Source organism: Dermacentor variabilis, chromosome 4 (genome assembly GCF_050947875.1).
Source record: "Dermacentor variabilis isolate Ectoservices chromosome 4, ASM5094787v1, whole genome shotgun sequence".
NCBI classification, from domain to species: Eukaryota; Metazoa; Arthropoda; class Arachnida; order Ixodida; family Ixodidae; genus Dermacentor; species Dermacentor variabilis.
In genome coordinates this window covers 85,899,939-86,138,860 of record NC_134571.1, presented here as the reverse complement: position 1 = coordinate 86,138,860, position 238,922 = coordinate 85,899,939, and the positions used below count along the sequence as shown (strand labels likewise).

Here is a 238,922-nt window from a genome sequence, read left to right as displayed (position 1 = left end):
CAGACTGCAACTTCCGCCAGAATTGAGTAAAACCGTGGAACTCGGAACGTGCAGGTAACCCGCACGCACACCCACACACCCACACACGTATATCAACGAGAGGAAAGGAAGCAGATGAAAGGAAAGGAAGAAAGGACATATATATATATATATATATATATATATATATATATATATATATATATATATATATATATATATATATATATATATATATAATCACGAAAGAAATATTCACACGTTTAACAACAAAAATACTACTGTTTTACTAACGTTAGTAAAATAATAATATTTTGGTTCTTAGCCGTGTAAATGTTTCTTTCATGATTTCATATATATTAGTGTTAGAGTATAGCAGAGTATATATTATAAATATATAGTATTAGAGTTCAAAGCACCATGGGACAACTTTAGACCAGCGCCGACGGCTCGGACAAAAACTTGCAGAGTAAACGTTCCTTGCTACAGATTGCTTTGTTCGAACTATTGCTTTATTCGAAGCTTGCCAAAGTCCCGGGACGTTCGAAATGCTGGCTTCCATCCCGGTCTTCTCTGAGCGGTGTAGCGGTGCCCTTCGCTTGAGAAATTCCTACAGGTCACTTACACCTAAAGGAAAGCTTACGTATGTCTACACTGGTATGCAACATTTGCAAAACTCTCACGGCATTTATTCACCCGAAAAGAATTGTTTAGAGCTTAATGAAGACACAAGTCTTATTTTTGAATTTCCCGCCAGAGTAACCGAACCTATGACGCCATAGCGAAGTCGCGGAACTTCTCGATATCTTCGCTTTAAAAAAGAAAAAAAAAATTACGTTTTTAACACTCCGGGAAAGTTGACAGTTTGAGCAGTGAACAATTAACCAGCCTCGGACCGACGCTTTCAGTATCTCTAATTAGGATCGTGGTAGCAGCTTCGGCAATATTAAATGATGGTGCCGCCATCTTTATTTATTCTTGACGTCCCCCATGGCACACGTAAGACGAGCCTATTATAAACGCCAGAAGCGTAACATACAAGTCTACAGCACCTAAGATTGCTATTTCGTATTCCCTTAAGTGAAAAAAAAACAAAAAAAACACGGTATATATGCTCGCACGTAGTCACGCTACCTTAGTTAAATGTTATACACGCCAGGGATGGACGCTAGAGGGCCGCTTGCCATCTGATGAGCGCCTCGCGTATTCACAAATAGTGCGAGGGAGAGAGAGAGAGAGAGAGAGAGAAAAAGCACGATATACATGACGTACGTAGCGCGGTCTCTTCAGTGCCCCCCGCGCGAACTTGCACATCCGTTAAGACCCGCAGCTGTGCAGAGCGTCACTTTGGAAGTTAGAGCTATGTTGACAACGCCTGTAAGCTGGTTGTGACACCACACTTTTTTTTAGAAATAGTCATTAGGTTCCTGAGGGAAATCCTCTTCAGCAAATACCATGGACTGCGGCTTTATACTGAATTCGTTAAAACGTCTCTTAAATTTTAAAGCCGTTCCTTTATCATTCCATCTTGTAAATACCTGCGCTGTTGTAAAAATGCAAAGCTAATAAAATGTGCTGGAATCGTATAGCAGTTTGTAGCTCCAAACAGCGTTTGTTCTATTCAGGCACGTGCGATCACATATAAATGACTCATAGCCTTTATCCACCTGGCCATCCTGACGCCTTTTTCTTTCTTTCGTGGAACTGCGCAATGCAGCCGTTTTCCCGAGTTTTGAATACACGCGGTACCGAATGAGCTTCTCGTCTAGCATTTCTCAACACGTAGAAATTAGGGATAACCTTCCACGTCAGACTTTGTTGTCCCATTACGGAAATTGTGCACAGCTTCCTAGATTTAAACAACTTGCGATGGAAGTGATACACGATTAACTTAAGCAGTAAGCGTCACTTCCAATTGATTTCACGGAATGTAGTAACTGCAGTGAGCAAGACGACTACACGTGACCCGGACGATGCTGCAGCGTTGCAGAGGGCGAGTGAGTTAACAGTTGCCAACAAGTGAAATGTGCGATGATGCAAGCGCGTGTGGCGTTCTTCGCGTTCTGCATGCCGGACGTCTACGTTCAAGGCAGCTAATACGTAGTACGTAAGCTCGCTTTCCGCACTCTGCGAGTCTGAGGGAAAAGCTGGGACAGAGACGCACGCGTTCTCTTATTTTCGTGCCACGGCTTTAGGATTCGTCATCTCGTTCCCTTCCTTCTCTTAGATCGAGTTTCCATTTCATGCGCGGCGTAACAAACCGGACACCTTCCTGCTCAGCCTCCCTCCTTTACCCTTTCTCTCTACGTCGCTGTGGAGCGCACGCGTGCTCCAGGTGGTCAAAAACGCGAGGCTATGCCACCACCAATAAATTTAAAAGAAAAATGTACATAATTCGCAGCACGCCGTCAGGAGTCGGCACGGAATACACGTGACGGCATATGCCTTTATCCGGTTTCGTTCGTCGCCTGTTGTATACGTATACGCACAAGCGCGCGACTCAGTGTTATAGCTGTGACAAACGAAACACTCACCTCCTCGTAACGAGTAAAGCCTGTGGGCGTAATTATCAAGCCGAATAACTAATTATTAAGCCCCAAGTAAATAGTTTGCAGACCGGGCTCCTAATTGCATCTCCCATTTCGTACTCGAGGGAGAAAAAAAAGACTTAAGATGATATCAATGTCAGATAAACGAGTCATTGCGCGCCAATTATTTTCTTAATTTTTCGCTCTCACGTCTGCCGCGTACGATGTAGCGCAGGTGCTAACGCTCAATCAAGGTCGAATCTTGCATAGTTGCATGGATGAAAAAAATAAATAAAAATAAATAAAAACGCAAGAAAGCAAAAATAAAACTCCCGCGATGTAATGAAGTAGTGTAAGTCGAGCTATTGCGCAGCACTGAAGTCAACGACTTTGACGACGCAAGCTCGCAACTGTTTTAATAAACCACCTGAGTCATCATCTCCGTCTGACAGCGCGCCGCAAAAGGCGGGAAATCGCGGGAGGTCTCGCGCGTGCGCGCGCGCGCCTTTGCGCCAGACTGACGTCACTGCTACAATGCGTTTCACTGCCGCACCGGCTGCACGATGCTAGAGCACCGTCTTGTAACCAACAACGGGCAGCCTAATAAAGTCTCCGCTGCTTGTATTGTACTCGAGGTGACCTCCTTTTTGGTTGCCTCGCCGCGCTCGTCTTCCTGGAACATATACCGATGTCGAAAGTTCGTTAGGCGTCCGCCAGGGGGACGCTTAGTCGACAGGAGGTCATGGTGGTCGCTTTGGGCGGAGTGGCACCTGTGGTAAACTGTGAACTTGGATAAAAAGAACGCGAACACCGTAAACGTAAGTGTCAATATTCATATTTATAGCCACGGGAATGTGTCCTGCGCATGTCCGAACCGTTGGCATGGCTGTGATCAAGTTCCTAGCAGCGCGGCTGGCTCCCCTGTTGGGAACGCGGTCTCACACCGTCAGCGCACGTCCACGGCTGCAAGATTACATCTTGGCTCCCTGCCGGCGTGTCACATAACTTCGCGCTTCGAGAGACGACACTACAGACATCGCCAAATGTGTGCGAAATTTTGATAAACATAGCGCGGTAGACGAACTCGGAGTTCCTGTCAACGTTAATTGGGGTTGCAACAGCGCTAACAGGAAGTAACGGTGCTATCTTTCTCGTGCGACACTTTAACGATCGCAATCGAAAGGAGGTTGTTTTGAGGAGGAAACCCAGACTTTTAAGAACATTTTGCTCGAGGAAGGTATCTTTATGTGTGGCAGCGCAGCCAGCAACCGCGGATCGTCGTTTGTGGATGACGCGCACAGGTGCGAGCTTGCTCTCGTGCTTCGGCTGACGTTTGAAAAGGGTCGTTTCTTTTCGCAGCCGGACGGCATATATGCGGGTGGACGAGTATTTGGCCATTTTTTGGTGGCTTAGCGAGATTCCCGTGTAGAATATGACACATTCTCGTGTAAAATATGACACCCGCAGCTGGTGTTGCTCGAATCTTGTGCTTGTGTATGTATAAACGTAAACGTGTTCACGTATCGACTGCTTTCACACTGTTGTACACCACGTTGTTGTCTTTCTTTTTAGTGAACTAAGATGCCATGAGCTTTGGCTAACATGTCTAATAAAAGGTCATCAGTCATACTGGTAAGTTAGTCGCCTACGTATGGCGCGCTGCACGTTTAACCAGCTGTTTAACACCGGAAACTTTAACGGCGTCTTGGATGGGGCTGGCGATGATTTGCAGCGGCCGCTTTTTGTGACGATCGGATGACTTTGCTAGCTTTCTGCATTCAGGCTCTTTCGCTCCTAAATAATGTTTTGAACCCCGAAGTGCCGCGCGTTCCGCGCGGTTTCGCTTTCGTTCAGCAGTTAACGGCACATTTCGGCAAGAATGGTACCCTCGCTGCTTGCTATTTATAGATGTCCCATTGCGTGTCGCTTTTGTCACTTCTGCCCTCCGCTCCTCCTTTTCCATGCTTGCTGGCGGCCAAACTAGGGGTGCAGTGCCATTTGCATGTGCTTTGCCATATTTTTGTCTGTTATTGTTATTTTGTTGTCCTAGTGCGGGCTTTAATCCAGCTGCTGACGCACGCAACTCTCGCACTGCCAACTACCCCACGCAGTTGCTCTGAAATAGTTTTCTCCGAGAATATCAAAGTGAAACCTTCACTGCGATGAAGAGTGCAGATATTGAGTGACACTTGCAAGTATGTTAATCAAATTCGTAAATTATGCGCAAGCTCAAATCCCTGGTATGAAATGCGTGAAATTTAGCGCACATATTGTTACATTGGGGCTTCCTGTAAGGTTCTGTTGGTTAATTCGATATTTTAATTTGGCTGTTTTGAAGATTCCCTGTGGGCCAATCCTTTTGAATTACTTCTTTTAATGTGGACATATTATATATTGAACTTGTCATGCATGTTTCATTGAATTCAAATTAGCTGCTCTGTGTGTGTGAGAAGTGGCAATCTGTCTTGCACCATGATAGCTCTGTCGTAAATTTGTTTGGATTCTTAATTAAAAGAAAAAGAAAGAAAGATCTGTTGCACAGCTAAAGTATCAGAATTAGGCCCACACTTCTTCTTTCTTTCATTTTTTTTTTTTTTTTACTGCAATGGAGCGACACTTCCGCAAGGGCAGGCATGCATGGTTACAATAGTCTGTAATTTACTTGCCAGGTTCTCTTGTAAAATGTTAATAATCTATATTGTCATACTCTTATTGAATGCTTGTCAAGCAAGGGAAGGAAAGACAAATGGTGAGGCTCTGTCCATCTTTCTTTTGTGATGTTTATGTAGGTTTGTCCTTGAATTGTTTCTCAAACAGATACATTTAATTAAGGTGGTTTGGTTGCATTAGAGTACCATTTCCTTCAACCTGCTTAATTGAGCCTATTACAAGCTTATAATATATATTTCTGTCTCTTTCAAGTTCTGAAAAATGCAGGGCATAATATGGTCAGATCACTCAGGAAATGTTCATGAAGGTTCTTCTAAGATAAGTTGTTTCAGTAACATCAGGGCTGAATTGCATCTTGTAGTTTTAGTCATTCAAAAGGAGCTCTGACCTTAAATGAACACTCAACTTTATATTTACTTTGTGTCCAATATCTGGCTGTAACACTATTCATTACAATGTGGTTCACCAGTTTTTCACTGATGGCTCTGCTCTTATGGTTGTAGAAGGATATTGTAGCCAGCATAATTGTGTTCCTTTAACTGCAAGTAGACGCTTCATTGAATGTGCAAAAGTAAAATAAGCTAAAAGTTATTTTTTTGTATATTGTGGAAATATAGTAACCATGATTGCACACTCAACACCCATGCAAGAGACTTACATGAAGAGCCACAGATTAGTGTTTGCAAGAGTTGGGGGCAAGGAGGACTAACCGGCCTAGATAAAATATTACCTAAAAGTAAAATATCTCCTTTTTTGGAGGATTTCGTTACATTGTTGATATTTTAATTGTCATCTAGGTAAAAAACAAGGAGTGCTGTTAAATGTGTTCAAGTGGTGAGCAGTTTGTCAGTGCTTAAGTGGCTTCTTTATTTGCAACCAGAGCCACTTGAAGGTTGGGTTAATTGCAGTCTTTAACTAATTTGTATATCTCGGACACATTCAAGGCTAGCAGATGCACATAACTAGGTTACATTGTGAGAACATTTTGACATGCTATGTAGTATAGCGCAGAAAAAAATTAATCAGCTGCTAATTGGCCACAGAACTATTGCTGTTAGGCTCACTCATGCTTTTTTTTCTACATTCTAGCTGGATATGTTTGGAAGTCGAGGTCGAAAGAAGCCGTCCAAGGCAGGCGGCGGCCAGCCTTATCCAACACAACCGAGGCCCACATCTGAAAATTACTCTGCCGAGCCTGCGGTAGAGGTGTATGTGAACAGTCTCAATGAAGAGGAAGTGAACAGAGAGTTTGAACGAATGCTGGTAAGATGAACTCTTGGCCTTTCCTGTCTGCATCAGAGGTGCAAACATGGTGTAGTATTTACTCTGCTTGTGAACAGAACTATGCGTGTACTTGCAACTCTTCATTTGTCTTGGACACGATATGCTCCTTGCGTATTGTCACGGGCCGAAGGGCCCAGATGCAACCACTGTTTCCCTTTAACATTCTTATAATGGAATAGCTGGAAAAGAAACACCATATGGTAAGAGGGAGAGTGGGCCTTGCCCCCCAAAAAAAGCAAGCTGCAGATGTTCAAAATAATTTTATACACAAGTATGAGAGATCCTTCTTGTGATAAGAAGTCTGCATGGTGCGCTGACAGCTGGAGGTTTTAATTGCTTACCTCTCAGTTCAGCTGCAAATGGGAGACATCCATCTGTAAGACATAAAAAGTTGGTTAATCTTTTCTGAAGTTTATATTAAAAAGATGAGGTCAAACCTATAACTGGATTAAACATTTATTCGCTTCAAATATTATGTTCTCTACTCACATTTGCAAGTGATTGCAAGAGTACAGAACACCAGCCACACAAACAGAACTGTCACGCTACTGACAGCCATAAATAGGAACCCTGAAAGTGAGTTTTGCAAATGACATGTTAGATTAATGTGCAGCACTGTATTTAACCAGATATCTGCTGCCTTTCATCAGCCCAATGTCTAGAAAAGTTGAAAACTTGAAAGGAAGTTTCTTTCTTTTTCTATTCACGTTGACAACAAACATCAGCAATTGCAGAGTGAAGTACATTTCTCACCTGCGATAATGGATTTGCATATAGCATTGGCAGTAACTAAGTACTTGCAACTGTAACGCAAGAAGCCTGTTTTGTATCGGGCTCTCTCTCATTACTATCTGGACTGACATCACTTGCTGCCTTGTCTGTTTCTTCTTGTAATTTGTTCCGCTTTTCTCAGTTTCGTGAAGTGTGCTGGACATTCAGCACTTTAAAAAAAATTGTGTCTAGCAGGCATTTTTTTCCATGTGGCTACTATTTGATTGACCTTCTTCTACCCTTTATGAAGTCAAGGGTCTGATGGAATACTGTCTGGTCAGGGAAGATCATAGTATATGATACATACAGTGTTGCATCAAAAGACATTTCAGCTCCTGCGCGGTAGTTTTGCTCACAATGACCATTGTGAAAAAGGCTCCCATGGGGAGCCAGGAGGTCTTTTAATTGAATACATTTTACCTTGGTCAGCACTGTGTGTATTATTTACTTCTGTCCTTTAGCGATGCACTAATGGTGTGACCAGTCAAGTTTAACTGGTGCATTTCTGCTGTCGGCCGGTTGGTGTATTGTCTCCGCAGACTGTCCTTAAAAGGACTTTTCAGTGGTGACATCATATGGTCGCAAACGACTTCTCAAACCCTTAGACCACATCATTGAGTTTAAGCAAGGTATGTAGGTAGTGTATCGAAAAAGTAAATATGCATTTTGTTAAATGAGCCACAAATATTAGAAAGAAACATTGTTTATTACTGCAGATAAACTTACACATAACCTGCTTTTGCTACAGTGTGGCATGTGGCTCTGTGTTTTGCAGGCCAGTGTCATAAAGCTTTGCTGCCAATAGCCGAAACCAGGGCGTCACTTCTTTCTGAAGTGTAAAGCATGTGCATAAAAACTATCCTATTCATGGTGTGACTGATCATGCCAAAAATGGGCCTGACAAGTTCCCAATAGGTTTTTGCCAAGTTCAAACAGACCAAGCAGTCATCTTTACAACGTTAAAATGCATGAGATATTATAAGGCATGCATGTTCCCTACTTGAGCCATGGCATTGCCCAACAGATGGTATTTCTCTAAATTGCCTGAATTGTTCAACTGTATGATTGCTCATGGTTTCCGATTCATACATTGCACACAATAAAATTTTTGTGGATATTGGTCTACTGCGTCACATTCTTAGTGCGCAAAAACAGTATTACAGCCCAAACACCTTAGTTGGCAGGCAACTGTATGGGAGCAAGTGCAGTAAAGATGGAAATGCTGTCCTGTGTGTGTTTTTATTTTAGCACTGCCCAACAGAGACTGCCTCCACGGCACACCGAAAATGCCAGATTTCGGCCGTGAATCACCTGCTTCATTCAAGCACAGCATCATTCTGCTTGGACGTATTACACCATTTTTCAGCACTATCGGAGCTTAATTTCTGGATGTCCCTAGCACATACATTTTGTAAGAAAGTGTCAGCATAGATTTGGGTAAATGTAAATCAAACAAGATCTGTAATTATTCGGAGTCAGTCTGGTGGATTTGGAGAAACCAAGTATAACAGTTATCTTGCACATGCTCTTTAATTACAACAGGCAGCTGCTCCAAACTTCTGTGATACCACGTTTCCTGCCTGTAAGAACTGAAATATGTAGGTGTATTTGTGTATGGCATTAAATGTAATTGAAATACCTAATGCCTTACTATTGAGGCACTCTATTGAAGCCTTACTTTTACTACTTAAGCACTCTTTTTCTTGAAATCTCACTTTCTCTTCATGTTGATGAGACAAAGTAGCAAAAGTGAATGTAACAATAGAAATTCATAAGCCAGAACAGGGTCCATTGTTATTAACCTTGTTTCGAACATCTGTCTTTTCATGAACAATGCCATTTCTCTATCATGAACTCTCAACACTTAAAAAGCTTTCTGCAGTAGCATGAACCAATTAACATGCCTGGTTAAGTGTTCTGGTGTCACTTTTGAAGTCAAATTTGGGATTGAACCTGTTCGGCTAAGCCCAGCATACAATTGGATGCAGCTGTTAAAACATGTTGGTTCAATATTTTCATATAATAGTGGGGCCTACTGCAGGCTTTTGTGTTATGCAAAGGAGAATGTGTCATTGAAAGGGATCCATTATTAATAGAGTCCCAGCTTATGCAAGCACATTGAAGCCCACATTTTTTCTTGTGTTTGGCATGATTATTTACCCTATTACATGGCTGTTTTGATCAAGTGCTTGCAGTGACTGTCCTTTACATACCCACCTGAATGTTGTGCTTACAGGATGACATGAACTTGACCGATGAAAAACGGGAGCCACTATTGAATCGGACTCTTATGGAGAAGCGGGAGATGTTGTCAATGCATCTGAAGGGCACGGCTGCAGTGAGTGTTCACAGCTGTTTCGCACTGAAAATATTAATTTATCCCTAGTAGCAGCTGCATAACTTTAGAATGGTAGAGATGTGAGGGCATTGGGTACTGAGACGCTTTGGTAAAGCTATTTTATGCCTTACATGTCAGGCAATGTGTCGACAAGATGTGCCCAATATTTTTTAAGTTGTACGTTATGGGGAAATTAAGAAGCAGGCACTCTTTTTTCGGTGATACTTTTTGCTAAGCCGGCACTTGCTTTCCATTTTCAATATGAATAATAGTTTACTAAACTAAATCAGAATATTGAAAAAATTGTGTTTTGTGTATGTCAGTTAGTTTGTTTTGTGTATGTCAGTTAGTTATATAAAGCAATTTGTAATATTTTGATTGAAGCTTGGTTTCATGAGCTGTTTTCTTTTTTCTTTTTCTCAGGGTGGTAAAAGGAGTAGTAAATATGAGTCTGCTTTGGACTACGTCAACTTCCTTAGCAGCGAAGGCACGTCAGCTGACAAGCTCTTTCGTGGTATTGAATCCCTGCGCATAGCCCTCACAAACAACCCTGTCAGGTAATAAGTGCTCTTTTTATGTAACTTAGTCACTATGGAACTAAGCTTTGTTGTCACAGACAATTGTAGACAATTTATTATTGAAACTTTGACACATTTTCTAATGCTTGTGACATCCATTTGGAGGACTTCAATAGACCATGCTGTCACGCACACACATACTACAAGAGGCATATTCGATCTGAAGAACATGGAGCTCTTTTAACGTAATTGAATCCTGGAACTGTGCGCATTCTATATTCTGATCCTGGAGCGCTAGATGAGGGAAACTATGCCTACATTTTGTTTTGGGTTTTAAGGCATGCCACTTGTTATACAGATGTAGAACCAAACTAACAATAAACAGGAACCAAACATTAAGGTCACCAACAACTGCTTATTCTTTCTTGAGTGCTTGACATGCGTATTATACAGATTCTAGACACTCAACAAGGAAAATGTTCACACTGAAAGCCAAACAAAAAGAACAACCAAGACAGTTGGCATTAGGTGTTGGCAAATGCAAATTCAAATGATAGAAATTTAGTATAACACAGTGAACATCATCATCTTGTGTGAAGCCTGTCATTCATGAATGATACCACAGCATCTTGTAACACCGCTGAAGGAGCACTTACTCACGTGTGCGTCTTGTTTGTTCCAACATAAATGCCTCTACAATTTCTTTTTCTTTTTGTACTGCTTTAGGAAAGTTTCCTTGTTTGGCATTGTTTGGTATTGTCTGGTGCTGTCACTGCCTATCACATGCCTATTCCCTTTAGCCGCCACAGCATGCAAAGGATGTTGTTGTTTTGCAACGTGTTCTTAAAGAAAGAAAACGTGGCGGGGGGGAGGGAACAAAAAGGTCTTGCTCGTTTGAAAGCTGACATGGAAATACCATCAGCAGCAAAATTTTATTCTGTTTTGCAATACTACCTTCAACTCGCTTATATTGCTTGCACAAATTGGAAAGCTCTTTCAAAGATCTACGCTTGTCGTCAAAGTAATCGCTCATTATCATCATCCCGAAGCCAAGCAGGATCTTTGATTTAGGTTAGCTGCATAGTTTCGTGTTCAGAATAAAACAATTAATATCTGTATGCCTGGATTGAGTAAAGCAAGTCATCCTAATTGAACTACATTGACGTCACGTTCATGGTGAATTATAAATCCACAATTTGCTAATTAGAGTCACCTTGACCCCACCATACTTCCTACTATCTAACAAAAGCTAGAAAAATGAAGGCATACTAGCCAAAAAGCTTAGGAACATAAACATGTACTATTACTTCCATTTACTAGAGGAGTGAATAAGCGTGCTTAAAAAAATTTGGAGGAGGTTAAGCTTTGCCTTTAAGTGTGGAAAACGATAGCATTCAAAGATCCCTGACTGCTTCTCACGCTTCCCAGCAACTGCAGTGTACGTAACCATAATGTTACTCCGTGGCTTCCAAGATATTCGCTCCGTGGCTTCCCAGATATTGGCGCACTGATGTGCGCATATGGCGGACGCCGTGGCCGGTCTGTGAATGGTAGAAATGCTGGAAAAGGGGGTTTGAGTTTTCGCAAAACAGAATTGTGTTTCCTCGTATATTCAAATTACAATCTGACGCTATCATGTCTGTAGGTTGTGTGTAAGGCGTACTTTACAATTTTTCTATCTATTTTAGCTTGAGAAATTCGATTAATTCAGTAACTTCCTTGCGCCTCATGGATGGCCTGGGTATGGGTGGTTCGGAAATCTTTTTGCTGAAACGATGCCAGATGCTGAATGCGGAACGCCGCCATGGGACACCGCCATGGGACGCCGCTGCCGTACGCTGACACCAGATTTTCTGCGACGCGGAGCCCTTAACGCTATCGCATTAAAATGTCATTTGTTAAGGTACAATGAAAAGGTAGAAACATGCTTAAAAAGTGATGACTGCAAACTGGTTGTCTTTGGTAGCCATTTAGTTTATATACTAGTACAGAGAACCAAACCTTACACTGCATGGGCAAATGATACTGTGACCCATTGGTGTTTAAAAAGCAGTCTTCCTTCCAAGATGTAGGGAGCATCACAGTGCAAAAGTGGGTAATTTTTTTACAAATGGCTGGACAATATATTTAGAACATAACACTGTGTTTAAGAATTGCTTATGTTGATGTATATTTTCTTCAGTTGGCTGAAGGATTTCCTACAGGAAGGCATGGACAAACTGCTGAAGATTCTTCAGAAGTGTAAACTGTAAGTTTCGTTTGTTTCTTCGTTGACTCATAGAGACACTGCAATACACTGAAATACCAAGCAGATGGAATTCTGTCCAATCAGAATCGGCGTGCTCGTGTAATGTACGTCGAAAACTGTTGGAGCAGGAACGATAGCTATGAACCACAATCAGTCAAGAATGTCAATTCTAGCTTCTGCCGAGTACAACAGAAATAGTGTAACATTATAATTTCTCGGCGCAAATATTTTGGGAAGTGTAAGACCAGAATTTCCAGTGCTTCTAGAGGGTAGCTGTCATTTTCCAGCGACTGTGGGAACTAGCACATAGATGAAAGAACAACCATGTTACCGCTCAGCCCGTTATTATCACATGCTTGTCACAAGTGTTCGTTCACCATGGCTTTGTCGTCGGCTGCCCGGTCCACGTAGCCCTGTGCGGGCTTCGCTGACAGCTGGAGCCGGTAGTCGAGATTATGTGCGCTTGCTCTGAACGGGTTTGTAAGCTTAAAAGATTGCGATCTATACATTACACACACTCTCAGGTGCTTAACCTCAGGTTCTTTCTGGCATGTGCTGCCGTACTCATTGCTCTGAAATTTCTATGTACTATTAAGCTTGACAGTTATTTCAAAATGCAATAGATATTTAGCTATGTGGGCCAACAGCTGAAAAACTTATGGACATCCAGGAAGATTTGTGCTTGGTGGTGATTCAGCATTCTTCAATGGTTCCTATGAAATTTTTCTTTTTTCCGTGCAGACAGGCGTGCTCACGTAAGAGGCAAGTTCAGCTTCTTTAGTAAATAATGCATATTAAGCATTGTTCAGCTTGTGTTAGGTTGAAAATCTCGCAGCTGCTTTGTTTCCCCTTCTGTTGCACAAGGCAGCCTTCTGATGTAAACGGCAAGTTGCGCCTTTTTGGCCACAAACGTTTGCTGAGGTGAATGCCCTGTAGCTGTTACATTACATCTCGTTAACGCAATCTCTCTTTACACAGATGGAATTCCTTATGTGACTGGCAAGTTTAACTCTTTGAACCTGTCAATATGTATCTATTTTATTTGGGAACGCATATATTTCTATATATACAGTTCCGTCTGAAATTGTGGCCTATGCGATAATAGCTTTGTTATATCTGATGTTAATTATAAGCGTTTATTTGTTGCACGCTAATGTTAGTGAAACATTTTGAGTGAGACAGGAGTTGATTGCAGAAAGATAAGATACAGTAATATCCAGGAATGAAATAATTTAAAGTTGGGTACAAAGTATTTCTAAAGAAGTGCAGTGACAGTAACAATACTTCTACTCAAAATCGCTAGATATGCAAATGTATAAAGAAGCATCTCTCAGATGGATATGAAAAATTGGTATGGCATTGATACACTTTAAAATGTGTCGGCCAACTTTGATCTTACGGCAGCACCAGAAAAGGAGTTCCACACTCTCTGTACAGTAATTTTGTTGGTGCTTGCTTATGATGCCAAATATGTGCTCTTTTTCTTTCTTTCTTTCTTTTTTTTTAAAGGTATCCCAGAGACAATCGGTATGAACGAATCGAGCATGAAGTCATTCGTTGTGTTCGTGCACTTATGAACAACACGGTGAGTGATTGGACAAGCATTTATTTTTATTTGCTGTCACAGTGTGCTCTGCACGAAAGTTGGGGTTGCTTACAATGAGCAGTTGAACTGATGCATCACCTTGTGATTCCCCTTTTGCTTCTTGTTAAAGTTGTAGAAGGTTTCACGGTAATCCTAAGGAATCTTGACGACCTCAGCTTGTCATGAATGATTGTTACTCTAGGGCTTATTGCAAACCCTCCTCACAAGGTAGATAATGGTAGACATTCTGTCATCACTGCCTTTCTTGAATTAGATTTCTCATAACCTTTGCGCACATATATCAATTTTGGAAGTCATGCTGTAACCATATCATTATGATGTACCAAATAGACAAAAAATGAGCCATTGTGATAGTTTTTTTCATTTTTTCTCATAGTGGGCTCGTGAAGCTTTGAACTTAATTGAGTTGGATACTGTCACTGATGTTGCCATCATATTGTTTCGCATAATGGCACATTTTCTAACTGAAGTGTTGTGCACTGGGTGCACTATATAGTCCAGAGAAATGTGTAGCCGCAATAGCATACGAAACTCGCAGAACGAAATGCAACAGTTGAAGCGTCTGGCCGCCGGTACATGTGGCACCACCTGCAGAAGCGAAATGTTGCATTGTGGTAAAGTGTGAGAGTGAGAGCATTTTTGGAGCAAGATTATTACTTCTGGCCACTGGCAAGAGGGTCTGGGGTTCGCTGCAGACAGAACTGTTGCGGCTGCCCCACTGTTGTGTTCCATTCTGTGAATACTGGCAGTACTGTACGTGTGTGCCTGATGTGTGGATCTGACTTGAACTTGTTCTCACCCTCTGCAGCCGGGTCTGAAATATGTCTACGAGCACGAAACGGCACTCACCATTGTGTCGGCCAGCATGGATGTCACTAAGCCCCACGTTATGGTCGATGTGGTGAAGCTGCTTGCGGCTGTTTCTATAGTTCCACCTAACGGGTACGTCATCAATCTGTCAGCTGTTGATGCATCATCTTGAATATATAGCATTGCCAATAATCGTATAAGTTTCCCCACTGCTAGACCGCATGCAAACAAGAAATGGCGTGGGGCACGCGTGGTCGAGAGCAGTAGGTATGCTCCATGGCAGCTTCCCCGCAGTCCTCACCCGCCCATGTCACGGGAAAATGCTTGCATGCACTCATTTTCCTCTTCTGGTACTGGTACATCTCGCGGCTCATCACATGTCACATACTCTCATTGTGTTCTCTGCTGCAGGCGACATGAAGTGAGCGTCATGTTTTGCTCTGGAAGCATCATATTCCGGTGTTGCCTACCAGCTCAATTCCGTTTTGGTTTCCTGTTGCTGTTTTTTAAGCACTACACAGTAGAAAAATGACAAAGCATGCCTCCTGGTGGTGATCGTGTTCTGGCGTCGCCAACTCGATTTCGTTTCAGTTTCTCGTTGCCGTCTCTAAACACCATGCAATAGAAAAATGACAAAGCATGTCTCGGGCCACTCGAGCCCTACTAGTTCGATGAGCATCATCGTGTTGTGATGCAATGATTCTTGCCAAGTGCACACGTAAAAACTTCCTGCTAAAATGCCCCACCAGAAAAAGATGCTGCAACAATTTGTGGAACGCTTCAGATTACATAGATGTCAACTATACTTGTCTGCCACATTTCTTAGTGATTTCAGATTTTACATTTTCCTGGTTAGTATATTTCTGTCTCGCATTCCCCCCCCCCCCCCCCCCCCCCCGAAACGTATGAACGAGGTTCTACTGTATACACTCCAGAACAAGTAAATAAAAAGAAAAGCTTGGGAAGTTGTTATAATTCATGATACATTTGTTATGTTGACACGTGTACTTCATCACCATTTTGTTCTTCACTGTCACTACATTGTGACAACATCCATGCCAGCATTTAATGTGCACTAGCCATATAACATAACTTCACAAACACAATTTGCATGCATGCTTAAGCTTCTTACTTGTTTCAAATTTTGTAAATGCTTAGCTTTAAAAGCCTTAGAACTGTCCTTTTGCAATCATTTTTTATATGATAGGACACATTGCACGACAGCATTAGTTTACTCCTGTGTACTCCTGTTCTTGCAGGCATGAAAAAGTCCTGAAAGCGATCACTGAATGTGCTGAGATGGAAGAGCGGGAAAGGTTTACCCCCATTGTGGCCGGTCTGGCGTGCAGGGACAACGATTCTCTTAGGGTATGTTCAGATGGCTTTTTTAGTCATGCATTCATTGATTGATTTCGATTAATCAGTTTTTCCTTATGAGTATTCAGACTTGGCCATGTTGACACTGGATGCCTGCCGGTTTTTAACTTTGGACGGAAAACGCAACTCCCATCTGTGAACCTGTGATTCACTCAACTCGTTAATGCAACCGATGTAATGAATACTCATTCTTTTAAATTTAGTTCGCACGTGTCATCGCCCTGTCCATTCTTGTTTTCTTTTGCACTTGTGTACAAAGCTGATATATAAAGCTGATTTAATGCCTTTTATGATGCCTGCGAGTGATGGGAAGTTAATAGGTGCAACATCAAGAGAGAGAAAACAGCATGGATTGGAAATCAAATGCACGTAGGTGAAATTTCAGTTGATTGAGAAGTGGATTTGGGCAGGTCATGACGAGGTGAATGAGTCAGCTAGGATAATGGAATAAGTGCCAAGAATGTATTCGAAATAAACTCTGATTTGATTTGATTTGAAAAGAAAAGGGCAGCCAATTACCGTATTTACTCGAATCTAACGCGCACTTTTTTCCCAATAAAATGGGCCCAAACATTGCATGCACGTTAGAATCGAGTACGACCCTAAATCTGCGTTACTATATCGCCATCGGCATTTCAAAATCGCCGCCTCGTATGTGCTTCGAAATAGCTTTCACCATTTGCTGCAGTACGGGTGCTTAGGCAATGCTTCTTTTGGCTTACGTTAGTGCACCGTCCATCTTCCCGTTATTTGCATTTGCTTCATCACCATGGAAGTACCGACTGCAAAGACATGCCGAGTTCATCACGATGCTGCAATTAAAAGGAAAGCGGTCACGTGTGCGCAGATGGATGGAAATTGGGGCCACCCATCACGGGCGTTCGGAGTTCCCGAAACTTACGTGCGGGACTGGCGCAAACGGGAGAGGTGTTCTACACTGGCGGTTGCTATGTAAAGCGCGACCGCGCGCAGCCCCTATCTTGAAAGCGAGCTGCGACGGAGACAAGAGTCCGCGCATCTAAGCGCACCGCGCTGTGTTTTCTTTGCTTAGTTCACTTTGAAGTGAGAGGCCGTACAAAGGTCAATTCCCTCTCTCCTGCTACCGCACTTCACGCCAGCATTTTGATAAAGAGTTTCCACATTCATTGACAGAGACGTGTTCATGTTTGCTTGTGCGCTCGTAACACCATGCTTGTTAATTTAGCTAGTAAGCGAATGTTTAAAAGTTTATACGGCCGATAAAACTACTATCCTTACTTTTCGTATAGCTGTCTACTAGTTTGCTATCGTAGTCGATGCTTCGCCTTTCAGGCAAAACTGCGACTTCTTTTGTTTGTCACAACTTTAGTGCATTGGAAGTAAATCTTTGTTTTTTCCAAATGAGAGCAAGTTGTATTTATGTATGAAAGAATGAGGTGTGCGGTGCTGCAAAGGAGTTTTCTTCTTTTAGGTCATGGCAAACGGGTGTGCATTATAATCGAGATAATTTTTTTGACTCACGAAAAACGGGTGCACGTTACGATCGAGGGCACATCAGAATCGAGTAAATACAGCAAGACAGTCTGAGATGTAGTGATAAGAGGCTGGGGAATTTGCAGCCATAAAGTGAGTTTGATTGACAAAGGACAGGTATAAATGGGGGTCTTTCTACATTCCCTTGTCATCTAGTGGAGTTAAAATGGGCCGATGATAGTGACGAATGCCTGCTGAGCATAAAGAAAAGGTTTTGTTCAGCATTAGCTATCTTGGTCAATAACTACAATAAAATGTGCAAGCTATACCATATGTGTGCAAAGAGGTCTTCCTCCTCGCGTTTGGAACTGTGCCTGAGCATCTCTTGACAGCGCAATATTATTTTTTATTTTTTTTTTTGCTCACAATTGTGTAGACATATTCATAAAATTTCGGTATACCGTAACCTGTTAACTGCCACGGTGGCTCAGCAACTGTGCTGTTCTGTTGCTGAATACGTGGTTGTGTATACGAGTTTAATCTAACCCACTGTGGCTACGTTGGGTGAGCAAAATGCAAAAATGCCCACTTATATAGAATTTCGCATGTATTAAGAAACTTGAGGCATTTGAAGCTGTTCGATGAAGTATGTTAAGTTATGGGTCTGATTACTATCTAGAACACCACTTTGCGCACTGTTGCATCCCTCATTAAATGTAACTTCGGGACATTCATTTCAGTCATTTGAGTAGAACTTTCCAGAAAGAAACAGTGAAAACAATGTTGCTTGTTGAAACAGAATTGCAGAATTCTGGGATGAAGTGGTGGTGTTACTTATAAACTTGAGCATACAGTCAAGTCTGTTATGAAAGGGAGATTTCATTCGCATTCATGGCCGTAGATTTTTCTCATTTTTTCACTGAAAAGAAGGAAGCACAGAAAGGTGGGTTCTTCGACAGGAGAGCTAGTTAGCAAGATTTAGAGAATGAGGTCTGAAATCAAACTGCAATAGTAATTGTTGCTTCAGGACTGATTAAATGTTCACCTTTCATATCGTCACGTCCTGTACATATACATATGTGACTAGTGCCAGGATAATGTGAAGATTCTCCGTATTACAACACTGTTCGCTATTCCCTTTTGCGTATCGTCAGTAAACAGTATGGCACTCCACTTATGTTATTACCAGGATCGGACAATTTTGAGTAAAACAATGATAAAGAAAAGGAACACAACCATGCAAAAGGAAAATAACACTGGCATAGGTACTCTTATTAATCTTCTTGTGACCTTATCTAGATGTTCTATTTATTTTTCAGGTAGCATGTATCCAGCTTATTAATGCCTTGGTTTCTGGGACAGAAGACTTCGATTTTAGGTTGCATCTTCGAAATGAATTCATGCGCACTGGTCTGATGGACATTTATGAGGTGAGTTGGAGGGGAGTGGCTGTGTTTTGAAAATGCGCATTGGACTGTGCTGACATAAAATGCCCTTCTCTTTGTTTCTGCAGAATCTTATGAACGAAATCATCGAAAGCCCCGAGCTTTCCCTCCAGCTCAATATTTTCAAAGAGACAAAGGATTTTGATTTTGAGGAGCTTTCGCAGAGATGTGAAAGCATCACTCAAGAGTGGAAATATCCTTTTCTGGTCGTTTGATGCTAAAATTTTTTCATTGTGTCATAACCTAAATGAGCCTTCATGCCCTTTGTAAGTCATTTGATTTTTTAAGTATTATAGGCTGTAAATGCAGCCAATTCATATTACTCTGAACTTTCTTGGACCACATGTTTTATTAATTTACCAGAAGTTCGAATTTGGTTGAATTGCTTTAGAGAACGTCCAGTACAGAATTATGTCTTACTACAAAAGCAAATATACAGACCTAATGATATTTGAACAGGCATACACATTCAGGGACAGTTATATTCATACTTCTGTATGTAATAATCTGTTATATTGCGTTATATTAATGGCGCCATTTTACTGCACCACCTGTCAACCTACACAGCAGCTTCAGTACTTCAGCCTTGATATGGCAGACTTCAGTAAAACAAAATTTGGAATAGAACAAATTTAACAAATCTGCTAATCACACCTTCATTGAAGACCTTATATCTCTGGCAACGATTCAATGAAGTTCTTGCGAGACACGTACTTCCACTGAGGCTTCATAAAAATGAACCAAAGAAACAAAAGGGTTGTGGAAGCTGATGCATCATTATTTCTACTTGTTATTCTGTGCGAAATTGGTATCAGCAAGAGTACAGTATAGCACCGTCGAGTCGTGTTAATTTGAACATTGGGTTTATTTGAACTGGCGCCGTGGTCCTGTCAAAGTTATGTGTATTCCAATGGGTGAAAATACCCGGTAATTCGAACGCGCAAGCATTTGTGACAGTTAATTCGAACATACTGCGCTCCGACAATGCTCTCAGCAGCACGCCAAATCACGCGGCGCTGCCTCCGACCAGCATTCCATTGACTCCGCCATAGAGGAAGAGCTTAGGAGAGACTGCTCAACGTCGTGCGCGAAAAAAAAAAAAAAAAGTTGTGGCGGAAATTTGCGTGCAGGCGTGTGCAGGCGCTCATCACCGATTACCTCTGTTAGTGACGGGTTAGTGACTTCTGTTAATGTTGCGGCACCGCCATGTACCACATAGTGTCAATGTACAAGAACGTCTGCATTTTCAGGCGCAAAAGAACCGTCGCCATCCGATTTTCCGGACTTTTTGCCATGACCGCAGGACCGGAACGGCATTAGTCGACGCCACCACAACCGCCATATTGATTATCGCGCTGCCTCGAGCCTGCGCTCTCGCACACAGATGCGCTTGCAGCCGTAGCCGCACCCCGGCAACGCCAGGCCTAGCTACTTTGACGTTCGCCACTAAGCTACTTGCTGTTCGGTGCCGTGTTTTTTATTGAAACAATTAGCTGCTGTTAGCAATGGCGCCGACTACAACTTTTGTAATCCTCGCCAATGGCTTCGGAGCGTGGAAAGCATGGCGCATTTCATAAATGCATAATGTCGGTTCCCAAAAGTCAACTTTCTCCCAATACAGCAGTCGTACGCGGTGCAGCATGCAAGAAGTTCGAATGGGCAATTTTCACGGGACATGGCGTGCTTATTTTAATTATACACGCGTGCACCCGCCATCTCCTATCACAGTACGAGCACTGATTTGCTTAATAACTGACTGTAAGTTGTAAATACGTGTGAATAAATCTTGTGAGATTTCCCACTCATGTTAGCTGAGTGCCTATGTGCTACTGCAGGTAAATCCTCCATTCAATTAGCTTCCTTTAATTCGAACGTATTTTGGGGTCCACTTGAGTTCGAATTATCAAGATTCAACTGTACTAAGTATAGCATAGTATAATGGACCAGCAGTTGCTTCACTATCCACCATAACATTGCACAACCCGTCTCGCCCTGCATGCTCAATTACAGAATGCAGTTCATCCAAGTCTTCATGTCACCATAATGCAATTGGCGTGCAGGGATAGCCTAAGCTAGTTCTGTAGCAGTTCTTCATTGGCTGCTTGCACTTCGGCAGAAAAAATAAGGGCAATTGACAAAGTTACGTGACCTTGACTTTTTCGCACTGATGTCACTGAATGCTTTCAGCTGCTGAAGAGCTCAGTGGCTGGTACACCGTGTGAAATGTCCTTCCTGTCAATACTGCAGCACTTGCTGTGTATACGTGATGATGTCATCGTCAAGTAAGTTTTGCAGCCTGTTGATATAGCTTATTCCATGTGCAGTGTCGTGCAGTGTTCTGAGATATTTAGAGGCTTGAATTTTTTTTTTAACTCATCTCCTGTCTACTCAAGGCTGACCTTTTTCATTGTTGAGTCAAAATGTATATTTCAAACAGTTTATTTTGTCATTAAAATGTAAGAATCTATACAGAAATAGCCTGTCTTCATAACCAAAGGTGTAATGGGCTTCGAGTTGGAGTTAACCATTAAAGGGGTCCTGAGCCACCCCTCGGGCTTGATGAAATAACATAGTCCGCAAGTGGCATATGCTGTTGTGAATATCTGAGCCAAGTTTTGCTCTAGTACACTGTGCGTGGAGCTCGCAAGCGGAATGCGAAGTCACTTTTCTCTCAATTGCTCTCATTTCAACGAAAGCCTGCCCCTCATTCTCTTCTGAAAACTTTATTTTGTAATAAAGCGGATTCCCATACGCGGCTGCTATTGGTAGCTGCGGTCTGCTACATAGCATAGATACAGCGGCTGTCGCGGGGTGCTGCCACAAGTCCACTGGCTAAGCACACTTTGGCTAGGTGAAAACAACTGCGTTTGGCTTGCATTTAATGCATCGTAGGCACCAAAATTGGAAGTCGTGGCATCTGCATTAACATTGAAAATGAAATTGAACTGCATGTCACAGTGACATTTATAAGGCGTAGCATTGTGGGCACGCCCCACTCCGCCGTAGCCTTCGCAGTGCAAGGCATTGAAAAAGCAGTGGGAGCACAACGGAGACATGTTTGATTGCCAATTAACTCAACCTCTGCTGAACACATTGCGGCAAAGTATTTCTGAAATGGCCTATTTTCACTTCAAATGCCTATCTCCACTTCGATAAAAAGTGGTTCAGGGTCCCTTTAATAGTTCATCTGATAACACTCTATCAACCTGTCATTTCGGTTTTCTACATAGTTCGCCTCATTCGAAAATACTGCGGGGATTGTCTCCAGAAAAGCAGCTGGCATGAATGGCCAGAACGAAACAGCAGCACGCTTAGCAGCAAATTAAGCTGGTCAATTTTGAGACTCCTAAGTAATGTCAAAACATAGCAAGCCTCAAAAATTGCCTGTTCTCAATGTAGTGTGAGTTTGCAAGCGTATTATCGATGCCGTACATGTGCATTCACAACCCTTCGGCACGAATTTAGGTGGTTGTACAGTCGATCCCAGATATATCAAACTCGGATATATTCAGATATTGTCTATATCGAACAGTTGTAGCATCCTCTTGGAAGCCCCATGCAAAAGTATAAAGCTGTACTATGCGTATATTGAACTCCTGTTCACTGCCACATGCAATATATCAAACACTGTGCCGTGCCCCTGCAAGTATGCTTCTCTGAATGGCGCTGCAACAACTTTTTGCACCATCAGAAATATTCAGTGCTGACAGAACGGCACTGCTTTGGCTGCTAAAGACACTGAATCTGAAAGGCAGTAGGCAAGTTTGGCAAGGTGTAGCATGTCTCAGTTTTGCTTACTGCAAATATGGATGGCTTGTGCACGCTACGACTGTTTGTTATTGGCAAGACCAGATAGCCATTCTGCTTCAAGAATGTGAAAGGTCTCGCAGTCCAATATACATTCTACAAGAAAGCATGGATGATATACTCTTTATCTTTTCACCAAGTGGTTCTGGGCATAAGAGCCGAATTGGAGATGTCTGTGCCACCAGGTTTGTCCTCTTATAAACAAGGGCTTTCCACAAATAGCATTTTAGGGTTCTGTGAGTTGCCAGAATGAATCCAACCCCAACCCCCACTTGGACGGATTTTTACATTACAGTTTGGATTTTAGAACACCCCCGCAAGCCACATCTGCAATTTGCAGAAAGACCATCATTGTAGCAGTGCACGAGACTCATCGCTGTACGAGTCGAAGGTCCGCAGGTCATATTGAATGAATTTAAGGCCAACTGGAACGAAATTTTCGACCGAGTAAAAAGCCCAGTTTCAAATAACTTAGACATGCAGTAGCCTCTGTGCAAAATCTGACACTTGAAATACAGGTCAATGTGGCACAAAGAGCTCACAAAAAACGATGTTTTTCATACCAAAACTGAAAAAAAAAAGAAACGCTGTCATTATCGCCCGGCAGAAGTGATGTACAGTGAAGAATGTGGAGAACCAGCACCAGTGCTGTCTGCTTTCCTTGCTTGTATTCCATTCCGGCGTATCAGTGAACACGTCCTGCATGTCTGCTAGCCATAGAGTCGGTATACTTTGTTAGCTGCTTCTTGTGCTATGACAGCGCCGTTGCGCACCCACAATGTGCTTTTAATGCGAATCGTATTCTACAAATCCAGCTAATTATCTCTATCTGGTTGTCTACGTTCAACAGCAGGGCCTCGATGCATTGTGCCTCCACTTGAAGTGACGCATTAGGGTGGCCAAGCTAAAGTGCAATATAGTCTGGCTTAATGCGGGCACGATCCACACGTGGTGCAGTTACGCTACATCGGCGAAAATTGGACCTTCTACAGTTTAGTGTGACTAATCGCACACTGGAGCAGCTGGAACAGGGTGCATGGTGCGGTAGGTTGGCTGACCAGCAGCATGCTGTTCGGGTTCACTGAAGCGAGTGTGTTGCGTTTGCGCCTTGACAAAGAAGCGCTTGCTCGCTAAGCACTTCTCCAATAGTGCTGTGGCAACAACTGATCGCCGCACTGCTCCGGGTCAGGTTTAATAAGTAGGGTAAAATTTTAGCGATTTTAATGTCTCCAGCAGGACATATCCAGCTTCACCGGCCACTGCCTAGCACGCTGGAAGTGCTGGACTCGTCGACCAATCAGACAACTACTGCAATCTGTAGTAAAGGATGATAAATAGCTGAGGCTTGGCATGGCCGACTAGAGGGGCTCGGTGCTAAGTGTGCATAAGCTCGCAGCCAGACAGGCCGGCCTGCGGCAGTGATAAAGCTTCGCCCACTATGCTCTGGCAACATTGCATTCCTGCATGGCTTGCTGCCGCATCTACACAATGGTGCTGCAAATGTAGCATGCGGTTCCTGCTTGTTTCTGGTGCTGCGTCAGGAAAGATTTCATTCGTCTACTTCAACGCGTCCGATGTGGAAATGCACGAAATATCTTGGAGATGATGCACTACCGAAAATGATCGCTCGAGAATATTGCCCTAGAGTACAACTTGCCTTTGGTTTTCGTGCGCCATTTCGGCATCTAGTACTTATAGTCACCCTGAGAAACCGTTTGCCAAGTAGATCTTGATGGGTAAGTGACTGTGCTGTTGAAATGAAGCTTGTGCAGCTTCATCGACTGCAGTTTGCATGCTTTGTGCGCATTGGCTGGTCCGCTTCGCACTTGCCTGCTGCGCCACGGTGCACGCTTTTGCTCTGAAAGCTGGGACAGAAAGGATGTGTTCTGCCTTCCTCTGCTCAGCATTGTATACTACACAGCCAATGCTCATGTTTGAGTACGTAGTCGAGCACCCGACAGCCATGCAATGCATTGGCATTCTTGCAACAACTCAAATCACGAGCACAACAGGGAGAACACACTGAGAGAGATACTGATCAACTCAACAATGATGAGCGAGCAATGCGCCTGGCTGTCTAGGCACAACATGGCACAACTATCAACAGTTGCGTACGGTTCTTCAATATTCGCCATATCCACACCTCTACCGCTTTGCTGCCAGGTGCATGCATCGTCTGCATAGGTGCTATTTAATAGCTGCTAATAAAAAAAAATTAAGCAATTATCAGCCCTGCGGCTTTGCCAAGATTACTTTGGGGGTATACGCTAGGCATCTCACTTTAGGTGCGATGCCTAGGTTTACACTAGGCATCGCACGTTCGCACTAGGCTCACGTTCGAGCAATATGGGCTTTTAGGATCAGCATTGCTATCAGTACATTAAAGACCGCTCCAGAGCGCAAGCTACTTATGAAATTCATCTGCAAAAAATAAGTAAACTTTTGTGTGTTTGACACGGCTTTGGAGAAGCAAATCAGCAAATTCCCATTTCTCCTTATCTCAGCAAACTGACCGAGACGTTCAGAGGTTTCAGATAAGCTTTAGATAGGCACATTTTATATTTTTAATGATCAATATATCAAATTGTTTCACAATCCCATTGGAGTTCGATATATCCAGGACTGACTGTATATCTATGGCAGGAACTGTCAGAAGTTTACCTTTCTGTTTTGTGTTACATGTATCTTTATTTTTTTTACCCCGAATAGGCCTGCATACTTCAAGCTTATTGATGGTTGTATATCTCAAATTGTACTGCACAAGAATGGCTATGACCCAGATTTCAGGCGATTTGCACGGTTCCCTGTGGACATTGACACACTAATGGGTATGTTTCCTGCTGCTAGGACTTTGCACTTGAAGGCAAGCCTCGCTGGCCTTGTCTGCAGTTAAGAAAATCTGTATGCATATTAATTTCCAGAAAGCACTTGCATAAATGACATATTGTTGTCGTCGTATTGATACCTACGTTGTATTGTGTGTGCCTCCGGTAATGCGACAATGAAGTGATTTGGCTACGGCGATTAGGATTTCCCATAATTACATCCCTTCATCCGTTTCGCTGGTCAGTTTTGTTGGTGTTAAATATACACATAGTGTTGATGATGACACACAAAATTCTATCTCTGAATAAAATTGTAGTCATGGCTCTTGATTGCCTTGGCGTGTTCACTGGGTGGTCTTGGCAACAAGGAGTATGAGTTAAAAATTACGAGCATGCATAGGTACAGTAAATATGTCACTTTTTAATTTGTCACTTTTAAATTTTCTTGTTCTGTCTTCTAGAGCACATCATCCAGAGTTCGAGAAGTGAAGAACAGGAAAACGTGGAGCAGCTGCAGAAGAAGCTGGAAGAAGCACTCACTCAGAAGCAGGAGTACGAGGCTAGGCTGGCCAACTACGAAGCTCGTCTTCGAGATGGACAGGGCTTTCAGGTGCGTTGATTTTGGACTGTCTTTTGAAAAACTGCACTTCTTTTTCTGTGTTCTTCCTTGACTTTTGGACGAAAGCAAAAGTATTTAGAATAGATTCTCGAGCTGATTATTATAGGAATGTGGTACACTATCACCTTTGCTTGTGGGTGGCTCTAAATTTGCTGAACTTGAGCATGTATAGCCCGAACCTCGATATGACAAAAATGTACCTCCTGCCGACAACTCCATTTATTTTACAATTCTGTTGAAGGAATATTTCCTGTTTCTGGAATCTGAAGAATGCTCTGGAGGCTCTTATTACAATTCTGTTAATGAAAACTTTGTCAACGAGCATTTTTCAAATATTTCATTTCATTTCTTAGTGCAGAAGTCGTCATTTTGCATCTTATGAATGTAATTCACAATAGCGCACATCTGTTGAAACATATGAGGGGGGAACCCAAAAAACCTTGAGAGAGAGAAACAATTTTCTTTCTTCTTTTTTTTTTTTTTCATGTGAGACAAAAACCACTCCATTGTTTTTTAAATAATCTCCAATAGATTCAGTACACTTTTCCATACTTTTCTCTCTCTGTTCTAAGCAAGTATGGATCTCCTCAACCCTGATGCTGTTGAGCGGCTCCTGTGAAGTTGTATTCCCCTCGTGTACAGTGTTAAACCTCTTTTTGTTGTTGCATTTTTTTTTTTGGTAAAAATAAAGAAAAAGATCATGGGCGCTTGGTCTGATGGACAGAGTGCTTGGGGAACCCCGGCCTATTCCTCATAGGCTAAATATCATGTTGTAGTCAAGGCAATGTAAGCTGCGGCACTGTTGTGCTGGAGAAACCAATCACCCGTATTCTACATTTTTGTGTGTTTCCTTCACACATTCTTAATTGCCTTTATACCTCCAAGTAAAATGTCTGGTTGACAGTCTGTCCAGGGGAAATAAATTCCCGCTGCAGTATTCCACACAAAACGCTGAAGCAGAAGAAGAAAGAAAAAGCAATCATCATCGGTGTTTTGGTGAAGAAAGCGTTTTCAACTGACTTGAAGCTTGCTTTATTTTGGGGCTGTACTTATAGCACCAGCTTACATCATCTGTAACAATCTTCAAAAGAAGGTCTAGGTCACTCTCTATGCAACTTTTCAAACCCTGACACAAGATCAAACAAATGTCTTTTGTTCTGTGCTTTTGTCCTCTGAGCAGACAGGGAACAAACATTGCGGCAACACATCTCGTCTCTAATTCCACATTCAAAATAAACTCACAAACAAGAGGTCCACCTCATGCCAGCAGCTTCTAAAATCTTACCAATTGTGTAGCGACGACACCCATTGTTTTATTTGTCGTATTATTTTGACAATCTCATAGGTACTATTGGTTGAAGGTCGGCTGAAGCAAGGATGGTCTTTAATACTTGTTTCTTTTCTTGAAACCAGAAAAACCGCTCAAAATTATGTATAGCTCAGCACCTCCTCTATAAATGTCGTCTGAAGCATTTCTAGTGTTTCTTTGGTCATTTCTCAAGGATATTTGCTGTCCACTACAGACAAACGTCACAATTTCATGATAGTAGCGCGACAATGGTTCAAACAGCTCTCACCACAAAGCCGTAAAACATTTTACAGTGATGTCAACTTGTTTACTAACTTGGGAATTGTCAACTTGCACCCACCTAATGGGACAACACAGCAATACAATTACAAAGAGCTCTATAAAGGCAGCTTTTTTTTGTTAGTCGGCCCTCGTACTAGGCTTAAATATTAGGAGAGCACATAGTACCAGCCTGTGCTCATATTTCATTTAGCCATGGACATAACGCAATGTGAAAAGGTTGCTCCTGCTCCATTGTTGTCATGGTGTTTGTTTGTCACTTGCTTATTGTGCAGCAAGTTCTGTTTAGGTGGACATAGCTTGTGAGAAGTTGACATCATAAATGCCCTACGCAAATTGAAGCATTTGGTATTATCATCACATTTATATTTGACAATGAAACACATTGCTATTAACACGTGCCAGTAGGCATCTCCCATCCACATTCTTCTAATGTGTGCCCATATATGTCTTTCTGTAAAGTTTAGGAGACCCATTAGGACTAGTATGGTAGCAACATGAAACATAACAGGCACATAGAAATAAAAGAATGAATGAATAATGCAGGATGACATATCCATCATCAAGATATGGTTTTGTCACAGAAATTTCCAGCTTTAGTGAGTTGTGTTACCTGCAGATGTTTTATCGCAGAGTTTATTTTGAATCGGATTGTTTTCTGTGTCATTGACATAATGGCTCCCAGCATGTAACCTTAAATGCTTTCCAAGCCTGAGCGGATAGACGTATTGGGGCGCCTTACTTTTTCCTTTATCCCATTTATTTTCCCCATGTGACATTGTCTGATAGTCTGCTTGCGCTGATGTGTCAGTAGAGAGATTTTTCTCTCATATGTTTCTTGCTCTGTAACACAGCTGAAGCATTATAGTGCCCTACAGCACTGTTGCATTGTCTGACTGTTACATTTTCTCGTTCTACACTTTTTCTGTCCCATCCACCCATGTCCCAACCCAGAGCCCCAACAGTGCCAAACTAAATGTGCCCCCTGGGCTGCTGTCTGCCACGGGGGGTGGAGCACCTCCTCCCCCACCTCCTCCCCCTCCACCACTGCCAGGAGGTGGCGGCATTCCTCCACCACCACCGCTTCCTTCCAGTTCTGGCATTCCTCCACCTCCCCCCTTGCCGGGAATGGGTGGACCCCCACCTCCCCCTCCCTTGCCAGGGATGGGACCTCCCCCACCCCCGCCTTTACCCGGAATGGGGGGACCTCCACCCCCTCCTCCACCACCGGGCCTGGGCGCCATGTTGGGCCAGATGCCCAACGGGGCACTTCCCATGTCACCGCTCCAGCCCGAAGCGCTGCCGCATGGCATGAAGCCCAAGAAAAAATACACTGTTGGAACCACTCTCAAAAGGGCCAACTGGAAGAAGGTCATGCCCCAGAAGGTGAACATTTGTTTTTTTTTTCACCGTACCATCTGTTTCACCATGTGCGATGCAAAACATTGTGTAAAGGCGATGTCATGCTGAGTAAACAGAGGGCAGTCTTCTGTGTCAGCACTTCTATATGTCATCGCTACCATGGTATATGTGCCGCAATGTGAAGACTGCGTACAGATGGCGAGAAACAAACAACAAAGCACTGATTGTGAGTGAGTGAGTCAGTGCTTCGTTGTGTCTGTTTCTTGCCCCCTGTATCTTGTATTTGCTCTGTTTTTCACAATAAGCTGCGTACCAACCAGCCCAAGTAAACACAGCCTGTGCCACTGCACCAACAATAACAGCCAATAGTCAGAGCTGGCATCAGATTTGTGTGAAAGAGCATAGTCACTTGACTTTCAGCTGACTTGACTGTCATGCTAACCAGATGGCTGTTGAGGTCGTAAAGTCTGTTTTTGACTCTTATGTTCTGGTTCCTCACTTGGTAACAACAGTCATAATAACGAAGGAGCTGTAAGTGCTAGGACAGTAAAGTTGAAAGCAGTCAATTTTGATATCTGCAGTGGTTTTGGAAGGCAAAATTTCTGTAAGCCATTTATTCATACATAGGGCAGTGCAAGTGCTACAAGTAGGCATGTGCAGGTCATCATCCACTGCTAGAGAAAACACCTCATTAACACTGAAGCTCCCTTGCTGTAAACATTTGTTTTACATTGTTGGAAAAAAGTGGCTAGTATGATTAAATCAGATATCAATGAAACGTTAGGATTAGTCTGCAGGGTATTGTGCCAAAATGAAGTTGCTAGCCAGGCATGGAAGGCTAACGAGGTGTTTTCTTTAGCAGTGTACGACTCTGTACGTAGTAGCCTATCGTATGTATTTCTCACTACAGGTCAACCTAACTTACCCGAGACTAGAGAGTATGGCTGCTATCACACTCAAGTGCATACTTTTGGAGTGGATATTTCTCAGGAGCTAAATGCACTGTAAGCTACAAAAAAAAAAAAAAAAGCAACAGTAGCATTATTAGGGGACATGCAATGCATTTCAAACCAAAGAGGGTGTATGGGAGTTTTTTTTTTTTACCGATGTACATTGGGGTGAGGAGGGGGGATCAGTATACTGGTGGAGGCATTCAAAGTGGCCTTATATGTTTTGTTCAAGAGCCTTTTCATGAAGAGGTGTGCTGTACACATATGCTGCACTTAATGTAAAATTTGTCCTGTAAGCTGTCCCTGTGCGAGTCCTCTGCGCTTCAGTGATCTTACTGTAAGGTATCCTGAAATCTGCCAGCATATTTGCACTAATGAGCTGCTCTTGTCCTCTCTCCTAGGTGTCGGAAAAGGCATTCTGGGTCAAGGTACGGGAGGATGAACTTGAAAGTGAGGACATCTTTGAAGGCTTGGTTTCCAAGTTCTCGTCGGAGCCACCTGCAAAAAAGGACAAGACGGAAGAGAAAGTGAATGTAAAAAAGACAAAAGAACTCAAGGTTCTTGACGGAAAAGCGGCACAAAATCTGAGTAGGTCTCCCTTACACCTTTCCTTTTGACCTCTTTGCAGCAGTTATGTCGACAGTGTAGCACTCGGTGCACACTGTACTATGTGATTCTCAAGTGACTTGCACTATTTGTGGAAAACACAGGGAAGGCGGGAGGGAGATGGAAATTCAAGATGATGAGCAAAACGAGAACAAGGTAAAAGCAGGTGCCAACGTTTCGACAAGTGGACTTGTCAGAACATTGGCTCCTGCTTTTACCTTGTTCTCGTTTTGTTCATCGTCTTGCGCTATTTGCATATGTTAATGTGTCGAGTTGATACAAACAATCTTTTTCATACACCAGGCAGTTTTCATTCTTTAAAATTCTTATGACGTTAGTTTGATGGCTTGTTAAATTTAAGAGGAGTGGTGCCTCTGGTTCTACTATGTATATTGCTGTCTGTTTCTGTAAAGAATATTTTTACAATTGATTTTGTAAAGCGTCTGAACTTAAATTTTGCTCTTATGAGTTTGTGATTCTACAACTTTGTTCCACATTATTCAGTTACCCTAATTGGTGCCTTATTGCTCTCTGGTTATTAGATCACCTCAACTTACGGTAATTAAAATATAAAATTCTTATTGCTTTTATCAGTAATTGCATACTGTATGGCGTTGCACATACAGTTGAACCTTGATATAATGAACACTGATATAATGAATTATCGGATATAGCAAAGTAATTTTTTTGTTTTGGTTGCAATATTTTTGTGATGAGGTTCTACTGTATTCGAATCGAATACGTCAAAATAGACAAGGAGTGCAAGTTTCTTTGACTTGTAATTGCAAATGCAAAAGATACATTAAAGTGAAAATTTAAGTTGAACTTTATTGGTACATTACACTTATAAAATTGTGATAAGGCTACATTGCTACAGTGCACAAAGGCTTCGTAAGCCAGAAAAGATGCAAAAGTGAAAGCTGAATGGCAATGGCCACTCTTTTTCAAGTTCCCGCATTAGCTCACTGCAGCATTATAGATTTCAGCAGTGTTTTCTTTGCACAGTCGGACCCGGATATATCAAATCTGAAGGGGATCACAAAAAAGTTTGATATATAGGTAATTCAATATATAAAATAAACATTTTATAAAAACATTATTAACTGTATTGTTTACTAGTTAGTGGCTAGAAGTAACTACATTGTGTTCAAAAGTATGTAAAGGCTCATTGTGATAAACTTTCTAGGCTCTTTCTGAACTGCCGAGGTTCAGTAAAAAAAAAAAAAAAAAAACTTGAAATCTGAGATTCTGTTGGCTATGTCTGTTAAAATTGCCAAATTCAGATATTTTACATGAAATTGCTACAGCACTTCGTGAGTTTTGCTGAAGTATTGTAATACCTTAACAAAAGGTGTAGGATGTCACTTTTGTCTGCTCCCTGCACTTTAACAGGTACACTTTTGAGAATTTCTTATTGTCAAGCTGTTTGCAGCCTTCTTAAAGAATCCTTGCAGAACGTTTTTTTAGGCAGCGCTTTAGTACTGCAAAAAAAGAGGTGAGGTGTGCAGACAGGACACAAGGGTAGAGAAGCAGTTCCAAGCTTTAGTACTGCCACTTACGGTGATGTGCCCATCAAAATGGGGGAAGAAAAATAACATCAGATGCAGTACTAATGCGTGTATAAACTGTTTAGTGTTCTGCATATTGTTTGATTTCCTGCTCCATTTCTTGCACGATTTCGCTAACATGAAGCCATGCTCACGAGATCAAGTTTAGACATTGCGACAGTGTTTGGGTAAGTACTGATAATGCGTTGGTTATGCTACCACATTGCTATCACGTAGGTAGAGACATTGCTTTCCACATTTACAGTATGGAAGCCTTCAGCTGGTAGCATGAAATCATGTTTGTTGCTTCTTGTTTTGTTTCTTTAAAATGTATTCTTTTGTGTCTAAGTCTTAGCATAAGCACAGCAGTTATCTGTAATTTAACTCTTTCTCCTTGCACTGTGCTTTCAGTGATACTGCAAGGCTCACTAAAGATGTCAGCAGCCACGATACGTGACTACATCCTGGAAGTGAACGAGGAGCACCTGACGGAAGCCATGTTGCAGCAGCTCATCAAATACTTGCCAGAGGCTGACCAGCTCAAGAAGCTGTGTGAGCTCAAAGACAACCTTAGCGATTTGGCTGAAGCGGAGCAGTTCGCTATCACGGTGAGAAATTGTTTTGTGGTGGTGCCATTTTGAGGTGTTAAATGTTAGTGCGACCGTCTCTTTCTCTTGCTGTGAAGCTGAAGATTCCAGAAGTGCTCACATTTCCAGCATGGTGCAAATGAAGTGCATCTAACTAGCAGAACAAGGGTCACTGGTTAAATGGCTGACATTTTTTAACATGGCATGATGACAGTTTCTAGAAAAAAAAAAATTGGTCAGGCAGACATTTCGGTTGTAAAGGCAAGTTAATAAAGTAGCCCTTCTTGCATTAGACTGTGAAATGATCCATTGCAAAAGCACAAGAAAAGACCATAAGGAAAAGTGCGATGGTCTTCTTTCACATCTGTCATATTCCTGGAATTGCGACTTTCTTGTCTCGACTGTTGTCACTTAAAGGCTTTACCTGATGTAGCTTTTGTATGCTTGCTTAACTATTTCGGTATCTTGTTACGGTGATTGGTATTGCTTCTTACTTTTCCCCAAGGTGTGATAACTGTGAAGAGAAAGCATACCTTTGGCACAGCCTCGTTGAAAAAAAAGAAGAGAGAGAGAAGGAAAACACCTGTAAACAAGACTATAAGGTCTTCTTAGTTTCATTTTTTAATCAGTCCTTTGATAATACAGTAGGCTTCCATTAAATCGACTCCATTTAATTCGATTTTTTTCGGTTTTTCGATCCCAACCGAAGGTGTCGGCTGGCGCCGATGGGTCCAAATTATCATTATTAGTCCTAAGATTGCCCTTCGCCGGATAATTAGAGCACGACCAGTCAACATGCACGACTCCAACTGCAACCCCTTTAGTAGCAGCATGTCTTGGTGGTGCTCAGGGGACAATAAGTGCATTGAATATGTGTTTTTTGGCCTACCTTAGGAAGATTTTCCTGAAGTAATGGCAGCTCACAATGTCTGATTACAATAATTACCTGATTCTAACGTAGATTCTAACGTAAAATTGAGACGAAGATTGCCTGCGCAGTACAATTGAATATAAAACCAAAACCATGCTCATGGCGTTTGTATGCTTTACCACATAACATATCTGTATTGCGGTGAAGCTGGCTTAAAAAAAAAAAGAAAAAAACACGGGTTGCGAATCTGACAAAAAAAAAAAAAAAGAAACTGGGGTTGCGAAGCTGACTTTAGGAGACTGGCCGCTATTGTGCAACACATATTAAACCCGTGCCTATTTTTCTTGGTAAAAATAGGGTGCACGTGACATTTTTTCTTTGTTTAGGAGTCATTTCTATGTTAGTGTTCTACTTTGGACTCATAGAAAGGGGGCGTGCATTTGATTCGGGGGCATGTTAGAATCGTGCAAATACTGCCAAATGATACAGCGGTGGGTTTTCGCTTTCTTTCTTTCTTTTTCTGCATCGTGCTTAATTCGGCCTGTCAGATAAATCGATTAAATTCATCGGTTCTGCCAGGTTCAAATTAATGGAAGTCGACTGTATCTGTTCTTGAGCATCTCTTGGGAACAGTGGACCTAAATGTCTAGTAGCACGTGCGCTACAAATTTCATTCAGATTTGAAAAACCTGTGGAACTGTCCATTGTTCAGAAATGCAGAAGAAGCGGTGACATCCATTACCACAGGCAATCGGTAAAGCATTGCTTGCAGCAGCTGAATATTCTTGGTTCAGATCCCTCCAATTATCATAATGTCCTGTGCCTACATTTGTTGCCATTTTCCTCCGTCGCAAACAGAAGCACCACATTATTGCCTCCTTCAATCAAAAGCAATTTCCTACTCCTTTTGATCGCTGTATTAGTAGCTATATCACTTTATGGGCACTTTCTGTTCTCTTAATTGAATCATTATAGCCTAACATTTGTGTATAACCTTGAAGTTACATGGCTGCGTTTTTGTGATTTCAGATTGGGAGTATCAAGAGGATTCACTCGAGGCTTCAGTCTATCAGCTTCAAGCTCCGATTTGCAGAAATGGTGCAGGACATCAAGCCCGTAAGGCCATCTCGCATGCAGCAGAAACTTTGAGCAGCATTCTACATCCTGCAGTGCGTACCGGTGTGAATAAGTCTCTTCCTTTTTCGCCCAGGGTATCGTGGCGGCCACTGAAGCCTGTGAGGAGATCAAGTCAAGCCAGAAATTTGCTAAAGTTTTGCAGCTTGTCCTACTTCTCGGAAATTATATGAACACTGGTTCCAGAAACGCACAAGCCATCGGCTTCGACATCAGCTTCTTGCCCAAGGTATTGCAAGCATTGACAGCCACTCTTCCCATCTTATTGTGTTGTATAACTTTCACGCCATGACAATTTTCTATATGGTAGGACTTTAACACTTTTTTGCCTGCAGGAAAAGCAGCAGTTTGTTGGGTAGTCTCGTAAATGCTTCTTTTTTTTTCCTATCACAGAGAACGCTTGATACTAAAGTATAAAGAACCAAATTGAAAGGGAAGAAATTCTCTTCCTGGCAGTGCTAGTCCCAAACGACATGTTTATTGAATAATATCTCAAGAAGAAAATGTTTAAAAAAATATTTTGTAGAAAGAAAGAAAAAAGTTATGTAACAACGCCATTATTGCTTCACACAGAAATACCTTAAAAAATTTCAGAACATACATTTCATTGCAAAGTACCTGTGCAACATTCCGGCAAATATTGTCTTTCTATGTAAAAAGGTTTCTTGATATATAAAAGAAAATGTTCACCCTAGCGATATGCTGAGGTTGACTACCGGCCATGTTTCCCCCCAGAACTCGACTCCCTGCGTGGCCACTGGCAAAAGATACTGATGGAAGGATGTTAACACCCTGCATATAAGATCTGTGACCTTTAAAACACACAGGATATCTTTATATGAGCACATGGCAGCTTTGAAATGGTTCTGCGAGGAAAGTGAAACTCCTTTGTGAAATGTGACAAACCGAGGTTGTCTTCCGCATCAGTGCTGCTTTCAAAGTTCAAAAACTCACACACAGGTGCATTTCAATCGGTAAAAAGTCGATGTTTCTGTGCATGAGTGACGCACAGCGCTGACACAATCTTGGAACCTACGAGCGCTCATCGTACCGACTACGCCCCTTTTCCGAAGGCACTGTAAAAATCCGCAAGCGGCAGAAAAAGAAAACTGAATACCGAAACTGCCTAAATACTTCCTAAATAACCCAATTATTGGCACTAGCTGTCTGAGAGCGCTTGAAAAGCGGCAAGATATTAACTTTCAACCATCGAAAGTGAGCTTTTGATGGGAATAGGTGCGGACAGGAAGGTGTTAAGCTGCACACATACTATAAGAGTGCACTGTGGGCTGTGCCTTCTTTCGAACAGTATGAGGGAGATATACATGCACAAGAGAGTGTACCATACATGCATGCGTATGCACGCACAAACACACACGCAACTCTGGAGTGTGTTGCATACAAACTTGTGCTTGTTAGTTGATTGAATGTTAAATAGGGTCCTATCAGCAGTCACTGTACGAGTGGCTTTGCACTGCTGAAAGGCAGACAAGTTAGGGGACATTTAAGGGCTGTTAAAAACTCGTGTGTTGCACCGTTCAGCTTTCAGGAACTAAATCACATGACCAGAAGTCAACCTTGCTCCACTTCCTGGCGGAGACGATAGAGAAGAAGTTTCCAGACATCTTGTCCTTTGGTGATGAGCTCAGCTATACAGAGAAAGCAGCACGGGGTAAGTTCTGTTCTCAATTGGTGCAGGTCAAAAACTTTCAAGGCAATGGTACTTTCATGGGCTTTTTGTACCATGGAAAAAAAAAAAAAGGAGATGCTTAGCCCTTTCTGAACCATGCTTCCTGCCACGCCACCTTTTTTTGTCCTAGATATTTAGCCAAGGTGTAGCACAACATTGAAGAACTTTATTGTTCTTTTTTTTTTTTCCTGCTTTGCACTGGGCATTTTCATAGGTCCCTCACGTGAATTGCACAAGGTGATGGGGCATTTTTAGCCCATAAAATTCTTCACTATTTCATTTCCACCACATCTAAGTAATGTATACAACAAACTTTGGTTTAACAAACCTTGAACCTTGTTTAAATCATATTTCATTAAATAAGGTTCCTATAATGTTTGAGAAATGCGAGTGATGCCATATATATTCATAGCAGTAAATGTTCATATACTTTATTTGCTTTACCAGGAATGTGCATGTTTAAAATGGCTATTCGAATTTGCATTTGCGACGGTGCTACAGAGTTCAGGTTCTTTGACTGTCATTTTGTGTAGTCACGAGCAAAGCACTAGTTGATATGTAATATATCACTACGTGTGGTTGGTCTAGTTGCTTCTGTTCTGCATACTGTCCATGCTCATGCAAGCAGCTTTTGCCGTTCGACTCAACGCACACTAAACTTGAGAGGGCAATAGCCCCCATGTGACTTGAGGCGGCGTTGGCGAGGTCTTGTTTTGACGAGATGCAGGAAAGTTTTAATAATCGGGCCGCACAGCTATGTTCAGCCGGGCATCTTTGCTCTTTCATGGTTGCAGTGGCTGAAACCCTTCTTAAACAAACGAAGGGTCAGCAGAAAGCCAAGCCACTGGGGTAAAAAATGTCGCAAGTTGTCCCTTATATGCACCAAGTGGCTCACGACCTGAAGAAAGTGGCTAACAGGCACAAAGTACTTATTGTTTCCTTTTCTTTCTTCACGGAAGTTGGATGGCTTGTGCCCGCACATTTCGGTACAGCAGAAGCTGTTCTTGTGCGAAAAAAAAACTTGCTAGGCTGTATGTGCCCTGTGCGGTCAGCATGGTGCACGAAATTTCGCTTGCTTGCCGTGGGGTGTATATCGGCCAGACAGGTCGCTGTGTGAGTGACAGGACAAGGGAACACAAGCTCTCTGTGAAGAATAAGAGTTCTGCACATTTGCTTCTGCACTGTGGTTTCTGCACGTGCGAGCCAAGTCTTTCCAACATCTGCACACTCAGCAGAAGCAAAGATGCTTTGGCACGAGAATTAATGGAGGTGTGCTACATCAGAAAGCAACAATTATATTTGTATCTGTGATACATCTGTGGCTCTGCAATTCTTTGCAATTCTGAATGCAATTCTTTGATTGTATGTTTGAATAGACATGCCCTTTTTTTTTTCATTCTTCTCCATGGTCTGATGCGGTGCATGAATGCATTTGTCTACCCTGGCACCTTTCCTATAAAAGTGAAATTGCTTAGAATAAAATTAATTGCGAGTGATGCTTCTTCTTGTTTATATAGCTGTTTGGCAGCTGACTCTTATGCAAAAGCGCACCCCTGTTTCATTCACTGTGGCTAACTCGTACCATGATCTCAACTACACTGGCCAGAAAATTTAGTTGCTTTTTTTGTCAACACACAGAGGCTAGCGCACACGTCACTAGCGTGTCTCCAAACGTCCACATGAGCATAAATAGAACATGCTTGACATGAATATTAAAATAATTTTGGGGTTGGAAAATACCAACGCAGCCCATTTTTCTCCATGCTTTCTTGCATGTTCTTCACAGAGGCTGCCAAAGTGCATGTGCGATGTGTGAAGACCTCCTTAAATTAGAATTGCAACGCAAAATTACTTTGTTATATGTACTGAATTGAGAAATATAGTGCACAAGCTTCTCTATTTCATTACATTGACATTCAGGACAACATTATGTCGCATTCACTTGTACATACCCTGATTTTCTATGGGTTGAAGCAACCGGTACTTGCAAACAACCTCTCTGTAACTACTGTCTATATCTTGCATGTTTGCAGTTTCTCCGGAACAACTGGAGAAAAACCTTGGGCAGATGAAGAAGTGTGTTGCCCAGTTGGGCACTGACCTCAAGACATTCAAGTCCCAGGGTCCCAATGACCGATTTGCTGAAGTCCTGAGTGTATCCTTTGTGTGTGTGGTACTGCTTCATTTTGCATATGTGCATTCTCTTTAACTTTCTGGTCCTTTCTTTTTATGATGTGGATATTTTATATCACGTGCTTCTAAATGACAAAAGACAGGGAAAAATAAAGAAAATAAATGTTTAATCTGGAGTTGTTGGCAATTAATTGAACTTTTTTTTCTCGTGAACTGCCAGAAAACCAGTGTGTGGTAAGAAATGTGTGGTTATTCAGACTTCTTAATTCACAATCATATTAGTGTGAAATGTGGCCACGGATTATTTGAAGAACATGCTTGTGCCACCAAGGACAGGCAGCAAGTAAAGAAATAGAACGTGCAGGCGTAGTGCGTGCTGCGACGTCTGGGAATTTGTGAAATTTCAAAGAGAGACATATTTATCTACAGCACAAAGTCGGTAAATTAGGTAGTTAGCATTGCTGACGCTCACATTTGTGAAAGTAATTTCCTTTTTTTTTTCTCAATGTATGATATCGCTTGCAAAACATTACAATTCCTACAAGAATCATAGGACTAAGAAGAGTTAAGCGCGGTCTGGGTGTTTAATAAGCTTAAAACTTAAGTATCCTGTGCCAATTTAAATTTGTAAGCAGAGAAAGTGAGTTGACCGTAATTATCAATTTGTTGTATAGAGAATATTTTGATGCCCCCAATAAACTCCTTGGTTTCTGTGTAATTTTTCGAGAAGTGAATACTTTCGCGAAGAAGTCTAAGGACTAGCTTGTTCCTTTACAATGAAAATATCAGGGCTTTTATGACCAGGCCTCGCAGGAGCATGAGCTGCTTTCGGGCATGTTTGCGAAGATGAAGAAGCTGTATGAGGACTTGGCAGAGTTCTATGTCTTTGAGTCCAAGAAATACACGCTAGATGAATTCTTCACCGACGTCAAGTCCTTCAAAGAGCAATTCTCGGTAAGCTTTTCTTTCTGTCACATTTCTCTGGCACTCCTCAGCAGTGTTCACCGGTGGTCACATTTCAAATTCATTGCATTTCCCTTGCAGCAATAACACAAGTATATTCTTTTTGCATTATTGTGTGCAATATTTGTTGAACATTTGAACAAAAGTGCACAATTCACAATGGTTGTTGCAGAGCCCTGTGTCAGAGACCCTCTAATGCTATCATTGTTCTGAAACTTGAGTGAATTAGGAGAATATTCCTTCTCGTAGCCAAACCTTCTGCTGAGCTTTAGTAAGTGGCCATGTGACAGCTTTAGCAACACAAGACTGTGTGCTTTCAGGAAAGGTGTTGTATAAAGCTGCGGTTCCGAAACTTTCCGACTCTTTTCTAGGTCATTGAATAATTCTCTTCAAGTTTTTTTCTATCTTTCTTTCTTTATTTAATTGAATCCCCTGCCCCCACCTCCTCCTTCCTCAACTAAAGTACATAGTGTGAAGATGTGTTCATGTAGTGGCCAAAACTAAATAATAGCATGCTCTGCCTCGGCCTCTGCCCATACAACATCCTAGTGGCTTTAGATATATCTCACAGTCCACAAGTAAATGAGACGTGAAGTTGCATGCTGGAAATGAAGGCACTGACGTCAAATCGCTTGTCCAGTTTTGTGCCATCTGTTTCCGGCTTTTGCTTTAAGGGGGAAAAATGTGAAGGACACGACTTCACAGAGACAGGTCATCACATACGCTTGGTCAGATGTATCACTCACACTTCTGATTGACCATGCTTGCCAGTGGCATTCAGTCAATACAAATATTCTTTTTCTAGTCTACAAGCAGAAGTATGTTTCTGGTATACCCTAGAAACATCCTTCTGGGCTTAGATCTTCCATGAGCAGCTTGACCTACTCATTGAAGTGTTGCTTCTGCAGCAGCCCCCCAGGGATTTGCTATGCAGTAGAGCCTCAATATAATTCACATGGATATGATAAATTATCAGAATAGCAAAGTAAATGTAAAATGTCTCTTGCTGATATTAGTGTGTAACGAATATATGTCTATAGCAAATATGGGATACAATGAAGGTAATTTTTTGTCGAATGCGACTTCATTCTAATCGGCATTGACTGTACTCTCCTGCGGGCACTTGTTAATCCATGGACTACCTTTCAAGAAACGTCTTGTTGGTGTGTGCAGACTTCTATGTATGCGACAAGAGGCATCTTGTTGGCCATGCATAGAGGCTTTGCTTGAATTGAACCTCAAAGACTTTATAGCTTTGTATGGATAGCAGAATGTGCCACCTTACCTTCTAGACATTTTTCTGGCATTGGACACCCATTAGCACAATCTGCAAGTATTCAGTTGGTATGGTCTGCAAGTCTATAGCTTGAAGTGCTCTTTTCCTCTAGCATCTCTACAGTTCATTCATGCATAGAAGTTTGTTCCTAGGAGAAAACTGAGCATTACAGTTGAACCTCGCAATAACGAAATCGGCGGGGAACGCGAGAAGATTCGCTTTCGCGAGAATTTTGTTTTGTGAAAAGAGACGGCACAGATAGGTAACGCATCGCAGAACAAAACTTTACAGTCAAAATTCCTTTAGTCTATTTTGCAAGCTTTGCCCGAGGATATACAACTGCATTGCCGACAGTACAAAGTGCACCGAATGCGTCGACCAGCAGTGGCAGTACTGCCGTGGCGCAGTATTGTCAATTGCTTTCAGAGATACAATCACTTTTGTGAGGTTTTGCATAACTCGGGGCCGGATGCAGAGCAACAGCGCATGAAGCACCATTTCTCCAGCGCACGCTGTTGCCCGTAGGCACCGACATGTCCGGTGCCGAGCGCAAAAGTTATTGCATCTCGTGTACGCGGAGGCAAACAATCGAGATAACGGCCCTTTTGTGCAAATCTACGTCCGGCGCCGATTCTGCACGCGATGCCTGTCGGGTGGCACCAAAACCAGCGTTCTTGAAGCAAGGGGCGCATATTACCGGACGATCGCTCAATCATGGCCCAATTCGTGACACTCCATATGCTGCGACCACTATCTCAAGCGCCACAAAATATTCCATGTTGGTGGGACGTGGATTTCCTTGTTTTTGCTGCATTTTTCTCACCGATGCGCATATTATGCAGTGCACTGCCGCTATTGGCGATTGTTCTTCAAAACGTGTGTTCAGTTTACATGTAGTTTCACCTCACGCAATTAGCCTATAGGCCTCACCGAGTCGTCAGCTGCGGGGAACACAAACTGAGTGCGTGTTTCGAACAACAATCTACGATCTCGCCTAGTAGACGTGCAAAAACTGTCGTCACGTGTCGGTAGCAACATGCGTGCCACTTGAAGCGAGCGATCAACAAACAAGATGGTGGCCATGACGTATTTCCAGCGCACTGATCGCTTCCGGTGCTTGGTTGTTTTTTATGAGCAAAAATGGCAGCACCCACACAAGTGTAATGTGGTGGTATTTTACGCAATATTAGTGGAAAAAAATCGCATTCGAGCACATTTTGGAGCCTGCTAGCTTTACGTGAGTAGGTAATATGTGGAGTTACGTTCCGGCAAATTTCGTTGATGCGGGATGGCAGTACAGCGACATTTCGTTGCCGAGAGGTACGAAATGCATTGAATCCTATGGCCGTTCGCCAGGGATGCGAAAATGTTTCGTTGTCGCAAGAATTTCGTTGTTGCGAGATTTAATTATCGCGGGTTTCAACTGTATTGAAAGAAATAGTGAGAAAAGCTAATAAAATACTTTTGAATGAAGTACTTAAGATTTTTTCATAGGAACTAAAAAGATTTGTAGTGGGCAGCACATGTAACCACTATGCTGGATTGATTCTGTACCTCTCCCTGGAACTCTGCAAAACAGTTCTTGCATTTCTTAAAGCTTAGCAACATTGTAACTTCTGCACATGCATGCTACTTATGATGATCGTGCTTTACTTTTAGCACTAACTTCCAGACCACTTTGCCAATTATGTACATGATAGACTCTATGGCTGTTGAGTTGGGAAACTATGTCTATAATTCAGGCACTGCAGCAGTGCTACAGAGCCGCTTACATGTTAAATTGAGTGCAATCAAGGTAAAAATAGTGAAAATTGATAACAAAGAGGGAAAACTAATGTGGAGCAAAAAGAAAAAGCTTTTGAAGAAATGTTGGTGATGTGTTGTAATCACTGAGCTCAGTGGAAGTGTGTGACATTACCATTCGACAACAAATGTTCCAGGCGGCGCATGCGGAGAACGTCCGGGTGCGAGAGCTGGAAGAGAAGCGGCAGCGTGACAAGGAGGCACGTGAAAAGGCTGACAAAGAAAAGCAGGAGAGGATGGCCAAGAAGAAGCAGTTGGTCGACATCAGCTCTGGTAATTCTGCAGCTCATCCTTTCCTTTTATTGTCAATCCCACTCCCGTTTTATTTATGTCGCTGGCCATTCATCAAACATCTGTAGGTTAGATTAGATTTGGCTGAGGGATTGGGGCAGGGTTAAATGGTTCCTGCTGCTCCACTTCACTTATTTATGCGCTAAGGCACTACAAATGATGAAACTTACTACTTAAAAAAAAGAATGCTGATGGACATGGAAAAAAATAGAAAATAAGGAAATTGTGCCGTATGTCATTTTATACCTTACGTGAATTTGTTACATTGTGTACAAGGGTTCTGCGAAAGCTGTGTTTTCACATTACTAATTTTTTTTTAGATTCATGTCTATCACTTTTGTCTGCTTTAGATGTATTATTAGATGCAATTCACAGAATTGTGATATAGCTTTGCATTGCTGAGTTACAGAGTTCTTAACTTGATAGTTTCATTTCTTTTTTTAATTTTCGATTTTTGCCAATTTTTAATAACAAATTGACAACTTAAATCGAAAATTCGAAACCGACAGTCACTAGATTTTAAGTTTTTCTTTTAAATGCAACAAAGCTCGCCAAATTTCGTGCGGTGGTTGCCGAGAAAAACGAATTCTCCTTTTACATGTATTTAGATAGGAGCACCCGATCTAAAGTTTCCTCTTAAAGCAGACAAGTTAAATGCACGTGCGAGATATCCTTATCTGGTTTGTCACATAACGACATCTCGCATATATTTTCCAAGCATGTTTTAGCGCATAAATTGGTAGGGTGCGATACGATGCGCAACCCGATTGCAAGTTGTAGATCGCATCGGGTGGCTGCATTACTTACACGTGCTGGTGCATGAATCAGGTGGCCGTGGGGTGTTAAGCACTGTCACGCACAGCTTAGTTTGCTGTGTGCAACGAACTCATCATAAATGTTCGTAAAAGTTCATTATGCACAGTTAATTTGTCGAATTACTTGATATATCGATTTTTAGCACACAAACCACTTCGCTATACAGTCAACTTCCGTTGCTTCGATCCTGATTGGACCGACAAAATTTATTGAATTATCTGGCAGATTGAATCCAACAAGATGCAGAAAAAACACCAAAACAAACCGCCGATGCATTTGGCAATGTTTGCCTGAATCTCGCATGCCCCTGAATCTCGCATGCGCCCATTTTCTATCTTTCCAAAGTAGAAATGCATAAATGACATTACAGCTTCTGAACAAAGTAGAAGTCTAATGCACACCTGATCTTTTAGCAATAAAATTGGCAAGGGTCTACTATGTGTTGCACAATGGAGGCTGGTTTCCTAAAGTCAGCTTTGCCAAAATACACTGGGGTTATGCGGTAAAGCGTATGCATGCCGGAATGGTGGTTTTAATTTTAGATTCGATTGCACTGCGCAGGCAATTTCTGACCCAGTTATCTCGGGAAAAAATAATGTTGCACATTCGAATCGGGTTAATATTGTAATCGGACATTGTGGGATATGACTATTGTTTGACAATATTCCTAGGGAAGACCGAAAATAGGCATTTTTGACTGGAGATGATGTGTTTTCAGCGCATTCATTGTCTCTTAAGCTCCGCCGAGACAGACGCTGCCACTAGAAGAGTTGCTATTAGGGTCACCATGGGGGTCAGGCATGTGCAACAAAATTATGGGCCCATAGAAATGCATGGTTCCAACCATCGGTTAGGATCAAATTAATTGAAAAGTCTAGTTAACCGGAGTTGAACTAACGGAAGTTTACTGTAATGAAGTTATACTGTAGTAGTGAGTGCAATGTAAAAGCTGTTCTTAAAGCACAATTATGCACATGTAGCACTGTTAACAAAGTGCACATAAAAATGGAATTTGTTAGTCATGTACTGTAACAGTTGCCATTGTTGCTGCAGGTCAAGATCAAGAAGGTGTGATGGACAGCCTCTTGGAAGCATTAAAAACGGGCTCTGCCTTTTCACATAAGCAGAGACGACGACCACCCAGGGGTGCGAATGGTGAGTGATGTCTGAGTGTCGACCTAAATGAACTGGGTGGAAGAAGGAGGGCGTTACTGTCAAATTTGATATAATGAACACGGAAACAACAAATTATCCATGCATGAATATGTCGAAGTAAATGTGGAATGTTTCTTGCAAACACTACCAGCATGTACTGAATACACTTGAACCCACTTATATAATAAACCCAGATATAACAATCCATCACTTATAACGACCACATTTCACACCATTTGTGGTTTTTTTCATCCTGCCTATTGAAACTGCATCCATATAGAATGAACATTTTCAAAAGTGCCATACTGTTACAACAAACGTAACGCGGTTGCTGTAATATGGGGGTGCACACAAAGTTCCAATGCACGGAAGCGCGACTGAAGTGGGTACGCAGCAGCCTCCTCCCCCTTCCGTCTGCTCTAGTCCGACCACGACGAAGATTCAGTGGTGCTGATGGGGCTATTCCCTTTGAATCGGGCAATTACAAAGTCTCGGAAATCAAGGGATTGAGGAAAAAAGAAATGAAGAAAAGAAAGGAACAATAAAAAAAATATTAAAAAGTAAACCACTACACATGGAAGAGAAAAAAGTTAAGGGGCACTTGGTTATCTCTACATGGATGAATGTGAAAGCGTTGCAACCATCGCGCTATGCTTAGATATTATACCACAATGCAAAGTCGTGGGTTTGACTCCCACCAAAGGTCGAGAGTTCAACACTCAACAAAGGTAGTGGGTTCAAGGGCCTTAATTACTGTAATTACTCGAAAATAGGTCGAGCACGAATATAGGTTGACCTCTATTTATTGTGCTTCTGAGGAATAAAAAAAAACATTAGTCGAATATAGGTCGACCTATATCTTTTGAGAAACAAAAAACTTGGAACATGCCACACCTTTATTTACAGTAAGCTCGGCTCAGCCACTTGCTAGTCACTGCCACATCCTCATCAGAACTGTCAGAAAAAAATTCCTTATCGGATGCCTCACAGGCATCCTTGGCAGCCCAAATGACGTCGTCATTGGCACCATTGAGTATGTTTGAAATGCAGCATTTTTTGAAGCCAGTGTTGATAAGTTGCACTGGCAGGTCCTCCCATGCATCCTTGACCCACGACATGAATTCGCTGAGAGGAGCCTTCTTGCGGCGTCTCGTTGGTGTCATGGCGGCATTGTCCTTCGCGAGCCATTCTCTATAGGACTTGGCGACAGGGTCCTTGAAAGGCTTGTTGACGGTGACATCCAATGCTGCAGTTGAGATGTCATTCCACCAGGTTTGACAACCAGGTCCGTGTTTGCCTTCTGTAGGGCCTCCTTGACGGCTGGGAAAATGTGGCCTCTGAACGAGTGCAAAACGAGCATGTTTGGAAGGTCCAAGTCTGCTCCCGGTCACTTCATCCAAACCATCTCGAACCATTCTTTAACCATCGTTTCATTCATTAATAATTTTTTATTTGTGCAGATGATGACCTTCTTGGGACACTGTTCATTCTTTGGGATGGTTTTCCGGCAAAACACGATGTACGGCGGCAGCTTCCTTCCATAACAGTGTATCGTGTGTGCTCACGGCCTGTTGTCAACAGGCACATGTCCTTTGCTCCTTTCGTTGTGCCTTTCGTTGTGACTGTCATTTGGCTGGGTATGTTGAAGTAGACTGGCGTTTGGTCGGCGTTCCCGATTGGTCGGCGTTCCCGATGTGGCCGAGAAGGTAACCCTTTTGACGCCGGAGCTTGAGAACATAGCGCTGGAACTTTGCCAGCCATTCCTTATATTATGCTGGCAAATGCTGACAGGTGGACATTCTATGACGGAGGGAGAGCTTGTTGCGCCACATGAACTTTTGGACCCAGCCCCTGACTTGCTTTAAACATTGACTGGCAGATCCCATGTTATTGCGCCAAATGCCGGGCTTTCATCTGAATGTTCTCGCAGGACACCTGAAGACTTTGCACGCTCCTCTTCCACATGAACCCTCAGCTCTTTCTCGAGAATGTCATGCCTCCCTGTTGCTGGGCCGCAAAAGGCACGCCGCCGCCCGTTACATTCAAAATTTCGTCCCGCTGTTTCCTCCAACCCCTAATCAGCTTTTCATTCATGTCGAACTCACGCTGAGCAGCGCAGTTGTTGGAGTCCTCTGCAAAAAGTGCCACTTGACGCTTGAAGTCAGCACTTTAGCCCTGGTGACGTGACATTGTCACACAGCTGTGCAAAATGGATCGCAAATGATCGCAAAATGAGAAATGATCGCAAAATGGTGACACAGAGGGGAAACAACCGAGCAACCAATAAACAAGTGTGTTTCTTTAACCAGAAACTTTGTTGTGACTTATTAATTGCGCTACAGCTTTTGTTGGATCTTTAACTGCCGCGAATTTTCTGTTTTCATTATTTATGTTTTTAAGTATGGTATGGTATGATATATAGTATTGACATGTATGCCAGGGTGTTTTGGTTTGCAGCCTTGGCCCTCGCAACTCCGTTGGCGGCCCTGTTCCACAATGTAACTCTATTATCTCAGTACTTTTTCTAGCTTTGATTACAAATATAGGTCGAGATTCTTTGTTCACGAATATAGGTCAATAGCTAATTATGGGTAACATTTCTGGAAAGAAAGGTCGACCTATATTTGAATGAATACGTAGCTTTGTCTTAATTAACTGTGCCTTAACTCTACCTGAATTAACACCAAATGTCACGGGTTCGACTCCCACCAAAGGTCATGGGTTCGAGTGACTTAATTAACTTTATTTTATTTAACTGTGCCTTAATTAACACCATGTTAATTAACACCAAAGGCCGTGTGTTTGACTCCCACCAAAAGTCAAGGGTTTGTAGCCTTTTTGTACCTTCATGTGGTCACGCCGACAATGCCGGATTTACCCTCTCGTGTTTAATGTTTTCGCATTAAAAGGAACATGAAAAATTAATGGGAGGCACACTGCATGAAAGGGAGGTCCAGTACTTGGAGTCACTACATCAGTCCCTCCCACTTGCAGTCCGTGGATTTCTGAAGCCCCGAGGAAACTCGCTCACTTTCAGCCATGCTAGGGTTGCTGTGCTCTCACTGCCAGGCATGTCTCCAGTGAGCTTCAGAGCAAATCAGTACAGCCTCTACGGTGACGCACTAATGTCGAGTTCTCCATGCAGCACATTCGTGGCACCGCTTGCAATCTCGGAAGCTAGGGTGGAGGCACTCTGGTTCTTGCGCAGTTATCCGTGCAGCACCAGTTGCACCCTGTTTTGCACCCTGTTTGGATAGTTTGGACCAATTTGAATCAACAGACACTCAAGCGTTGCTATCAGTATTCACACGACCGAAGTGGGCGTGGATGCAGCACGACACGCCACTGCCATGCAAAGTTGTAAAGAGAAAGCCAACTCTCGTCTTCACCCTTCAAACTTTCTAGCGCCAAGAGTAAATGCAAGCGTATGATATACCCACGAATCCGTTGCACTGTTGGTTCTAGAGGCTTTGTTCCTTCCGGAAAAGGCAATGTTTGCAATGTGACATTCTTGAAAGGAATACTGGAATCAAGATGTCCTCTTTAATTTCTTTTCTGCTTGGATTGTCAGAAGTAAGATTGCAAATAGCACAGTTTGTTCAAAGTAGTAACCACATGTTCATGTATAAGTGATGGCGAAGAGCAACAACCTGGTCTTTCGCGGACACAGGTCAATTGCGCTCTCTTAGTGCGTGGACGAGTTTTGGTTGGCCAGAAAGATTTGCTTTTGACTGGAAGTCGGACCTACAGACCAGTAGCGGCAAGCTTTCAGCTCATGCTACTGCTGATCTACACTTGCTCCTGTCTCCTCAGCAGCTGAGCACTTGCTTCAACCTTGCTGGCCACCTTCCAGCCTTTGCATGCCACTGCTAGGTATAGATGAATGGCACCATCATTTATCATGCACAAAGGATGGAAGGTTGCTGAGACCGAATTTATTTGATAACACTAAGCATTAACACTGTGCTATCAACTGGCATGTCAAAACTGCCTCATACGTACTCTGTTTCGTATAGCAGGGGAATCCTACAAAGGCTAGACGGACTTCTCTCACTACTAGCATCTGAGACAAAGAAATAGTGCTTTGCATATAAAAAAAGAAAGGTATACCGTATTTTCTGGATGATGAGTCACATTTCTTTCTAAAAAAATTTTCTCGGTGCGTCTTATACAATGGTGTGGCTTAGACACGCATAAAACCACGGATGCATGCTGGCATGGCCAATATGGCCGTTTCTTTGTTCCCCCCAAGCACACCGCACTGCAGAAGCAATGCTAGCAACATGCCTACAACATTTCGTATATGTTAATCAGAGGCTGACGATGGTGAACCAGCAATGCTGCCGGCTGGAGTAGCTGAACTTTTTGACTGTGTCACAGGACAAGGCCTTTGATGGCTTCGAGTGAAGTGCAATAAGAGTTGGTTTTCTGCGCCAATGAATAGTGTTGGTGGAAGTCTTTTTCTACTGGAATTTGCGGCTTGTAAAAAAATTTTGTTTACAGAAATTTAGTGCCTTAAAATTGGTGAGTGCACATTTTGCAACGAGTGTACAAGGGTGCATAATCGCGTCTCAGCATTCCAAATGAGTTAAAGTAGGTAGGCCTTATACACTAAGCAGACTTATATACCGCATTTTTTTCTTTGAAACTTGTGAAAAATTGGGGAGTGTGACTTATACAAAGGTGCATGTTATAGACTGGAAAATACAGTAGGTATGCATAATATAATTAAATGTAACATTGTTTCATACTTTTATGTCGCAAAATGGCATGTATTTAGTACATGGAAGGCGTCGCAGATCTGAAACTATTTACCACCGTAAGAGTGGAGCTGAAATTCGGGCTAGTTGGTTATTCATAAGTCAAATACTAGCGTGTAAAAAACAAGGGACGAATGTTGAAGAGAGATACGCAGCAATGTGTGTGTTGCTTTTGCATTCGTCCTTTTTTTTTTTTTTTTTGCTGGTATTTGATGATGACAAAAATGTGGACTGACATGTTTCTGTGGACAAAACATAGTAGGCTGTATTTCGGAAAAGGGCATAAAAATGATATGTAATTTGATGGAACCTTATGTCCATGACTTGTAGTTGTAATATATGAAGTAGTACTAATAAAAATCAACTGCACTACAAAACGCACAAAGTGAGACATTTGTGACCACACTACTTGCATAGCTTCTGCAGCGTTACCTGCCAAGTATGAAACAAGAGTACACATATTAGAACTACTACTGAAAGGCCCTGGAGGAAGCCGAGTGATGGTTACTTCTCATCTGTATATAGTGCACATGGATCAAACTACTGTGCTGCATCATGACACATTTGATTTGATATGATTTTACTATTTGTTTATTTGTGTACAAGACCCCGAAAAAGCCCTCTATAAGTAAACGACTTAGATATTTTGTTTTCCCATATAACATTTTTTTTTCTTTTTTAGAAACATATTCACCCGACTACAGAGTGCCGGTGTTTCTTGTTATTTTTTTCACAGCATCGAACAAAGGCCAGCTGACGAGGAGCCGTTCCCGAGGTGGAGCGGCCGTGTTTGGGGACACCAACTATCTTGAATGCCGGACAATAGCGCAGCAGAGCTGACACCAACTGCTTTGCTCCTGACTTCTGGTGGCCATCTTTAAGAGTTGTTTTTACCCGTGTTTTCTGTTTCATATGACTTTACACGACGTGAATGCGCTGACGGCAAAAGGTTCCCCAGGAAGCTGCTACTTGTGCCTGGAGTGACGCACAATGCAATTGGCTCTGCAGGGATAACATTCTTTACTTGCCTCTCTTTTTGCATTGCTAGTGTTGTACTTTTTCTTTTTCAGTTGTGTAAGAGACATTTCTTTTGTTGCTTCATACTGATAGATTTATGTTTAAAATTCGAGAACAAAAAAAGAAAAAAGCAGAAACCCTGAAAGTACTCACTTTTTTTTTTCTGATTTACATGATGTGTCATGTTGGAATATGCTTTGTAATAGAGTGCAGTATCATGAGTCTAATCATTTACATTATTTTTCATGCAGTATAGGTTCAGAAGAATATAATTAAGTTTTATCACAAGAGTTTATGAGTTTGCATTCATAGCTGGCATTACTGATTTTATATAGAGCTTGGAAAAGAAGGCCTGCTCACTAATCCTATTTAGTAAGTTATTCTACTATAGATGGTGAGGTCTGCTCTTGCAGTGAACATTCTAAGATAGCCAACAGAGATTTAGCAGTGCTGGTTTGTGCATGTTGTAGGGAGAACAAAATGAGGGCGATGTCAAGCATATTGAGCTCATAGAGAAAAATCACAATGGGAGTTTGTGAATCTATCACTGAATGTGCACTAAAATATGCCTAACAGAAATACAAAGATGCAGATATTGTAGGAGAAAGACATGTTAACATTGACTTAGTGTCTTGTTCATAATGATTAACTTTGGGGGCATTTTCTATCATCGGAGGGCAAAATTACTTTTTAAGAAAGTAAAGGCCTGAACTCGTTTGAAATGTTGCCATTTCTTTGTCATAAGAACTTTCTACATTGTTTTACCAACCCAGCATTAGATTTCCATGGTAGCCACATCGTTACTGGTGGCTAGTGCCATGTTCTGCAGTTTGCTATCAAACTCAAGATAACAGTAATAGAACAAAAAAGAGGAGTAAAATAGAGTGGTGCTCCTTACCACCTGCATCGTTGCTTGGTGAAATTACCATCAATCTCGTGGCACCACAGTAAAATTAAGCTAATGTTTTCTTCAGCATGATAAGCTGTATGCAATATTGCACAAGTAAGGCCAAATCATCATTATGAATGCTAAGCGTTAATGTCCTGCAACTCCCATTATTGCAGTCTCATTGCATTTTCAGGCTACTAATTTGTTAACTGGAATGCGTAACCCCAGCTGCGCTGTCTGGAATGTCAATCCCCAGGCACAGGCTACATCGCAAGAAGACAGCAACATATTTTCTCCTGCTATGAGGCTATTAATATTTGTTCACTTCATAATCTTCTGGCTTTTGCCATTAGGCTCTGAGCACTAAAAAGATTTAAAAACCTAAAAACCATGCAAAGAGGGTGGCCTTGGGAAGGAATTGTGTCCCGTGCAGGCTATATCCTGCGAGGTGTTGGTGCCATCTGCTTTTATAAAGCTACTGCCTTTCACTTTTGTAAACAAGGATGCATTGGTGTGTTTGCATGAGCATGAGCCATTCTTATTCTCTGTCATGGCTATGTGTGTGACATTGCTGCATTGTCGTATAATGCTAGCTTTGGTTCACTTTAGCGTTCAGAAGCATCCAAACGTTGGGTGAGTTAGTACATATTCATGGTTGGAATGTTGAAAGCAGCTCTAAAGAAACAGACAAAGAGGCAGAGAAATGGACAGCACTTGTCTTCAAAGCAGTGCTTTTCTTGCCTATTTCTCTGCCCCTCTGTCTAAACTTTTTTAATGCTGCTTTCAACCTTTCAACCTTGCTAACTTTGGTATTGAGTTGTGATATGAAAATGGCCTCCTTTCTGTAAAAGATCATTTTTAAACACAGATTGGTTCTACTAATGAGTAAAAAATTTGCAGTTGTGGTTCGCATGCCTTTTTATTCATGTCTGTGCTGTGGAATTCACATAGTTTTTTGGCAGTGAAGTTAAGTTGGTGCATGGTAGATTTCTTTTATACTACTACCATGGCTTGCTAGTTGGCTGTACTATGGCTATATAACAGTTGAAAATACTTTTGTAAAATGTATTACTTCCGGTTTTTCTTGATGTGGTCTGAGATGTATGTTGAGAAATTTGCAGTTGTTTAAAAAATTGTTTGTCTTGCTGCTCATAAACTTCATCTATGTCATGTGGGTGTAAATGATTGCTGTAACGAGAGTGTAAGATTGCCTATGCAAGTTAGAGGCTTGTACATAGAATATTATGTAAATTTATGCTAGGTGCACGGTTGTGGTGCGAGTGCCTTACTCTCGCATAGAAGTGACTACTCGCAATGAAGGTTCTCTTCATGTAACATAGAGCAAGTTGTGGATAATAATGTTTATAAGATTTAGTGCAGTTTATACACTGCCGTGGGACCATGCTTACAGGCAAGTCATTGACAAGACCTTGCCAGATGCTGTGATCCTGGATGCATGTGCCGTGGTGTACAGATGAAACAGTTTGCATGAACATGTAAAGACATGCGAAGGCTCCAGTTTGCCCAACCCATTTCAGATTATTGTTTTTACTGGGGATGTTGTTACTTGCAAACTGAAATGTGCACCATGCTCAAAGAAAGTTTAGTTGTGATATACAAGATATTTTTTATAGGTGATCACAAATGTTACGACCTTCAGAAAGATGTGTCCTGCATCATATTCATGTATATGGCAGATTGTCTACACCCAATCCACGCTGCACCAAGTTGTTGAGCTATGACCCGTTGCATAGCAGCGTCGAGTATGTCAAAGTTCACTTCGTTGCTTTTCATTTGTTATCATGCTAATGCACAGAGTACAAGGCATAAGCCCTGAGACTCCTTCACAAGTTTAGTCTGAGCATCACCTTACTTCAGCAATGGTGGGCGACAAGTTTGATTTTGTTCATTGCTCTTATCTCACCATGTGCACGCTCCATTTTCATCTGCTGTGCTGACATCTTACTGGATGTTGCATAGTGCATCCACTCACTGCATTTCGTGTACAACTGCTGTCCACTTGGTAAGGCCACAGTGGACCCTTCTGTTTCATTGCTACTAGAGCTTTACAAGCGCAAATGAAAGCCTTGTTTTACTGAAGGGTGGCATCAGATGCTGCATTTTCTGCAACATATGTACTTTGAAGGGGGACATTGCTCAATGCTGGCATATGCTGTGTCCATCATGGTAGAGAGCTTAGATTCATTTAAGTGCCAGGACCATGCCGGTACAAATAAAATGAATCTGTTGTTTTTATCAAGTGGCTCATGTCTGTGTGTGTTCCTGTCTGTTTAACTCTGTTCCATATTTTATTTTGGAAGTAATGCACTCTTATATTGTGCATCCAAACAAGAAACTCCCAGTGAAGTTCTTGCGATATATCAGCAGCTTTTGTCGGAGATTTCTTGGGTTTTAAAATTCTTACGGTACTTCTTAATTATATATGTATGATCACAAGTGTGTGAAGAACGGCCACAAGTTATAACAGGCACTGATGTGCTAGTTCATAATTCAAGATTTAGTTATAAGCAGCACCTTGGAAGATTTAAATAAGGACACACAGGAAGTGCTGCATGTGCATCCTTATTTCTTCTGTGACCGTGCTTTATGTGTGTGTGTGTGTGCACTGCTTATAACTAAGTCAAACTGTGTAATCATTATTTACATGCCACCTAAGGCATGTAGTTGACATGCTGCAAAGATGCGACTCGGAGGCCAAATAATAGATAATCTTGGTTAATCTTGGTGTGCCGCAGTTTTTGAATGCTTGCAAAGTTTTCGAGTAAGCTATACGCTATAACCACCTGTAGAAGGTCTAGGGAGGCAGCCTCCGTACTGACGTTGCGGAAGCGAATTTGCGAGTTCGGTGGCGCCCTCTCGTGTGTGATGTAAGGCAGCGCGTTTCCGCTTCCGCACGTGTTTTTGGTCATGTTGAGATCGTGGACGTCGGGAACTTTATGGTAGTCGAAAGCAGGGTTTGATTACAGCGTTGGAGCGGCTGAATTGTGCTGTTATAGACGACAACGTAAAATCTAAAGGGATCGCCAATATGAATGTTGTGTACAAATCTGCAGGCAAATATAGGAAGCTGCGCGGCACACGCGCAGGCGCGACCTGCGTCAAAGTGGCGTTTCTTGGGGTCACCTACACCGTTGTGGTTGGCGGCTTATTGTTGTAAGTAGCGCAACTCGTTAGTCTATGGACGCAAGTGGCAGTTGTGTTAGAATTGCAAAGTCGCCTCTGCGACCTAGTGCATCCATCCGTGTTCGTTTCGTATGGATGGACATTGGCTACGCAGCAGGAGGTCGCCATCTGGGTCGCTACTGTGGAGAGTTCGTCCCAACAAAGGAGCGAAAACTCTTTATCATAGTGGTGAAAAGTGCACCGACGAAGCTCGCCCTTTTTGGCGCTGCCATCGACAATTCTTTGCCAAAGCCCCAGTGCGCTTACTGTTGACTAGCGTGTTAAGACTCGAGGGGTATCCGTAGGCCTGCAGGTGAACGCGAGTATTTGTGTCATATCACGTTCTTCAGGGGAAAACCGAACGTCGCTACAAATAATGCTGGGTGTTGACTATCGTGCGCAGTTCGCAGTATGCGAGTACTAGAAGAAAAAAAAAAACGCACACACACTCACAATTTTACCATTTGCCAATCTGCTGCGTTCCAAGAAGCGACACATATGCCGTGGCCATAATCGTGCAAGTTTCACTAGAGGTCGAGTAAAGGCTTGTGGATGCAATACTAGCACTCGCCTGCCGCTTGTAGGCAATCAAGATAGCAGTTCGGTGACTGTCGCTGTAGCGATTAGTCTCTACAACGTAGTGTCGCTGGTCTGCTACCTGTGGTTTCTATGAGCTGGGACAGCAGTTTCATGCAGTAGATTTTCTTTTGAGGCTTCGGTATCATTTCCTTACATCATATTTTCATAAATATGATCCATTGACCTCTATTCTGCTATCTATGTGCGTCTCTCATATACAGCACAAAACCAGATAACGAAGCGAGCTGCTTAGCTCAGCGTGAATGCGCAGTGGCTTTCTATCGAGTGCCGGCCGCACTAAGTACTTTCAGAGTTGCATGTGCTTGGGGTGGAATTTCAACAATTTACCCGTAATTATTGCTGCTTGCGGAACACTCAGCTTTTGGCTTGTGTGTTGTTTCTCATGTGTGCCGCAGACAGTAACATGATCGAGACATATTTAAGAATTTGAAAAGAAGTCGTGAAGCCAGCAGTATTTTTGTTATTGTTTACTTAATGAAGAGCCGCGTTGTTTATTACCTCATTTCATGCACTTACTGTAATTTGTTAACATATTCTTAAGGTTGTCTTGAATGTTCCCCCTTTTTTTTTTTCAGCCTGGCAATACCCCATCAATACATAAAGCCTTCCCATAAGCCCTTGGAGTTCAAGTCAAAATTTACCAGATCACTTGAGGATTCCGTTGGCTTTCAGCACTCGAAAGATGATGGCAAGACTATTTAGTGTCCCAAGGCACATTTTGTGGCCACCACTGGTGTATTGGGCAGGCTACAGCAACCATACTTTTGTACTATTTTGTTAGGGTTTTTGTTAAACCATGGCTGTCCACCCCCCCCCCCCCTTTTGTCTTTTTTAAAGTACAAAGTATTAACAAGCTTATGCATTACATCTAGCCACCTCTTTCAGGTCAAGCACTTTTTTTTGCATGTGTAGTCATTGTTTGAATAATTACATCGTTTTTACAAAACAAGGTGGCGATTTTGGCTCTTTTTCTCTGCTACAAAAAGGCCTGATGTGTGCATCTGCAATGCCATGTGTGCCAGCAGCAGCAACACGTAGCCACCTTCTTCGCAATTCATACTTTCTGAGAAACACTGGACAGCCAGTGGTGCCTTGTGACTCTAGAACTCGTAGCAAACTTGTAGCATGGACGGGCGTGCTGTGCGGCCACGGCCTGAAGTCAGGTGCCCAGCTTGTGGGGACTGTGTGGCTGGTGCTATGGAGGCTCACGTGGAAAAGTGCCTCCAGCGCTTCAGCAAACCTCCCAAATCTACGGAGGCATGCGTCTGTGTTGTGTGCCGCAAGGACATCACCTCTCTTGATGAAGCCCAGCGGCTGGCTCATGTGAACAGGTGAGAGATTTGAAATTAACAGCTACAACACATGGTATCTTTGCAAGCCAGGGCCTTTGGGTACGTCTTTCTGCCAAAATGCCCTGTGTGATTCTGTGACCTGTCTGTCCCTGAGAAAATGCTTGTATGGTTGACATAGCCTCCTTTCATAAAAGCAATGAGTGACAGTTCACATTTTTTTAAAGTCATTTCTGTGGAAATCCACAAAATGCAGTAAGTTTCACTAAAAGAAAATTGTCGTACACCTGACTGTTTTCTTTGTCTATTTGTTGTCTATTTGGCCTCTCCCTGCTATCTGCTCTAGTTCGAATGGTAGAGTGACAAACCCTGAAATGCTTTGGTCCCAGGTTCAGTCGTGAGGCCAGGATAAATTTTTCTTAAACTGCGAAGCTTTCTCCCTGAGAAACCCATATAGGTTCCATTTGTAGCTTCATGCCACTGTCACATAAATGACAATTTACCTTACATGTCTAAAAGTAAAAGCTGGAAATAAAAATCACCCCCCCCCCCCCGCACGACCTATCTGCATACTTGGATATCCATTTATTATTAGAAGTACACGCACTGTTGGTATAGTGACTATATTGGCTTAGTGTTAGATTAGTCCACCCTGCCAATTCAGCTCGTCTTGAGTGGCTTATATGGCTTTAAGAAAGCTGGAAATGCTGCACATATGTGGCATTTGTGACATTGTATGAAACCTTGTGAAGAACTCTAAGGACTCTCAAATACTACCTCTGAAGTAGAGAGATGTTAGCGATAGGCCAAATCTATTTAACATAAATCTACCATGTCATGTGAGTATCGTTTCAAGAGTTCTTTGTGTGTGGCCGGGAAAATGTGAGGATGCCGAGTATTTAGTTTGTCCAGTTGTGTAGTTGGTGTCATTTTGTTCCCCTCACATGATGGACTATTTTCATGTAAGAAAAAAGATATTGAAGCAGTGTGAAAAAATCCTTACAGGAAGAAATTTTCTTCCTGCAAAAAAGACAATTTCCAGCATGTTTTTCCAGCATTCGTCTCTGCTCTGCTGGGAAAACTGCGTGTTCTGCCTTGCTATTTTGTTTCATTTTGGTTATTTAAGTGTAATAACTGGTGGCTAGCTGATGCTAATTCTGCGTACACTTGCATTAAGTGAGCAGCGCCCTGCTGCTTAAGAGAGGCATCCTACTGTTCATCCCCTATTTAGTGACTGAACTCGACATTATTCAATACTGTTTGGAGCAGCATTTTGTTTATAACCCTTAATTGAAGAAAAGATGTGCAGTTCTTGTGTTAGAAGAAAAAGAAGCTTAGTGCGTAAAGAATAAAAGAATGTTAGTGTGCAGAAAAGAAAATGTATTCAAAAATTTCTGATCTCTGTACTGAAGCTTGTGTTGCTTTGAGCTCTTCTCACTCCTCTAGCATTGACCTTTTGTGTACACTACCTGTGAAATGGGGGCTTTCAAAGGTGTGTTGTTCATACCATCTTGTCTACATCATTGAATAAATGTGCAGTTCACTATCGCAAGGTATTGGACACCATGATGCTGTCTTTGAGTGAAACGTGCACCCCTGAAAAAAAGAGTTCTCTGTAAACAGGAAACTCCTTTCTCACTGCCCAGGTGCCTCGATGGGGAGGCGGAGGAGCCTGTGCAGGAGCCTGTCGTCTCGACCCCATCTCGAAATGGATCCCCCGGATTTGTACTCTTAGACTGTCCCCTCTGCGAGCGCTCATTCAAGACATCAGAGGTCTGTCTGTGTCTCTTCTCCGTGATTCAGTTTTGCTTGCTTGCTCGTGTAACCAACCCTGTTAGTACAATAGAGCTGACATACAGGCGGCGTCAGGAAATGTTTGCAAAGCATGAAATTCCGGCAAAAAAATTTTATTTCTGCAGCCTGGGTGTACAATCTGGTATTCCCTATTTCTGGCCTCTGCTAATACGTGCAAACAACTTAGTCAGTCCTGTACAGTGTTACTTGCCCTGGTCACAAAACTGATCAGAAATTATCTGATTGTTGTCTGTAAACTTTTTGTGTCAGCTGTATCTATGTATGGTGATACCTGGCCTCATTGTGGCAGTGCTTGCTCATCTGTGAAAGGAGCCTTGTCTGACTTTGTCAGCCAGTGTGTCGCATGCTTGTGGCATATTTTTTCCTCACCATTTTCTGATGTACATTAGACAATAGCTGAATGACTTTTTTAGAAATGTGTTTGTGGCGTGCGCTGTTGCTGCATGCGGTTGAGCTTGCACCATGTTATGTGATGTGCAAAGCTGTGCAAGGCATAAGCCCAACTACACAGATTTCTTTTAGAAAAAGATTGAGTTCAAGTGTTATTTCCTCATTGAAGGCTGAATGGCTTTCAACGATGAAAGCTACTGTGGGCAACTTGATATGGTTTTTTTAAATGTCTGTGTGCATATAACCAATTGGCAACTGCAAATTTCTGGCACATCTTCGCACATAAATGTGTCTGCTGTGGCAAGAACATTTTTGTTTTGTGTCAAGTTGCTGGCAGGCAGATAGGCTGGTTGAGAATTGCTTTGAAAAGTGTCGGGCAGGGCGATGCGACACCTGGGGCGCGATTGGAGATATTTTGTTCGATACGCGTTCTGTTCAGTTGCTGCAACGTCACAAAGTTGCAGTATGCAAAATTTTTGACAGCGGGGCGGAGAGAGCAGCCAATCAGGAAGCAGTGACCTCCCCGGAAGTTTATCTACGTCGTTTGTCGTCTGCTTGCAAACAGTATACTACAAAGCCAAATGTTTCTCGTTTTCCAATTGAATGAAATCTTTATCTAAAAAAAATGTATTTTTTCTTCTCAAGCCCAAACACGTTTTCAAATAGTAGTACTTGTGACTACTGCAATTTATAACTATTAGGTTCTTTGCGTCGTCCCTAGGTGGTGTCGCGCACAGCGAAAAGGAAAAAGAAAAAAAAAACGACGGGAGGAGTGGCGCACTTTTCAAGAGGCAGCGACAACATCCCAGTGGCTCGCTGGCACCGATGATCTTGTCGATTTCTCTGTACAACCAATGAATTATTTGTTTCGAGAAACAAAAACGACGCCGGAATTCACTTTCTGCCATCTCTTCAAACGCGTTTCGCACTGCCACCCGCTCTCCTCCTTCCTCTAGAAAAGCCAGCGCAACAACCTAAGTTTCCAACGGAAGCGCCATTTTCTAGAATTAAACTATGAATTGGATTCAAACGTGCCATTCCGCAGCCGAAAAGGCCGCCTGTTGGATCCAATCCAATCCACCAGACGCGCCATGCGAAGCCGTATGATCGCTCCAAACTTCTCAACTCCCGTCGCGTTCGGACGAAATGCTCGGTGGGCGGATGATTGACAGGAGCGTGTCGTCATTTTGACGTCACCAAAAACGGGGCGGCGCCCCGCGGCTGGCGACGTTGGCGCGGAGTAGGCCAATCGCGCGCGCCGGTAACCGAACGAACGCGCCGAACAACCATCTCCGATCGCACCCCTGGTGACAACATATGAACACAGCAGCGCTGACATCAATTTTGGTGGCCCCTATAAATGAAACCTAGCTGCGGGTGGAATGCCATGGTCTGCACAAGTCACAGCTTGCTTCAGTGTGGTGTTCCTGGAAGCACACCCTCGAGCTCTCGTAGCAGTGTCGTCCGGAACATCTCTGTCAGCGCCTTCTTCATCCATGCGGCAGGCGTGAACCACTGTGGGGGACATGGGCAGCAGTGGCAGGGATCGCTTACTCAACGAGCAGCAGGGCCTCGTTTTATCATTGTGAGTGCACGTCACGGACTACGACTCCGGCAAGTGTTATAGTCCGACGACCATGGCGGTGCTACATCACAACGGCTCCTGTGTCGTGCCTTGACCGTAGGACTGTGACTCTTGCACGAGACAACCGTGTATGAACTGGAGAGGACCAAGTGTAGTGAGGGTTTTAAGGAGCCCATAGGGGAGGGTCTGAAGAGACTGATTTTTAAATGCGCTGAGCGCACATCGTGCAGTAAGCAATCTCCATTTGGCACAGTATGTGCCTCCTCTCGTCAGCGACATATGCAAAAGCTGGATTTCTCAGTAGCAGTCTTTGCTGGAGAAAGGGTCTCGCAAACATCACTAAAGCGAAACAATTTGAGCTAACTTTGTGCATGACACAAGGACAAGTGCAACTAAGGAGCTTGCGCTTTTTTTTTTTTTTCATGGGTTTAGCTTTTCGTCTTTTTGGCTCACACACCTAGTGCCAAATTTAATAATTATAACCTATAACGTGGTATGGGAGAACTGCATTAGGCGGTTTATTTTACCATAGAACACATACAAAAGTTGATGGTGCATCGGCTGCTCATTGTTATATCCAATATATTGTTCAAACCGGTATCGTTATAAGTGAGATAACTGTAGTTGGTGTGCAGTGATGACAAACATCCCATGCTTGCACTAGCTTCCATGAGGCGCAATGTGGCAAAGTACGGCCTTCAAGATTGGGAGGTAGGATGCGGGATAAGGTGGTGGGATTTGGACATAGCCCATTGCAAGTTAGGATGCGAGATAATGGGGGGCGGGGGGGATTTGGGACATTACCCATTGCAAGTGTGCTTTCATACTTGATGCTAACATACATACTTGAGCAACTTCTGTGATAGAAAAAAATGGAAATGTGCCCTAGAATCAAGTAAATGCTTCAGGTTTCAAAGGATAGACAAACGTGGTGGCATCGATGGCAGAGCAAAAGTGAAGGATCAAAAACATATTTGACTTGGCAGTGTTCTGGCATATTGTCATAGGGTCACATTACAAGATGCAAATTTTCATTTATGATGCTAACAGTTGTTTACTGTAACAGTATTGACCATGTTGTGTTCGAAAACTGCACATTTCAAGTAAGTCTGGAACTGCTTATTTTAAGTTGTTCCTTTTCCCTCTCTGTAACAGCCTGAAAAGGCTAACAATATTGAAAATAAATAAATATATGTATGCATGGCATAGTGCATGCTGTATTGGATGCATTTCATTGTTGCCTGACAGTACAAATGAATTCAGATGTAATGAAGAGTTGCTGTGATAGCTTAGTTTGATGCTCTACATTGAGGAAATTTAGAGGCATGACATGCCATTGTACACATTCTGCATTGCTGATGTAACTGCACGTAAGCATTCTATTCTTGCCTATTTCTACTGAGTGGGTCTTATTTACTGTGGTGGTATGGTGGTAATCTTTTTCATTCAGTTTTGGTCCCCCTGGCATTAAGTCTGTTGCTGTTGCAATGGCTACATGTCTGAATCTAAGTCTTTGTACTAAGTCTTTGTAATTGTATTGTTTGATACTGCGTTGATTCTGTTAAACTTGTGTTTGATTCAATCGCCCCCCTTACTCAATGTTCCTGACAGAACCTGTAAGGAAACCTGAATAAATAAATAAATAAACAAACTCCGGTCACTCGCAGAACCACAGAGGCTTATCCGTTGCCTGTGCTTTAGATAATGTAAATTTGGCCCATGGGTGCCGATCAAGATAGAGAATTATCCGCTGTCAACATGCGTCACTCAACAGTTGTCACAAGTCCAACGTAACGGCACACTGGAGCAAAGAGCATTGCATGAATGGCCTTGAGAAATATGCAACAGAAAAACAACACTGAAAGAAGGTGTGTGCCAGTCCTTTTGTTACGTTGGCTCCCAGTGGCTTTAGCCAATAATTTGAATGAAGTCAGAGTAATTGAATGCACACTGAAAATGAAATCCTTGAAAGGGATTGATCGAAAGTGTGGCTCCAGCACGTGCCTGGTCACCGCCACGGCACTGCAGACACACTGCAACTTGCGGAATGCATTTAATTGCTGCCTGACCTCGGTCCACTGAGTGAAGTCAGTATGGGTTCTCCTTTGATTCTGTATTTTATTTGATATGCTCCTTTCCTGCTTTTTTTGCCAATGCAGGCGTGCAAGAACCACATAAAGCAATGTAGCACCAAGCTAGGCATGTCTCCAAAACAAGTCATTGATGCCATCCGCTTGCAGCAGCGCTACGTACAAGAGAGGATGGCTGCCGGCTTGCCTGTTGTGAGGAGAAGGTGATATTTTCTTTTCCGTTATTATGCTTCTCTAGATTTGCGTAGCTAATTTTACATTGCATCTCCTACCTTTTCTCGTTAATCTTTGAGGAGGCATATTCTGTAATGATAATTTTCCTTTGTTGTGCCAAATGGCTGATGGCAGTCAAAACAGTGCATATGTATCAGTGACAGTTTCCAATCCTAGTTAAAATGGCGTGCAAACAGAGCATGCCTGTTGGTGAAAAGTGTGCTGAATGTTTGACCTCCGTGAAAACCGTGCAGTGGCATGTGTGATCTAGTGATTAGTCGAGGAAAGAGAATTGGTCAAGGATAAAAATGGTTGTAAAGTCTAGTCCATGCTTTCCTACATTTGAGGACAATATACATTTCAGAACAAGATATAAATGCAGAACGTCAGAGATTTTGTTGATTGATGGGTGTAAAGAGGAATAACTTGTAAAATCTCCAAGAAATGTGCCCCAGGAAAGGAGGTCGTGAACGACACCCGTGAGTCGAAGAGAAAAACATTTAATTATCACTACCCCCAACTGCCGGTGCTGTGGAATTCACCCGGCTACGCTTCCGCATATGCTATGGGAGTGCCCAGCACAGTACACCCAGACTAACACCACGACTCTCTCGTCGAGGTTGCATGAGGCTCTGCGGAGCTCCGCCCTCGACGACCAAACCTGGGCGACCCAGCACGCCCGCGATGCGGCGGCGAGGCAAGCCCTCGACGTCCCTTCGTGGGCGGCTTAGGCCCGGCCATCATAAAGTGCTGGTTCTAGAATAAAAGTTTATTCCTCCTCCCTCATGGTTTGAATGTGATATAATGGTTTACAACTGAATTTAAATATAATGTTAATATACGAGCGAGCCAGTTAGTCGCTGGTGGCTGAGAGCAGAGGTTGTGTCCGGAGGGGCCACTTCAATCATGCTTTTAAATGTGTAAGCGTTTCTATGCCTACCCAAGGCGAAGGCAATGGGTCATACCCCCCTAAACAATGGCTCATACCCACGTAAGGCAGAGGCTACAAGCACTCACCAAAGGGAAGCGAACGGTGCATACATTCATTAAAATCACCCATACAACACACAGAAAAGCATACGTTTCAATAAGTAACGAGCTCAAAACAAACACGCGAACCATCAATAAAGCATTGCATGCCCTCCTCGCCAATTGTAGTGGTGGTTTTGCAACAGCTTCGCTGGACATCCAGGTTGATAATGACCAATGAGGGTTGATAAGGGTTTGTGCTGGTCGAATCAAGTTTCATAACATCGATAATGACACCAGGCTGTGTGGAAATGAGCCAGTGGCACAATGCTTACGCATACCTAGACAACTCCCAGAGGAGTTTCTGTGTGAAATTTTCCTTTGCACACCCCAGAGCAGTTGAAATGAACAGCGAGATGATAGGAGAAAAGTTAAATGACCAAGGGCGGTAGCAGACACTGAACGACCGCCAAGGTGGTGCCTCATGGACATTGAAACAACGAGTGGGTGCGCGACGACAAAGGCCAGCAGCAAAAAGCCACTGCTGGCCCAGGAGGCTATTGTGTGCACCTTTCTAGTGACCTGACTTCATCTCGTATATCATGCACAGAGTATCTTTCAGCAGAAGCTTGAATCCCACCGAAAGCTGGCCAATGGTGCAGCCTACTGACCTGACCCACTGGCGGCAAATTGGCAGCTTAGCGACTATTTGTGTTATCACAGTGGCATTGCGCAGTAGCATTGCAAATGCCTGAACTCCCCCACTGGCTGAACATCTGCAGCGTATTTTGTGTAGCTTTGAGGGCTTATCCTCTATATCTCTCATTGGCAAGGAGAGTTGCACCACATATTTTAATCCATCCTAATCATACTCCTGCTCGTCTTGGCAAGTGGTTTGTGCGCCAGAGTGTCAAAAACTTGCATCTTTATTTTCTTTCTTTCATAAATTTCTGGAAGGCGAAATGCACCAGCGGACATGTCAACTGTACAGCGATCAGCAAAAAAGCCGAGACCGGTGGCATCAGTTCCGAAAAGGTAAACAGAAAAAAAAAATGCGGAAGTTCTTGTTTACTTTCTGGTTACGTCACACCATTCTAGTGCAAAGTGTGTGTTTATAGATGCATGCACTTTAGGAACACTTATTATTAGTCTGCTTGAACAATCGACTGAAATCAAATTTTGATTGGGCAACAAGATAACACTAAGTAGGAGCAAAAAAAAAAGACTGGTTAGCAATCGTTGTTTCAACAGAAGCTTTAGCTCGTGGGGAATTGGGGCCAGATAACTAAATATAAGTAGTCAGTGAACAGTAAGCGCTTTAAGGGTAAAATTTCAGCTTGGTTAAAATTTTGGTGGACACCTAATTCTGGTCATATAACACTTACAAAAGTAGAGAAAAATAATTTGAGCCATATTTGTGAATTGGGCTTCTACAATACCAAAAAAAAAGCATTCTCACTGCCTTGAAGTTACCGAACTAGCTTGCTGTTATGTCAGGGTTTTGATGGCAACTACTCGTGTCTAGTAAATGGGAGACCCTGCATCTACAAATTTCTTTTATTTCCAAGCTGATTTTAATTAAACCTGTGGAGTTTATCTATTACCGTGTGCAAATTTAAAATATGCCTTGTTTTCTCACGTAATAAATATATTTCTATAAATTAAAAAAATTCGTAACATGCTCAGAGGTGGGCTATTTACTAAGCTATATATGGTCTAATAAAATGATCTTAAGTAATCGGAGTATGCAGTGGTACAAGGATGAATGCTATAGACTGATTGGAACCAAAGTTACATCATGTCAAACGTTTTAAAGTGTGGACTCATAGTAATACCTAGGACAAATTATTACTTTTTTTAGTATTTATGTCATAATATTTGTCTATATTATGTGCCCACTGCAGTCTCTGTTTGCCTACCTTTCTGACAAACAAATAATTATTGTAATAGGATAAGTAGAACTAGAGATATCTTCACTCCAAAATGGTGACACCACCAGAAATGCTGTTTTGAGAAAACGAGGAAAAACATTCCACAACCTGTTTATGATGATTACTATAGGAGAGGCTGAACCAATCAAGGATGATATAGGGATCCACTCGGGCAAGAATAAATGATCTACGCCAATCTGTAGCAATGGGACGCATGAAGATATTTGGGCCAACTTCAGACTCCAAAGGGCAGGATCTCCCCTTAACTTGTTATAGGTAAAGATTGGCCATAGTGCATTCCAAAAGAGCCGTAGACTGAGCTTAGCAAGTTTTAAGGACCTTGACTGCAGCCATAATGGCCTCAATATGAGAAAGTACTACTTTGCAATCTATGGTTCACACTGATGAACTCGCCCTGAGGTATCGGCACGAAATTCCCAAAATGTAACTGTAGCAATTTTCTCTTCTGTTAATCCTTTCACTCTTTCTTTCTCTCTTTTTGCTGGGCCCATAGAAATTGATCAGTTTAATGTAACATTTTTCTACAGGTTGTTAAGCGTTTCTTTTGAAATTCTTCTACTAGCTGTGACATGCACCTTCTGAAATGATCACTGAACTTTAATACCCTTGTCACACGGGTACTCGAAGAAAGTCTTTTGAGCATGAAGACTTCTCCCGAAAAAGAGTTTTGCTCGCAGACACACGACGGGGAGCGATCTCTTTTTCAGAAGCAGTCTTCTCTGGAAGTGGAGTTCGTCTATCTCTTTTATGGCCGAAAAGGAGTAGCCTCGAAACCAGGGGGTGGCGGCAATTATCACATATTAAAAAACTAAGCAAATGCGTATTTGTCTGTCACCTAGGCTCAGCATAAAAAAATAATTTTGTGTCTTGCAGAAGGTGTAGCAAATCCAGTAATGCTCATTTTCTTCTGCACCCTCGTGAGCAGGTCGAACAGGTCTCGAAAGCAGGTCGAATGCTCTCTAAACTGCTACACTAAATCATTACATTAATGTCTCTTAATCCGGTGTTACTAAATTTATTTGAAAAACGTATAATGAGTTATCACTTTATATTTCGAGATACATCAGTTTATTTTGGCCGATTTTGTTTAAAACGCTAGCGTCACGCTTTCCGTAAACCGTATCCAGAAGAAAACACTAAAAAGAGATTGCCAGTGCCGTGTGTCTGCCATGCAACTGCTCTTCAATAAAAAGTCTTTCAACTTGGTAAAAGACCGCTTACGTAAAAGAGTTTTTGCTTGCTCATGTAACAGAGGTACAAGTCAGATTTGACAATTTTCGGCAGATTTTATTGTCTTGAAAAATGAAGCTTCAAATGGGAGGCATCATCAAAACTAGCCTGCAGTGTTACTAGCACTTCCTCAATGAAACTACGCAACATTTACGTGTTGGTCGACTCTGCAGTGTAATTCTTAAGTAACAGCAGCAGTGAAGATGCAGAAGTTTGTCATGGTGTCTTATTTTCCGATCCAGTATCTAGGCTGTTTTAGTGATGTCTTAAACAATGGTACATGCTCATCAGCATATTACTTTGATAATTGTGTTCAACTAAGGTCAACTGCAACTTTATTTTTCCCACCATGGGTTGCTTTTATCCACCAGCATCTCAAATTATGAGCAATTCTTTGCAGCGCGCAGTGAGTGTCACACTGACCTTCGAGGCTTATTTATTTTTATTTTATTTATTTACGCCATACTGCAGACTTCATGTGGTCCAAGCAGGAAGGGCAAAACCAAAACATACATACAATATTTGGAATGCCAAGAAGCAGTGCAAATCAATAAGGTACAGGGTTGATCACTAAAAGCAGACAGGCAGATTATGGAGAACATGAATAGAAGGAGACAACTATACAACATTGGCAACGGCATTTCTGAAGTTTTCATTTCCAAATACTAGAAGTCTAATCTGACTGTTAGCTTAGACTGACTAGCAGTCTAAAATCTTACATCTTGAGCATTGCCTGTGCATGTGCCCTTATTCATTCCTGTATAATATTGTGCAACACTACATAGTGCTCTACGGTAGCGTACAGGAACTGAACAAAACTCGCACCTGCCGGAGAGCATGTGTTTATTTGCGTATAACTAAACTTTTTGCGTGGCCGTATAACATTATCGAGCTCTTTTGGCACATATACGACATCGCTCTGCCAACTCTTCTTTGCTGAGGATCCATTTTAGTGGCACTTTTAACCTTCCGTGCACGCCACCGCAATTTTAGACAAGCCATTGCAAGCTAAGTAGGGGAAGTGGACCAATCGTGGAAGCCAGCACCAGCCTGTTCATCCGGTTATCTATATTCAGTGTGCTGGCTTGGCCCCATCGAGACCCTCTCCACTTGAGCGTGCTCCTCACCTCTAGTCAGCCAATTAGATAAGAAAACACGCTCAATGTACACGATTTTATTCGTTTTGAAAGCAAACAAAAGTGACCTCCTATAAACGAGGAAAGCGTTTGATTGGGCTTTTCAGGCAACTATGCTGGTCAACGCCCGATGCTTGCGTTGGCGCTTAGGTAAATTTGACGTCAGGAGATCGGAATAAAAACATATTGGAATAGTTCTACGTTATAGGGCCGCTGTACTGGCAACCATTGTTTCACGAGCCTAAAGAATGCACTGAAAAGCGAGTCAGGTGCCTGCTGCAATGAGTAAAAACAAATGCTCCATGCACAATAGGAATTTACCCATTCTCACATTTGTGAAGAAAATGCTTTCCTGCATAGCATGGGCATTACTATGGATAGTTCATGTATTGGCGCCAACAAACCTTCATAATAATTTTTTGCGTTATCTAACATACAGAAGTCGGGAACCAGGAACGAAGTGCGTATTTTGTATATTTTGGATTACTTTTACATTGAGTAATAATAATAAAAATAGCAAATTATTACTTTCAATCATGTTTCATGAGGTGCTTCTTCGAAGTTACACGTGAATTCTAATAAATTGCCTGAGCAGTGAGTACCGCTTCACATCCATTCAAAACACCAGTAATCAGGCTATAATTTTATGTCTTGAAATAAGACGTTGAAACAAAATAGCACATAAAATGAGCACATTGTCAGCTGCAAGGAAAAAGCTGAGGATGAAACATATGAATAGCCGAAGAAAGTAATAAAGGGAAAATCAGACATCAACCCATTCATACGTAGCAAATGATGATTTGCTACGAACGGGTAGATTTCTGATTTTCCTTTTATTACTAATTACTTCTCTTCACCTTGCAGGTTTCCGCAGAACTATCACGTCAAACCCGAAGAGCATGTTCATTTTACATCCAAATGGGCAAAAGGCGCCGAGAATAAGCACAGTCAATAAACGAAAAAATGTTTTGTGGAAGCTTTTTCAGCAATGAGGAGCAACACCAGGCAGATCACTGGAGGCCACTTATGGCTTCATCTGTAACTTGTACAGACAGTTATCGTCACATGTGAACCATAGGTGTACATTTCAGTTGCTTTACATTACCTGCGTGATACCACTGCAGCCAAGTACCTTGCATCGGTCTGTCTCCTCTGACCATGATTTCAAAGAAAAGCGAGTTGCATGCCAAACTTGCTCTTTCCATTTACGTGCTCTAATCCAGCAAGTAACGCCTTCTGCCTGTCATTCAGTGTTGGCCGAAGACATGCAGCCAGAAACTCCCTCCATGTTCAATACCGAAAGGTGGCAATAAACATTTTTTTTTTCTGTTGCCCTGCCTGTAGGCAACACTCATCCATAAAGGGTTAACCAACCTACTGCCGCAAAAGTAACGAGAATGCAATTTTGAAGGAATGTTTTATTGGTCTTAACTGGCTAAGTGTTTCTCTTTTAGTGTCCCTGGTTTAATGATGTGAAGTGGGAGTGAAATGAAACAGTAATAAAATTGCTTGATTATCTTCCCTATACTGCTCGGAGGTTGCTTGAAATATACATTCAAAAGCAAGCAATAGCAAAATGCCGTTTTCATCTATGTGCTTTTGGTCTTCTTGTTTCCTCCTCTTCAATTCAGGATGCTTGGGTTAAATATGTGGACGAAGAAGATGCTTGATACAAGATAGGTCAAAATTAATCCAGAAGTTGACTACATAAATGACATTTCACTTGGTGGCATTAAAATATATATATATATATATATATATATATATATATATATATATATATATATATATATTGCTGAATTGTGTACGCAATTTCGGGCCTACAGAAAGCGGACTGCTTTCTCATGCAAATGCAAAAATAAAAAGTGTCGCAATGCAAAGAAGCAGATACAATTGTATGCAACTTTGGAATTCTTTTTAATGTCAAGTGTGTATGGCGCCTAAGGGTTAGGTTAAGAAAGGTGTATTTTTAGAAAAGAAAACGTATAATTTAGGTTTGGTTCCAGGTTTCAAGAAAGCCATGAAAAATGTGCAGTGTCTTTTCGTGGCATTGTGAACGTAGTTAGCACACCACTGGTGTTGTGGTTATGTGATCACAATGCAGCTTCCCTAGTGAACTTTGCTTTGTAGCAAGAGAGAAAAAAATTGTTTAATGCCTCTTCCTCCTATCACGTGATGTCAAGTTAGCAGCATTGCAGTAGAGTGAATTCATATAGCATTGTGTACTAGGCTACGAAGATGGCCATCGTGTTTTGTATGTGCGTTTTACCTTAGTACACACTTGTGATTGTTATTTATAGCAAATACCAAGAAGAAGTTCAAATGGCACGCGCGCTGTCTGCATCGTTGACAACGGCAAGCAGGGACCAGGAGGATGCTCAACGACGATTTTGTGAGATGTTCGGAAGCAGCCATTCTTCGGGAAGGAGGAGGAAACATGCAGTGTGCGTAGCTTACCAAATCTCGGGGCACCTGTATATGTTGTCACTGCGGTGTGATACACGTACATTGGCACAAAACATTTCAAGAAAACAGAGAAAGCGATGAAATCCAGGGAGGCAGAGCAAAATTCATTTGGTACAAGAAGAGACTGTGAAGTGTGATCTCCATGCAGGAAATTCCTCAGTGAATTGGCAAAAAGGTGGTTTTGCTTCAAGTGCGAGTTGTAATTGCCTAAAAATAACATGAAAAGTGCTCTCCGGATGTTTTGTTTAATGCACAGCAATCATATCACTTTGCATCTTCGTCGGAAAGAGCAGCCTACTTCCTCAAGCACATCACCTTGTCTCGTTCAACCAGTATCTTGACCAAATATCTTGCTCCGTAGACTACCTGGTAGGAGCATTTGTTCCTTAAAGCCATGTTCAAATCTGCACAGTGCATGAAAAGGGGTTCTGTTCGTGAATATGTAGTCAAAGTTCGGGTCAGCACAAACGCAATATTTTTACATAGCAGCAGGAAATGGAAACCTGCAGTAAGTGATTTCCTGTTCCTACCTCAAAAAAAAAATATATGTATTCTTGCAGTGTTTATTAGCATTGACTTAGGAGGAAACTTTAACTCGGGGTCTCCTATCGAAATACATGGCAAAGGAGATATAGTTTTTCTTCACAACCACTACACCAAATTTGATGAGGTTTGTTACATTTAAAAAGAGAAAGCTATATGTAAACTAGTGACTGTTGGTAGCAAAGTTTTGATTTAGCTCGTCAATTTCCTAATTAATTTTTTCTTTAAGTTGCCAATTTTCAGAAAACGAGACTAAGTTGGCAACTGTGTAAATCAGCAATGAAAAACAATATCACAATTATGTAAATTGCATCTTATAGTACATATAAAGCAGACAAAATTGATGTATTATACATGGCTCTTACTATACTATACATATAGTAAAAGCAGTGAAAAAATTCTATACTGACCTGTACAGTACCCGGAGCAGCCATGATTCCTCCATTCGAAGTAGTAATGAGCAGGTTACAGAGGCTCCTTCTATAACTAGCGACAAAGTTAGGAGGGCCTTGCAAGACATGAAACAGAAGAAAATGGCAGGAGAAGATGGAATAACAGTTGATTTAATCAAACATCAAGGAGACATAATGCTTCAAAAACTAGCGGCCCTTTATACGAACTGTCTATCTACTTCAAGAGTCCTAGAGAGCTGGATGAATGCCAACATTATACTAATTCACAAAAAGGGAGATGTTAAAAAATTGGAAAATTATAGGTGCATTAGCTTACTTCCAGTATTGTATAATATATTCACCAAGACAATTTCTAATAGAATAAGGGCAACACTGGAATTCAGTTAACCAAGAAAACAGGCTGCCTTCAGGAAGGAATACTCTACAATGGATCATATCCATGTCATTAATCAGGTAATCAAGAAATCCGCAGAGTACAATCAGCCTCTCTATATAGCTGTCATAGATTACGAAAAGTAGTATAGATACCAGCAGTCATAAAGGCATTACGTAATCAAGGAGTACAGGAGGCTTACGTAAATACCTTGGGAAATATCTACAGAGATTCCACAGCTACCTTAATTCTCCACAAGAAAAGTAGGAAGATGCCTATAAAGAAAGGGGTCAGACAAGGAGACACATTCTCTCCAATGCTATTCACTGCGGGCTTGGAAGTAGTCAAGCTATTAAACTGGGAAAGCTTGGGAGGAAGGCTCAACGGCAAATATCTTGGCAACCTTCCGTTTACAGTTTACATTGTCCTGTTCAGCAACACTAGGGACGAGTTACAACAAATGATTGAGGACCTTAACAGAGAGAGTATAAGAGTGGGGTTGGAAGAATAATATGCAGAAAACAAAAATAATAATCAATAGCCTGGCAAGGGAGCAAGAGTTCAGGATCGCCAGTCAGCCTCTAGAGTCTGCGAAGGAATATGTTTACCTAGGTCACTTACTCACAGAAGACCTTGATCACAAGAAGGAAATTTACAGAATAATAAAAATGGGTTGGACCTTTTTCAGCAGGCATTGTCAGATGCTGACTGGAAGCTTACTATTATCATTAAAAAGAAAGGTGTACAATCAGTGCATTCTACCGGTGCTAACATATGAGGCAGAAACTTGGAGACTGACAAAGAAGCTCGAGGAGAGGTTAAGGACCACGCAAAGAGCGATGGAATGAAGAATGCTAGGCGTAATGTTAAGAGACTGGAAGAACCCGCCATGGTTGCTCAGTGGCTATGGTGTTGGGCTGCTGAGCACTAGGTCACGGGATCGAATCCCGGCCACGGCGGCCGCATTTTGATGGAGGCGAAAATGCGAAAACACCCGTGTACATAGATTTAGGTGCACGTTAAAGAACCCTGGGTGGTCAAAATTTCCGGAGTCCTCCACTACGTCGTGCCTCATGACCAGAAAGTGGTTTTGGCACGTAAAACCCCATAATTAAAAAAAAATATAGACGGGAAGAGATCGGTGTGGATCAGAAAGCAAACAGGGATAGCCGATATTCTAATTGACGTTAAGAGAAAAAACTTGAGCTGAGCAGGTCATGTAATGCGTAGGTGAGATAACCAATGAACCATTAGGGTTACAGAATGGGTGCCAAGAGAAGAGAAGCGCAGTCAAGGACGACAGAATACTAGGTGGGGTGATGAAATTAAGAAATTCGCAGGCACTAGTTGGAATCCGTTGGTGCAGGACAGGGATAATGTGAGATCGCAGGAAGAGGCCTTTGGCTCTGCAGCAGACATAGAATAGGCTGCTGCTGATGATGATGACATGTCTCTCAAATAGACCACTAATATGTGAATGGGGGTTTCACAAAACTCTTGTGAACAATGTAATAAGTTCACATAAGATATGAATTGATAAGTCAACTTCGTGCGCTTTGGGTGGTCTAACGGATGCAGTTCACAGAATGGTGATATCTATTCTCTGTGCAGAGCTACGAATTTATAAAATTCATGCTTCTATTTTTTTTTTTTTCAAACTTACCAATGGTTGAAAATTTCTTTTAAAGACTTAAATCAAAATTCCACTTCCAGCAGTCACTAGAATTTAACTTTCTCAAATACAACAAATTTCATTAAAATCAGCTGAGTGGTTATCTCCAAAAAGCATTCCTGCATTTTAATTGTGTTTGAATAGGCAGCATCGGAGTTGCATACAAGCTAAAGGTTCCTCTTAACTATGAAGTCTGCTAAAGGTTCCTCTTAACTATGAAGTCTCCAAGATTGATAGCACAGCCATGTAGTGGATCTCGGAGGACATGTCCCCTTGATTGGTGTTTCGAGAGGTTGAGTAGAATTGGCCCAAAGCTTATTGCTCAATTTAAGTTGGAAGTGAGAACAAAGAACAAAAAGAAAGAACAATAAAACATAAAGTAAATGCATGAGGCAGTTCTGGCAAACAGCTAGCACACAAGGCAAGCAGAAGTAAGAAGCAGAAGTTGTTGATACAGGGGCATACTGCATGACATGGTTGTCATTGTATCCGATTTTTTATTTCTGCTTGTTATGTGTTGACTATGGATCCAGGTTGACTAGCCTAAAAAGGAATTCAAAAAGGTAATGCCTGGTTTGTCCTCACCTTGTGTTATGTTTCTTCTGAATTTAGTAGTTCCTGTTAGATATGGACACAAAGTCCATTGGCATTGTTTCTAAAGCATGCATGCCGAATGCACTTGATACACTTTGTGTACCTTTTATTTAAGTAAACATGCTTCAGCTTTTAGCTAGCAAAAATTATTGTTGTAAGTTCTTTAAATAACTTTTGTTTCTAGAAGTAACATGTTCTCTCCCGTTCTGTATTCAGCAAGGAGACCCCCGTTTTGCTGTTGACATCAGCTGACGAACGTGCCAAGAAGGTTGAAGAGAAGATAGAACACCTCCTAACACAAAGGGTGAGAATAGAGCCAACAGATTTAGCATCAGTTCTTTCACTGAACAGTGTTGTTCTGTCGCTTACAGATGATTGGTTTGGAACTTGGTGATCTTTCATGGTGCACAAAGCTGAAAGCTGTTGGGAAGCTTTCGAACCGCATTAAGGAGCTTTCGACAAAGGTGCAGTAGTAGAACATTTTCATAATTTCGTGGGCAGGCTGTATGTGGTAGCAATGATGCTTGTATATATATAGGTTGTAACCTTTGTGCGCATTTAGCTGTGTCGACGCATGTTAAGGTTTTAAATATATTTAAGTTTGAATGGAAAACAGTCTGAAACATAATTAAGTTCCTATATAAAATTAAATTTATATAAATTTTGTACAGCCGCCGACCGATAAATTGGACACCGATAATCCGGACATGCCTGCTAATTCAGACAGCTTTGCGGCACCGCCAATGGCCCCGTAGCCTTAATGTATAAAGCTGACCAATATTTCGGGCAGCGGCCCACTCTACATTCGATTATCCGGACTCCGTCCATGGCTGTAGCTTATCCCGACTCTGCCGCCATTATCTCCTCTGGCAGCCTTGACGGGACATCAAGTATGGCCTCGGAGGATATATAGTTATATAGTAATCCCTGAGGCCTTGAATTGGTCACAGCACTGTGTCCCGAAGATTTAGCTGCAAATGCTGTTCTTGAAGGCTTTGCCTAAATTGTGAGGTTGCATCAACATCGCAATCATCACATCCATTCCGGCACCACCACGCATGGCCTGCTCCTGTTTGTTGAATATGACATCCTGACAGCATTCCACCATTCTGTGCTTGTTTGTTTAGTATGCGTTCCAGATAGTGCTCTGCTGGCTCCAAGAAGTCTTTCTCATGAAGTTATCGACAGTATGCGTCAAATGGCACCAGTGGTGCCCTCGCAGTCCAACTCCATAACTGACGAGCCTGGACTGCCACCTACTACTACAACGAGCTCAAATGCAGATATCATTGATGGCCTTCTAGGATGCGATGTGTCGATTCCTGCCACCGTTACATTTGAAGACCTTGCAGATGTCGACAGCGCGGTGTTGTCGTGCACCGAACTGAAAGATGGTGAAAAAATTCAGCAAGTTCTCCCAACGTCAAACAGAGACTTTAAATTGGATGACGATGCTGATGTGCCGTGTGCTTCGGATCCTTCACATGTGGATCTGACTCGAGCCTTTGCAGTCCTTGCATCGACGTACAGAGACAACAGAAAACTGGCAGAAGTACAGGTGGACTTGGTTGCACATAAGCAGTAGTGTGTGCAGCAGTGAATTGGTCACTTCTTCCTTGCACAGGGGCCTTAAAATGTAAATAAAATAATCTTATTTTGGGTACAATTGTTTTTTCCGTACATTTGATAGTTCGGACTTATTTACGTTCCCCATGGAGTTCGAATTATCGGTCGTCGACTGTACCTCTTCCTCTTGAATGGCAAATTGTGTGAAGACATCAAACTAATGCCTAGAGCATGTAGCTAGGTTTCTCAATGCACCATGTTACAAGAAATAAGAAACAAACTTGGTTGGTTGGTTAGTTAGTTACTTAGTTACATAGATGGACGGACAGACGGACAAACGGGTGGGTGGGTGGATTGATGGATGGATGGGTGGATGGGGTGTTGTAACACGGCAGCTATGCCCGTCTATAACACACCAATGAGAAAGACAAGTGATAGAGATAAGGGTGCAACAGCGAAATGGTGTCGCTGAACCAGCTGCTATGAACGAGGCCAGGTATTATGGATAGAGCACAGACCACTTATAATGCAAGTCGCCCGAGTCATTAATTTTTGTGCTATAAGCGGTTCTGCACTATAGCGAAAACTCAAAGCTATTTCTCAAAGGCTGTCCATGTGCAAAACATCTGGACCAAGCAGCCACGTGTGTCTGGGAATCGAAGCATACAACCAGGATGTGCTCACATTTTTGTTGACGAAGTGGTTCCTCCACTTTCCAAGTGCTCTACAGCCACTGCTAAGCATTTCATTGACTCTGCACCAAACTGCAACTTCGGCCACCGACTCACGATGAGGCAGCGTTCATTAGGCTTAGCCAGCGAGCTTAGCTGTCGTGAAAACCTCGCCCTGGATATATGTTCGTTCATACCTGTAGACAAACACAGAAAGATCTGGTGTGAGGTGACGCGTCCAGGCTGTGTCGACGGAAGGGTGCGTGAAGCGAGATTCGCAGGTGATCTGCCAGCAACTCCTGTGAGGACTTATAGCACAAGCTTGCCTGTGCACGCACTGGTAGGAATTGCGAAAGCTCACACGTGGACAACCTTCCGAACTGATGAATTTGTGTAACTGAGTTTAAACTGACAGCCTCATAGAGTCAAGGCCGCATGCACAATACCTGCACCTCGCAATACGCATCACAATGGGCAAACATGAAACACAACCAATTTTTCCGTGGTGCTGGATTTGTAAAAAAAAAAACAAATTTATTTTACTGCTGAAATTTGTGTTTCTGGCCCGCCCAGCAGTCTGACCCTGTCCATGTCCTGAAAAAATCAGTCTTTTACCATTTACGTTTCGCACACAGCCTAAAAAGCCAAAGAACATTGAACATGAATGTGCATATGTTCAGTGCTGGCCACACGCCGCTGACAAGCAGTCGAATGGTTTCTCCGTCACCTAGGCAGCTCCTGCGCGCTCGCTGAATGAGCACGCTGCCGGCTTGATTTATTATTATTATTATTATTATTATTATTATTATTATTATTATTATTATTATTGTTGTTGTTGTTGTTGTTGTTGTTGTTGCTATATATACATTCTTTATTTTTTTATTCGCTCACTCCATGTCTCCTCCTCCTGCACCGCATTGCCCCCATCGCTCTCCCCTCGGTTGGCGCTCTCACTTCCTCGCTTGTCTGTGGGATTTTCTGGCAGCCACATTATATAACCAGTATTTCGTCTCGCGTGTCTGCACTATAAGCAGTATGCGTATACATTAGGTTCTGTGGGGGATATAAACAGGAGTCTGTAAAGACCGCATTATGTCCGGTCCTGTACTATAAGCGTTTATAAGTGGTCTCAGCTGTACATCTTTACATCTGTACCTGTTCCTGTATAACTGTTTTTGTTGTATACATTTTTCTGTATATCCTTTCACGTAATTAACCGTAACTCTGCTTAAAGGAGCACTAAATGCAAACATGAAGTCAAGCTAAATTGATTTGAAAATTGAAAACCTCTAAGGTATCAGTATCATCGAGAATAATAGTAAGCGAAACATTGAGGTAAATGTAAGGTTAATTTAAGACTTGATTTTGGTCTGTACAGGGACATTCTAGTGCTAACCAGATGGCGTAAGTCATAATATAATTGTGCCACTAGTACTCAGCCACTGATATTAAAAAAATCATGGCATTGATTTCTAAGATGAAAGAAAATATGGACATTGTGAAAGAATCTCCAGCGTGTGCAGAGGGGCCAACATTTTAAACAGATGGTACTAGATCTAATTTTAATATACTGCCATTGCCAGTAAAAATGTATTTCATAGCACCATTGGTAAATGCTGTGGCACCATCTGATAACTAGAAATCAAAATGCTTTCATGACTCCATGGCCTCTGAAATTGTGTACACATGTGCCATCGCGGATACTTTGTACTCAGCCTGAGGGGAGATGAAACGACGTCAAATGTAGTTTCTGTAATGGTGGTTTGCCTCTTCCCCCCCCCCCCTAATGTTGGCGGTCTGTTTCATAAAGGATGCACCACTGTGGAGCCTTGCTGGTCAATGCAGAGAGCGGCAGGAGGACTACTATTTGTGTAGCCTGCGCCACGTTGTCACACCGTCCACAATAGCCATGGGGAGCCGACTGAAGTCTCTGAGCCAGGTGCCAGGCCGCCGCCTGTCTGGCGACCTTGACATCATGGATGACTTCGCCACAGGAAAGCCCAAGTCATCATTGGTGAGCGCCTGCTCGTGTTTCTGGGCCTTGAGTACCCGTGGGGCTTGACAACTTGGGGGCTTTCTTGGTGTAAGGTAACTAATTGATTTGCTCCTGCTGAGTAGCTTTACAACAATCGAACCTTCATAAAGCAAACGCAGATATATTAGCCTATTGGTATAATGATGTAAATATTAAATGTCTCTTGCCGATATCAAATGTAGCAAAGGTATTCTTGTATTGTATGTGACATGTTATCAAAATCACTTTATTTTTTACAAAGTACAAATTGGAAATGGATGCTAGAGCAAAAAGCCGGTTTAAGCAGCTTGACTAGGCCCTAGAAATTGTTATACCAGGTGTTCTACTTTTTTTTTTCTTCTTTTCATTTTAGCGAAATTTTTAAGATCGCCTGTGGCATATAGTACAAATCAACTCATTGAGCTGGTTTACTTGAAGCGGTGGGCATTACACTGGAAAAGCAAATGCACATTTGACTAATGAACAAAATTTTACTGATCAATGTTTTAACTAATTACGTTGGAGCACAGATTGCAATATGTATATGAATTGAAGCCTGTGATTTTACATGGTTCATCCACTTGGAAGGAATTTCGAAACTAGCATCAGGTATGAGAAAACCACTGTCACACGTGCGGTAAAAATTCAGTCTTGTTCTACTTACTTGTTTAACAAAATGCTGTTTTGTGCATTGAACCTCATAAATTACTGGGACATCAATGCATTTTGTCACACACTTCGGGAGTGCCTATCTCGAAACGGGCATCATCCTTGTAACTTGTTCCAAGTGGATATGACTTTCAATGGCACCAGCTATAATTCGTGAGTTGCTATATGTGTGGTAAAGTAAGTTTGAAAGTATTTAGTGAAAGTTCATGAACTGGTCAAATATTCATTTTGGTTTTTCGTACAAATCATGACCACCTCTGAGAGTAATTTAGCTCAAGAAGTACAATTGTGCTATGTACCATGAGTTATTTATTTTTTAAATTCTGTTAACGATAAAAAAAGAAGGAAAGGACTCCACGTTATGAGGCTCAACCTTACTGCCAATGCCACAACTGCACCCACACTCAACTGAAAGGGAGTGCTTGCCTCACCACCAAGTATGTGTCACTAAACCTGTCAACGAGCTACCAGTTTGTCCACGTCTGGTGTTAAAATTGCCTGATGGTAGTGGCCTGATAGTAGTCAAATGTCATTAAAATTGGACGTTTGGCAGTTGTGCCGAAAAAGATGTCATTCACAAAGTTAAGGCCTTGACTACTGAATACCATTTTCTGTGCCCGTGTGACACTATTACTATATAGCAAGGGATCACGTGATCTGTCCTAAAGGAATGCGTGCACCAGATGCTCAGTAATATGCGACGTCACGCTATGACTTTTATTAACTTTCATCGGTTGTTATCAACTTTATCAGACCTGATACAACCTTTACCAACCCTTATTGGTCCTTATCATCCTTTTCAGAATTGCTCCAACCATCATAAGCCCTTATCGCTCTTTAGCACTTTATCCGTCTGTGTCGAACAATTATCAACTGTGATGAGACCCATATAACCCCTCGTCACTCCTTATCATCCTTGCCACCTCATTCACTGCTTATCTGTGTTGCACAACGAGAAGTGCATGAACCCTCAGAGATAGGCGGCATTTCGGTTGCTGAAGGAACACCCCAACAGAAAGCACATCTCGCAACTACCGAATCACACTGGGGATGTGGCATGTTTGGAATTAAATTTTCGCAGAATTGACTTTTCCTAATGTCTATGAAGGCACGTACACACTAGCGGAAAAATGTGTGCCGTGCGAGCTGCCTTGCGGCAGCTTTTTTGTGCCACGGAAGGGATCGGTCCTGGACTAATATTTCATGGCTTTCTGCAGTGGCAAGTGAGTCACAAACGCCGGAGACCAATGAACGCGGCCCCTTCAGTGCTGTGCGCGCGGGAATGTCACCCAGACCATTCGTTTCGTACTCTCATCTGCTTGCGTTAGCTCTCACTTGCGCTTGTTTTGATTGTGATTGTTTGCGATTGTTTTTTGCAATGATGAGTCTAAACCAAGACGTCCCGATAGAAAGGCCTTCGGAGATAGTGCGTCATATCCGATTTTGTACAACATGGATCCTGAATACAAGGATGCCAAGGCGACAACCAGTACCTCATTCTCCTTGTCTTTTGAATGCGGCGACGCCACAACAGAAGAGAGCACACCAACATGATTATGATCAGTGGCAATGATGTCGTCATCTTCATAAGACATAACTCGTGTTATGAAGGACAAATAGTGTAAACACAGCGCTGATCTGTCAGCAGACGATGGAAAAAGCAGGCGACATCACATGACTGCCGCAACGGCTCGCCACCAGTTGGCGTAGCTGCTCTGCTGCAGCTGTGTTTTAACGCCGGCGGCATGCCGCATGCATTTTTCCGATAGTGCATACGCGCCTTAACTCTTTCTCTACCATGGGGAAAATAGGTATTTTGTAGGTTACGTTAGATTTTCTTTTTCTGAAGGAACTACTGCATTCAATATCTTATGTAATACATAAAAAAAAAGCAGAATGAATGCACTTTTCACGAGTAAAAGTTTTATTAGCGAGATGTATGTCATAAAAAAGATGTAAATTGCCAGAATCAAGATTGTGGGATAAAATTGAACTAAGTTTGTAAAGACATGCTTCTGTCTACTAAGAAATAATGTCCTGCGAGTCTGAGAGCTGGTATTATCATAAAAGACCCACTACATTATGGAAGTTGCGTGCAGTGTCTCTAGTGTGGGCATCTGTGCTGTCATGCTATGGCCAACTGTGGTGCCGTAATGGAAGCAGAAAGACTGCAGGTGTCATTGCTATGGTGTATATGTATGTTCAGGCACTGTGGATTGTTAAGGTTGACTAAATAGACTAAATATCTAACTTTACACTTTGCAGGAGGAATGTGAGAGACAACTCAGCACACAGCTGCACCGTGACGGACTGCTGTCCGCACTTAACGCTACGTTGTCATCCACGGCAGCATGCTGTGAGGCCACTCAGCTGAAGGTGCCTGATTGCAATGAAATTGGTCAAGGATTCCTCACTCAAGTGAGTTTCTATTGTGCTTTGTGTAGTTGCTAAAATTGCACATGCAAAGCATAATTAAATAAGGCAGAAACTTCTCATTCCAGCTTATGTTGCCATGGCTTGCCAAGCTCTGTTGTTGGTGCATGTTCATTGTGGAGCTGTTTCATAATACAGCGTGACCTACAGCTGTAGTACTTGCATAGTTTGATGTTGGTCATAATTATGCACGAAATGAAGGTGTGAATTATCTCTCACCTGCTCATCTCTAAAGAAGCAGGAGCTTGCAAAAAAACCACTGTTCTTTCTTGTTTTTTTCCCCAATACATCTGTTGGGGCACCATTATGCACCTCAAATAGAGAGGAGGCATGGGCATAAATACATAGAAAATCTTAAAGGAGATGGTGCAATAAGAAGACACATGACATAGATTAGTTTTAGTAGATAAATATGCTGTATGCTCTTCCTTTTCTTTTTACACCTGCTGTCTTCTTGTAAAACTTAAAATTAAGTCTCTCTCTCCTTTCTTTTTTTTGAATTGTGCTTAACTTTATCTCTGTTCACCAGTCTTCTTCAGCACACTGCTTAATTTTTGTTGGTCTGTGAACTTAAACATTTAGCATTACTTTACCCCACTGTGATGCTAACCCTACTTTGTGCAGGAAAATGAGAAAGAACCAACAAAGGAAGGGTCATTATTACTGGCACCTGGTGCAAAGAAAGTCTTGCAGGATATGGGCACCTTGGTTGGCCACAGGCGATTTTCCGATATCCGGATAATTGCGCAAGATGGTTGCGTCATCCCTGCACATCGGGCAATCTTGCTCACCCGATGTCCTGCTGTTGAGAAGGTAAGAGTGCTTGCATTGCTGGCTCTACGGCACTTTTGTTAGAGTAGTACTGCTTATCAGATAAATAGGGCTACTGTTTCAAGCAGTGTTATTTTGTAAACCACAATTGTCACTTATAATTATATCTTTCTCCACAAAGCACTGACAGGAAAATGTTGTAGCAGCACTGTTAGGAAAAAGGGGGGGGGGCCTCTTTTTAAAATTTTTTTTATTTGTTTACTTTATTTTGCAGAAGCATTATCATTGCACAGAACCTTAGGGTGCTTTGTAGCGCCCTAAGAACTTTTGAGCAGGATGGTTGAAAACTGTAGAGTGGGCCTCATCCCACTATTTGAACAGCGCATCTTTGCCAGCAGGGTAGAAGCATTTCATAGGGCAGTGAAGTCTTGAATGGGCTGTTCTTTTCAGGTCACTGCCATGAAAGTACCGCCTTTGCACAAACTCTTTTGCAGGTCAAAACAGGTGGAAGTCAATTGAAGCAAGTTTGAGCCTGTTTGGCAGTAGCTCCCAACTGGGTTTATGCAAAGTGTAGGTGGGCAATGCAAACAATAGTAAGCAGACATGGAGAATGCCTCCGGCAATCAAGACGGGCCATTTATTTTTAAATGTTCTACCAAACTGGTCGCTTCTTTTCGTCAAGTTCCATGTTCAGTGCTTCGAGAAAGAGGTTAATTTGCTACAGAAGCTAACTAAAATGTCGTCCGGCAATTTTCAAAGGTCAGGTCCCACGTGTTCGTGAAACCAAATGTGGTGAATGCCAAGCCACCACTCCTGTGATGCGGTCTTTTGCTGAACTGACTTGGCTGCCTCAGAAATGCTTGCAAAGTGATATGCTCTGGAGCATGAAGTGTCATTGCCATAATGTGCCTTTAAAGGGACACTAAAGGCAAGTGCTAAGTGGACGTGGACTGTTAAATACCATCCCAGAAAACTTGCAACGCTTGTTTCGTGCCAAGAAAATACTTAGTATACGAAGAAAATTGCATCTGAAGGGTCTGAATGCCTTTTTCGAAATTCAAATCTACTGCCACCCAATAGGGGGAGTGGTGACATTGCGTATGCCATCACCATCCTTTGCTGCCGTTGGTCAATAAAACGGCGCCCGACAGACGGCGGTACTGAGCCAAGACAGAGCGATGGATTCGCCGCTGTAGCTGCTTTTTGGTCAAGTGGCATAGACTTTTCAGGCATCCCACAACATCATGTGGAAGTTGAATGCTCTGCTATTTTGCAGTTTGTGCGAGTTTCGCGAGCCAGCAAAACCAGCGCAGTCCAACTCGATAACGAAACTACTGAAATGCGAAAGCGTGGGCGGTGCGGAGTCGAGTGAAAACAAAACCTTTCGATTGCGCCCGTCGTTGTAAAGGGTCATTTCAATGAGTTCTCTTTTCTATAAATGAAATAGAGCTCGACAACTAGGATTTATTTCATCTTATAATACAATACAAGGATGTTTTTTGCAACATGTGGTTGAGTACTAGTGACAGAATTTAACTGAAGGGTGCTTTCGTCATTGGGCAAGTACTTGAATGTCCCGGTGGAGTCTCTAACCATTTCCTCCATTTATCTCAATTTATCGATTATTAAGAATTTGTTCGTGGTAATATTGGCATCTTAGAAATTCTCGAGCACTAATCTATCACTTTATCTTGACTTAATATTTGCCTTTAGTGTCCCTTTAAGCTAACTGTGAGTTTCATGTAGTTTTACACCTTTGTTCACAGAAAAAAAACATGCAATTCCTTATTTGCACTCTTAAGCTGATCTGCAACCTTGTTTAATTTGTCATTTCATAGGGCAGTGAAATCTTGAATGGGCTGTTCTTTTCAGGTCACTGCCATGAAAGTACCGCCTTTGCACAAACTCTTTTGCAGGTCAAAACAGGTGGAAGTCAATTGAAGCAAGTTTGAGCCTGTTTGGCAGTAGCTCCCAACTGGGTTTATGCAAAGTGTAGGTGGGCAATGCAAACAATAGTAAGCAGACACCAAACTACACTAATGCAGCAACAGGTGACACTTAACACACTTCTTTAAAATGTCACAAACATAGGGCACTAATGTGCCATTGGCTTGCGACAAGATGGACAATAAAAAGGATCTCTTGGTTGAAGGTGATAGCATGGCACCCCTGTCAAAGTGGCTTGGGGACTGTGCTGTGGCTGTCCATTGCCAAGATCAGGGTCATGGGCTTTATACTTAGCATACCAGCAGCAATTCAGTCCATCGAATACAACACAAGCAATTCTAAAGGCTGCTCACTATCAGCTGCCCCGTGTGTCACTAGGTTGAAAATATTGCTTTCAAACTGATGGTTCCACGTAATACAGATTCATTTGCATTTGCATTACTGAGTTGTTTTGTGCATTGAGTTCTATGCAGTCTCACAGAACGATGACGGTTTAAATCATGCGAAAAATTGTTTGCAACGAAGTTTGAATTTTCAATCTCTTACTTTGATCTATGATGAAAAACGTTCAAGGCATTGTGCAGTGCAGATACACACCTGCAGGTATTTGTGCCGTTTGCTGACCCTTGAAATTGGATTGCCGCAGGAGGTCTCTCGTCAGGGGGACAGAGTGCCACTGTTGGACTGGACTTCGAAGTCCAAAGCCTGCGTTCTGGCATTCCTTCACTATATTTACTCTGGTGCTCTCAACCTTGACGACGACGACAGACGTCTTCATCTTGAGCTCAGGGGCATTGCTTTCAGGTGGTGTTTCATTCTTTTATTATGTCTTCCACATTTACGATATGGCAATGTGCCGCTAGTATGTCGTCTGCTCTTGCACTTTCGTGGTTGTTACCGAGCTGGAATCTGGCCACTCCTTGTTCACTCCTTATGGGAGTCTTGTGTATCGCTGTGTTCTTAATTGTAGCGTTTCCAAGCGAATTATCTGGCCACTGTTGCCAATGTGGTTGGCACCTTCGTTTCAAGTGCACCACTGTGTTTAGTGGCGTGAGAGCATGAAAACAATTTTTTTTTTTTTTTAATCTGGAAATGCCTTTGTCCACATCTTTTGGAGCAGCGCCTGGCTTGCTGTGTTTGCAATGTCTAAAAGCACTCGGCTATGGCTTAAAATATTGTTTGCATAATTTTACCACAGTGTATAAAAGAAGGCATGCATTAATTAATGAAGAAACTAATGCATGATTCCTGCTTGGTTTACTCTACCCATTTCCCTTCCAATGTCCACTGTAAAGCAACTCTGGCTGCAGGGTGTTGGAGCCGGAAGCCGTGTGTGTGTTTATGTACGTGCATGCACATGCACTTTCATAGTTTCTTGCAAACACTTATTACAGTATTTAGAACTTCCTTGGGTTATAATGGGCTCAGAGAAACCACATTATATACGCTCTCCGCAGTGACAAATGTTACAGGCTGACAGCATATTTGTTCAGACATGTTTCAGAAGATTTTCATATGTAGCATATATTTCATTACCCATCTGGGTTCCTGGCTTTTTGCAAAGACAGGTGACTCAGTTTGTTGGGGCTTTATAGGAAGGTGCACACTCAAATCGCTTTTCACTGTGTTTACCTTAGTTGACATGAAGTATAAAGCATAGCAAAGTACAATCAGTAGGTAATACGGATTAACACAAAATGCAGCTTCAGGCTGCCACACCTGTATTTCCAGATCTGATTTTACATGTTCAGTTGTGGTTTGTTGATGCATAACATAAGCGATAATTCGTTCATTCTCTTTGGTCTGTTTAGGTACAGCATGGCAGAGCTTTGTGAGGAATTGAAAGACCGCTACTTCAAAAATGAGTGTGAACAAGATGGCACCGGTGACCAAGAGGCTGATACTAGTCTGGATGAAATCATTTCGTCTTTCTGGGAGGACGGTGATAACCATGATGACCACAGAGAAGAGTCTGTAAATGTTGACAGTGATAATGTTGAGTCATTAGAAGAGGTTTGTGATTTCTTGTCAAGTCAGCGTCCACAAAAAATTGAAGGTGAGACCATCGAAGCTGCTGTTCCCGTGTCAAGAAATTAGTGCAATGGTCCACATTTAGCATGCTTTTACTGTACTAGTGTATTTTCTCATATAAGGCCTGCCCTTGTACGTCGGCTCACCCCAAGTCACAATAGAGGCAAAAATTTTGGAGAAGAGTTTCACCCGAGTGCTATCACTTCAGCACATGCAGTAAAGCAAGCTGAGTGAGCAACAGTTAAAGTGATGAAGACTACTGCACCGTAGATGTTCCATTGGTCAGTCACTAGCGATCCTGTAGTCAATGTAGCATTTGCAGTGCAGTATGCAGTGTCGGCTGGTAGCTGTGAGCATAGAAGGGTCTTATGTAAGTAGCACTGAGCTGATGTACTGACATCACCAACTCAATATTCGTCCATTTAACAAAACAACATAGTGTTGGTGCATTGACTGGTAAAAGACAACACTTGTTTGTTGTGGTGGGGTGACTTTTCTGCAGAAGCACTTTAACTTGCCTGTTCTAATTAGTCATGTCTGTTACCTGTTAACCCTCCAACTGGCAAGATAAGAATTATTGCATGAGTAACTTTTTGGCTGCTTTATTTTCCCTTTATTTGTGTAAAATTAAATTGAAGTCATTTGAAAATGGTTGGAAGCAATATAAGGAAATATGGGACATCAAATTTCACTCTGCAGCCAGGTTAATAGCTAAAATGTTTAAATAAAAGCCCATGTTCAAAATAGATTTGGTAATTGACAGAGATACAATATTGAATTTAAAGCATAATAAAAACATGTATTGCGAGAACAACTGACCAGGGCTTTTTGCATGGAGTGCTGCTTTTCTGTTAAGTTCAAACACTTTTCAGAAAACTGGGGGGAGAAGAATGCTGCATATTTTTGGTGTCCCTCAATATTTGCACGATACTGAATGTTAGAGGCCCAACTGTTTGCAAGTCTTTCCTTCCATTATATTTGCTGCCATGTTATATTTTTGTGAATATGATAGTTGTTAGCTGGAATTCTTCTGTGTGTATTTTGTTTTCTATGCATTACTTGAGGAAGTTTATTTATTTCACAATAAACCTAAAGGCCCTCTAAGAAATTACATGCATTTAAAGAATGGAAACATGAGCACTATCGGCATTTCTTTGGTTTCCTACACTGTTATGCATGCGTGGCTTCTCAAAAACTTTTCCAAGGTGCTGATTACTGCAAGAACTCAAGAGAGCACTCCAGTGAGACACTGCTGAAGGTGCTGCCACCAGCTCAGGCAAGTCTGGAACAGACAACCCAGCTGACATCGAGGTCTTCGCTAGAGCAGAGCAACACGGAGACCCCACAGCAGGTTCATCGACGGCCGGGAACTCCTTTCTCTGCACCTGCCCTCACTAGCCCTATTCAATCTGAAGATGAGCATGCGTGGACAGACCGCAGTGAGAGCCACCACCACATCGAGGACCATCATGATGACTTCGGGGGTGAGGAGATGGACCACCTCGAGGATGGCATGGCTTCAGCCCATGATGACAGCGACAGCAGCTCAGAGGAGCTCTTCGGCGAATCCAATGATTCGGCTGCAAGCATTGGCAACAGCACAGATGCAGAAGAGGACATAGAAGACCAAGGAAGGGTGCCCTCGCGGCAGGAGGCAAAGCAGGACAGCAGGGAGGATGAGCCCATGGCGCAGGATGACTCGCAAGGAAGTGGAGAGAAGTGCAAAGACACGGATGACGTGTGGGACTGCGTCTGGGATGGCTTTGATGATGGTGCACAGCAGGACCCAGCTCCTCCTGAGCGCCGTGCATCCTCTGCTTCGAGATGGGACAGCCAATTGCCTGCTGCTGCCAAGGTGCCCAACGCCGAAGAGGTTCCTCAGGAGATGCTCGACTCCTTCTTTTTCGAGGAGCAGGGAGGTAAGGCCATCTACTTGGTCGCCAGTTTCCTTCTGTCTTTCCAATTCAAATTTTAGCCTTTGCGAAGACACCTGTGTACTTAGATTCAGGTGCACATTAAAGAACCCCATGTGCTTAAAATTTCCGGAGTCCCCCACTACGGCATGCCTCATAATCAGAAAGTGTTTTTGGCATGTAAAATACCACAATTTCTTTTTTTTTTTTAACTTCCGCTTGCGTGGAACCAAGTCCACCTGTATTTCTGCCAGTTTTTAGTTTCGCTGATGCAAGGACTGCAAGGACTGGAGTCAGCTGCGCATGTGGAAGGCTCTAGAGCACATGGCACATCAGCATCCGAGTCAGAGTCGTTGTTTGACGGTGGGAGAACTTGCTCAATCATTTTGTCATTGTTCAGTTTGGCACACGACGAAACTGCTCTGTCGACGGCTGCAAAGTCTTCAAATCTAACGGCGGCAGGAATCGGCACACCGTATCCTAGCAGGTCATCAATGATTTCCGCATTTGAGCTCATTGTGGTAAGCAATAGTTCAGCCTCTTCACTTGCAGAGTCGAGCTCATTCAGACTGCGAGGGCACCATTACTTCACGAGAAAGACTTCTCGGAGCCAGCAGAGCGCTGTCTGGAACGCAAACTAAACAAACAAGCACAGCGTGGCAGACTCAACAAACAGAACGCCAATAGTGGGCCATGCGCGGGGGTACCGGAAAAGAATGTGATGATCGCGATGTTGATGCGATCTCACAATTCAGGCAAAGCCTCCAAGGTCGGCAGTTGCAGTTAAATCTCAGAGGAGTAGAGCAGCGACCAAGGCAAGGCCTCAGGGATTACCTTATAGCGTGTAATCTCTGAGGCCATACTTGATGTCTCGTCAAGGTTGCCAGAGGAGATAATAGCGGCAGAGTTGGCATACACTGCAGCCACGGATTGAGTCCAGATAATCGAATGTAGAGCTGGCAGCTGTCCGAAATATCGGTCGTCTTTATGCATTAAGTCTATGGGGGCCATTGGCGGTGCCACGAAGCTGTCCGAATTACTGAGCATGTCCGGATTATCAGTGTCTGATTGAACGGTCGGCGACTGTAGTTCTGAGTTTTATAGTATTACAATATCATTTATTTGGCATAACTTAACAACATTTATGGCAAATTTAAGCGGCTAATTATAGTTGTGAATTTGCTACGCAAATGCATTCATTATGTGAGTAAATGCGGTAAGATTGCTCCAAGACTAGTGAGTGCAATGTGTCACTCACCCTGCACTTTTGTTTGTCGCCTCTCTTCTGGGCAATTCATGTGTGCAGATAATGGAGTAACACCCGCTGGTCTGGAACACATGCCTGGGTCCATCACTCGATATCCTGGAGCATCGAGCCATGCCTTCACACCAGTGACGCCTCAGCCGGACTATAGAGCCATGCACACCCCGGAGCTGCGAGACCAGCTTCAGCGATTTGGTGTGCGCAAGTTGCCACGGAAACAAGCTGTGAACGTACTCAGCCGCATATACGACGAGACTCACCCGTGTACGTAATTTCTGCTGCATTAGAGATCTTAAAAGAATACCGACGTGAGCAGTTCATACTTTTTTATTTTTAGAACATTGCGCATCCAATCTCTAATCATGAGTAATTGTGCAAATCCTCCTATGACCAATAACTGAATGATATAGCTCTTTCTTTTAACCAGTGTATTTCCACATTCACGAAGTGCCAAACAGAGTGTGGAGGACAGCTGCATGACTTGCGAGATGGGCACAAGACTCAGTGTGGCTTGAGATCGCTCATAGTAAGGTAATGTAGTTAACATCACTCCTGCCAGCATTTCTCACAAGTGTTACTCATACGTTGTGATGCTCCTTTTAGTGTCTGGCCTTTAGAAACTGAAGTCACTCAGTAGAACACACTCAAGAAACAAAAAAAGATGGGTTGTGTTTGCGAATCCTGCATCTTGGCTCATGGTGAGCAGGGACACGCTTATCCATACAAAGTGAAAAAAAAGTAATCTAAGCCTTAAACTTTAGTAGGTGTGCCACTAATAAAGTTAGACTATGTTCTGCTATTGTGTGACAGATTGCTCAAATATACCAGTGCATTCTTTGGAATGAATAGCATGAATTTTGGCAAATCATATAAAAAGTTGAGAACCTAAAAACCTGCTCTCAACAGTCAGTGAAACTTAAGTTCCACATTTTAGATTTTATGCTCAATGAATTCTGTTGAATCCAGTGCACTGATTGCCAAATGAGAACACTCCTTTGTGTCATAGGCATTTACTTGAGAATGCTTCAACTGCGGCTTCCTGCTAAACCCTTTATTGATGAGTGTTGCCTACAGGCAACATGCCAGAAAAATATTTTTTTTCTTGTCGAGTTTCAATACTGAGTACGAAGTTTCTGGCTAAATGGCTTCGACCAACACTGAATGACAGGCAGCAAGCATCATTTGTTGGTTTAGAACGGGAACACTGGACGAGAAAGAAGTAATTTGGCATGCGACTCACTGTCTTTTGAAAGCAAGATCAGAGGAGACAGGCCAATGCATATATCCAGCTGCAGTTTTGTCACACATGTGATGTAAAGCAAATAAAATGTACACCTATGGTTCACATATGATGAGACCTGTCCATACAAATTGAAAGCGAAGCCCTAGGGGCTTGGGGTGAAGCACACTTCCAGGTTCTTGCCAGGGGTTCTGCCCCTATTGCTGAAAAAAATGTCTGCAAAAATATTTTTTCTTTTTGTTGAGTTTGCTTATTCTTGATATGTTTTGCACAATGAGATAGAAAATCAACATTCTTTTTCTGGGTACCTATATGTGTCGTCCTTAAAGGGTTAAAGTAGGTATCAGCACATAAATGCACTTTTTCTTCAATTATCTTTCGCAGTGGTTCCTGAAACACCCGTAAGGATCACGTTCCCAAGGCAGGGTATGAGTACAGGTGATGATAGAAACTATAGAAGCGAACAGCTGTTGAGAAGTGGCCGACCTGAGCAATTCTCCGGGAGTGCCAGTGTTAACGAAGAACCCTCCCACTACAGTGTGTCGTCAAGGTAACCTTAAAGGCTGTCCAGGGCAGTCAAACTTTTTGTGACATGTTTGTATGAATTATATAATAGTGTTACTTGCATATTGTTAAGGACCTGCTTGTAGGAATAATAAAATATATTTGTTTACATTGCTTGTGATGCATTATGCATGGCTACTCACTTTCACATGCATTACAGTGACATCACCCAGTGCACCTCAAAACTTGCTGATCCATGGAGGGGATAAACTCTGCACCATGAAACAATACCATGTTGTCACAGATAGATAGTCTAACCAAACTTGTCCGAGGCCAGTGAAATGAAGTCTGTGCAATAGCACGTGTTCCCCTTACTGGAGAGTTCGAACACCTCACAAGCACTGCACTGTTGCATGACTGATGCCCCACTGTAAGCACTTATGTGTGTGTTAAGTAGAACCAATGCCACACTGTAGCAGCACATTTGGAAATGGCATAGGAACCAGTCAGATTCACATTCTTAGAAAAAGAAACTCCTCCCCCAAACAGTAATGGCAAGCATTGGAATGTCCTAAATAATTTACGAAAATTCTTGTTTCTGCGAGCTGGTTTTGGCGCCCATGAGGTAGAATTGTCATGATACATTGACTTGCAATTGCTGCAGCTGCCTCACATGAGCACAGCCAAAACAAATGTGCACAGCACTTTATATGAGCAATGTCCTTATACAGACTCTTATTGCTGCGGTGTTAGCAAATTTTGCTTGGCGCCATGACATAAGAATGTCAATATACTAGCAATGTACTAGCGCAGTGGCAAATCAGTTCTGCGCTATTTTGCAAGGTGGAGGAAGTGTCGTGAAAGGGAGCATTGTCGTCCACCTGAATGTAGCACAAAGCTACAAAGGAATCCCGTGTGGGTTGAAAGTGCCTGTTGAAGCATAGCCCAACAATTGCCAAGGAATATTACCAATTCACAGCGACTACAGTACTTCAGTTTAGAGGCCTGTAAAGTCCCAGATCTTCAGAGATCAATGAGGAACGTCAAGTTAAGGAGTGTTTCCAAAAGGGCAATTACACATTCCCCAAAGCATTCAATAAGTATAGGTCAGTAATTAATGATGCACGTTGGCATTATATCCTTTCTTCAGGTTTTGCTGTTCTTGTGTAGTGACACCAGCACACATTTTTATTGTTGGTACGGCACACTATAACCCTATCAGTCTGTCTAACCAGTCAATTAGTGAATCTGTCAATCGGTCATTTCTTAGTCATCGGTTTGTCAAAGTTGACGCCTGTCACAATCGCTTCATAACCATACCTGTCCGTGCAATACCAGAGGTATACTGGGCATCTTCAATTATCCGTACCCGACAGTCCCGGACTGCCTGAAGCAGCACTTTCGGGCAATGAGCATTCCATATGCAGCATCTCAGACAGTCCAGGACTGTCAAGGATGGATAATCGAAGAGGCTCACCATCTTGATAGCAAAGCACCTGTGCCAGCAGCTATTACATTTGTTTCCTTCTAAAAGCTTAAACCAGGTACGTATCACTTTCGTGCTGCAAATTTCTCGCTAGTACTGGTATTGCAAGTGTTTATGCACTAATCTCGGTGTCGGTACCTTTTGTTAGGCTGCAATAGCAGATTCCTTTACATGGCTGTATTTACTTTTAGCTGAGGAACGAGGCTTTCGGGCATTTCAGGTGTCAACCAAGTTTACCACTACTGCAGTAGAAATCAAAGTTAATTTACAAATCCTTGCTTTTGGCTCTTTTTAACTTGCAAGGAGCAGTGGTGAAGATGGGAGCTCCAGTGGTAGTGACAGTGATATCAAAGAACAGCTGAGACGCTTCTTTGAGAGGAATACAGAACTGTCAGAGAGCATCTTAATGTACGAGGTGAGCATGGTCCACACAACCGCTTGCAACAAGAAATTGATTTTGGCATATCTTTCTTCAAAAATTTGTTACATGCAATCGTGGATGTGTTCTTGCCTATTTTCAGCCTATTGACTTCCAAATGCTTCGTCTAAATCTCAAGCAAGCCAATATCAGGATATCTTCTAAGAGCCTGATAAACTATCTGGATGAGCAAGTGAGCATCATTGCACATAAGCTTATTCTTGCGCCGTTTTAATGTCTTTTAATGCCAGGGTCCCCAAATAAGGCAATTTGGAATGTAATTTTGCCTTTCTGAACTCAAATACGAGCGTAAAATTTTCATTCTCTGTGGCGGAAGCATTGCATGTATGCGACAAGAAAATTGAGATCGTTAGCAGTAGTATTTCTTTCCTTGAGTACACAGGTGTACACAATCACCCCTATCACTTGCATTTGTACCTCCCTTACAGAGGCAAACTGATGTCAATACTGCTATGCATGCTGCTTTTCTGTGCTGGAAAGCTTTTTATCTTCCTTATGCTTATCTAACCTTTCCAGCCCACCTCCTGCCAAAATGATGTGCATGATCTAATGAGTGAACAGAGGGACGCATGAAAAAGTACAATGTTGTGATTATAATTTCCTGCTATAATCAAACATTTCACTTCCCCTACGCTTTATTTGGTGCTTATAATTTCCTGCTGTAATCAAGCATTTCACTTCCCCTACACTTTACTTGGTGCTTTCCCATGTTTAGTAATTGTATGAAGAAGCTTTAGCTTGGGGCCAACTCTGATTTCCCTATTCAAATGCATGTAAATTGCAAAAACTCTCTCACTAGGCAAACTCCGAGCCAGTTTTAATAAATGTGTTGCATTTAAAACAATTCACTTTTAGTGGTTGTTGGTAGCGAATTTGAGCGTTTCAGTGTTTCATTAAAATCATTCTCCAACCGCAGAAATTCTGAAATCTGCACGAAGTTAGATACTGTATTGCAATTTAGTAACTGCTTTTATTATAGCACCTAAGCAGACAAGTATAACATGAACAGGGTTTACTGAATGCTTACATAGCGTCAGTACTTTGTTTTGCATGTCTTAATCACAAATGATTGCTATACGATTAGGTGCCTTACCCCTGTATTCAGAAATGTGCTTTAGCTTGAAGCCACAACTTGGCTTGGTCGAGTCCTGCACAAGATAACGCGTGACGTGATCACACCCAAAATGCTCAGTGTTTCCCTAGGTGCATTGGTATTTGGCATTATTTTATGCCGGACTCGACCAAGCCATGGCACGTTTCGAGACAGGAGGGTGTGGCAGCTTATTTTTTTGCCCCTTGGTAGTTTCAAACTTGATGCTTCCATTTGTCCAATTTCCTTCGTTATTCTGTAATAAAATTGAGGACGCAAATCGAGTTGCCAAGATTTAACTTTTTTTCCCTATAAATTTGTGGAGTTGCTGCCAGCCGAGAGTTTCTGCGCTTCATGCGTATTTGGATCTGAGGGGGAAGCTCCATGCAATGAACCCATGTCACACTAACTGTTGCAGTGCATCACATTCACCATGCCTCGCTCTGAAAAGCAGCAGGCAAAGCAGAGGCGGCGACAGGAAAACTTCAGGCGTAGGGTGCTTGGCAAGTGCAGTTCCAACACTGCGCAGGGTGGCCTGCCATAGAGGCAAAGGGGACAAACACGTGGACATGTCCTCACACTGGCTCAGTTCTTTCCCCACCAAGATGCAATGGGCCAAGTCGGCAAGCTATTGGCCATTTTGCACCAGCTGCACAAGAGCCATGCGGCAAAATATATGCTCCTTTCTTCATATCCACTGCTGTTTGTCCTGGATTGGCATGCTTGGTAGTAGTGGCAAGTTGTGGTTTAGCAGCACAGCAGCCTTTGCTGAGTAGCATACCTGTTTACTTGAGCGCAATTGCAATGGAAACCTACCACTACATGTGGAACCTTAAAAAAATATTGTCTGGTTTGTGCTGGCTGCAGTTAATAAAATACAATCAAACCTTGTTACAACAAAGTCTCACCCAACATGAAAATACCTTTGTTATAATAAAGCACATATTCGTTGCTAACGCCAGCAAGAAAACGTAATTCACTTTGTTATATCCATGTTCTTCATATTGAAGTTTGGCTGTCTTGTAGAACCTGCATCCTTTTTGTGTAATAAATTTATGGAATAGGTTAGCAGTTGCATGCAACCAGACAGGTATGCTGATGCAAGGCAGCTGATGTGTAATAACTGGTAGCAACCCCATGACATTAAACAGTGTTCTGCTCTGGCCTAAGGGGTTTTTGGCCTGCACAACTTAGCAGAACCCTCTTCACAGATCCTTTGGAGCAGACAAATTTGCAAAACAACAAAAGGCAGTTTAAGTGTTCTGGCACAAACACTGGTCACTTCTCGTGCCATTAAGACAAATACACTACACTCCTGTTAATCCTACTCCAGTTAATTCAATCCCGACCAAAGGTCCTGGCTGATGCTCGTGCGTTTCTACAGGCCTAAACTTTCATTATTTCGATCCTAAAATTGGCCTTTGCCAAATATTTTGAACTTGGCCAGCCATATCTAGAAAGATTTTTCAAGCAACTGTAGCTGACAATGTTTGATTAAAGTATTTATCCTATTCTAATGCACTTTTTTTTCTTTCTAAAGAGTTAGGCCAGAAATTGCCTGTGCGGGTGCAATACGAAACAAAAACCGCCTTTGTGGCGTTTGTTTTACCGCGTAATGTACTGCAGCAAATCTGTTTATGAAACTGGTCATCGTTGTGCAACACATATTACACACTTGCCCATTTTTCTTGCTACCAAATCAGGTACACATTAGATTTTTCTTTGTAGGAACTTTAATGTTATTTCTATGAAAGTTTTCTACTTTGGACACACAGAAAGCGAGCATGCGTTTGATTTGGGATTCGGGCTGTGTGTTTTGCCATTTTCTGCCACATCTTGTATTTGGCTTTCCAGATAATTGCGTCAATTTCATTGGTTATGTCAGGGTCGACTGTAGTAGCATTTGCTGTGACACCACCAAATTGAGTAGGGCAACTACTCACTACTGGGCAGGATACAGCACGATACTGCATGGGATTACATGCTTTATATAAATGTTTACTTGTCCCTCCCTGAACGAGCTCCTTGCCTGTATTAGTAAACTTGACAGACTATGGTGATCATAGTTGCGTGCAGTTGTTGGCAAAGCAGCCCTCATCACTGCAATACATTGCACCACTCAATCAGAAAATAATTCAGATGCTGCACGGCATTTACAGCTACTGTCCACAAGGAGGACCCTCGAATCTTTGAATCTTTCATGTGAAAATGCCTTTGGTGTTTAACAGCGCTTGCGCATCACTGCAGTTCATTATTTCTCGGTTAAGAAAAGACAGATGCCACCATGTATGTCAAATAGTGCCTTTTTAATGGTAGACATGAAGTCATATACATAGAAAAAAAAATATAAATAAGTCAACTTTCTTTTAAATGGGAAAAAACAAGGAAAGCTGCAGTCTAAATTACCTTAACGAAACTCCAGTTGTCTGCATTTTGTTGAAGCCAGTGTGGGCGTTTCATTTTAGAAATATTTATAACAAGCTCCTTAGCAGTAAGAACAGCTTTTTCAATACTGAACTGAATATGAGACAAGAAATGAACTAGGTGAACTGCTGAAAAGATGGTTGCTTTCATCACCTTTGTAAACCTGTACATGATATTTTGTTTGCAAACATGTTAGCTTTTGATGCTCTACAAAAGAATGTGGGACGCGAATTAAGGAAGCAAGGGAGACACACACGTCCTATGTACACGGTCGCCTTTGCAGATGACAGTGGAGGATGAGTTGCCAATGTACAGATCAGGAGGTGAGAGTGTGCAAGCAACTTGGCCTGTGAGGGCTCAACAGCCAGACGCCACATGAAAGTAAAACTTGAAATGACTGTCTACAATAAATAAGTTAGGAGAGCAAGACCGACTGCTGCAGACACCACCCGAGGCAAGGACGCAGATGAGAGGAGAGATCGCGGCATGTGGTGATGGTCCCGCGGAGAAAAACAATGCACCGGAGAGAATGACGAGAGCAATTGTCTTTTTAGTCTCCCGCCTCTGCCATTGTTTGCACCCTACAAAATATACTTCACGACCCTTCCCAAAAACTGTACAAGGCCCCATTTTACAAAAGCACGTATACCAGTCCGGTACAGCCACCACGTGCACACAGTCAATCACCACAGAAAGACGGATCACTGTCCTCATTGTCACTCGACCCGTCGGAGCAGATAACCCGCTTCCGCTTTTTGCGAGGCTTTTTCTTTGCCTTGTCACTCACTGCAGCAGCACCTTTAGAAGTCCGACCTGGAGGCCGGCCACGATGGGTCACGGCAGCCGCTGACAACCGTTGCCGTGGCACTGAAGTGGCCACGGCGACTGTGGGCAGCGCTGTCGTGGTGGGGGTGGCCGTAGCCGTTGTGGTGCTAGCAGCATTTGGAGCAGCACCGTTTTCTGTGGTTGAAGAGGGTGCAGTGGCTGCAACAGCTGCTGCAGGTCGGGGCTGTCCCGCATCCTGGTCATCATCATCGTCGTCTGGGTCGATGGTCAGCATCAGCTGCTTGAAATCGAGGTAGCGGCGGCAGAGCTCTTCTCCAGTGGTCTGTTCTTCGTCCCCAGATTTCAAAAACTGCACCGTCGGCTCTGGATTGAACCGAACCCCCGAACGCCGGTTGAGGGCCTTCTCGTACGTTTTGGCAGCTTCGTTGGGAGAATACTGCTGAATGCGGCTGTCTGTAAAACCATACGTATCCTTTAGAGTTTGCTTTACAAAGAGAAGCAAGATGCAGCCTTGTGCTGCTTGCATGCTTTCCTGGAGAGGTTCCAAATCTCTTGGCAGCCTTGCTATGAGAGCATCCAGGTCATCATCTTCCTCGTCTTCATCTTCCGTCCGAGTGGCTCCCTCGCGAGGCAACAATGCTTCACGAAAGCTTTGCAACAGGTTAGAGCCTGACACGGACAGCAAGACATCAATGTGATGCATGACAAACAGTGGCTCATCCTGCACTTGATATGGGAAGTACACAATATTGTCAGCCACATAAAGCAGCTCTGCCAGAGGCACCCTTGCCTGTTCGTCAAAGAGCTTAAGCAGAGCCAGCAAGAAGGCACGTCTGCTCTGCCTGGTTGATCGAAGCACGGAGTAGAGGAAGCCGTTGCGGCTGACGGGGGCATCTGGGCATCGGTACCCACGTACGAGAGAGCCCAGCTGGGAAGTTCGGTGCATTTCAAACGAGAGGCGCATGCCTGCAAGGGCTTTCATCTGAACGAAGCCCGGGTATTTCTTCTCCAAGTCTTGCAGCAACTGGTCGGCCTTGGTACGCAGCAGCTTATCATCATCGGAGCCGAGGCAGGCAAGGTGTGGGACCATCTGCACAGGGTGCACTAGGCCCTGCCCCAACACGAGCTGCAACACTTGTAATGCAGCACGACGGACGACCTGGTCTGGGTGAGCAGCTGCTGCCAGGATATCCTTAAGGTAGACCTGCACAACTGTGCTGGCCATTCCAGAGGACACATCACCCATCTCCTTCAAGTTCTCCCCTTTGGATAGCTTGCTCCACTCTGCATCTCTACGAATCATCTTGGCTTCTTCTTCCATCAGATAAGCTGTCAGGTTCTTGAGCACTTGCACCCTTGCTGCCGCAGATGCCAGGGGACTGGCCAGCAGGTGCTTGTACAGCTCCTTGATTTCGGGCCCTAGCATCAAATCATACTGGCGCACAAGCATGAAGCCAATGCCTGTCAGTGCACGCTGCCGAATATCCTCATCTTCATGTTCTGTGAAGTACATCATGGCTGCGAAGACCCTATGCTTTAGAGGTTGGTCAGCATCTTCAGCAGTGACAGACTCTGCAGTGCTGTCTGGTGCAGGCTCTAAGTGTTCAAAGTCAAAGTGCCGGCACAGCAGGCCCAGTGTGTAGACACAACGTTGGAGACTCGGGCGACAGTAGTTGCGACCGGCCCGATGCTGCCGCCGCACCAAACACAACAGCATAAAAAACTTGTGAAACATATCACGCACCAATGGGTAGTTGTGTGTCACACGGTTCACTACCGCACTGAGGCAGCTTACACTGGCTGGAAGGATGGCCATGGCATTGCGAATAAGCTGTTTGGCTAGGTCTTCTTCAATTTGTGCTAGAAATGATTCGCTTGGGTGCTCCATCAGAGGCACCACCAGCTCGAGACAACGAGTGACATGCTGCAGCACTTGATAGTCCTGCGGCCCTGATACACGCATACTTAGGTATGGCTGGATGGTGTGTGCATGGCGTACTAGGAGCTGCGGTTGAATGCGGCTGAACAAATATAAGGTACCAAGACAGGCTACCAAGTGCTGTGACGATTCAGCACCCTCTTCAAGTCGTAGTAGCCGTTCCACCAGGCAGTCCACAATCTGCCGGCACGACTCCAATACACCTCGGCGTTGCCCATCTTCGCGGTCCTTCAGGAGGCCACTGAGCAGTTGTTCAAACAAGTCAAGTCCCATCTCACGACAAGCAACTACAACATGAGTGATGTGGCGCACCTTTTGTAGAAGCCTCTCTTCGCTATTCTGAGGTGTAAACCACATGCTCTGGAACACTTCTCCAACTAGCTTCTTGATGCCCTCCTCGTCATTGACACGACCAATGATCTTCACACATATTTCTGGAATTTTCTCAAACTCTGGCTGTTCAAGGCACACATCCTTGAGGATTTTGATGACTCGTTTACGCACACTTACACCTGTGTCTAAAATCCGTTCTGTTAGCATGTCATAGTACTTGTGCGTCAGCTCTGGTCGTACCAGGATGAACTTCCCAACCAAGTCCACAGCTGCTTCACGGACACTTGTTGAATGATCAAGGAGGCGCCCATGCACCCCTTGGCGCATGTCTGGCCGGCCCAGAATCGATGGATCTGCCTCAACCACAAGTGTGAGACACTTCATGGCTTTGGTACGCACAGCAACTGCAGATTCACTGAGTACTCGCAGAATCTGAGTAAGGTACACATCAAAACTCTGCGAGAACGGCCGTCGGGATGCCAAAAAACGCGAGATGAGCTCTGCAGTGGCATAGTCCAATGTGCCTTGCTCAGATTTTAGGCCACTACCAGAGTCCTGAGGCTTTGCCAAGTGCAGAAGAAACTTTTTCCGCTCTTCCACCATGGCAACAAGCTTGGCTTGCTGCTCTTCATTTCGCACGGTGGGCTTCTTTTCATCTTCTTCATCATCATCCTCTGGCTCACAATTTCGCCTGCTTGCCTTGCCTCTGCTTGTACGGCTATTGGCTTTGCTTGGCGACTTAGTGCTTTCTTTTTCTTCATCACCATGATTCTTCTCAGCTTTAGCCTCAGCCATAGCATCCCTATACCACTGTGCCACATAGAAGCGTCTTGAGAACTGCAGTGACGGGTCACTGTCAAGGTTGGCATCAAGGTAGTGAAGGAGGGCCCTCTGCAACAGCTGAGTCTCATCCATTGGCCGTGCACCTTTGGAAAGGCTTGTCAGAGGCAAATCCTCTTCCTCATCCTCCTCAATCTGACGGAGAATGTCCTTCACAGTTTCCTTCTTTATCTGGCTGTTCACAGCATCTTTACGCAGTCGAGCAGCAACCACTCCGAGGTAGTCAAGTGAGGCTACACGCAGCGACATGTCCAGCGATTTGTTGCTGAAGTTCTGAACAAGCAGTCGCCCCAGAAGGCTTAAGATCAGCTCTGATGCAGGCCACTCAGGCTTGTTCACTGTGGTCAACAGGTCCTGGACAAAATTCTCAAACACTGGCCTATAGTCCATATCCTCATTTTTCGTGCCACATTTACGTAGAAACACAGACAGAAAATTGGCAGCAGTGTGGACAGCTGCGTCATAAGACGTTACAATCAAGACATCTGCATCTACGGCTGTCGTTTTGTCTTTCCCCTCTGCTGTTTTGTCTTTACTGGATTCTGCCAAGTCTCTTGGCGCAGGAGATCCTTCTGGAAGTCTGACAACACTGTGGATCAGCTGAAGAACAAGGGCCGTCAGCATCTGTATGTACTCTTCAGAGTTTAGGCGATAGTTGCGCAAGCTTCGCTTGCTTGTGGGCAGGCGTGCGATGGAAGCCAAGATGTCCTCTAAAATGAGCTGCCGGTGCTTCTCATAATGAGCGAAAATTGTGGTTACCAAGCGCAGAGCATGCAGCTGAAGCTCACTGACACCTTCAACGAAAAATGGACCAACACCCAATGTGGACACCTGGAGGATCAAGGTGTCGGTCAACGTCTGCAAGCCCAACAGTTCTGCGAGCAGCCCCACCAATTCATGAAGCTTGTTGTAAAGCTGGACCACGGAACGATCTTTCACTTTCTGGGCAGCATGGGCCCGCTTCTGCCTCGCATTGCAGCCTTCCTTTCCACGAGTGTCCACCCTGTAAACTGGGTCGAACAATGGGTAGATGGTGTTTTGAATTTGAAACTTAGCAAAGACGACAATGCGCTCGATCAAATCCTCCAAAAAGACCCGCTTAGGCATGCTGGCTGAAGTCATTATGTACAGGGCAGTTAAGGAAGCATCTGCAGATCGTGTAATGCGTTCCATGGTCAGCTCAGCATAAAGGCGGCCTTCGTCATCCTCTTCTTCCTGGTCCTGGTCCACAGGACATAGCTTAGCACCATCCACTACATTCCGTTCCAGTATAGAAAGCAAGCGGACAAGTCGCTCTGGTGGCACTTGGTTTGTAGCTTGCAAAATTTTTAGCTTGGCTGCTTCATTGCACAGCTGACGCAAAGATGAAGCGGACACTAGTGCTTCTGGAGGGCATTCAACCTCATCATCCAACTCTTGGGTCAAGTCGAGATCTTCCATTGAGTCAAAGATGGCTTCAACAGTGCGTGAGAAGCGTTGATACGTATTGCTCTCCATTAGCTCCTCTGCAGAAAGTGGTGCAGGGACAGGTTCCTTTCTGATCTTCTTGGGCTTTACCTTCGGTTTTTCCCGAACAGGCTGAGGTTGTGGAGCAACTCGACTTGGCTCTTCGTCAGGTTCAAATGCGGAGTGCTCACTCTCACTGTGGTGCGACTGCACTGGAGACTCGGCATACTTGGCCTTTTGGTGGGTCCTGCGCCTGTTCTTCACTCGCTCACTCAAAGAACTGGCGTACATGTCCATGCTCGACGTCTCCTTGGTTGGCAATGGTCGGTGGCAATTGCGTCGATCATTTCCTTTCGCTGTCTTGCCATCAATGCTCTCCCTCTGCTTCCGTGCAGGTCGCTTTCGAGCCACAACATGTGAGCCGTCATCGTCATCATCGGATGACTGAATTCGGCTGTTCTCGCGCACAGAGTTTCTCACAACCTTGCTTCTGTTTGATGCATGTGCAGTCTTTGGTGTGGCTTCCTGCACACTCTGCTTGGCCGGTGAAGCTTGTGCAGACCTTCGGGTAGCTTTGGGTCTACTACTTTCAACATTGTTGACCACACACTCTTTCGGAGGCTCCTTAGACACCTCATGTCCGGGTGGGCTCACAACAGGAACACTGTTTGCACGTTCCACAGGTGGACACACAGGCGAGGGTGGCACGGCATTTTGCACTCCCACACTACCACCCGCACTAGCACTGCCACTACCACCAGCACATGGCACAGGCACAGGGCACACTGGCACTGGCGGCACAGGGCACTGCTGCGGCGGCGGCGGTGGCAGCGGCGGCGGCTGCTGCTGCTGCTGCACCGTGGTGTGCACCACAGGAGACTCTGTCCGCTTGTCACACGGGGTCACACAGTTTCCGTTGGAGTAGAAGTTTTGGCTTGGTGGCTGCTTGGGCACTTGGGGCGAGAAAGGTGTCCCATCCAGGATGCCAGCCACTGAGTGGTCATGCAGTGGCGGGTGCGGTGTGAACGGGGTGGGTGGGAAGAAGCCTGGGCTCCCATCCAGACCTTCGGCAGGTGAGCACAGCTGAGCAGGGCTGTAGCCCGGCTGCTGCTGCTGCCAGGGCGGTGGCCCCTTGAACAGTCCTCGTGCCACCAGCAGTTGCAAAAGTGGGGAGCAGCCCTGGGGTGGCAAGGCACCATCCCCACCATCCTTGAGTTCCACATGGTCGGCGCTGACTTGGGCCAAGGCGTCCACCAGAGGGGGCAGGAGACGGGCATCACTGGCCAGTGCCCGTCGGGCTTCCTCAGCCTGAGCAGCTGGCAGCAGCGATCGGGCTGGGCCTGCTCCAGGCAGAGCAGATGGCAGGGGCAACTCCAAGAGCAGCTCAGTGATGCTCTGGATGCCAGCGAGCGTAGTGATGGGCACGCTGGGGCCCTCGCCATTCATCATGCCGCTGGGCCGGGGCTCACGCTTTGCCCCGGGCCTCCGGCCACCTGTGGGGCAAGAATGCATGCGTTCACAGAGAGTACTGATGCAAGGATATGTTGGCGATGAAATCCCAATGCCTGGCCAAATGGCTACTATTGACATCACTGCCTTGCAGTTCACACAAGTCCCATCCTAACAACAATTATGTGTGTATGCAACCATGAGTCTGCATGCTATGTGCCACGCACAGAACACTCAATATCAATGGCATTATTTACCATGCTAATAAGTGCAAAATCTTATACAGCCGGTAAACTGCCTCGCAAGCAGAAACGTCAAAAGCAAGTCCAATTAATGGAGCTATTGAAAAGAATCTAAAGTGGAACGAACAAGGGTTGCAACGATGTGAAGGTAACGTGTGTTCTACCTGTTCACCGGCTGAACTTACCGATACTGATGACCCGTCGTTGCACGGAGCACCATTTACGTCAGGTGGTATCCAGGTGAGACGTTCAGCATTCCCACCCTATGTCGATACGGTGCAAGCCAGAACTCGCCGCGACGTTTGTGGGCCACTTGCAGACGCTCGGGGCTGTTAACATTGGCGCCCAAGTCAGGAATACGTGAGCACCGCCTGTATGAGCCAGTCAAGACGGGCAGTTTTTCCGAGCACCCTTCACACTTGCCATGTTCTCGTATACTGATAATGGGAAGGTGTCATTACTTGACAAGAATGTAGTCACTCGAGACCCTTCTGCGAACATGCTTACGCGAGGTGACGGCGCGCTTCGCAAAACAGCAGCAGGTCAGCCAAACTGACGCTAGCTCCGTGCGTGATCCGTGTATCCGTCAGCGTATCTCCGGTTATTAGCAGTCGAGAACAACGAGGAGGAGCTTATATCCACTGCTTCCGAGCTAAGACGTGTCGAGGTGACACATAGAACAAGCGATAGCAGCGCTGAGTAAACGCGCACTACAACGTTTCATGCAGCGCGACGTCCAATCTCTCCGATGTTTCCGTATACACAGCGCCGTATTAGGCTTAGACGCAAGCGAACATCGGTGCGCGAAGGTTAGCCTCCATGCATGTTACCAACAACCGCGGCGCAACGCTCTAACTGCAAAAGCGATTCTCGTTCAGAGCGATGTTTTTCCGCATAGTGAATAACTAGAAAACAAGGCAAACTCCACGGGATAAATGTTTACGTACGCTCTTTAGGCCTAAAGTGGTTGCCAACCAGAGCAGAAGCGGGTAACCTCCAATTCATGTCATATGATCGGGACAGCGAAGGGACTGGCTTACCTGTACCACACCGTGCGAGTTAGTCATGGTGAAATTATTTTTTTTCTTACTACTGCTCCTCCGAACGAAGCATCGTAACCCTTTACAAGACGACTGCGATTTTCTTTTTCGAATACACTCTCAAAACGGATCATTGTCCGCCATTACGACAAAACAGGAAGACATTCTCAACCCAGGATTTTAGTGCACCAAAAAACGCGGACCGATCACATGAATCGTATGCTCACGATCGACACTTTCTTTTTAAACAATGTGCACTGATAATGTAACTGCGTCGAGCGAACGGTTTACGTTGCGTCATGAAAATAATTTTGTAGCACGCCGCTTCGAGGGTAGGCAAGAAACCCGTTATGTTTTTGTTGATTGCGTTGTCTGCTTGCTGTGTGTGCCGTTGTGCCTCTGCTCTTCAGCTACGCTATGGAACGAAAGGAGAGGAAAGAAGGAGAAAAAAAAAAAAAAAAAAGCCCGTCGACGTTGTTGAGCCAGTGCACCACAAGTGTTGACGCCCGTGTAACATGCTGCGGAAGCAGCAGGCCTTCCTCAACAGAAGTCTAGCGATAATCGCGTACGTGCGGCACCGCCGGGAAGCGATTTAGACACGCTGCGCCTGCTGCGCTCTAATTAACAATGCGAGACATGTGAACCGACGTATACCTGCAGCTGGTACCAGCTCCCGCAAACTCCATTGCCGTGCTCTCCGAAAAAGTCAATTTGGTCCGGGGCAATAGCTAAACCTAATTGCCAAACGATGTGGTGTCTATCGTGTCTCGACCCGCGTATGGTGGTGTCCGCATGCATCTTCCTCAGCTCTCATTTCTTTTCTTTATTTAATGTCTTTATTTATTGTTTATTGTCTTAAAGAAAAGCCCAGGCCCTGATGGAATCTCCAATGAATTCCTGCTTAGATATGCAGAGTGGGTTGCCAGATACCTCACAAAAATTTTTCAAATATCTATTACCTCGAGTTCTTTCCCGTCCGCTTGGAAATATGCCAAAGTTATTCCGGTCGATAAGAGTGGTTCTTCATCGGTTGTCAATAATTTCCGACCAATTTATCTCCTTTGTACATGTTCTAAGTTGCTTGAGCATATTGTATTTAAACACCTTATGGAATATCTTGAAAATAATAACATACTTCATCCTTCTCAACATGGTTTCCGAAAAGCCTTTCTAGAAATAGCCAGCTCATAGAAACCGCTCACGGTCTTTCCTAGGGAATAAACAGCCGTGGCCAAACTGACATATTATTCTTGGACTTTTCAAAAGCATTCGATAAGGTATCCCATCCAAAGTTGCTGCTAAAGATTAATGCTATATTCAAGAACTCCAAAATAATACACTGGTTTTATTCTTACCTCACCTCCCGTGAACAGTTTGTACACCTCGAAGGTTTTCAATAGTCTTCTTCCCCTGTGGTTTCAGGTGTTCCACAGGGAAGTGTCTTAGGCCCCCCTTTATTTTTGGTTTTCATAAATGACCTCCCAAAAGCTATCACGGTCCCAATCAGACTTTTCGCTGATGACTGTGTCATATACAAAACAATTAGGACCCCAACTGATCAAGAACTGAACGCTAATCTGCATGCAATAGAACATTGGTGCGCTAAGTGGCAGATGGTGCTTAACTCTGACAAATCCGTAATTATGTCTGTTACTAGAAAGAAAAATATAATGATATACCCTTACTCCATTGCAGGTAAACCAGTTAATAGAGTCCACCAGCATAAGTATCTCGGCTTAACCTTCACTTCTCACCTATACTGGAATACACACTTAGATAATGTATGCTCCAAGGCACGCAAAGCAATTTGGGCACTAAGACGCAAAATCCGTAATGCAACTCCCAATGTAAAAACACTCACTTGTAACACCCTTGTAAAACCTGTAATTGAATATGGCAAAATTGTTTGGGATCCTTACACTGCGTCTAAAAAATAAAAAATTGAGGAAGTTCAGAAACTTGCTTCCCGTTTTATTTTCAATAAATATAGCCGAACTGATTCACCAACCGAATTATGTAAATTAGCAAACCTTAAAAGTCTGGAATACTGCACTAAGGTAGATAGGCTGAAGTTTCTTTACCTTTTAATGGCCACTTGAATATCAACACATCACCATATTTTACAATACACCCTAATGAGACATCAAGACATCGCCATTCCATGTACATACCTCTGTGCCTCGTTCTTGTAACGATTGTATTAAGTACAGTTTTTTTCCTCGTGTTATTAAAGAATGGAACATGCTGCCTGATTCCATTGTAAATATTAACTCCCTCGATGCCTTTTTAGAATGCCTGAAATCTTACCTGGATCGTAGTACACCATTGTAATAATTGTGCCTCAGCACTTGCATGCGTTTTCTTATCTACTGTTTGATTTTTCCTTTGTATTTTGTGTCGATATCATAGTTGTGAAATGTACCTTGTTGAGAATGTGAATCTTAGATTTTCCACTCCTGTAATAGCCTGAGAAAGGCTGACAGGATCAATAAATGAATGAATGAATGTGGCCTGCTGGCTTGTGCGGAACGGAATACGATAATATAGTTCACCGTAGGTGCCCTTTCCTCCGCCGATATATCTTGCCATGCATATTATATCGCCAACGGTAGGTAAAGTTAATTTGCGTCACGTCACCATATATCGCGTCGATGAACACGTGGAATGGACGGGCTTCGCTTATAAAATATACCTCACGCTGAGCCTGATGATGTGCGATCTTGTATTTGTTCCCTAAACGCTGTGAAACGTGGCCTGCTTGGTTGATCAGCTCTGCGTGAGATTTAGTGTTGAACGTAATTAGCCTGAATGAACAGATTTTGGCACGTTATTCGACCGCATGCGAGTCATCTCTTTTTTTGAATACCTCGGCCAAAATTTGACGCAAGAAGGTTTGACTATCTAGGCCTGGAAATTCATCGCCGAACACGGGTGTGTAGTGTGGGCGTGCATGTGCGCACTGACAGTAGAACAAAAAAAGAATAGAAAAACGGCCCGTATAATGCAATTTAGTGACGTCACTCAATTATATGTACATTTAATAAGCTCCTACAGGCAGTCGATACGTGTGTGCGTGTTTGTGTGTGTTTAGAGAGGATCCCATGGACTCATTCTGACGATGTGGGCTTTTTTTAACGCACACGTACAGTCATATATGCATTCCTTGGAAAAATCACTTTGTGTTTAGCCTCAGCGCAGCAACTTGTACGTATGATACCGTGAAGTAAATGAGATCTAGCTTTATAACAGTTTAACAGTTCTAAAAGCTTTACAACACTTTTAAGAAAGTTATATAGAAGCCATGCTTTTCAAGCCAAGCAGTAAACAGAATATGTCTTCATTTGTAAAATTCTGCAATGTACTTTTGAATTATCAATCTGTAATTTGTCAAATAGTTTCTGATCAAAGCAATTGGGTTAGTACAGCAAATGTTTTAGCAGAGCCCATTTTTATACATGCGCCATCACCGCTTCCACTAGTCTGTGGAAAAATCCTCTCTCTGCTTTAAGTATGTAATATAAATTTTGCGACCTGTACAATTAGCATATACAGGGTGTTTCAGCGAACACTTTCAAAAATCTTTAAAGGTTACCTGTGGCAGATAGCTCAATTCTAGTTCATGAGTTGGTCTACTCGATGTGGCGGGCAATACTTGCACAAAAAAATTGAGATCCAAAATTGACCAATTAATAAAAATTCACTAAAGTTTTTAACTAATTACATTATGGCCCACATTGCAATTTACAAATTTTAACCGTAGAGTTCACAAGGCAGATCCACTTGGAACAAATTTTCAAGATGACACCAGTTTCGAGATATAAATTCCCAAACTTTGCGGAGAAATCCATTTGCGTTCTAGTTAATTTGTTAACAAAACGTCATTTCATGCACAGAAGCACACAAGTAACTGGAACGCCAATGCATTTCTCCGCAAAGTTCGGGAATTTATATCTCAAAATTGGTGTCATCCTGAGAATTCGTTCCAGGTGGATCCGCCTTGCGAAGTCCACTGCTAGAATTTGTAAATTGCAATATGAGTCATAAGATAATTAGCTAAAAGGTTAGTTAGTGAATTCTTGTTAATTAGTCGATTTTGCATTTCAATTTTTGTACAAGTAGTGTGTGCCGCTTCAAGTAGACCGGCTCATAAACTAGAATTGAGCTATCTTCCACAGGCAACCTTTAAAATTTTGAAAATGGTTGCCGACACACCCTGTATATATATAGTTGGACTCTGATGTATCGACTCTGCAGCGCATCACAAAGAAGTTCGATATATGAAATAAAAATTTTAAAGGGAATTTTACAGCTGTTCGTTATACACAACATATTATATGTGGGTTCGATATATCTGGGTGTGACTGTATATATGAACGAGAGAAAAAGGAAAACCAAGGGGCTTGATCTTTTGTTAATAATGACCATACAAAGCCAATAGACAATGAAGCCAAGGAAAGCATTGGGGAAATTAGCTGTAGTTGAAATTGAAATGTAGAAAATGGGGGGAAGGGAAATTAAAGTGGACTAAAAGGTAACTTGCCGCCTGTGAGATCCAAACCCACAACCTATGTGTGTGTGTGCATGTGTGTGTGTGTGTGAGGGAAGTAGTCCTTTTGATCTGGTGTTTCATAAGACTTAAGTTGTATCCGACTAGTATCCGATTCCAACTATAGCACCTGCGAATTTCCTAATTTCATCGCTCCAACTGTAATCTGCCGTCCTCAACTGCGTTTCCCTTCTCATCGTACCCATTCTTAAACCTAATGGTGGTTATCTAACCGGCGCATAACATGACCTGCCCAGCTACATTTTATTTTATAGGCTACAAGTGCTGAGCAATTAGAAAGTGAAGCGTATGGTGCATGCATCCATTGAAAGCACATATACAGCGCACAGAAATGCGGTGTCTAGACCGAACGTTACAGGGGAAAAAAAGGAACAGCGCCCGCGAATTTCCTAATTTCATCGCTCCAACTATATAGCCTTCTGCCGTCCTCGACTGCATTTCCCTTCTCTTGGTACCCATTCTTAACCCCAACGGTCCAATGGTTATCTAACCGGCGCATTACATGACCTGTCCAGCTTCATTTTTTTATAGGCTACAAGCACTCGGCAATTAAACAAAGCGTACAGTGCATGCATCCATTGAAAGCACACATACAGCGCACAGAAACGCGGCGTCTAGTCCGAATGTTACAGGGGAAAAAAAAAGGAACCACGCGTGCCCTTCTTAATGGCTCATACCCCCGTAAGTAAACAAGAGAGAGAGAGAGAAAACATTTATTTCAACCATCGAGGTCGTTGCTCTTGAGGTCGAGTGGATGTGGTGCCCTCATTCCAGGACTCCACTGGACATGGATGCTCGACGAACTTGCTGTACGAGCGTTTTTTGGCCCGTCAGGGTATCGCCAGTCACCTCCCACCGTAGCAAGAAATCCAATGGCTCGTACCCCCGTAAGGCTGAGGCTACAATTAAGCGCTCAGCAAAGTGAAACGAACTGTGCATACATTCATTGAAATCATCCGTACCACACACAGAACACTATACGACTCATTCTTCTGCTGAGGATATGCAACGTGAAGTCGAAGAGAAATGTCGTAGACGCAAGTCAGACCCCGCAATACGAGCGCGCGAAGCCGCAGCTAAATGTCGAAAACATCCTCCATGGTCGAAAAGTCTGAACCCGAATTGACCTGTTCAGGAAGATAACCGCTTCGAATTGTTATTGGCGGCGAGCTCCACCACTGGAAAAGCTAGCGCCACCGTCGGCGTGACGTGACATGAGGGATCACGTGGACACAGCGGCCGCGTCGGCTGCTTCGGAAGCGCCGAAGCGAGCTGAAAACGAAAGTTTAAAGTCTCACCTGCGCCGCGGTTCTGATTAAGTGGGGAGGCTTTACTGCCTTGGGTGTCTGCTTGACAACATCTGAAAGTACTATAATAGGTAGTGGCTGCCTTTGGAGGCGTGCAGCATGGTAGGCTACTGCTCGGTGCCGCAGTGCCGGACGCAGGCAACGGAGCCCGGTGTCAGCCTTGTTCACACGTAGCCACTGGGCAAGGAGCTGCGTGAAGCTTGGCTGGCGAAACTTAGAACCGGCAGACAGCCATCGGCTACAACTCGGGTATGCAGCAACATTTTCTGCTACGGCGCCGGGACTGCGAGATGTTCGGTGAGTAGCAGAAAACGCGCACTGAGACGCTCGCCCGCGCCCGCTGCCCGGCTAACGTCATTACGGTTTGGTCTATAAACATGTTGATGCTAGATACTGGCAAGTTCACTGGAACGGAAAGGGAGCGGTAAGACGCACATTAGAAAAAGGCACGGTATATGGTCATGTTTGTGTTATATGAATTAATGCACTGGATTACGAAAATCAAGCAGAGGGAAATCGCAAGCTGAGAAGACCGATAAACATACAGTGCGACGCAACTTAAGAAATAATATTGCAATGTCCAAGAATTTAGAAAAAAAAAGATTGAATCGTCGCGACGGCACATCACAGTCGGCGTAGCTAGGCGCGTCTAAGCCTCTACAACGGAATTATTTTTGAACAGTTCTGATAGCGTCCACGCAACAATGGTTGCTAGTGTATTTCCATATTCTCATATGCTGCGGCCCAAAGGTGACGGCATGGTTCGAAAACGCGCTCGCAGCGAAAGCAAAACATTGCGCGCGGATATGCATGCAGACGCGCAGTCGGTTGCTGCGAACCCGCGCGATCACTGGATTGAGGCTCCATTGTGTTATGCCCCATTTGGTTATACAGACAGCCCACTATAAGAACATATTTCATAGTTTACTCTCAGCGATTGCCTACCTTTCACGCAAAAAGCCGGTTCTGGAGACTCCATCGCGGCGACCGCGCGCAGCGGCGTTCACGTACTGTACGTATTCGGTAAAGAGATAGCGTCTGTTAACGATTCTGTGCTTTCAGTTTGCCCAAGATCGACAGTCAAAAACTACCCTCCTTTTGAGAGTACCTGCATAAGTGTCTAGGAGGGCTGCCGCGTGGTGTTTTTATTGAGCGCCGTAAGTAAAACCTATATATGAGAAGCGCGCCGCGTGATCCCTCATACTACGCAAGTGAGGCGCTTCCGACAGATGGCGACTCTGTAACTCCTCGCCGCCAATAGTTTTGAACCGAAACGCGTGAACCCAAACCGAACCCGAAAATGTTTTGATTCGACACCCTGCTTTCGATTATTAAATAGTTGGGGGTAATATGGCTACATCATACTTCTATTAACTCTGATTTAGTACGCCGTCATATTTTGTTAAATTAAGCGGGAAAGTTTGAGGCGAAACCGAAACTGCGCAGGGAGGGCCATAACGCTACAGACCATTTTAGGAATATGAATAGTGAGGTGGTTGGTCGGTAGCCTCGATATGAAACTAACTGTTTTGCTATTGCGTGCAACTTAAAAATTTGTTTGCATTAAAGCGGCACGGCTGCGTAGTTTGACATAAATATGATCAGGACACAGAGCCATGGAATGACGTACGTTTTTCGCACATTTTCAAATTTTAATAAACCTTGATCAGGCCTTCTATTCAGCTCTAAGGTCCCTAGATAAAAACTTGTTTTATCTAGGGACCTTCTTCAACGCCTCGGCGCCTTGCCTCTCCCACGCCCGCCTAATAGAAAGCCAGACAGGAAACAGCGTCGATCGTCTGCTAAAGATAATTTTGCAAGAGCAACGTTGGGATGCCATAGAGTGTTGCTGGGTACTGTTGCTCGTACGTATTTATTATTGACATGCACTGGGCAATAAATCAGTATGATCAGTTTTTCTATGACGTGTATATGTGTACATATTTACTAACTTTTTGATCTGTACTACAGTATATACCGCGATCTAACGCTATCTTGCGTTCAAGCTCGCGCTGGTTCAAGTCATTCAAGCAAACATTCTTGTGAAGAAATAAAATAAAAATAAAGCCGCGCTATTCAGGACTGCTGCTGGACGTGAATGCTAGGATTTCAAATAATCTTACAATTTATGAATTCCAAGCGGTAACAATTATTGAAAAAAATAATTTAGACATGTCTGTAATGAACAGCGTGCTCCTGTTATCCTTATAGCCTACATAAAGAGTTCTAAGGCGAAAATTCATAGGAGGAAGCAAGTAATGATAGAAAAAAACTTACGCGGTCCTTCTGCTGGCACCGTCCTGACTCATGCGATCTACAACGCTTCACTTAATGTTCATGACCGAGTGGCAACATCGTCGAGGGTTGCACAAATTCTATCGCACTGTTGTGCAGTCCCCACAGAAAATGCTTATTTGCGTTTCAATTCAAATACAAATAGTACAATCTGATACGCGGGCAACCGTTTCAAATCTTCGTCTGTTCCTGTGAGCGAAACCGGGCATGCTTGTGTAGCAGAAGCCACGCGACAAGAAGCAAAATGTATCATCAAGCATCGACAAATGAACATTTATTTTTGAGAAAAAAATTACTTACAATTATTAAAAGTCTTTTAAACGTAAGATATAAAAAAAGTGAAAAATAATTTTGAATAGAGAGGGCGCGCCGCGTCAGATATTCGGCATATATTTGGCAAAAGCAAGCGCGATGCCGTTTGCAACAATGATGGCATTGAGAAATTACGTTATCGGATGGTTAGCGGGACACTTATTTTATTATTATTGTTTTATTAGTTCGTATATTCGCTTCGGGCTAGTTCTAGCCCGAGTACAGTGATAAGGGCACATAGCAGCATCAACATCAGCATCAGTTTCTGTTCGTGTTTCTCGTGTTTATGTTCCCGTTCTGTTGGTACCTTGGTACTGCCAATTGTTGATTGTTCTATGGTACTACGTTCCGCTGATGCGGACTGCCACTTCTTGACAGTTTATCTCGCCGTAACTAGGCGGAACACTTTATTGAACGGAGTATACCCAGGACCAGAACGTTGCGCTTGATTCCAAGTATTACTTTCGGTTGAGGCGCTGCCACTTACTGCGCCGCCAGGCAGGTCACGCTCAACAATATTCTTGGAGCTCGCACACCTGCAACCATTGCGGCTCTCGAGGTCGACGAGCTGGAGCAGGTATTACACGTCTTCTAGGCTCGAAAGATAATAAAGTGAACAACGTGTCTTGTCGTTTCTTGTAACGCTTACGGCGCACATTGTCGCACCAATTTCAGGCAGAAGACCCTTCTGCGGCCCCAGCGCGCGGCATCAAGTTCAAATTCTCAGAGGGGGAAAAAGTTCTGTGCTACGAGCCCGACTCCTCAAAAGCCAAAGTCCTCTACGACTCTAAGGTGATGGAGGGCGCAGGATTAATGTGTTGGCGAGAGTTATTCAACTCATTTTCTCAGTTTTTCGAACGTTTAAACCACTGTAGTACATATTCGTGGTGCAACCACTATATGTCGGCCTGCTTGTCTGAACACCATATAGAGATGAGATATCCAAATATGAGGAGGATGTTCAAAATAAACTGTCCGCTACGTACTTGTACTTTGAGCCGCTGTAAACTGTTGGAGCCGTTATTAAGCCGCTGGTAATCGTTGAATCGCAACCATTACAGCTATGTTGCAGATCATGACAAGCCACCGAAAAGTTTTGAGTACGGCACATTTGCGTTGTCGCTGGAGACATTCCTGAGCGCCCAATGTACATTATAGAACCTCTATATTGGCGCTTCCTAGCCAAGGGAGAGCCAACAGTACTCATTTGCAATGTGCTTTTGCCCAGGTATTGGAGCTTGTGGTTGGCAAGGACAGTCGAGGCCGCAAGATGCCCGAATACCTAATTCATTTCAGTGGCTGGAGTAGCAGGTATGTTTGCCATGGTGGAAGCTGTATTCGTTGAACTGACTTTGCAGTTTTTTTTTTTTTTTTTTTTTTTTACAGCTGGGATCGTTGCGTTGCAGAAGAGTTTATATTGCCTAACACCTTAGAGAACAGGAAGTTGAAGAAAAGGCTAGCGGAGGAAGCAGCGCAGAAACTGTGAGTAATCGTGGCCGTGCTGCTTCCCGATACCAAGCAGCAGTGTAGACGCAGACGCAGCTTTTTGTAATCTTTCTCTCTACTTCCTAGGCTCCAAACAAGTAAATCAAAGAAACGTAAGGTTCCTGCCATACTGAAAGAAACTCTCGACAGAAAACTGCGTGGAAGGGGCAGGAAGGAACGAAGCAAAAGTGTCTCGAGTAGTGGCGATGAAGAGTCCTCGTCACAATCTGACTCCTCAGAGGTGACCTGCTACGCTGATCTGCTTTAATTGCTGCCCTGATCTGCTTTCTTGAGCATGCCTTTCTTATACTTTAGTCGGATGTGCACCTTTGATGACCAGTGAAATCGGCAATCATTGAAATACATGAACCCCTTTGGCTCTGTTCCACAGCCTTGCACAGGGGTGCATGAATTTTAATTACCTTTGGTATCTGTAGTAATTGAAAGCGAGTGCGACTGCAGTATAAGCTTTAGTTTGTCTGTGGCTGCTCTATAGCTTAGAAGCCTTTAGAAAGCAGCAATAGTGCTGCAGCTCAATAGAGACCGAGCTAATGTGAGGACAAAGAGCCACAAAAGTTATCTGGCATTAGTGCAGTCACTGATTGGCTAGGGGATATATCGTATTGTTGGTTTCCAAGATTTGTGTGCTTTTACACACCAGGCAATTAAAGCAGTCATATATAAGTGAGGTTCAGTGGGTTAGGCCGGATTTTTTTACCATACAGAGCAGGAAATCTTAATGGACTTGGAAGCCAATAAGGAAACATTAATAAAAATTTTCTTTTTTTAAACACTTCTTTTTCTGGGATGCAAAAACATTTGTGTAGGGTACAATGGTACTAGCATGGCTAACTGCAAGGTTGTATAATCAGTTGCATGCTTTTCCAGCTGATGCTAATCCTTTTCACAAAAAACAAACACTTTTAGCATTATGAAGGCATTTATTGTGAGAGGGCTTGGCTGTAGAAAATATGGTTTATTGTTGCTAATCTCACACCTATCTTATCATTTTGCAGCAGCAAGATGGCGACTCCGACGAGGAAAAGGACAGTGAAGAGGAACCAGAGGAAATTGCAACGGATTACAATATTGAAATTCCCAAAATTCTCCGAAAGACATTAGAGGATGACTACCACAACATCACTGTTAAAAGAAAGGTCTGGTTTTTACCCATTGCCCACCCTTCTCCTCCTGGTACAGTAGGCTTCTGTTGCGCTAGACTCACTGTAATATCCTGAGCTATCACTCATGTTTGGCATATTGCATACTTGCCATTTCTTTGGCAGCTATCACTGGCATAAAATACAACTGAGAAATCATCCATTCCTGCAGACGCTTTGCAGACCTCATGATCAACTGACACAGCAATGTGTCACAGTGTCCAATATATATTTTATTTAAATGCCCACATTTTTTAGCAAACCACATGGCCTATGTGCTAATTATACATATTACTTTTGACTGAAACAGCACTGCCTCATTTGGTGGCTTCCATTAGGACATGTAAATAAAGCTTGCTGGGACGCTGCCATAATCAAGATCTTTATGAATCACGTTTATTATTGTTCATGCTCGGTATGTAGTTTTCGAGCCGGTGAATGGCACCTTTGGCGGCATGAAACCTAAGATAAAGTGTGCTAATTGTAGAAAACATATTTACTTTATGTTTTATATTTCTTGTTTATATTGAGGATAAAATGAAAGATTTTAAAAGAAGACAAAATATGCCACCCACAGGGATTGAATCAAGTCTTGTGTGGACATTGGGTCTTGGTGGTGCAGCATAGATAGCATGTGAGTGTTTATGCAATACTCTGGGCTCCAGTAAAATCTTTCTAATAAATTTTTCATGGGACTGCAGGGATTGATCATAGTAGCCAGGAAAACATATTAATATGCTGAACTTGTTAGCATCACATCCATGGTGGTGATTGCACCTAGCAAACTTGACACTTTTAACGCGATAGCGTTAAGGGCACCGTGTTGCAGAAGATCTGGCATCGGCGTCTGGCAACAACTGTCTTGTGAGTGAAAAATCATTCTGAACCGTGCATAACCAGCCATGCAGGCCCTCCGTGTAGCGCAGAGGCATTACTGAACTAATTGAATTTCTCAAAGTAAAATGCGTTAGAAAAATCGTAAAGTACGACTTACACACAACCTACAGACATGGTAGTTTCGGATTGTAATTTGCATATAGGGGGAGACATAATTCTGTTACATGGAAACTCAAACACAAACCCCTTTTCCAGCATTTCTACCATTCATATAGTGGCGTACCCATTAATTCCTTGCAAAACTAACCAGATGGTGCTTGCATCCGCAGCCCGCACAAGAAGCCATATTTCTACCAGAAAGCTTGCGTTCGTGCTATCGCGTTCGCTGCCAGCGTTTCCCGGTAAACATTACGATTACATCAGCTGCACTTGCCGGGAAGCGTGAGAAGCCATCAGAGGTCTTTGAATGCTATCGCGTTCCCCTATTAAAGGCGACGCTTCAGTGTCCTCCTAATTTTTAACTGAACTATGTATTAGCAAGAGGCTTATGAGCAACCTTATTCAATATACTACCACAAGCAAGCATTGCTACAGAGCATAATGCCACAAAGGAGATTGCATCTTACTACCTCCTCCAGAAGTTAAGATATCATTTTACCTATGGCAATAATGAGCTCAGAAAGAAGCTGGCCTTGCAGAACTTTGAATATACCCTTCTGTCCTCTGCTAAAAGCATGTCATGTGTCTGCTAAAAGCGTGTCATGTGTAGTGCCTGCTGATTAATGAGCTGTTTAGCAGTGACCACAGTGAAGAGGAAAGGAATAGCACAGCATTGTCGAGAATACATTACATAGGCGCACACGAAAGTATCTGCTAAAGCATAACTAAGGACAGCCACCACTATGATTCATTTGGTAAAGGAGCGCTTGGGACACAAAGGGATTGCAAGTTATTTCTTCGACAGTGGCATGCTTTCTTTTTCTTCTAACTTCCTTTAGATTTGTCCCCCACCTATGCAAAGTAAAACGTCTGTAGAAGTTAAATTTCAGTTGGACCTCGATGTAATGAACACAAATTTGATGAAACAAACCTAAAGTTCTTGTGGTTATCAGTGTGTAACAAATATAAATTTCTAATAAATACAGTATTGGATATTGAAAGAAGAAGGAGCTTATTGATTCTTTCATGGTAGATATATGCATGAATACTATATGCAGTTGGGACCCCAGAACTAAAGTATGATTTTTAAGAGGCTTAACAGTGATAATTACTTGTGGTTCAGTGAGCCATTGACAAATGCAATATAAAATCAAAATGACTACATATGTGCATGTAAGGTACAAGAAATTTGTAGAGAAAATACTAACGTAACTAAAGGTTAACATGCTTAGCTATAAGTTAGGGAAAGTAAGTGAACGAGGGAGATTTTGTTTTTTGTTTCATACATCTCAAGCAAAGCTTTGAAAGCCAAAACACAGGCTTTGTGATTAGTACTTGTGAACATTCGTGAGTAGGATTGTATAGCATGTTATAGTGCACGTTTATTGACTGCTAGGGATATGTGAAAGAAGCTTGTGTTTGAAAACTTATAGCAACGTTGTGGAAATGACAGGACTGGGCAGTTTCTTTTATAACTTAGAAACTGTGTAAATAAATGAAAACAGGCCATAATTTTTCTATAGTTGTGGTATCCTCAACAACAAAAAAGGTGTCAACCTTAGCGAATATGGTTTGTATCATTAACTTGATTGTCGGGACAATAAACAATGTCATGTAGCATTTTGTAAACCATGGTACATCATGATATTAAATACATGCTTTGAGAGGCTGAATGTTCACAAATGAGTAGGCGAACTTTACAGAATCTTGCCTGTGAAAAAAATAAAAATAAAGCTGGTTTCATGTTGGGTGTGAGTTTGTTGTAACGAGGTTAGATTTTGTTATTTTCCTTGCCTTCACTGACTGTTGGTCCATTTCGTGAGGTGCTGTAACAAGGCACTTTTTCTACGAGTGGTGATCACGTTGTGTGGCACTGTCATCACGGTGTTGTTGATGGCGACAACTGCAGTGAACTGTTTTGTGACCTCTTAATTCTTCCTTTCTGCCTCAGCTTGTTCATCTGCCATGCACACCAGACGTGGTTGACATGCTGGAGGGCTATCTGAAACACTATGCTGCAAAGTTAACACTGGCAGCTGCCAAGAATGCCAAAGGCAACACTTCACGTCAGCCACCCCTCGATCCATCAGAAGTAGAGTCAAGGTAGATCACAAGTATCTCACATTTGTGCATGCCTTTTTGTTTCACTGTGCAACTACAGTACTCATATTGTGCCTATAGCCATCCAGAATACCACCTGCCCTATTTCTTAGGCTATATATACAGGTTCCTCAGAAAATGTGCACGGCAAACACACAACTCCATTTGGACTTGTACATCAGGAGGTAGACATTATTTACATCTCCAGTCACATTTTTTGGCACATTTACTGCCATATAACAGGAACCATTTTTTTTCCAGCATTCGGCAGTTCAGATACTTCTGGATACTCGACTGTTTGCTAAAAAACATGGCGCATGTTCCAGGTAACTGTGGCCTTGCACAGTGTTCAAGTGTTTGTGACATCGTTTTTGACCTCCATCCTTGTGTCTTCGGTCAAGCACGCACTTGCTAAATTGAATCATTCTTGACAATTAAAGTTGCTGTTTTATATGCACTTAAACCATTTATTTAGCACACCAATATTTGTGTACCTTCACAGTGCCAAATATGTAGAATACCGTGCTGTTTACAATTACCGCGGCAGAAGTAGTCATCAGTAGTTAGTTAATTCGGGTTTAATGGTGCAAAAGCGACTAAGGCCATGCTGTGCCAGCCACCAAGTCATCAATCGGTAAATACCAAGAGAACCTGTACTAAGTAAAAATTTAGAAATGTAATACATTCACCAAGTCTAGTTTTATCTATTTGGCAAATTTACCGATTTTGCAGTCTCGCCTAATATCAACATTTAGTGCTTCACGACTATGTGCCCATTCAATTACGTCTCCATTCCGGATATCAGGTTCCCATTCCATTCTCATTCCATCTGCCAGGTTAGTGCAATCATTCCATTCCTATTCTGTTCCGAGTGTTTGAAAATGCGGAATGATTCCAGAATCCTTCAAACTTTGGAGTTGCCACTCTGCAACTCTGATTGCCATCACCAAACGAAGTGTGTCATGTATGAGGCGGGTACTGCAGCCGGGCTCCCCTCTCTGGCTCCCTTTTGGACACGCTCCTCCTCCTAGCACTGCCACCGCGAGTTCCACGCATGGCGCATATCTGAATGTATACAGTCAACTTCCATTAATTCAACGTTGACAGGAACAACGAATTGACCGAATTATCCGGTAGGTTGAATTAAACAAGATGTAGAAAAAAAATGCCAAAACACACTGGTGATTCATCTGGCAGCATTTTCCCAATTTCAGCACAGCTCCAAATCAAACGTGGGCCCATTTTCTGTGTGTTTAACATTAAGATGACACTAAAACCCTGAAACGAAGCAGAAATCTAATGTGCACCCGATTTTTTAACAAGGGAAATTGTTTCCCAATTGCGGTTGGTTTCCTAAAGTCAGCTTTGGTACACAGTCTTTTTTTGATGTCAGCCTTGCCGCAATACATGCATGTTATGCGGTAAAGCATATGAACGTTGCGAAGGCTGTTTTGGTTTAGTGTCCGAGTGCACTGCACAGTCAATATCGGCCCAATTTTCTTTAGAAACAAAGGGCACGAGTTAGAATCAGGTAAATATCATAGTCAGCCATTGTGAGTTATGGTTATTGCTTGAAAATCTTCCTAGGGCGGGCCACAAATAAGCGTTTTCAGTGAGAGATGATAGGTGTTCTGTAAATTCACTGTCCCTTAAGCTCCACTGAGACAGACGCTGCTGCTAAAGGGTACCTATTATGGCCATCATAGGGGTCAGGAACGTGCGTGCTGACTGGTCAAGTTTGGATTATCCAGAGAAAGCCAATCTTAAGATCAAAATAAAATAAGCTTAGGCCTGTAGATATGCATGGGCGCCAGCCAGGACCTTAGGCTGGGATCAAATTAAGTGAAAAATCGAATTAACCAGAGTTAAATTAAAAGATGTCTACTGTATTTAGACAAGTTTGTATGAATATAAATCATGCAGGTTCGAGTGCACCCAGCACCATAGAAATATTACAGGAATTTTTTTGGGTTGCAGAGTGAGTAGCAGCATAGCAGACAACCTAGCGAGCTGGACTGAGTGCTGGAATTGTGTGATGTCCTGCTGCCACGCCAACACCTTCTGTGTCGTGACATCACAAAACATACATTGCTGGAAACGAAACCAAAACTACTTCATAGAAAACCGATTATAATAAGTGACCTGTTTTTTGTTCTATGACACTTGTCAGTATGTTTTCAGAGTTTTGAGATCCAAGAGCTTTACTTAAAGCAAAAAAATAGAGAAGTTGGAAAGGTTATCTAGTTTCTCCTTCAAAATACCAGTCCAAATGAAGTAGTGAAATTGTGCTAGCTGTATCACAGCTCTAAAGTGATCCTTTTGCATCTTCCTTAAGCTTCAGCAAAATGATGCTTCCACGCTTTCAATAAAAAGCAAGATTTTCCACAATGGTATTGTTTCCGCATTACAATGAACTGGCAAAGTAGAGTGCGGCCCTTTGATTCCCTCTATTCATTTACTGTGAACAGCAGTTACAAGCCTCTGTCTCCTCAATACCTTTAGAAGCTCACGTGTGATCTTGAGAAAAACACTACATAGGAGGTGGCCCCATGCTGTTCTGGAACCCCAACCAACAAAACACATCGCACATGGCCACAAGATTGATGTTAGTAAAACGCCTTCTGAAGTATGTGCCTGCCACTACCTACCTCAGATCCTGGTTACCACCACTGGCATCTACTGCCTCCAACACCACCACAATTTTTCTATATGCTTTTCCCTTCATTGCTGAATAAGGGTTCAAACCTATGAAAGTTTCAAATATACTAAGATGATGGTGGGTTATACAATGCTTACATTACATATACACTGTGATTTTGCACTGTAGCTGAGCAGGATTATTTACTGTATCCAGCTCACCCTCTTCACTTCACACAAGTGCACACGAAAGGAATTTCATGGCAGTATTAATTTTGCTCAGTTTGCACTCTCTAGTGCAAACATAGGGGAAATTACTTGTGATTTTCCTTACACTCATCTGTTTCTGCAGGGGAATATAAGGGCTTTGACTTACCCACAGTACCGAAGCCCCTTGCTTCCTACTGTGCAACGTTCTGCACAGATAAGTGAATCTGCTCAGCAGGTGATGGACATTTTCAGCCAATATCATAGCTTATAATGGTTGATTGTAATAAAAGGTGGACATGGTGTAGTGGTTAGAGGCCTCTGTTCAAAACATGTAAGCATTGTTTTCATTTCCCCAAACCACTAGGCAATTTTTATAATGTTTTATGGGAATCGTTTGAAAATTTTGCAAACAGATAGACATACTGACAGATTGACACTTTCGGACTATTTCCTAGCTCATGAGACTGCTTTTTGGAATAAAGACCTGCATTTTCATGGCCATACAGAAGGAATAGCTGCCACAACCCACCAGTGACTGTGACGACTGTGACGACAATAGTGAAAACAGTTCCTGTAGTGAGTGATCACTCACTACATGATGCTGGCTGGAGACTGTACACTGTATGAGAGCCACAGGAATAAAGAAACATTTCTGAAACATCGTATTTACTTGAACATAGGTCTAACTCAAATATAGGTCAACCTCTATGTATTGAACTCACAGAGAAGTAAAAAATTAATAATTCGAATGTAAATTGACCCATATATTTTTAGAAAAATAAAAAAAAACCTTTACCATGGCACATCTTTATTCACCGTAAGCTCTGCTACTAAATTTCCCTAATTGATGCCATACGTTGCATCCTCATCCGAACTGCCAGAGAAGCTGTCCTTGTCGGTTGCTTCACAGGCGCCCTCGGTACCACCGATGACCTTTTCTTTGGTGCTGTTGAGTGCATTAGATATGCATCATTTTTTTATGCTAGTTTGAATAATCTCCAGACCAGCTGCACGGCATGCGTGTCGAAGCAACTGCATTAGCTCGGTACTTTTGCTAGCTTTGTTCAGCAATATATGGCGATATTCTTTGGTCTCGAATATAGGTTGATAGCTCATTTTGGGTAGCATTAAAAAAAAAAGTTGACTTTTAAAAATACGGTAATTCATTTACCATGCTTTTGGTCACATGAGAGCTATTCCTGCATGGCGCCCAAAATACGTGAAATAGTTCCTGACCGGAAAGGCTTCAAAGTTAGTAAACGCTCATGGCTGCAAAGAGTGAAGAATCAGTGCCACAGATTCAGGTTGGCATGAATAACAATAACACTCTAGCAATGGTTTGTGGCTAAGGATAAGTGTTATTTCAGCCTTCAAGTGATCCTGATATAATTCTTGGAGTGATACCTGCTGCAGTAGCTCAGTAGCTATGGCATTCAGCTGCTGAGTATCACGTCATGTTACCATGGTGGCAACATACCAATCGCACAGACTATACAAACGCTTGTGTACCCAGCTCTTGGTGGAAGTTGATTAATGTGTGCTGGTCAAAGTTAATCTGGAGCACTCCACTGTGGACGTCTCTTACAGCTGCTGTGTTATTTTGGGGTGTTGAAATAAAGGAGCAAAAAGAATGAATGAATGTTTGAACTCAATACGGTTCTAGTAATGCCTCCACTATGCTAGACATTTAGCTTGGTCTCAGCCAACTTGCAGTACAAAGGTTCCATTGTGTTTCTTGATGTTGGCATATTTTGACAGGTTTTCATTGTGTAAGGAAGCTATGGATGGACTGCGGATTATATTTTCTTCCACCTTGTCCAACTCATTGCTGTACAACGAGGAGAAGGCTCAGCATAAGTTGGTAACGTCATTCTGCCGCCCTATCCGGATTTCTCGGTGAGCAACTTGTAAACTTTGGCTGGCTTTGGTTATACTCACTTAGATAAGTGTTGTCTTTACATTTCCTGTGATGCACTTCTTCTTTTATGAAAGCAATAAGATTGATATCTGTGGGGTAAACAATTAGTGGTAAATCAGTTACACCATGTATGCATAAATCTTCAGAGTAGTAGTTAACTGACACCTTTCTGATATCTTAATTTCTTGTACGCTGGGTTTCCCTTTTATTCGCGCTTTGCTGTTTCTCTATCCAATTTTTGCTTCTTTAGTGTGACAGCAACAATTACTTTTGCTGAGAAGGCCGCAGGAAATGAAGTCTCCATCTCTGTGATGGATAATGACTTTTTTTGTTTGCACTTGCTTGTGTCTGTTCTGTTAGTATGCTTTAGTTTCACAAGAGGTTTTTTTTTTTTTATATTCTACAGGTCGACAACAAGCCATCGACCAAATGATGCAGCAAGTTCTAGTGAAGCAAGTCTTCTAAACATGGCACCAGACGTTGCGACCACGGTGAAGTGCCGTTCTCGTAAGAGCCTACATGGCAACCCTGATTCCAAGGGCACCTCTTCTTCTCCAAGACGGAAGCGATCTGGTTTGTGCTGTTGCATATTTGTGTGTGACAACCAATGGTTGATCTGTGATCAGGGCCTGCTTATTGTAAGTTGTCGCCTTTGCTGAGGAAAAAATATAAAAATAATAAGACGCGGCACCGAGTAGGAAAGTTGTAAAATGTTTTGTATGCAAAAATACAGACAAAATGAAAACAAGATACAATACACCGAGCACAAACATTGCATGGTTAAAAATAAAATTGATTAAAAGGCCTTATATAAAAGTTGGTACACTTCTAGAAGCTTCATGCTGTTGCAAATGATTTATTCCTAAGGCATATGGACACCATAGGTCAATACGGGAATACATGGAAGAATAGATAAAAGCAGCATGCATGATGCTTTCGAAAATTCAGAAAATATTAAGGAATTGGGAGTGAATTCATACGGGACATTTCAGTTGTTTGCTATGCATAAACACCCGACAGAATGCTTGCAATGGAGCTTATTATGTGCCTGTTTAAGAAAAGCAGGAAAACCAGCAAATGGCGTGCTGGTGGGGATTTGATCTGGCAGCCAGCCCTCTGAGAGAGAAAAAAAAAAAAACATGCGAGTTTTGCTCTTGGAAAGCTCACCAGCTGGCAACCATAGCTTGGTGGCTAGACAGCATGATGAATATAAGGTTGCATGTTGTACAACGTACATTGATAGGACACCTTTGAGTCGTTAATGTCAAAAGTAAAATGGTCAGTCCAGTGGCTTTAATTCTTTGAAGCATGGCGGTCACTAAAGCCGTTCACCGTTGTAACTTTTTTTCATTTTGACGGTTGCTTTCTTTCCTTAACCTCATTCCACTGTTGTTTTCAATCTTGATTCTCGTAATTCCAGAGAGCAGTGATTCTGTAGTTCTGCACTGATGCCTGTAGTAAGGACATTCTTATAACACATATCACCTCTTGGTGTGGGCAGCATGAAAGATGCCGAAAGAAAATTGATTATCAAGAACACCATGGTGTGTGCAGGAGTTAGTGTTGCTCCATGTTTGAAGAAGTACAATAAAAAAAAAGGAAGCCTTTGCCAGGTGTATGCAAAAATGTTGAATCTGTTGAAGAGATTCTCGCACCCATTGAAAGTCCAAGAGGTCTGGTTTGCTGCTGCCCGAAATCTGCTCAAGTCAAGTCTTTGCAAACACTTCACTATATCTGGTGCCACTCCTTTGGTGTACTTGAGACTGTTTTGAACATTTCGTTATATGTGAGCTCCACTATATAGCGTATTCATGGTAGAAAAACAGTGCTGAAAACGTGGACAGATGGAAAAAACACACGACGGGCACTGTCCGTCCTGGGGTTGCGGATGCAAGCAGTACAATTGTGCATGTAAGCCAGTACTTCAAGACGCTAAGGTTCTGCACAGGTACCGAAACAGTCGGGCACGTGAAACCTTTGAAACCTTCAAAATGATGCACAAAGGCCCGTTATGCGTCAGCTACCCTTCAGTCGTCCTCACCGACAAGGAATACCGATGTCTACTTGACTAATCATGATGTTTTTGTTAGTTTTAACTGTCAGGCCCATGTGTGACTGTAATTTTATACCCCCTAGCCTTTTGTTTCCCTCCCCCATTCCCCCTCCCTTTCCAAGCTATATATTTTTGTACGCAGACGCAGAATAAAGCAACCATTGGCAGAGAGTGCCCGTCGTGTGTTTCTTCCGTCTGTCCGTGTTTTCAGTGCTGTTTTTCTACCACGAATGCATGCCAACAAGCTCGCCATCAGACACTTTCAAGCAATATAGCGTGTTCTCTTTAGCTGCACAAAGTTTTAAAAAATTGCCTGTAGTGGATAGCATACTTCTAACCCTTGATCTAAATTACTCAATGAGGCAGTCATTACTTTCATGAGAAATTGAAATGTTTTATTAAATAATTAACATAATTATGCCAATTATCTTATTGAATAATTACTTTACTGCACATATTTTCATCTACAAATTATAGCCGGTGAGTTAAACCTGTGAATTATAGCCAGCGAGGCGTGCCCACATGGAACGAATTCTCAGGACTGCACCAGTTTCTAGATAATAATTTTCAAAGTGCCTGATGAAATGCGTTGTCGCTTCAGTTACCTTTTTTAAGAAAACACAGTTTTATGCATTGAAGCACGAAAGTAACTGGAACACTAACGCATTTCGTCGGACTCTGAAAATTAATATCTCAAAACAAGCGCAGTCTTGAGAATTCATTCGAAGTGGATACACCTTGCAAACTTACTAGCTACAATTTGTAGAGGAAAATATGTTCTGTGAAATAATTAAAAGTTAATTAGTGTAGTTATGTTAATTATCTGATTAAACATTTTGATTTCTCGTAGTAGTAGTGGCCGCCTCATTGAGTAATTTAGATCAAGGGTTAGAATTTTGCTATCTGCCACAGGCAATTTATAAAAATTTGGTGCCGGATAAAAAAAATCACCCTGTATCTTCACTATCTCTTCGCTTTCACCTGTACTACTGTTGCTTTAAACATTGTATACCATCATAAGTGTCATTAACAGGAGGTCCCAATAGTCTTTGACTATGGGACTTCCTTATGTATATTACGCACATTGCATTTTCTGTATTTTTACCTATTATTATTTCATTCGAGCTCAACACGGCCTGGCCTGAAAATTTGTTCAAATTAAACGAAGTGCAAATTGAAGGAAGCTCATAGAATGGTGGACTTACTGGGCTAACACGAGTGACGAGTTTCACAAATAAACGAGAAGAAAGAGGGTTAACCGAGTGGCTCGATTTTTATTAATCATATCATGAGAAGCCAACAAACACTGACACCAAGGACAACATAGGGGAAATTACTTGTGCTTAATGAATGAAGTAAAGAAGCGATACATTAATGGAAATTAAAGTGGGTGAAAAAACAATTTCCCGCAGGTGGGAACTGAACCCACAACCTTTGCATTTCGTGTGCGATGCTCTACCAATTGAGCTACCGCGGCGCTGTTTCCCCATCCACTTTTCTTGGGTATTTATGTGTCCTAGTAGAACCCTGGGAGTGTTAGCCAGCGCCACCACACACAGACCTTGGCGGCGGACATGGAACGTCGTTTTTGCCGCAGGCGTCATGAGCACGTGATCTTTTTGGGTGAAGGCGACTGGTCCACGAGGGAGAGAAGCCGCTCCAAGTCGGGAGGATCGCAGGTGCAAAGGGAACGCGCCCGGTCGCGATTGGCCGCGAGGGAGAGAAGCCGCTCCAAGTCGGGAGGAGCGCAGGCGCGCTTAGAAGATGGAACACCTGGTGCCAAGCCGACAGTTGGGACCGCCTGGGCGGATAAAGTCAAAGGTACGGTGAGAATCGTTGGTGGCGCCACTACGCCGGCGGTGACTGAAAGCAATGATGCCAGAATAGAACAGTTGATTAGGGAGGTAAACTCTTTGCGTAAAGCTAATGAAGAGCTGACCAAACAGGTAGCAGAACTGAAAAAGAAGGCACAGCCGAGCACTGCCAGCGTAGCAGTAGCCAGACCAGTAGGTCAAAGCAACGAACCAAGCGAGGGAGATAACTCCCCCGCCCCGAAAAAAAGAGCAGTAAGCCCCGAAACTGACTCGGTTTTCTCAGTCCTCAGCGAGCTGAAAGAGGTAATCAAAGAAATTAGAGAGACGATGGAAAGGACTAACTTTAAAGTGGATAAACTATGGAAATGGAGGTTAACGGCCGAACAGCGATTCAAGAAACTCGAAACGAAATGCGACGACGACGAATTCTTGCCGTCAGAATCAGAAAGCGTAAAATCGCTCTCCGGAACGTCAGGGGGCGCTCCAAAGAGATCGATCGCGGGTAACAGCAAAATTAACCCATTCAATAATCATGGATAGTGCCCACAGTTTTAGTGTGTGGCAGTGGAATTGTCGCGGATTCCACAACAAAAAGGCATCGCTGCGCCAATTAATTAGATCGATGGGGGTCAAACCAAAAGTAATTATGCTGCAGGAAACTTTAGCGGACGAAGTAAAGCTAACCGGGTACAAATCGGTATGTAGTGAAAAAGATTCCAAAAGGGGATTGGCCACCCTCGTTGACAAAAAGCTACCCTTTATCGAACACGATATCCATCTCGGATTGAGTAAAATCGAGTATATCCTAGTAGAAGTCGTACTCAAAAGGCACAAGGGCAGGGCGCAGAGTATCTTCTGCCTGAACATTTATAGCAGTCCCACCTACAAGAAACAAAGCTTTAGGGCACTTTTCAACAAGGCACTCGCAGTCGCAAAGAGCTCCCCGCTCATCATCGGAGGGGACTTTAATGCCCCCTACCAAGCGTGGGGATACGCTTGGAATACAAAGAAAGGTGAGGGGTTATGGAACCTTGCCACGGACCTGGGACTGTGCCTGATCACCGATCCGGCTTTCCCCACCCGCTGTGGCACGTCCACGTGCAGGGACTCTACGCCCGACCTAACTTTTGTCAACAACTCGGAACAAGCTAGTTGGGAAAACTCGGGCACCGATCTAGGCAGCGACCACTATATCATACACATAGGTATAGGTATGCCGAAACAAGAGACTAGAACCTTTTGGTGCACGGACTGGGACCTTTTTAGGAGAGTTAGAGCGAAGAGACTAGAATCGGAACCGATAGAAGCGGGCAGACAGTCCTTCCAGACCTGGATTGACCAGCTCGAAGAGGACCTGAGGGAGGCCACTAAAGAAATTAAGACCGAAGAAAACATAGAGAGCATGGACAGTAGGCTCGCGCATCTGATCGAGGCCAAACAATCCATTCTGCAAAGATGGAAAACGCAAAGACTGAACCGAAAGCTCAGGGAAAAGATAGCGTTGCTAAACAGACAGATCGAGGAGCATTCGAGAACGCTCGTGAAACAGCAGTGGGACGAAGTTTGCCACTTGGCAGACGGCAGAATCAAACATGGAGGCAGTTGGAACATCCTCAAACATCTATTGAACGAGAGCGACACTAAGTCAAACAAGAGAACAGCAATTACAAAACTGGTACATCAAGTCAGCCAGTGCACGACTCAGGAGGTAGTCATGAGACAGCTCGCGGACAAATATCTCCTGCTCGAACAACCGGACGATAGCGACGAACGCGTGGAGTACATGGGAGGACCGTGCGAGGATATGGACCGCGATTTCACCGAGGGTGAGGTACGGGCCGCCCTCCATGGTCTCTCTAGTAGATCGGCAGCCGGACCCGACGGTATTACCAATAAACTCTTAATGAATCTAGACGATGAGTCGATCACTTTCCTGACGGATCATTTCACCGAGTTGTGGAGAAAGGGAGACTATCCGGAGGAATGGAAGATAGCTAACACCATCCTCATACCAAAACCGGGCAAACCACTCCATCTGGATAACCTACGTCCAATATCGCTTACATCGTGCATAGGTAAAGCTATGGAACACGTTATTCTTAATAGACTCACTAGATACGTCGAGCAAAATGACATACTCCCATATAACATGATCGGTTTCCAGCCCGGACTATCGACTCAGGACGCCATGCTCCTGATCAAACACCAGCTCATACACGTTAGCCCGGTGCACGCGAGAGCGATTCTGGGACTAGACGTCGAAAAAGCTTTTGATCGCATAGAGCACAAGGCCATCCTCGAGGTCCTGTCCGAGCTGGGGTTGGGCGAGAGGCTATACAGTGTAGTCAAGGCGTTTCTGGGCGGTAGGCAAGCGAGCCTCACGCTAGGTGAACTAAAATCGAAGGTGATGAACCTGGGAAACAGGGGCACCCCGCAAGGGGCCGTACTTTCGCCCATGCTATTTAATCTAGCAATGACCAGAGTCGCGAGGAAACTGGAGAGTATAGAAGGTATACACTTTGAAATATACGCCGATGATATAACCATATGGAGCGCCAACGGTAACGTAGGGCAAACGGAGACCAGACTGCAGGAGAGCATACACGCCGTGGAAAGCACGCTAGGCGAGATGGGACTCAACTGTTCGGCGGCAAAGTCGGAGCTTTTGGTCCTAAAACATCGACGCAGGGGTCGAAGACCCAGGGGCTACGTCCCCGGGGAGGAACCCAAGATTATGTTACGCTGTCACGACGGATCCGCGATCAGGCAGGTGGAAAATATTAAAGTTTTAGGCTTCCACATAGCAGCGGGAGGTACCAACATGAATGCCATTCAACACATTTCAAACAAGACGGACCAAGTCATCAGATTACTAAGGAGAATAAGCAACAGACACAGAGGCCTGGGTGAGGACAGCGCTCTAAGGCTAGTGCACGCCTTGGCTCTATGTCACTTCACCTACGTGGCAGGTCTATTTAAATGGTCGCAGGCCGAGCTGAACAAGCTAAACACTCTGATCAGAAAGTTAGTGAAGGCTACCCTAGGTATACCCATCAGCACCTCGAACGTGAAGCTCATGAACCTAGGCGTGCACAATACGATAGAAGAGATGGCGGAAGCGCAACAGATGGCGCAGCAGGAAAGACTGACGAAAACGCGAGCAGGCAGGCTTATACTCAAAGCGATAGGGACAGACGCAAATAGATCGATGAACCCGAAGGAATCAGAGGTAGAATTGAGCGGGCAACTTAGAGACGCGATCAGAACCACCCCCCTCCCGAGAAATATGCACCCGGAACACAACGTTAGCAGGAGAAAAGCGAGAGCGAAAGCTTTGTTGAAAGAAATTGAACAGCTAGGACAACAGGCGGCCCTTGTAGACGCTGCCTGGGTCCAAGGCAAAGAGGCCTACACCGCCGTGGTGGTCGACAGCCGGGGCGAGGTACGGGACGCCGTCACCATCTTCACTAAGGATTCCACGGTGGCGGAGCAAGCCGCGATTGCTCTAGCCATCAGGAACCGTAAATGGTCTTTCATCTATAGCGATTCCAAAGCAGCAATTAAGAGCTTTGACAAAGGCTATGTAGCTGGGACTGCGGCTAAAATTATCGACAAGGTCGAAACTATCAAAACAGAAATCCGATGGTTTCCTGCACATATGGGACAAGTGGACGAGACTCTGCCCAACCTCAACGAGGTGACGAACGACCTGGCACAAGGACTTGCTTGCCGTGCCGGTCAGAACCGAACCGACGCCCACTACCATTCCGGGGAACATAAAGATCAGTTACTAACTTACAACGACATCACTAAATATTACTACTTGGGGCGTAGGCAATTCCCTCTGCCACACGTAAAATTGAACAGGGCTCAGGCAGTGACGCTACGTTTACTGCAAACCGGGACGTACCCCACTCCGTATTTCATAAATAAAATTCACCCCGAAAGAGAAATTAGGAAAGAATGTAACGTGTGCGATGGCATCATTGACATCAGACACATGCTGGCGGGCTGTCCCGCGACTCTCGCCGACCCCGAAGAAAAATGACTTTACTGGCACAAGTTGATAACAAGCTCTTCATATCAAGATCAGCTACGGGCTGTCCAGAGGGTCCATGATGACGCCATAAGGCTCGGCCTGGCGGTGCCGACGTGGACGCGGCCCGCCTCGGTCTGAAAATACCGGGCTTCAGGACACTAATAAAGTTTTGTGAATGAATGAATGACTGGTCCATAAACCCACATATGCTACCTGAAGGCATCAATGTAGCTTCATGGCAGTACCACGCGTGCTGCCGTGAAGCCACACTCCTAGGCAAACTTTTTTTTATTGCTGTTAAGCCGCACCTCAAGGCAAAATTCGCATATAACCTGCACCCCGACTTTACCATTCATTGAATTTTTGGTGCGCCAAGATACGGTACTTCCAATAGGAGACGGGAGAAGCAGCCGAGGCGTGGATGAATTGCTAGGTTGGAGGTGTCTCCATGCGAGTTGAAGCTGAAGCATGGTCGGGGGCGCGGTATATTCACATTAGCTGTTGTAATTGCTAGCTTGCTTGAATTATTTATTAATTATAGACATTCTCGCACCTTAAAATACACATAATTTTGACGGGATGACAGCGTCAGTTTGAATAAACTGGAAGCCTGAATTAAGTGGATTCAAACTAACGAGATTCCTGTGTGGTATTTATATATCTGGCACCTGTTCCAGTATGCTATGGCAACTGTACCGATGCCAGAGTCCGGCTGCATGTTGTAAGATTTGGAGTCGGGCTTTTAGGACGATCGGAGGAACTTGATCGACAGGACTAGGCGAGCAGGATTTATTTACAGTATTTACATTTGAACATGGGATACATTTACACAGTCTAGCGTGACTCCCAAATGGAGCCCGCAAGACGAAGCATACAGCAAACGAGCACACAGCTCACAAGTACATTGACGAGCACAGAGCACAACGACGAGCACACCTAGCAGCCAACAAACCGCCGTTTTTAAACACTTCGTGTTCCCTAGATCCCTAGGTGAGGCAAAACGTTTGACATCATCGTAAACAAGCCGCCTCTCTGCGGGATGTTTTACACACTCACACACAGGTTTCAGTGCCCCCTCCGAGGGCCGACGACCTTTTCAGCACTCGGAGCTGACCTTCGCAACGCGGCCGTCGTGTTGTCCGTTGTCCTGCGTCCCTGTAGCCAGATGGTCACGCCCGACCCCAGCCGGCGCCTGTAAATTCCAGAGCGGACCTCGCACAGTGGCCTCTGCCGTGGTCCATTGTCTGGTGTCTCGAAAAGCGCATGGGGAGGTTCCGCCAATTACCTCCCCTGGAGAACTCCCCTGAGCTGACCCCCGCTGCGTGGCTGCCAGTTGCCCGCAGTTCTCTGAAGTAAGTTCATGGTTGGTTAGCGCTGTCCTCGCTGGTTCTCTGAAGGGCGCCACCACCCCGGACCGAACGACGCACCTGCAGCGGGCTGAAATAGCTTTGAGAGCAGTACCCCTGCAGGCCGATCCTAACAATGTTCCGACAGCCTGATCATACACCCGCTATGGGACTGCGATGCAAGTTACATTGCTGGATATTCTTAGTGATGGTTCATCACCAACACCTGTGTCCTGCTGCACATTCTCAATGACATCTTGGTTTTACATTGGGGGCTCTGAAGAAAGGAATATGTATATTTAATGGCTCCTGCTTGTGCCACTAAGTACATATAACAGGCTATTCCTGGTTATACAGCTGTTTCAGATGCAAGTAGCATTGGTAGCTGTTCTCTGGCTGATATTTGACACCAACCACACTACTATATGTTGCTGCTGCTACGTGAAGTCGTTCAGGAATTCCCCTACACCACTCGTCTGTAAAATTATTTTGTGGAGTTCCATAGGAAGCTCATGAAACCATTCCAGCATGGCAGTTACATCCGTTTACCATCTCAAGTCTCCGAAATTGCTATAAAAAATAACCTATTCATTTTATTGCATTTGTTTTCTCAGTCTTTCTTGCTAGTGTTAAAGATAATCGTATGCATATTCACTTTTCCAAAAAAAAAACAACGCTCAGTATCATGGAAGAGTTATGACAGTTCCTTGCATAGTGATGAGTTATTTGTTTTCTTTTGCTTGAATTTGGGTTGCAGCAAGTCCGCCGGAAAAACGCAGCTTGCGTGCCGTGGAGCCACATTCTGCGTGGAGCAACTCCCCAGCCAAGTCTACTCATGACGACAGTGACACAGACAATCTGCCCTTGGCTGTGGCGATAATGGGTAAGGTAGTGCCAATGCTTTTAACAGGAAAGGTTTTCAAATGCCAGTCGTTACACCACCCACCATATTGTTTCTACATCGTCATCGATGTGTAACTTTGAAACCAACCCTTTTGTCATCAGCTGGATTTCAAGTCAATAAGGGGAAACAATAAGTGTGTTCAGACTGGTAGATTATTGCTTCATAGCATTATATGCATCTTTTCTGTAGAAAATGGTTCATTATTAGTGAAACTAATAAATGCAAATGTTCCTGTTTGTGATAAAAATTGGATAAACCAGGATAAAGTGCCTCAGACAGGCTGGCTGACGTTTTGATAAGTGGATTTAACGTTAAAGATGGCTTTGCCTACTTTAGCTTCAAAAACTTTAAGCAAACTAAACACAGACTATTTCCAACTGCCAGCCTTCTGAGAGTTTCTTTTGATAACTTTTATGCTCAAACTGTGTCACTGATGACATGTTCGATGTGACACACTTCAAGCAATTTCTTGTACCTAGGCCTAGTTTAAGTAGAAAAAGACCACTGAAGTTACTATACTGAGTGTTTCTTTACTTTCAAATGCAATGTCATTATGTGTTTCATTATTGATAAGTGATTAACTAGAACTGATGTTGCTGAAATTTCCGACAGGCCATTGGCCATTCACCTTTTTGTTTTTATGTCTGTTCTGGATTGCTAAGCATCTGACCAAAATAACACTGCTCTTTTTGCAGTGACGAAACTTTAATGTACCAGTCTAGTTTACCATAATTTCTTTGTATTTATCAGCAGTTTTGACGGTGATGCTCGCAAAGTGTAGTGCACAGGGAAGTACAAGGAACATGAATAAAAAATATCTTGATCTGGATGAGTTCGCCCATCTTGCTGACAGCATTCTAACAGCGCAACGGGTGAAAAGGATCATACACGACATTGCTCGTAGTGTAAATGTATTTTCTTTTTTTTTCTTTTTTGTCCCTTGTGCTGTTGTAATGCTGTCACCGTAAATAACGTACGAGATGCAGAGGAAATACATTGTGCAAATGTAATTTCAGTTTACATGCTGTCAGATGGGGCGCGCATCTCTTGGATACTTGCCGAGGCCTCATTTCTTGGATTCAAAACACAGTATCAAAAAGTGAAGAAAAACGATAGCAAAAAGATTGACAGATTCCATGCCTATAGCTTATGCAGTAAATTCAGTAGCACAACTGTTTGCTGATGCAAACAGTTCAATTCATGGTACAAATGTAAAAAAAACTGTTTTTTTTTTCTGTTGCGCATTCGACAAGTCAATCAACAGGTTCTAGGTTAAGTCATAATTAGCACTTGAATTTCACAATATAGTTTGGCGCTCAGACCTGTAGGAAATGTCTTACTCATTTTTTGAAGGAGCTAAGAGGCATATATTGCAATGCTATACAATTTCCCAACAGAAATTTAGTATTTGTTTTGTGTGTGTCTAATGTTATGACTGCGTGCCATGATGTCTTCTCACCTTTTTCTTGAAGTATGTGGGCTTCTTAAAGGAATACTTATAGGTAGGCTTACTGTAAAATGCCAGAAAAGTTGTTATATGTGTTGGTCGTTGAATATTTTTCATTAGTATCTCTAGAGGATGTACTGACATTTATGTTTTTTTTTTTCATTTGTTTAATGGGTAGCTGTGGGCTCAGAAATTATGGTAAAAAGCTTCAATTCCTCAAGAGCTCCACAAATAATGATACCTCCTTTTAACCCTTTCAGGGTCTATTTTTTTTGCCATATGCGACCGCCCAGCATCAATTTTTTTGATTGCAGATACCAATTCTTCTGAGGGACCTATTTCGAAAAAAAATTACCGTAATTTTTCTAGGGTGACCGTAAAGTGAGAACAAAATATTTTGCATTGGTATATATATGTACTCTTTATTCATGAATAACAACAATAAAAAAGGAAATAAACTAATAAGAATTAAATATTTGATGCATTGTTATAGTTCAAGGCTTAGAATATGCGCGCACGAGAATATTTTGCATGTCTCAAATGTTCCTGCTCTTACGCTAATATAATATATAATAGCCCGCTCGCCCGCGCGCATGCCCATGCACGAGCGGTAGTATATAGACGCGCCGGAGCAAACTAGCTCTAAAACATACCATGCAGTGAAAGCCGAGAGAGGGAGGCATGAGAAAAAAATTCCCTGTATTCCCACATAGCGGCAGCACATGCAAGGAAAGAAAAAATTAGGAAATTGGTGCGCTTTTTAAACATACAGATGGCGCCGTAAATATATGGCGTCGACCATTTTGGACTTGTTTGCGGCACCGTACATTTACGTCATTGACCCTGAAAGGGTTAATGTCACAAATTTAAAATGTGCACCCTCGGTGAGGCATTAGGTTATCACCATCATCATCATCATCATTATTAGAAATTTTGCATATGCAAGCACACATAAACACCACATATACAGAGTGAGAAATGTAAATTGCATGTAGATTGCACATCCAGATCTATTTAACTTATTAGAGCTTGTTAGACCCGCTGCGTAATTGTATCTCTATAGCAAATATCTGCAAACAGGTGCAATCAAAATGACCTTTATTGATTTCATAATGTGTTAGCAGCTGAGCATGCTTTGTTAAGTTTTGTATCCAAGAGACACGGCATGCATGCTATAACAGCTTTGGTGCTTCATTGGCACCTGAAAAGAAATTGCCACTAGTGTTTTAGATGTAGGAGAGTACGATATGCAGGAAATCTCAAAATGTTTATGTTAATGCTGTTGATTCTTATAATGTTGATTTCTATAAAAATGCGATATAATTTGCAAAATGTTAGCGCACCATAACTATAATTCCTGCAAGGGCCCTGAAATTATCCAAAAACAAACAAACAAATAAATATTGTTGCAAAATGTTCGAAGGTATCAAGAAAGTTAGAAAAAAAGCTAGATGTGCAGTACACGTTGATATAATGAACTCGTTAAAATAGGAAATTTGCTTCATTATATCTAAATTTCATCATGTTGAAATTCAACCTCTTATGCAAATAAGTACACTCGCCGACTAATTTTCTTTCTACAAAAGTGGTCATGAATTTCCTGAATTATCGGGCAATTGTAAAAAGCAAACTTGAATGAGAAAAAAAATTACTGTTTCGAATTTCAGATTAGGCGACAAAAGTTACGGTTTCATGCTATGTTGCCAATATCTTCACACCGGTGATATGAAGCGAAACAAGCCACACTTTCGTCTACACTTTGTCCTCGAAGCTGCTAGTGTATCATGTATCACGACGCTATCATTAAAAGCACCATCAGCATGGAGCGAATGCCTTGTCTACCTCCCCTCTCACATGCGTCCCCGAAACTCTAGATTATGCAACCTCCAGTACTAAACATGCGGGAAGACAGTGCACATGACGAAATGTAATTTTAGCATGCCTGCTCTTTACACACGCAGCAGATTACCTCTAAAACAAGGTATGCAGGCTGCGTATATGCTCAACCGCGCTGACATCGATGCGCAGCAACGGCTGCGCTCGAAAAGGACACTCATGCCGCCCTGCCTCCACTCCCCCCCAGCCGTTGCTCACCTTGTGCACACTTCATCACGTAGCTTTCTCCCTTCCCACCTTTCGCCTGAAGGCAGTCATCAAGGCACCATCCTTCTTGACTCACCCTCGCATGCTTTAGCGTGCTCCCAAAGCATACAGCGTGCGAGGCGTGATAGGATTTTATCGCACTTAAGCTTACTATGGAACATGACACTGCTCCGCTTTGATGGTCATCCAGCATGTGATTTAAGAGGTGCGTTCGCAAGCAGCCACTTGTAATTCAATCATATGACCATCTGTGTTCGCAGAAGTTTCCATTTATTGTCTCGGTGTTTCTTCGCGGCAGCAGTGAAATTTCGTTATATTGAAATCATGTACAAACAAACTTCCTTATATTGAGGTTCTAAATACATGGTATCCTATGGGCAAGAAATTATTAAAAATTATACGCTTTGTTATATAGAGAATTTCATTCTATTGAAGTTCGTTATATTGAGGTTTAACTGTAAGACACTGACAAAGGCCCAAAAGAGTGATATGTGCAAAGTGCTTATCATAGTGAACAATGAGGGAGTAGCTGCAATAAACAGAATATGGTTAAAGTATAGAAGGATAATTAAAGGGACCCCGAAACAATTTTGACCATTTACTAATGCACTGAGTTGGTGGGGTAGGCCCTTGTGACCAAATTTGGTGCTCTGTTTAACCTGTGTAATTTATTATTATGTTTAGCCTTCTGCACTGCAACCAAATTGCAGCGGCATTTTTGCCTGCCTTTTTCAGTCATCTCTGCCCATTCTAAGCAGAATGGGTGAGTGATGTTACTTGTGCGAGTGACCCGATTGGCTTCCCACGTGACGGCATCAAGAATGCTTGAACCATGCCGCTGCATTAATACCCCTGCCACACGGGCACAGAAAATGACATTAACTGGCTAATGCCTTAAACTTTAATGTCATTTGCGGGGTGCCACACGGACATGCTTAATGGCATTAAAGCTTAATGCCATTCGCGACGTAGTGCGTTCTCGTAACTCACTTGACCATCAAATGCCTACTCTCGATCCCAGTGTCTCCACATTCTGACGAGACTAAACGGATTCTTAGTGAATAACAATTAATATATTCTTCACTTTCTTTAAAAAATTGCTCTTTCTCGTGGCGTAGTGCGCTCTTATAATTATTACAACTCACTTGGCCGTCGAATGCGTACTCTCGTTTCCAATGTCCCTGCTGTGGCCGTGGTGACCATATTCTCACAATATTAAGCAAACTTGTAGATAAAAACACCTAATACATTCTTCACTTTTTTAAAAGGAGCTCTTTATTTCCGTAGAGATCAGCAGGCGATCTTGCCGCTACGCACGGCTAGAGCACTAATCGTGAGCGCGTTAGCCCGGAGAAGCTGTTCGATCGCAGGGCGGCGGCTCCTTGCCTTGTTGGCCTTCGAATTTCTTGACGATGCTTGACTCGATGAAGCACATACGCCAGAACAAACTGGAGCACGCGGTAAAATTCTTCAGGTTCACTGCCTGAGAGCTTTGAAGCTGTGAACGTTATTTTTCCAATTTCAGTGCTTTGGCTACGCTATTTATTGGCCGTCGAGCTAGCTTTGGCTTCGAGCAGTTTACTGCTGGGTGCAACAATGACATTCCTGAAGTAAACTACATATAATACGCCGATTAATGCTTCTCATGCCATTTCTTAAACATCTGCTCTCTAGATAACTGGTTTTTATTGTATTACGATTGCCAAGCAAACTTTACCGTTTCACTGCAGCTATCGGCATCGCAACGCTTAACGTCATTAAGTATGCGTGTGTAGCAGCGATCGACATATAATGGCATTAAGAAACTTAAGGTCTTTAATGGCATTAACCTCGCCCGTGTGGCAAGGGTATAAGATTATATTTATAAGTGTATACTAGTAATTTGTGTACTTGTAAAAATGAAAAGCACAAATGCAATAAAAGTAGACATTTCTTCAAACCAATGGTGCATTTCCTCCTGGGAATGTGGATCATCTGCTATGGCTGTTGTCTATGCATGTGCATGCATGCACGAGTAGGAGTAGAATAACTTCATCCAAAAAGTCAGGCCTTATGGAGGGAAGGTTGCAGGACTGCATGGGGGAAGGCAAGGGGTGAGAAATAATGCAACAAAGGTTAACAATATACAGTGACGACTGCAGCAGGTAGGATGCAAAGGGGTTATCTCACATGAACATAGGCACAGCAATGTGCTTTTCAGGAGGCAAAAACATGAATGGTGTCACCTCTGTACTGTGCTTGTGCTCTGGTTTTTGTGGGGAGTAAACTGCAGTGACTGCGTGCTGTAGAAGATGTGAGCACTACATGTGAACTTCAATTGCATCACAGCATGACACAATTGCATCACAGCATGACACTGTGCTCAAGGATGCAGAACGTAACCATGGCCTGACAAAATAAATGATGAGGACACAGCTTGAAGGGAGGCTACTGTTTAACCACCTATAGCTCTTTTATTACTACAGTGTGCTGACATAAAATTGTTGTGAGAAAGCATTTCATAAGAGATGTTCTCTATGTCTACGAGGCACTACTAGGTACAACAAAAATTGTTTCAGGGGCCTTTTAAATTGCCAGTGAATTTGACTCAACCATATGAAGCCAAGGAAAGCATAGAGGAAGTTATTTTTAGTTTTAATTGAAATGTACAAATGATAAGCTAAAGGGCTAAAGCTAAATTCCTTGACTTCACATCTGTTGGCTTCATATGGCTGTGACTAACAAAAGTCAGGCACCTTGGCTCCTCTTCATCTCGTTTGGTGAACTTCGCTGTTTGATAACACTGTGGCGATGATGGTGACATTCAAATATATCAAATCAACCAAAGTGACAGTAGTGGGTAAAGGAAGAGGTGCAGAGGTCTTGTAGAAGCTCTTTGATTCGAGCATGTTTGGTGTGTGCTGAATAACTAGAGAGTTATTTCAGGTTAATATGTTTGACAACGCTGCGGTGGGTTTTGATTGCCAATCAGGCATCATGCTTAGTACATTGTGTGACAAGATTATATTTTGTGCCACTGTTTGTAAACCGTAAATATTGTCTGTGTATCATGTCATCACTTTCTTTGCAAAATTCTTGAAAAGGGACACAGTACTCTTTTTACAGTTTCCAGTTATTTACCTCAGGATTCTTTTTTCCATAAATTAGCTGAGCAAACATAATGGCATGTTTATATGCCAGTCATTCCTGTATTGGCCATTGTGAGACTCTACAGTTCACACTACATTCAAGAATAAAAGCAAATCTCAGTGTATAGCAGGAACTGTATTGCTGCATGGGTGAGTCTGACATTTGTTTATTAGGTCAAGTAAGGGTAGGCTGTTCATTTCTGTTGGTTGACAGTCTGTTACTGTTTTTTTTTTTTTTTCAACTTGAAGCAGTAAAATTTTTGTTTATAAGCAAGCCTTGCTACTAAACCCTTCTATTCTTCTACTCAAAGGCAGAGCACCGAGGCGACGGACTGCAAGCACGTGTTCCGTGTCGTCGTCTGTGTCGGCAGCCGCGTCTGAAGCTGCACCAAGTACCATTGCCAACAAATTTGACGACACGATACTCCCGAGTGAATGTTTGGAAGAAAACCCAGCATCTCCAGCACTGCTGTATGGTGCACAACACCTCCTGCGGCTCTTTGGTAAGGGAACATCTTCTAATTTCATGCAACTTGCCACTGGAAATGAAAAGTGTATCTTTTCCTTTCCTTGAGTGATGCCTTTAAAATAGCAAAAGGACGGGGAGGTGCCACCTAAGGGGTCACCATTATTGTATGTGTAGCAGTACCTTGAAGCATTGTTGAGATTGCCACAGTGATCCTCAAAATGGAAAAAGCAGTGTTCTGAGAAAGCAGCACGAATGAATATGCATATTTTTCTTTCTTTATTCAATAATTACTCTGCATTGCCCATAGGCGTTCCAGCAGGCGGGTTAGGTTTACGTTTTCATGTCTATTAATGCCACAAGAAGCTGCCTAATTAGGCATTGGCACGAAAGTGCAATTGTAGCAGATAAGGCATGGTGACACTGTCTGTGCAGGGTATGACAAGCATGTGGGGACCTAATGCGTTTTCTTACTTAGACGGTATGCACGGGGTACCATGCATACTTGTCCAGCCTTGCTACAGAGAATTCAGGGTTGCCACTTGGCTGTCTTTTTTTCTCAGGATGCTGGCTGCTCGTATGGCCCCTGCTATGGCTCATGATTTGCATATTTTCCAGTTCTTTCTAAATTAGCACATTATAAGCTGCATAACAAATGCTCTCTCTGGTGCTCATGGACACAAGACAACTCTTGCAAGCACATTCATTTAATTACCTAAATATTTCAACATCATTTTGTGAGGCTGGTTGTTTCATTCTTTTGCTTTTTCTTCTGCACTTTCTCTTATAAATCCAGCATATTCTTTGCTTCTCTCTGATACGTCTTCTTGGCGATCACCCACCATTGGTGCATGTCGCATCAGCTGGCACATCCAGTTTATGACCCGTCGTGGTTGCTCAGTGGCTATGGTGTGGGCTGCTGAGCACGAGGTCGCGGGGTCGAATCCCGGCCACGGCGGCTGCATTTCGATGGGGGCGAAATGCGAAAACACCCGTGTACTTAGATTTGGGTGCACGTTAAAGAACCCCAGGTGGTCGAAATTCCCTGAGTCCTCCACTACGGAGTGCCTCATAATCGTAAAGTGGTTTTGGCACGTAAAACCCCATAAAAAAAAAAAAAAAACTAGTTTATGCCACATGATCGAAACAAATGCACATTGTTTATTCTCCTGCCCTCATACAACCCGAGACTAGATGATCTATGAGTGTACCAAATTTTATTAGTCTTATAATGAATTTCAGTCAGGTGAAGTTTCATTTCTACTCAGTGACGTTCCATTGTTCAAAAACGTGTTGAGCGTAATGAGGCTTTGGGCATGAAAAAGTGACTTGAAGGTGAATGTGGCACTCAGCCCGGTGCAGCGGTCTAAAGCCATACAACGACCGTGTCTCCGTAAGCTGCCAAATTGTCTCCTCCAATTGCGTGCTTCTCTTGGTAATGCAGGGAGACATGCTCTCCCCTCTGTCGGCTGCTGAATGGACTCGACTTTCAGGCATACTTGGGCAAAATGCTGACTGGACTCCGCTGAATGTACTTGGCACTTAGCCATGCTTGGACTCGGCCATAGTGTGTGTGCAGGTTTAGTGGTATCTTGTGTCACGAGGCCACCACAACAGTTTACGATAATGTGCAAGTCTCCTTTTTCATGTTCAAAGTCGCGCTGTACTCGGCATGGGTTTTGAACTGGTTGCATTAAAAGGAAACGCAATTAGTTATTTGTCGTGCTCTCGAGGAATTAAGGCTCCACAGTGTAATTACTAGGTCGATAGCTACCCAATAAAACAGTAACCGCTAGACAAAATTTTCTGTAGGTATTTCTTTAAGACTCGAGGAAAACTATGAAAGAAACCATTACAAATGTCATTACTAACCTGTTGCAAAGGAATTTGGCTAACAAAAAAAAACCATAGCTAAGCTTGGTTTCCATCTGTAAATTCAGTATGCAGCTTTTTGTCAGAGTAACAGTGGACATGAGCGAAGTTTGATAAACCAGAACCTGAGGTGCATTAGCTAATGAAATGTAATAAGTATGCCGCAGTGCAAACAACAAGATACTGAAAGGAAGATGCAAACATTGTACTGAGAGGGCTGTGTGCACTCTGTTTTTCCTTGACATGTGCTGTGTAATAAATCTGTTTAAAGGGACCCTGAAATGATTTTGACGATTGTGTACAAAGGTACTAAGCCAGTATGTGTAAAGTGCTCCATGCAAAGCATATAATTTATTATAACGTTTTCAAAACGTGTATCGCTACCGATCGCAGCAGTGCTGTCCTCTGTGTTTTCATCTGCCCCTTCCCACACTACGTAGTGTGGGTAAAGTATAAACCCCATGCAAGCGATCTTGCACGCGACAGCGACAGGCGACGCAATGGAGATGGCTGTCGCGTTCGCTCGTCACCTACAAGTTGCACCCCATGCGAGCGATGACTTAGAGCGACGTCTCCCCAGTGTTGCCGGTATGAGGGCAGCAATATAGGCGCCGAAACTAGCGTGACACGTGCTTTATTAACTTAAGTTGATGTATTTTACAGTAAAAAGCAGCATAAAATATTTCTGAAAGTCTTGCAGTAGGTTCTTATCCTTGCACCTATAAAAATTCAATCGTTTGCTCGTTCCATGCGACAATCGGAAGTACTGGAGTTATGTACATCCAGTTCCGGCTTTGCGCTATTGGCTAGTCGCTCATAGCACTTCCGGGCGACGAGCGACGAATTCTAGATTTGCAAAACCGAGCGATCGCGCGACAAGACCGAGCGATCTGTTCAAGCGACGGCCTGATCCGTCGCGCGAACCCGTCGCTCATCGCTTTCGCGCACAAAATCGCGCTAATGGGGTTTAGCCTTAAGTGATGTCACTCGTGCAAGCAGTCTGATTGGCTACCCATGCAACACCATCAGGAATGCTTGAAATGTACCGCTTCATTAAGCCTATATTTAATGGCACATGTGTGCATAGTAATTTGCGTACCCTTAAAAATAAGTACATAAATGCAACAAAGGCACACGTTTCTTCAAACCAACAGCCCACTTCCGCCTGAGAATGCGGATCGTCTGCTACAGCTGTGGCGACGGCAGCCAATGGACGTGGAGGTGAAAATAGGATGCAGCCATGGTTGCAGCAATGCCTTCTTTGGCAGCAGGACCTTGAATGGTATACCTGCGCTGCGTAATGCTCGTATTGCACTGCAGGTGTGGGCAAAAAAGTAGGCTGCAGCTACTGCACAATGTTGAAGACATTGAGCGCTGCACATTAATGTCAGCACCAACCTCCTTGGTCAACACAATGATCATCTGCAGTTTTGAAAAGAAAGGTGCTTTTAGTGGCAATCGCAGGTTACACATTTGTCAGACAGCCGAGTTTTGTGTATAATTTGTCTAGAATGGCAACAGTAGCTACCCTAACAAGTTGAGAACCTGAAAAAAGGTACTGCAGAAGCAATTGAATGTGTCTGATTACAAGTTGTCAGAACGTCCATCAGAGAGCTGTCATCTTGAGTTCAATGTTATTGTACCATCTCTGCCCTTCACTCAGAAATTGTGGACTCGATTATCAAACTCTGTGTACTTCTCTTTTTTTTTCCCCTAAGTATAGCCCATTTCACCACATTGACAAGTTAGTAGAAGCGCTTGTATTTATAGCTGACGCCTACAAAGAAATGTTCGTAGCATTGTTTGTGAGCATTGTAAACGTACATGTTGGCTATTTTTGTGTTATCAGGCTGTTATCAAACCTAAATAATATCGCAAACAGGTACTTTGTAGTTTGTACACTGCATATGCACTTGCAGCAATGCGGCGAAGACCCGACGGGCCCGCCTGTTCCTTGCTTCATGTAGTGCAAGCCAGCTCGTGCTGCCAAGTCTCCATGTGCCGCGCAAAGTTTGTGGTGAAAGTTTGCTCCATGTACCCCAGGCTTAGTGAGAAAAACTGTGCAGAAAATAGACGTGGGAGTACATTTGTTTAAATCAATTGGAAGTAGACAGCACTTGTGTCACCGCATGAAGGCGGCGGGACATAGCAATGGCTGCACGGTGTAGAAACTTAGGTGTAATGCTGCGGCTTGAGAGGAGGGTAATGTTCAACCACTCATACCTGCTTTCGTATAGCCTGCTCAAACAAAACTATTTTGAGAAAGAATTCCCTAAGAGATACCTCTTATATGTCTAGGAGTATAGTAACAAAAAACGTTTCAGAGACTCTTTAATAGAACGCAGAATTGTTGTCAATTATATGTTATTACATTATGGGACAATTCAGACTGTCAAGCTTGGCAGCTCAGAGGAATGAGAAGTTATCAATAAAAGAATTACTTCCATTCCTATTAATACGCATTGTGCCGTGCAATTATTTGTGTAAGATCAAAAGTATGTTGCTGGGGTAGTCGGTTCGTGCTTTCAGGTTTTAACTGCATAGTTTGAGACAAGCATTAAAAAATTGGCAGATGCAAAACAAATGCTTGCTCTATGTCTGCTTCTCTTTCATCCTTGACTAAAATTGTATGCTCCTTAAAACATTAAAATAATAAATTTGCTATACACAAGACTTTTCTTTTGCAAATTTTGACTTTTGTGTTATATTGACATTGCTATTTTGCATGCAGAGACTGCACAATATTTTCTAAAGTGTAGTTTAAACATAATGATATGCCAGATTGGCAGATTTGGTTGCAAAAGTACATTGCATTTGTGTACCTTTTGGAGATCTCGAGCTAGAACTGTCCTGAAGGTTGAATCCTTAATATTTTGTTCTTTCAGTAAAGCTTCCCGAGTTGCTGCAGAAAATGGCGATCACGAAGACTAAAGCTGGCTATCTTGAAAACTTTGTGAATGGCTTCTTGCAGTAAGTTCCTTATGCTAACTTCTTTATTCTTTAATAAAATGTAGAACAGGTTGTGCTTACACTATAACTCTGTTTTTCAGCTACCTTGCAGGTCGGCACGAAGAACTCTTTCCATCATCTGCTTATCGAGATGCTGAGCAAGTTATGGCTGAACTTGAAAAATACAAAACTCTTGATGATTAACGCACATAAAGCGCATTGTGTATATAAGTCAAATTGGCACCCGGGCTGGGAAGTTTGCATAACTGTGTCTTTTGTGTTGTTGCTGTGAATAAAATGCAGCTGTTGGCATGTGCTGTTTTAAAAATTCTTCTGGAAGTTTTATATGCCATAATCTAGGTACAATAATGAGGTGTGTCGTAATGGGGGACCGAGGATTAGTTTTGACCACCTGTCGTAAGTACACAAGCGTTTTTGCATTTCGCCCCTCATCGAAATGTGGCCACCGCGTCCTCGAGCTCAGCAGCTCAACGATTAATCTACCGCGGTGGGTATCAGTGTGTTGCAATTGTGATAAGCTGAATAAAAATGACAAAAACACTCGTACGTTATCTTTATTGACGCACGCGGCACGAATTGGAACTATTTTGGTATTTGGCCGTAAAATTTAACCGCACAGGAAAGATTGATGGCCAAAGCTGAGAATGAACAGCTTTAGCGGTTACAGTCAAACCACTCGAAAATTGAGGGTTTTCTCGAGTTCCGTAGTGTGTAATATTTTGACGCCTACTTTACGCTACTTGTTCGCTAAAATGAACGCTCGTACGTTTCTAAAGACAGCGGCCGGCAACATGTTTGCTTCCGTTCAACGCGCCAACGTGCACCACGTTCCACGTTCGTGCTGTTCATCCCCCGCCCACCGTGCCCCCACCAAAATGCCTCCTTTTAACCCCTACCACCGCCTCCTATAACTTGTAGGAGGCGTTGCCCCTACGTATGTACGCAGAATGGTACGCGTGTATGCGCTGCGCAAATGTAATCAGCATCGGCATCGAGCAATGGCTGCAACCAACGTCGGCATTCCGCAACCAAGAACCGAACACGGATGAGCCGGGCGGATCTTTCTTTTGTACTGCCGTGACAGCATTAACTGCGACAAGCGTTAACATAGGACCACAGCTATCACGATGGATGTAGGCGAAGTTCGTATTGCAGATGATCGAGATTTTGAGCGCTTGAAAGCTTTGGCCGACAAGCACGACGGCTGGAAAGTCGAGTACAAGAAAAAAGATACCACCGTGTGGACTAAATCAACGCAGCAAACTGAATTCAAGATGATAAAGGTAAGGGGATTAGGCCGAAGTAGCATGCGGTGGTTCGCAGCTTAAGTTTACTGCTGTCATGACGAGGAAAATACTGTCCGTGACGTGTCTTTTCAGCTGCACACCGTGTACAAGGATGTCAGTCCGGCTTTATTGTTCGACGTTTTAATGGATCCACTGTATAGAAAAAAGTGGGATGTCTACGTGCTGGAGAGCTACGACATCGGATTCTTGAATCCCAACAACGACGTTGGATATTACGCAGGTGATGGGACAAGCTACTTGATACAATGGCTGTCGTACTACCGTGTTTGTGACTCCGTGTTTCTTTTGTAGTCCGGTCTCCACCGCCTTTCAAAAACAGGGACTTCGTCCTCCAGAGATCCTGGCTACAAACGGAGAAAGAATGCCTCATAATAAACCATTCAGTGTTTCACGAGGTGAGCGTGGGTTTCGAGACACTTTAGTGAAAAACAACTTACGGCGAAGGACACATCTGTTTCAACTACTGTCTCCTCATTTGACTTTCACAATCGCTAAACCCGCCGTGGTTGCTTAGTGGCTTTAGTTCCCCCCTTCCACTCTTTTATTACACGTTCATAATTACAATACATAAAAATAGGCAAAACTGGTTAGACCCATAACCAAAGGCTAGTAGGGTGTCTAAACTAAAGTATGCAACTACATAGAACAAATTTTACATAGCAAACAATAAATAATAAATCCAGCTCGAGGTCGCGGGAACGAAGCGTGTACGAACCCGTGTACTTAGATTTAGAGGCACTTTAAAGAACTGCAGGTGGTCCCAATTTTTTGGAGTCCCTCCCCTACTATGGCACGCCTCATAATCAAGTCGTGGTTTTGATACGTAAAACTCCATAATTGAATTTTTTTCGCAACCTCTACGTTGCCAACCGATTAATGACTTCCATGAAAACTAAGTGGATGAGTTTTCACAGGGGTTTCAAACCACCATTCACCATAGTACATTTGTAGTAACGCACTGAATAACTGTTTTGCTTATTTCAGTCTGCACCACCAAAGAAGGGTTTCGTGCGAGCCGTTTCCTACCTGACCGGACTTGCTATTCAACCAGATGGAAGTTGTGGTTGTAAGCTGACCTACGTAACGCAGTGCGACCCCAAAGGTAAATGCAGAGTGATGTTATGTTTGGCCAACGACAAAACATCCAGCCACAGCTCAAAGTCATTACATAATTTTTATTTCGCTGTAATGTCACCCTTCATTGGGTTTTAAAACTGTGAAATTGTTCATTGTACAGGTTCACTCCCAGCATGCTTTGTGAACAAGCTCACCCAAATTTTTGCTCCAAATGTAAGTAGACTGCAATTATCTTCTCTCCTTGTTGCAGCAGTAGCACCAAGTATGTTGACATGAGCACAAGCGTGATTGTGCTGGCATTTTAACTTTGTAGATGGCAAAAAAGTTGCGAAAGGCTTGCCTGGAATACAATGACTGGAAGAAAGCTCACCAGCCCAGCTACAAGCCTTGGCTGCACCCAGAACAGATAAGCATGCCGAGACTGGATGTGTCGCGCTGTGTGAGTACAGGGCATCAGGAAGTGCAGGAGGACATCCTGGACGAAAGTCTCGTTGAAGACCAAGAGATTTGTGGTTTTGAGGACGTTGACGACATGTAGTTGTGCTCAAGAGAGGCTTCGGATTGGGTTTGGTACTGTTCATTGGCCGAAGGTCTGTGTCTAATCAAGGGCTGTGCTTGTCTTGTCTCCAGTTATTCATAGATGTGCAGCAAATTGATAGTGTAACACCAAAGCAATACTGAAAGCTATAGCCAACCTGGTGCTATTTATGTAGTTCAGCTTTCTGAAAGCCAAGAAGCTGCTCATAAACAGTCAGTGTTGACATAAGCCAAAGATAACAGTAGCTGGCTCTTTTGTTCAGACTTCCTGAATATGTTGGGCTTCTTGCGGTGAAAGCATTGTTGTATCAAAATTGCATATATTCTGCCATTCAGCAGAACACTGAATTGCAAGAACTTGCAGCGGTGGTTTTGCAGCTATGGCGTTGTGCTGCTAAGCACGAGGCCATGGGATCGGATCCCGGCTGCGGTGAGTGCATTGCGATGGGGGCGAAATGCAAAAACGTCTGTGTCCTGTGAATTGGAGCATGTTAATGATCCCCTGGGGGTCAAAATTAATCTGGAGTCACTACGGTGTGCCTTATAATGAAATTGTGGTTTTGGCATGAAAATGACCAGAATTCAGTTTTCAGTAAGTTGCAAAAGGTTGTTTATCCTAGAGGCCTGAGCTGCTTGCTGCTGATGGATCATTTGTCAAGGCCGAGTTTGTTTGCTGCAGTGTGTGCCATTGCATAGTTTTCTGTCTTTCATTAGCACCGGTGACATCTAACCTACTTTCCAGAGTGAATTTTCTTTTTCTTTGTTTCTTTTTTTTTCTCTATGCTTGCAGGCAGGGCCTATGAATGTTCATATTCCTCTCCGTCCGAGGCTACAGGTTGAGTGATGCGTGATCAACCTATTGTTCACTACATCTGTATGGTCATTTCACTAGATCACACCACTGCCATTAACATGGACACTAGCAGTAGCGGGGTATGTTTGCATTTTAATGTCAGTGCGGAAAAAAAACCCCCGTGAAAATGTAGTCGTACAGCCTTCACACTGGAGTGGCTGTACCGATGTTCTTGAGCAGTATGTGGCCCCCAGCTGAAGCTTGTGACCAACTTTAAGATGAGGCACTAATTTTCTTATAATCGACTGGTCCAGAGACTTTTCATTAACATATGTGTTAGCCATTCAAAGCAACTATAATCTTAAATAGTGCACACCTTTCAAGGCTTAATGGTATTGCAAAAAAATAACCAATCTCATGTGTATTTTCTTTCTTTAACACTATGCACCCACTAATTTCTTGTGATGTCGTGGTATTCTTAAGATGCACACGTCATTTTTGACAGGAAAGTATGCTGGGCATGCATTATTAAAAGAAAGATGCATGCAAGATTGGGGATAATTTTTTTGTGTGTGACAATGTTGCACCTTAAGGGCGTATAAATTTTAGTAGTGTAGTGTTTCATAGCAAAGCAGAGGTAGTCAGAAGTCTGCATGAGTGCAAATTGGCTGCAGTAGAACAAGTTAGGCCACTGATAACATCTACACGGTCCAGGTTGGCTGATTTATTGAAATCTATTCTTTCTCTGTTTGAAAGCCTCTTCATGGCCGCCCATAGTCTGTGCTGTGTGGTTACTCTGATGCAAAGCGCGCCTGAGTAACTTACAAGCTATTCAAGAAAGCATGCAAGGTAAATGAATGGCATTATAAATATGTGCAGCATATTGCTATACAAGGGAATCCCACGTGGTATTGCGTTATTAAGCAACAGTCATTAAAAATCAAGACTGGTTACCTACAACCAAAAGCTAAGACAGGAAAAGATGCATTTCACTCACACTTCAGCAGACACCGAGTTCTGTGGAAGCCGTCGAAGGGCAGGAAGGTTCATGAAAGGGAAAATTCTCATCTACCTGACTCTAGCTCGAAGCTACAAAAGAAACGCATAGGGGTTTCTGAGAAAGCAAGCTTCATAGATGAGGAAAAATTTTGTCCTGGTCTAAGATTGGAGCACTAATTTTCCTTTGACTGCAAAGCTTTCTTTACCAGAAACCCACATGGGCTTCCCTTCCTTTGTAATTTCGTGTTACTGTCAGGTACATGAAAATTTGCCCTTTCATGCATTTAGTGCTTAATTCAATGGCTAAAGTTTCTTTTTTCTTCTCCACGTTGCTCGTTTGCAGTAAACGGAAAGCTGCCGTTGGTTTTGGCAAAAATGATCAATGTACCATAGGTAAAGTGGGGTAGTGCTGCGACATCACAAATTGTCAGAAGGCAGTAGAAAAAGATGGTGTATTGCTACTCGATAAGACTCCTTACATGGCAAATCAGTTTTGTGGAAATCTGTAATATGGTATAACTCATGAGAGTAGTGTAAAGCAAATAGTATGGTATAACTCATGAGAGTGGCATGAAGCAACAAAGGAATCCCTTTCTTCGTAGGTCGCTTTCATTTCCTTTACAGCTTCACACTGTCAGTAGATGTTTTTTCTTTCTTTTATGATTCTTGTAGTTTGTACACTTAGTCTACATTGTTGAAGCGTAGAGCAGACATTCCTGTTGTGAACAGCCAAGCATGTGTTACATGCAGGTATGAGCTTACACAGAATAAAAGCTAGACTTGCTCTCGTGTTGGGAATGGTATGACTTTCAGTTTATTACCAGTTCAGCGAGCAATTGTGCAGCAAATTTGCAAGAATTCTTTTTGATAGACTGGCACTTGGATGCAACGCATCTCATGTACCTTCCAGAAATGTTTTGTATGGATGCCACTATGAGCTTCATGTTAAACAGTTGTTTGCATCTTTGCAGCTCATGGACACAGTTGAGAACTGCTATGTACTCGTACTAACAACAATTTTTTTTCATGCTGTATTTTTTGTTTTGCCTTCTTAGTCAAAATGGAGCCAAAGAATAGAGTTGCTGTCATCCATCAGCTGCTTAAGCTGATGTGCTAACATAGTCAAGTTAAAACCAAGCAATCTGTTTTCTCAAAAGGGCTTGTTGCTGGGCAAGTTGGCATGGTTTTCTATACATTCTTATTTGCAATGTAAGAAACAGATACCATACTGTGTGTGTGTCTGTGGTGTTTTCTGTTTGGTGTCTGTTTTTTGTGCCGTAATATAGAATGTATAGTAAGCTGTTTTCTGTCATTCAGTTTGCTTAGTCTGTGAAAATTGAGTTGGAACATGCAAACGAAAACGGTGGGCACTGCAGATATGAATTGAACATTCAGTTTTAGATTGTAATGATCTCCTTGTGCACTTTCATGTCCTTGTATGTTTTAAACCTTTTGCACCCTCTTACATTACACCTACTTTAGTAAGCTCTTTTTAATATATTTATTGCCTATTCTGAGCTTGACAATGTTCCTCTTGTCTCCTAACTTATTACCTTGATGCCAAATGCTTAGTTTAGCAAAAGCACAGTTTCTGAGCTTGTCTGATGGAGATTAGTTTCCTTACCCAACGGTATGGAAACCCATTGAAGTTCACAAAGAAAGGTTTATATTTTTTTGTATTTATGCATACATTCTTTGGTCTTTCGTGAGAGCTTTGAAGCCGTTGTGCGTGCTACCTCTTCCCGGGCTCCACACTCTGGCTCCTTCTTTGCGGTATAAAGCACCAGAGGTTGGAAAAGACAGTGCTAGAGTTTCGAAGCATCAGGCCTGCTACCATAACTTCACTGTAGGACCTCTTAACAGATTTGCTGCATGCAAGGTGGCATGCAGCAAATCAAACCTTGGCAGGCACATGTAATCCGGAGACTTTGTAACCTGTGACGCTGCTTATCCTGTAGTTATTTGTGCCGTTTGCTCTGCATATAAGACTGGTGTGTTGCTTAGTGCCAGTGATCTTCGACTAAGTGTCAGAGCTCTAAGTTCCAAAGCGTGCGGGTGCAAATTAACTTTTCTCGTGAGATGTGGTGCTCCTACTGTGGTGGGGGAAGATAAATACCTCATTGGTTTGCATTGCACTGTACAAACATTCTTTTGCACACAGGTCATCTAAGGAGGTTTGATTGCCATTAACAGTTGAGGTAATAATCTTTGGTGCAGGAAAATGCAAAAAGAAAAAATAATGGGACATGATACCATGCTTCTTCAGCCATATTTGTAACAACAGAAAGCTGGGTAATTTGGTAAAGATTCGTGGTACAAAAAGGCAGGTGTGCTGTACAACCCTCAGAAAGATAACACACTGGCTTTTTGTTAACCTTCTCATTATGTCGGTGTTTTTCATGCCTGCCACTTTGTATCATGAATTCAGCCATGTTTGTTTTCTGTCAGATTGATCGCATGTGTCACATTTTAATGGATCTGTTCAGCACGTGAGGGCAGCACATGTCTTGCACCAAGAGATTACATAAGCACTGTTAGCACTCAGGAAAAAGGATTGTTCTCTTGCTTTTGGTCTTTCACTTTACTGTACCCATGGTAAATGGTTGACTACTACAGTGGGGGGTCTGCGTGAAAGTTTACGAGGCTTAAATAGAAAATGTACAAGAAAAGATGAACACAGTTTCGGTGCTGAGAAAAATATTTTAATACTCGGAATGCATGAAGGTTGTATAGCTTCTGTGTTTTTATCCAAAAGCATCAAATGGCCAATTGAGCAAAAAAGCTGGTGGCATCTGTAGAAGCGAAACTTACCGTTGGCTGTGGCGCTAGCTCGCACTTGCTGGCTTGGGCCTTGCTGGAGCAGAGTAGGCGAAAGGGAACACCTGCTGTTGCGGTATTGCATAAGGAGAGCGGTCACCACCCTCTGAAACCTGTGTCATCTGCTCATTCCTTGTCCATGCAAGCTCTTGCCTGCATTCTAACTGCACCTTGGTAAGGCTAAGTCAAAATGCGCCAAGTGTCTCAATGCACTCGTTTGCCCGTGAGTTCACAACTCAAAAGACTGCTCAGCGGCATTCAATTGGAGATTAATGCTTTTGCATTCACAACTCAAAAGAAGTATTTTGGTGTTCTTGGATTTTTTGTGCAGCTTTACTTTTGTTTATTTATTTTCGGTACTTTAGTCCTTCCTGGTCAGCTACAGGGGAACTGATAAAATTGAATCGGGGAGGAAGCATGTATGGACAGTGAGCATGACATCAACGTGTTGGATGGTGATACCTCCTTTTCATTGTCCTGTTCTCCACCTCACTCAGTTAGAGGACAGTCCTTCAATTGTGGAAGCAATTTAGTAGTTATCAAGGAACTAGTCCAGCATGTATTTTTCAAGGAAATATCTAAGCGGTGTGGAGGAAACTGGCGATAAGCTGGTCATCTCTGAGGTTTGCAATACCTAGCTTGGCACTGCGGCGCATAGACGTTCCCCTCCCTTACATAGAGGACTGCAGTTTTGTTGATGCCCTGAGTACTGCTATTTTGAAAGTGCTGGGCTCTTTTAAGCATCAGAGAGTCGAGCATTTCTCAACTGTTTCATGAAAATATTGCGACCTGAGTGAGAAGAACAAGGGGAACCGAGGGGCTCCATTTTGGTCCACATCTTTTGCCATGGCTGTGCGTGGCACTGGCTAACACTCCCAGGGCTAATCTTGCAAACTAAATATTCAAGAACATTGATGGGATAATGACCATGGCCATTTGCATTTGGTGTCATTACATCAACAGTAACTTGTTGGTACTAGTACAAAAGTTTCAAACTTCAAAATGTATTCTTGGTTTGCTTTCATTTCTGGGTTTTACACCAACAGAATGAAGGAGCATTTGCCAGCAGTAGCCATGCTGCAGGTTTTATTGGCTGCATTATTCTATTCTAGTGGATGCTTAAGTGACGCATTAGGGTTTACTTGACCTTGGTTTGTGTATTCACTGCCCCTGTCTCAGAAATTTGAGCTTATGCAGTGGTGTTATGGCTGTTTGTCAGTCACTTTATGAGCTGGAGTATCCTTTTTTTGGTGGAATAAGCCTCGTAGCTTGCAGATTTACCTTAAGATCCCTATATATGACATAAGCATGGATGTACCACCCTCTTTTTCCCAATTCTGACGCTAGCTTTTCTGCAAGGAAGTTTTCTAAGCCAATGATGGTGTCGACAGTTTTGCAGTCAGTGCATTCTATGTTTTGTGAGACGAAGAATGTAGAAATGTAGTTGCAAGCTTCATGTTGAAACAGCAAGCCATGGGCATGTACTGGCTGGTGCGGTTATCATGTTGCACCTTAATTTTAACAATGGCAGCTGTTGCTATTAGGCGAATGGGGTGCGCTTGTGAATTAGGAGGGTGTATATGCCAGTCAGTCTACCGGCACGATGGGAAAGATAAAAGTAATAATAATGATTAAAAAGAAACAGTGTTACCGGCATATTGTATTGCCAGGGACTCGTTACTTTTAGAACATTTTTTTTTCTCGTACTTTGAGCACATAAATTAATTGACATAGTGAGTTGCCCTGTCCTTCGACCTGTGTGGTAGTTCTCATGGGTAGTTATTGACATAGGAACTGAAACTGTTAAGTCTTCGGTACTGACCAATGGTCTTTTGAATTTGAATGTAATACGTGCATCAGATTTTGCTTCTCGTAATCTTACAAACAATGCTCATATTATACGTGTGGAATATTATGGTAATGAGTCATTTGGCAGCAGCTGTATTAGTTGGACTAATTAAATGCACTGAAGCATTATTGTGTGCTGAAGAAGCCATTATATAGCCTGCTGTGCTGACATTTCTCAGCCTACAACTGTACGGGGCGCAGGATTTTGTATTATGCTTGCTTTTACCAAAATAAGAAATGTTGTAGTTACATGATACCCATAGACATTTTCTGGCTGGTACCATAGGTACTCATAGGTAAAACGAAGGAGCAGAATGTTGGTCTGCGTGTCCCTTGGAATATGTAGCAAGGTACTTTCATAGTACTTGTTTTATATGTAATTCACTTTTTTTTACTTCCTCATTACAATAGTTTTGAATTTTTTGGTGGTAGCACAACGTGCAGCATCTGGGTTGCTTAACCCTTTCCCTACTGAGAACGAGTCGGGCTAGCCGTTCAGAAAGGTACCGTTCCTACCGAGAACCAGCTGGGCTCGTCCATACTAAGACCTGCAAACACAAGCTCGGCCTCACTGCACATAATCGGGCGTTAATCAAAGGGATAGTACCACTCTATTTTAGTGCAAAGAACACACCTCAGTTAACCTTAAGGCTTTGAAGCTCTGCAGTAAGGTTTTTATTTGTACTTCGAGTAAACAAACTCGGTTTGTTTTTAAAGCATTGTTTAAAATCCTGTCCTGAAATGAAGATATTCAATAGTGTATTATTTTTGCTCTCTTCTTGTGTATACGTTTGTTTGAACTGATAAAAACAATCAGGATGTTTGGGTCGTTTTTACAGAGAGTGCTCAGTAGCGAGAGGGTTAATGTGCCAAGTGGGGATTTGTAATTGGGGCAGATGTGACACATTGAGAGGTGGGCTGACAAAGTGTGCATTTATTTCAGCGTTGTTGTTGGTGATTCAAAACACATTTCATGCTACAAATGCCCTCTGTTCAGTGGGGCCTTGTTGAATACAGTTTGTAAAGTGTGTGAATAACTGCCAGTGGGCTTTCACCTTACACATTTTCCGGGATGTGGCCCTTGTTAACATGAACCATTGTTGAATTCCTTCTTGTGTATGTTATGGAAGAGCATTGTAAAGCTATATGTTTTCTGGCTCAGGCCCTGCAGTACTAGCAGGTGCAAATTTTACACAGCCATCAGCAACTGTTGTGCTGCTGACAAGCCTAAACAGTGTAGGCAGGAAAAAAGGATCTTAACAACATTGCTTGATTTTATCACTTTGTGCCTTTGAGACCCTGATCAATCTGTTAAAAATTGGTATTATGCATGCATGAGCTGCAAAATAACATTTGATGCTGAATGACAGGTGTGTGTATTGTATTGAGGAAGCTAGTAAATGGAGTGGTATATAGTTGCGGAAGTTTACGTGTACCATACCTCCAGATTTTATTTTCAATGTATATGTACATCAGTCATTATGCATCACAACAGTCTCTTGCATTGTATTATAGATAGCTGCCTGTCGTTTTATGCAACACTTCTGTTATGTGCATGCACAAGATGTTAAATGTGGCAGTAGTGAAAATGAAAATGTTTCTGCTAGGATTCACATAGTCTTAATGTACCTTGCATTAGGCAACACTAAGAAACCTGACAATATATGTAGCTTTCTATTTTGTCTTTTCCTAGCTTATATGCCAAAGATATGTAGCTAAGTTATTTTGCACTTCTATGTCTCTTGGCCATAGGACACAGCTGTACACATTCTCTTTTAAGTCTAGTCTCTTGATGTATGTGTGTGGTTTTCTGCACTCTATAGAGTGAGAATAGTACGACAGAACCCTGTTACAGTGAATTTTCATGGACTTACTTAGACATGTTCACCATGCTCAATTCTTGAGTTACACTTCCGCTGAGAACAAGGTCACAGGTTTTGGTACCTGACCATGGTTGAAGCATATTGATTGAGGCCAAAAATAAAAAATAAGCGCTTGATACACTCAAGATATCAGTGCTAGCTGAAGTTAATATAAACTGACAAATATTCTGGTTTACAGGTATGTGATAATCAAATAGACTGGATATCTTTGCTTTCTAACAGCTGTCATAAAGTGGAAGGTGTGGATAACAGAATCCAGGCTTTATAGTTCTTTCACCTGCCGATTTTTATAGTGCTTTGCCATTATGAGTGGACTTAAGTTGGTACGTTAAACGCCTACCGCAATGGAATTTCACTTTTTGTAAATTGGTTATAATTGATAATTGTGAGACTAAAGCAATCTTGGAAAACTGCAGGTCTTGTTATTGTCCAATTCTCTTTATCAACAGCCTTAAAATGGAACCTAAGCAGGCAACATGTGCGCCTGATGGTTAGCAAGTACGACTCAAATCATAGTCCATGGCATTGCGATCAAGTGTGCTACAGGTGCTGTGTAATCTTGAAAGTCATGCTTAGGCACCACGCTGGTTATCAAAGTTCCATGTATGATTTTCGGAAAATGGTGGTGTTTTTGTCTTGAGTTTCCTAATAGAAAATGTTCAGTTTTGCAAATTTTTCATGATGTAGCCACTTTTATTTCAAATGCAAAATTTTGGGAGGCTGCTTCATATTAATATGTGAAACTAAACATTTTACGTGGTGCACACAGTGCAGGCCTTAATAGTAGTAACCCATACATTTATACTACAATTTCCAACTATTTGATAACTTAGGTTGGACCATACACCAGTTTCTCAGGTGACACAAATTGGTTGTATGCATGCACAAGTACTTTTAAAGTGGCAATTTTCAATACCTCAATGTTCTTTCTTCATGATATTGGTGCATTGGACATGTAGTAAAGTGCTCGCATGTAAGATTTGCTGTAACAGAGTTCTGCTGTGCTATGCAAGGCTGCAGTTGGCACTGCTTTCTATGCTCACTGCATGTGTTGCCCCAAGTGTATTGTACTTATCACTTGGCCACATTTCCTTAGCGTAGGACACAATCTTATGGGCTTCCACTTAGCCACTTGTAGCTTGTTTACGCCACATACAATTATAGCAGTTAGCATGCATTGTGTGTGATTCTGTACAGCACATGCTCACTGTAAATGCAACGTTTTGTGGACATTCCTTCGACTGTCTGTGATGATAGTTGGGTAGCACGTCATCTGAAAGCCTCAATTTTGAGAACTGCGTTGTGCAGCCATGTTTATGTACTTGTTTACGTACATGTTTATGTTCCTTGCCACAATTGCAAATTGTTTAATTTATCTCTGTGTACTGTAATATGACGCAAATAAAACGATCATCCTGCCAAATGGTCATCACATTTTTACACTTATGAATGCTGGCAAGAGGTGAGCTAAGAAACAGTCCCAATTTTTTTTCTGCAAGGAATTGCAAAAAGCAGCACTGATAGTTGTATTCGTGTTGACAGTAAACAGTCAGCCATGTTTGAACTGCTGCATTAACGTCAATATTAATGATCATGCAGGTACACGTCATGGGTTCATTTGGACTGCTGACATTTGCAGTGGAGTGCTGCGATCTAAAGGATTTTTTGGCAGAAATACCGTGGCACCGATAAACTATGTCGCAGAAAGGGAGTATTACCGAAAAATATTTGATCTGAATGCCTCAAATCGCTAGGAGGCGCTGAAAAATGTGGAGTGATTATGGTCCAAAAAGCAGAAACGGCAGCGAATTGGATATGCTTGCAACACGAAAGTGTTGCACTATCATAAAGCTTCTTGTAGACGCTGGTGAGGACTTTAGTTTCACCAACTCCGTATGTTGAACGCCGTGCCAGAGTTTAACTAAACATTGTAATAGTTATAGTGAGAGTCGAAAGTATCGCCACGAGGAGCTTGAGTGGGTTCGTACTAAGCGTGTCAGTTGTGTAGTAGAGATGCAAAGCTCAACCGAAATTTTACTGCTGTGCTTGTCGCCTAGACTGGTAATGCGAATTTTTTTTACTCACTGAGCAACCTGTCGTGCACGTTCTAAGTCGGCGTTACCACTGCTTGTTGAGCCTCGTATGGCGTATACCCGAAAACTACGACGACAGTATTTCCAAAATCCTCGAGGGCTTGTTTGCGTCCGCCAACTGTTTAGAGCAACGCCAGTGACGGATCACGACTGCTATTTCAATACGTGTTTTCAATCGCGACTACTGCGACTACCAACAAAGAACTTCAGAGCATAGGTGACGAGTGAACTAAAAAGCACTATTCTAGTTCACTAAAGTGACTACCACGCATACTACCACGGCAGGAAGACATGCCCAGCTATAGTGCCTAGAATATACTGTAGGCACTATTGGCGGCGAGGAGTTACGAAGTCGCCATCGCCATCTATCGGAAGCGCCTCGCTGGCTTAGTATGAGGGATCACGTGGCGCGCTCCTCATAGGTTTTGCTGTCAGCGCTCACTGAAAACACCACGCGCGAGCTCTCCCGGTCATTTCTGTAAGTACTTTAGAAACGAGAGAAGTTTTTTACTGTCTAAATAATAATCTTGGGCAAACTGAAAGCACACAATCGTTTACAGACTCTATCTCTTTACCGAATACGTACAGTGAACGCCACTGCGCGCGGTCGCCGCGATGAAGTCTCCCGAACCAGCTTCTTGCGTGAAAGGTAGGTAAACGCTGAGAGCAAACTATGTGAAATATGTTCTTATACTGTTTGTATAACTAAATGGAGCGTAATAGAACGAAGCCTCAATGCAGCGATCGCGCAGATTCGCAGCGACCGAATGCGCGTCTGCATGCTTGTCCGCGCACTGTTTCGCTTTCCCCGCGCGCGCGTTTTCGCACCGTGCCATGAGCTTTAGGCCGCAGAATATGAGCATTTGACAGTATACAAGCAACCATTGTTGCGTGGGCGCTATCAGAGCGGTTCAAAAGTAATTTCATTGTAGAGACTTCGACGCCTACAGGGACTGTGATGTGCCGTCGCGACGATTCAATATTTTTTCTTCTAAATTCTATGAACTTTCAATATTATTTCTCGAGTTGCGTCGCACTGTATGTTTATAGGTGTTCTCAGCGTGCAATTTCCCGCTGCTCCTTTTTTTTGTAATCCAGTGCATTAATTCATAACATAAACATGACTATATGCCATGCTTTTTTTAAATGTGCTTCTTACCGCTGCCTTTCCACTCCACTGAACTTGCCAGTATCTATAGCATCGACAAATTCATAGACCAAACCGTCGTGACATTAGTCGGGCAGTGGACTCGGGCGAGCGTCTCAGTACGCGTTTTCCGACCATCGTAGACCCGGCGCCATAGCAGAAATCTTCCTCGTGTCTGTGCTTACTGCATACCCGAGTTGTAGTCGATTACTGTTTGCCGGTTTTATGTTTCGCGAGCCAAGCTTCACGCAGCTTCTTGTCCAGCGGCTACGTGTGAATAAGTCTGACACCGGCCTCCGTTACGTGCGTCCGGCCCTGCGGCACCGAGCGGTAGCCTACCATGTTGCGCGCCTTCAAAGGCAGCCACTACCTATTGTAGTGCTTTCAAGCGTTGTAAAGGAGACACTCGAAGGGGGAAAATTTTGCCACTAAATGAGGACCGCAGCGTACGAGGGAAGTTAAATTCGTTTTCAGCTCGCTTCGGCGCTCCCGAAGCAGCCGACGCGGCCGCTATGTCCACGTGATCCCTCCTAGAACGTCACGCCGACGGTGGCGCCAGATTTTCCAGTGGTGGAGCTCGAGGCCAATAGCCCAGCCATGGCCCAGCCTTGACCCGTCTTGGCTGGAGCGTGACAGGAGCTGATGTTGGCTAGCGGCTAACGTATCGACTGCTGCCAAAATCGTATCCGTATCCAAAATTTCTGCTTGTTTATGCGCGGGATACATGGCGGAACCGGCAGTGCAGGTCGGCACTGTTGTGGCGGGAAAGTGTTGGAATGGATCGTGACAGTGATTAAACTGGAAATGTAGCATTTCGAACAGCGAATTGCCCTGTTGTGGCCCCTTGCTTTCTAATGGTGCATAGTACGTCTTCGGAAAGAAAATTGCGTAGCTACCATGCCGGCTATACAAGGTACGTCTGAATCACATATTAGACATATATTGCATACGGGTAAATAGCCGAGTTTATTGGTGCATATTTACTCGTTCATCTTCTCTGGCTATGTTCCGTATTTTTCGCACGATTCTCGCGTAGCCATGTACGTACGTACTAGATTGTCTCCTCACTTCTGTCCTGCATGCTTTTCGCAGATAACGGAAACGATCGCATCAGGTCGCTGCGGCCAAGAAAGCCAAGAGATGTTGCCTCGTCCGACGACTGCAAGGGCAGCCAGAATGGCGAAGTATCTCAAGGACCCAGTGTTCACCGGCCGGCTCGCCGCCGAGGCGCGAATTTGTCAATGTCGTCCTCAAAGCCAGTCGAAAAAAGTGAAGACGCGAAACAAGGGGACACGTTCGTGAAAGTGCAAGAAGAATGCCGTTTGGGAAGCCAAGCTTGGACGGACAAGTACAAACCTTCGAAATCATGCCCCTTCGTCGGTAACGATCCAACGATTGCCGAACTGCGGTCTTGGCTATCGCAGTGGAAAAACAAGCCTTCAAATGCAGAGCGATCCAACTCGCGACATTCCTTAAGTGATTCCGAAGATTCTACAGAGGGACTGAGCAATTGCTACTTGCTTGCGGGTCCTCCAGGTGTTGGAAAAACAAGCTCTGTTTACTACCTTGCGGAAGAACTAGGTTTCAAGGTGCTTGAAGTTCATGCGTCAAGCGAGAGACCGGGCAAAAAAATCCTGGCTGAATTGCATGAAGCTACGCAGTCCCATCATGTGGAGGGCAGCAGACTGTCGTTTACAGCTGTTCCAGCACCAAACACCACCGCTAACACGGACAAAGCGAAGGTTCAAAAGAAGGCGAAAAGCGCCGGCCCCCTGCAGCAGATGTTTGAAAGAGCTGCAGCGAAAAGCCAAGAAAAGCCAGCGAAGATGGTTGGTGAGAGCACTGCAAAGAAGGCTGGTAAGGGGCCTTTGGATAGCTACTTTTCTGCAAACAGTGATACAAAGCAGACACCAAAGGTGCCTGCTATGTCGAGCACTTTCAAACCCACAACTAAAACAAGTCCTAAAGGGACATTACTTGAATACTTTGCAACACCACCGTTAAAGAAAGGCATGGACTTGACTGCAGCAAAAGAGACCAAGAACTTAGGCAAGCAACAGCAGTGTGGTTCCCACAGTAGCAAACGTTCATTGAAAAAGGTGCCTTCATCTGGTGCTTCTGATGATGATAATGATGAGCTTGTTAGTGTGGTTTCAAAAATTAAATGTGGAAAGGCTTCCAGAACCCAAGATACAAAGGGGAAGGCTGTTGAAACAAAAAGAAAGGGAAAGAGAGTGTGTACATTGTCTGATGATGACGACATTATCATGGTGTCAGAAGTAAAAAAACCTGCCCAGAAGCAACCATCAGCTGAACCAGCCAAGGTGCCTGTCAAGAAACAAAAGGTAGATGAACTGCCCAGAGAAAGTTCGCTGCAGAAAATATTTTCTGTCAAGTCTTCAGGACAGGATTCATCCACATTAACATTCTCAAGCCATACAATCATATTGTTTGATGATGTTGACACCATCTTTGAACAAGACGATGGCTTCTGGAGTGCTGTGGAATCTGTTCTGACAATTACTAAGAAGCCCGTGATCTTTACAGCCACCAGGAACCTCATGCAGATAAGGATGAAACTTCCCAGTGGCTGTCCAGTAGCTGAATTTGCTCATCCAAAGCCAGAGGAAGTTTCTAAGCTGACTATGCACATCTTCAAATCTGAAGCTCTCAATTTGCCATTCAGTGAGAGCGTCAGTTTCTTGCTGCAATACTACCATTGTGATGTGAGGAAATGTGTACTGCAGCTGCAGCTTGATTCTGCACTGTATATACTGGGGCAACGTACTGAGCACACTTTCCATGCCGAGGCTCTACCAGTTGGAGATGGCCTGCACAAGCTGCTTCATTCAAAAGTACTGGATACGTGTGTAATCACACAGCGCAAGTTTGAGGAGCTAGGTTTGGACATAAGTCACCTCTGTTTGACTAATGTGCTTCCATTGTCCGCCGTTCCTGTAACAATGCCACAGGAAGTGGATTCTGATGACGATCTGAATGTAGTGGAGAGTAATAACGCTCTGGACTCTAGCTGGCTTTCTGATGAAGGAAGCAGTGATGTCCGTGAATGCAAGCCATTACCAGACAGTTGCGTCAAGAAGGAAGTGCATCCACAAGCCCCCTTAATTAGGCAGTGCTTATTTGAGCTCGCTGGTATGTTTGATGCCTTTAGCACTGTTGACTGCCTCTCTGGTTGCCTTGGCAGATGTGCCTACAGTACTTCAAGTCTACTACCTTTTGACAGTGTAGAAGCATGGCAGAATGGCAAAACTTTAGCCCCAACTGTAGATGTAGGTGATCTTACTGTGCCTTTTGCTGTGACTGATGCCTTAGCTTATATAAAGATGGGCTCTATGAAGCTGGCAACTTCCAAGCTTGAGAAAAGTCTCGACAGTATAGTGTGTCCTGTCCCCGCGGAGTTGAAATTGGTCATTTCCCCTTCTGTTCCAAGTCTGTGTAACATTTATGAGATTGCAGAGGAAAACAGGTTTTGGAGTAAATGTCGCCAACATATCACAGACTCTGGAATTCCTCCAAGTGTAGTGTTGAACAAACATGCTGTGTCCGATTACATCGATGCTCTGCAAGTAATCTGCAAGTGTGAGAAACGGCGAAAAAAACTGAAGGCTAAACGAGCACAGAGGTTTCTACATTATCTCAATTCTTCAGGAATATTCTTGCCGAGTCACTTGATTGCGGCTTTATGCAAGGGTTTCCGCCCATAGTTCTGAGCAAAGACACTCCATTTGCATGCCACAACCCCTATTTGGTTGGTGAAAACATGTGTGGTGCGGCTTCAGTCATGAGAAATCATTGTGCGTTGTACATAAATTAATGGGGTCTTGCACATGGGAGGACATTTTACTGTTAAGATAAATGCATCGTGCCATGTCCAGCCTGAATTTTTATTGCAGTGCTACATCTTTGACAGCCACTTTGCTTCAGCTGTAGTCTAGACAGACTGATTTCACTTCAGTGTAGAACTCCTTGGAAGCATCAGTGCCTTCACGTCCAACTCCAGACATCTTCATCCCTCCAAATGGCATGTGCAGGTGACGCACCATCCAGCAGTTGCACCATATGGTGCCAACCTAGAGAGACAATATGGTGTTACTAACATGAGAATTTCACATTATAAGCATGCATTGAACCAACAGCACAGCACTGAAGCATTAGGCAAATTTAGAGCATGGATGTGTTATTTTAGAATTTTTTATGCTGTAGAGTGAGATGGTGCACGAGTACATTGGTAATAGCTTTCATAAAATTCAGTGTGCATGAGATGAACTAGTGCAGGCTTTTGTGACATGTAAATAAGTATTCTGTCTCCTACGACAACTTGCTGTTGAAGATGTGGAAATATATTATTGCTCCAGCCAAGTAACTGAGTCTCGGACTTATTTTATTGCACTACTTCAAGACTAGTTCCCTTTTTTCAAAATTTGCCATTTCCTACGACCGTTTCGTTTGGGTATTGTGCACCACCGAAATATTAAGGTATGAGATGGCAAATTGGTGTCTTGCTGTGTGTGAAAACTTGTCATGCTAGAAATTGTGCAAAAACTTGACAGCAATGCCACATTGAGAATCCCACATCAGCTCTTTGTGACACTGAATTTTAGTGACCCCTATGTTGGGGCTTGCTTACTGTTTACCCATGAAAAATGTGTTTCATTGCATATGAATGTAAGCAAACACTCAACCTTGTACCCTTTGTGACATTTCCTGCTTGGGAAGGAATGTGGAAATAGTGAAACTTAGTGACACCACCACACTGATGTCACGGGCCCCTGGAGGGTAGCATTTAAAAAATATTTATTTAAATAGACTTTCACTGTCTAAAACGTGCCTGGAGCTTATGACGCCAATGAAAGATCTCAAAATAGGTAAACAATGTTTTATCCTTTAATTTGCAAATGGATTACATTAGCTGACACATGGCAGTGAAACAACGAATGCAGTCCAGTGTGACGTCACAAACACGTGTGCCTTGCCTCCTTGGCAAGCTTCAAAGGCTGTCACAGAGCCACAATGACTTGGACACTAGGAAATATGTTGAAATCTGTGACGTGATGCTAACGTAGTGGTGCTGAGGTTTCGGGTCGAACTTTTAAACTAAACAATATTAACAAAAATAGACTTTTTAAAGAGTGCTTCACCAGAATTAACTGGTTTAGTGTTTAACAGATAACAGGCAATGACAGTTATCAACTATTATTTTATCCTCAAGTACAGAATATTTTTCTTTCGCTTATATTTTATGAAGGCCAAGCCAGTCTGGAGCTAGCAGTCATTATGGTGTTGCAGAAGACTGGTTCAGGAATTCTAAAATCACACCATGACCAGCAGTAAACTATTTTCTGCCTCATTCTTGGTACTGTGAAAATCTGCTTTTCGTAAGTGTAACCTATAGCCTGACATTTGTTTAGCGCCATTTAAAGGTACACCAAAAAGAAACACTAAACCAATGTAGACCAATAATGAGAGAGAAATGTATTCTGTTGGAACACTAATTTCATGACAATAGGTTGATTATAATGAGAAAAAACGAAGGCCTAAGTGCCATTTTCGAATTTCGCGCTGATACCTCAGTACTGATACGTCACTGACGTCGTGGATTTCAAGGGAATTTTTTTTTTCATATTTGGGCAGTTCTGGCTCAACTTCTCAAATTCAGTCTGGTTCTTTTAGGATGCAATGCAGCCCATCTCTATCGATAAAACATTAGCTAGGCCCAAGCAGGCACCGTCAAAATATATGACGTCATGATGAGCTGGTGTGAGAACTTCAAGATGGCGTTGACTCTCTCCCTGAATTGTTGTGCCTTTTCTGCATGTCCTTCCTACATGTTTTTCTGGCTTACCAAACCTCTTCTCATGTTAAGAGTGGAGTACGGTAATTTAGTAAATTCAGTAACAGAAGTCAAATTATTTTGATGCGAAAGCATTATATGGCTCATGAGGTGGAAAATTCGGCATAGTTCTTGGCGTGACCACCGATAGTCCGAAAAAGTTATTGAACATTCGATTTTTAATGTATAATTAAGGTAAATTTAATTAAGATATAGTTAATTAAGACACTTGAACCAACAGCCTTTGGTTTCCAGAAGTCAAACCCATGATATTTGGTGTTAAGGCAAAGTTAATGACAGTGAATTAAGGTAGAGTTAATTAAGGCACTCAAACCCACAACCTTTGTTCAGAGTCGAACCCTTGATCTCTGGTGGGAGTCGAACCCACGACCTTGTGTTGTGGCATAATGTCTAAGCATTGCATGGTAGTCGCAATGCTTTCGCATTCATCCACATAGGGATAACTAAGTGTCCCTTTAAAAGAGTGCTAACAAATTTTCTTTTTACTATATTAGATAGCTGCTGACTCCATAACTCAATTCCTTCAGTCCACAACAAATCATTAAATACAGCACCTTTCGATGCGATGAATTCAAAATACACACCAAATGGAGTGCGGCTGTGGCATTGTTGACTAGGGCTCCCCTCCACTTTGCGATAATTGAGGTGTGGGGTCAAGTGGTGCCACTGACATATGCATGAATCCAAGCCGCACCGTGATCGTCTTTCCGAAAGCGTTAGGCAACGGGACAAAAGAGTGAAAAGGGCGCCGTGCATTCAAAGAAAAGTGACAGCAGAAGCCAAGCTTATCATCTATCAGATGTAGAGAAGTAAAGCAAATAAAGAGGGAGCAATGGCCAATGTAGTGCGTGCCTCACTTTAGTGGCTTCCGACCACTGTACCAAGCTGACAGATGCATGTGTCAGTTGTTTGTTATACCACATGACCACTACCTCCGGTTTCTGGTCAACATGTCCGACACCATGAAGATGCACAGCTTATGGTGAATGCCTTTAATGATCATAAATAAAAGAATGTAGTTAATGGTTTGCAGTGTTGCCTAGGAACTCTGGCACCACGCCAGAATATAGTGTGTTTCACTTAGCCAAATTTTAAAAATATGCAACTGCTGTGTAGCTCAACAAAAACAAGGTATTTCTGTTTGTTGTCGCTTGGAGATACTCAGATTACTTTTCATAATTAGTCTTAATTAGTCAACTTATCAATTATTATAGTTAGATGAAAAGTGTCAATGAGAAAATTGTAGAGCAACATGAAAAACTCCTGATACAGCTTTCTGTTGCTCAATACATGCTACATAAAAGTTTTTTCGAATGTGGAGGAAGCACACAAATACATGCAAAGTGCCTCGCAAAGTGCGTGTATTCGCAGGCTTCTTTCACGCTCTGAAACACGCTTTCATGTAGCACATATTGAGTAACAGAAAGCTGTAGCAGGAGTTCTTCATATTGCTCTACAATTTTTCTCATTGACACTTTTCATCTAATTATAATAATTGAGAAGTTGATTAAGACTAATTATGTAATTAGGTGGAATGCCAAAAATAATCTGAGCACCTCCAAGTGACAACAAACAGCAATACCTTGTTTTGGTCCAGCTACGATGCATTTGCATATATTTAAGGTTTGGTTTAAGTTATGTTAAACACCCTGTGTATATGTATGTATTACGACCATATAAAACCAGCAGGCAATGAAGCCAAGTAAAGCATAGGAGTAAATGGCTCTGGTTGAAATTGAAAATGCAAAAAATAATGGAAAAGGGAAGTGAAAGCAATGGAAAGATAACTTGCCCTCAGTGGGGACTGAACCCACAACCTTCACATTATGTGTGTGAAGCACTACCAGCTGTGCTTCAGTAATGGCCATCAATCCATCCACTACCTCGGGTATTTATGTGTGCTAGATTAAGCCCTGGGAGTGTTAGCCACTCACAGCTTTGGCAGGCGGATGTGGAACATCCTCTTTTTTTTGCCTGATGCCGTCACATAACACTCAAACTTAGGAGGGCAGCAAGTGGCTAATAAACCCTCAAATGCTACCTAATGGAATCAAGGCTTATTATGTAATGTGTGTGTGTATATATATATATATATATATATATATATATATATATATATATATATATATATATATATATATATATATATATATATATATATATATATATATATATATATATATATATATATAACACAAGGTTTTTGTTTCAGTACTTCTCTAAAACTTGAGACCATGCGCCATAAATGAGATTAGGTGGTTGCTTCTTGGCATTTGGCACTGCCTTGCTGCAACTATAATGTGCTCGTTGACCCATGATGGTCTGCTGGTATACCTCAAGACGCTGAGCCATCTTGTGTATGCGGCAGACATCCTTGGACCAGATGCTGGCGCAAAGTCCGTACGGGACCCCATTGACTTTCTCGACGACCTCGAGGTCAGTATCGAAAGGCGCCAGGCAGGTGACTGGCCCGAAGATCTCCTCTTGGATGCAGCGCGACGTGTGTGGCAGGTCGGTAATGACAGTGGGCAGCAGAAAGTAGCCCTGCAGTGTTGCATGTCAGAATGTGGTTCTGCGGTATGTTGCATCTCCACATAAACACTTCTGTTACACAAGTGCTCTCGTACAGCTTGATGCCGTGTGGTTACAGCAGTAACCTTCATACATGCAAACAACAGCAACCAGATCAAAACGCGAGGCACATAACAACGCTGTCAAGCATGTGACCCATCGTAGCAGTGACCACTAGCTTGTTTTTCCTACGATGGAGGGCACTAGTTGTTTGTGCCCGGAGCATTTACTGTTTGTGGTTTAGGTTTTTTCATACGTCGATTGTCTTTGTTTAACCCACTAGAATGCAGGAACAAATTATATGCAACGCGAATGGAATACGAATCATGCTGTTAAGTGACATGGTATTCTTAACTCTAACTGACCCGCATTAACACTCTCCTTATCACTCACATTCTTGTTCTCCTTGGGCAACTCTGGCTCCTCCCTGAGGCCGCCGCAGAGCACTTTGCCACCGTCCTCCATGGCGAGCTTGATATAGAATTTGACCTTCTCCAGGTGCTCCTTGCTAACCAGCGCACCCATGAAGACAGACTCGCTCTGCGGCGGACCCACTTTCAGCTTCCTGCAATAAAAGGCACGGGCATGGCAGGAAATGGCTAAATTGTTCTAAGCAGAGGGGAGAAAATTGGAACATACGGGTTCAAACTGTCGTTTACAGACTCCTCCGGAGCACAAACCGTGGCACTGGTGACGTCACAGAGTGCTGCTAGGGAACTTGAAGCTAGCATCACCATCCGCCTTTTACGTCGGCGAGTTCTGAGCCTTGGTTTTGGCAAAATTACCGCAAAACTAAATTCGAACCCGGCTTATCTTTCTTCGGTGTGTCTGAAAGTGAGCTGCAAGTTTCGTGTGCCTACATTCAGCATTGGCTTCTGCTGGGAACTTTGAAGGATGCTGGTCATTGAGGAAAAAAATACTTAGCATAGCAGACGATGAGCAAAACGTGAACAAGGTGAATGCAGGAGCCAACGTTTCAACAAGTGGACTTGTCTTCTTCAAGACCTTGAAGAAGACAAGTCCACTTGTCGAAACGTTGGCTCCTGCATTCACCTTGTTCACGTTTTGCTCATCGTCTTGAATTTCCATCTCCTGCATTCCCCGTGTTTTCCTTAGCATAGCAGAGTGCTTCATAGTGACATGACGTATATATTAGGAGTTGCACATGGCACTGGTGACTGTTTTGATGATTAAGATTGTTGAATTGCTGCCAGAGCCTACTAAAGTATCAGCATAATGGCAGTCAGGAAGGGACACATGGTTGCACACCTTGACAGAATGATGCTAAATTAGCACATGCGATGCGAGTACCGTGCACATGGCATCAAGCAAACTAATTCTTATACTCAAAATATGCCTCTTTTCTGGCTTGTATGAGCCATAAAAGAATGTCTAATTTAATTTCCTGTTTTATCGAAGGCAAATTGGGAAGCAGTTCTTATGTATGTAGAACATATAGAGCCCGATGCTGTACTAGAATGCAAGCTTTAGTTTCTTGCAGAACAATGGCCCACAAACAAAAAATTTTGGCCCCAACTGTTTTCGTAACTGATATTGCTTTGTACTAAAGTTGGAAGTTTTACCTTGCTTCTTGAACAAACATCTCCGTGAACTTCTGGTAAATTTTCTTGTGGACGTAGATCCGGCTTGTACAGAGGCATATCTCGCCCTGGTTCAGAAAACTGGCCCTGTATAAGTTGAAGAAGAGAAAATGTGCTGCATGCCTATGGTGGTACATCAAACACCATTCAACATCTGTGACTCACTATGGCGGCTCAGTGTCTATGACATTCTGTTACTGAGGTTGAGGGTTCGATTCCATGGCTGCAGCAATTGCAATCCTAATGTGCACATTCAGAAACTCCAGTTTCTAGGAATTTTTCAGAAGTCTCCTCAAACATGGTACATCTCATAGTCCATGTGTTGCGGGACGTTAAACACCACACTTTAATTTACAACTCAAGCAACTTTTACGTTTTTCCCAAGGGAGTCTGTACACAAGCAACGAAGCTGTGTACAGGATGCCGTGTACAGGAAGCTGTGTACAGGAGCTGTGTACAGGAATGTGCATGCCGAAAATGTATGAGCATCGCGCTACATTTATGCATACCTGCAAACTGTCCGTAATTCTCTGTAAAGTTTATGACTTTGGGCTCCTGCGATTTTATTGACCTTATGTCAAATTTAACAAAAAATTCTGTTCGCGAAAAAATTTTGCTTGTCAGTCTCCTGGTGAAAGGACACCAGAGGTGCATTTGCTTCAAGCAAGTTTATATAGACAAGTTCCTGAAGCAGGCGAAATCAGCAAGAACGAAATCGTTGAAAAAGTAACTGCCATCTAAAGAAATTGTGTGGCGTGTCCATTCTCTGTTGTTCCATGTTTGCTGCTGCTTGTTTGGTGTGTTTCTTGTTTCATTAAGGGCATGTGCTAAAAGCAAGCTTTAAAAAGAAATGTGTGCCATCAGCCCCGTCAACCGTTTTTTGTGTGTGTTTGTTGTATTTTTGTCAATATTAAAGCACACAGTTTGGCAGATATGTTTATGCACAACACTGTGTTCATGATGTAGGTTGTTGTCAGCGTGCTAAGCTTTCCTCACGAAGCTACAGAACTACGAGATGACACCAAAAAATGGAAGCATGGGTTCTTCAACCATGTCTATGCTGCTCAGTAGATCATAAAAAATTATGGTCGCTTAGTACAAACAAGGAAGGATGGAAAGGGACAAGGGTCTATGCTGTGTGGATCCGAGAAGCTTGCCTCTTGCCGAGAAGCTTGCCTCCGAGAAGCAAACAGTAGCTCATGATTAGGAGGCCAAATATATACCAAAGCACAGACACCTTAAGTTAGAGTTGGCACTCCTCTCGTGTTCTTCAACTGCATGCACTCCTTTGCGCTGCAATGACACATACCATCTAGCCCCATCATTTATTCTGCTCTATCATTCTGACCTGCTGGCTATTACATAAGCTCAACCTGTGAAGTTTATCTTAGTGAGCCGACTAGAACCGCATTCGTTAGGCACATGTAAACTTACTGATCACCGAGTTAGTCAAAGGATATCACTGGGACAGCCTGAAGCTAATGCCTGCTCTTAAGTGGAAGTTGCAGCTCAAAAGGATGCATATCTCAAACTCCATTGTGCAAAGCCAGATGCCTCTAAATGAGATCATTCTGCTCTGCGCAGATCAGCCGTTACACTGTGTGCTATGCGGTACATTTCTTTCTTTCTGCACTGGACCAGAACACGCAGTGCTTGTCCATAGACCTCACTGCTTTTGCACATTTAATTAGCATAGAGAAAGGTATGCTCACTTTATGAGCGTGGCGATGCACTTCTTGAGGTCAGCATCTTCGAACACGATGGCTGCGTTTTTGCCGCCCATCTGCATAGAAGGAACATGGGAGAGTGCAATTCAGCCCACTTAGCCGTCCTATACGATAAGCACTTCTCTTGTTGGCACGCTCCCTTTCAAAGTAATGTGGCACTCTAGAGTGGAACATAACCTGGGCGTGCTGTAGTGCTCCAGTCTGGGCTCGAGGCTGAGCAAATAATGGCATAACACTAATGGTAGACGCGAACACCGTGTAAGAGCTCCGCTCCTATGCAGAAATAGCTCATTGGTGTTGAAGCATTCATAGCTGCATAAATTTGAAATAGAGATAAGCAGATGAATCTTTCATTAACAGATGCATCTGTGGAAAAAATAAAATTTAATGATGGGGTTTCATGTGCCAAAACCATGATATGATTATGAGGCATGCCAGAGTGGGTGACACCAGAAATTTCGACCACCTGGGGTTCTTTGACGAGATGCATCTGTCAGCAGGCATCATATCTTCACATTTTATTTCCTATAGAAGAGAAGGAGGTTGACTAAGAATATTAATGAGTTGTTTCTCCTGACAGAAGATGATGCCGTACATACGCACGACCGCACTCCTGATTCGCTGACGCTGCCTGTAGCTTTCGCTCCGGCTTCACATCTTTGTGAGAAGGGGAGAAGTGCACAGAGTATACAAGCGAGGAGAGAAAGAGAGACATCCATGTGTACGAACCTCCAGAGAGAGCTTCTTGGCGTGCGGCGCAGCCATCTGGGCTATGGTGGTGCCCGTCTTGGTGCTGCCGGTAAACGAGATGGCCTTGGTGTTAGGGTGGCGCACCAGTGCGTCGCCCACGATGGGGCCGAAGCCGAATACAAAGTTCACTACGCCCGGAGGAAGACCTGCGCACCAGGAGCCATCAGTGCGGCTTGTTAGATGACATTTATGTGAAAGCGTCAAATGGCCCATTGAGCTAGAAAGCCGACGTCTGTAGAAGCGAAACAGCGCCTAAATTCCCATTGGCTGCGACGTCACGTCACGTGCGCGCCTAGACGGAGCAGAGCGGGCGAAAGGGAACACCTCACGTCGCTCTCGGAAGCCTGCGTTCCTTGTGCGCACAAGCTGTAGCCTGCGTTCTAGCTTCGCATCGGTAATCTCTATAAAAAAATCAATGAATAAAAACGTAATAAATTTGAAAGGAGAAACGTTGGCGGTAGTGAGTTTTGAACCTACGACCCACGCTCAGGAGCCGAATGTCTTACCTACTGGACTAAACGGCCAAGCGTCTCAACGTGCTCGCTTGCCCGCGAGGAGTTCATACCTCGGAGGACCGCTCAGGGAGTTCAATTGGACATTAAGGCTTTCGCATTCACAACTCGTAAGACGTTTTTCAGATGTCCTCGGATTTTAACGCAACAGCGTTAAGGGAATTGTGTCGCAGGAAATTCGATGTTGGAGTCCGGCACCGGTGTCCCGGTGAGCGAAAATTCTTGTATATATTTAGGTATATGTATATGCCTCGCAATTCCCATGTGACATGCGGTATATGCGGGTTTTATTGCCACCACCATTCTATAACTAATGTTACTTATACCTTGTCTTACATTCTTGACGAACTTATTCCTCAGAATTTTGAGAAATGACGCCCCACTAACAAATGTGATGAAACAAAACACCGACAGTGCATGGCTTTTACGTTAAATCTCAGACTGAAACATTAAAAGTGCGATACAACAACAGAAACAGGAAAATGATGTCATTTTTTTGGCGCGGCTGTGCGCACTACCTCCGGAGTCGGCCCACGCAGGAGGCCGCGTTAGTACAAGAAAGCTCGCCTTCGTGCATAGCGTTCGCCGCCAGCGTTTCCCGGTAAACGTTAAGGTTACATCTGCAGTTGCCAGGAAGCGTGAGAAGCAGTTGGATATTTTTTATGCTATCGCGTTCCACTCTTAAGAGGAAGCTTTAGCTCGGGTGCTCTTATCTACATACATGTAAAAGGAGAGCTCGTTTTTCTCGGCAACCACTGCCCCAAATTTGGCGAGGTTTGTTGTATTTAAACGAAAAACTTAAGATCTAGTGACTGTTGGTTTTGAATTTTGGTCGTCAGTATTTTATTAAAGATTGGCAAAAATCAAATTTTTCTGAAAACGAAACTATCAAGTTTACATAACTCAGCAATGAAGAATGATATCACAATTTTGTGAATTGCATCTAACAATAAATTTAAGAGGGACAAAATTGATATCTTATACATGAAACTAAAAAAAATTAGTAATATGGAAATACAGCTCTTGCAGAACCATTATATACAATGTAACAAATTCACGTAAGATATAAGGTGACATTGAATTTGTCCGCTTTCACTGATCTAATGGGTGCCGTTTACAGAACCGCGATATCTGTTCTTGATGCAGAGCTATGAATTTGTAAACTTCGTTATTCTATTTTTTTCAAACTTGCGCATTCTAAAATTTATTTTAAACAAAATTCATGCCCTAAATCGAAATTCCGCTTCGAAGAGTCACTAGAATTTAACTTTCTCTCTCAAATGCAACAAATTCCATTAAAACCGGTCAAGGGATTATCTCTTTAGAAAAACATTTTTGCGTTTTACATGTACTTGAATAGGCCGCGTAGGAGTTGGGCCCGAGCTTAAGCTTCCTCTTAAGGCGAAGCTTGAGCGTTCTTCAAACTCTAGGGGGAAAATGATTTCGGCAAGCCTCACAGCGCCCTAAATAATTTTATATATAAACTTCCCACGCCCAGTTTATTAGGTGATGCCTGTCGTGACGTTACAACACAAGGTGGTAACGTGGGAACAGAAAATCACGACGTTTGGACCGTGGTTTGGACACTCATATAGCGGTTCGGTAGGTAGTCCCCCAGGGGCGTAGCCAGGTGGGGGGGAGGGTCCTATGGGGCTTCAGCCCCCCTCCCCCCGTCCCGAAATTTTTTCGTGCTGTCATGCGCCGGCGACCAAAACAATTCCCGACGCCGGAAATCATGCTCGCTTTTGTCTAGAATGTCCTTTTCACGCTCGAAAAAGACATTTTAGCGCGAACATTGCGAAATCGGACTAGATTTCGCGGCAATGCCCATGCATCGGGAGTCGCATATCGTAACGCAAGGCGCCCCACCGAACACAAAGTTTCAAGGGCGTTTTGATACCAAACGGGCTCGTCTCGGCATCTCGCGGAGGCCGCGGAATCTACGGAGCGCTTGGATTTCAATTCTGAAACTTTATGGGTATAAAGTTCTCATAACCTTTTGATGCGAAACGTGCATTGACATTTCCAAAGTCGTGCCTTAGATTTTCAATTCCGGAACTTTGTGGGTTTAACGCTGTCATAAACATTTGACGACAAAGGTGCATTGACTTTTCTAAAGTCGTACGTCGGACCATACAAAGAGTTCCGCGGACCGTTCGCGCATCCCACGACATCACATGGACGTGGCATTCTCGCTGCTTGTTCCAAATGCAAGTTTCGAGAGCCAGCAGGACCACCACAGCACGGCGCGATAAAGAAACAACTCAAACTCCAAAGCGCGCGCGGGGCAAAGTCGAGCGCGCAGAGTCGAGCGAAAACGAAACCTTTCGATCACCCATACTACTCAAGGGTAACGTCAAAATGTTATTTTTTTCTTAGAATCGAATAGAAGTAGACAAGTAGCATTTTCTTCCGTCTCATTATCTAATGAAATGATCTTTTTAATACGAGTAGTTGAGTACTAGTGACATAAATTATGATGAGGAGCGCTTTCGTCATCGGGCTAGTACCGGAATGTCGCTGGGGGGTCTCAAATCGTGTCGTGCATTTACCTCAATTTCTCGGTTACTAAAGCTCTGTTCGCGATTATATTGACGCCTTAGACGTTCTAGAGCATTGCTTTATCACTTTAACTTGACTTTCTGCTAACCTTTAGTGTCCCTTTAAAGAAAAAAAAAAGAAGAAGAAGGAGAGAGAGATCTGCACAGGTTTCCCTAGCTTGTTTCCTTGCGCTTGCGCCGTAACTCGTGTGCGGCACGTACGTATAGGGATACATTTCTGGGTTCATTGTTTTTGATGCCTAAACGCGCACACGTATAGGCACAGCACTCGCGTTTTTGGACTTAGATGTATTCAGAGTTTTACGACAGACGACGACACTGCACACGCGCATCGAAGCAAGCAAGGAAACAAACAACAAAATTTAATTCTGGGGTTTTACGTGTCAGAACCACGCCAGATTATGAGGTACGCCGTAGGTCGGGGGGACTGGATTAATATTGACGACCTGGGGTTCTTTAACACGCGCCAAGATTTATGTACATGGTGTTTTTTCACTTTGCTTGCCGCCACTAAAATGTGGCCGCCGAGGCCGGGATTGAAACCGCGGCTTCGAGCTTAGCAGTGCAACGCCATGGCCACAAAGCTACCGCGGCGGTTCAGAAAAGCTCACAACAGATATCACTGTAAAAATGCGCATCAAAAAGAAAAAGAAAACGACCTACGTACGAGGCTACTCGGTTTCGAGAGTGAAGGATACATAGCCGACGGAAAGTCACGTTTCTTCCGATGAATGAGCACTCCGCAAAACGTTTGCGCGTGCAGGGAGTGCTCGTTCACTGAAATTCCCTCTGACGAGTGTTTCACGTTCATTATTCTTCAGATGACGAATCTGGCTGCAGGCAAGAATTATGCATTTTTCACTGCCGCACCATAGCGTTCCAGTGCTTGCGACGACAGACATCGGCGCCCAATTCGCGCGCGAATTGGCGCATATTGCCTTGCCGATCGCAGCACGCCGTGGCAACGCAATAAGTTCCATCAGCGTCTTTCAATTCTTCAAAACATTGAAAGACCCTGGTTGCATATAACAGCGTTGCCGGCCACCGCCTAAATAGGGTTAATGACTTTAGCTCTATGCTCTGCGACACGCTTTTATAACCGGCGCGTTTAACGTAAAACTTGTGCAACCACGGAATCGGAGCTTTGACCACGCTATACATATTGAAATCTCCAACTGCATTAAACCTCAATTTACGCGGTCGAAAGGATCCAAAAATTGTTTAGGTAAATCGAGAATTTCGTTACCCCCCAAAAGAAAGACACTCATGTGAATAAAATATTTATTCAAGAAAAAAAAGTAATTTTTGTCGACAGCGAGCCCACTGAGTGCCTGTTGTGTTTCTTAAGGGGGTGGCAAACCTTTTTAACAAGTCAGTGACGTCCGTCACCGGAAGTACCACCCGGAATACACATATTCTCCCATATTGTAAACATCCCCCTTCCCTCTCCCTCTAGAACTTCGAGGGCGAGTCGTGAAGTTCGCATCGTTGCTTCGAGGTTTTCAACGCATTGGACTCCACGAATTATGCGTCGGGGAATCGTGAGCTTTTCGGACTTCGTTAAGTTGAGGTTTGGCTGTATTCCGTTGACTACTTTCTTTCGAGTTCACTCACGGCCTTTCTATATTTGAGCCGAATTAGAGGATCGTACAGTAGGCTGCATCTCACAGCTGACTGACTCACCGGCGTCCACGAAGACCTTGGCGAGCAACCAGGCGGTGACGGAGGTGAGCTCACTTGGCTTGGCTACCACCGTGTTTCCGTAGACCATGGCCGGCGCCAGCTTGAAGGTGAGCAGGTACAGCGGGAGGTTCCACGGCACGATCACCGCCACCACGCCCACAGCCGAGCGCACCGTGTAGTGCAGCACGTTGGACGTCTGCTGGGGGATCGCCCTAAGCCGCGACGCGCGTTGACTCGCTCGAAATGGCCCAAAACACAGTGCAAACACAGTCGACCAGAATGGCACACGTTAAGTGTTCTTACACTTGCCACGAGAAAGAATATGGAAAAAAAAAATAGAAAAATTGAAGAGAAACAAAGTCGGCAGTTTCTTGAAAGACAACGCGCTTACTAAGCACGCTTAAAGACAACGCACTTAGTAAAGTATCAGACTACTAACACGAAGCAAGGTTCGTAGATTGATCGGCCGCATAAGTTGCCGCAAACATTCGCTTTCTAATTAAATTATGTCACGAGCGCACGGGCAAACATGAATAGATTTCACTCGATGACCGCCAATGGGCGGTCATCGAGTGGGATCGAGTGACGTCATCGAGAACGTAGTGACAGCGAGTGTTAACACTCGCTGTCACGACGCCGGTGCGACAAAGAGCGGCAGCAGCGGCGAGCGAATACCCCTTCGTGCTGCTTCTCGCTTCAACGCGAACTATAGGTCATTCTCGACTCGGCTATAGCCTTGGCACTCACCGCAGGTTACCTCAAATGCAGGACGTGCGAGGCCGCGCTCTACCGTGCCTTGCGCAGCTGCGGCCTGGCTAGTGCAGGAGACGCACGCTAATCAACCCCCCTCCAGCCTCCATAGCATGCGCGAGAAGATGCCATGCATCAAGCCACCATCATACTCGGCTCACTCTCGTACGCTTTCCCTCGATCTTATAGCATATGAGGCGCTGCCGCGATATTATCGCACTTGGAATTTATCCGGAACCTTACGGCGACGTCGACGCCGACGGCGGAAAATCGGTCGGAGTGTCCCCATCGCAATAGAACAAACAGAAAACGAGCCATAAGCTTCACCGCCAAGTGTGCGTTTTGTTTCATTTATTCCGTAGAGCGTAATATTTAGCATAATATCACTGGGAGTTCACCAAATAGCTTACTGAAAAAAAAATAATGAGATGTCCACACAGCAGCTCTGTGAAGCTAGTGCAAGCGTCTATCCACCGACCAGCTTGTACGATAATCGCGACCCCGCCCCGTTCTTGCTCTCACTCGTAATGCGCAAGCTTCGATCTCTCGGGTTGAGCGCGACGAACCACATTCACTCGGAGTCAATTGTTGCAACCGTCTGCAAGGTGTCGAGGGCCGCCACGCTGAGCTTGTTGCCGCTATCTTAAATGAATGGTATCTCGTCAATTGTGTGCAGTGCGGCGAAAGCTATGGGGTCACGGCAGCTAGGCGGAAAAGAGAAACGGAAGAAGGGCTCATCTATTATATAGTCCGCCATCCGTCCGCGCGACGCCGACAGAATGGAAGCTTCATAACGGAAGGGTTAGCAGCGCAAAATGGGCGAGCCTTTCTCCATTATGTGAAACAGGCAGCCGGCTCTATAGTTGATTTTCTGACACGTACAATACCTAGCCACTGCTATATAGGGGTCCCACTGCACTACGCTAAGTTGGCGAGACGGAGTATAGTTGTAACGGTTTTGCTGAAGCGCGTGGGAGGAAACTGGTGTGAAGAGCTGTTTACGTCTGCTCAGAATCGCGGCGTGGCTTAACATACGTTTTCTGAGTTTTTCTTTTATCGCTAAAAGACGGGAAAGAAAACCGGTGAGACATCTTGCAGTGGAGAAAAACAAACGAAAAAGGAGTCATCTAACTGAAGTGCAGTAGAACTGGGTTTGCATGGAGTGAACGAAATTATAAGAACGGCACACCGCTATGATACCAAATGGGTCTTTTTCAAGGAGATATCCGTCTCTTTAAAGGTTGACCCGTTAATCTCAAACTCTGAGAGGTCTTTGTATGCGTTCGAACAGGTTCTTTGCAATCGCGCAGGTTTGCGCCTTTAACATATCAATGAATTGCTTGGAGTGCGTGTGTGTGGGGGGGGGGGCGACATTGTCTAGCACGCTTGTTTTCGGCACGCGTCTAACTTCGTCCAGAAGGCACGCACGCTGTAAATAACGTAGCAAATTAAAGTCAGGTAGTACAGACAAAACTCAAACGTACAGGTCACCAGGCATGCGCTTAGCTGTAGCGGAAGCGGTGCATCCACTAGCGAAGGTAAAAAAAAATTGTAGTCTCACCACCAACACGCAAACGCCTACAATCATGTAATGTACATAATTATTTAATTGGGCACTGATTTCTACCGTATATGGTAACCCGATGTACCGTCAGTGGAAAGCAATGCCACGCAGACGAGCTCGTAGTGATCTCAAGTGAAGGAACACTTCTTAATTGTGGCAGTGCCCAGTACGCCACAGCCAAGTTCAGGAGATGCCCACGTAATAAATGATCGAGACGGCTGCAACAACCCAACGCCACAGAAAATTTTCATAATGACACAAGACCTCTGCTGCCACTGAAATGCGCTTCTTCCTTTTTCTTTCCGTCAAATGATTTAACGCTAGGCCAGCCAAGATGACTTCATCTCAACCTCTTAGGGGTGGGCCTCATAAGTTGCCATGGTTAAGACCGCGGCGCACCCATGATAAAAGAAAGCTAACGCATGTCTATGTTGCGTCTTCTAGTCTCTCAGACCACGCGGAGACTTCTCGGCAGCACAACTAGATGAAGCGTGTCCAGAAAGAAGCGCGAGGGAAAAGCCCCGTTGCCGCATGACGCGTTTCTAAGCGCTCGCACGCACCGGCGCGCCGCGCATTTTGGAGGCCACGAGCATGCTTCGCGGCGGCGACGCTAGATGGTGCCGAGTGTTCTTAGGGAAGCGTGAAAGAGGAGTCCCGCTGCAGTGCGCGCCTCATATACATATATCTCGTTTCGGCGATGGCAATACATGGTGCCGCTGTAATTCAATGCTAACGCATTGCCATAGACAGTCATCGTGACGTGGGTTCTGCCGCCATCTTTTCAGAGATTGAAAGAGGAGGAAGAGAAAAATCGTGCGACGTTGACAACGTACATCTCCCGGTCGCACTGTGCGGTGGTGGCGAAGTGTCGGAAGTTGTGCACCGCGCGCGGGATGTCAACGGTGCGCGCCAGCCAGACGGGCTTGCCCTGGTCCCGTGACTCGGCCTGAGCGAACTCGTCCATTCTGCTCTCAATGAGGTCGGCGATACGGATGAGGAACTTGGAACGCTCAGCTGGAGACTTCATCGACCACCTGCATCCGCGCGTAGAGTTGAGGGAAAAGAGCGGGAAAGACTTGCACAGGGACGACCAAAACAAAAAAGAAACACTCTTCACTCGCACACCACGTTTTCAAGCGGTAAGAAAGCTTACGGGACAAGCAAAAGAGACAGGAAAAAAAAAATAAGGACGCTGGAGTTACAACTGAGGTTATATATATGAGGTTCGGCTACCAAGCGGGAGAGACATGGAAGACGCTGGAGTTGCAACTGATGTTTACTGAAGTTTAAGTTACTCAGTGGTGGGTGAAAGAGATAGCAAGAAACATTTATTTTGCTCCACAACATGTTGCTGGAGTCGGGCAGATTAAGAGTTGTGTGTGGTACCAGAAGGCTCCACCACGTTCGTCGTAAGCTTTCATGAGGACTGCGCTGAATAGAAAAACATGTAAAAAAAAAAAAGATGAACAAGAGCTTCGGCTCTCTGTTTGCGTTCGTTGTCTTAGCTCTAGCTAACCTCGCAAATCGTGGAAAACCCAGCAGTTAGTCTCCATTATACTTTAACATGCAGGCATGATAAACAAGAAGCACGTTACAGTTACAACAGAGATTTGCTTAACTTTTACTTCAGTAAACCTCAGTTGTAACTCCAGTGTCTTTTCTGTCTGTGCTATTTATTCCGTAGACTTTTTTTTTTTGTTACTGCTGGGAAACACGATGTGTCACTCAGTCAACCAACTAACCCGCTTACGTCGTTCTCGTTCGGGACGGTCAAATGCATGAGTTTTTCTTTTTCTGTAATATCTAGAAAGGATCGGGGGACAAATGCTAGAAAGTATAAAGTGAGTTTTGAATTCCCATTCCGGCAGTAATCGTTTATTCAACACCAATTACGTCATTGCTAAACGTTGCAGCTTTCGCCACGAGAGTCACCTATAAATAGAGAGTCCGCTAAACGAGCGCGATCTTGTACAGTCGGTGAAGAATGAGACGTGACGTCTGGCTTCCGGTGTGTTCTACGTAACGGCAAGGAGTTTAAGATATATGTCCAGCAGCAAGTCCGCACTCTCGCCTTTCGCCTTACACCATTGAGGAAAAAGTTTCCCACCATTTTACCACGCTGGGAAGCATCAGGACATGAAGCCGCTTATTTGGATTATCGCTTTCGATTCGTTGCTGATATACTGACGGCGACACTTTAGGTACGCTCAACTGGGTAGTTAAAGAAATAAAATAAGAAAAGAGAAGAAAAAGAACACCGCAATATACAGCACATCCTGTTCTTTCTTTAATGTAGTTGGGCGCATTGTGTAAGGGTGGAGGAGGGTAGGTGAGGAAGAGGCTGAAGGATTACGGTTTGTCGCACTAAAGAGAGTGTTCAGAATCTCCCTCACTTACCAGCCCCTTCAGGGCGATAAATTTACGGGATACTGCGCGCGGGGGATCAGTGTTCAGCCCTGATCGACCATGCCGTGCCCTACTCTGTTCCCCGCTGGCTACGTGGATGAAGGCGCAAGCCGATAGATCGTGCACCACATAGAGTTAAAGAAAGGCAATGGTCCTAAAAGCTCATTTTGTTTCTCGCTTTATTGGTTTTTAACAACGGCGATGACGACGCTCTTGGAGGTAAGCCGCTTTTCTCACTACACAACGGCCCCATGCTATAGTAACGAAAGAATGCATACTTAGAAAAAATAAAGCGCGTCTAAACATGGACGAAAGCTAATAAAGAAGCAATAAGGTAACTCGACGATAAGACTACAGCCCAGTGACAAAATAAAATTCCCAGTCCTTTTGAATTCTTTCGCTGTGTCAGCTTAGCTATCCGTCATCCAGTAAGAGGTAATATCCGAGTAATAGTCAGACAGGGGCATCTCCTTTGGACCATTTACTCGTTGCTTTGACTTGCTTAAAGGGAAGCTGAAACACTTTTCGAAAAAAATGAGTTCTCTGCGGCATTCTACAGTTTTGAGTCCCCTGAACACGAATATCTGGTTCAAAAAGGGCGGAAACAAACGCAAGCGGCTGTTTTTTCAAGAAAACGCGCACCAGCGCCTCAGGCCATCGCGCGAACGGCGCTGTTGCCCGTGATTGGTCGGGGCCGCGGTGACGTCAATCGCGGCAGTCGCCGGTCGGCGCCGCCGCATGCCGCCGTTTCAGAGCGTAGCACGCTGTTCTGTGCTGGCTTCATAGCTGAGTTGTAAGCATTGTGGAACGTTCTCGCTGTCTCGGACAGCTTGTATTTTCGCCGTACATGTTCGAACCGACAGCCGATACGGAAAACGATGGCGGCAATGGCGGTAACGACGGCAACGACGATGTTGAGTGTGCCAACAGCGAGAGCTATTTGTGCACTTTCTCGCGCGTTGGAAATCTTAGCTGGTACGTATGTTTTTTTTCATGTAGCTGCACGTTCCAATGACGGGAGAAAAAATGCGCTAAAGTGTCACTGGGAGCCTGCTGCTGGAAGAATGCCGAAGCACTAACTTCTCATTAGATTGTAAACACGGGTGCAATTCCGCGATGTCAAGCACCTTGTTGCTGCTTGTCTAAAGTCCCATGGTTTTTTTAGTGTTGATACACGATCGCGAACATAAGTGCCGCGTTTCAAGCCGCGCACATGCAGTGCTGCGAGGTACAGTCACGGAAGTTGCTTATCATACACATCCAGAGATGGCCAGAGGTATTATATGTGCAATATTCATACTATGGTTCGACGACTTTGCGATTGTGGCTCGATCAAGAATCGGTATGCGTGCTCCATGCTAGTGTTGACATAAAGATATTAGGCAGTTTTAGCACCGCCGTGTGGTAAACACGATAACTGCAACCGTACGTTGAATGTCACTAGGCAAGCCTATACTCCATTTCATACCTCAGGTGCAACGCTGTGGAAGCTACGCACGAAGTCCGGTCACCAAAATTTATTACTGCGCGCGTTTCCGTTTATGCTTCGCAGCGTGCCAGCGGCGTTTGCTCGCGCGAGCATGCACGTGAACCTGCCGCGACGGGCAGTTTCACGAAAGAACATTTTACGAAAATCGCAAAAGAAAACAAACGTGAGCGGCGGCGGCGGCACATCTCTCGTAGCGTCGTTCAGTAAAGCGCAGGACGGAAAGAGGCATGCCAGTACATGCCAGCACGCCGTTCCGGCCGCTCGGTCGCCGCGAATGACGTCGCTCTCGCCGGTTCTCTACTCTGGCAACCACCTCACCCGGCGCTCCGGGAAGCGATGGGGGCGTGTCCGAGGGGGTGATTTAGAAAGCGATTTCCGCCCCTTATATTAACAAAACGAAGAAAAAAATTCGGAACCATAAATTATTAGGTCTGTTCTTCCCAATCCCAGCAATTCATGGAAATTGAAAACCGTTTCAGCTTCCCTTTAAGAGTTCCGCGACGCTTTTCACTGTTACTGATGAGAAAAAAAAAAAGACCCCGATCAGGGAACGTGCACACAACGCCTAGAGGCCGGTTCCTAGTTCAGAGGTCTTTACTTCACCTCTCTCTCTCTCTCTCTCTCTCTCTCTCTCTCTCTCTCTCTCTCTCTCTCTCTCTCTCTCTCTCTCTCTGTCACCGATTCCATGCATGCTCTTCCGCCACCGACAGTAAAAAGCTCGTCGGCCCCATGGATTTGATAACGCAGTCACACATTCGCACAGCTCGATAACGAAGCACACTGATATAGCCTGTTAAGTTCTGCGGTGAGATGTTAACAGGCACAAGCGACGCTTGATGCCCTGTTGTTTCTTGACGCGAGCCAGATAATAAAGAAATAAAAAAAGGGAAAAGACAAACTGGGAGTTCGCATTGTTTCATGCCCTTGACGTCTGCAAATGCTGTACCGCGCGTAAACCGCCAGAGTAGGGAATGCTCGCGCGTTTAGTCTGTAATTTGTGGTGCCACCACAAAGCCCCTTTAAGAGTAATGTCTTAACGTTATGCTGTATTAGCAACTTACGCTTCCGGCAACTGCAGAGCAGTCACCTTTGCCATGCGAGAGTAGTGGGCTTGGGCAAGAGAGCATGTAGACGCACAAAGCGAAACGCGGGTGACGACATCGCCTTGAGTTTCCCGCACCAGCCTGCCGTGATGTAATGAACTTTTACGGCCTGATATTCAACGCTTACCGAAGCAAAGTTTTGATTTATGCCCCGGAATATATTACAAAGATCCACAAAAAGCGTAAATTTTAAACAATAGACGCGACAAACTTGCAGGTACAATAAAAAAAAAAGCGAGAGAAGAGTTTAGAAAACAAACGTTTTTTTCTTAATTGAGCCTCAAGGATCCCCATGAGGGGTGCAAGTTCTGTTACCTTAACTTGCTAGAGCGTTTAAAGACGACAGAGATAGAGAAAGGAAAAGGAAACATTGTGTCACTTAAGTGAAGTGCCTTTTAATTTACATATAAGAGGGTTACGTTGGGCTAGCTTGTCAAGAGCGTCATTCTTTAACCGCAGTTCTTTAAAAAAATAATATTGAGGTATAATATGTTTCAAATTTTCTCACTCTACGCACCTATATATCGGAGGCTGTATGAAGAAATTCGGAAGCAGCTATTGCTACGAAAATACATCATTCTAAGTTCGTTGCATCGAAAATTTTAAAATCTAGCAATTTGCATTAGTAAGAGGTGTAAAGGAACCTAAATCAAAACTGCGCTATTGTCAGACACCGGAGCCTAACGTCTCACCGCGTTCTTTTAAATACCAGAAAAATTGTAATCTCGATCTCCAGCGATTTCCTAATGAGAGCGTTCAAGTAATTCAGGACATCATAAGGACAGCCTGAAGCTAAAGCTGAAATGGAAGCTGCAAGTCAAAAGGATGCATCTCTCGAAAAGTTCTCAGGTATTTATGTGCATAATTATGGTGAAAATTATGCTCCGACATTCCATGTTTTCAATGTAAAACAGCAAAATTTCCGCTGACGACTGGAAAAAGGAATTTACAACACGATTACGGTGACATGAGAAAAACACAACTTTATTCACGGGCTCGAACTCCAGCTTTCCGAAAATGTAGTCGCCAGCAGCTGTTGAAGTCATTTTTGAGTGAAAGATAAACTCGGCATTCGGTGCCATACCCGAATATTTGATATATAAAGGCATGAAACAGACGGTTTTCTTGCGATATAGCCTTTGCGTCCCACTGCTCCACGATATGCACCTTTCCTTTTTTTTCTTTTTCGTTACATTTTGCGATGCTAATTGATTGCCTTTTAAGTTCTGTACAAGGTGCAAAGCGAAATTGTCTTATTAAAATGGGATGTTCCCACTCTCCTGAAGTATAAAATATGAAGATTAAAATTATTCACGTTTTCTACATATGAATTAATGAGGATATCAAATATAACGTAGAATATAAAGAAGTTCGTCCAGCTTATTGGCACTCAGCGTTAAAGTAGTTATACCTTAAGGTTTATGATAATAAATTTATATAAAAAAGAAAGGGACGGGGGAGGGGCTTCCGGTACAACTCGGCCTCCATTTTGAAGCGATGAAACTGGCACACAGGCCAAAGAATCGGCGCACTGCTTTCTTGTCGATGAGGTGCTGGAACTTTGCGATGACATTTGAAGAGCAACGCACAGGTACGGTTATGTGAAAATGCGGAGCCTAAACTGCAATTGCTGCACTTTGTTAGGAACAACACAAAGGAATTCGCCTGTCAAAATCTATATATGGACATGACCACGTTGATTGACTTTCGGTTAAATTTAGAAGGCGCAGGGTCCACGCAAAAGCAGGTGGCGGCGTTGTATTCCAAATAACCAGTGGTGAGTGGCATAGTCATATACACTTTTTATTCCAGGTTAGGTAAATCTCACGTTACAAGAATGGTGTCTTATTGGTTCACTGGAGGGCGGTTCCACCTGGCTACGCCACCTTCCTCCAAACCTCATGCGACCCCAAACCCCATTACGCTCCCGTGTAGCGTATTCAGAGAGAGAGAGAGAGAGAGAGAGAGAGAGAGAGAGAGAGAGAGAGAGAGAGAGAGAGAGAGAGAGAGAGAGAGAGAATAATATATACTCTTTTGTAAGCACTGCTTCAGCAGATGAACAGAACACTGGTTCAAGCATGACATCAGGCAGATGTGCAGAACGGCAGCACAAAGCCAGCTGAAATGAAGTCACATGACCTTTTCAGATACATGACGGTATATGACTTTGCACACAAGCTAAAAGACGAAGAGAGATGCCTGTCTGACTGTTAGTCGAGCCTTCGTCTTCGTTTGTGCGCAGAAGGATACCGTCATGTAATGCTACCAACTCGCTCAAACCAGATACCCTAATGCGGCTGACTGCTCAAGCAATGCTTGTACAAGGTGCGGTTTGTCAATATGCGCTCCCGAGCCACGGTATAGCACGTATAGAAGTAGCCATGAAGGAACGCACGAAGCGCGTGACAAATTAAAACAACCGAAATCGCATATGCTTTCAAGAGCAGTGGTGCGCGCGTCTACAGGGAAGAGGTGCACATGCACAAGCAGGACTCACGTGGGGAAGGCCTGCATGGCGGCTTGCACTGCCTTCTCGACCTCGCGGGAGCCGCTGTTGGGCAGGCGCGAGTAGACGGCGCCCGTGGACGGGTCCACATTCTCGATGGTCTCGGCCACCGACTCGAACTTGCCGTTGATGAAGTTCTCCAGGATGAGCATCCTGCGCACGTGCCATGACAAGCTGGTTCTCGCCGGGCTGCTGGACCGCTCGCGCGCGCTGCCGTTCATGGCCACGAACCGCGGCAGCATCACCAGCGCACACAAATCGCTCAGGCTGTCCCGAACTGCTCGAAGATGGCTGCTCTACGCGCACGACGGGCTTAGCGCCGTCGCGAGGAAATGCCTGGTTAACGGGTGGGCGGCGAACGTCGAGGATTATAAGATATGCGTCCCGATAGCCGACGGGGGGCGTCGGGCAGGCGGCCTGGTCCCTCGCCGGTACTCCCCCCCCCCCCCCCCCCTCCGTTTCAGCGCCTAGTATCTCTTTGTTTCTAAGTGGTGGAGGAAACAACGTCCGCGTTGCCGACCGTTGTCAGCAGCCTGCTTCCTGCCGTGGCTGGCTATTTCTACGAGTGAGTTCCACCCAGGAAGTACAGAAGTCTCAAAGTATGACCTAACCTACTAGCTCGATGGTCAATTAGCGCCTGCTCGCCACCACGGCCAGCCGGGAAAAAACAACAACAAGGAAAGCGAAGAATGCGTTTGTTGGGATGATGTCTTAAACCGAAGGATTGTTCGCAATCTTTCGTCTACCACACGCGCCAAACGTACAGGCACCTCAATACGGTACTTCGTTCATGACTACAGGGAGCGTGCATGGTTGTCATGACTTCGCGTCGTTGAAAAGCAGAATACATGATCCGGCATGCCCTTCGCTAGGCGCCTGCTCGCGTTTATTCGACGCATTCCTGGTGTGCTCCTATACTTTTAATCGCCGAAGTTGGGAACTGCAGTGGAACCCGGGCTAGCCAGGGTCTAAAGTTACGAAGATTTTTACCAGGCGGGAAATTTTTACCACTGCCCAGCGCTTTGTCTATACCTGTCGCGCTGGAGTTTTGAATACACCCGTTCAACGTGGCGGCGAATGATACTGTTGGCTGGTTTACACAAGTCGCAACTTGCCGCATAGAGTTATGCTGTCACCGGTAAGTATAGAACCCGCTTCAATCGCGCATTTATGCTTCATTTCTGCCCTTATTTGGGCGTTCGACGGCTGGATAAGGTATCAGCTTTTATTGTGAGTCCTCCAGCTGGTTGAAAGGGCACTTTCGTTTCTTTGCCTTTGGGAAGCGGGAGCAAGCGACGTCGTCAAGCCCTGTCTCCGAACCCACTGTTGGTGCTATTTCTTAATTTATACCTGACACGCGCAGGGATGTGCCAGAGAGTGTCAGACGGCTATTCGCGGTGCGATTGCTAGCCGCCGATTTCGTCAGTGAATTAATTTGATCAGTCGGTTGCATCACTGACGGATCGATTACATCGTCGAATTTATCATCACAAGCATCGCAGGTGTCCATCTCGGACTGACGTTGTTTGACTTTTGCAGTCGATCACCAAAGTGGCAGCGCGGCTAAACTCCGTCCACGACTTGCACCTCACACACGTTTAGCACATCGCTGCGTATTCGCACTGCACGCGACGTAACTTCACACCACGAAAAAGCGCAAGTTAGGCGAATAGATACGAAGCAGTTCAGTGCATTCCTAAACAAAGCCTATGATGCTGCCCTACACGAAACCGAAAAACCCTGCACGCAGGGCGCTGTTGGCCAGCGCTTTCGCAGCCCTATGTAGTCTGACTATCGTGGCTGACCAACTGACCGATGCCTAGTTAGCTGATGGGAACTGAATAGCCACTGCAAGGTTGTACGAGTTTTGCGCCACCAAAGCAAAGGCTCTTCGCGTCGATCTATAAAACACGTCACCTAGGATGGGGAAGCAAAGAAACCAGCTCATTTGCATGCGCAGGGGCGCGGACAGCCCAGCTACATCGGCGCAGTGCAATCTCAGCCCGCGGTCGTGCGGAACCCCGCGTGGCGAGCCCCGTGAGGCACTCACTCGTCGGTTTTCATGGCAGCGTCTGCCGCAGGCGGCCGCACTGCACCAGAGTCCGGTAGCCCTGGGCCTGCGGAAGCGTGCTGGACTGCGTTCTCCGCCGTCTTGCCCCTCGCGCTGCCGCCGCTCCGCGAGCACTGCGGAGGAAGACGAAGTAGTAAGCCCGCGATTGTGCACGTCGCCCGCACCAACATCGACAACAACGCTGTTGCCACGTAAGTGGGAAGCTGCACAACGCGGTAACGGTGCGCGTAATAAAGAAATATGCACTAAACCAGTTGCTTACAAGTAATCTTCGTTCTGGGTGCACCGGGCACCCAGAGCACGTAACAAATGCTGTATCATCATAAAAGGTTTGCGTACCTGTAAAATACGCTGAATTAGCCAAGCTGTGGGAAACTTGCTCGAATTGTCGCGGGCGCCACGTTGGGAGCCTTATTGACTGCTTTCACAACGCTGCCAACGATAAGCTAATCGGATTAAAAAGCAAGTTTGTTACAATACTATAGTGCTAGCTGTAAACAGCGGCTGGAATATTCTGTGTAATGACGGTCAATGGCAAAGGCATATGCATGGCCGAAGAAAAAGAGAACCAAAAACAACCTCGTTCTCCTTTTCGAACTACTAAACTACGAGCCATGTTTTGTGGCAACAACAAAGCTGAAACACGGAGTTGATTCAGAGAGATATAGTGCGAGAGGCACAGCATTTGAATTAAAGCAAAGGTGTCAGCTGAGCTGAGTGTCATTATCATTGTGAGGGGGTGACAGCAGAGTCTAATTGCGCATAGCCATGTACGTCATGTTCGCTATTGGTGAAATTGGTTGCAGACGTTACATGTGCCGGAGTACCTGCAATTCAGGCACCGTATACGCCCCATTCAGTGCACCTCCCTTTCGTTCTTGAAGACGCATACACTAGATAAGAAAATAACAACATTTATTGATAGCTTCTTGTTGGGCTAACTTTCGAACACAATCAATCAATCAATCAATCAATCAATCAATCAATCAATCAATCAATCAATCAATCAATCAATCAATCAATCAATCAATCAATCAATCAATCAATCAATCAATCAATCAATCAATTTTATTTCCTTGGAATAGGAGGAGTACGGGACTAAAAGCTTGAGCAGCTTGACGAGGTCCCGACCCCTTTACAGTTGGCAAAACAGCAGGATGACGGTCAGTCATGCACAAAGAGTTCAAATAAATCAACGAATATTACATAACGTCGAGCAACAGAAAAGCTTTGTAACAAAGCGCAAGAACAATACAACCCAATTGCATAGGCTTGAAATGGCATGAACATGAAAAACAGCTATCGACAAGTAGAGGGAAAATAATTCGAAAGGGTGTACTATTCCTGAAAATAAATGGGCTAAGCGAAACGCTTAATGAGAGAATTTTGATTAAACGAATGATCAAAATCTCCATGGTTTAATAGGTTCAGAAGGGAAGGTAGCTTATAGGACAAAGATTGTTCATCATAAGAAGTTCTAGGGGTGGGTACAGTCCACATTTCTTTGTGCCTGGTAGAACGAACACTTGTGTTTGCTTTTAACTTAGCAAGATTAATTATGGTATTGGTACCATACTTAACAAAAGCTTTATAACACAGCATCAGCCTATAATTATATAAACAGAACACTGGAAGAATTTTATACTTTGTAAAAAGGAGTTTTGTAGAAGAAGCATAATGTACAGCAGCAATACGTCGTATGGCTCTTTTCTGCAGCAAATACAGCTTGCGCAAATTTGTTACGCCAGTGGTACACCACACTATGCTGCAGTACTGCAACATGGAGGACACTAACGCATTGTAGATAATAATCTTCACCTTTGTAGGAAGAATACATCGCGTACGTGCAAGGACACCAATGGCAGACGACATCTTTGAATGGAGGTTTTCGACATGTAAATTCCATGCAAGGTGCATTGAAAGACGTATTACAAGGGTTTTAACAGTATCCACCAACTGTAACTGCTGAGAGTCCAAAAAATAAATTCAAGTTCATTGTCAGCGTTTTTCCTTTAGGCGTGTAGAAGATAACTTGTGTTTTTGAAGGGTTTATTTTTTAAGAATTCACCGTGGCCCAGGCATCTAGGTTAGACAGCGTTTTGTTAGCCATCGCTTCTATCTCTGTTTCGAAGCTAATGACGTGACGGACACCGAAAAACCGCACACGTACTATCGGGAAAAATTGAAACCCAAACAGGAGATCTCAACTCGGAAAAGCAAAATCGAATGATTGTGTTTAGGTGCAGCAGTTGCGTATTATAGTGTGTTTGATTAAAGCTTCGACGTTGGTCACAAAGCATATTGGTAAGAAAAAATATTTACGTCCTTATGTAAATTTTATCAAAGCCGTTATCGCATTTATTGCTGTATTCGTGCTTCAACAGCCTTGCTCGCATTTGATGTGTCCATGACAGTACACTGAAAACATGTGGTAATTCGTACTTCCATGCACGACTGAGTGTTCTTATGCTCCACGTGCTCCTCATCATGCGGTTGGTATGCCTAGTGGGGCAATTATGCTCCGAAGACTGCAGGTTAAGATATTATGTTGTCTCACTCTCTCTGCCATTTTACGGCTGATATTGTTTCAGCTATGGGTATTACTCATGGCAGCCTTGGTAATATGCAGTGAGTAACTTGTAGAGGTTTTTTTTTGCTTTTTAAGAAAGAAAGGCTGGGGGCACAACCCACCTTGAGTTCATTATCCCCTGGGCGTATTGATTCTGACGTGCCCAAACTGGGTGCTCCGCAGTAATCAAATAGGTGCGTTTTGAATTTCCAATTAGGAGCGCTCAGAATGGTTGACTTTCAAAACAGCATAACGTGAGTATTATACTGTATCGCTAAAAGCCTCCGAAGGATCTAAATGCCCGAATGTCATTTTTGTATATTCTATACACCTATGATCTGTTTACAAGCGTCACTGAACTAATCGGGTGTCACCGTACAGATTAGTCAGTGAGCTAACAGTACAGGTCCGCGCCGCAGCTAAAGGACGGTGGCTGCGGCTTCGCCAATGCGTCGATTTCTGGGGAACAGCGGCAAAGCTGATTCGATGTAGCACTCTGCGAACTCAGTGTATTGACCTAAAGCATAGGATGCAACACGAATATACCGCCACAGGCGCTCATCCTTAAGAAACTGTTTAGCCGTTGCCGCGAGCACGCAGGAGTGAATACGAAATGGAAACGATCGGTGCGCTCAACTCACCTGAGGACCAGCCGCACTGCTTCTGCCGGCCTGGAGAAGACAGAACGCTACGGTGCGTCGGCCCGACGTAATCTTATCTGCGGGCCAATTTTACGCGTCTCGCGTGAGGACCTTCGTCGCTCGAAGGCGGTTTTACGGCCAGGCCCGAGCGTGTTGTCTGCAGGTGCAATTAAGCAACTACCCTGGGACTGAACGAGCTTGTCACATTGCAGCCTCCAGAGGAGTTCCTCAGATCTGTGGAGTGCGCTACGGGCAGCTCAGGGGAACCGGGAGAGAGCTTATCGAGTGCGGATTCGTGAGGCGATCGAACACCGGAAACTGCGGGCTTCACTGTTTATGCTCAGGGCGCTGAAGAGATATTCTTGTGACGGTTGAGCATGAAATTGTGCCAGTGCAAAGCAGTACTGACGCACTTTTTTCTGGGCACTTCGACTGCACTGCACCAGGGTACTGGAAGCAAAACTCATCACCCGCCCTCGCATATCGCACCGCAGCACGCGCGTAAGCACCACAGCACAGCTCGCGCATGCAGCTGGTGAGGCGTCGGCGAAAGCAAGAAGGCATCGCAGAGTGCAGTTGCTTTCGCGAACTCGAGCCTCTGGGATGGAGGAGCTCTTTGAGAGAGAAGCAGGCGAGGTCGCCGTACTTTTTGTTCGAAACGTTGCTTGCAGTTACCAAAGCTGGACACTCGCACAGGAGCTGTTCCAGCGTTTCCAGCGCACAGCACTTTCAACAGTAACAGGAGGCAGCACCGCGAATTCTGTGCCTCCGCTCAGCAGACAAAACAGAGCCGTTGCGGATAGCGCGGAGAAAGGCTTGCGATCACTTCTGCTACAACCTGTCCTGGGAAGAGCGAAGGGCAGGCGACCACGGGAATCCGAGCGGCCCGCGTTCGTGCCGAACGTAAAGCTCTTTTAGCCGGTATCTACATGTACTCAATTAGTTGAGACTGTTCACGATCTCGCACATGCAATTAATGAAGGGAAGCAAACAGATATTGTGTTCATGGATTTTCGTAAAGCATTCGACCATGGTATCACATAACAAATTAATCCATAAATTAGGGTATTATATAAAAAATGAACAGATACTCACATGGATCAGAGCCTATCTTACTAACAGACACCAATTTGTCACCTTAAACAATACTTCTTCTAACAATACATATGTTGCGTCTGGAGTCACCCAGGGATCAGTTTTGGGGCCACTAATATTTCTATTATTTATAAATGACATAGTCGCAGGACTTTCAGTTTCCGTGAAACTTTGCGCAGATGACCGTATTTTGTATGAAAAGATATCTTCTGTTGATGATCAGGTGCGTCTAAATAATGACCTGGCAAAGGTCACTGCTTGGTGCGAACAATGGCAAATGTCTATTAATTTTGAAAAAACTGTTTTTATGAGAATCACACATAAGAAAGAACCTCTTCAACTTGCATATAATGTTGACAACGTATCTCTATCAGAGGTAAGAGAGGACAAATATTTGGGCCTATGGATAACCAATGAGCTTTCCTGGATGAAGCACATAGATACTGTTGTTGCGAATTCTTTGCGTAAACTGTTTTTCTTGAGGCGCTCACTAAAATAATCTACGACTGATCTTCGTTTACTGGCGTACAATTCCTACATTCGTCCGTTGTTGGAATATGCCATAATTATTTGGGACCCATTCATTTTAACCAATATTAAAAAACTGGAACGTGTACAGCATAAGGTAGTTAGGTTTGTTTTTAGTTCATACGGCCGCGCGTCTGTTGGTGAGCTCGTAAGGCGCAGTGGATTACGCCCGGTGACTGTGCGCAACCGTATCTGTCGATTTTAGTTCCTCTTTCAACTTGTAAACGGCCATTATAAGGTTAACACTTCCAAGTTCTTTACTTACTCATCAGGTTATAATAGACACGAGACGAAGGCATGCTTTATCGATAACCCCCATCAACGCACGGTATAACTGTTTCAAATATTCTTTTTTTCCTAGGACAATAACAGACTGGAATAATCTTAATTCTCATATTGTTACCCAGAATTCCTTATCAATGTTTGAAAAATGCTTGCAAATGTTATGAATTCGTGTGCGTTATCTGCTTGTATGTTTTTTTCTTGTATGTTATGTATTCTTCACCAATGTCTGAAAATGCCTGCATATGTGATGGATTTGTATGTGTTTACATGCTTGTATATTTCTATGTATACCCACCCTGCTATGATCTGATTTCAAATCGCAGTATCTATAAATAAAATAAAATAACGTAGAATCACTGTATGTGTAGCATACACAGTAACTATAGCTGAACGCGCTGGCGCGCGTCGCTCAACACTCGTCGAGAATGAGGCACAAGGGTTGTGAGCCTGCCTTGTCAAATCGTCGGCAGCCTTGTTTCCCGGTGGTCCCACCTGACAGGGGACCCACTGAAGCGCGACGTTGCACCGTGCTCACACGGCGGGTGCGGCTCATTTTTAATAGTTTGGGACAATGAGGAAGGATGCTTGCTCTTCAGAAGCTGATGCAAGGCGCTCTTGACCTCACCGGTCGCACTTACTTCTACGCCGACGTGGCTCCGTTCTTCGAGAAAACCAAATTCAGTAGCTGCGCCTTGCCTTGCACTGGACCTCATCCACTGGCGTGCTTTTTTTTCTAGCGTCCCCCACGGTCCACCGCTGCCGTGCTTGCGACTCTCCACCTTGTGGCTTACTTACTTAAGGAGTCCGGGCTCTGGCCGCAGGCAGTCCTTTTCGATAGTTACCAGGAGGGTGAGCGCGTGATGGGAACTGCTGCGGTGCCATGCTTTGTGCACGATTCCTTCGGCACCATATATTGACCATATATGCTCATTGAACTTCGGGACAACTAATGACTGCGCGGTTGATGGATGAGATGAAGAATTGAAAACTGACGCATGGCTGTCACTTATGGAGTTGTGCGCGCTGGCATCATGAAAGCCGCATTGACATCATTTATCTTGCAAATCACGTAGTTCGTAAAGTATATATATATATATATATATATATATATATATATATATATATATATATATATATATATATATATATATATATATATATATGTAGCTGATCGCGTACCCGCTGATAGAAACGTTGCCTCCGTTGCCATTGAATATGTGGTCCTTAAACTGGAGAGAAGTCGTCTGACCGCAGGCCTGGAAAGCTGTTCTCCAGATCAAGGGCGAGAAATGAAACTGTCGACGCACACAAGAAAAAAACTCAATCCGAGTTAATTCTGTTTTATTTGCTTTTCTAGAATGAAGGAGCCGGAACTAAATGAGAGTGGCGACGCGGGCTTGTTGGTTGCTCATCTTGAAATGAGCCAGTTATAGCGCGGACAGGGAACAAAGACACGAGAAGGCACAAAAGAATACAACACGTAGTGCTACGTGCGTGTATTCGTGTGTGAATTCTTTTGTGCCTTCTCGTGCCCATTGTTTGCTGTCCGCACTACAATTAACTCGCATCAACCGGCTGAGGAATCAGCTGGACAAGGCTTTTCGACTCTCTACAAGGTGAAAACAGCACTGCAGGCACCACAACGCTCATAAACAAAACAGTTCCAAGTATGTTAACAGAGAAAGAATAAAAAAAGAATAATAAATTAAAAGAAAAATACAGCATGCGGTACGTATCGCTATGCCATGATACATTAGCTTGCGTGAGAGAAACCAAAACTGCGAAAAATAAATATTACTAGCAACTTCCTGAAAACACACCCATGCATATCAACATTACCGATAAGTAACACATGCACATTCGCAGCTATTTGCAAGGTTGCATGAAGTAGTAACCAAGTTTACGTCATTGATTACACTACATTTGCCATTTGTATGTATTGACAGTTTTTTTATGCACTATAGGCTTGTATAAAGAGAATTTGTTTTCGTTGATTTTATTTTTCTATGTTGTATTTTCGCGATTGTGTTTGCATCTTTTAGTTAGCTTGCTCTTCTTTAATACATCTCTACATTGTTATTATTAACCGAAGGTCCCGTTGCAGTCTTTGACTTTGGGACCCTCGTCTGTATATTGTCTCTTATCAATTCATTGTACTTAAAGAATAATAAACTGAAACTGAAACCGTAGTCCTGCATCGCTTAAAAAAAAAAGCGTGATAATGTTTGCAAGCTGGCTTGCCAGTAAGCGGGACTAGCAAAAAAAAAAAAAAAAAAAAAAAAAAAACCCTGAATCGGCGCTCCAACAACTTTAAGGATCGAGACAAGATTTTTCTTTTCAACACGGCGATATCTTCTAAATTGCTCGGTGTGCAATTTGAGCCAAGCTGTCGCTCGACCAGGAATACATGCAAGGGGGTGCGCCACGCATCTCACGTTGCATCTTCAACGCTCAAAACGTCAGAAAGGGGATCACCGTTCTAACCCTCGCTCGCCGGAATATCAGGGCGTCTGCACTGTAGAATAATTTACAACCTTAAATGTGAAGAAGGATGCAAATCAGCCTATAAACTCGCACCGTTACACCCAAAAAGTGCATAGAGGTGTGACTTGTAGACAGGTTTACACCCCTATTCACTTTTACGGGTGTAAATTGTTTCACAGTGTGGTGTGTAAAAGCGGACCCACCGGACCGTTTACAGTTACTTTTGATTTAGGCTGAGTGGATCAGTCTCAAATAAAATAAAATCAACTTCATTATTGTAGCACACCCGAGTATAGTCTCCTCGGCTAAAACTTGTTGTTGGCAGCTTGCATGTGGTCTCGAAACTACACAAACGTGACAGCAGTGACGACAGAAGGATCACAATCATTACTCATTGTCTTTTTTTTTGTTTACGAAGAAGGCATCCTCGCATTGTCAGAAAAAAACAAAAATGCCACAGTAAACACATACGTAAATTTTTTTGACAAACTGTGCGCGTGCGCAAATACTCAGGATGCTAATTGCTAGCTTATATTTCGCAGCTGTGCAATGCCCGTCCCACGTGTTTTCTGGATACATACAGCGCGAGGTAACGATGACGACGAAAAAAAAAAAAAAAGTCGACCAGTGCTGCACACGTTGTTTATTGAATTGAACACTCCACCATACCTGTAGTTCGGTTTTCGTGCTCACTGCCGAGCAATCACAGAAGGGCTAACAGAAAAAAAAAGTAAAATGAAGGAGAATGCCATTCAGCGACGCACTATAGCGTGGTATACACGTGGAACCACGGTCGGGAGCCTACTTGTTGGCCTCGAGTCTTCTGTACTCGGAATGGGCGCAGCGCGGTGGCGACTGCTGGGTTTGCTGTGCTCGTTCAGCCGGCCCTGCGGCGGTGGTGGGTTCACTGACGATCGACGACGGGCGTTCTGCGCTCGTACGGCGCCACGTGACCCAGGGGTCCCCCTGGTTGGGCGGTGGTCCGGGCCGTGCGCGGCGTGGAGGCGGGGAACCGGCAGACGAGCTGCGCCCGGAGTCCGTCACAGGTTCCACTCGTGTGCTGCGCAGCAGTAGTAACTTATTGCAGTTAGGAAGGGGGTAAAAAAAAAAAGGAAAGTACCGATGCAGTCGTAAATGCCTCATTTTTCCGAGGACACGCGAAGTTCCTGGCGGCCATGGAGAAGATGCAAAACAGTAGCAGTGATAGAAGGCACAGGGAAGTTACAATGAAATGGTTACAGAGCAAAAAGAAAATGAAAAGGGGAGATAGGGAAGCTAGAAAACGCGCGCGCGTTGCCGGAAGTACTCAATGAAACGGGCGTTGGACAATCGGCCCTCTGATAGGACCAAAGGAAGCGACCTCTCTTTTGTTCCAAAGTGTGACAGCAATGAGCAGGCATCACGTGCGGCGGTGCCGCTTTCTTTTTCCTTTTTTTGCTGATCACGAAGCTACGAACACGTAAGCTAGTTAGAAGCTATGATTTGGACCCAATCTTTCGTGGATAGACATTCAGTGAAGTCAAACATAAAATATTCTTACTTCCTTCGCCTCTACGCCACTTGAAGCCAGGTAAAGCGCCCGTTATTGAGACGTTAGTCACATTTGCCACGGCCGGCTGCCTTGGCTGATGATATGTTTAGCATCATGACTGGCTGGCATGTCTTCTCACGAACAGCGCCAGCGTTTTTGTGAATAGATCATTTTTTGTGAATATGGCCCCTGAGGAGGAGGAGGCCCTGTTATTCATCCACCTATCCATCCACACTTTCCACCCTTCCTCGCTTGCGATACTTCAATTGAGCAGGAGATGATACCCCCGTCTCCTTCACTCACCATCGGCCCACGTTGGGGAAGGGCTCGCTCTCGACGTCGGAGCCCCCACCGCCGGCCCGGGGGTTGGCCGCCCAACGCTTGCAGTCCCCGCCAGTGGAGTCGGCCACTCCGAGATCCATGGGAGCCAACACGACCACGGCGGCTCCGCACAGCGCTCGGGGCAAGGGGGCCAGGCTGGGCGTGAAGGTGTTGAGCGCGGTGCGGTAGCAGGAGACGGCGCGGATGCCCGACTTGGTGTCCGACGACAGGCCGCCCACCATGTAGACGCTGTCGCCTGCGTCACCCCAAGGCGTTTCCTATTTTAAGATGGCGTGACGTTACTGCTACACCTTCAAGCCAAGAGAGAGAGAGAGAGAGAGAGAGTAAAGAAAGCTTTGCCGGGTAATTTCAGCTATAGTAGTGATCAATAGCAAGGTATAGTAGTGATCAACAGCAAGGTATAGTAGTGATTATAGTGGTTATAGCAGTGATTAAAGCAGCGAGCCTCAGCCCGGAGCCTCAGCCCATAGCCTCGCTGGTCGCTCGCATCATTGCCGATTCGATGTAAGCGACCAAGTAATGTTGGTTCAAGGTGGATCTGGCCTGAGTCAGCTACTTGGCGTAGGATAGCCGTAGGATAGCCAGAAACCAGGAGGAGACATCACGTGTACGGGGGCAGGCTGAGTTGAGCTTATAATCGGAGGGAAGTGATGAGAGTGGGGCTCCACATTTCCAGATAATGCGTGTAGCGTTGGGGTGTCCGTTGCAGTATTTGCACTTTGACGGGGAGTCAATTGCCAGTTCCCACATAAGATAGTTTGTGGCTTGTGTTAATAAAATATTTGTTTGTACTTGCCCAATGAACGTGCCCTGCCGTTTGATTAGCTCCGTGTCGATGGATGGGAACAGTTTTCTGCTCTTCTGCTACGATATGAGGCTAGGCTGGCTCTCATAGTGGCTGGTCAGAGCCGGGAAAGGAGGGAGCCCGGCGTTAAGTTTCTCGGGCGAGCCAGTTATACAGGGGCAGTCGCAGAAAGGATAACCAATAGGGGAGTGACGGGGGCGGTCTCCTCTCCGTAACTGTTCCTAATGCAGACTTTTCTTACTCGTCCCTATCACTTATGTAAAACTCCATGTATGTGGCAAATAAAAGGAACTCAACTACGGGATGCCAGGTGAACCAATTTGTTGCACCTCGCTGTTTCCACAAACCTTTATTATTTATTGCACGATTCCCCTCGACACTATTTCCGAATTTTGTTCGATTATCTTTTTCCTGCTCCACTCCACATGCTATTTTTTATATTATATTTGATTCCTTTCCCGTTTTACATGACGCTGCGAAGCGGTACGGGGAAGCTACATTGCTTTCACCTCGTCGTATTACAGCACCAGACGTCTACGTAGTTGCTGTACACCGAGAGCAGTCTTCGGCATTATGTTAACAATAAATACACTACAATGGCATGATGTATTGGTTAAACTAAGTTTGCTGGGTTTCTTTTCGCAGGCTTGGTTCGCCCACGAATTTTGAACCGTAGATCAGTTCTTCAATCTTCTTTTTCAAGAGTACCTCTAGAGGCCCTCAGGTGAGGGGGGTGTCTTGTCTACAAGGTCCCTACCAAAGTCCAAGTATTATAATTGGATGAAGAATTGCTGCTCTAAGGCCCGTGCATGACAGAACGAATAACGCGCACGCAGTGAAAAACGCAGTGATTCACGCAGACAAAGTACTTTTTTTTTACTTGTGCTCTGTTGCAAAAAAAAAAAATAATTATAAGAAGAAAAACACTGCGATAGTACTCGCACCTCGCACAGTACACATAAACAATTTCTTGTATCCTGGACGACCATTCCTAAAACCTTCCCCTAATACGGTAGCGTGTTTCCGCCTAGCTGTCTACTAACATTACGCCTGTATACAACGTTCTATTAGCCCAAACTATCGCAGTGTTCGTCATCGCTGACTCTCTTATAGTACAGCGTTTACCATCGACACTGCCGCCACTGAACGTGTACCAGCTGGTTAGTCGTCGTCAGATCTCTTATAACCGAACGTGTTATCAGCGATCTGCTACAGACCATTCGCTAATATATGTTCCCTCTAGTCTTCTCCACTCGTGCAGGCATCCTATATGGCTATCACGATCCACATCGCTTTTCGTGTGCCCAGTACGCCCGTTTGTGAAGCCAGCGGCATACTTTTACACGGCGCGGGGTTGGTGCATCAAGAAGCGTGACAACGCCGTCAACCTTATAGAACGCTAGTGTGAGACAACTCGCTTCGAGCACGTAATGTCAGATGGGCTGGTCGACGTTGCTCTCGCTCCTTGGTCCGCAGCTCGTTTTGATGGCTTTCTTTTAGACCAATAGCTGTGACCAATAGTAAGCTAGGCGAGCTGATAGGTGTTCATGGTCGCAGAGGTAGCGCTAAATTGACACTGGACGAATTAACCACGGCTCCATACATGCCAGGCGAGACGTATCAACAACCAAACTGGCACACTGAAAGCATGTTTTATCGCATCGTTTGATCTATGATCCACAGAAGTGGCTTTCTTCGCTTCACTGTATACAGAGGAGACCGCAACTGTCACTAGCCTTCCAGCTGGGCACCACTCACTGCATCATCCTAGCGAACTTCTTTGTACGGTGCGCAAATTCAGCAGTGCACCGTGCATTGGCTATATAGTACTGGCGGTTATGAAATATTTTATCCGTCATGGACCTCTTCACCCATTTACCGGTCATTCAGAAAAACTCTCCCCTCTCTTTCTACTCCCAGGTGTTTCTCATTCCTTTTCATTTTTACGCTTCGGCATGCCCTTAAATGCAGGCGTGAAGCAAGCGCGATAGTAACTATGTATGTTATACACCTCTGTTGTCGCAGCTTCTTGCGTGTCTACGTCTATCTTGCAGTTCACTTTCAAAGAGAAAAGTGAAATTGCACTCTGGAAACGCCGGTGCTGATGTCACATTCAATCAAAGGAGGCAGTCGAAGCCGTGAGTTCGGTTCATGATATGTACCTTATCTTAGTCGGTATCTTGGTATTTGGACAGGGCACTTGATAGGGATAGGGGCCTTTAGACAGCTGCCCGATTACCTCCTTGACCCTTCTAGACTACTCGTAGGGCTCTGCGAACGACAGTTTAAGAAACAATGCTGCAGAATCTGCTGGGGACGCTATACACGCAATGCTCGAGTATGAAGCTGCAGAACGCCGCCTCCTGAGCTAGAGTACCTTCATATACGCACGCCAGCGCTCCAGGCGTGTGTGTGTCTATGAAGAGGTTGCCTATTCCGAGCCGTTACTCCGCACTCGCTTCTTATTAAAGAAAGTTGAGTGCGAAGAGCCTATGCAGTTCGCAATGTCATGAGCAAAGACTGAGTGACCTTGACATGTCGTTCCATTTTATCGGCCACATCTCTGCACGTGGCGTTCCTCACCATAGGCGACGGTGCCTACGTCGTGGTATCCCTGGTCGAAGGTGCCTCTCCGCTCCCAACAGTGATCCAGGCACGACCATACGTCTCCCAGGCTGTCCAGCTCGTTGTCCTTCACCGAGCAGCCGCCCAGCGCGAACAGCCTGCCGTCCACCGCCACCAGCGAGAAGAAGCATCGGGGAGTCGGAAGGAAGCTCACGTGGAAGCAGAACCTGCGCAGGTTAGTATACGACCTTGTGCAGTGGTGCATACGCCAGAACACTCATGTCGAGGAGCGCTTATTGGTTTGTCGCCATAGTTCTTCGATAGGCACTTGTGTTGGTTACGTGAGCGATCGCCTGATGAGTGGCAAGCCAAATGATTGGCAGTGAGGGCACTCGTCTCCTTCTTTCTAAATTTTCTTTCTGCGCTGTTCCCCCGTCTTTTTCTTTTGTGGTCTCAAGTTATGCGGACAGTCGCTAGACTTTCGTTGTCCATTTCCTCCTCTTTCTTGCACCTTGTGCCCCACTGGAATTTTTTATTTTTCAACAGTGACTGCAGATTCAGCTGCCGCACCGAAAAAAGACGAACAATGAGACCTTGATACGTGTGCTTGGAAGGAAAGGCGATTCAAACAATCAATGCGATTCTTAACAATAAGCTCCACACTAACAACTCTACTGCTGCCTTTCACCCTATGTGTTACCCTATGTCAGATGTGATCCGCCCTCGAAGCTCTGTGGCTATGGCGTTTCGCTGCTGAGCCCGAAGGCGCAGGTTCGATCCCCGTCGCCGCCGCCGTCGCCAACAACAACAACAACAACAACAACAACAACAACAACAACAACAACAACAACAACAACAACAACAACAACAACAACAACAACAACAACAACAACAACAACAACAACAACAACAACAACAACAACAACAACAACAACAACAACAACAACAACAACAACAACAACAACAGCGGACATGTACTTTGATTTAGGTGCACGTTAAAGAGCCTTAAGTGGTCAAAACTAATCCGGAGTCCCCCATTACGGCGTGCCTCATAACCAGACACCCCTGCAGTTTAATTTAGCTGCAAAGGCAGAGGTGCGGCTCAACGTTATGCGAGCGATGCCTACGTCATCACGAACTCTCTGTAACTTCGGGCGAAGAAGGAAAAAAAAATCGAATGGGAAATGGCCGTGCGTACTCGCAACTGCTCGGGTCGAAGCAGTCGACGTCCGAGATGACCACGAGTCCTGCTCGGGAGTCGGTGAGCCCGCCGGCGAGCCAGAGGTGGCCGCCCATCTGCGTGCTGCCTGCCGCCATGCGAGGCCTGCACAGGCGGCATGGCAACTCCTGCCACTGGCGCCGTTCTTCCAGGCACAACGCCTCCACCGAGGAGAGGATCCTGCGTGGGGCCGCGGGGGAGAAGGTTGCGTTAAGCGACTCTCTAGTTAGACGCAAAATCGCAGAAAAAGCAACCGGACGGTCTTTGAAAATGATGTTGTTCAAATATAAATGGAGTATTCGCAAGTTTTTTTCCTAAGCTTTATTCGTAAGGTGCGCGTGTAACGGCCTAACTTAATGATGATTATTACAAAGAAGTCGGCGCCGTACTTTTGTTCTCTTATGAAGGAGTTTTATGCATGCACATCTGTATTTAACGCGGAAATGCTTGAAGACTGGAAATTTCAAGGCTTCTTGTTGAGAGCACGCAACAGCAATGACGTCGTCGCTCACAAGCACCTGAAGTAACAATAAAGATGTGAATAAGAAAAAAGAAGAAAATAAAGGAGAGAGTCAATAATTCCTTCAAAGCGTTAGAGTTGGGTGCCAGCTGATTTGCAGGGCGTTGTCACGCCAGTAAACAATTTTTTTCTAACCATGTACGCAGCATAATTGACTACCTTTTAGAGTGGTAGCTGTGTGTGCCGATCCGAGCATTAAACAGCATGTGCGCGCGGTCGCGTATTCGTATAGTCACGTTATGATTTCGCTGCTTGTGAGCTGTGGGTACAAAAGTTTCGCGCAGGTCTAGATATTCTGTTTTTCTTCTTCCACCTAATAGCCAGCCTCTCTTTTTTGTTCCCTGCCTCCTTCCTCTCCCGCGCCTGCACCAGAAACCGCGGTGTTCCTATTTAGCGCACTCAAGTTGCCAACCTCAAAGTGTTCTAAAAAGGCTCTGCGTGCCATAACTGCGTTCATCTCCGTTGATTTTGAAAACAAACAGTCATGTTCTTATGTTTTGCAAACGCGTGTCGAAGGCAGCTTTGAACTCAGTCTACGCGTGCGCGGAGTATTTTGCATGCAGTAGGCGCACGTGAGGGCCGAATCGTCGGCTCACTCACTCTCCCTTTGAGCTCCTGCCCCCGACTACGAAGAGCGTGCCGTCGAAGCAGGCAGCGGCGTGGTACGCCCTGCTGCGCGCCATGTTGGGTAGCGGCTGCCATAGCTTCTTCGTGAGATCGTACGAGAAGCACACGCTGGTCGGCTCCAGATTCGACTGTGTCGTCTGGTAGTTATCGTAGCCTCCTGCGAGTTGACACTTATTACTCGGTTGTGCATTACTTGCGCAGCGATCGGTCGAAAAAAAAAGTTAAAGTGACGGACCCACACGCTAAACTATATGGCTTTTTTTTTTCTGTGCCAAAGAAAGATAGATTGAGTAAACTTTAGCTGGGTGATTGCAGCCCAAGCCCTGCTAGTCAACAATATTCGACAAAAGATGTGAATATCATAGCATCGAATATTGCAAAACTTGTGGTTCCGGCAGCCGACCTGCTCATAATTTTATGTGTGCCAAAGATGGAGAACGCGGAATGAAAAGGCTTACTCCCGGCGAAGTTCCAGCACTTTATTTCATTTGGTGATGGTGTTGGCAGCGAAGCAACGAAATTAGTAGAAAGTGCTCAGTTCCTACAAAGAGCTTGATTAAAGTGAAATGCCGCATAGGCATGCCACAAAAAAAAAAAATCACACCGAAAATTTCATCTCCTGCACCTTCGACACCTAGATGGCGGAGTCAATGGTACCTAATTCCAATTCCCAATGTCAAGCAAGCCAAAGGCCACGCTAATTTATTTATTACAGTGAAATACCTCGACGAGGAACGATCACAGACTTTCTTAATAAGCTTGCGTCACAGTGAATATTTTTCTGTGAGTTGTAGCCACTGAGCGAATAGTTTGGATAATTGATATTGTGAGATGAAAGAAAGGAAAAAAAAATGGACAGGTTACTTCGTGCTTACCTGTGATGTACAATTTGTCTCTATGCAGCACAGCACAGTGGTGATGCCGGGGCATCGGGAAACTTTCTAACTTTTCCCAGACATTCTTTTCAACGTGGTACCGAAGAATCTTGGTACCTGCGAAGGGGAAAATGCACGCAGTTTTAAGGAAGAAGGCTACCTTGATTAAATAAACCGATATGCGCCGTAGACTATCTAAAACGACTAAGAATAACAAGGGATTTTTCATAAAAACCACATGCCTAGGGGAATTATCGCTTCGGCAAAAGCCTTCAAGGTGAAAGAAGATTCATGAAAGGGAATATTATCATCTACCTGCCTGAAACACAAAGATACAAACGAACAAAGGAAACTACGGTTTCTCATAGCTTCTCAGTTGAAGAAAAGTTTGTCCTGGTCCGGGGATTGAACTCAGGACCCGCATCTTTCCGGGGCGGTCTTTCTCAATGACTGATGGATTAAAAAGTTCCCTTTCATGATCAGATTATGTTAATATGGGAGGATGTTACGAATAATATTTTCGCTAATAAAGCTAGACGACTATAATATAGCGCATGTAGATTGCCTTCTGAATATTACTCGTGGCGAGACCTGCCCTCGTATTCTCAAACGGTCCTCGACTCCAAGCTCTTCCTCCACTTCACAGAGTTGAGCACAACGCGCACCTCAGTCGAAGAAGCCACTACGCTTCTCAATAATGACCGTATAGTGTCATTGAAGCGCAACGACCACTGCTACCGAGGGGCGACGCTGCGACCAACTTTCTCGAGTCGAGGTGGATCATTGAATGGAGGAACCTTACAGTAGAATACGAGTGCTAGAATTTGAGCAATACTGCTCAATCGCCTTAAAAGGAAGCTGAAGCACTTAAAAAAGTGAGCTTCTAGCTAAATACTATAGTTTTTCCATCCCTGAATACGAAAATCGTAGTTTAACAGGCCACAGTTCACCGCAAACAGCTTTTAATCGAGCCAAAACGAGTAGCAGCGTTTGCGGTCGACGCCGCGGGTCAGTTAACCGGCTCTGACGTTACGAAGACGATCGCAACGTCATCGTGGGTATCGGCGAGGCGCGCGATTCAAGTACAACGCGCGCGGGACCCCTGTGTTGACGTCATCCTAACGGCCGGCTTTATCGTCGCTACACTCGGGGCGCGAAAAGGGGTGGAGCTTCGAAGAAAACTTGAAAGGCAATGGCGCTTCTAGGCATACAATGAAGAATGTAACTCCAGTAGTTGAATTATACTGTGGCAGCCTTCCAAGCCACCTTAAATCTTCCAGTTCTGCAACCTCCTTAGAGTACCCTTTAAGCTACCTGCAATAACTCCCAACTTTCACTGCAGGGCTGAAACCTGGAATACACGTCTGGTTAGTCGTAGCCATGGTTACGCCACCTGTATTACGGTTGGTGCAACAGTGGATATTGTTCTGGCCACTCCTGAGAACATGGTAACACCTGTAAGTTGTTATTAAAAATGGTCATGCCTACGTGTGTTCACTAGAAAATCGTACTGTAAAGCTGGCTTCTCCACAATAAGAGAAAATACGGGGGAAAGCATACTTTTCCAAGCCCATTCGTTTGGATGGACACTGCACCGTCGGGACATAGGGTGGCCGTAGCGGCTACGTGCTCTAGCCTCACGACGTTGCGCACCGTTTCCCGCATGGGCGCATTGACTCGTGGATAGCTGTGCGACCAACTTGACATAGCGAATACATGACAGGTGAGACGCATAGACAGGAGGTATAGTATAAAGTTCAGTACGAAGGCACCTCAATGTAGAACAGTCCATAGATTGGCAAATGTGAGCCAAACACAGTCGGAAGCGACGATAAAGTTTTTAGAGCTACCCGATAGCATTGCAACGATGCAAAAATGTGCAAGCCGAACCACACAAGTTAAGCTGCTTTGAGAAAGGCTAAGAATTAGCGATGTGGCGTAGCGAGCCACAGACAACCAACGTGACAAACTCTTGTTTGGGTGGGAGAGTTGATTTACTGCCGGAACAAGAGCACGGTTGCGTATGACAAGGGTAGAGGCATGCGACTTAAAAAAAAAATATTGCGGCAAAACCCATCTAAAGGTGTCTGTCGATAGCAATACGCTAGCATTGAATCAATATAGCCACACAACGTACTGCCATCTGCGAAACGAGTTATGCATGAGTCGTGTACTGCAGCGGGATTCCTCTTTCGCGCTTCCCTAAGAGCACTCGGCACCATCTAGCGCCGCCCCAGCGAAGCCCGGGATGGCCTCCGAAATGCATGGCGCGCCGGTGCGTGCGAATGTTGAGAAAGGCGTCATGCAGCAAACGGGCTTTCCTCTTGCACTTCTTTCTGTGCTCGCTGCGCCCTTTAGTGGCACTTTCTAGAACTCTGCACGGAGCCTCCGATGGATGGAAACAACTTTATTCTGAATCCGGCAAATTTGATGACCCGGGCTCAGGTCTCCCATGAGGGGACTTCGAGGCCTTGCCTCGTCGCCGCCTCTCGGGCTTGCTGGACAGCCCACTCTTGTGTCTTGAGGTTGGAGCTGCGCAGAGCGGCGGCCCACTTTGACGCAAGAGCTTCCGGAGCTACTGCCATTGTAGCTGATGTAACCCGACACTCCCACAACATGTGTGACAGCGTCGCTCTAGTTTCCGAGACTAAAAGCGCGGCACGCTGGTGCCTGCGAACGCTGAGAATTGTTCCCTCGCTTGCCGTACGCTCAGTGGCACATACTCAGGGACCCAAGCTGGCGAGAGGTTCATTGAAGAACGGCCCATACCCAGTGCATTCATGGCGCAGCTCGTTAATGCGTTGACGTGGAAGACGTTCATTGATAAGTGGCACATATCCAGTGCATTTGTGACGTGGCTTGCTAGTGCGTCGGGTTGCTGTCCTTGAGGAAACCGTGTGACGTGAGTTCAATTTGGCTCAATGTCGGATAAAGTTAAGGAATATTTTTTTTTGCCATTGTAGAGCGACACATTCCCAGTGGCATATACCTAGTTACCAAAGTTGGCGTCAAAGACGCCCATTGAAGGGCGGAACAGATCTACTGAGACATATTCAGTGACTCAAGTTACCATCAAAGACATTCATTGGAGGCTAGCACAGACAAAGAGGCCCATACACACTACGCCAAGTTGGCGTGAGAGTTTATTCCAACAGCGGCACCTACCCAGTCCTGCGTCTACAGTGACCCATGTCGGCGTGAAAGAGCTTCATTGAAAAGCGGCACGTATGTACACATTGCCACATACTGAGTGACTCAAGTTGGTTCGATGGTCAGTTTCGGACCCTGTTACCTCAACACAGCAGCCCGATGCGCCGCCCATTCGACCACTGACTACCCAGTGAGCCAGGTAGGCGGGAAGACGATTAGATACAAACATAGATACGTAGATACAAAGATAGATAAAGTTTGATAAACACATAGCCCCTAAAAACTGCGTGAAGTACCCTAAGAATGCTAACGCATCATAAGGCGTCGCATCTTTTACCGTGTGACGCTCACATGCTGACCTCGGATTTAGCACAGAAAATCAGCAGACTGCTACTGTTAGCCTCGCTGCTTGGCAGTAACGGCAGCTAAGCAGGTCGCCTCGCAAAAGCACTGCGCGGCCGGGCAACACAAAACTGCCTGCTTTTACGTGTGACAGCGCAGACTAAAGCACGCTTGTTTAAGAAGCGCGATCGGTGCGCTTCTGATTGTAGCGGTGACACAGCTTGCGTGCTTGAAATGACTTCTAATCTGAGAATGAGGTGGTAGGTGCTCGTTTCACGCTTCGCACAGTGCTTTCTCGAGGCCTGCAGGTGACGCTACGATCAGGAAATTCTCCGCCAACATTCCCTTTGAATAATCGCGGCGCGAAAATTCACAAGGACGGAAACAACGCAGGGTGCGCATTCTCTTTCCCTGCTTTCATCTCCGCATTTTTCTTGAACTCCTTTTCCTCAAAGCGAAATGGGTCCGACTCGTCTATACCCGCTGTGGTGACGTAGTGGCTATGGCGCTGCGCTACTAATTCCGAGGCCGGGGCATCCAATCCCGGCCGCGGCGGCCGCATTTCGACGGGGGCGAAATGCAAGACGCCCGTGTACTGTTCATTGGGAGCACATCAGAGAGCCCAAGGTGGACGAAAATTATCCGGAGCCCCGCTCACTGTACGGCGTGCCTCACAATCATATCGTGGTTTTGGCACGTAACACCCGATAATCTTTTTTTAAAAATGCCATTCGTCCAAAATGCATCGGTTATGCATTCCCGAGCCCGCCATTCGAATATATAACAAAAAAGTTTGGACGCTGCTGTGCACACGTACCGACGGCGGTGTCGCCTGGTGCGTCCGGGTCGAAACCACCCACGACGAGCAACACCGGCGAGCGCGGGTCGCGCGCGTGTGCTCCCGAGCCGCAGGCGCCGAGGCCCTCGTACGGGTCGTCGCTCCACGCCGACAGCGGGATCTCTGCCCGGTTGCGGAGCAGGTAGTCGGCCAAGGGATCGCCGTGGAACACAGGCTCCCGCTGCGCTGGAAACTGTGCAGTCGCAAGTGTTGCTGTGAACCGGTGCCACGTGAATGTGCGAGAGAAGAATGAGAAGATGGGGACGTTTGAGGGGGGACTTAAGGAAAAATGGCTGAGCCTCGATGGGTTGCAAACTGTGTCTTCTTGTGGAAAGGAGGCGTGCGAGTAATACGCGGTCAGCGATGGCCCTAGTCTGCGAGACTAGCACAATCGCGGCGTTCCTTGCTTGTTTAGAAGAGCCTAGAAGAGTGACTGTCGCTTCCTCTGGCGGTGCAACCTAAGTTGGCCCATCTAACCCTTAGTTGTCGATGCGGCGTTTTCTCTCAACAGATTCATTCAGGGTTGCCGTGATACACGACTAAACCAGGTACCACACTGCGACTTAGAAATTGAAGGAAGCTCTTTAGGGTTTCTCTTGTCCCAACTTTGAGAGAATGTTTCTGCAGTCAGAACTGCTTTGGAGTTTAGTGTCGCTCTAATAATATAGTTTGTTTATATCTTCCAATCACAGCGCTAAACAAAACGAAGAAGGGCGAAGATGTTGCCAATGTTAGTTGCAGAGAGAATAGCCGAGCGTGGCATAGTCTGTTCGCAATCGTTAAACCTGTAAGGGTCACGAAATGATAGACGATTCCACGAGAGGGGACATGCAAAAAAGAAAAAAGAAAGTCAGGAAGGCTGCGCAGCCATGACATGACACGCCCATAGTATTGAACCTCCAACGAGTGGGCGCGGTTCGGCGCTCAGCTTCATTATGTACGGTCCATAGAGAGGGATCTAAAAAAAAAGAAAATAGAGCAAGCACAACGCATATTAGAAATTTCTGAACTCGTGGTCGTCGAGATACGTGGCAGCTCTCACGAAATCATTACGTCGGTCGAATGCCGAAGGTAGAGTTTGGATTGAGATCGCAAAGGCAGAATTATGACGGAATACTAACTAAAGTATAGCCTGCCTAATGGCGCAGGTTAAGGAGCTCCGTGTGTTCAATTAATCCAGAGCTCCCGCCGTACTGAGTCTCCAAAATCCCCAGTAAACAGATAAGTTAGACACTCGCCGACCACTTATAAATGTTAGATTGACTACTTTGTTTCCATGTAGATTCTTCTCCCTCTATTATTAGGTGTTTCAGTAATGTGTCACCATTGTAATCACCCTTTCATCTGTAGTTTATTGCTTTTAGGAATTACTCAGTTTTTCCCGAAACGCCCGGTGTAGCGATCACGAAAACTACTTTTGATTAAATGTGCGAAGACACACGCCTACACGCAGTTCAATATCTATACAGTGCCTTTGCCTTATATAGTACCTTACATGTACCTTATAGGCCCTATTAACCATGGTACGAGGACCTTACGTAGTCCACCAACTGTCTGTCACGGCCGTTTCATCGGCTGTTTATAGAACATTCCACAACTCAAGTGCAGAATTTTTTTTGAAGCGATAGCGCTTTCTGGCCTTTTCCACCCACTCTGCGGTTGGTATCTTTCTCACCGTTTATGGGAGAAGAGTCAATTTGGGTTTCCAGGTATGTGCTTGCTTCTATCATGCCGAGCATACAACATACATGGGTCACTGGGTCTGAATACACAACTTGCTGCTGGCTGCTGTTTGGCCTAGTATACAAACTTAGGTCACTGAGTATGTGATTATTGTTACGCGCTCGTTCCTTGATCAATCCGAATAGACTGAATGTGCCAAGGTGACACAAGGGGTACTTAGCCTTAACTGCGTTAAATCGGTAGCGCTCCATCATTTACAACTGTTCGCCGAGCGCGGCAGCTTGATAGATAGCCATTTCTACGAAGTTTCAGCCAGGATATTAGGAGTGGGGTTGGAGCGGGGGGGGGGGGGGAGAACTGCTACGTAGTTTCAACTGGGGTGCTGCGACACCGGTGATTACAACAATATATTATACTATATCATGGTTTTATTCGGCATTGTGGTTGACAGTTGGATTGCCACTTCGTAGGCCTGCTGATGCACCCATAAGGTGTCGCGACTTCCGGATGGCCTGGGGATATTCAGCAAGCCACACATTAAAGTTATCGCTGACGTTGACGATAATCTTATATGTTTTCTGCTACATTTTTTTTCACCGATTCATACATACCTATTGATTTCATGTGAACATAAAGTTACCATTTGTAGTTGGGAAACACACACACTTTATGCCCAAAATCAGAGCATCCGAAAAATGAAGATGCAAGGAAAGCTAGGGATAAACTGCGCCCACAAATGCACAACAGCCGGAACACGAGTGAACCACAAATGAAAATGGATGTTATTTAAACCCAAAACCCCTCCTATTGTGGAATATCAGAGTGAGAGTGAGTGAGTGAGTGAGTGAGTGAGTGAGCGAGTGAGTGAGTGAGTGAGTGTGTGTGTGTGTGTGTGTGTGTGTGTGTGTGTGTGTGTGTGTGTGTGAGTGTGTGAGAGAGAGAGATATAGATAGATAGATAGATAGATAGATAGATAGATAGATAGATAGATAGATAGATAGATAGATAGATAGATAGATAGATAGATAGAGAGAGAGAGAGAGGTTATCAGTCGTTGCCCATGTATACCTGTATGGTGAGCGGCGGTGCTTTCCGAAGGATGTTGGCGCTGGCATCGTTGAGGTACTTCGGATACGTGACAGGAGGCGCTGCTGCGGGCGGATTCTTGATTGTGCTGAATAAGTTGAGGTCCTGAGACGGGCATGAAGCCAGTGAAATAAAGCGTTAAGTTCGTTTGTACCCACACACTTATTTATGTACGTATTAAAGACGCACTGGTACGCCAGCTAGCCAGAACGGCGAGGCACAGCAGATCATCTGAGCAGCACGAATGTAACGGATTAATTAATTGCGGGATCTTCACTGATCCCCGGCCGGGGTGGTGGTTACATTTTGATTGGGAATGAAATTGCAAAAGCGCTCTTGTACTTAGATTCAGGTGAACGTTAAAGAAAACCTTGTGGTAAAAATCAACCCACAGCTTATCCCGCGGTGTTCCTCTAACCCACAGTGCGGTTTCGGGGCGTTAAAGCACGCAATTTATTCATTTGTGAGCCCCTCAAGGTAACATACTTAACAAGGAGAGGCGGGCTAGTTGATGGTCGATATTGAAACGCATTAAGTAACCGCGCAAACGACAACGGACGGATGTCGTTTATGTCCTGTGTATGTGATTATGTCCTGTCTGTTTCCTTCTTCGTCCGTTGTCGTTTGCGCGGTTAAATAATGTATTCCAAAACCTCAAGGTACATAGTTGTACATTGCAGAGGGGAGGGGCGAGAATACATTGCAAGAGTAAAAAAAATACAGGATTAATTCTAGGAATTCACAGTGCAGGGAACAAAGGAAGATATTGAAAAAAATAACTAGTAATATATACATAACAACCGGAAAAAGACACTTACATAATATGAAGTAATTAAGTACACAAAGACTACACTTTACCAGGCAGACAAAGCCCGCGAATCAGTACGTAATTATATCTTGCTTACTAATGCTTACTAATGATGTAGGTAGATTATTACAGTCGATTGAAGACCTAGGAAGGAATGATTGTGAGCACGCGACGGTGTTATGACGGGGTGCGTTAACTTTATGTACGTGATCACGACGAGCCGAATAACAAGGCGCAAGGTGGATCCAAATAGGGCGAAGAGATGCGTTGTGGTAGTAGATGTTATGGAAAAGGCAAATGCGCGATTCCTTTCTGCGAAGAGATAATATTGGGATTTGAAGTGTACTCTTCATTATTGTAACACTAGCAATGCGATGGTAGTTAGCTAGGATGAAACGAACAGAGCGATTTTGTACTGATTCGATTTCGTTAATTAATGTGATCTAATGAGGATACGAAACGGATGAGGCACAGTCTGATTGGGAGCGGACGTAAGTTATGTACAACAGGCGTTTTAATGAAACAGGTGCAAGCGAAAAACTTCTCTTCAAGTATCCTAAGGAGCGGTTAGCTTTAGAAATTGGGTATTGTACATGCTGCTTCCAAGAAAGATCGTTAGTTATATGAATGCCAAGATAACGGTAGCATGTAAGGGATTGAAGGGGCAGTCACTGGGGGTTTATTTTCGTTCTGATTATATTAGGCGACGAACGGCCTTGTTCGTGAGTACAGGCGTCGATTTATCGTTCGTTACGTAATTCGTGAGTATAGTGAAAGGAAAGGTTGATAAGGCACTTTTGAAGGGCCTGCGCTGAGGAGACCGAGTCAACGAGTTGTTTGCTCAAGTGGAACCCGTGAGGCTTTGATTAATGCCCCCATCTGTGTGGCGACCGTCTGTGGCCATTTGACAAACTCGCAGAACAGCACAAAAGCGGTATAAAGGTGCATACACAGTTTTGCAGTAATGGTATTCTAAAAAAATAAGTATAGGTGAACAGTCTTATAACAGCTAATTTAAGCGGTTCATAGATTATCTATATGCTTATTGCAGGCCGTCTTGATTTCGTTGTCCGGGTTATTTTTCGTTCAGATTAAAATGTAGTAGTGCGGGACAAATAGCGCTTTCCTGCCTTTCCTGGTGGATTTGAGGAAAACGGGGAATTTGCCTGCATTAGAAACTGAGATTTGCAGGTAACAACTAAACTGAGCCATTAAATAATTATTCATTACGCCCTTTAATGAACATATTGTAATTGAAAAAGTGAAGTAGAGCAGAGCAGCAGTGAAAAGTCATGCCAGTGTGGCAGAAATACTAAGAATGGAATCATTTTCGAGATATCCGTCCCTAAAAAAAATCTGCTAAGATTTTTTTTAGGATCACCCCAAAGTTAAGATCACCCCAACCTGCTACAAGAAAGCTTTTATGAAACTGTTAAATGGAACGACAGCGTTCTTTCACCCCTAGCTGAAGGGTGATACTGTTTTCATGCAAAAAGTAGGTATAGACTGAACATTCAGAGTAGGACAAAAATTACTAAAGAACAAACACATTTATGCTTACCCACAGCGTGATTGGTCCATCCAGCTTGAAGTACCGCGCCTTGAGCTGTGGCGCGGGGAATAGGTGCTGCTGGTTGTACATAGCCGCAACCTTGTAGCTGAATCGGTGTCATGCGCCATCAATAGGGAGCTTTAGAAATGGGGCACTCACGCTTAGGGTGGCCCTATCAAATAGCTTATCGCATGCGCTGTTCCAGTGTTCGTCCCTAGGCTTGGGCTGGCGTTCGTCTCAAACGAACCTTCGCAGATGTGGAAATACGAGCAACTCATACATTCAAGACAGCAAACTATTTCAGGGCGTGGTCAAAGACATTCGCCATTTCAAGGAATCTCGTTTGCCGCTGCCCGAAATCTACCGAAAACTTTGCAAACGCTTCACTCTATCCGGAGCAATTCCTTCACTATACCCGAGTTTTTCTTATGCTTCGCTAAATCCGTGCCTTTTGCCTTCACCAGGTTTTTTTATTTCTTTAGCGGTACCTAATTTTTAAGAATTGCCTGTGGCAGATAGTAAAATTCTAACCCTTCAACTGGGTTACTGGATGAGGTGGGCATTACTTCAACGGAAAATCAAAATGCATTAACGAAAATTCGCAAATTAACTTGTAACTAATTACTTTAAGGCTTGAAGGAGCAGCGCAAGCTGGTGAACCAGGCCAGGGAAGCAGCAAAAGGCCAATGGCTATCTGGGCTGACGAGGTCACCCGCCGCGGGTGAACAAAGAGGCACCCTTTCTTACTGATTCACATTACTAAACGTTTATTATCTCTCTCTCTTCAAGGCACATATTGCATATCAACAGTTCATCTCAACAGGGACCCTTAGTCATTAATGCTCCCGGTATTCTATGCAACAAATGTGACTTTTTTTATGGCCATGTGTAGTTGACCTGTCCAGGAGTAGACGTACTTAACAATCTCATCGCTCACAACAGCGACCTTACTGCTTCCATTAGTTCTTCCAGGACGTCATGCTCGCTCCATTCATGTGTCGTTGGGAGTGCTAACGGCGTTTGTTCTACAGGTCCGTCTCACTGACTTCATGCCTGCGCTTTGGGTGGGGTGCGCACTCAACCGCCTATATATAACAGTGGAGAATGGTCTAGTCAGCAACGTGTCCGAACTGACCTCCTCAGGAGTCGAATCAGTACGCTACGAGGTAATGTGGCGTTGCTCAGGTATCCTGAAGGGCCGTGCACGCCGGATTTCGCGGTCTTTTCATTTCTTCTGGCAGGTGTTTGCGGGGACGCTTCGCGCGCCTTCTCGTTGTTGTCGGTGCGTTCTGCCTATGGCGCAACCGCTGCGAGGTGGTTGCCGCGTCACCCTGCTCTCTCTCTTTTATATGAGAGCGGGTGCGTTGCGATCTTCTATTTTGGGAGCAAAGCTATTCTTCGACCAAGAGGAATTCCTTCAGCTGTGGCCCTGTCCTTTGGTGTCCGTCTCTGACGGGAGCGTGATTATTGTTTTTCGCATGCCCGGTTTCGGTAGGCGGACGCACCGATTCTTATCGGCCGCAATACCATGTATACACATTGAGTGCACTTATTTAATGCCTCGGTTTTGTGTCGATAGAGCGTGCAATGCACTACATATGGGTATTTGCCTCGCAACCCTTGTACACGTGTGCATATCTGTAACACATCATTTGTATGGTCAAGACACTTGTATAGAACGAGCTCCCGTAGGCCAAAGTAGCTGCCAAAGCATTGGGCGGGAAGCAGGACGAGAGGAGTCAAAGCATCTCGCAAAAATTGCCGTGCTTGGCCAAATCCAGCCAGTTTTGAACTACGTGTTATCGCTATAGCGCTCTGAGTTTTCGGAATTTATTTTTGTACAAATTGGTAGTTTGTTTTCCGGAGTTAACACTTTTCAAAGGAAATTCAAACTTCTACGGCGCGTTTCAAATACGCATACAGGAACAAGACTCGAAATCGGAGCTTTTTGGGGTTTTTTATTTATTTCTTCAAAAATTTAGGCAACTGTTCTCTAATACAAGAACACACTGTCAGTACTGAAACAGATGAATTGAGCAACTGGTTCCGGGATCATTGTTGCTGTTTACAACTTGTAATATATACAAACATACGTTTCAATGTTTGCAATGCTCAATCGTGGCACGCTTTTCCTTGTTCACTACACTGAACATACACAGCACTGGAGTCTGGAACAAACAATTCCAATGTGTCTTTATGCTTTGAAGGACGCATTGGCTTTATAGAGAACGCCTTTTCCACGTTCGCACTATATACTGGGTAGGCTAGCACATACAGTGCACAACGTGAAATGAAAGGCCAGTCGTCGGCGTGTATGCGCCAGAACACCGTCGGTTCAACAACTTATTTCGCATCACATGCCTGATACTGCACAAAGTCCATGCCAGATGACATCCGGCAAATGCCGGCGCTCTCATAACCAGTCATTAAATAACCTATAAAATTAGAAGTTTTATTATACGCAAATAAACCAATGCTCTCCGCTAGGTGCGAGCAGCCAGTGTCTGAGCGATCGGCGGGCAGCCATCTTCTATTCCTTTAGAAACGGGAAGTCTCCGGCTATTCAGGAAAAACTTAAGTTTTGTTCGGCATAGTAATGCATCCTTAACGCGTACATGTCACTTTGACGCGGCGAGTTCTCGCGGTTGTCTGACGTCGTGCGACAGACAGGCGCAGTAGGCGCGGCCCGAAATGTTTTGACCAATAGCAGAGGACTAATGGCGAAAAAGGCGTCGAATCGGAAATAATTATTTTCCTTTTGTTTAGTTTAAGCATGCGTAATCAGCGTGTACACGTCATATCAGACGGCGGCCGATGGCGGTTTTCATGGGGTCGCGCGATAGACCGGCGAAGTGGGGCTGGTCCAAAAAAGTTTTTGACCAATCGAGGAGTGCTGATTGCAGAATGGGAATAGAAAAGCTTGGAATAGCTTTACGTTATAGCGCCCCTTGGTTGCTCAAAGCCGCTTTCCCGTTACAAAGGACACACTCGTGGCATTCATCCAGGAGAGGTATGCGTGTGTTCATGGTGCGTCCTGACAAAGAGGAAATAAGAGGAAATTCGAGTGTGGCGTCGCCTAACGGGTCAATGCAGCGCGGCGAGTAGTGCTCTGTTCGTGTACTTCCTAGCGAGGAAACTGGTTTTGGCTATGTTTTTATACATCCAGCCCAGTTTGTTGCGCTTCGGCGTGTGGCCTTTCCGGAAGCTGCAACGCATTGCGGTGTTCACGGCGAAATGCGTTGGCAAGTACGAGGAACAAGAAAACCATTCCGAGGATTTCAAGGCTACGTGCCCTCAAATTCAGAGTTTTCTTTCAGATAAATTCGAAGACGCAGAACCCTCGTTATCGCTAATGTCGCCAGCACAGCCAGGAGCACGCGCCTCGCGCTTTCTATGGGCAAGTGTCTTGACCTCTGCACACGTTGTTGCATCCACGTGAGTGCCTATATGCAAGCCTATGACTATGCAAATCAAGCTCGTGTTTCGTGAGTGTCTTGTGCAACTACAGTACACCGGACACGCGCATCTTGCAGGCTGTGTAGATAGTAGAGAGTGCGTCGAACTCTTACATGACCTTAATCACTCGCGAAATAAAGTTTTTTTTTTCTTCTAAACACAGCATCGAGTGCCTCATATGCGTTACCCCAGATAAACGTTTTTTCTTCTTCTTCCGCATTGGCGTTTCCGGCGTCGTAACGCGCTCACCAGAGGGCAGCCAGGATGTGGGCGCGCACCTCGTGCACCTCCATGATGCCGGGCAGGAGCGGCGGGTGCAGGCAGCACAGCAGCTCCTCGATGCTCATGGTGCCGAAGCGCACACACTGCATCACCTTCAGCACGTACGGCTCGTTCTCCAGGTAGTTGTGGTTGAGCCAGTGCAGGGCCGCCAAGAACATCACCATCTCACTGCGCGCATTGCGGGGAACCTCGCTCAAATGAGGGGCGTTGCTGTTTCGCAGCGATTGGCACGCTATAGCTCCGACGGAGTGTTCCTTTATCCTCTCCGCTGGGCTCGGGAAGTGTACACACGGGAAGGAGATACACTTGCACACATTGGAACTGGAGGCACCCGGTGTCAACGTCGACGGTCAACGGCTCTTCTGATTACTCGATGTATTGGTAATTGCGTCATGTCGGATGCTCGTAGCTCGCGAACGATCTGACTCTCCAGTTCAGCCGCCACCCCACTTGCTGTCACAGGAAGCTCCAGCACTCGACCGGTGTAGAGACGGGCTAAACTGTGTAATTAATACCGAGTCTTGTAGGAGCTACGTGCTGGTGTTCCTTTGATTAGAAGCTTAGCAAGGACTCTGAGTTGCGGGTGTTTTCAGTATCATCGTATGCTCTTTTCCTTTCTCACGATGTTGCTATAGGCATTTTGAATAACGCAAACAACGCTGTGCGCGCGCAACCTAGCATTGCATTGTCACCACCATGGGGAAGGACAGACGTGCTTGCGAGAGCAGAACTAGCGTACACTCTAAAAAAATGGGACACAACAAAACACACACACACACACGAACGAAAAAGACAGTGTGTTCTTACCACAGAAAATTTCTTTCAACGAAAAAAAAACGAAATTGTTTGATTTAACAAGGATCTTTTTTTCTGGCTATACTGAAAAATTTAGTTTCCCTTTTACTTTAACAGAAATGGTTTCTACAGGGTAAAGGGCAAAATGTGTCATCAGTACAGTGAGCGAAATGAGATTTGTTCCTCTGTTTAGTGTCCTCAATTAACATTTGTGTGCAGCTTCAGCAGCCACATAACTGCAGGCGAATTGATCTTGTATGCGTGAACCAATTGGTCACAATTTCGGTGACAGTTACAGTCTGATCTACGCACGAGTCATGCCACTCAGAGCATGGCTACAAGTTCCGGTAGAGTAGATACTCGGATGTGTCGAGTGGTGCCGGGTGCTTTCTCGCCCCCTGTATTGCTATATCTCATTTGCTCGGTGTAGTGTGCCTGCGTGATTTGTTACAACCCGCATTTGACTCTTTCATCTACCATGAAAGGTACAGTAATCAGGGGAGGTGAAGGTTACCTCCCATAAGGGAGCAAATTTTTTTTCTATGAAATGACTGAAAAAAGACATCAACAGAAAATGTTAGTGAAACTACAGAAAAAGTGAGAAACAAAACAGAGAACGTTTGTTAATAAAATTGCCGTACTTTTTCATTTTTTTTTTCAAAAATATTTCCTCGCGATTTTTTTGGTAAGAAGTAAACTGTCCGTGGGCCGCACGCTCCCAACTCAGGCCTGATTGAACTTGCTGTGATATTCTGCCACACATACAGCATGTTCGCCACAACAATGCATGTTCGCCACAAGCAAGCTGGCTTTCCGCAACTGGACGGGTGTGGTATTCTAGCATGTTCCAGCGCCTGCCCCACGAACGCGTCATTGACAACTACAAGGCGAAAGCGGCGACGAGTAGAGGCCTTGAGTGCAGTAGCTACGACTTTTTTGTCGAACCTTACGCCACTCCGGATTTCACCAGAGCAAACTACATGAAAATTTGCGACGCAAACAAAACAGTCCGGCATGCTGCGATGGCTCATGTATAGGCGTTGCAATCCCGCGCGGTCGTTTAGCACGGCCGAAGTGTGGCCCCGTAAACGCCACAGTCTTCATCTTCGCAATCGGGTCAGCATGTCGCAACTACTGCTGCCAGATTTCTCAATCTCGGCTAAAGAATTGATCGCTGCCGCCTTATAAGGATTTAGGTGAGGGGCGCTGTTTATTACGACGCTGCGATAACTAGTCACGTGCGAACTGTACAATTTCTTTTAGATATACTGAATTGAAGCTGTTGCCCTTAATAACTGTGACAATTAGTGTGAAATGCAGACGAACGTTCGGCGCGGCCACACAGCGGCCAAGTTCGCCTGTGAAATCGGTGCAGCGAAGGCTGTAATGAATGTCGCGCACTTATCATGCATCCTATGGCCGGAGCTGTGTAAACAGTTCACGACACACTGCTTATAGGTCGGCACGTCAAACTTTAGCGAACGAAGGCTACAGGGACAGCCCGACGCATTCCAGCACGCGGCAATCGCATGACGACCGGCTACGTTGTGTCCACTATCCGTAATGGCAGCCTAAAACCAGCGTCGCCTGCCTGGACCATGTGTGGTGGTTGCCTCAACGCAAGCCCCTATTGGTATACCGAACTCTTGGGAAGAGAGGCTGTGGTGGTGGGGTGTTCCGACGCTCGAACAACACTCCCTCCGCTCCACCAGTGAGTGCGATGTCAAACAAGACCCTGGTCACAGAGGTGATCGTACATAGTGGAAATCGCAGCTTCGACCATGATGTACCGAGGTAGAGACTGTTCTGGTGAGAAGCAGCTGGACTCACCCTCTGGCGCCGACGGTGTTTCCCGAGAGCACCTCGCAGACCTGGTTGACGTCCAGGTCGAGGAACGGCTTGCACGTGACCGTCTCTTCCAGTCGGTGGTGCAGCAGCTTCAGGGCCCGCTTGCACACCGACGCCAAGCCGTACTTGCGCGCCGTAACGTAGACGTACACCGCGTGCTTTGGGTCGTACGGAGACTTGGTCAGGATCTGCGCAGGCATCGGACGTGCGAGAACATGCGACGGAAACGGGCGTCCACCATCTTTAAGTTAGAAAGAAAAAGCCTTGTACATATATCTCTTACGAAAGAATATCGGGGAAAGGGAGGCACAGTCTAATGCCAGGTCTTTCCTCGTATTCTTTTTTTCGTTCTTTTTTATGAGGGGGGTGGGTTGAGATATGAAAATAAGAACGCGTATCTATAGCAATCCAGGAAAACGCGTATTCGCGCACACGCACACAAAAAGAAGAGCTCTTATCTAAGCCATTTCACAAGAGCAAACTTTATCCAGCCGTAATGTTAAACGCATTATTATTAGCGAAGGCGGCCAGCAAACGGAAAAGGGCACTTATAAACGAAAAGCTTTGTGACTTTGGCCCCAGTTTTTCTCACGAAGATGTTACCATGTGCGCCCTGTGGCTCACGGGACGCCCAGCATCGATAAATTTTACGTATTTTTGGCCGACCTTACATATTCAATTTCTTAAACCCATTCATATTTAATTCCTGCACTAGAGGATAAATGAGGGCTAGTTACTCGTAATCGTTCATAATGGACAAATGACAGCGTGTGAAACAAGAGGCCGGACAGAAAAGAGACACAAAAAGCGGTCACTTTTTCACGACACTCGAAGTGTCGGTCGTGTCGCAACTATCCGTTTACAGGGAAGAAAAAAACAGAAAAAAAAGGTAAAATGTTACTTCGCTCGGAAATTATCACAAACGACCAGATCAGCAGCAACTCTTCTTTCAACATGCTTACCCTTGCACACTTTTTCTTGACGCTGGCTATTTTGAGGATGCTAGCGGTAACATACAGCTTCCCGATGTTTTGACACGTCAGGTGCAGCTTTCCAGTGTACATGTAGTCGAGTAGTGCGTGGAAGGCGTCGCCGGACACTCCTTGTAGTTCCAACTGCATTTAAAGCCGGCTGTAATGAGCTGTTGTGATGGCGTATATAGTTAGTTACTTTTTTTTTCGTTTCGTTCCTAAGGGGGCATCTCTGGAAGCTGTTTCCATGTGCAGGTAATTAGGTGGGGTCAACTTGGTCCTACGTCAACATAGTCCCACGTGAGAGTATTGTAATGTTTCGTTATTGTTCAGCTAAGGGTTATTGCGAGGTTTGCATGACAACTAATATGCTGCCTTTGCATTACGTGCAAATCAAAGGCCGATCATACCGAGGTGCACACGAAAGCTGCGATAAACAGCGCGCACGTAGCGGCTCAAAAACGCAGCATCAAAGCAAGCCAGAGTAGCCGAACAGGCGAACATGAAAATAAGCCGCGAGCAATATGATAGAGAACTCCCACATTCATCTTTAAGCAACGATTACTCGTGATATACGGATTTGAATGTGTCTCGTCATTGTACAACAGGTGCCTTTTCTAACGATGTGCGAATATTCGAAACTTTCGAATAAAGAATATTGACCTGTTCGATTGGGTCTTCTGATGGTATGGTCATTATTCGTAAACACGAATATTTTTTTTTCATATAGTTTTCGAATACTTTAAATATTCGACAGTGAGGGAGAAAACATGAGATATGAGTAATAGTACGATGAATCTAGCCACCTCAGCTGTAGTAGATGGAAAACATGAAAAATTACGTAGTGGAGCAGGCTATATTGCTCAGTGATTCAGACTTTATCGGCTAAAGCGCGATAATTCGCACTTGTTTAGGGGCCCAGTGTATGCGAAGAAGCTGCTTATTTCTTTCCTAATGCTCCCATTTGCGGTTTTAATACACTTCGCAGGAGGCAATGTACCGTCAGAAATCTGCGAATTCTAGGATGTGAACATGGTTTTACATTATTGGTGAAAACGGCTGTTTACTATTGGAAAGCTAATCGAAAGGAATTCGATATTCGATTCAGTTTGATTCGTATTCGATTTGATTTCAGAATTACAATTCGGACATTCGTAAGCTTTTATGTTGAAAGTATAACTGAACGCATTTATGTGGGGCATCTGTGAATCGAGCCGCTACGCCCTCTTGGAAGCATACTTGGTTGGGCACAGTACTATAGGACTCGGACAAAGGTTAGGGCACATTGAAAACGAGCCATGTCGGTTTCAATGTGCCTTAACCGTTGTCCGAGTCCTTAACGCTTTGCCCAACCAACTATTTACAACCAACCTGCCAATGTTTCCACGCTTGAAAGCAATTTGAGTGTTTTCTTTCATATTGCATGAGATGTTACGAGCTATACAGAACAAGCTCGTCCACACTTTCATTGGTGGAAATCGCATTGAGTTGCTTATGACGGGGTATTGTTAATATTGAACGAAGTAGTGGTTTGAAGCCTGTAACAGTAAAATTTACGATTTCAGAAGCACGTGTAGCATGGGACTTCACGACAAAAGCCTTGAAACCGCCAAGGACCGCTTTTTCTGCACTAAGTTCTGCGAAGTTCTTTTCAGCGTGTCCGCATAGCAACGGCCGTACGTGAACGATGTCGTTAGTTGCCTGCCACTGTCCCATGCTGAATTATTCCGTTCACCGACAGTACCATCTATATGAACTAAGTTGGGGTTGCTTTCATTACGTTCGTGCATAGCAATTAACCGCTGTAAAGTTATCAGTGTTCTTTCGTTAATTTTATTTTTGAATATTTACATACACCCACGAAGCTCAAACACCATTCTGCGTCAAGGAAAACGAAAACAATCTGTTCACCCTTTTTCTGGTCACAAAACGTACTTTCGTGAAAAAAAGTAAAGATGTGAATAGAGTAAAAATAATTAGTATAATAATTATGTTGTAATTGGTTTTCGCAAACTACCCGAAACTGAAAACTTGCTCCAACGTATCGGAAATGACACGGTGGGCTTTGTGGGGTATATATAAGGTTGCCGTAAACTGCATGATTTTGTATGTTGTAATTACACGATTTACTACAAACTGTTGTACAACAAAAGAAAACAGATGCATGAAATCTTGCGTTCAAGCAGCTAATCTGCTGTCCCTTTTGTAGCTTTCATATCACGAAAAAAGAAAGCATATTGCAAGTAGAATACTGTCCTTCGACTTTGATTAATGTCCGTCTCTTTGGCCCCTAATCCCTCCCGCCTCCCACACCTTAAAAAAAGCACTCTCACAGTAGCAGGCGACCACACAATGGATAACGTCGGTAACATTCTGCATTCTAAACGTCATTGCCTGCACAGGCCTCTCGAGAGTCTTTTCTGGAGTGATTTCGATTCCTGAAGTGTCGTTCACCCTCTTATCCTCAAGCGTGAAGTTTCCCTTTTGTTCTAGTTCGCCAGCCACGACCTTTTTTCCGTTTTCCTCTCCCCTTACAGATGAGGGAGACGCACTGAGCCGTACAACGAAAGAAGATGCAGATTAGGGATTAGGGAAAAGTGCCTGCGAGCGCTGATTCCCCATGCTACGTGCTCTATTTTGTTTCCCAGCCGTTTTCCCACAAAAAAAGCGCGGGTAGAGGAAAAAAGGGAGCATCTCGCAAGCAAGGAGAATTCTTCGTTCTCACTCAGCCAGCCCCTCAGGCCTGTACACCATCGTTCGTTAGTATGAGAAGAGGCTAAGGCCAGCTTCGGTTACGCATTGTTCGCTCCGCCCCCCCCCCCCCACACACACACAGACACACAGCGCCGTTGATGTATAGAGCGTTGGGCAGCGCAGAGTGTGGTGCCCTCTCCGCTTCGCCATCGTCATTTGCTGCTCCTCTATCGACCGGAAATCGGTAATTTGATAGCGGGACGCCCAGAGAGAGAGAGAGAGAGAGAGAGAGAGAGAGAGAGAGAGAGAGAGAGAGAGAGAGAGAAATGAAAAGGGGGCTGGGTGTACGGGCAAGAAAGGGCTCGCTGATGGTATCGCATGCTCACGCAGTCTCTCACGTCGGCTTCCCTCCTGTCTTCTCCTAAGGAGGGGAGATATTATTTGCCTCCAGTGAAAGTGTTTTACGCGCGGACAACGGGATATGTTCGTATATATATACACACCCTGAGTCGGAGTAGCCGTGGCTTTTAGGAATCACACTACCGGCAGGTCCCGCTAATAAGGTTGGCTCCAGTGGCTGCGTTGTCGTCAGCGGGATGCCGTTGTCCTCTCTCCGACGTGCCCGTTGTGCTCGCACTATATATACACTAAAGATAGCTCGTTGGCCAAGCTGTCTTTGGGGCCCCAAAGAGGTTAGTTTGCCGTTGCTAGAAGAGCCTCCCCGTTGTTGTTCCCTCTGCCCATAGATACCGCCCGTTGCCGGCGGATCCTTCTCGGGAGCTTTCTTACATGACGATGCCCGACGCCTCGTGGAAAGGCCCCAGACGGCGAGCTGAGCCGAACAGAGATTTGGTTACAGAGAACAAGAGTAACGGGATAAAAATTTCCATCGAGCTTTCACTGTTTAAGAACTTGGACTAAAGAGCGCACTCGTGCTGAAACGGGCGCGGGTCTTTTGTCTTCGGCTCAAGAGAACGTGGTTCTCCACGGGGGCGCAAGTCACGGCGGTTCGACAACAATCTTTTGTTCACGTCGCCAAGCCTGTTGCGGGGGGCGCTATCGTGCTCCGTCTTCTCGTCAGTTCCCCGCAGCAGTGGCCATGTTGAGTGCTTCGAAAGGCGTACCCGTCCTCTATTACAAAACGCTAGCTCCCAGTCCTCCCTCCCAAAGATAGTTAAAAAATAGCTTGAAGAACGAAATTTGGCGCTCAAGCCCACGGTATTGTTAACTGTGCGCTGCGAATAGCGAATATAACCTTGATAACAAAGACACTGGATGACGAAAGAAAAGTTTCGCAGTAGCGGAGGAGCGTCGACGTTTAAACGTTACTCTACCGATAAGATCAACCACTGGCGCTGCTTCCTTGGGGCTGCACGCAACTATAGCAAGATGGAGTGGTGTAGGGTATACGAAAGGATTTGTTGGCGCAACTTTCCTTCTGGGTCTGGGGATTAGCCGCGAGGATCTCCTGGAAGTACCGCGAGTGCACGGAGAGCAGAGAACGGTGGCACGGGAACCTCGTTGCGCCCACGAGCACCACGATGTCGGGATTTTCGTTGCGCCGGCAGCGGAGCCTGCGAGGAGAACGCGACCGTATCGCCGCTGGTTAATTCGACGGGCTTTCTTTTCAAGAAATCTTTGCTCAGGCTTCGCCGATACCATCTCTCTGATTGCCGAGAGCCAGGAACAGCTCAAGACGCATCAGGTGAAAGGGCCTATACAGCCACTGACGATGTGGAACTTGTTTACAGTGTGTTGCCTTCGGCGGAGCTTAACCTGCATCACGAGCGCTTCTTTTATACCCATGGATTTGGGTCGTGTACAGCACTTTCGTTTTACGTAGATAGTTTCATACAAAGTAAGGCCTGTACAACTTTTGATGATTTCAAGGAGGCGCTTCACAAACTGCTGAGGGCAAAATGTCTTTTACAGGTAGAGAAGTAACTTGCTCGAACGCTCTAAGAGAACACTCGTAGATGACTTTGTGGGCCGCGTGTTACTAATCTGAGGAGTCAGACCTGTACACAGGCTAGATAACGCTCGCCACATGAACCTGTTCATACGACAAAGCACATGCGGTCCTCTGGCAAGCATTCAGGTCAACTGCTAGCTGAGATAAGCTTGCTATGATGCTTACTTTAGAGATTTAGCTTTACGTACCAACTCTTTTAGTGTTACATGCATTCGTATTCGCAGCCAAAAGTAGCGGTGCTGGTTTCTGCACCCAGTGAAACTGTTTCACCAAATCAAAGAAGAAGCGAAACGGAGCAGACGAACAGTTGTTGTTTGTCAAACTTTCGCAGAAGGATGTAGGACTGTTATGGAGACCGCACCATAGACGTAAGCTGTGCAAAGATATGATGAAAAAGTTTTGAGGAGGTTAGGTTAAAATGGATAAAATAGGCTGTGGTACGCGATAGTTGAAAGCGTCAGTGAAGAGAAAGTACAACACTGCCCTCCACACGAATTTATTCAAAATATATTCGGCACTTACCTACAACGTTAACGAATACAAATATATTCAGCACTTGCGGCTACAACGCTAATGCATCGCCTGCAGCTCTGGTTATTTTAAGTCATATCTGTACAGAAAACTGGGTGAAGGGCTAATGCTCCGAGAAAAGTTTAAACCGAAATGATTACGTTCACTTTTGAATTACCTTAAGTGGAGCCCTCGCAATTTCAGTGTGGATTAACCAAGTGGATGAGCTAGCAGAAAGGAAAGTGGTGAGATGAAGTTGTAGGCGGTAACAATTGCGTAAGATCTGCGTTCATTTCGCGTAGTTGTCGAGCACGCTGCAATGATAGTGAACATAAATGTAGTGATTTCAACAAATCCGTACGTATATCCGATGCCCCTGCGGTTTTAGACTTCGTGCAGGGCGTTACGATACCCTGATATGTAAATCTGCGTCAGTAACAAAAAATGATGTAGGGCCAGTGAGGCAAGACACCGCTACGTTTTGTGTAAAATTAGAGCATAATACTCCTTGACATGGTGCGTCAACAGACGACCTAACTGCTCAAAAGTGATGTACTAATAGCTGATGTAAACTTCGCGCATATATCATGCAAAATACGCAGCGTTCATATACCACAGGCCAAAAGAAACAGATGGTTGCTACAGTGTTAGTTGCAATAAACTGCCCTAACAGGACACGTGCGAGAAAAACAACACAACTTACATAAACTGGTATCACATTCGCAGAGAGTGACCTTCTTTTTCTTTACTGTGGGCTGGCGGTGTCAGTTCTAACTTTTTTTTTCAGCAGCAACTTCCATGCGTATTGTCTGCACGCTATAGATTTTTTTTTTCATTTTGTGTACTCCTGTGTAAGATCTGGTCACAGTGATTATGATGGTGATCCTCTCTGACCCACACATACACACACACAAAATAATGTTCTTACGCCTCTGCGTGGAAGTGAACGTATCGCTAGCGGGAAGCGACCAACCGAAAACATGACGTTAGTTCTCAACTAAAAGCGATGAGTTCTAGTGAATCTGTCAAAAAATTTAGCAGCGAAATCTGTGGCCTTGGCATTGACACTACAAAGCTTGACAAGAAACTCAACGTGTTGTTGCCAGTCAGTGCTCGTGGCAAGTGTTCTGCCGCGCGTCAAAATCAAAGTGCACTATCAATAAACGTCCGCACACATCTTCAAACATAAGAGTTTTCTCTTTTTTTTTCATGAAACAGCGCCACATGGTTCAGGAAGTATCGCGTGATCTTTATTTATGGTTGTGAATAATAACATGCCCCATATACTGTACACGTAGGCACACGTAGGTGTTCTTCAAGCGACAACTTCCTTCATAGGGATCTGCGCTGTTGTTGCTTAAGTATATAACGATGGCCATTACAAACAACCAGTCATGCTATATTATTAAAGGAGATCAGTTGACCGTGGTAGAGCTATAAAGCGCAATATCAAAACTTTCCAGCATTGTCCCTGAGGAGTATTACAGAAATACATGCACCAATATCGAATCGGTAATTGAGCCCTATTGTGCTCCTAAACGAAGAAGGACCGCAATGGGATAAGAAATTGTAACATAAACGTGTTTTAGTTGAACGCACAGTGCTATTTGAAGTCCTACGAAATGGACAACCTGCAAACGAGCAAGAAGTGAGAGGTAAGCGCAGTACCCGCTAGGCTTGCATCCGGCGCTTGAAGCGGCCGGTGGTACGATACGTCTTTTTCGATGGCAGACAGAATCAAGTAATTCTCATAACTCCGTGTAATCGCCTATAATTGAATGTTCAGACATATCGTATGGAAAATACTTTTAATCATATTTTCTATGATTTAGGGGCGTACAACTGTTCGAAACTTTCGTATAACGAATCGGATACTGTCCTATTTGATCGGGTCCTCGAATGTGATAGTTACCATTTGATTGGGTTTTCAAATCGAAGTCACTATTCGAAAATTAGGTTAGTTTCGAATACCTTAGGACGTCGATTGCACACAATCACACTGGAATCTGGGACAAAATGCGACAACGTTCACCCCGCCCACAGTGGACATAACAGTGGACAGCACATTGCGGTGCTCAGAACGCCATACTGTTTCGACTAAACACGATCACTCGTAATAAAATGTTGTTTAGACACGCGATTCGACAGTTTGCTAATGTTTAGTGCTGTTTGTAGATGCATCACCTTTGCCCTTTTATCGGATTAAACATGAATACGCTTCATCGAAATATAGTTGATACAAAGTTGTACTATCTGCCGTGACCATTTGAAGTATAGAGATATATCTTTTTTCCCGCTCTGTTATCGTCGCAGACGTCACGAATTTCTTTTTTGGTCGCGAAGGTACACATAGATATTGATTCGCCAACAAGGCTGCCTTTCCAAACTTTATATGATAACACATGACCGCATATGCAACGAGAAGCCCTAAGTTTGCGAACAAGACGCTTAGTGAATTGCTTCTGATGCTCTCTTTGTGCTCTTTTAATGAAGCACGCTTTATAATGGCCAGTGTAATGATAGAAACTTTAATGTTGTAAATACCAGGACGTGCAAATTGTTTGAGAATAATGGTCAGAAGGCTGTACATTATTCGCAAGCTATTTGAAAAATATTCGCCATTCGATTCGATTCGCGCCAGGCACTATTCGATTCCTATTCGATTTGGTCTCAAAATTTGCTACTGGCACACCCCTTTTTCGATTGTATTCGAATTTCTGAGCACTTGCGCAACCTCGATAAGAAATCAAGCGACTAGCATTGCAGTTGTCGCCACCATAGAGATGGTTGCCCCTATAACTCACCCAGCGGCTCTGGCCTCGCGGCGCTGGCTACGACGGGATTCGCTCGGCTGGCCGCCCAACTCGGTGTCGACGGTCAGCGTCGAGCTGGAGTCGGTGAGCGAGGAGTCGAACAGGCTGCTATTACTGGCGCCCGCCCTCGAGGTCTGATCTGGGCCGGCCGGCAAAGCACAGTGGTCACACAGCAACGGCGCTCAAGTCGGCCCCTCAAGGCGGGACCTAAAGTCCGGGGTGCCTCTATAGGTAGGGATTCGGGACCCCTTTGGCTAGTGGGAACCTGCTGATCGACTCTTTTTAGTATTCAAGGGTGTGAACTCGAGCTAGTTAGTACTGATTCGTAGCTAAAGAAAAACACAGGGAAATAAAACTAGGACAAGAAAGACGACACATGATGAGCGCTGTTAACCGGGGCCGGGCTCGAAGTACAATATGCTTCGCAATGCTCTTCACGGTGCCAGTCAAAGTACTGCGAGTGATAGATCGGAAACAAGAACACAGCAAAAGGTAATGCGGAGGTATTTCTTGTTGATGTAGTTGCTGCAACGTAGATAACCAAAGGGGTGCAAATGGGTAGTGTGGTGTCCATTACGTGTTTCCGGCTCTAGAATGTATTTCGAGCTTCTGCAGCCATCAAAAGCAAATCCTTTGAAATGCCTTTGTTTCTGTCACTCAGACGGGGGAACCGCAGCTAGTGCGTGGATTCGGACACCCCCTACTGGCACACGCACGCACAGAGATGGACAGACGAGACGAACTTCTTATTTGTTACGAAATAATAATAAATGTTGTGTGCTCAGCCTAATTCACATGACAAAAAAGAGGGATAAGAGGGCTGTAGCAGCAGAGAGACACTTTGAAGCAGTCTGCATATGTTGGCATTTATCAGATCACACGACGGGTTCAAAATTAAAGATCCAGAAGGCGTTTCAAGTGTCTGGCTCCACGTGAGCAGGACGCGAGTCAGGGTCGCGTCAGGGGTCGCGTGAGAATTTAGGTGCAGTAAGCTCCTGGTTAGAGAGCGGGTCGCGGCCGAATGGCGGGAAATCGTCAAATTACTCATTACAGTTGCTCAAGTGTAAACCACGAGGACCATGTTACCGTTTCAACTGTCATATGGAAGGCTAGTACTAGGCACAAGGTGTATGTACAATCCAACAACAGCACGCTATGATGCGATTGTCCGAGTACTGTGTAGAAATACCAGAGCGAGCTCAAGTGCGCATTAAATGTTAATTAAAAAGACATGATCATATCAACAGCAGTTGACAGGAAACTGCGCCCCGTTGCAGTGCACAGTGGTTATAAAAATTATACTGAGGCTAGGCACGAAGACGCGGGCTTCATTTCCAACTGCAGCGGCTGCACTCCGGTGTAGATGAAATGCGAGAACGCTCGTGTTCTTAAAATTGGGTGCACCGTAAAGGCCCTCCAGTAGTCAGGATAAATTCAACCCCTCCATTGTCCACAATGCTGTTTTAGGGCGTAAGGAAAGCCTATATATCGTAAGTTAACTATTTGTTTAAAGCGAAAACTACGGAAAGAGCGACGCGCGTTTCGCGATCAACCGCACCCGTGAAGGTCGTGATGGCCGAGTTGGTCAGGTAGGACCAGTTTTGGGAGCTAGGGTACACGATATCCTCGATGCAGCAGGCCTTGACGGACCAGTCCTCCAGGGAGATCTTCTCGGGAATGTCGGGAAGCACCATCGATCCCTGGGCTTTGCGCTGACCGGTGGTTTGCAACTTCTTTCCTGAATGAGAAGGAACAAGACAGGGGCAGGGGGGGGGGGAAGGGTATGCTCATGGCGGTCACCGTGAAGATTTAACGGGTGCATTTCTGAGCGAGTTGATCGCGCGATATATACGAACGCGCCCAAGTGTTTGCAGGTAGCAGCATATGGGCTTACTGGAGCGCGTAGGCGGATAGAAATCAGAGGACTTGGGGACTTCTAGAGAAGAAAAGGAGATGCATTAAATATGGATCTAAAATTCAAAGGGGAACATTTCACAGATATATGTCCGGTTGGGAATAACTGATTGATAGGACTGAGTTTTGACAGCAACCAAAAGATTTTAATTTTAAAGGTCACGACGTTTCAAAGGCCGGACCGGCTCCTTCTTCAGGGGTGGGGTCGATACAGCCCGTGCTCGCTCTACTGACCTCACCCCTGAAGCAGCAGTTGGTGCGACTTCAAGACGTTGGGAACACAAAAAATTAAAATCTTTTGGCTGGTGTCAAAATTCATACCTATAAATCAAATGTGGATCTCATTTATATTAAGCGTGCTCTTTCATTGTTATTACTTTTCCAGAAGCTCAATGCAACCCGGAGAGAAGTAGACGAGCTGTTGTGAGAAAACGTGCGCGTGGTTGTCCGTTTAAAGTGACGCCAAAAAATAGTTTAGCTTCTTTTAGATGGGGACATTTCTCATTTCGTCCTGTAGGTGCTATGTAGATGGGGTTCCGGAAGGTTTGAAGACTTTTCCGGAAGGAATAGGTCCTACGGATATATTGAAGAAGAGCAGTCCAAAGATTGACCGCAGTAAAATAATCGTGGCCCTCCTCGAAAGCTGCGTTGAGTGCCTGCGTCTGTTCGTGGCTCGCTAAGAAGCGTTCATCAGAGCTGGCTTCTCCGCAATAAGAGACGATGTGAGGAAAAGCCAGCCTCACGCAATCCCGATAAATAACACCACAAGAATTTATGTGGGGGGTGTGCGTAATCAATAGTATTACCACGGTAGTAGAGATTCCATGAATAAAAAAATTGAATGAATGAATGAACGAACGAATGAATGAATGAATGAATGAATGAATGAATGAATGAATGAATGAATGAATGAATGAATGAATTACCACCGTGACACTGACAGCAGAGGAGAAAATAGGTGGTTGATTTTTGCCTCAACCGCCTTCTGTGGGCGTAAAGTGCAGCGCAGATAATTATCGGCTTACATAATTCAGAAGTGCGTGCCACAACGTCTATGACAGACGACGTCAGAATCCCACGCTGATTGATTTCTTGGGAGTAAGAAGACAGTGCTTTCGCATGCCGTCTCTGCTACCGTCACAGCTCCAGTCAGCCGCCAACTTAGAGCTCTAGCCGGATCGTACCGTGCATGTGCGTACACGATGTAGCATACACACGTCACCTGGCCACGACAAGAATGGCTGAGGCCGTGCAGTACAGGAATGCTAGAACGACGGAGGGCTACACTCCAACTATTATCGCCCTTCACCTTGGTTGCTTAGCGACGAGAACGTCTGCAGAAGAGAAGCGATCTGGCTGAAATCTTCGCTGCCGTCCTCGGCGTTGAGGTCGTCGAGGTCCCGTGGCGCTGTGACGCCCTGGCTGAGCAGCGAGGAAGTGGCGGTGGCCGCCGCCTTTCCTCTTCCGCCTTGACGCAGCGACTTCTGCACCCTGACTCTGGCGCTGGCGCGCGAACTCTCGTCGCTGCCTCGCGGCTTGGACATGGCGCCGTGGAGGGAGAGCTTGCGCAGCATGACGGCAGCCTCCCTCTGGGACGGTCAGGTTCCCGCGAGAAGGGTGAAGTTCTTAGAGGTGCTAGGCCTACGCAGACAGCGCGAAACAATGGCGAATCGTGGGAATCCAGCAGTTTGTGACTGTAGCCAGTAAAGCCGTACAATACTGTGTTGTTGGCATAAACCATTACAAACGGGAAATCCATACACCAGGTTGCGTGTCCCAGGCTGAGTAAGTATACATCATTATTTTTGGACAGTGCGGCCATTTTTGAGATCCACTGTACGGGGGATGTGAAAACGAGCGCCGAAAGGTGTCTATCGGTGTCACAGGGTCACGTTGCAAAAGTGAAACAGTCTCTGCACGACACATACGATGCCCCGTACAACCGCCACCCATCACTTACGGAGCTTCTAGGCTGTGTGGTGAGGTGGCGCGGAAACTAAACTTTTTTAGCGAACTCCTTGCTCTGAAAGATTTTGACGCCGGCTGTACGTTACGAAATTTGCACACGATCGACAGCTTACAATCGTAGTCCTCGATTGTACGCTAAAAGCCTTGTACAATCACAGAGCTAGAGCTACACAAAATTCAGGGTGCAGTCGTAGCAGCTGGTGTTCCCAAGAGTGTCTTGGAAGAAGATACGCGAACTGTGTGTAAAAAAAACTTGGGGTACAGTAAACAGCTTGCCATTGCAACGCCCGCCTGCTGCTAGAGGGCTTCCCAGCGAGTGTTTTACAGCCGTACGTCGCTGTTATGAGGCACTTCGCCCCGTTCGAAATTGTGTTGGTAGGTGCGGTCATCAGCTGTGCACCAACTCCGGCAGTATACAGCTGCACTGGCCAGGTTGTTGCAGAAGTGCAGCACCGTCAAAAGGGTCGATGCTTTATTAATTACGAGGCTTTCGCAAGGTCATCACAAAGTCGTGACAAGTTAACTACAAAGCACGCGGAGATACGCGAGAGCCTGAAAAGTCGTCACAAGCTTTGCGGTTACTGTCCTGTGTGTCGACACAAGGGCTGCGACATTTTTTTTCCAATCATGGTCACGTGAAGGCCAGGGCGCTTCACCGTGGTCTTGCAGAATTATTATTGCGTTAGGTACTGAAAAATTATGCCTCAGAGGCTATTGCGTTCGGAAATTGAGGTGAGGCTTATTTCTTTGCTCTTCCACACGGCACTTACAACGTTTCTAAGGAAGCAGTGGAAGCCGCCTAATACAGATACGCGTGCAACCGCGAAGAGCCAGTGCGCTTACCGCTCGTCGCCGTTTTCGGAGAGCTGCCCACACGGCTGAAGCTTTTGCAGAGCGGTAACCCTGCGCAGATTGTCAACGCTTCGCGGCCATTTGCAGCCTGGTTCCACGTGTCTAGAATAACGTTGTCGATCGGGCTGCCATGGACTTCCTCGAGGAGTAATCAAGTCGCGAAATAAAGATGACGGCAACGGAGATTGGAACGAAAAACGCAAGGAAAAAGAAAAAAAAAGAAAGAACAAGAAAAGGGAAGAATGAGACCTCCAGCAGAAATCAAAGAAAGCTAGGTTCGTACTCAATGACAATGCATGGGGAGCGGAGAATGAATGAATGAATGAATGAATGCCGCGTTTATTGTGTCAAAGCGGGCCTACGCGGAAAATAATAAATGTGGTTGTGTCACTTGCATCTCTCTGGTCGTGTCACCCACTTAGGAGATGGGGAGGCTGAAAAGAGCTTGCTCAGTATCTCGCTGGTCTTTTGAGCGGGCCTACATACCTATGTGACAACTTATTGGTAAAATTCAAGCACAACTTAGTAAAATGAACGTGAGACTTCATTAAACCGCTTTGCTTCTACTTTCTAACTATGCTCTCAGGCACAGCCGTTTTACCGTCTCAAAGAGAAGAAGCAAAAAAGTACCAGAGCCGGTTGTTATATTAACACCCGCTTCTTGGCCTATCCCCCACAGTTGGTTTGTGCCATTAAACAAGAAATCATCATCATCATCATCATCATCATCATCATCATCATCATCATCATCTGGACAGGTTTCGTTACTCGTAAAGATACCGCAAAACTATACGCTATGCCGTTTTGAGGATTTAGCACGCGGGGCGCCGTAAGGCATTTCGAGTAAAGTATCAATAGTATGGCTCGCTCCCAGAAAAAAAAATAAGGAATAGGCGGATCCCACGCTTCAAGCTACCTCCATTCTTTGCCTATCGCCCTTAGTGGGTGCGAGCCATGGCAGAGGTTTATTATCATCAACAAGCACAGCTTCGGTTGGTGTTTGCGCTAATGTACGCTGGAAATGTCAAGCAAAACGACACCGCTAGTGACTGGAAGTTGTTGCTCAAAATGAGGCAGATGGAACGCACTTTTAGGCACCCTGTTCACTAGCCGAATTCAATTTTCTGTTTCCGATTTCTTCACTTATCTGCAGCACAATGCTGCTCTGTTGTCGTCGTCGTCGTTGTTGTTTGTTGTTGTTTCCTATCGAGCATATGACTCCTACCCACTGTGGGGGATTGTCCAAGAGATGGGTGCGTTATTCCAACTTATAATGAATTCAAACTTGTTTGCTTCAATTCTTTCTCCATACTCGGCTGCCTCTGTTGTCGATTTCTTCTTCGCTTCTTTGTTGCGGACTTGATCAATTCTCCGTTGCCGACACTTGCACTTCTTGCCTTTTGTCCTGCTCGTTTATTCGGGTGCACGCCCATTCTGAGGCATTGATATTACACGAGTACCCAATGAGGCACATACGCAATGGTACATACCCACTGGCCCAAGTTGTATAGGCTTCGTTCGTACTTAAATCCACACATAAATCTAGCGAAGAAACGACGAACGCCAAACCACAGAGATAATGCATGGGAAGCTTCGCTTAAAAAAAGTGATGTCGCGTGTCTTTAAGTAGTCATTAAGAAGAGCTTGGAAGCTGCAAAGCTTAAAGTCGACAGTCTGTAATGTTGTTCCACTTGCGCAAACAAATGACGCCGACGATAGACGCCGTTACCGAAACGACCTTGCGGCCAACGCCCGGCGAAGCTCGCCACTCCAGCCGGGAAGTAAGACGGAGTGCGGCAGAACTGAGAGGAAGTGCGCGCACCGTGCCAGCTCCTTGCTGTGTTGCTGCTGTATAGGGCGGAATAAAGGGTGGGGCGGCTGCGATGCCATGCAAGGGCTCGTATAATAGGGCTCAGCGGGGAACTGCACAGGCGGCGTCGCCTGGGAGGCCTTCAAAAAGAATGGCGGCTCGTGGACCCGGTAACGAATGGTAATCGCCGACTCTTGGCGCCTCTCTCACAACAAGCGGGCTCCTCTTCTTCGCGGATCGACGACGCCTTCCTCTCGAGTAGCGCACAACGCCTCGCTTCAGCCCGCTTCCCCGCGGAACCCTCAGCTCCCCAACCCTTCCAGCGACGCCTTCTCACCTTGAGCCCTTTCCTTTGTTCTTTGGACAGTCCCGGGCTCTCTGATCTGTTTGATTCGCTTCTTCCTTTTGTTTTCCTCACGAGAGATAGCTGCGATCTTGGAACGCTGGAGAGCGCCACGGTTGTCCGGCATCGGCCGCCTTTTACGCCGATAGATGCAGTCTAGACCATAGTCTCTCTCTCACTACTGAACACTCCCCTCTTCCCACGAAGCTTTCCCTCAGCACTGCCCTCATTGTTTCTTTTTGGCCGTTTTTACTTTCGCGAGACATCGTCAGCACTTCTTGGCCAAACGTGACGTGTGCCTCCTCCCTTCCCTTTGCTTCCGCTAATGGGGTGGCCATGAGCCGGCGTGCTTTATAGGCCCATCACTTCGTGTTTGTGCGCAGCGGCTATTGCGTCTATTTGTTGCGTGTCCGTAGGATAGTCGGAGGGAAAGCGAAAGACTGCGAGAGCGGAAGCAAAAGCGCGTAGAAAAACAGGGATGATGCTCTGTGCGGGAAAGAACGCCACTTGCACGATGCTTCCAAAACGAAGAAACGTGCCTTTATAGCTGCACGGAGGAGCGTTTGCGAAGTTTGGCGGTGTCGAATGAGTGTTTATTTATCTTCTTCCGCTTGAGATGCAACGGAGAACGGAGCCCGCCTCTCTCCCATTGGGGAATGTAACGGCATCCCCGTCTCGAAATCGATAGCCTGTACACGGCACCTCTGCATTCTCTTAAAACGTTGCTCTCTTGCCGTCAAGGACAGGGCGCAGTGCCACGCATTAAAGGAAGTACCGTGCAGTATGAATGAACCCGCTTGATAAATACAGATGCTGGCGGCGCGGGTGGCGGAGTGGGTGGGCGTTCTCATTTTCTTGCCGAACGAGTCACGGGCACTGAACACATCCCGACACGAAGTGCTCTTGTCTTCGCCCGTCTCCAACGCCTTAAAATCGAAATGGAGGCTATCAACAACGTGCACTGAAGGGGCCGGGAGTGCGGCGCAAACAGCCACTTTCTTTAAGACGGGCAGACGGCTGCGATTAAGTGCCGAGATGGCGAGAGCAGCGCGACCGATGGCGCTGCGTTTGGACGTCCGGAGCGGGACAGCGGCCCTTCTCCGAACGGCCCCCGGACGAGCGCGTCATCGGCGATCCGGCTGAGTGCGGTGTCAGTTGGCCGCAAACAGGAGAGGCGTCGCTGCCTGCCACGTCAGCGAATCGGTCGGTCGGCGCGATGTGTTGTTCGATAAGGGCTGCCAGCGGTGCTTCTTCATCGTCGGGGCTTCGTCCTCTCCCTCTGCGGATGCGGCGACGGGAAATGCGCTGACAGGTCGGGCGGCGACGTGGCGGCGCCTTCGCTCCTCCGATCGCCGGGCCCACGGCTCGCGGGCGACTCGCCGGCGCCGCGGCCGCGGGGGCTCGATAAATCTATGAGCGGCCACTAGGTGCTGCGAGCGAAGGGCTGAAAAGGAGGGGACGGGGGGCATTGTGCCCCACGCCGGTGCACTCCCTTCTGGCGCGGGCGACGTTGACCCGCGGTCCGTCGCGGCCCTTTGGGAGGGTGTTTGGCCCGAGGCGGTGGTCCCCCGCGGCTTATCGATTAATG

General features: G+C 44.3%; 7 protein-coding genes across 15 annotated transcripts; 4 read left to right on the top strand and 3 right to left on the bottom strand.

Moving 5' to 3' along the window:
* The first annotated feature begins 3,086 nt into the window (after positions 1–3,086).
* Positions 3,087–53,978, top strand: dia (diaphanous related formin 1). Of its 4 annotated transcripts, XM_075689685.1 has the most exons (26): positions 3,087–3,325; positions 4,080–4,139; positions 5,236–5,256; positions 6,267–6,440; positions 9,469–9,570; positions 9,994–10,127; positions 12,271–12,336; positions 13,846–13,921; positions 14,751–14,884; positions 16,012–16,120; positions 18,901–19,011; positions 19,095–19,219; positions 21,192–21,308; positions 25,543–25,661; positions 26,120–26,268; positions 28,820–29,251; positions 30,579–30,765; positions 32,742–32,938; positions 34,818–34,904; positions 34,999–35,151; positions 36,465–36,594; positions 38,646–38,767; positions 39,535–39,699; positions 42,925–43,060; positions 44,948–45,049; positions 50,546–53,978. In XM_075689685.1, the coding sequence occupies exons 2-26, from the start codon at positions 4,110–4,112 to the stop codon at positions 50,647–50,649; spliced, it is 3,282 nt and encodes a 1,093-aa protein (XP_075545800.1). In that variant the 5' UTR covers positions 3,087–3,325; positions 4,080–4,109; the 3' UTR covers positions 50,650–53,978. The 4 variants fall into 4 exon arrangements, with proteins under 4 accessions (XP_075545800.1, XP_075545801.1, XP_075545802.1 ...); XM_075689686.1 differs by lacking the exon at positions 5,236–5,256 and having other exon boundaries at positions 3,088–3,325; XM_075689687.1 differs by lacking the exons at positions 4,080–4,139; positions 5,236–5,256 and having other exon boundaries at positions 3,089–3,325.
* Positions 53,979–54,612: 634 nt separating this feature from the next.
* LOC142579471 (uncharacterized) lies at positions 54,613–146,185 on the top strand. 5 transcript variants are annotated; one of them, XM_075689681.1, is made up of 30 exons: positions 54,613–54,889; positions 56,485–56,829; positions 58,434–58,560; positions 62,737–62,870; positions 64,807–64,884; positions 70,468–70,611; positions 74,445–74,532; positions 74,600–74,692; positions 78,276–78,479; positions 81,414–81,566; positions 82,206–82,394; positions 84,946–85,103; positions 86,111–86,355; positions 87,536–88,249; positions 89,550–89,771; positions 91,132–91,297; positions 93,041–93,152; positions 93,259–93,348; positions 113,922–114,038; positions 114,475–114,557; positions 114,633–114,728; positions 114,819–114,972; positions 115,748–115,888; positions 118,839–118,990; positions 123,593–123,730; positions 124,159–124,325; positions 133,762–133,887; positions 140,898–141,089; positions 145,810–145,894; positions 145,975–146,185. In XM_075689681.1, the coding sequence occupies exons 2-30, from the start codon at positions 56,624–56,626 to the stop codon at positions 146,075–146,077; spliced, it is 4,677 nt and encodes a 1,558-aa protein (XP_075545796.1). In that variant the 5' UTR covers positions 54,613–54,889; positions 56,485–56,623; the 3' UTR covers positions 146,078–146,185. The 5 variants fall into 5 exon arrangements, with proteins under 5 accessions (XP_075545796.1, XP_075545797.1, XP_075545795.1 ...); XM_075689682.1 differs by having other exon boundaries at positions 56,074–56,829; positions 93,047–93,152; XM_075689680.1 differs by having other exon boundaries at positions 56,074–56,829.
* Nipped-B (Nipped-B cohesin loading factor) lies at positions 96,554–104,945 on the bottom strand. 2 transcript variants are annotated; one of them, XM_075689677.1, is made up of 3 exons: positions 104,766–104,945; positions 103,911–104,096; positions 96,554–103,527 (listed from the first exon to the last, which is right to left on the bottom strand). In XM_075689677.1, the coding sequence occupies exon 3, from the start codon at positions 103,481–103,483 to the stop codon at positions 97,370–97,372; it is 6,114 nt and encodes a 2,037-aa protein (XP_075545792.1). In that variant the 5' UTR covers positions 103,484–103,527; positions 103,911–104,096; positions 104,766–104,945; the 3' UTR covers positions 96,554–97,369. The 2 variants fall into 2 exon arrangements, with proteins under 2 accessions (XP_075545792.1, XP_075545793.1); XM_075689678.1 differs by lacking the exon at positions 104,766–104,945 and adding an exon at positions 104,673–104,706.
* Positions 146,186–146,499: 314 nt separating the features above from the next.
* On the top strand, positions 146,500–158,578 carry LOC142579475 (START domain-containing protein 10-like). The gene is made up of 6 exons (XM_075689692.1): positions 146,500–147,177; positions 147,274–147,421; positions 147,493–147,596; positions 148,186–148,303; positions 148,439–148,491; positions 148,592–158,578. Exons 1-6 carry the CDS (start codon positions 147,022–147,024, stop codon positions 148,814–148,816), a joined length of 804 nt encoding a protein of 267 aa, XP_075545807.1. The 5' UTR covers positions 146,500–147,021; the 3' UTR covers positions 148,817–158,578.
* A 2,468-nt stretch (positions 158,579–161,046) lies between these two features.
* On the top strand, positions 161,047–164,775 carry LOC142579473 (uncharacterized). The gene is made up of 2 exons (XM_075689690.1): positions 161,047–161,308; positions 161,488–164,775. Exons 1-2 carry the CDS (start codon positions 161,293–161,295, stop codon positions 164,118–164,120), a joined length of 2,649 nt encoding a protein of 882 aa, XP_075545805.1. The 5' UTR covers positions 161,047–161,292; the 3' UTR covers positions 164,121–164,775.
* Positions 164,282–192,852, bottom strand: LOC142579474 (2-aminomuconic semialdehyde dehydrogenase-like). Its single transcript, XM_075689691.1, has 11 exons — positions 192,772–192,852; positions 189,541–189,674; positions 187,482–187,643; positions 180,820–181,020; positions 177,673–177,884; positions 172,896–173,062; positions 172,152–172,222; positions 170,422–170,526; positions 169,232–169,403; positions 168,602–168,811; positions 164,282–164,486 (listed from the first exon to the last, which is right to left on the bottom strand). The coding sequence occupies exons 2-11, from the start codon at positions 189,552–189,554 to the stop codon at positions 164,337–164,339; spliced, it is 1,464 nt and encodes a 487-aa protein (XP_075545806.1). The 5' UTR covers positions 189,555–189,674; positions 192,772–192,852; the 3' UTR covers positions 164,282–164,336.
* A 4,991-nt stretch (positions 192,853–197,843) lies between these two features.
* Positions 197,844–233,935, bottom strand: LOC142578264 (uncharacterized). Its single transcript, XM_075687665.1, has 16 exons — positions 233,671–233,935; positions 232,006–232,185; positions 230,439–230,586; positions 225,942–225,984; positions 222,450–222,602; positions 221,470–221,675; positions 218,812–219,012; positions 215,116–215,212; positions 212,729–212,851; positions 209,957–210,170; positions 205,648–205,764; positions 204,746–204,929; positions 203,605–203,805; positions 202,425–202,633; positions 198,998–199,271; positions 197,844–198,223 (listed from the first exon to the last, which is right to left on the bottom strand). Exons 1-16 carry the CDS (start codon positions 233,933–233,935, stop codon positions 197,965–197,967), a joined length of 2,874 nt encoding a protein of 957 aa, XP_075543780.1. The 3' UTR covers positions 197,844–197,964.
* Between the last annotated feature and the right edge of the window lie 4,987 nt (positions 233,936–238,922).

Coding starts and splice junctions, on each gene's coding strand:
- dia (XM_075689685.1), top strand. CDS start 4,110: ATGTCTAATAAAAGGTCATCAGTCATACTG. Junction 6,441..9,468: donor GAGAGTTTGAACGAATGCTG/GTAAGATGAACT, acceptor TTGTGCTTACAG/GATGACATGAACTTGACCGA. Junction 19,012..19,094: donor GTCTGATGGACATTTATGAG/GTGAGTTGGAGG, acceptor TTGTTTCTGCAG/AATCTTATGAACGAAATCAT.
- LOC142579471 (XM_075689681.1), top strand. CDS start 56,624: ATGGACGGGCGTGCTGTGCGGCCACGGCCTGAAGTCAGGTGCCCAGCT. Junction 64,885..70,467: donor GTGGCATCAGTTCCGAAAAG/GTAAACAGAAAA, acceptor TGTTATTTATAG/CAAATACCAAGAAGAAGTTC. Junction 93,349..113,921: donor TAAACTATCTGGATGAGCAA/GTGAGCATCATT, acceptor CACCAATTTCAG/GCAGAAGACCCTTCTGCGGC.
- Nipped-B (XM_075689677.1), bottom strand. CDS start 103,483: ATGATGAATGGCGAGGGCCCCAGCGTGCCCATCACTACGCTCGCTGGC.
- LOC142579475 (XM_075689692.1), top strand. CDS start 147,022: ATGGATGTAGGCGAAGTTCGTATTGCAGATGATCGAGATTTTGAGCGC. Junction 148,304..148,438: donor AACGCAGTGCGACCCCAAAG/GTAAATGCAGAG, acceptor TTCATTGTACAG/GTTCACTCCCAGCATGCTTT. Junction 148,492..148,591: donor CCCAAATTTTTGCTCCAAAT/GTAAGTAGACTG, acceptor TTAACTTTGTAG/ATGGCAAAAAAGTTGCGAAA.
- LOC142579474 (XM_075689691.1), bottom strand. Junction 170,527..172,151: donor TGCATCGCCACGCTCATAAA/GTGAGCATACCT, acceptor CAACTTATACAG/GGCCAGTTTTCTGAACCAGG. Junction 164,487..168,601: donor AGATGGCTCAGCGTCTTGAG/GTATACCAGCAG, acceptor TTGTCTCTCTAG/GTTGGCACCATATGGTGCAA.
- LOC142578264 (XM_075687665.1), bottom strand. CDS start 233,935: ATGCTGCGCAAGCTCTCCCTCCACGGCGCCATGTCCAAGCCGCGAGGC. Junction 232,186..233,670: donor CTCGTCGCTAAGCAACCAAG/GTGAAGGGCGAT, acceptor CTTCTCATTCAG/GAAAGAAGTTGCAAACCACC. Junction 212,852..215,115: donor ATGGACCAATCACGCTGTGG/GTAAGCATAAAT, acceptor TGCCCGTCTCAG/GACCTCAACTTATTCAGCAC.